At 37.3% G+C, this 288,358-nt stretch overlaps 1 protein-coding gene across 1 annotated transcript; it reads left to right on the top strand.

The window, feature by feature from the left end:
* The first annotated feature begins 65,831 nt into the window (after window positions 1-65,831).
* On the top strand, window positions 65,832-265,013 carry LOC150074912 (IQ calmodulin-binding motif-containing protein 1-like). The gene is made up of 7 exons (XM_090389381.1): window positions 65,832-65,944; window positions 89,497-89,614; window positions 117,571-117,764; window positions 140,867-140,959; window positions 170,701-170,766; window positions 194,684-194,777; window positions 264,879-265,013. The coding sequence occupies exons 1-7, from the start codon at window positions 65,832-65,834 to the stop codon at window positions 264,897-264,899; spliced, it is 699 nt and encodes a 232-aa protein (XP_090245507.1). The 3' UTR covers window positions 264,900-265,013.
* Window positions 265,014-288,358: the final 23,345 nt, after the last annotated feature.

Here is a 288,358-nt window from a genome sequence, read left to right as displayed (position 1 = left end):
AAACCTAACTGCACAATATATATATATATTTTAATATAATAAGATTGCTTTTGGCACGCACACTTCTACAGTGTAAAGAGTACATGAATCACATAACTTCATAGGCAAGAAACATGACTAGCATCAGTAATAAACAGAACTTTCTTTGGGCTTTTAAGTGGGGAAATGCATGAACTCCTTAATCATATTTCATTATGGTACAGTTACAATTTCAAGTAACTCTTGGAGAAAGAGTACTGCTACTTTACACCTTGGAAGATTATCCTTCCAGAATGGGGAAGGGAAATACTTCCTATTGCATTAACACCACAAAGATAATAACATTTAGCTTGCTTTGCCACAACTGACTGAACACATTGTGATTTTGTGTGCCAAGGTATTCTGTATAGGTGTCCAACATTTCATAAAATTAATTTTATCCAAACTGTAATTCTGATCAGGGTGCTGAAAAAGATCTGTTACTTTTGTAATGTAATGTCAAGTTACTCAAAGTAACTGAACAACTTGATGACTGAGATGAGTTGATTCAGAAATTGAATTTTTCCTGGGTTCATTTACCTGTGCAATTAAAATCTTGATATTCCACCTTCCGTTTGAAATCTTTGATGTATTTTAAAATATGTTTTGAGTTATAACATCTGAAGGTACCCAAAAACTAGTGTGCCATTAACAGGAATTAAAGACAAAGTCCTTAATTAATAGTTTAAATCTGAAATGCCTGTATTCTTTTCATTTGTGTAAAGATTTCTAAAATTGTTCTTTTTTTTTTATTTCCTCCCCTTTGCTTTGTCTTTGAAAAAATGTGTTTAAAGCTTTCTTTAGCACATTTATAAATAAAAGATCTCTCTGAGATTTGGAGTAGCTGGCTTTCCGGTATCGCTAGTAATCCTACCAATACATTTGCTTTTCAGCTATTCATTGGTAACCATTAGTTTTCCAAATTTTAAGAAAGGGATCCTAATTAGATCTTTAAAGCATGTCCCATCATATTTTTTCATTATTAGAATGAAAATGTCAATGGAAAAGTTCTTCAATTCCTAACACCATCTAGCTATGTATGCAGTTTACTAATAATACCATTTTATCAAAAACTATGAATAATACTTACTTTGTCTCCATGTTACTGTATCCTGAAGGTCACCATTCTGGTAGCAAAATATCTGTGGTGATGCTGATAGGTCACATTAATGGCAGCTACCAAAAGAACTTCTAGTTACTTCATTATCCACAATTTACACAAAATGATTCAGGTAAATTTTGTAATCCATATTATTTGTTCACACTAATAATATGGAGTTTTAAGTGTATTCTTTTCATTTCTATACCTGCCAACTTAGATGAGTTATTTCTAAAATTTTTAGAAATTGTCTTTTATGATTTTGTTGATAGGTGTTTTTTTTTTCTTTTCTTTTCTTTTTTTTTAATGAATTTTATTCACAGTTATGTTCAGTTTTTTAAACACATACCATAATGTGTATTGATAGAAACCTAGTGAATGATTATCTCATGATGAGTGTATGTGTTTATAGCTATGGCTTTCATAGTTACTGTTAAGTACTCTGGCTCTATACATCTTTAAATTGGTTTCTCACAGTGTCAACAGCTGTGTTTTTTTTTTTTACACTTGTGAGTATTATAGCTTATAGGCGCCTCCGTAGCCAGGTGGGAAGGAGCAGCAGTGCATAGCACACGCTTCTTGATTAGACCGGGGTTCGAGCCCGTCACCACCAAATACGGAGGATGCGGAAAGGTCAGGGAATGACCACCGCATATCCCGGAGCAATATGGCCTTAGTTGCTAATGCTCCTAAAAACCAAATAACATTATAGCTTATTTCATTATTTGTAGTTATTAACAAATAAAGTTAGGACATATATTGTTCCTAACTTTATTTTCCTGTATTTTCAAGTTAGAATAAAGGAAGTAGGCTTGTCATATTGTAATTTGTGGATATGACAATTATGGAGCATGGTGAAGAAACATATTTCTACCCAAATATTTCTTCAGATATTGCTTAACATAACAAAAATTTATTTTCTTTAGTCAAAAGTAGAAGTGCTCATTAGATTATATTATACAAGAAGTGTTTTCATTTTCAAGCAGTTTCAATGAATTTAAAGCACTTTTTCAAAATTTTTAGAAAATATAAACAAAGAAAATTACTTTAAAATGGTACTGTGACCTGCATTAATTAATTAATTTATTATTATTATTATTATTATTATTATTATTAATTTGGAAAAAAAAAAAGTTTCCAGAATGCTGTTTTGTCACATTCCAACAGAAAAACTTTTGCTTTTTTTAGACAGAAAATGTTTATGGATTTTGATTTCTAAAAGTTAGCAGGCATGCATTTACATTTAAATATCTGAAAGTTATTTTCATATCATATTTACTTCAAATTACATAAATTTTAAAGGATATACCTGAAAATTTTGGTTCAAATTTCAGCTGTGATTGATGATGATGAAAGCTTAATTTCTTTATTCGAAGATATATTAGCTGTTGTCAGACCCCCCCCCCTCAAGATATTTTGTATTTATTTGTCATCCAGCAAAACGTTAACCAGACCATTAATGTGGGCTTTTGCAGACAACATATATGCTAACCTGTATTATAACTCATGTCTCTATGTTTTGATTCTGTAATAAGTAAATAATTTTGAGTCTTCCTAATCCCCCCCCTTTGAATCAGAATTATAATTTCCTGATTTACATATTTCTCAACTTTACATTGAGCTTTCTCTATCTCTTCAGAACCCTAAACTCAAAGTTTAATTAGCTGAATATTAAAGAATGTATAACAATTTTGAATCTATTCAAAATTACTTTTCACAGAGATTTTCTTATAACTTATGAGATATACTTACAGTAACAGCATAAAAAATAAATTAATAAGGCATGATAATGGCAGGGACATAAAATTATAACCTCTACACACCCATTATATAGCCTTTAATATTAAAAGATTATTCACACTTCTATTGAAGACTAAGAAAATTTAATTCTTCGTATGGAAATTGTTTATAAATAACTAGAATATCAGTGTAACTTATAGTTCTGCAACACAATGGGAACAGCAGTCCATGTTATGTGCTAAAATTCTGAGGCAGTTGATTAAAGTAGAATTATACACTGAGCCATAATATGTGAAAGTACCTAAGAACTAGTATTCTTAAGTTGCCGATTTCATATAATGGAGCCAAAGGCTAAGCTCTTAATGATAGAACTCTTCAAATTCACTTTCATTTAAATCCTTTTAAGTTTTTATGAAAGAGACTACATCTTAGTAACAAGGGAACATAAAAATAAAAGAATTTTTTTAAATACTTAGTGTATCATCCAGTAATAAATTGTTGCAGTAACAAATTGCTTGAATTTTCAAATCAGGGTTAAATTATATCTATAGTCCTACCATCACAATGAACAGAAGGTCATCACCAGAGTCCATTCTCTTGGTGGTATGACTATACTGGCCTTAATTTTGGATAAGTAGATCATTTTTTTTTTTTTTTTTTTCGGAAGGGTATTTTTAATGGTAATTTTTATTTGGGGTTATTACAATAAGTAGGCATGATCATTTTTCAAAAAAATCTTCAGAAGTGGCAAGACAACCTCAGTGTATTTTTACCATATAAGTATATCGTTAAAATTAATTATTGCTGCTCAGTAAGAATCCAATTCCAAATTACACCTTGAACAAACTTCATTGAAATTGTATACATCTGCTTCTTAGCCGACCGGGCTAGCCGAGTGGGTAAAGTACCTGCCCGGCAACCCAAAGGTCGCGGGTTCGATTCCCGCCTCGGGCTTGGATCATAGTACTGCAAAAACCTTGGGAGGTGCAATATGGCCACAGAAGCCGATGCGCCAACAACTACCAAATCAAATCAAATCATCTGCTTCTTAAATTAATATAAATAGAAGCTGTTTCTTAATTTATTGTATTTTTAATGTGTTAATAAGGATTTTTACTTACATTTACTTTTTTTTTTTGTTTTGTTTTGTTTCCAGAAAAAAAAATGCAAAATTTCAAACCATCATAAAAAAGTATAGAAAGATGCTTAAAACATTTTTTGAATGGATAAATAGGATCACCAAAAAACTTGAAATTTTCAAAAAGAAAATTAGTTATGTAATGATAGTGTATTTAATGATATATCAATAAGAATTAATTATTGATATATTAATTAAGAATTGCTGGAACTTTTTGCTTAAAGATGTCATTTGTTAAGTAATGGAGAAAAATATATTTAAATATGAGAAAATTAAAAAAAAATTCAACTTTTATTCCCATTTTATATACATTATCTTTGAGATCTAGTTGAACCCAAGCTTTGCTGTAGAAGATCAGTCCCATTTTTTTTTTTTTTTTTTTTTATTAAAATATAAATAATTGATTTTTACTTTTGTTAAGTAATCATAGTTTCTGACTAGCATAAAGTCAGTTACATGCATGGAAGGTAAACTCACTGTGATATAACAGCATTATAAGATTTGTTGCCTCAACTCTTTTAATAACAAAAACCGGATAGATAAGTAAATTTAGCCCAATCTTATTTTATGGTAAAAATTATTAAAAAGGAACAGTATGAAATGAATATTTCTCTTAACCTAATTTTATGTACAGTGTTTGAGGAGGAAAAATGTGTTTTTAAAATTACAATTTTATTAGTGTAATTTTTACACATATACATCAGCTAATTTTTTGGAAAATATGAGATTTATTTATGTAACTACAGCACATATATAATAGTTGACAAAAATTAAATATGCATACCAGATATGTGAAGTTTTATAATTAAAATGGTAAAATTTGTCAAACATTGAGAATGTCCCACCCCATATCATTATTACTTGTGCTAAAAATTGGTTTACTTAACAACTTTTTTGATTAGCATCACAATTTTGAAGAACATAATCCTGTGAGGCCTGGTTTAATTATATCAGTTAGTTAACATGCACAAATTCCTTTCCCCCAGTTTTGCACTGTATCCTTTTCCTGCACTAGTTAATTCTTATTAGCTAATCATACAAATCATATGTAAGGTCATCCCAGTGACTAATAACTAAACAAATATTAAGCATTTCATTAAAAATTAAAATGAACAAGAATGGGACAAATTGGTGTTACATATAAATCATGTGTATTTCAGAAAGTTAAAACATTTAGAATATTACCTTTAGTTTCTTAATTTAGGATGTCCTGTCATTCTATATATATAAATATATATATTATTTGTTTGTACGCTTGATCTTCTATTGCATAAATGAGATTATTCTTTTGCTTTTTTTTTTTTTTTTTATTATTTGCTTTTGATTGTGCTGTCCAGGTGCATGGTAGGTCTTCTGTTGATATGATAATATTCATTTAAAAGATAACCAAACCAAGAAGTGACAGTCTTCCATGGTGTACTTAATATAGTAAATTTAAATAGAAAAGCACAATGCAGCTAAGCTCATGTTTGCATGTGCACTAGAAGGAATGTGATAACACACTTGGCTGGCTACATCTCAAATTGTATTAAATATATATATATATATGATAGAGAAATATAGTAAAGCATAAGTTTTGAGCTAATGTTTTAGAATTATAAAGTTTTGAGAACTTTGCCAATCATTCCATTAGTTATGGAAATCTCTGAGTTAATTTTTGGTTAATTCCATTTGATATCATGAATGAAAAACAAATGATATACTTTAAAAAATTAATCTTTCTTGTTTTAACACTGCCACATAAATATTATAAACATTAAATTTATAAAATTAACAAATGTTTTATATTTTATTGTATTCAAAATTTTAACTTATTTAATTATTCAATTTAATTGGTAATTAAGTGTTATTTTATTTTATTTTTTCTCTCTTTTCAAGTTGTATTATGCCTAGTATACCTTTATTATCTTAGGGTAACGATTTTTGTGTGTTTTACAGCAAAATAAATCTAAATTTATACTTTCAAAAAATTAAAGTTGTTAAATTTATTTATTGGTTAATTTAAGATTAAAAATTATTTTGATGCTATAAAATTTTAAAGTGAGATTAAAATTTAAACTACTGTAATTGAATATAGATGCTCAAATAATATTCTGTTTTTGATTATAATTTTTTTTGTTCGATGGTATAAGCTTTTTTAGTGTTTTTCTTTAATATGGATGATAATAATAATACGTATATTTTCATTAATATTAAAGTTTATTTAAAAATTCTTGGATTCTACTTAATTTGTAATATTAAATTGCCCTTTTTGATATATATTTTTTGTATTGTGTCTGCTATGATTATTATTGCAACAATGAAATTCTCACACCATTGTTTATGTTTTTACTACTGTGGAAATAAGATCATAAAAATAATGATAAATGTACAAGATGTAGTTTAATAAGTTCATTGTCTGTGAAAAATTTGCTGTAATATATATTAGGGGATGAGTATGTGTCTGTGCACATACATGTGTGCACCACAAAAGAGAAAATTTTAGATTGTGAATATGTAGGTTTTGAAATTAGTGTGAGATATTTGTAAAAAGTTTTCAATGATAGAATGAAATCCTTTGTACATTTATAAATTGTAAGAAAAATTATAAAGAGCTTGTGCCGAAATATATAATTTTTAGTACTACTTGTGCATGGTATATGCATATGTTTGCCTACAAATCATATCTTTTGTCAGATTAAAAAAAAAGATTAAATATTTTTAATTTATTACTCTCCATTCCAAATATTTTACACAATAGTGTAATACTTTGGCCAACTCCAATTTATTATTCCCAGCAAAAATAAAAATGAAAAAATCAGTAACCAATTTAGAGTTGTATAGCAAATGGGTTTAAGTATACAGGTTTGTAAGTAATAACAAAGGCATTTTATTGCCGATTTTAACATACAGCATGAATATATAAATACCACTTGTATAAATTTTGTGATCAATGTTTATAAGTAACTGTTTATAGAAAGTCATTTCATAAGACACTGTGTATATTCAGTCCATCCAGTAGCATATCTTGAAACATAAATGTTCAAGATATGTTTTAATATGTGCTTTTTCCTGAATGTTGTACTAAAATGATACAATTAAAAAAAATCCAAAAAAAATCATGTTTGCTTATGTCAAATTATCAAGATTATGCAACATCAGGTCTCGTTATTTTAATATGCAAGATTTTAATGTAAATAGTTTTAAATAAATAAACAGTTTTACAATACTAAAATATTATTCTTATTTTAGAAATTACTAAAAAAATGTTTTCACACTTACATTGTTGAGTGAAGCTATGTAATTCTGCACATCTAGAAGTACTAAGTGGTGTACCTTTTTCACAAATCATAAATTCTTTTGTTTGTTTTTGTCAAAAATCTATTTTTTATTTGATATATTCTTAATAGAACCATGAAAGCAGCAATTGCTTGAAAAAAGATAATTCATAGTATGTTCTGTCTGATTTCGGTTTTTTTTTTTTTTTTTTTTGTGCACTTGCAGTTGACTACAATTTTTTAATCACATATTTTGTACAAATTTTATTTAAAATAAAACACTGGTGAAACATGTGAATTTCCAAAAAAAAAAAAGTTTCTAGCTCTCTGTATATGCACAATGCCAAAATTTGAATATGTGGTTAGTGATTAGATGTATAAGAAGTTAGAAGGCAAAGTAAAGCTGTTTTAGATTCTTAATCAGTTTATCCCCCTCCTCCTTCCCTTCAACTCACAATCTGCCTATCCAGTGAATTACAATACTGTGGTTAGCAGTTAATCTTATTGTGACTTGTCACTGTCAGGAGGAAGCTGCGTGTACACAGCATGACTGTCATTGTACTGTGCATTCATGTCTCTGGATACTCCTTGTTAATAAATCTATTTTCCTAGTACATTTTCATCACTGATGAAACACAGTGTTGTGTTGATTTTATTCATCAATGTTGAATAATACACTTGCAAATAGAATTCACCATAAAGCAGATGTATTCTATAAACAAATCTTAGGATTTATTGAAATATGTATGCATGAGTGAAGGAAAAAATACTGGCTATTAAAAATTATGTAATATTAATCAGTTACAACAGAAAACACAGAATTAAATAATGGCGGGAATGATAATTTTATTATCTTTAAAAAAGGGGGGGGAAGGGGAGAGAGAGAGAGAGAGAGAGAGAGAGAGAGAGAGAGAAAGAAGGAAGGAAGGAAAAAAACAGATTTGCTATAAAGAGATATTTGTGCTCCCGTGGCAGAATTACATAATTCAGATTTGTTTCGGTTTAAATTTTCACTCTCTGCATGAAATACTCCAATATCTACAGTGGTACTTAAAAAAAATTGCATCACTTTCAAAATTCACCAAATTTCTATGAAATTTGGCAATATATGTTTTGTAATAGCATTACCCTATTGCATTATCCATCTCTAGCAAGCTCTCTTTGATGATGTCATGTGCCATACATGATTGCATATAAATACAGTGCATATGCCACAAGCCCGGTATTCTGTGCTATTGCAATGGCTAAGTTTTCACAATTAACACCATGTAGGAAAAGTGTTGCTGCTGTGCCGAATGCAGAAGGACATTCTGTGCATGAAATAGTTAAAAAGATTCACTGCAATCAGTCACTGTGGCACATTATTGCAAAAATTATCAGAAATTGGCAGTCTAAACAGAAAGAAAGGAAGTGGACATCCACAAATACAGTATCTGCAGTACGGAACAGATTTCTGGCCTGTCTGTGTGTAGCTAAAAGATCCTCATTGATAGATCTCAAATCAGCATGGGAGGAAGATGGCAAGTATTGCTACAGTATGTAGATGCCTTTTCTCATCAGAATTAGTAGCATGTCAACCAAGAAAAAAAAGCTGCTTTTGATGCAAAAAGTGAAAGCACAGCATCTAAAGTAGGAAAAAGAGCATGCTAATTGGTCTGATAATCAGTGGATATGTGTTATTTTCTCTGATGAATCAAAATTCAACTTGCATGGTTTCAGCAGACTGTTAGATTGAGAAGAGAAGGAGAAGCATTCCATCCTGACTGTATTGTCTCCACAGTGAAACATTCTGAAACTCAAATGATATGTGGCTGTATTTCACATAAAGGAGTTGGTCACCTTGAATTTGTCAAGGTTACAGTGAATGCCAAGGTGTACAAAGACATTCTAGAAAAGTACTACTTCATAAAATTTATAAAACGTCACACTCTTAAATCAGTGTTACTTATTTCACTGTCTTTAGTGTCCATGTGCAAAAATGGTTGAAGGATATATCAATTTGCACAATAACATGGCCTGGGAACTGTCCAGACCTCAATCCAGTTGAAAATTGTTGGAACAAAATGGGTGTTTCAGTAACGAAAAAAGAAACCAAAACCACTAAGAGAGTTGCAGGAGACATTAATCTGTGTTTGGTACCATGAGATTTCCCAGGAATACATTCAAAACCTTATCCATTTGATGCCAGGTTGATGTGTAGCAGTCATCAAAGCAACGGCCGGGCCAATGAAATATTAGTGTGCATTTTGTGTTTTTTGGTTATATAGCTATCTGTCCTAGTAGGAGCAAAGTAATGAAATAACACTGCTTTCATAAAATTTTTATTATATAAACCATAAGTAACATGCTGTCGTTTAGGAGAAAGTACTTATTTCATTGTATATTTACCCATAAGGGATAAAAGTAAATTTTTCTGAAATTAATAGTTTCATATGTATATTGTTATTACTTATGTTCTTTCAGCTATTTCTAAAAGATTAGCTACGAGTATAAGGACAAACAACCTAAAAAGAGGTGATGCAATTTTTTGAGTATCACTGTATATTCATCATGTAATTATATATTTTATACCACCCACTTTCAAAAAACATAATTGAGGTTTTTAATGAATTAATTTATATTAAAATACATTGCAAGTGATTGTCTCAATGTCAAGAGTGGTAATTCTGTAATTGACCAAACCATTTTTTTCTTTCTTTTCTGGTAAATACTTAAAAAGGTTTAAGTGACCAATAAAAATAGCATTTACTCACTGTTTCTAGACTTTGCCTTTATACAAATCGTTGATTTGTTGTAACATTTTCTGGATACAGTAAACCTCATAAATCTGGTATTTCTAAATCTGACTCTTTTTAAAAATGCTCCTAAAAAAGAAGTAACAATAATCTTGAAATTACTCAAGTCTTCTCTTGAGAACACTTAATTACATGTAGAAAACACAAGAGAAGACTTAATGAGTATTGTAAATTAAACACTTACCTAATTTTGCACTGGAAATTTTGCAAAAGTGAAGAAACAAGAATCACATCACTAGCTTTGTTTTATGTTTGTTCCTTGAATAAACATAACAATATGAGATATACTTAATGAGGTATTCACAATGAGATATACTTAATGATGCAAATATATAACTACTTAAGTAGTTGGCTACTTACAGAAATGATGCAATTGCACTAACTTGTATGCTAGTTTGTTCCCTGATTGTGGTTTTGCTAGTTCAACATATTTCATACATCAGGCCACCTTCCTGTGGGTGTTTGGCCATGGAAAATCATCCTTGGCCTGATGTATATAAGGCCTTATACCTTATAAACATCAGGCCACCTTCCTGTGGGTGTTTGGCCATGGAAAATCATCCTGTCCTAAGCCATAAGTTAAGAACAACTTTAAAAATAGTAATAAACTGCTCAGTTTAAAATTTTATATGATCGTGAAGGAATTCATCAACAAACTATCCAGTTGTGACTGACATTGGAAAATGTGCTGCTTTGAGAAGTTACAACAAACTACCCTATTTAAAAAATTGTATTAATAATTATTAATACAATGAATTGCATCAATCATATGAGTATCACTATCGTTACAATAATGGATTTTTATTTTTGTAACTTAAGACTTTGAATACAATTTGAGAAAATTTTACAAAGTGAGAGATAATAACAGTACTTTTAATAATCTAAAATTGAGTACATGAGATCAAGTAGGAGATCCCAGAACAGACACCAGCAGAGCCTTTACATATAGGAAAAGATAACAAATCAGCATTGAAAATATAAAAGTTAAATTGATGTTGTCGATAAGCTATAAATTCCATAGTGGATTGTACTTTGCCTCTCCATCAGAACATTGCATAAACTTTCTACAACAGCTGATAATGTGTGTAGGGTTACATCTCAGTATTGCTTGATTTATGAAATTTTGTATATTCCAATTCTTAGACTTAGAAGATTTACATTTAATAATTTATTACTTTCTCCTGACACAGTCCATCCTTTTGATTCAGTTATTTTAATTTCCTCTTCTATAATATCAGAATTTTCTTCCCACAATTATCATTGGCAGTGGCATATGATGCAAGACTTTATACAGCATCAACAAAAAAAAAAAAAAAAACCCACTTCCCATTCACCTCTGTTCCAAATGTTTGTCCAGTTCTTGCTTGAATTTATTTAAGCTATCAGCTTCCATGACAGATGGAAAGCTTCTTCCAGAAATCAACCACTTGCTGGCTATAAGGCAAATTTCTGCACATCTATTCTGCAACTGACAACACCCCCATGAGCTGCTCTAGCAGACTGTCTGCACTTTTCTGAAAACTTCATATTTCATGGCACAATTATCCCCACTACCATGAGTGTAGCAATACACAGTTGGTATGTTACTCTGGGATTACTTCTACCCATATGCAGTATCTTGCATTTGTCAATGTTAAACTTCAGTTGTCCCCTCTCAGCCCATCTGCTCACCTTTTCTAGATCTTGTTTCAGCTACATACCGTCATTGCTGTCATTAACAACCCTGCCAACCTTTGTATCATCTGAAAACTTAGACATTAAGCCTGATACACCTTCATCAATATCATTTATAAATATACAAAACAACAGTGGGCCCAACACCGAACCCTGGGGGACTCCACTAATAACATTAGTCCACAAAGAGCAGCATCCATTGATTATCACTCTGTCTTCTCCCACTCAACCACCCTTTATCCATTGTAGCAACTTACCCTTAATATCATACTGCTCCAATTTGTACAGTAGTCTTCCATTCACAACAGTGTCAAACTCTTTCCTGAAATCCAAGTATATGATATCAAAATTATTTTTTGCATTCAGTTCTCTTGTGACGACAACATAGTATCCAATCAAATTAGCCAGACAAGACTTCCCCTTAACAAGCCCGTGCTGTGTCTGAGCTATACCTGAAGTCTTGTCTAGATGATCCTGCAATGTTTTTTAACCAGTGCCTCCATTAAGTTCTCCGGAACAGAAGTTAAATTAACAGGTCTGCAATTACTTGTGTCATCCTTTGATCCTCCTTTTGTGAATTGCAGTCACATTTGGACATCTCCAATCCACGGGGACCTCACCTGAGTCTAAGGAAGCTCTCATAATTATGGCCAAGGGTTTGCTTACTTCCATTGCTGCGTCCTTTAATATAACTGGATAGATCCCATCAACCCCAGGTGCCTTTCTTATCTTTAACTTCAGCAATTTCTCCTTGACTTTGCTCTCAGTTATTATAAAATCATTTAGCTTCCTGCTAGAGTTTGATAAACTTCTGGCCCCTACTTCCCTACAGATTTCCTCATGTGTTAATATAGATGCAAAATACTCATTCCGCTCGTCAGCTAGCTCAGCAGGTTCATTAACAATCAAACCATGGAAATCAAGTGGACCAATGTGATTCATTCCCTCCCTTCCTTCTAGGGTTTACATAAGTAAATAAGTCTTTAAAACATATATATACTTCATTCATATGGAGAAACGGATAAAGAAAACAAGGTATAAGCAAAAATCCTTTAATATTAGTTAGACAACTTAAGAAAACAAAAATAAATACATTTACCAAAAGCTTTCAGACTTGCGTAGTCCTTCAGTTGGGGAATGAGTAATATTATAATACAAAGAATACCAGGTGCTCAGCCATGGTGGTCATTGGGTGAACGTGTGACACAGGTACAGGTAACCACCAGATGTTGGAAATAGAGGCTTGTGACTGACGTAGTGTTTGAGTATGAAGTGTGCGCCAATGCTTATCATTCTGAAGGATAGCTGCTTCCATGATGAGATGGGTGCATCCTCCTTTAATTCGATTAAAGGCACCTCGACAACATAAAATGTGTAGCAATTCCAACCATATGTGATAACAGTAGTGTCAGAATTGGCCAATAATTTCAACGTCGTGCCGTGGATCTTAACTTGTCTTTAACTAATATTAAAGGATTTTTGCTCAAACTTTGTTTTCTTTATCCATTACTCCATACGACTGAAGTATATATATTTTAGAAAGGAATCATGGAGATAGAGGCCCTTTCCAATTCATAAAGAAGTCTTTGCTGTTTTTCTTTGCATCCTTTGCCAAAGATTTCTCATAATTTGCCTTCACTTGCCTAACCTCCTTTGTGACTTGATTACAGACTAGTTTATATCTACCATAAGATTCTGTCTCCTGATAATTTATATGCATCCCATGCATTTTTCTTCTCTGCCACGAGTTTCATTTGTTCATCTGACATCCATTTAGGCCTAAATCTTGAACAGTATTTCTTAGTAGGTATGAAAAGCCTTGTAGCTTCCAAAATTACTTCCTTGAATGCTTCCTATTTAGAATTTGCTATTGGTAACATCATCAGTTGGTCCCACGGTATAGAATATAAAAACTGCCTGAGACTACCATAGTCACCTTTACGAAAGCGAAAACCCTTCCCTTTACCGCATATGGTAGTTGTATCTTTTAAGTAAATCCACATCAGTACACTGTGATCACTGCCACCTAGTGGTTCTTTTATCTGCAGATTCTTAATGCATAAATAATCACTGCTGATAATTATATCAAGAATATTACTCCCTCTGGTTACCTCTCATATATGCTATTATAGAAAACAATCATCCAGTAAATTTACAAAAGTCTTGCTAGTGTGCGGGTGACCAATCCACAAGTTCCAGTCAATATCTGGAAAGTTAAAATCCCCCATTACAAGACATTCTAATTTACTGGCCCACTCTATTTCTCTGTACAATTGTTTATTGTATTCATTAGAGTCATTTAAGCCTATAACACTCTTCTACTCTCATTTTTGCTTTCCCAGTGCTTATGTCACACAAAACTGACTCAACATTGTACTAGCCATCCATGTCAACTAGATGCACTTCCTTAGATTTTGTGTGCTTTCCTAACCAACAGAATAACCCCTCTTCCCTTCCTATTCTGCATGTATACTTGCATGTACAAAACGTCTCTGATATCCCAACAATATCTGTCTTTGATGTGATGTCTTGACCAGCACTTCAAATTCATCATATTTATTTACTATACTCCTAGCACTGGTATACATGCACTTGTTCTTACTCTTACTTACCCAAACACAACCCATGTGTTTACTTGTTCCATGATGACTCCAGCAGTTCTAGAAATCCCTAGCACCTTGTTTCCCATGCTGCTGCTTATTCCAATAGAAGCATTGCAAGAATTACTTTCACTTCTGCCTGCAGAAGTGGAAGTAATTCTTGCTGGCAGTAACGTCTGCCATTGTTAATCTATCAGTCTGTGTATCACCCCCCCAAGCTAGCAGTTTTCCGACCTGCCTAACACTGCCTCAATAGCATCAACAAATATTCTTGCAACCTTTCTATTTAAGTGTATCCCATCCCTGTAGAAGCAGTCTCTCCTGTTAACAATATTCTTTGTTTTGAAGAAATGAAATATATATTTGACTTTAGAAGGGGAAAAAAATGCAGCTTTTTGATTGTTAATATTTTTGTAATTTTTTTTTTTTTCCCTACTTTTCAGCTCCCAATATGTAAAAGCATATCGTTGTGTATGATTTTCTTTAATGCTGGAAAATGAAAATCGCAGCAAGTAATTATATTTGTTTAAAAAGAAATGCACCAAATACCTTCAAAACTTCAAAAATTGTATTCTTGTCCCTAATTATGTCAGCTACCATAGCTTTCCCCTTAAATAACATTCCCCCCCTGAAATTTTATATGTAAGATGATAACGTATTTGTATTTCATTAATAAAATGTAATTCAAATTTTTTGAAACAAGAAAACAAATAGTAAAGAGTAAGGTGCTAGCCATTAACTGCTCGAATAAACTTACATATAAAAAAGAAATTTTGGAGAGTGTATCATGCTGTAGATAGCATCACATAATGTGAAATACTTTTCTGACAATTACATTTCAATAGCCAGATGTTTCAGTCTTTTCGTCTTTTTACAAGATAATCTGTTGTGGCTAATGTTATAGTTTAAGACCAGAAATAAGTTTTTTATTATTATTATTTAATGCACCTCTAGTACCTCAGGTAAGCAAGCACCTACCCATTCATGCTTAAATCTGACACTTCACTTTGTTCTTCAATATTTATAAAGATTTACTTCAACTTTTTTTTTAAGCCTAATATCTGGCTTGTAAAAGAATTTAGGTGTACTTAGAACCTTAAATAACTCTGACTTAAGATAATATTGCATTGCTGTTGTAATATTGTGTTACTGCAATATTTATTAATGGGGCTCCATACATAAAATTTGCTGATGTTAAGTTTGAAGATTAAATAAATTTACTGTCAGTTTGTTATTCTGATAACTTTTTTTTTATCAGTTACATTCCTTGTTTGGTGCATGCAGCCCAAATGTGTCATGTGACTCGTAAAATTTTTTGCCATGTCAGACTACAGGTAAATGATGTTAATTATTGAATCTGTAAACTTAATGATCATTAAAAATTTTATGCATCTGACCCATATTACACAATTATCTATTACATTTATTAATACAGGAAAACTTCAGAATAGCTCAACCCTAAATATCCACAGTTGAGCAGTACTGAAATTAGGTATCCACTTGTAAGTTGGAATGCAGAATTTGCTCAACATCAGAATGTGCAAATTATACATTACTTAGTGTTAGTAGTAGCAAATAATACAAAAAAACAAGCTTATACAGGGTGTCTCAAAAATATTGATACAAACGTTTAGGGGAGGTAGATAACATCTAAAGGAATGTGAATTGCATAGGAACCCATAACCAGAAACGTCACGGGAAAGTAGTAGCAGAGGCACAAGAAGCAGAAATGATACAAGTCAGTAATTAGTGACAAACATTTATTTGGCATAATATTAACAATGGAGTACGAGATGGATGCATTTCATGATGTTACAACAGATGCTCGTAGGTTCCACCATGAGACGCGATGCATGCGTGACACCGACGCAGCATGGATTGGCGGACACGGTTGAACACACCTGGAGTTTCTTTGACAGTAGCAGCAGTGCAGATGAGTCTCGCCCCGAGATCCATTTCCGTCTCCACAGGCAATTCATACACAATAGATTTGAGGGCCCCCACAGAAAGAAATCAAGGCTCGATAAATCAGGTAAGCATGGGGGCCAGGCAACGGGTCCACCACGGCCAATCCATCGACACCCAAAATGCCTGTTCCAATGGTCACGAATACACCTTCCATAATGGGCAGGTGCCCCCGTCATGTTGAAACCAAATGTTGTGTCTCACATTTGCTGGAACATCGTCAAGTAACCCTGGTAGAATTTGTTCAAGAAAGATCCGATATTTAGCAGAGTTCATGCGAGACATCTATGTCTACATGTCTTATAACCAAGGCAATTTAATCTAACTTTAAGAAGCAGACCCCTATACATCAGAGTCACGAGCTGCCACTGCTAATAACATTAATCCATGAAGAGCAGTGTCCATTGATAACCACTGTCTGTTTTCTCCCATTCAACGATCATCGATAGCAGTAAATTGCCCTTATTATCACATCACTCAAGTTTGTACAGCAGTCTTTATGTACGGCAGTATTGAAAGCCTTCCTGAAATCCAAGTATGTGATGTCAGAATTATTTTTTTATCCAGATCCCTGTTACTCAGATTGAGATGGTAGTTTTGCCATGTCCTCCATAATAGTGTAGTGAGTTTTGCTACACATCACTCATTTTAACTGGTCTGCATTCAAATCCTATTGGAGACTGCAGGAATCCTTAACAACTGTTCATTCAAGACTAGCTAACTAATCTCAGATAGAGACAATACTCCTAAAGATATTGTGGGTTTTTCAGCTAGCACAAAATGCAAATCAGCACAGACAATGTACGACAAAACTAGAATACCTTAAAAACTCTTGCACAGTGATCTGAGTGGCCAATGCATCAAAAAATTTCCAAAGACAAATGCAAGTTTTTAAACATTTAAAGTAGTGAGTGTGCTGTCCCTTGCCATGAAGAGGCAAACCATGGGAGGAAATTCTGGATCAGAATAGGCCAGCATCCCCAGCACATATTGTCTTAAAACCAGTGGTGTGCTGGAGCTGGCTCGTGCAAGCTGATTGTTAAATTTTCAAGAATTTGCAAGCCAGTTGTTATACCGACAATGGCTATAAACTGTCGAGTGGCATGCACTTCAATCCACAATGACTAGCAGCATTTGGATGATAAGCTTGTATATGTGTTGACATGGAAAATCCACCCCAGCTGGATTCATTTTGTCCTGGTTTCTGTGCTTAAGGTGTTAAATTTTTTGTTCCAAACCTATTTTATCTTGCCTTTAGTTGTCTATATTTCAAAACTGCTTATGAAAAGGGGAAGCTATCTTTTGGTGATTTGTCTTTACAGTTACTTTTGTTTAGCCATATGTAGTAGTTGTGGTATCAAATTATGTGTCCCAGCAAGAAGGGGAGAGAACAGAAACTTCCATCCATTTTGTCTTAAATAAAGGTCTTTTGCTCATACATTCATTCCTATTCCTTGTGCCTGTTCTCACACTTACTCATCTGTAGTCATGTATACCATTCATTCAAGGATTCATTGTTTTATTTATTTTTGTTTTTTATGATGTGTAGGTTACTTTCTCGTAAGGCTGGTACGTTAACTGAAGGAGAGAATATGTTTCTGTATATTCCCCCCACCCCATTCAGTCAATCATACCTTCCAGTTGGCAGAGGGACGAATATAGTAATGAGTTCAATAATGGTTGGTGGAGATGCTCCTATCCATATGCAATACTTTGCATTTGTATCTCACCCTGATTGTTGTTAAACACGATGGCAACCTTTGTATCATCTGCAAACTTAGACATTAAACTTGATATACCTTCATCAGTATCATTAATAAATACTGAAAACAACAATGAGCCCATACACTGAACCCGAGGAAATTCACTAATAATTTTAGTCCAAAAAGAGTAGTGGTCATTGATAACTACTCTCTGTCTTCCACCTAACCATCCCTTTATCCATAGCAGTAACTTGCCTTTAATGCCATGTTGCCCCAGTTTGTACAGTAGTCTTTTATGTGCAACAGTATCAAAAATCTTCCTGAAATCCAAGTATATGATGTCAAAATTATTTTTTGCATCATAGTAACCTATCATATTTGTTATACAAGATTGCCCCTTAACAAATCCATTCATTGCAGTATAATTGCATGCCTGTTGAGATTATCTCACGTTACTTCTCTAATCGGTGATTGCATTATTTTCTCTGGAGCTAATGTTAAGCTAACAGATCTGTAATTACTCACATTGCTTTTTGATCCACCTTTATTAATTAGGGATACATAAGAGTAGAAAGGGATGCATGTATACTTGCATGTACACTAATGCTAAGAGCATAGTAAATAAATGTTTAGTGTGATATAAACACTTGCAAAACAAAAATGAGAGTGGGACGTGTTATTGGCCAAATGACTATGATGAGTATAATGAACTACTCCATAGACATAGAGTGGGGGCAATGAATCAGAATTTCTTTTTATGGGAACTTAAACTTTCCAGATCTTGTGGGTCGATTACTCACACAATAGCAAGACTTTTCTGAATTTATTTGATGATTGCTTTCTACAACACGTTAGGCAACAAGATAAAGCAATACTGTACTCTGATTATCTGCAATAACTCTTCATTCATTAAGAATCTGCAAATAAAAGAACACTTGAGTGGCAATGATTACGGTGTATTGATGGTGAATTAATTGAAAGATGTGAAAGGCAAAGGGAAGGGATTTTGCTTTTGTAAAGGTGACTATAATAGTCTCAGGCAGTTCTTAAATTCTGTACAGTGATTTGATGTTACCACAGCAAATTCTAAATGAGAAGTAATCACGGGAACTACTAAGCTTTTTATACCAACTAAGAGATGCCATTCAAGTCTTAGACCCCCAAATGGATGTCAGATGAACTGAGAATACTCTTGGCAGAAGCATATAAATTATCAGGTCAATAAATTATTGATGGAGAAGACCATTGTTACATATTCTTGGAGGATGCCACCACCAAGACGGCATCGTTTCAAGGCTTATTGACCTATCCTTGATTATATCTCCATTGGTGAAGCTTTACTTATTCGAGGTGGTGCGATATCATAGTAACTCGTGAAGGTAGTCACAATATGAGATACAATTAAATTGATGCCTTTTACACTACTGTTGTAGTTCACTACTATGAATAAAATATTGTGTATATGCACTGGCAGTTCTGTGGTAAATTTCAAATTCGTAATTTATTACGCATTGTGTGTTTATTTTTCTAGTACTATTACTATGTACACCATTTGGCATCTCTCATATTGTGGAATTATGCTTCACAACTGGGTTGGCATGATTGCAACACCTGGGTACCTACCCACCCACTGAGGGTAGGCCAGTAAGCCTTGAAAAGGTGCCGTCTGGGTGGTGGTATCCTCTGAGAATAAGTAGCAATAGTCTTCTCCATTGGTGAAGTGTTACTTATTGAAGGTAGTACAATATCATGGTAACTCTTGAAGGTAGTCACAATATGAGATAAAGTTAAATCGATTCCTTTTACACTTACTGTTGTAGTTCACTACTACAAACAAGATATTGTGTATATATACTGGCAGTTCTGTAGTCACCATTTTTACATAAGGACAAGGAACTGTAATAATAAAATGTAATAAACTCACAATTTAGAAAATTGCATAACATAAATTTATCAAGTTTAAGGTTTTCACAATCACAAAATATGCATATTATATTCAGTCCTTTCTACAGTAGGTATCAGATCGATTTGCTGAAGCCATGTTTAAAATTGCAACACTAAATATATACAACAGATCTTTAGATATTCAAAAATTTGACATTGCAATAACAGTTACTAGAATATGTTATTTTTTCATATTGACTTTAATAAATAGTCTTTTTAGCTTTGGAAATAAACAAATTGAGCTCCATAACACAATTGATATGTTTATATATAATTTCCTTATGTTCACAAACTTTTAAGCTTTCCAAATATACTTTTTGGTAACTTCTCATCATATTAAACTGGGTTAGCTAAGTTTGAGTTCTGAAGTAATACTTGATTTCCACAATATGCATCACTAGAATATAGTGATGCATATTTTTATTTCTAACTGCAAAAAAACTTACAGCCCATTAAAAAAGAACAGTACCAAATATACAAAATAAAGTCTGGTCTGTTTGTATTTGTAAAAAAGAACAAATATCAATGACTATTGATATTTGTTCTTTTTATTAGCCACAACTGAAATTGATGTAGCCACACAAAATTACAGTCCACTAGAAACACAATACTAAATAAAGAAAATAGATCTTTATTTCAAAAATGAGAAATAATTATTTCTGAAATATTTCTTTATTTCAGAAATAATTAATTTCTTTGATTTCTACATATTAGTTGTAACTGTCCTGTTTTTATAGAAAAACAGGACAGTTACAACTAATATGTATGTAGTAGAAAAAGTAGAACAAATACACAAAATCTAATGAAATACGGAAGAATATTTGAGGCAATGTTATGTAATTCAGAAACTTCTTATATGGGAAAATACACAGACAGTAATTTATTGACAGCAGCAATGGAACTGATGCTTGCATTGCTACTATTGGTATATCCAGTAGCCTGGGAAGCAAGCATTTTATTACCAGGATATCATTGCTTTCTCCTATTGCCTCCTCATGCTGGGGTCAAAGCAGTCAACCAATAAATTGAGAAATATTTTGCTACTAGGCAAAGTACCAAGCAATATCTGAAAAGTTAAAATTCTACATGATAAGACATTCTAATTTTCTGGCTCGCTGTAATACCTGTATAGTTATTCATTATACTCGTCACATCCATTTGGTTTTTAATGTACTCCTCTCGTCTCCACGTCACAGTTATGTTACACAAGACTGACAGTATTACATTGGCATCCTGTGCCTAATGGTTGTACTACTTGAGAGTCTGTGTGCTTCTTTACTCCTTCCTCTGTACACTCCTCCCCTGTCATGTTTGCCCTTTATGTGCAGATATAATTGCCATATTCAAATTCTGCATTCCTGATATCAGAGTAACACCATGCTTCTGTTATATCAGTAATGTCTGTATTTGTCAACTTAACTGATAGTTTACTTTCATCTAATTTATTTACTGTACTCCTAACATTAGTGTATAAGAAAGTAAATATATTCCTCTTTGTGTTTTTGGTAACTCTAGCAGCCCATATATTTGCTAGTCTCATTCATCTTACTTTCCTTTAAACACCCCCTCATCCTAATTTTGTAAGAGGTCTTTGGCTAAGAAAAGTAGCAAGAAATTCTTTGCTTACATTAACATCAGATGTACAGTGATTAATCACATTGGACCAATTTATATGAATGGAATAACCATGATCTTGTACAGGTTGCTTAAAAACCAAATGAATATTTTTTATATATATTAAATACACACAAAGTTTTTAGAGATGGAGATATCAAATGTCTATCTAATACCAACGGGAGTTAAATATTTTGATACCTGAAAGAAAATGAGAGAAATTTTATTCAGTTAATAAGTGAAGACAACACTGGAAGACTGACAGAATTAGCCCCAGGGCCTCACATCTGGTGAGTATGGGCTTGGCAAACCCAGGGTCCTGAGCTGGATATCATCATTCTTCTCTTTTTTGGTGATTCCTTTCTACTTCTCTCTCTCTCTCTCTCTCTCTCAGGGTAACTTGGGGAATTTTTTTTTTTTTTGGCTGGTGCAGCATAAGCCTCAGGCTTCCTTGCACCATATGGCTAATAATAAACCCAGTTTTAAAAAGAGTTGGTAAAACTTTTAGCCTAGAAATGAACAAAACTTGTTCATCTGTTATGGGCAGTTCCTTTTTTGGCCACTGAGTTGTCCTCTGCTGTTGACAGAATAAAAATAAATGTCCTACCCCTGATTTGACTGAAGGTTTGATTAAAAATTTTTCCTCAAACAAAAGAATCTTTTATTATTCAATGTCTCTTAATTAAGCTTACTTTCCTGATGTTTTGAAGACTATATTACTAAAAATAATTTTAAAGCCAGAATAACCTTTAAGTGATCCAAAAGCCTATAGACCTCTTGCCTTATTAGCAATATTTTAAGGCAAGAGAAATATCAGCATTGGCTCTTTGTGTGTTAAGAATCTGATAAAGGAATGATTAGGTGACAGTGATCGTATTATATTTTGAGGTGGGATTTACCTAAAGATATTACTGTCAAGGGCAAAGAGAAGGGGCATTGCACTCATAAAGAAGGCTACAGTGAACTTAGATTTAAAATTCTTTTCAGTGGGACCAATTTCAAATGCTAAATGTGAAGCTTTCGGAGAAGTAATTGTGGAAACCACTAAGCATTTCATACTAAGAGATATTGTTCAAGATTGATGTAAATGAATGCTAGACTAGGGACAGAAAAGAAAAATGCATGGAATTTTGTATAAATTATCAGAGAACAGAAATGTATAGTAAATGCAAAACTAATCTACAATCAAGCCACTAAGATTGTCAGACAAGCTATGAAAGATTGCAAGAAGTCTTTGGCTAAGAATGCAAAGAATTCTTTGCTTATATTAACATTAAAAGGAAAGGGACAAACCACATTGGTCCACTAGATATAAATGGCACTGCTATTGATCCTGTTCAGGTTGCAGACAGATTGAATAATATATCTACATTCACTTTTGAAAAAGATTTAGGGATGAAAACAGTAGAAGTATACAGTATATGTGGGAGCTATATGATTTTCTGATGATAGAAGGAATTGAAGCAAAAAAGCAAATACACTCACTGGTCAAAAATTTAGAAACCTTTATTCAATATCAAATAGGGCCTCCTTTTTCCCAAATTAGAGTACACACACGTGTATTTACGTGGATCTCTATGTGCCTGTTTTGTTTGTTTGGTTTTTAGGAGCATTAGCAACTAAGGCCATATTGCTCCGGGATATGCGGTGGTAATTCCCTGACCTTTCCGCATCCTCCGTATTTGGTGGTGACGGGCTTGAACCCTGGTCTAATCAATAAGCGTGTGCTACGCACTGCTGCTCCTTCCCACCTGGCTACGGAGGCGCTATGTGCCTGAGGGAGTCCAGATTTAACCATTCTTCCATCAGGATATTTGTCAGATGCTGTATTATGGTCAGTAGAGAACTGTGAAGTGAAATGTCCTTTCCGACCTATCCCAGACATTCTCAATCAGATACAGATCTTGCGAATGTTCTTGAAATCATTCTGATATAATTTTTGCATGGTGCATTGTAGCTTTGAAAGACTCCATCACAATCTGGACAAAAATGAACCACTGCAGATGAAGTTGGTCTGATATGACAGATATTCATTGGAAGTAACATGATCTTCCAACAGTATGAGTGGACCCAGGCCTTACCAAAAAAACATATTCCATACTAATACCACCTCCAGCTGCTTGAGGTGGTATTAGTATGGAATGTCTAGACAGTCTGCATGCATGTCTTCATGAGGTTCGTGGCAAACTTACAGCTTACCATTGGTGAAAAAAAAGTGTAAATCAAGACTTCAAAACACATGATCTTTTTCCACAGTGTATATGATATTATGATGGCGTTAGCAACACCATTCCAGTTGAATAGTTTGATTTTTACAGAAAGAAGTGGCTTTCGTATGGGCACACGACTACCAAATCCCACCCCACAGTTCGGTAGGAAATGGATCTTTGGCTAGATTGAATTTTTCAGTCATTTGCTGCACATTAGACCTTCTATTCTGATGTAAAATTCACTTTAAAAAATTTTCTAAATGCAGTAGAAAGTAAGTACTCCAGGAACAAGACTTATGATCTCGTTCCTTGATTACTGACTTTATACTGTATTTCTCCCTTTCAGAGCTGTATTTTCATCTTCTTACATACTTTTGAGATAGTTGCTTTTGAATTGATTTTCTTTGTTTTCTCTATTGTAGCCCCTACAAAATCTGCTTCAACCTTTCTAAAAATCAGAAAGATCACCTGTCTTCCTCATGACCAGATCAACTAAGAAGCTTCACGAAAGCATGCAGTACTTACCTGATAGCAAGGAACTTTTGATCATACTATGTCATAACCAGAGGTGTATTGCTAAAAAAAAAATAGTACCGGAATGCTCGTCGTAAAAAAAAATAGTATCAGAACCCTCAATCTCCAGAAGACTATATAATAACGCCACATCTACTGTACAGTAACTGAATCAAACTTCAGACTCACGGTTCATAGAACAACCAGTTCTAGCGTTCAGCTCATGGCAAATCATAATGCAGTATTCGCACACATCACAGTCTAACCCTGGGGGCCTCACATCTGGTGAGTATGGGCTTGGCACACCCAGGGTCCTGAGCTGGATATTCTTCTCTTCTTGGTGTTTCCTCTCTCTCACAGGATAACTCGGGAATTTTTTTTGGCTGGTGCAGCATAAGCCAGTGGTGTATTCAGGCCAGAACACACCGGAATGACGTTCTGGTACTTTTTCTAAATGTCACAATAGAAAATCATTAAATTTATACACCTAATATTATGAAACAATGGCATAATCAAAGGGGAGGGAGAAATATCTATTTTACCCATTGCTACTAAAAATATATATTAATAGTAATCTTTAAAATTAAATGATTTCTTTAAAACATTATTTAAAAACAAAAATGTAAATTTCTCAATGAAACTTGAATGTAGTAGTAGTAGTGACATATGATGCAAGAAAGCAAGTGTATGAGCTTATGCAGTATCAGCCAAAAAAAAAAATGTTTCTTACTAAAGTACAATGTGTTAGATAAGGAGATCCAATGATGAGATATACTGTGATTTGTGTGAACGCACCATTTTGATTCCCCATGAGCTGAACTGGTTGTTCTATGAATCCTGAGTCTGAAGTCTGATTAAGTTACTGTACAGTCGATGTGGTATTATCATATAGTCTTCTGGAGAACGAACGTTCCGGTATTATTATTATTTTTTTTTTTTAGCAATACACCTCTGGCATAAGCCTCAGGCTTCCTTGCACCATATGGCTAATAATAAACTATCTGGTTTTCTAATTTCTTTGTAGTTTATATAGAATTAAATTCTCTGTATATATAAACGAATATTGGTAAATTTATTTTTCTTTGATATTTTTATTTTGTTATAATCATTGTATTGTTTAAATTATTTTATTAATAAACTGACTGGATAATTTAAAGGAATGTACAGGCAAAACTGTGGAACAATTATTTCATGATGTTTACAACCGATGCTGATCGCCAATCGTAGAGTAATGATCATCATAAGACGGCAACCTATGATGATGATTAATAAATATATGCAAATCTTAGAACCTTGCAATAGTAATGTTTATAAATTCATAAAGATTGCAGTGAAGTAGCAAAGGGGGAACTTCTCCCGGGCGCTTAGCTTCAGGGGCGCAAACTCAAGGAATTATCTATTACGATCAGGGGCGCCAGGTTGACATGTTGCCCACGGTCGTCGACGACCCAAGATACTGAAAGATTTACTACTTGCATATAATGGGGGCGTACTTGTAACACTTTTGTCCCAGGCGTAAGATTGCCTGGTTCCGGCTCTGCCCCCTGAATTCAACACTGATCTAGTGGCATGAATACCGTTGCTATAAAAAAAAGTATCCGTAGCCGAGTGGGCAGGAGCGGGAGTGCAGTAGCACACTCTCTTTGAGTAGACCAGGGTTCAAGCCCCTGACTGCTGAATACGGTCGACTGCCAACCCGCACTGGACCAGCGTGGCAGATTATGCTCCATTTCCCTCAGCATGAGTTGTTGAGGAGGCTTCCATCCAGCAGTGGGTTGATAAAATGGCTGCACTTAACTTTTTTTTTTTTTTTTTACTGAATTATAGGTAATTTTGCATATTTATTTAATTGTATATCGTTCTATCGGTAGGTGGCGCTAATCTTACAAAACAGTAATAATCATGTTACGTAGGTCGTTACAGAATGGAAGACATTAACTACAACTATAGATACTACAGACTGCTGTGATATACTGTATATACTACTCTGTGGTCTGAGATGTTTTCTTTAACGATTTCCTTATTTGTTAGGTAATCCTGCACTTTAGTGTCGTGAGTCACGGTCAGCCATCCAGTCACCACAGCTCGGAACTGTCGTGAATCGTATTATGGTGGGCAGTTCCAACTTGACTGATCATGCGCAACACTCATTCTATCTCCCGATTTCTGCTGAAAGTGCCTGCCAGTCTACTTGCTGGGAATTGTCACGGAGCATGCGCGACACTCTCCGTATCTGCCGGTCTATATATTCTGATGGAGAAGTTCCGACTTCACTGAGCATGCGCGACACTAACTATATCTACTGGTGTATGTGCTGCGAATTGTCACGGAGCATGCGCGACACTAACTATATCTGCTGATCTATGTGCTGCGAATTGTCACGGAGCATGCACAACACTAACTATATCTGCTGGTGTAGGTGCTGCGAATTGTCACGGAGCATGCGCGACACTAACTATATCTGCTGGTCTATGTGCTGCGAATTGTCACAGAGCATGCGCGCCACTGACTATGCACTGGCAATGTACTACGTACGCGCAGTACTGTGTTTTATTTTTATTTTTTTCGTTTTCAGAAAGAATAAAAAACAATTTTTTGACTACATAAAAGAAATTTGATTTTAAAAATGAAAGTAGACAGCTATAAAGGAAATAAGTATTGTTAATTTTTAATTATTATTTTCAGAGACCCCAGTGGAAAATCCCCTTGTCCGCCAACCCCATTGGGAGATGAGCCAGGCATTCCACGGTACTCTCACTGCTCTACGTCAGGGATCGCATTAGCTTCCTGATGGAGAACAAAAAAAAAGAGAGAGAAAAAAAAGAGTAGTATTGAGGAAGATAGCTGAAAGATGTGGGTAAAAAAGGTGTCAACTGTGAGCACTCTTTTTTCTTCGCTTTAAACGTTTGAATTAACGCAATGCTGTTTATCCCTAAGCTAGCGGAGAAAAGAAAAGCAAAGAATTACGATACATTCTTCGCCTTCATCTATTTAGAAAAGGCTCCGTTCCAAGAAAGGAATTATGCCAAGCCCTTCAAAATATTTCACTTGATCCAGAGCTTATGGAACTGATTAGGGCAACGTTTCTCAAACTTTTTTAGTCAAGAAACACTTTTCGTCTCGCTTTTTTTTTTTTTCATCTCACTTTCATTTCTTTTACAAAACACTTACGACACACAAGTTTAATGGAAGCCAAAGAAGACCCAAGGGCTCACATCTGGGGACTAGTAGTAGTAGTGGCATGTGATGCAAGAAAGCAAGTGTATGAGCTTAAGCAGCATCAGCCAAAAAAAAAAAAATCACACCATTCCCTCCAAATTCCTGTCCAGTTCCTCCTTAAATTTATTTAACCTATCAACTTCCACAACGACAGATGGGAGTTTGTTCCAGCAATTAACCACCCACTGGCTAAAGGCAAATTTCCGCACATCTATTCTACATCTGTCTTTTCTTAATTTAAATTTATGCCCCCTTAGGTTCGTAATCTGAACAAGTGGAAGGATCCCATGAGAATTCAGCGTGCTCAACCCATTCAAGGCCTTATACACCTCAGTCAGATCACCGTGCAGGTGCCTAGCCTCCAGCCACTGCAATTTGCAGAACTTAAGCCTCTCTTGGTAATAGGATCCCTTCATTCCCCTCGCTAAACTTGTTGCCCTTCTCTGTATACACACGCAAGCAAATTTACATCCCTCCTAAAATGAGGCTTCCTGACCTGTACCCAATACTCAAGGCGTGGCCTGACCATTAATCACCTCCTTTTCCCTGCTAGCAAAATTCCATTATATCATTGACAAAACCCCATGACCTGCCCTGGCAGCCTGTCTGCATTGCTCAGAAAACTTCATATCTGACTGCACAATTACTCCCAGGTCTTTTTCATTTTCTACCACCTTAAGTGTAGTACCACACGGTTGGTACGTTTCTCTGGGATTACTTCTACCCATGTGCATTACTTTGCATTTGTCAAGGTTAAACTTCCGTGGCCACTTCTTAGCCCATCTGCCCAAGTTATCTAGATCCTGTTGCAGTAACACACTGCCATTACTGTCATTAACAACCCTGCCAACCTTTGCATCATCTGCAAACTTCGACACTAAACCTGATATACTTCATCACTATCATTGATAATATACAAACCAACAAAGGACCCAACAACGAACCCTGTGGGACTCCACTAATAACATTAGTCCACAAAGAGCAGCACCCATTAATTACCATCCTCTGTCTTCTCCCACTCAACCATCCTTTTATCCATTGTAGCAACTTACCCTTAATACCATTCTGCTCCAATTTGTACAATAGTCTTCCATGCGCAACAATGTCAAAAGCTTTCCTGAAATCCAAATATATGATATCAAAATTATTTTTTGCATCCAGTTCCTTTGTAACCACATCATAATGTACTATCAAATTTGTCAGACAAGACTTTCCCTTAATAAACCCATGCTGTGTCTGAATTATTGCTGCAGTCTTGTCTAGATGATCCTCCAATGGATCTTTAACCAGTGACTCCATTATTTTACCCAGAACAGAAGTTAAATTAACTGGTCTGTAATTACTCGTGTCACCCTTCGATCCCCCTTTGTGAATTGGGGATACATTTGCACATCTCCAGTCCGTGGGGATCTCCCCTGAGTCCAAGGATTCTCTCATAATTAGGGCTAAGGGTTTGCTTAGTTGCTTTGAAGCCTCCTTTAATATAACTGGATAGATCCCATCCACCCCAGGTGCCTTTCTTATGTTTAACTTCAACAATTTCTCCTCCACTTTGCTCTCAGTTAGTACAAAATCATTAAGCACCCTGCTACAATTTGATAACCTTCTGCCATTTTCAAACTTTAATAACTGCTCATGTGTGAATGTAGATGCAAAATACTCATTCAGTTTGTTTGCTATCAGAGCAGGATCATCAACAGTGGAACCATCGATATCAAGTGGGCCAATTAGATTCATCCTCTTCCTTTTAGAGTTTGGTGTGTATGGGCTTGGCAAACCCAGGCTTCTGAGCTGGATATCATTATTCTTTTCTCTTTTTTGCTTTATTGGTGATTTCCTTCTCTCTCTCAGGATAATTCAGAAATTATTGTTTTGGCTGGTGCAGAATAAACATTGCGTTTATGCTGCACCAGCCAAATTCAAACGTTTAGAGCGAAGAAAAAACAGTGCTCGCAGTTGACGCCTTTTTTACCCACATCTTTCAGTTATATTCCTCAATAATGTTTTTTTTTTTTTTTTGTTCTCCATCAGTAATCTCATGCGATCCTTGACGGAGAGCTGCCGTGGACAGCCTGGCTCAACTCCCAGCGGGAGTGGCGGACAAGTTAGTGTTCCACTGGGGGCTCTGAAAATAATAATTAAAAATTAACAATAATTACTTATTTCCTTTATAGTTTTATAGCTGTCTACTTTCATTTCCACAGGGGTTAATTCTTGGTCCCTTGTGCTGGAATCTGGTTTATGATTCCTGGTTGGTTAAGCTATTCATATGAATGCATACGCTGACGATCTTACAATATTAAACCAGGGTGATTCTAGGAAAGGCCTTGAAGAATCAGCAAATGCTGTCCTGATGGAACTCTCCAACTGGTCTTCAACACATAAATTGCAGGTTTCTATTGCAAAAACGTCTCAGATATTGCTTACGGGAAAGCTTGACCATGGAAGACCTCCAGTTATTAAATATAGGGAACAAGCCATTAAATACTTATCGAAGACCAAATACTTAGGCATTTATATTGATGATGCTCTCAGGTTTCTACCACATGTTCAGTATGTGAAAGAAAAGGTTAAATTGTTCCTGAGCCGAATTAAACAGATAACAAGTCAAGACTGGGGTCTTAGAGGTCAAACCTTACGACTTCACTATAATTGCTTGTTTTTGTCAATAATTTCTTCTGGAGCTGGTGCATGGGGCTGTTCCACAGAGTTTTTCCGTCATATTATGCGCTTGCCTATCAATGTACTCGTGAATCACTCGCTTCAGAAAGACCGCACAATATCATGTGAATGCAGAAACCCTGGGTTTTAAATGATCTATCTAGCAGTTTAAATTAGGACAAAATCCTGCGCCCTCAAGTCTCACTCAACATGTCACAGTGAGCGAACTCGCAGCAACAGAATTGCGTTGTGTTCAACTCAAAGGTTTTTTGTGTATTGGCCTTTGAGCCCCGCATTTAATGGTTCTCCTACAAGATTGTTCAGTGAATTGCATGTAATTAGAAAGAATGGTCAATATGTAAAATATTAACAAACAAACAAGGTTTATTTAACATATATGTATACAAATGAGTACAATATAATTGGTACATAAGTTAGATTAATTGGTATGTGATTGTTGGATAAACTAACTGGATACAAGCAGTATCTTGCTTTAGCAATATTATAATTTTGTAATGTTCTTCATGGGCTTTTACATTAACTCTCTAGCAAGAACAAAATAATTTGTCTTCGTCATAACGTAACACTGTTCAAACACTAGAACAGGGAATTATATTAACATAATAGTGTAATTAGTATTTGGACAACTAAATTAATAAGTCGCATTATCTATTAAAACTAAGTACTAAGAAAATGATACAACAAATGTCTGGGTATATATATATACATGTGAGGAAAGATGGTAGGTTCGGCTTTTGGGTGATTTAATACAGTTTGTTATTAAACAATAAGGGTTGACTTACCCGAAAATATTCTGCACATCTCGGTGGGGGGGGAATCTGTATCAGACATCAATATGGTTCTTTTCCCATCTATTCCTAGTAATTATTATTTTACTTCTTCTTCTTCACACAATGACAAAAATCGGCCAAAACTCTTACTGCTCTTCTCTTCCTGTCATGTTTCACTCATGAACTTCCTCTCATTCTTTCCCCTATCCAATATATATATACCTCCGCATCCCCTCTCTGAGCTCCCTAAGGATTGTTTTGTTCTCACGAGCCAACTATGGGGGGGATTAAATGGATATTGTACCATGCACGGAGTGTCGAAGCTAATATGTTTATAAAGGTCTCGTTACACAAGACGTGCTGGGTCTTGTCCTGCTAATTTCTACTCATATATCAATCTACTCTGTTCTTAGGACCTTGCGTGATCGATGCTCTTGTCCGCTCACAGGAGAACAGGTGACATCACTGTGGTGTCCTATTATGGCGACCGCACCCCTGGGGTGATTGAAATCGAAAGTAAAAGTTTAAGCACCGTGAAATGACGTTATCGCTATATCCTTTAGTTGTACAGGTCACTGAAAAAAGTATTCGGCACTATGAGGCGAAATTACTTCTTGAAAGCAAGTAAAAGGGCTAAAAAAATGAAAATATTTGCCTTTTTACAGGGCTTTAGAGCCAATAAAGTTGCTGTAGTAAAGCAACTGTTACAAGCACAGAGGGCTGCCCTCCTGAATATGTCAAGAGCTTGTCGAACTACATCCACCATGGCTCTTCAGGTTTTGCTTGGGAAACTGCTTGTTCATTTTGAAGTTCAATACCGCTACCTTAAGTATCACCTTATGAAAAAAATACCATTGACCTATGTAACATCCAATTAGATCTAAGTGCTCCCATTAAGACTGAGAAGACAAGATTAAGGCAAATTTTTATTGCCAAATGGCAGCAGGAGTGGTCTTCATCTGATATTGGTGCAGTCACAAGGGACTTTCTGCCTGTAGCAAAGGAATTTAAAAAGGGGAGTTAAAGTGGTTTTCGCCGGACTTATATGGTATGTTTATATTAACTGGCCACGGAAGTATAAATACAAAACTTCACAAACTGGGACTTTCACCAACAACATCTTGTTTGTGTGGCCAGGAAGAAACTGTTAACCATATTCTTCATCAATGTCATTATTATAACGATCTTCGGCGTGACTGACTTAGTGTAGTTCCTAACTTGGACTCCAGTAACAATAAAATTCTGGTTGAGTCTCAGACAGCTTTTAATGCTTTGAATGTGTTTGCTTTTCGTGCATTTAAAAGAAGAACCGAAATTAGGTCCTAGTTTTACTTTTCCTGTGATTTCTTGGATCCTTTATTGGATTACGAAAGAAATATCTCTCATTTTTGATTGAATTCTATATTTGCAACTGATTAGTATCATTAAGTGCTACACTTTTCTGGATTTTATAGTAGACTTGTTCTTGATGTGGAACTGTTTTCAGCAGAATAGGTATTTACTAGGGCTTGCATAAAACCGAGAAATTTCAAAACCGAGTTTAACCGAAGTTTACTCTTAAAACCGGTTTTAAAACCGATTTTCTCAGACTTAGGGAAAAAAATAAAAACCTTATAACACAAGTATTTATTTTATCTTGGGTAGATTGTACAAATCGTAATCAAATCTTTTAAAGAAAATCTATCACCTCTTATAGTAAAAAAAATAAAAAAATTAAAATGCTCCGAAAAATAACCAGCTTGAGATTATAGAAAATTACAAATTGTATTCAAATCCTTTGAATAAAAACTATCTTCTCGTATAGTAAACAAAAAAATAATAAGCCCTATAATAATAATAATAAATAAATAAAAATAATGTGAAAAAAAAGAGCTTGGGGAAAGTATTTTACTATTTATTGCTCAGCTTTTTTCTGAAAATGACCCTTTAAGCATTTTAAGCATTTTAAGTATATTAAGCATTTTTCCTGATAGATTGACCTTATTTTTGTGTTAAAGAGACTAGTAATCGAAAACACTGTCTCAGATTGGACACTTGTTGGTTTAATGGTCAGCAGTGCTCTATAAACTTTCTCCAGCTTTTCACTTCTACTGCTAGTTGCCTCCAAAATTTTAAATTCTTTGCTGATTTCCAATTCACTGGGATATTTTGAAGTCTCTTCAGTTAATCTCTTTATTACACTATCATACTCTCGCATGAGTGTATCCCCAACATCGGAACTAGATGAGTCTTTGTTTTCTTCTAAAAGAACAGTTCGTTTATTTTCAGTTTCTTCATTCAACGCTAAGACTCCTTCGGAATATTTTCCAAATAATCTCTGATAAATCTCTTCAGCATGCTTTTTCAAAACTTGCTTACTTGGAAAATCAAAAGTTCTTGAACCTGAATCTTCTTTCCTAAACTATTTGTGGTTGTGTAGATAGCTCAGCAAAGCCACAGTTTGGCAATTTCGTCTTGCATTGTAACGCTGCAAAAGGCTTTGGTGAAACTTTAAAGCAAATGAGGTTTCTGCTGTATCAAGCTTAGCAAGCATAAATTCTATTGAAGACTCTGCTTTAAGTAAGTCTGTATCTTCTGAGGTTATAGCCTTCAGAATCATTTCAACTGTTCGCAAAGTTTCACATAGCAATTCAAGTGTTTTCCAGTCATCGTCAGACACAGCTTCAGTTGACAGTACTGCACATAGAGCATTTGGAATGCAATTTTTCAATTTCAAAAATCTCTCAATCATATAGAATGTGCTATCCCATCTAGTCTTGCAATCTAATGTAAGTTTATATTCTTTCCCATTAAATTTTGCTTTAACAAAATTTTGTAATATGTCATTTTTGGTAGGCGATTTTCGAAAAGGCTTGCAAATTTTTCAGACTTTGTTAATAGTTTGTGCAATATTGGCCATTGGATTGAAGAACTAAATGAGCTCATTGGTAAAGTCGGTTTGATAAAGCATGCCTTGCTGTCTTTCTTCAAATTTTTCATCATCACTAATTTCTTCATTGTCTTTGGGAGACTCAGAGACTGTGGCACCATAATTGATTGCTTTTTCATAAAGTACATCTATAACTGACAGATGTATACAATGGGTTATCCATTGTCGATGATCAGGCGTAATTTGCTTGCCAAACTTAATCATCATTGCTGCTCCATCGGTGGTGCAGCAACAATATCCTCAACCAAGTTCAAACCAAATTCCTTCAAGTGTCCATTCACAATTTGCTCAGTTCTTCTGCTATCAAGTGAACCATTAATCTCAATAAGACCTAACGACCAATGATTGTCTTTTGAATGCATATTTATATTCACATGCCTTTTATTTTGTGTAGACGTATATTCGTATGGAGTCAATGAATACCGTGCACCCAAAACCAATGCATTTTTGAAATGCTGAATGAGTTCTTCTTTCTTAGTTTTATAATAATTCAGAACCATATTTTTAATTCCACTAACTGAGGCTGATGGTGATTTATCGTATTTATTTCTCTGAAGGTGAAGGCTTGATTGTATAAACTCACTCTTGGCAATTGAATTAAAAGAAAATCCATCTTAAGCAGCTAATTTTGAAATCTCTTCTTCCATAGATTTTTAAGGATAAAGTTTTCTAATGTTCTTACCATTTTTACGGGAGGTTCACTGTTATCTTGTTTAATGCCAATCTGAAGCATTTTCTTTAAATGCAACATGAAAGATGATGTAGATCCTCCAGACGACTTCATTATCTTCTAAAATTTCGAACATTGTGCTTCATCTTTGCTTTTTCGAGCAAAATAATTCCATACATTTGATTTCATCTTAGACATATTAAGAGTAATAAATATTAATTAGTAGGAATTTATATCACCGACAATTTTAAATAAAAATATTGAAGATAACAAAGACACAATACTATGCGTCACTCCCGCAAGCACTGAATGAAGAGCCTAAACGAGGCAAGTTTCAAAATTTTCACGAAAGAAATTTTTTATTTATTTACTCGCAATTTTTTTCCCCCAATTAAATCTATTGTATTTTCAAAATTACATAAAGGCTAAATTTGGTGAAGCTGCTTTTTGGAGAACATTTGATCGCAAATTTAATAGGAATAAAGAAGCAAAAAACTTTCTACGATTGAAATTTGATGCAATATTCAGCGAATCTGTTTCTAGTCGGTAACCATCAATAAGGCGCGTTCCATAACTTGCCTGGCGAACAAGATAGATGGAACGGAGAAATGCTGAGCATTTTCTTTTACGTATCGCTCCGACCCACTCAGTTTTAAATGAGTACACCTGCATCGTGCCATGATACAGGTGGGGAGATAAAAGGTAACCCTCCTAGATTTGGGCCACTTGCCCATGAGATTCGTACCTTAAAATAAAATAAAAAACATGTTTAAAACGTAAAGCAGTTGAACGATCCAGACAAACGAAAAAACAAAAGAAAACGTTCGTAACAAAAAAACTATATTTGAGGGCTAACTAAAAAAATATTCAAATCCGGTTTTAGAAGCTCGGTTTCGGTTTTAACAACTTAATATGAAAACCGGATTTAACCGGTTTATAAAACCGGTTTGCAAGCCCTAGTATTTACTGTATAAGGAATTTTGCTCTACTCATCGAGATACTATCTGAGCAGGATGGTTCGACTGTTGATGATCCTGCTCAGATAGCAAACAAACTGAATGAGTATTTTGCATCTACATTCACACGTGAGGAATTATTACAGTTTGAAAATGGAAGAAGGTTATCAAATTGTAGCTTTGTTTTTTGTTTTTTGGTTTTTTTTAGGAGCATTAGCAACTAAGGCCATATTGCTCCGGGATATGCGGTGGTCATTTCGTGACCTTTCCGCATCCTCCGTATTTGGTGGTGACGGGCTCGAACCCCGGTCTAATCAAGAAGCGTGTGCTACGCACTGCTGCTCCTTCCCACCTGGCTACGGAGGCGCCTCAAATTGTAGCAGTGTGCTTAATGATTTTGTAATAACTGAGAGCAAAGTGGAGGAGAAATTGTTGAAGTTAAACATAAGAAAGGCACCTGGGGTGGATGGGATCTATCCAGTTATTTTAAAGGAGACGGCAAAGCAACTAAGCAAACCCTTAGCCATAATTATGAGAGCATCCTTGGACTCAGGGGAGGTTCCCACGGACTGGAGATGTGCAAATGTGTCCCCAATTCACAAAGGTGGATCGAAGGGTGACACGAGTAATTACAGACCAGTTAGTTTAACTTCTGTTCCGGGTAAAATAATGGAGTCACTGGTTAAAGATGCATTGCAGGATCATCTAGACAAGACTGCAGCAATAATTCAAACACAGCATGGGTTTGTTAAGGGAAAGTCTTGTCTGACAAATTTGATTGGTTATTATGATGTGGTCACAAAGGAACTGGATGCGAAAAATAATTTTGATATCATATACTTGGATTTCAGGAAAGCTTTTGACACTGTTGCGCATGGAAGACTACTGTACAAATTGGAGCAGAATGGTATTAAGGGTAAGTTGCTACAATGGATAAAAGGATGGTTAAGTGGGAGAAGACAGAGGGTGGTAATCAATGGGTGCTGCTCTTCATGGACTAATGTTATTAGTGGAGTCCCACAGGGTTCGGTGTTGGGTCCACTGTTGTTTTGTGTATTTATCAATGATATTGATGAAGGTATATCAGGCTTAATGTCGAAGTTTGCAGATGACACAAAGGTTGGCAGGGTTGTTAATGACAGTAATGGCAGTGTGCTACTGCAACAGGATCTAGATAATTTGGGCAGATGGGCTAAGAAGTGGCAACTGAAGTTCAACCTTGACAAATGCAAAGTACTGCATATGGGTAGAAGTAACCCCAGAGAAACGTACCAACTGTGTGGTACTACACTTAAGGTGGTAGAAAATGAAAAAGACCTGGGAGTAATTGTGCAGTCAGATATGAAGTTTTCTGAGCAATGCAGACAGGCTGCTAGGGCAGGTCATGGGGTTTTGTCAATGATATATAGGAATTTTGCTAGCAGGGAAAAGGAGGTGATTGTCCCTCTGTATAAGGCAATGGTCAGGCCACGCCTTGAGTACTGCGTACAGGTCTGGAGGCCTCATTTTACGAAGGATGTAGATTTGCTTGAGCGTGTACAGAGAAGAGCAACACGATTGGTGAGGGGAATGAAGGGATTCTCTTACCAAGAGAGGCTTAAGTTCTGCAAATTGCAGTGGCTGGAGACTAGGCACCTGCGCGGTGATCTGATTGAGGTCTATAAGGCCTTGAATGGGTTGAGCACGCTGAATTCTGATGGGATCCTTCCACTTGTTCAGATTACGAACCTACGGGGACATAAGTTCAAATTAAGAAAGGACAGATGTAGAATAGATGTGCGGAAATTTGCCTTTAGCCAGCGGGTGGTTAATTGCTGGAACAAACTTCCATCTGTCGTTGTGGAAGTTGATAGGTTAAATAAATTTAAGGAGGAACTGGACAGGCATTTGGAGGGAATGGCGTGATGATTTTTTTTTTTTTTTTTTTTTTTTTTTGGCTGATGCTGTATAAGCTCCTACACTTGCTTTCTTGCATCATGTGCCACTACTACTACTACTACTACTACTACTACTACTACTACTATTTGGCCTTTAGCGTTTCATAGTTTTTGGAATTAATATTTCTTTGTGAGTGAATACCACTGTGACATTTCATATTACAGACTTTTCCTTGTAACTCTGTTATTAACTGTCTTGGATGATTTTCTTAGACTTTTTGGGCTCTTTTAGAGCTTGTATTTAGGCAAGAACTTTTTGAAACATAACTTTGTACCCTGCCTAATGTAATCTCATCTAGGATTTGGACATGTATATTACTTTTGCGTTATCCCTGAAACCTTTTATTTATTGGGCCAGGTTATGGCATTACCCTGGCATTACATTGGACGGATCTGTACATAGTGTTTATTCTGTTATCTTCCTGAAGAAGAGGATATTGTACATATTGCACACAGTGTCTTTCTGTGGAGCTTTTCAGAATTCGTGGAATTTGCTTTCACTGTGTTTTTTGTTAGAAGATCAATTATTTCTTCAACAACTGAAGACGTTCTGCCTACAAGGGGTTAGGCAAACTGTAAATTAAGATGTTTTGCTGATCCAAGTTCCTAGGATGGGATTTTCCATGAGATAGATTTCCATGGTTAGTCCACTCCTCCACTTCTTCCTACTTTATTCTTGCTTTACTTCTTCTCACTTCTAACTATTGGAGAGTCCCTCTGTTGATTCTCCTCTATTCTATCCATTTACCTCCCCAGATCCCAAACTTCTCCTCTGTATTCCTCCTTTTCCACTTCATTCTCTTTTTCGGGCACTCTCAGGTGTTATGCCCCGGGCTTGCCCAACAGGAGATAGTTGATCCTGCCCGCCTCCATGTGGCGGGGATGGGGGGTGAGACGTAGTGACGGGTGTTACTGCTTTTTACCTGCTAAGAGCCAGGCACCGGCCGATAACATAACAACAGAACACATCATAACACTTACACATCCAACACACTACATAGAGTTGGCCAGTTTTGGCATAAGCTTCAACACAAGAAGTACAATAGCGGCATATGGGGGGAACCCTGGGATCCGCCACAATAACAAATGAATATCCCTGTCTACTTTCATTGAGACCTTTCCGTGGCATTCGTGAGTGAAGGCTGCCTTATCTTGTGCTCCCCAAGTTTACAGTGTTTTCATGTGTTTATTATGCGAGTTAGACCAACTTTTTTGTCTAGTGACTGAACTGATTATACTGTGCACCTCGTGTGGAAGATTGTGTCCCTAAACTTTTAGGTAATTATGATTTTTTTCATGATCTGTGTATTACATAGTGACATAGTGTTTTTTGACAGGCGGCACCGGTGCTTTCGCACAAATCCGCATTTGAATCTCTTGTGGTAAGGCAGTACTGTGAAGGCCAGATAGCATATGTTAGTGTATGTTCATGTTTGCTTAGTGCGGGTTATGTTGTTCATCTGGCCGCTTAGCCTAGGGTCTGTGAAACACCACAGACTGCTAGTGGCCATCACTAGCACTGGGAGCCGGACCAGGTAAGTGGGAAGAGAACTCTGGCTGGCCGACCCTGGGGTTAGCCTCAGCTTCCCAGGGAGGGCCAAAAAATAAAAAAAATAGAAAAAAAATAAATAAATAAAAAAAATAAAAATAAAATAAAAATTAAAAAAAAAATAATAAAAAAAAAATATATATATAAAAATAATAATAAAATAATAATAATAACATAATAATAATAATAAAAACAATAAATAAATTTTTTTTTTTTTTTGAAATAGGAGAAGGGATGAGAGATTGAGGAGAAGAAAGAAGGTAAGCAGAAGAAAGAGGGCGAGGTAGGGAGGAAGAGAAAAGATTGTGAGGTCAAGTGACCCACAAGCTGAGGTTGCCTAATAGCATGACCCTGCATTTGAAAAGTCAAATGCCAGTCCCACTCCCAGAGGAGTATTTATGTGAGTTCCTACACAGGTAGGAAAATCAGTATTGTCCTACACCTCGAAGAGAAGAGATGCCAGCAAGTGAGTGGGTCCCACATTGGGCAAGAGCCCAGTGTCAGCAATTTAATCTTCTTCAGCCAAGGGTGACTTGTAGGCAATGAACAGTGTCCCATACTGGGCAGAGGACTTGGATAATCTTCTCTTAGGGGATGAGAGGAGGCACATCAATTCATGAAGCTCAAGGATTGCTTGGAGTTCTTGTGTCTATTGTAGAAAAGTCCTTTTTTGGGTTGGTGGGTTTGTCAGATAGCTTCCTTTGTGAACGTCGAGAGATTCCTGTTAGGTCAGGATAAAGATCAATATCCTGTTGGTGTTTTCTTTGATTCCATTCAGGATATGTTCTGTGAATTGAGTTTTGGGTTCATTATAAGATGCGGGTGCGCTGAACAGTTTGCTGTAGGTGAATTTGACGCATTTCAAATACAGTCTGGGCAAAAGTAGTGAAGGCTTTGTAGTTGGTTTCGTCAATTATGTAGAGATGTTCCTGCCCACTGGGTATATTTCCAGTTCTGGTAATTAGGAGACTTCTAGGTAAATCATAAAGAGGGCAATTATACATGAGATGAATCCAGTCTTCATTGTCACCGCATGTACAGAGAGGAGAATCGGTGAGACCCAGGGCATGCAGCTTGGCCCGAAACGATCCATGGCCAGTGAGGAAGAACGAGACATGAAGGCCTGGTGAGTACCACGGAGGAGGTTTTGGTGCAGTTATCATAACTTGTGGAAGAAATCTTTTAGTTGTTTCACCTTTGGCTGTTTGCTCCCAAGATCTTTGCCAATGCTGGAATCTTCGTTTTTGGGATCATTAGCTAGATCGAGTGTTATATCCAGAATGGTGGTGGGAATTCCTCTCTTTAGGCGGTATGCAAGTCCGTGACGAATAACCTCCAGGTCCAGAGGAACAGTACCTACTAAGACCTGCAGGGCAGGATTACTTTGATTTGATTTATATTGATAGTTTGATTTATATTGATTGTGCAAATAATCTAATGACAGCTCCTCTTCATCCGGTGAGGATGAATCTGAAAATTTTCCTTCTCTTCCGCCTAAGGCGCCAGGGAGGACTCCGCACCCTTCACATAAGAAAAAAAAAGAATAAGTGCAAGAAGAAACTGAAGCTCCTTTTGTCCCGGTGTGAGATTGCTGCTTCTGCAGATGAACAAGTTAAGCTAAAGTCTTTAGAGGCAGTGGAAAGTCCTCCTGGACGCCCTGATGCTGACTCTCCTGGTATCAACCTTGTTGCTTCCAAGGATACCCCTCCAGCTACTCCTGTTGCGGCATCTGTTTTGGACCGCACATTTGCTTCTGGCCTCGGTTCTTCCTCCAGGCTGGGGATTCCTTCCTATTTTGGAATTGCAGAAAATAAGAGTCTTGAGAATGCTCCACAGCGTCACCAAATCATCTCTAAGCTGCATAAAGAACTGATATCTTTTATTAATTACAATGCAAACGGATTCACAGAAACAGCAGCGAACTACATCCATGACCTGTGGTCAAATCTGGAGATAATTGCCACGGAACTGCTAATCGACAACGAGAAGCTACACGCCGTCAAGGATGAGTTATGATCCAGAGCGATCATCCTCGAAAAAGTCTTTGACACTTTCACTATAAATCCACCTACATCTTCATATATCCCAGATCCCACTCCATCATTTGCAGAAGCTCTGAGGAAGGGCATCTCCTCACTTTTTTGTGGTTCCAACAAACCTTCCACATCCTCGGCTCCAAACAGTCTTCAACTTGGTCCCAAAACCCAACCACCACAGAATGTCCTTCTCCTGAGAGCCAATGACACCAGCGAACTGAAAACTAGCCATGAGGTGAAGGAATTTGTATCCAAAACGCTCAAAAGCGATTTCAAGATGGTTAAAGTGAAATCCCTCAGAGCGATAAGAAATCGCGGAGTCATCATGGAAACCGCGTCCAAGCAAGATCTCAAAACTACCTCCTCCTCTGGGTCACACTCTGCTGCTGGCGTCGCCACCCCATTTGGTCTTTTTGGAGCAAAAAGACCAAATCCTGCCATTATATTCTATGGCGTTCCTAAAAACTACGCAAATGAGGACTTCTTAGAGGACCTTTACTTTAAGAATCTCATTGTTTTAGGGTTTTCATACGAGGAAATAAAGGAGGGCACTACGTTCCTGTTCAACACCAAATCAAACTCATCCTCGACTAATCATATGGTGATCACCTTTGCACCAAAGATTTATAAAGAAGTACTATCCCGTGAACGGGTTTTCCTTGGCTGTGGCTCCCATAAGTTTAATGTATTTACGATAGTAACCAAATGCTTTCTTTGCCTAGGCTACGGGCATACCACACAACATTGCCCTCACAGTTCTCCAACCTGTAGTCACTGTGCCCGTAGTGGGCACGTCATTGCAGAGTGTCCACACAAAAAGGAACAGCCTGTCTGCATTAACTGTAAGAGGCGCAAGAGGGCTTCATAGCACTCGGTGAGAGATACAACCAACGTGCCCTGAGAAATGATACGGCTCAGAACTGCTGATGGAGAGTAAGCCGAACAACTCTGCATTTCAGGTGAATCAGAATAAAACATCCTCTGAAGATGTTCACTCTCATTCTTTCCCAAGCACTCCACAAAACCTTAAAGTTCTTCAAATCAATGGACATAGGTCGCGAATCGTCGCGGATGAGATTCGGCTAGCTGCAGAGCAAAACGCCGTGGATGTGATCTCTATCCAGGAGCCATACTTCTCGAAGGATGAGTTTGGGCATATCTCCCAGATTATGGGCTATTCCATTTACGCTCGAGTGGTACAACCTGTGCCCCAAGACCCTAAAACACGCATCATCATTTTAAACAGAGATTTAGAAGATGTTGTTGTTGTTGTTGTTCATGGTTTCTGTAACAAACTGGCAACTTGTATGCCAATCACATTCTCATCTCTCTCCTTCTATCTTCTGTCAATCTGCTGTCCCCCTTCTGCACACTTCAACGACTCATTAAACTTGTTGGAGTTTGCACTCAACTTCCTTGGCTCTAGGAACATCCTGATTACTTCGGATGTCAATGCAAAGTCCCATTTCTGGATCAGTGCTGTTTCTGACGCCCATGGTCTTCTTCTTCTTGAGGACTTTATTATAAGTCACAAAGGGAGATCGAAGGGTGACACGAGTAATTACAGACCAGTTAGTTTAACTTCTGTTCCGGGTAAAATAATGGAGTCGCTGGTTAAAGATGCATTGCAGGATCATCTAGACAAGACTGCAGCAATAATTCAGACACAGCATGGGTTTGTTAAGGGAAAGTCTTGTCTGACAAATTTGATAGGATATTATGATGTGGTTACAAAGGAACTGGATGCAAAAAATAATTTTGATATCATATATTTGGATTTCAGGAAAGCTTTTGACACTGTTGCGCATGGAAGACTATTGTACAAATTGGAGCAGAATGGTATTAAGGGTAAGTTGCTACAATGGATAAAAGGATGGTTAAGTGCGAGAGGACAGAGGGTGGTAATCAATGGGTGCTGCTCTTCGTGGACTAATGTTATTAGTGGAGTCCCACAGGGTTCGGTGTTGGGTCCACTGTTGTTTTGTATATTTATCAATGATATTGATGAAGGTATATCAGGCTTAATGTCGAAGTTTGCAGTTGATACAAAGGTTGGCAGGGTTGTTAATGACAGTAATGGCACTGTGCTACTGCAACAGGATCTAGATAATTTGGGAAGATGGGCTAAGAAGTGGCAACTGAAGTTTAACCTTGACAAATGCAAAGTACTGCATATGGGTAGAAATAACCCCAGAGAAACGTACCAACTGTGTGTTACTACACTTAAGGTGGTAGAAAATGAAAAAGACCTGGGAGTAATTGTGCAGTCAGATATGAAGTTCTCTGAGCAATGCAGACAGGCTGCCAGGGCAGGTCATGGGGTTTTGTCAATGATATATAGGAATTTTGCTAGCAGGGAAAAGGAGGTGATTATCCCTCTGTATAAGGCAATGGTCAGGCCACGCCTTGAGTACTGCGTACAGGTCTGGAGACCTCATTTTAGGAAGGATGTAGATTTATTTGAGCGTATACAGAGAAGGGCAACAAGATTGGTGAGGGGAATGAAGGGATCCACTTACCAAGAGAGGCTTAAGTCTGCAAATTGCAGTGGCTGGAGACTAGGCACCTGCGCGGTGATCTGATTGAGGTGTATAAGGCCTTGAATGGGTTCAGCACGCTGAATTCTGATGGGATCCTTGCACTTGTTCAGATTACGAACCTAAGGGGACATAAATTCAAATTAAGAAAGGACAGATGTAGAATAGGTGTGCGGAAATTTGCCTTTAGCCAATGGGTGGTTATTTGCTGGAACAAACTTCCATCTGTCGTTGTGGAATTTGATAGGTTGAATAAATTTAAGGAGGAACTGGACAGGCATTTGGAGCGAATGGTGTGATTTTTTTTTTTTTTTTTTTGGCTGATGCTGCATAAGCTGATACATTTGCTTTCTTGCATCACATGCCACTACTACTACTACTACCTAGCAGTCCATAATCGACCAGGCCAGCTCTCCACCTATTGCAGCTCATCTGGGGAGTCGAACATTGACGTTACATTCACCAGCAGTGACTGAAATTCACGCATTAGCGACTGGGTTACAATTCCAGATTGGACACTCAGTGATTCCAGAGCCATTGTGTTCCACAACTCTATCGATGCGCCTAACAGCCGCAACTCACCTAGAACACCAGACTTCGTCCGATTCTGCACAAAAAGGATAGGTGGAATATGACCAGGGTATGTCTGCCAGGGGCAAAGGTTGATGACGTTGTAGAGAGCGGATATCATCTTTTAAGGGCACAAAAGGTGATATAGTTGTACACGTTGGCACTAATGATATTAAGAGTAGGAGACCGGCGGAATTACTTAGCAAGTACAGGTCACTGTTGAAAAAAAGCCGTGAATTAGGGTTGAATTTGAAAGTGTCTGCAATTCTGCCCAGACACGATAGGAGGGAGTATATGATGAGAGCCTTGTCGATCAATTCAGCCCTGGAAAGACTGTACAAGGCTCAGGGGGTAGAATTTTTTTCAGCCTGGACTGTACTTGTTAACAGGAGAGATTGCTTCTACAGGGATGGGATACACTTAAATAGAAAGGGTGCAAGAATTTTTGCTGATGCCGTCGAGGCAGAGTTAGGTGGGTCGAAAACTGCTAGTTGGGGGGGATACAAGGACTAATAGATTAAGAGTAGCCACTGGCAGAGGTGGAAGTGATTCTTGCACTGCTTCTATTGAAATGAGCAGAAGCCTGAAAAACAAGTTGCAGGATATTTCAGAGACTGCTGGGAGTCATTGCGGTACAAGTAAACACATGGGTTGTGTTAGGGTAGCCAAGAATAGAAACAGGTGCATGTATACCTGCGTGTACACCAATGCTAGGAGTTTGGTAAATAAATTTGATGAATTTGAGGTATTGCTCAAAACATCAAAGGCAGATATTGTTGGGATATCAGAGACGTGGTGTCACACAGATATAAGGAATGCGGAACTGGAATTTGGGGAATACAATGTGTATAGAAAGGATAGACAAGACAGGAGGGGAGGAGGGGTTATTCTATTAGTTAAGAAACACATAAAGTTCAAGGAAGTGAAGCCAGTCGACATCGATGGACAGGGCAGTGTCAAGTCAGTTTGGTGTGACATAAGCATAGGGAAATCAAAATTGAGAGTAGGAGTGTGCTATAGGTCTAATGACTCTGATGAGTATAATAAGATATTGTAAAGGGAAATAGAGTGGGTCAGTGTAAAATAGCTTTATTTTACCTCTTGGACTTATCTGAATAAGAAATCCTTGTAACGCCAATACTTTTCCACGGCCTGTATAAGTAAAGCTTCCTCCCTCCCCAACGGAGAAGGTTGCGTCGCTGCCCCCTGTGGTGTGCAGGTGACGCCGCGCGAGTGAAACAGTATCGCCCCGTCATGTGCCGCCAGCTAGTGGAGAGTGGTCATGTTTCCCCCAGGCAGTGGGCTGACGCATGTTTTCAAAAGAGAGAATGTGAGATGTGACACTCTGCAGAGAGAAAAGTCGCCCCTGTGAGAGTCATACTACTGATGCCGACTGAATCACGTATCAGCGGAATGTTTGGTAGTGGGGAGACTAAAAAGGGAAGAGGTGAATGTCACATAAACTTCTCCAAAGCAGCCCTGCACGAATATGCAAGCCCCTTCATAAATATCGTCCCTGGGTGAGTCAGGTCCTAAAAGTGTCAAGCAAAAATCCTTTTTGCCTGACCGTCCAAATGAACACCTGCATCTCAGAGGGAAAGGCAGAAAGGGGACAAACTTATATATAGGGATAGAGAACAAAGGAGAAGTTGTTCTAGGAGTCGAAGGAGTGGTCCAGTTCGTTGATCAGAAAGTTGTCCAGTTCCCGTGGTCCAGTGGTCGCAGTCGAGTTGATTGGAGAGCAGTAAGGAGAAAAGAGGCAGAGAGCGGTATTACCCCGAGTAGAAGTGAGATAAGATGATGCCAGAGGTAGTGAAGTCCTCGCTCCGACGTGGCTCGAAACTTTGCGGTAAGTTCACCCCATTTTAATCAATAGAATTGTATAGGATAGTATGTCATATTATACCCACCTTTCTTCTCATTAAAGTAAGCTTCAAGATGTGTTTGATGTGATTGTAACAGTAAAGTAACATTATCCAATGATACCATATTATGTTCTATTATTTACCCAGCAATTACCTTCACTACTCATTTAACACTTAGATAGGAGAATATCTATGTCATCATTTAAAGGAAAGGAATCGTTGTTTGACTAACTACATGAAGATACACAGACTTGATGTACCAACCAAATATCCCTTAAACTAACTTAACAATTATCTTGATACTAGATACGGTTATATTATGTTTATTGTATGTTTATATGTAATGTTGTTATGTAATGTTGCTGTTTAATGAACCATGTTTGTTTGCTAACTTTGCCTCATGACATTCTCTGGTTACACACGGACAACGGAATCCAAGTTAAGAAAGAACCTTTATTTGCGGCCACTCTAGAGGCTCTGTTAATTCAATAGAGAATCAGGGTGGAGAACACAGCGCCCTCCGATGTTGCCAATTTTATTCCACGAATAAGATTGAAGAACACGTGGGGTTTATGTCCTAATACAAACTGGTAGACGAGCACATTAAAACCCGACTCTCTGGACGTTCATTTTAGTGTTGAGCATGCTTGAAGGTTGTATGGATATTGGTGAAAGTTACAGTAGCATGCCCGCGCTATAACGGAGAGAAAGGCGGCATTACATCAGTAAATCCGAGAGTCCTATAATGGGGGATTTTAATTTTCCAGATATTGACTGGAATTTGTGGTTGGTCACTCGCACACTAGCAAGGCTTTTGTGGATTTATTGGATGATTGTTTTCTACATCAGCATGTCCGTGAGGCATCAAGAGGGAGCATTACCCTTGATTTGATTATCAGTAGTGATTCTTCATGCATTAAGAATCTGCAGATAAATGAACCACTGGGTGGCAGTGATCACAGTGTATTGAAGTGGGATTTACTCAAGGAGGTAACTACCATCAGAGGTAAAGGGAAATGTTTTTGTTTTCGTAAAGGCGACTATGATGGTCTGAGACAGTATTTAAATTCTATACAGTGGGACCAACTAATGATGTTACGAACAGCAAACTCAAAATGGGAAGCATTCAAGGAACTAATCTTGGAGGCCACCAGGCTTTACATACCAACTAAGAAATATTGTTCAAGGTTTAGGCCTAAATGGTTGTTAGATGAACTAATGAGACATGTGGCAGAGAAGAAAAATGCATGGGATACATACAAATTAATGGGTGACATGGAAGCCTATGATATATATAAGTTGGTCTGTAACCAAGTCACAAAGGAGATTAGGCAGGCAAAGGCAGACTACGAAAAATCCTTGGCAAAGGATGCAAAGAAAAACAGAAAAGAGTTCTTTACATATTTAAACTCAAGAAGGAAAGGGATGAATCAGATTGGTCCACTGGATATTGATGGTTCAACGGTTGAGGATCCTGCTCAGGTGGCTAACAATATAAACGAGTATTTTGCATCTACATTCACGCATGAGGAGTTATTCAGGAAAGAGAATGATGTAGGTAAATTAAACATTGGCAGTGAGCTGGATGATTTTCTAATAACTGAGAGGAAAGTGGAGGAGAGATTGTTGAGGATAAACATAAAAAAGGCACCTGGGGTGGATGGGATCTATCCAGTTATATTAAAGGAGGCAGCAAAGGAAGTAAGCAAACCCCTAGCCATAATTATGAGAGCTTCTTTGGACTCAGGGGAGGTACCCATAGACTGGAGATGTGCAAATGTAACCCCAATTCACAAAGCAGGATCAAAGGCTGACACAAGTAATTATAGACCTGTTAGTTTAACTTCTGTTCCAGGTAAATTAATGGAGGCACTGGTTAAAGAAGCACCGCAAGATCATCTAGACAAGAATTCAGTTATAGCTCAGACGCAGCATGGTTTTGTTAAGGGCAGGTCTTGCCTGACCAATTTGATTGGATACTATGATGTAGTCACAAAAGAACTAGATGCAGGGAATAACTTTGATATTATATTTTTGGATCTTAGAAAGGCTTTTGATACTGTTGCACATGGAAGACTGCTGCACAAATTGGAGCAGTGGGGCATTGGGGGCAAATTGCTGCTATGGATAAGGGGATGGTTGAGTGGCAGGAGACAGAGAGTGGTAGTCAATGGAAACTGCTCATCGTGGACTAATGTTATTAGTGGAGTTCCTCAGGTTTCAGTGTTGGGTCCGTTGTTGTTTTCGGTGTTTATGAATGATATTGATGATGGGATATCAAGTTTATTGTCCAAGTTTGCAGATGATACAAAGGTTGGCAAGATTGTTAAGGACACCAGTGAGTCTATGCTGCTGCAACAGGATCTGGAAAGGTTGAACAGATGGGCTGAGAGGTGGCAAATGAAGTTTAACATTGACAAATGTAAAGTACTACATATGGGAAATAGTAACCCCAGAGCAACGTATCAACTCTGTGGTACTACACTGACAGTAGTGGAGAATGAAAAGGACCTGGGGGTAATTGTGCAGGCAGATATGAAGTTCTCTGAGCAGTGCAGACGAGCTGCAAGAGTAGCTCATGGTGTCTTGTCAATGATATACAGGAATTTTTCTAGCAGGGATAAGGAGGTGATTATTCCTTTGTATAAGGCAATGGTTAGGCCACATCTTGAGTACTGTATACAGGTCTGGAGGCCTCATTTCAAGAAGGATGTAGAGCTGCTGGAACGGGTACAGAGAAGGGCAAAAAGATTAGTGAATGGAACAATGGGTTGCTCTTACGAAGAAAGGCTTATATTTTGCAAATTACATAGTCTGGAGACTAGGCACCGGCGAGGTGATCTGATAGAGGTGTATAAAGCCTTGAATGGTTTGAGCATGCTCAACGCTGATGCGATTCTTCCTCTTGCTCAGAATAATCACCTGAGAGGGCATAAATTCAAATTGAGGAAAGACAGATGTAGGATAGATGTGCGGAAATTTGCCTTTGGCCAGCGCGTGGTTGGTTGGTGGAACCGACTTCCATCACTTGTTGTTGAAGTTGATAGCCTAAACAAATTTAAGGCTCAACTGGACAGGTATTTCGAGCGAACGGAGGGGTGAAATGGGAGTGTTTTTTTTTTTTTTTTTTTGGCTGATGCTGAATAAGCTTGCTTTCTTGCATCATATGCCTCTACTAATGCTAATGGTAATGCTAAAACTGTTGACTGGGACTCTTTTGATGCCGCCATCACTAATGACTTTCCATCAAACCCTCCAGACAGCTTCAGCTTAACTTCTGCAGAAAATCTAGCCGAAATTATCGAACAATCTCTTATAAAAGCCTCCTATAAATCAGCAAAGAAAAAGACCATCCGCTGTAAAGTCTGCTCCTGGTCGGCCCAGGACCTTACTACTCTTCGGAAACAGTTCACCGAGTTCGACGATTATATCAGCGACACCGCAACTGGCCTGCTGACGATGTTATGCTATTATATAATGACTACATTGCAAAAAAGTGCCTTCTGTAAAGTAATTGCAACGAGAAAAAGAGAAACCTGGACCATCTTTGTAAAAAAATCCAACAGCAAAAATCCATGGGGCCTCATGTACAAGATAGCTCGGGAGAGAACATTTACCTCTGATGTCCTTGGTACTGTTACCACTGAGACTCATGAAACCTCTAGCTGGACAGACTCTATCAACCCAATTCTTAATAACATATTTCCTATGGATAAACCTGGACCATCTTTGTAAAAAAATCCAACAGCAAAAATCCATGGGGCCTCATGTACAAGATAGCTCGGGAGAGAACATTTACCTCTGATGTCCTTGGTACTGTTACCACTGAGACTCATGAAACCTCTAGCTGGACAGACTCTATCAACCCAATTCTTAATAACTTATTTCCTATGGATAATCCTTCTGAAGATTCTCCAGAGCATATGCAATTCGGAAGGCAAATAACAAATACACCAGTGAGGAACGTACCGAGCCATTTACTTTAGAGGAACTTACCTCGGTGGTCAAGATGATCAATGTGAAGAAGTGTCCGGGAATGGATATGATTGAATATGTGTTCATTCTCCGGCTGTTAAAATTAAGACCTCTCTACTTGCTCTTGTTCTTCAATAAATGACTCATGGAAGGCATCTTTCTCTCTCTTTGGAAAGTTTCTGTGCTGGGTCTTATCAAAAAGCCAGATAAGCATGCCTCAAATCCACGTGCCTACAGACCAATTGCGCTGCTTGCTAATCTAGGGAAGATCTTGGAGCGGCTTATGGCTCTTCGATTAACAGCTCTGTTTCAACAACAAAATCTCTTTTCTCCCTGTCAATATGGCTTCCCCCAAGTCATTCTTGCGAGGAGGCCTTGTGTGACTTTGTCTGGCACATTATAAATTCTAAATCCAAGCTTTTATGGTCGACTTCGAGGGCGTCTTTGACACTGTCTGGTGGGACAGCGCCCTTGAATGTCTCTGGTCTGCCAGATGCTCCTTTCATATGTACAAATTATTTCAAAACAATTTCTCTGACCACTCAATAATTGTCAAGTCCAAATTCCTCCAAGTCTCTTGGAAGGTTTTTCGAGGGTGCCCCCAAGGTTCAGTCCTGGGGCCCCTTATCTGGAACATCTTCAAGACTGCCTGGGCCACTTTCTCCAGAATTGCAAAATTTTTGCTTTCGCCGATGACCTGACAATTGTGGTCTCAGCCAGTTCTCGTGCAGTGTTAGAGGTGAATGCAAACCAGATTTCAACTGACCTTTCCACCTGGTCATTGGCTAACAAACTTAAAATTAATCCAGCGAAAACAAAAATGATGCTTTTTAAATCCAAATTAGATCTAGGGCGGCCTCCTCAAGTCAAAATTTTGGCAAGCGGCTTGTTATAGTTACTGAGGCAAAACTCCTTGGGGTCATTATTGACCATAAGCTTTCCACCATAAGCTATCCTCATCTGATTTACATAAGTACTAAAATCAAAAAGTTCACAGGGTCAATTATTCTAATTTAAAGAGGGGAGTGGAGTCTCTCTAGGAAGTCACTCTTTCTTTACTATAATGCTGTTTTCCTGCCCATAGTCACCTATGCAGCTGGAGCTTGGTTTCATCTGGCCACTAATTCCAAAACGAGGTTAAAACTGAATTCCATCCTGCAGAGCATGCTCCTCTCTATTCTCAGAGTCTGTAGAACAGTGTCCACCACTGCAGTGCAAGTTATTGCGGCGTCCCTCCCATTGGATCTATTTGTCATCTATCGTGGCATCTGCTTTCGACACAAAAAAACAAATACCTTCAGAATTACTTGATATCCAGCTAAATTTAAATGAAGATCCTAAAAAAGAGAAATCCAGATGGTTTAACGAGCTAATCAGCATCTGGCAGACCAGATGGGACGCCACCGCACTTGGAGCGAGGACAAGAAAATTCCTGCCTGATGTGACCTTCTTACTCTCTAAATCGGTTAAAACCTGGTGCTCTTTAACTATGCAAACTTCCTTTATAATAACAGGACATGGCTCTCTCAATCAAAAACTCTTTCAATTTCGCTTGCATCACACCGATCTCTGCAGCTGCGGGTATACAGAAGATTGGAGTCACGTGCTCTTTAACTTTGCAATCTACAACGATCTTAGGGTGAAGCTCCGAACTGACGTTCCAGATCTCTCTCCGGGGAAAGAGGAAATGCTTCTGCATAATAAGAATCATCTCTCAGCTCTTCAGAACTTTGCCTCCGAGGTATTTGCTCGCAGAAAAAGAATCAACGCCAGATTAGCGCACCAAAACAATCCACCAAATCCAACTGTGTAAGCGGGACAATAGTTTGCTTCTCTGATTTATTTTCTTCTATGGTTCATGTCTGCATGAATTGTCATTCCTCTGGAATGGATCCTCAGAGGAATCTGGCCCACCTTTTGGCAACATCAGGTGGGTCAGAGTCTCTTTTGAGGCGTTACGTGCTCTACTGGAACTGGCCCACCTTCCCGTGGTGTGGACGATACTCAGAATCATCTGTCCAGGTGACTGATGCTTCTGGGTAGCCAAGTGGCCAGAACATAACAACAGAACACACACACACACACAAACCTACGTCACACACATATCAGGCCCATTTGTAGTGATACTGTTCTTCACAGAGACACGAGGCAGAGTTGAACAGACGTTCTAGATGCCGCCCATTACATATACACATGTCCACATGTCTACTTTCATTTTTAAAATCAAATTCTTTTATGTAGTCAGAAAATTGTTTTTTATTCTTTCTGAAAACGAAAAAAATAAAAATAAAATACTGCGCGTACGTAGTACATTGCTAGTGCATAGTGAGTGGCGCGCATGCTCCGTGACCATTCTCAGCAGATACAGTTAGTCGCGCATGCTCAGTGAAGTCGGAACTTCTCCATCAGAATATATGGACTGGCAGATACGGAAAGTGTCGCGCATGCTCCGTGACAATTCCCAACGTAAACTGGCAGACACTTTCAGCAGCAATCGGGAGATAGAGTGAGTGTTGCGCATGCTTAGTCAAGTCGGAACTGCCCGTCATAATACGATTCATGACACTTCCGACCTGCGGTGACTGACCGTGGCTTACGATACTAAAGTGTAGGATTACCATTTGTTATTCGAAAAAATGATTTCGACGAAAGACTTAGCAGTTACTATTTCAAAATTAGACATTCGAGAGATGCCCCTTGGTTTGTTGAATATAAAAGGTAAACAACAAGGGATATAAAAGTTTAAAACAAGATTGAAAACGTAACCTGTATAGGTAAATTGGTTATGATAGAAATACAACAGTAGCAGTGATGTCATCTTTCTCAAGTGGTACAAATGTAACATATTGGAGTTACCTTTTTTCCGTTTATTAAGAAAATATTGCTTTACTCTGAACAGCAGTGTGTGCCAAAATGTTGGTACCAAAGGATGAACACGTAAAATTTTACTAAACGGAATGCTCGTCAGAATAATTAGAACAAATGAGGTGATTATTTCCTTGTTTAAGGCAATGGTCAGGCCACACCTAGAGTACTGTATACAGGTCTGGAGACCCCATTTCAAGAAGGATGTAGAGCTGTTGGAACGAGTACAGAGAAGGGCAACAAGATTAGTGAATGGAACAAAGGGTTGCTCTTACGAAGAAAGGCTTAAATTTTGCATATTACAGTGTCTGGAGACTAGGCACCGGCGAGGTGATCTGATAGAGGTGTATAAAGCCTTGAATGGTTTGAGCATGCTCAACGCTGATGGGATTCTTCCTCTTGCTCAGAATAATCACCTGAGAGGGCATAAATTCAAATTGAGGAAAGACAGATGTAGGATAGATGTGCGGAAATTTGCCTTTAGCCAGTGGGTAATTGGCTGGTGGAACAGACTTCCATCCCATCTGGTGGAAGTTGATAGCCTAAATAAACTTAAGGCTCAGCTGGACAGGTATTTCGAGCGAACGGAAGGGTGAAGTGGAAGTTTTTTTTTTTTTTTTGCCTGATGCCACATAAGCTTGCTTTCTTGCATCATATATGCCTCTACTAATGCTAAATGGCAGTTACACATCTATGTAACGTTCACTAGTGCGTACAACAAAACACTTTTTGAAAGGGTCAAAGGGAGAAGTAATTACAAACCTATAAGCTTGACCTCCATGGAAAATAATGAATTCAGTGATTAAATAAGTATTGCAGAATCATCTTGATTAGAAGGCGTTTTATACGGAAAGCACAGCATGCATTTGTTGCTGTGATTTCCGAAAGGAGATTTTATATAACCAGTCTGATTACTCACTATTACATAGTAACAAAATATGGATGCAAAAAATAATTTTGACATATATAGATTAAAATAAAGCGTTTGACACTGTTCCACTTGAAAAAAAAAAAAAACTATATGTTGAATCATACTGGCTATGGGGAAAGATACTGCTATCCATAAAGGTGGATTATAACAAAGGTGGAACAGGACCAGGGTATGTCTGCTTGGGGCAAAAGTTGATGGCATAGAGCAAATATAATCTTTTAAGAGCACAAAAGGTGATATTGTTGTACATGTTGGCATCAATGATATTAAGAGTAGGAGAATGGCGAATTTGACCCCAGGGGCTCACATCTGGTGAGCACGGGTTTGGCACATCCAGGGTCCTGAGCTAGAAATCATCATTCTTCTCTTTCTTGGTGATTCCCTTCCATTTCTGATGCTTGTTTTCTCTCTCTCTCTTAGAGTATTTCAGAAATTTTTTTTGGCTGGTGCAGCAAAAGCCTCAGGCTTCCTTGCACCGTATGGCTGATAATAACAATAAATAATAAGCACAGGTCAATGTTGAAAAAATGCTGCAAGTTAGGGTTGAATTTGAAAGTGTCTGCAATTCTGCCCAGACATGATAGGAGGGAGTATTATTATTATTAGCTATATGGTGCTAGGAAGCCTGAGGCTTATGCTGCACCAGCAAAAAAAAAAAAAAAAAATCCCGAGTTACCCTGAGAGAGAGAGAGAGGAGTAGAGCAAAAGTAGTAGGGAATCACCAAGAAAGAGAAGAATGATGATATCCAGCTCAGGACCCTGGGTGTGCCAAGCCCATACTCACCAGATGTGAGCCCCTGGGGCTTATGATGAGAGTCCTCTCCACCAATTCAGCTCTGGAGAGATTGTGCAAGGCTCACGAGCCTGGTCTGTGCTTGTTTACAGGAGAGACTGCTTCTACAGGGATGAGATGCACTTGAACAGAAAGGGTGAAAGAATATTCGCTGATGCTATCGAGGCAGTGTTAGGTGGGTCAGAAAACTGCTAGCTTGGGGTATACGTGGACTAATAGATTTAACAGTAGCTGCTGGCAGAGGTGAAAGTGATTGTTGCACTGCTATTGGAATGAGCAGCAGCCTGAAAAACAAGATGCAGGGTATTTCAGAGACTGCTGGGAATCATTGCGGTACAAGTAAATACATGTGCTGTGTTAGGGTAGCTAAGAATAAGAACAGGTGCACGCATACTTGTGTGTACACCAGTGGTAAGAGTTTAGTAAATAAATTTGATGAATTGAGGTGCTGATCAAAACATCAAAGGTAGATATTGTTGGGATATCAGAGATGTGATGTCACACAGATATAAAGAATTCAGAATTGAAATTTCGGGAGTACAATGTGATGAATTGAGTATAGACAGGACAGGAAGGGAGGAAGGATTATGCTATTAGTTAATAAACACATAAAGGAAGTAGAGCCAGTTGACATGGGTTGTGCAGTGTTGAGTCAGTTTGGTGTGACATAAGCACTGGGAAAGCATAATTGAGAGTAGGAGTGTGTTATAGGCCTAATAACTGTGATGAGTATAATGAACAACTGTAAGGAGCAGTGTTTCCCAAACTTTTTTAGTCACAGAACACTTTTCATCTCACATTGTATTCATGGAACACTTATGAAACACAAGTTTAGCGGAAGCCAAAGAACTGTTTGCTAATATTTTATAACATATGATGCACTGTGCATCAGGAGCATCTTTATTTCCAACACTTGTAAAGCCGAAATTCAAATAACTGTCATCATATTCTTGTTTTGGTCTTTTGTTAGTCGGTTCCTGTTTTCTCATTTCGAATTTTTGGGGAACAAAAGTCTGCGACTGTTCACAATTTTTAAATGCTATGCAGTGGGACCATCTGATGATGTTACCAACAGCATCTAAATGGGAAGCATTCAAAGAATTAATCTTGAAAACTACTAGGCTTTTCATAACCAACTAAGAAATATTGTTCAAGGTTTAGGCCTAAATGGATGTCAAATGAACTAATGAGACATGTAACAGAGAAGAAAAATGCACGGAATACATATAAATTAACAGGTGAACAGAAGCCTATGGTAGATATGCAGGCTGGTCTGTAATTAAGTCACAAAGGCGATTAGACAGGCAAAGTCAGGTTATGAGAAATCTTTGGCAAAAGATGCAAAGGCTTCTTTACTTATGTAAACTCTAGAAGGAAGGGGGATGAATCAGATTGATCTGCTTGATATCGATGATTCAACTTTTGATGATCCTGGTCAAGTAGCTAACAAACTGAATGAGTATTTTTCATCAATTTGTAAATACACGAGGAGTTATTCAAGGAGGGAAATGCCAGATGTGTATTAAATTTTGGCAGTGAGCTAAATTATTTTGTAATAACAGAGCAAAGTGGAGCAGAAATTGTTGAAAATAAACATAAGAAAAGCACCTGGGGTGGATGGGATCTATTCAGTTATATTGAAGGAGGCAGCAAAGGAAGTAAGCAAACTCTTAGCCATAATTATGAGAGCTTCCTTGGACTCAGGGAAGGTACCTATGGACTGGAGGTGTGCAAATGTGACCCCAATTCACAAAGGAGGATCAAAGGGTGACTCAAGTAATTACAGACCCGTTAGTTTAATTTCTGTTCCGGAGAAATTAATGGAGGCACTGGTTAAAGAAGCACTGCAGGATCATCTAGACAAGACTTCAGTTATAGTTTGGACACAGCATGGGTTTGTTAAGGGGAAGTCTTGTCTGACCACTTTGATTGGATACTATGATTTGGTCACAAAGGAACCGGATGCAAAGAATATTGATATTGTATACTTGGATCTTAGGAAGGCTTTTGATACTGTTTGAAGACTGCTGTACAAATTGGAGCAGTGTGGCATTGGAGGCAAGTTGCTGCTATGGATAAAGGGATAATTGAGTGGAGGAAGACAGAGTGGTAATCAATGTACACTGCTCTTTGTTGACTAATGTTATTAGTGGAGTCCCTCAGGGTTCACTGTTGGGTCAATTGTTGTTTTCTGTATTTATTAATGATATTGATTAACATATATCAGGCTTAACGTCTAAGATTGCAGACAATGTGAAGATTGGCAGGGCTGTTAATGACATTACCATCATGCAACAGGATATAGAAAAGTTGATCAGGTGGGCTGAGAGGTGTCAACTGAAGTTTAACATTGACAAATGTAAAGTACTACATATGGGTAGCAGTAACCCTAGAGCAGCATATCAACTACACTCAGGGTGGTAGAGAATGAAAAGGACCTGCAGTTAATTGTGCAATCAGATATGAAATATGAAGTTTTTTGAGCAGGCAATGCAGACTGTTTGTAAGAGTAGCTCATGGTGTCTTGTCAATGATATACAGGAATTTTTCTAGCATGGATAAGGAGGTATTTATTCCCTTGTATAAGGCAATGGTCAAGTGACCTTTTTAGTACTGTATACAGGTCTGGCTGCCTCATTTTAGGAAGGATGTAGAGCTGCTGGAATGAGTACAGAGAAGGGCATCAATGTTAGTGAATGAAACAAATAGTTGCTCTTACAAAGAAAGGCTTAAGTTTTGCAAATTACAGTGTCTGGAGACTAGGACTTGCGAGGTGATGTGATTGAGATGTATAAGGCCTTGAATGGTTTGAGAAGCTCAGTGCTGATGGGATTCTTCCCATTGCTCAGATTAAAAGCCTGAGGGGACTTAAATTCAAAATGAGGAAAGACAGTTGTAGAATTCATATATGGAAATTTGCCTTTAGCCAGTGGGCGGTTGATTGCCGGGACAAACTTCCATCTGTTGTAGAAGTTGATAGTTTAAATAAATTCAAGGCAGAACTAGACAAACATTTATAGTGAATGGATGGGTGAGTGGGAAAGTTTTTTTTTTTTTTTTTTTGGCTGATGCTGTATTGTTTGCTTTCTTGTATCATATGCTTCTACTAATGCTAATGGGATGGTTGGGTGGCAGAAGACGGTGGTTATAAACGGTTACTGCCCCTCTCAGACTTATGTTATTAGCAGATTCCCTCAGGATTGAATGGTGGGCCTCTTCTGTTTTCAGTATTTATTTGCAGTATTGATGAAAGCATATTAAGCTGATTGTCTAAGTTTATAGATGATATAAACGTTGGGGGGTGGCAAATGAAGTTCTGTTCCAGGAAAATTAATGGAAACACTAGTTAAAGAAGCACTGCAGGATCATCTTGACAAGAATTTAGTTATAGCTCAGACACAGCATGGTTTTGTTAAGGGAAGGTCTTGCCTGACCAATTTGATTGGATGTTATGATGTAGTCACAAAAGAATTGGATGCAGGGAATAACTTTGATATTATATATTTGGATCTTAGAAAGGCTTTTGATACTGTTGCACATGAAGACTGCTGCACAAATTGAAGCAGTGTGGCATTGGTGGCAAATTGTTGCTATGGATAAAGGGATAGTTGAGTGGGAGAAGACAGAGATTGGTAATCAATGGACACTGCTCATCGTGGACTAATGTTATTAGTGGAGTCCCCCAGGGTTCATTGTTGGGTCCATTGTTGTTTTCTGTATTTATAAATGATATTGATGATGGTATATCAAGCTTAATGTCCAAGTTTGCAGACGATACGACGGTTGGCAGGGTTGTTAAGGACACTACTGACTCTATGCTGCTGCAACAGGATCTGGAAAGGTTGAGCAGATGGGCTGAGAGGTGGCAAATGAAGTTTAACATTGACAAATGTAAAATATTACGTATGGGAAACAGCAACCCCAGAGCAACGTATCAACTCTGTGGTACTACACTGACAGTGGTAGAGAATGAAAAGGACCTGGGGGTAATTGTGCAGGCAGATATGAAGTTCTCTGAGCAGTGCAGACGGGCTGCAAGAGTAGCTCATGGTGTCTTATCAATGATATACAGGAATTTTTCTAGCAGGGATAGGGAGGTGATTATTCCCTTGTAAAAGGCAATGGTCAGGCCGCACCTTGAGTACTGTATACAGGTCTGGAGGCCTCATTTCAAGAAGGATGTAGAGCTGCTGGAACGAGTACAGAGAAGGGCAACAAGGTTAGTGAACGGAAAGAAGGGTTGCTCTTCCGAAGAAAGGCTTAAGTTTTGCAAATTACAGTGTCTGGAGACTAGGCACCGGCGAGGTGATCTGATAGAGGTGTACAAAGCCTTGAATGGTTTGAGCATACTCAATGCTGATGGGATACTGCCTCTTGCTCAGAATAATCACCTGAGAGGGCATAAATAGATGTGCAGAAATTTGCATTTAGCCAGCGGGTAGTTGGTTGGTGGAACAGACTTCCATTCCTTGTTGTGGAAGTTGATAGCCTAAATAAATTTAAGGAACGAACGGGGAGGGGTGAAGTGGAAGGGTTTTTTTTTTTTATTTTTGGCTGATGTTGCATAAGCTTGCTTTCTTGCATCATATGCCTCTACTAATGCTAATGACATGAAGGCTTATTACTACATCAAGACCTAAAAAATTGGACAGATGGGGGCTGAGATGTGGTAATTGAGGTTTAACATTGATAAATGCAAGGTACTGCATATGAGCAGCAGTGATTACAGAATAACAACAGTTGAGTGGTACCACACCACACTGGGTCATTAAGAATGAGAGGACTAGGTAATTGTAATGCTTGACTTGAAATTCTCTGAGTGCAGACAGGCTTTTGAACATCTCAAAGGATTTAGTCAATGATTAACACGAATTTGTTAGTAGGGGTTATGCTGCATCTTGAATGGTATAGGCAGGAAGCCTCATTTAAAGGAGGATGTGGGTCTTTTGGAATGGCTTCAGAGAAGACTAACAGGATTAGTCAACAGCCAAAAGGGCAATCTTGTCATAAAAAATTCAGTTCGATAAATTGCGGTGCTTGGAACTAGTCACCTGTGAGGAGACCTGATTGAAGTGTTTAAGGCTTTAAATGGATTGAATTAACTAAATGCTGATGTCATCCTTACTCCTCAAACAACTCACATAAATGGTCATAAATTTAAATTGAAAAATGATGATTGTATGATAGATGTACAAAAATTCTATTTTAGCTAGAGAGGAATTGATTGGAACTAACTTCAATTTGGTGTTGTGAAAGTGCGTAGCTTGAATAAATTTAAGGAAGAATTAGTTTATCAGAGTGGCTGGAAAGATCAATGGGATAGTTTTTTTTGTTTTTTTTTTTGACTGACATTGCATAAACTTGCTTCCTTACATCACTTGCTACTATCAGTACTAATATTAATTGTGATTTAGCATTGTGAACCCTGTTCAGCACATCACGTTAAAGTACAGGTTTGGCATATATTATATACTACATCAAAAACTCTTCTGCCACTTAACCATCGCTAAGTGGTTAAGTGGGCAGATAAAGAAATTATAATTTGTTTCAAAGAACAATTCAAAGTTTGACGAAATATTGTAAGAATGACGTTATAAAAAGGAATTTGAAGATATATTGTAAGAATGATATTATAAAAAGGAATTTCAAGATATATTGTAAGAACGACATTATAAAAAGGAATTTGAAGATATATTCTAAGAACGACATTATAGAAAGGAATTTGAAGATATATTGTTAGAAGGGCTATGTAAAAAGGATCTTGGGAGGGAGAGGGTTTTAATTATTAAATTTACATTTCAGGAGCTGCTGAGGCTTAAAGGAAACTAAACAATGCTTCCTGGCTGTAGATAGCTACAGTCTGTCTCCAAAGAAGGGAGTATGGTAGCTCCTGATATGTTAGGATAATAAGCCCCCCCCAAGCTTATTTTTATATAATTGCTTTCTTTCCATATTAAATTATTCACATGTATATGCAGTTTCATATTTTCTTACAAGCTAAACTTAATGTTTTCTTCCCGGGGGCTCACATCTGGTGAGTACGGGCTTGGCACACCCAGGGTCCTGAGCTGGATATCATCACTCTTCTCTTTCTTGGTGATTCCCTTCTACTTCTCTCTCTCTCTCTGGGTAATTCAGATTTTTTTTTTTTTTTTGCCTGGTGCAGCATAAGCCTTAGGCTTCCTTGCACCATATGGTTAATAATAATAATAATATTAATAAGGTTTCCATGTGGATCTGAAGGACATCAAAATTATATTGTTTTGCATTAGCTGTTTTCCAGCATATTTGGAAACTCTATTGCTGATATGTGCACAGAGTTCATTCTCACTGGGAAATTTAGATAATGTACTTGTTTCTTGATGTAATCCCACAAGAACAAAATCTATAGGAATTATATATGTGGAGTGAGATGGTCAAGAAATGAGTCTTCATTCCAGTACATCAGCCTGTAAATGTGTTTTCCAGGAATTATCTATCTGGATCCAGTATGAAGGAGTATGCTGTTAAAAAATAACATTTGGTTATAGATATTCCATATATGGTACTGCAAACTGCTGAATCATATCCAGATAATTAGCACTGTTGACTGCCTTCCCATGAAAGAAGAAAGGACCAATCACTTCATTGTAGAAAATTGCACACTACACATTTAACTTGGAACTATCCCTCTCAAACATTTGGTTTTTCCCTCTCCAAAATTTTGCATTTTTTTATTTGTTGTGTATCACATGCATGGAAAGTTGACTTGTCACTGAACACTGTTCAAGTAGCTGTTGTTGTTTTCAATTTGTCCTAGCATGATCCACAGAAAAAGCTGTTTGATCATTCAATTTTAGCATTTGCACAGTCCAAATTTTATATGTCCAAAGCTTCAGATAAGCATGGAGTCTTTTGTATAGTTTATTTATCAAGCCATGTGAAGTGTGCTGGCATGAGGTGACTTCCTGAGGTTGTTCTGAAAGGCTTCTTGAACTTGTCAACTGTCCTAGTTTTTTAGGTGTGCCTGCCACTTTGAGTTGTAATTTGAAACTATTTCACCCACCATTGAATAGGCTTATGGTTTTTTTTCTGTATGTTCCAACTGGTAACATCTTTATACTTTAATGGCAGATATTTAAACTCCCAATACAACAGTACACACAGACTCTCACTCACTCACTCACTCACACACACACACACACACACACTGAATTGTGTTGCAGTGACACCATTTTCAGATTGTGCTTCTCCAGCTCCATCAACTGGTGATTACATTGCTTGCTGAAGTTCAGGGCTGAAACTTTTAAGTTTTTTTTTTTTTTTTTCAAATAAAATGAACTGTTTCACTTTATCTGGTGTACTTTTCTTTTTGTGGTTAGTGATTACATTCTTAAATAGTTACTATTTAAGAATGTAACATGTTGTGCTCATTACTTGTATTGATCTGAAGCATTAATTTTCACATAATACTTTAGATCATTATTATATTCAATTTTAGTGTCATACTAACATTGAATATAATATTAATTATGTAGAATAAAAAACCCTTATTTTTAGCCAGTGAAATTAGATCATTAAGGTATGAACAGAGCACACATTAAATGTTATGCAAGGTTGATTGGTAGCCCAGAAATGTAGTTTGATGTAGTTATAATATGATATTGAATAAGGAATGTTTAATAAGAATTACTTGCAATGTCAAGAAGGCTTTAACTTTTAATTTTTTAAAATTAATTTTAATTAATTTTTAATTAATTTTTATCTTTTCTATTGAATTGAAAATGATGTCTTAATTATGATTTGCTAGCCTCAGTTAAAAAATATCAAACCAAAATAATGAGAAAAGCGAATAAATCATAATAAAGTTTTTATCATATATTTTTTAGAATTTTCAAGGTCTCTCCCCTGACATTGAAACTCGGATGCAACATTGAACACCTATATTTTTGTCAGCTGTTTGTATTTAGCCAGCAAAGTCAAAGCATTATGGCATCTGTTAAATGCCAACCAAAAATTTAATGTCTCGTAATTCTATTTATTGAAATTATATTGAATGAAAACAGAAAATATGGTATAACCAGTTAGAGAATATTGGCAGGAAAGGCTATGTGGGGGATTTGATTTTTTCAAATTTAAAAAAAAAAAAAAAAAAGAAAAATGTGTTTCATGGTTATATTTTGTTTAATAATATACTAGGGGACTTCGTCCCTTGCTCGCTTTGCTCATCAACCCCCTGCACATGCTTTTTAAAATGTAGAAGTATGATGAGTAAATCAAATCTTTTCTTTGTAAAAGACACCTGTTGAAATGCACTGATTGATATCTAATAAGAAACAACAAAGCCCTGACCGGATTTGCCCAAGTGGTCTTCAAAACCAGAATAAATAAACTCGCTGAACTTAGGGACTGACAACGAAATGTCCCTTAACTCAACAACCTGACTAGAATAGAAGCTATCATGATGCGACTGGCATTACCTCAACAAGGGTTTAAACTGTCTGCACCATCTTAATGTAGATTGCTGGCTCTCTGTGGACTATCCTACAGAGAGTGGGGGTACATGCAAGCTCGTAAGGGCAGGATAATGGTGGCACCGAAATGGTGTGGGATTGCTGGCTGTCTGCAAGTGGGATTCAGAGCGAACCAACAAGGGTAGGACATCGCTGACCCCGCCATGGCTTTGAGATTGCTGGCCCTCTGGAGGGCGGGATGCTACACTAATCCATATAGGTAGGATTCTGCTGGCACCATTTGGTGCAGGATGCTGGTGCTCCCTGGAGTGTGGGATTATATGGCGCCATTGACCTCTGGCGATCACACAGGGACACCTGTTGCTGTGACTTTTATCCCTCTACCCTTTCCCCTTACAGGGGCACCTGCCCCCTGTAACTTTATAATTCCATCCCAAAACCCAAATTTTGGCTAATATACGTAGTGGTATTTATTCCACCTTGAGACAATCCCCCCTATCCATCCACCCACCCACTCCTTTTTCCCCTCTTTCTGACCTCTCTACTTCTCTTAGTGCTTCCTTTCAACAAAATTTTTTTTTCTTTTTTTGGCCTCTGTCAGGAAGCTCAGGCGACCCTGGCAGAGGCCAGCCAATGTATAACGGGCAGCTTGGCTCACCTCCTTGTGGTGTTGGCAGGCAATGCGGGGTCCCACTAGGGGCCTTGTGGCCAAGAAGTCAGAGACACAACAACAGAACATAATGCTACTCTGACACAAACAAGACACTACACTTTTCTGGCTTTTACAGAGATTCTGTACTTCTTCACAAAGTACCGTGGAGCAGATGTGGGAAAACACCAGTGGTGCCTTCCACAAAACACTATGCCACCATGATTGATATCTAATCAGGATGTGACCTATGTAATTATTTATCTGTGCATTTGTAGTGACATAATTGCCCCTACCATGTGACCCGTATCCCTCTTGTTGTTTGTGGTTTTATGGTGCAAGAGCTGCTTCGGCTATATTGTGCCTTCATCCCTCTTCTCCCATTGGCTACCCCACCACGTGGCATTCTCAAGGTGGAATAAATATCACTACCTAATTATTTGCCTGCATTTACATAGGTCACTTAGGAAAAGCCTTTTGCTTCAGGTTCCATAATGCACAAGGAGTATTATTGCATCCGAAAGAGCAGGACTAAAATATTTGCCAACTATACAAATATTTAAAATACTTACAAAATACTAAACTATTTACAAATATACAAACTATATCTGGTCCCTTCATAAGATGACATTACAATGGAACGTCAAATAATGCTAGGTATGGTCATGTATTAGACAGTGAAGCAAGTATGTGCGTGAGGTTGGTGAACGTTATGGAGGCAGTTGTCTTTCAAAGACAACAATGTAATTATTTACCTGCTTGTAGTGACGTCATTGGCCTGCTCTCTTCTCCCATTGGCTTGAATAAATATCAGTAGGAGGAAAACATTTTTAGAAATATGTTTTTAATGTTTTAAAATTTTCATTAAATAAAAAAATGCATATAATAATTAATGAAATCTATTAGTAAAAGGTGAAACATTGTTATACTCCAAGCAGAATTTAAATAAAAATTATAAATTTGGGCCTGTCAGTTGCAGCTTGATTGTTTTTGTTGCAATTGGTGGAGCATCCACCAATTTTGACAAAACTGTTGGGTTAATCCTCCCCCTACTCTAGCAGTTCTTTCCATTATGGATATCTGTTACTTAATATATATACCTGGAAGGGACATAAAAAAAACAGTAGCTGTAAATTTTTTGTGGGATCCTGGCCATATTTGTGTTTAATGAAATCAATGTTTTATAAATTTTTTCCAATAGAATACAGAAAGAAAAAAATGTATGTCTTAATGCATTTCTAATATCTTAAATGTAGTAATATTTCACTCTCTTTTTTTAATTGTGGATCCTAAATGGTCACTTAATCCACTTATGTTTAAATCTGACTCTGCTCATGTCAAGTATAGTGTCAGAACTCGTTAATTTCTTTAGGTAATTAAAGATTCAAATTCCCTTATTTAGAACTGAGAAGTTTTAATTGGTGTCAAGTTCTTTCATAATTTTGCAGTTTAAAGTTAGTATACTACCTTTATGATATTTGTTCATATTTTTTCCCCCTCACCCCACCCACAAAGTTTTTAATAGTAATATTCTTAAAATTCTTAAAATTAATATTCTTAAAATTCATAAAATTCTTGAAACAATACAGAAATTTTTATTTTATTTTATCATCATAAAATTAGTGGAAATGTATTATTCTTTATGTAGTTATAATAGCAAACCAAACCTTGCACAAATTTCTACATCTTATGTTGTGAAGCTAATCATGAGTTGTCCAACTTTTAACCTTCAAATAAATAGCACTTCCCCATAAAGAGAAGTGTATTGTTGTTTATTTCAGTGAGTACATTGTTATTTATTTTTAAAAAGAGCTGACCCTTACATTGAGGATGCTGACCCTTTCATACAGTGGCAGGTAACTAAACTTGCCATTGAAGCGACATTAATGATTTATCTGGTATAGTAATATCTGACAGACCACTGACTCATAATTTTTTGCTTCACAATACAAGATGTATGGTTCTGATGTATGATGTGTCTGTGCAAACTTCAGTTTGCCTTTATAGCAACATACAGAAAGATGCATCTTCTATATTTATATCTTAGTTTTATACTTTCCATAACATAAAATTTTGTAGCTCTGAACTAATATGGATTTATATATTTTATATATGTACATGCAAGATTTACTAGAGGAGTCAGACCTTTCAGAGAAAAATTCTAATAATATAACTATGGCCTTATGGAAATATAACCTTTTTCATTTGTGTGTGTCAGTACTGAAACAGGATTTCTCAGCTGTATCAGGCAGTTGGTTTACAGCTTCTCATCTTACTGAAATAATAAGGTAAGTTTTTCCTTCAGTTTTTAAAATTGAAATGAAAAAGGTAGTAGGTAACTAATAGAAAAATGAATTTTAGTCTGTTGGTTATTTTCATGTAATCCGTTAGATCTGCACAGTGCACCAAAGTAATTTAAAATGACCTTTTAAATTCAAAAATTTGGGATAAAACTAATAGCAGTAAACTGAAAAGCAAATTATGTTTAGGTAAAACAAATTTAAAATATTTTTTGAAGTTAGTAAAGTTTGGCTGCTCTTTTCCTTGTTGGTGTGCTGAGTGTCAGTTTTCAGCTTCTAAGTTTGAAAAAGCATTTTGGTGGTCACTAAGAACAAGAAATTTTTAAAAATTATGACAAAGATTCACTAAGTGGGCATGCCATTTGTGTGTGTGGACTTTGATCATTTATAGACATCATGTCACCTGCAAGGAAAAAAGTGCAGGACAGCCTAATTCTAGTTCAACAACGATTGAGTATCTTTGTTATTCTTTTGAAAGCAAGCTCTGTGCTGTATTATGTTAGTTGAAAGAAAGCTGTAGTGTAGTAGTCAATGTACTGGTGGAACAGGACCAAGGTATGTCTGCCAGGGCAAAGGTTGATGACGTTGTAGAGTGGATATCATCTTTTAAGGGCACAAAAGGTGATACAGTTGTACACGTTGGCACTAATGATATTAAGAATAGGAGACCGGAAAAATTACTTAACAAGTAATTTGGGGTTTTTTTTTTTTTTTTGGCTGATGCTGCATAAGCTTGCTTTCTTGCATCAAATGCCTCTACTAATGCTAATGCTAAGTACAGGTCACTGTTGAAAAAAAGCCATGAATTAGGGTTGAATTTGAAAGTGTCTGCAATTCTGCCCAAACACGATAGGAGGGAGTATATGATGAGAGCCTTGTCGATCAATTCGGCCCTGGAAAGATTGTGCAAGGCTCAAGGGGTAGAATTTTTTTCAGCCTGGTCTGTACTTATTAACAAGAGAGACTGCTTCTACAGGGATGGGATGCACTTAAATAGAAAGGGTGCAAGAATATTTGCTGATGATATCGAGGCAGTGTTAGGTGGGTCAGAAAACTGCTAGATTGGGGGGGGATACAAGGACTAATAGATTAACAGTAGCCACTGGCAGAGGTCAAAGTGATTCTTGCACTGCTTCTATTGGAATGAGCAGGCTTTTGCTCATTCCAATAGAAGCAGTGCAAGAAAACAAGATGCAGGATATTTCACAGACTGCTGGGAGTTATTGCGATACAAGTAAACACATGGATTGTGTTAGGGTAGCTAAGAATAGGAACAGGTGCATGTATACTTGCGTGTACACCAATGCTAGGAGTTTGGTAAATAAATTTGATGAATTTGAGGTATTGCTCAAAGCATCAAAGGCGGATATTGTTGGGATATCAGAGACGTGGTGTCACACAGATATAAGGAATATATCTGGACTGGAATTTGGGGAGTACAACGTCAACAGAAAGGATAGACAGGATAGGAAGGGAGGAGGGGTTATGCAATTAGTTAAGAAACACATAAAATCCAAGGAAGTGAATCCAGTCGACATCGCTGGACAGTGCAGTGTCGAGTCAGTTTGGTGTGACATAAGCAATGGGGAGATCAAAATTGAGAGTAGGAGTGTGCTATAGGCCTAATGACTCTGATGAGTATAATAAGAAACTATACAGGGAAATAGAGTGGGCCAGTAAATCAGAGAGTCTTATAATGGGGGATTTTAATTTCCCAGATATTGACTGGAATTTGTGGGTTGGTCACTCACACGCTAGCAAGGCTTTTGTGGATTTATTGGGTGATAATTTTCTACATTATCATGTTCGGGAGGCAACTGGAGTGAGTAATACTCTTGATCTGATTATCAGTAGTGATTCTTCATACATTAAGAATCTTCAGATAAAGGAACCACTAGGTGGCAGTGATCACAGTGTGCTGAAGTGGGATTTACTCAAAGAGGTAACTACCATCAGGGGTAAAGGGAAGAGTTATTGCTTTCGTAAAGGCGACTACGATGGTCTGAGACAGTATTTAAATTCTATACAGTGGGACCAACTGATGATGTTACCAACAGCAAATTCAAAATGGGAAGCATTCAATGAACTTATCTTGGAAGCCACTAGGTTTTATATACCAACTAAGAAATATTGTTCAAGGTTTAGGCGTAAATGCATGTCAGATGAACTAATGAGACATATGGCAGAGAAGAAAAATGCATGGGATACATATAAATTAACATGTGACACAGAAGCCTATGATAGATATAAGTTGATCTGCAACCAAGTTACAAAGGAGGTTAGGCAGGCGAAGGCAGATTACGAGAAATCTTTGGCAAGGGATGCAAAGAAAACCAGCAAAGAGTTCTTTACTTATGTAAACTCTAGAAGGAAGGGGATGAATCAGATTGGACTACTTGATATCGATGGGTCAACTGTTGATGATCCTGCACAGGTAGCTAAAAAACTAAATAAATATTTTGCATCGACATTGGCACATGAGGAGTTATTGAGCGAGGGGAATGCCAGAGGTATATTCAACTCTGGCAGTAATCTAAATAATCTTGTAATAACTGAGAGTAAAGTGGAGGAGAAATTGTTGAAGATAAACACAAGAAAGGCATCTGGGGTGGATGGGATCTATCCAGTTATAATAAAGGAGGCAGCAAAGGAAGTAAGCAAACCCTTAGCCATAATTATGAGAGCTTCCTTGGACTCAGGGGAGGTACCCATAGACTGGAGATGTGCAAATGTGACCCCAATTCACAAACGAGGATCAAAGGCTGACACAAGCAATTATAGACCTGTGAGTTTAACTTCTGTTCCAGGAAAATTAATGGAGGCACTGCAGGATCATCTAGACAAGACTTCAGTTATAGCTTGGATGCAGCATGGTTTTGTTAAGGGGAAGTCTTGCCTGACCAATTTGATTGGATACTATGTTGTCGTCACAAAAGAACTGGATGCAGGGAATAACTTTGATCTTAGAAAGGCTTTTGATACTGTTGCACATGGAAGACTGCTGCCCAAATTGGAGCAGTGTGGCATTGGAGGCAAATTGCTGCTATGGATAAAGGGGTGGTTGAGAGGGAGAAGACAGAGAGTGGTAATCAATGGACACTGCTCATCGTGGACTAATGTTATTAGTGGAGTCCCTCAGGGTTCAGTGTTGGGTCCATTATTGTTTTCTGTATTTATAAATGATATTGATGATTGTATATCAAGCTTAATGTCCAAGTTTGCAGATGATACAAAGGTTGGCAGGGTTGTTAAGGACACTACTGATGCTATGCTGCTGCAACAGGATCTGAAAAGGTTGAGCAGATGGGCTGAGAGGTGGCAAATAAAGTTTAAAGTTGACAAATGTAAAGTACTACATATGGGAAACAGCAACCTCAGAGCAACGTATCAACTCTGTGGTACTACACTGACAGTGGTAGAGAATGAAAAGGACCTGGGGGTAATTGTGCAGGCAGATATGAAGTGCTCTGAGCAGTACAGATGGGCTGCAAGAGTAGCTCATGGTGTCTTTTCAATGATATACAGGAATTTTTCTAGCAGCGATAAGGAGGTGATTATTCCCTTGTATAAGGCAATGGTCTGGTCACACCTTGAGTATAGTATACAGGTCTGGAGGCCTCATTTCAAGAAGGATGTAGAGCTGCTGGAACGAGTACAGAGAAGGGCAACAAGATTAGTGAATAGAACAAAGGGATGCTCTTACGAAGAAAGGCTTAAGTTTTGCAAATTACAGTGTCTGAAGACTAGGCACCGGCAAAGTGATGTGATAGAGGTGTATAAAGCCTTGAATGGTTTGAGCATGCTCGATGCTGATGGGATTCTTCCTCTTGCTCAGAATAATCACCTGAGAGGGCATAAATTCAAATTGAGGAAAGACAGATGTAGGATAGATGTGCGGAAATTTGCCTTTAGCCAGCGGGTAGTTGGTTGGTGGAACAGACTTCCATCCCTTGTTGTGGAAGTTGATAGCCTAAATAAATTTAAGGCTCAGCTGGACAGGTATTTCGAAAGAACAGAGGGGTGAAGTGGAAGGGTTTTTTTTTTTTTTTGGCTGATGCTGCATAAGCTTGCTTTCTTGCATCATATGCCTCTACTAATGCTAATGCTAGTATTTCGGACAAGTAGTAGCTAGCATTGAATGTAGCTATTTGTAGCAAGATTCAGTCTTCCTGGAAAGGTTAATAGACATACACTAAGTGATCACTGAATTATGACCACCCCTATGAAAACTGAATGCGACCCGTTGACCACGTGAGGTACGAGGATGTGCAGTTAGTTGACCTACGTAGCAAAGATAAGGTGCTAATGGTTCAGTAGGCAGTAAAATTCTGAGCGTGATCGGTAAGAGGAAAGATTTATTGGACCTTTCTCTCGTTGAGCTCCCACAATCTGTGGGAGCTCAATGAGAGAAATATTGTGGGATTGTGGGAGCTCAACGAGCTGGTGCCTCAATTTTCCAAACAAATGAACTGGTGGAGCGTTCGAGAGCCGCCATTGTTAAAGTGTACCAGGACTGGCGTCAAAATGGTCAAACAACGACCCGACGGCAAAACTGCAAAGGTCAGCGAAAGGTTGATGTTAGATCTGAGTGCTGGGTCCGACAATTCGAACAGGCGCAGCACTGTTGAAGAGTTAACTATTCAGTACAATATGGGCCAACCCGGAACAATATCTGGCCTGACCATGCATCGCACGTATGGGCTATACCAGCAGACGACCCCTACGGCATCCTCTCCTAACCAAGATTCATTGGTGTAAAAGACTCCTGGTGCAAAGAGCATGCAAGTTGGACCTTAGAAGACTGAAAGAAGGTGTGCTGGTCAGATGAGACACGTGTTTAATCCCCACCGTGGATGGTTGTGTATGGATTTGCCATCAACAACATGAGGCTCTTGATCCATCATGCATGGTATAAAAAGTGCAGGCCGGTGGAGGCAGTTGTATGGTGTGGGGCATGTTTCACTGGCAGGAACTTTGACCCTTGGTGCATGTGGAACAACGTATCACTGGTCTCCGCTATTGTCAACTGCTTGCTGACTGTGTACACCCCACTATGTTACACTTTTTCCCGAATGCCGATGGTGTCTTTCAAGATGACAATGTGCCGAGCCATCAGGCACTTGATGTGCAGGAATGGTTTGAGGAACACAGTTCTGACTTCCAGCATATAGATTGGCCTCTGAACTTCCCCCCTCCAATATCAATCCCATAGAGCACTTGTGGGACACTATGGAAAGGTATATCAGGTATCTGGATACACCAATCACCTCCATACTTGCATTGCTGGCTGCATTACACACAGCTTGATTGGCCATACCTCCCGAATGCTTCCGACATCTTGTTGAATCAATACCACGTTGGATAGCTGTTGTATTGAGGGCAAAAGAAGGACCTATGAAGTATTAGGTAGGTGGGCATAATTCTGTGATCACTCAGTGTATATCAGAATTTCCAGAGACTTGTGGATGGACATTCTCACAACAAGAGTATATTTCTTGATCAATTAGGTGATTGCTCCTTATATCACCATGTAGATTTGCTGCAAAGAAGAATATTTTTGACCTTATTTTTACCAAGAATTAAACTGATCTTGAGAACTTCTACATTAAAGAACCATTACTAGGCCACGATTAGTGTGTTAATGTGAGTCATATCTAAATAGAACTGTTTTCAAGAATAAAGGGAACAGTTTTAATTTTGCAAGGGAAATTATGATGGCAGTAGGCATTACTTGAATAGGTTCAACGACTGTTTTCATTAAATAGAATTTCCATAGAATTCAGTAGTTTCCATTTAGCATTTATACTCATTAGAATAAAAATGCTGAATGAAAACTAAGTAGAAATTATCCATCTTTTTATACCTTTAAAGCATTATAGTTCTGGGCCTAGACCAAAGTGGATGACTGGCTGAATTGTGCTGCATGGGTGGAATATAAATTATCAAGAAATATCAAATGGGATATGTCTTTTTAAATATGTGATAAAGTTACTCAAGGAGTAAGAAATGTTAAAGCAAACTTTGAAATGACATTAACAATGGCAGTAATAAAGAAATATTTGCATATGTGAGTGTAAACAGTTTTTTTTTACAGTTTTCAGGTTCTGGCAGCATGCTGACAAGCAGGGCTCCCCCCACCTCCACCACAAATATTATTGTTTATGTTAAACTTAACTGGTCTTGCTACCTGCACTAACTACCTCTGAAATGAACTATTTGATTCATATTTGTTTTTGACAAAAAATTGTGTTAAAATGAGCAAAAACACTGAATTTTTAGGAGTAGTCAAGGACGATGACAAAATAGTGAATTGTTAATTGAAACATTAAAGCTGGAACACATAAAAACCTACACAGTTGATAGTCTAACTTAATAATTTATAAAAAAATTTGTCCACCTTAATGCAAAATCATGTGTAATTTGAGTGCAGTCAAATTCACTGGCAACAGCATTTTCTGTCAACAAAATATCCATGTTGTTAATTCATTCTTGAAGTATTGTTTATAAGATTTTATAAATTTCACGTTTTGAAAACTGCTTTCTACAGATACTACAATGAGAGGCAAATGTGAGAATTCTGAGGGCAATATATTAATTAATAGCAATTTATGGGCCACAACATACTAAAAATGCATTTCCTTTACAAAACATATCAGTGCTTAGTGTGCTCAAAGCTGTACCCATAGTGAATTACAGTTATCTCTATTTCTCTGAAGCCTTCTCTAATTATTTTGTATACAAAAAAATTAGATATTCCAATTGCATATCTAATTTATTTTTTTATTTTTTTATTATTATTATTTTTTTGTCAACTGGAGCATGGAGCCCAAGGCAGTCGCCTCACTCACCTTGTTCTAAGGCTGGGCCTGCCACATTTGTCCACTAAAGATAGCTATGGTAAGATCATATACCTGAAACAGGTAGCTGATAAGCAAAATAAATATTGTGCATGAATATTTACATGTGTACATTCTTTTAAACTTGATATTAGCATTAGCCCAGATAACAGGCATTTGGAAATAAACAATTTTGTGATCACTGAAAATGGACTAGTAGAGAAATGTCATGCCTTTTTCACATTAAAGAGCATTGGAGCCCTCATAATGAACTGGTGTCAGACTGACAATATTGAAACAGAAAAATCTCAGTTAAGCTGATGTTTGAAAGCATACTGTACTGCTAAACAATCCTGTGGTTGTATTTTCATATAAAATGTGTATATTGTCAGTCAAATTTAATTTGAAATCCAAAGTTTGGATTTTAAAAAATCTGCTTTTCTCCTGCTTGCAATTAGCAAATCTCCAGATTTTTGGAAGTCAAAATGTGTCTACTGTGTTAATAAAAAGTGAAAAAGTGTTAAAAATGGACAAAAATTGATGCACTTAGATTTAGATTACACTGGTCAACATGTAAAATGTTACGAAAATGAAAATATCCAATCTTGGCTAATTTTATGCTGCTGAACACAAAAATCACTTTAAAATTTGTCAGTTGGCTCTTATTTTTGAATTACAGTTGAGATCTCATATTAGGGAGTTACTCTACATTATCAACTACGGCTCTCAGAAAAATGCAATGTAACACCACAGTTTCAGTACCACCATGCTCATCACTTCATGGGCAACTGTCGCCTTGCTGTGCATCATGTGATAAGTGTTGTCTCCTCAAATGCATCTTCAACTCTGTTGCAGTAATCCTCGAATACGGCTAAGTACTGGGTGATTCGTTCTCAGTTAACAGTTGTTCTCGGTTAGTTTCCTACTTTTTGTGCTGTGTAAGATTAATATGCCCCGTATTTGTGTGAATAGATATGTGGAGAAGTTGTGTTAGCTTCAAAAAAGTGTCCCTTAACTCAAGCCATAAAAAAGGCCTTCTTCTTGTACTTTGGATGTAAAGTAGGTGACAAGGACAAGAACTGTGCTCCACACATATGCTGCACTACCTGTTCATCAAAACTCAATGCATGGGTGAATCAAAAGGGACGTTTTATGCCTTTTGCAGTGCCTGTGATATGGAGGGAGCCAACAAATCACATCAGATTGTTACTTCTGTATGGCACCTCCTATTAGAAAAAGGATGACAATGAAGAAAAAGTGGACACTGATATACCCAAATATACCATCTGCGATTCTTTCCATGCTTCACGGTGAAGTACTACCCATTCCTGAACCACCCAACAGTTTTTCTGTACACTTTGACGAAGATGAGAACACTGATGAACATTAACGTGATATACACAAAGTAGTACAGCAGCTGTCTGCGTCAAGGGATCCATCGTTTTGTCCAAACCATTCTGAACCACATAAGATCGCAAAAAGTGAGCTTGATGACCTTGTCGGGGATCTCAGACTGCCAAAGAATAAGGCAGAGCTTTTGGCCTCGAAGCTACAATAGTGGAATCTTCCAGATCATTCTGTGAAAGTGACAACATTTCGTACTTGAAATAAAGACTATGATGAATTCTATCAAACAGAAGGTGAATTCACTGTTTGTAAGGATGTTGATGGCCTAATGGCAGCAATGAACATGAGGCACATTCCTGAAGAATGCCGACTATTTATAGACACATCTGAGGTTAGCCCTAAGGCTGTGTTATTACACAAAGGAAATATGCTGCCTTCAATACCTCTTGTATATGCCGTCCACAAAAAAGAAACATATGCAAACATGGAGAACATCCTCTTAGATGTACACTATCAGAAGTATGAGTGGTGGATATGTGGTGATTTAATTTTATTTTATTAGGACTACAAAAGGATTACACTAAGTATTGCTGCTTTCTCTGCAAGCGGGATAGTCATGCCGAGGATATGCACTACGAGAAGAGGAGTTGGCCTCAACGAAAGTCACTAACACTTGGATTGAAGAACATAGCATTTGAACCTCTGGTAAATTACATTAAGAAACCACTCCACTTCAAACTGGGGCTCATGACAAATTTTGTGAAGGCTTTGGAAGTGAACGGTCCTGCATTCACATACTTGCAAGAGAAATTCCCAAGACTTAGTACAGAGAAGATTAAGGCAGGCATTTTCATTGGTCCACAAATAAGGCAACTTTTCAAAGACAAACAGTTCAAATGTGTCCTTAGTGATAGTGAGAAATCAGCATGGAAAGCCTTTTGAAATGTTTTGACTGGTTTTCTATCAAATGTTAAAGCCAGCAACTACAGGTAGCTTGTAGATCTCATTACTTCTTGGGTGCAACATGTCATTGAAGATGCATTTCTTGCACTCACACCTGGATTTCTTCCCACCAAACTGTGGTGCCATCAGTGACAAACATGGTGAATGCTTCTATCAAGACATCACAGCGATGGAACAAAGATACAAAAGCAAATGGAGTGCCGCCAGGTTAGCCGATTATTGTTGGATGGTGAAAAGGGATTCTGCCAAAGCTGAATATAAGTGAAAGGTCCCGTGTTTGATACAGTTATGATCATAGCTACATCTCACTGCCATATAAATAAAAAAATACCTTGTGGAAATATAAAAAACTACTTTTTTCGAAAACAAGAGCTCATCTGTCATTTTAAGCACTATTTCCCAAAATCTATAAAGTAAACTTACTTTCATGCCCGAAACAAGATATGACCAAAAATTTTTTTTGTTCAGTGTTGTTAATACAAAGAAAGTATTAAAAAAATAATGCAAATAATCTGGCTGAATCTGGAAATAGTGGCAGAATTTCAGTCTTTAATGTACCACATAAAATCTATAGCAGCATCTTAGAGAAGAGGATTAGAAGTATTACTGAATATAATTTTGGGGAAGCATTGTTAGCTTTTTCAGCTAAATGGGGGTTGTAAGGATCAAATATTTGCATTCAGAAAAATTATAGTAAATCATAGTAACATGATAAAAACTCTGATTTTGAAAAAGCATATGGCAAGTATCTAAAAAGTTGTTCCTTTAAACAACTTTAAAAAAAATACAGCACTAAGGATAATCTTTTAAGGGAAATAAAAGTGGAAAATTGGTAGTGGAGGCTGAGGGAATCGTTGGAAAACGGTTTAAAGGTGGAATATGCAGAGCTGCACCTTATCACTACTTTTTATGATTTTCTTGGACCATTTAATAAAAGAATGTACCATATATTCCAGTTTATAAGTTGACCTTTCAAGCATTAAAAAAATCATCAAAATTTTTAATGTTGCTTATATGCCAACACTTTTCAAGTTTACATGAAATCCTAAACGTGAATTAAGGACTTAGAGTTAGATAGACACGAACTAATATATTTATAAATTTATAATATTAATTGCATCTATATTTTTTACACAATTTTACATTATTGATCACCTCCAAAAAAACCCAAGAATTTAACTTTATATAGCACATGTGCTTACATTATTTATGTAACTAAGCCATACCATGTTTAACAATATGGAATGGCTCAGTTACACAGTCAGTCTCTCATTAGCATTAGTAGAGGCACATGATTCAAGAAAGCAAGCTTATGCAGCATCAGCCAAAAAAAAAAAAAAAAAAACCCTCTCCCATTTCACCTCTTCGTTCATTCCAAATACCTGTCCAGCCCAACCTTAAATTTATTTAGGCTATCAATTTCCACAACAAAGGATGGAAATCTGTTCCACCAACCAACTACCCGCTGGCTAAAGGCAAACTTCTGCGCATCTATCTTACATCTGTCTTTCCTCAATTTGAATTTATGCCCTCTCAGGTGATTATTCTGAGCAAGATGAAGAATCCCATCAGCATTGAGCATGCTCAAACCATTCAAGGCTTTATACACCTCAATCAGATCACCTCGCAGGTGCCAGTCACGAGAAACTGTAATTTGCAAAACTTAAGCCTTTCTCCATAAGAGCAACCCTTTGTTCCATTCACTAATCTTGTCGCCCTTCTCTGTACTCATTCGAACAGCTCTACATCCTTCTTAAAATGAGGCCTCTAGACCTGTATACAGTACTCAAGGTGTGGCCCGACCATTGCCTTATACAAGGCAGTGGTCAGGCCACACCTTCATATCTGCCTGCACAATTACGCCCAGTCCTTTTCGTTCTTTACCACTGTCAGTGGAGTACCCCAGAGTTGATATGTTACTCTGGGGTTACTGCTTCCATTTTTTTGTAGTACAGTAAACCCTCGCTATTCACGGTATCTGTATTCGCGGTCGCTGATTCAATATAAAATGAAACCTAAAAAATGTGAATTTTAAAGCGCCGTGAACATTTTCCGCCATAAAAAAACATGGGCGTGACTAAAATTATCTTTCCCGATCAAAACAGCGCTCAGTGGGTGGGGGGAGAGCGGTGACAAAATCGCGAGTGTGGATGTTTCTCGCTAATCCTTGTTCAGTATGTGTTATGCTCTTTTCGTGGAAGGTTTCGTCGTTTGCTTTTAATTTACTGTATATGCTTATAAATTGAATAAATTTATCAATTTATAAATTGATATGCTTACAAAAGTGATAAATCTACTGTTTTGCAGTGTAAAACAGACTTTTTCTAGTGTGTTAATGGAAGAAAGTGACTTTATTGTGGACAAGTACTTTCTAACCAGTACAAAAATATGGCTACGAATAACAAGGGAAATGTGAAAAGATCAAAGACGGTGATGACATTAGCAAATAAAATTGAGTTATTAGATAAAATTTCTAATGGTGAAAGTGTCTCCTCAGTGGCAAAACATTATAAAATCAATGAGTCAACGGTACGATCAATCAAGAAATCGGAAGAAAAATCCGCCGTAGTGTCCATGAAAACGCGCTAATTGCTTCAAAAATTTGCTCTGTAACTTGTGATGTTAAATTAGAAAAAATGGAAAAAGCTTTAAATCTGTGGATAGAAGACCGAACTCAAAATAAAATTCCGTTAATTTCACTCATCATTCGTGAAAAGGCAAAACTCCTTTATCAACACTGTAGCGAAACTGGTGATAGCACTGGCGGGATAAGTTTTTTTGCTAGCAAAGGCGCTGCTTTGAAACATTTGTTTGAAATTTCTAATAAATATTACATTTAATATTAAATTGTTTCTTATTTTCATTTCAATGCCATATGTTTGCATTTCACTATGTACTGTCTATGTACATAGTCATATTATGGAGGTACATATAATACATACATAGACAAAATTTTAGACTAGTTTTTCTTATATATTTCATACTTTGGAATGGAACCCCTTTATTACTATGGGAGCCATAACTCAGTATTCACGTTTTCGGTATTCGCGGCATTTCTCAGGAACGTAACCCCTGCAAATAGCGGGGGGTTTACTGTACTTTACATTTGTCAATGTTAAACTTCAGTTGCCACCTCTCAGCCCATCTGCTCAACTTTTCTAGATCCTGTTGCAGCAGCGTACTGTCATTAGTGTCCTTAACAACCCTGCCAACCTTTGTATCATCTACAAACTTGGACATTAAGCTTGATATACCATCATCAATATCATTTCTAAATACAGAAAACAACAATGGACCCAACACTGAATCCTGAGGGTCTCAGCCATCCCTTTATCCATAGCAGCAATTTGCCTCCAATGCCATACTGCTCCAATTTGTTCAGCAGTCTTCCATGTGCAACAGTATCAAAAGCCTTTCTAAGATCCAAATATACGATATCAAAGTTATTCCCTGCATCCAGTTCCTTTGTGACCACATCATAGTATCCAATCAAATTGGTCCGGTAAGCCTTTCCCTTAACAAAACCATGCTGTGTCCGAGCTATAACTGAAGTCTTGTCTAGATGATCTTGCGGTGCTTCTTTTACCAGTGCCTCCATTAATTTTTCTGGAACAGAAGTTAAACTAAAAGGTCTATAATTACTTGTGTCTCTCTTTGATCCTCCTTTGTGGATTGGGATCATATTTGCACCCCTCCAGTCCATGGGTACCTTCCCTGAGTCCAAGGAAGCTCTCATAATTATGGCTAAGGGTTTGCTTACTTCCTTTGCTGCCTCCTTTAATTTAACTGGATAGGTCCCATCCACCCCGGCTGCCTTTTTTATGTTTATCTTCAACAATTTCTCCTCCACTTTCCTCTCAGTTATTACAAAATCATATAGCTCACTGCCAGAGTTTAATTCACCTCTGGTATTCCTCTCCCTCAATAACTCCTCATGTGTGAATTTAGATGCAAAATACTCATTTAGTTTGTTAGCCACCTGAACAGGATCGTCAACAGTTGAATCATCAATATCCAGTCGACAAATCTGATTCATCCCTTTCCTCCTATTCTTAGCTACCCTAACACAACCCATGTATTTACTTGTACCGCAATGACTCCCAGCAGTCTCTGAAATACCCTGCATCTTGTTTTCCAGGCTGCTGCTCATTCCAATAGAAGCAGTGTAAGAATCACTTTGACCTCTGCCAGTGGCTTCTGTTAATCTGTTAGTCCTTGTATCCCCCAAGCTAGCAGTTTTCCGACCCACCTAACACTGCCTCCATAGCATCAGCAAATATTCTTGCACCCTTTCTATTTAAGTGTATCCCATCCCTGTAGAAGCAGTCTCTCCTGTTAACAAGCAATCTTTTCCTCATACACATATAGCATTAAGTAAGGAGTCATATCACTTCTTTGCTCATGTATGTAGGTTTTATTTTAAGGAGTTTCTACATATTGAGTACTGTGTATATGTACCACTTTCTTTGCAGTTTACTGTGCAGTGTAATAAAATGTCACACTTTAAAAAGAAATAGCAGAAGTAATTGATCTTAAAAGTAGATAGTGGTTCTTAATTCATATTTTACTGTAATACACCACTAAGTGAGATCGAAAAGATGACTGCAGAAAAAGGGATGGCGTCAACTTATATGATGAATATATGATTAAACATGAATTTTCAAGGTAATATCTGGAAGTGTTGGAATATACAGTAAGTTATGACAAAGTTGATTATGGAAGACATGAAAACTGGGTCATGCTGGTGATATTATACTGTTAAACAGTAGCTTGCAAGATCTTTAAATGTGTTATGTGACACCTAAGGACAGATCCAGGAGCTGCAAAAATCTGTGCCTCCCCCTTCGCTGATCTGCTTCTGGATCCACTAAACATTTTTCCTAACTATGTATGTAAAGGCCTCCCCGATGGTATTCTCCACCTTGTCTCGGTCGGTTGGGGGGGGGGATTTGCGTGTCCTGATTACCAGGAGAGCTAAGTCGCGGTAGCTTAGTTACTGGTAGGGCCTCCCAAGCTGGACAGGTCAAAGGGTAGGGGCCAGACTAAGAGAGATACCCTGGTCCTCCAGGTTGGGGGTTGCTGCAACAGGCTAGCTCCTCGTTCAGTATAAAAAATGCACAAATTATGCTAAATGACCTACAAGTTTAAATGAAAATGGACTGCACTTCCGGAAACAACTCGGCAAATGAAAAAGGACAATGATTTTGGGATGCTAGAATGTTCAAGGTCTTTCAACTAAAAGAAACTTTCTTCCGGATGAACTGCAAAAATTCAATTTAGATATCGTTGTGTTATCGGAGACAAAGAAAAAGGGATGTAGAGAGGAAATAATGGGAGAATACTACCATTTTTGGAGTGGAGTTGATAGGAGTGAAAGAGCAGGAGTTTCTGTTGCTGTTAAAAAGAAATTGAGACATAACATCAAAAATTGGCAATTTATTAATGAAAGAATGATCTCATTGGAATTGACAATGTATGGGAGAGAAATATATATTTTGGGAATATATGCCCAAAATAATGACACTGCTGAGACCTTGAAGGATCTGAGAGAACTAATAGAAAAAATCCCTAAGAACAAAGAGATATTTTTAATGGGGGATTTCAATGCAAGAGTAGGAACAGAATAAAATAGCAAAGTTATAGGAAGATTTGGAGAGAAAGAGAGGAACGACAACGGAGATAGAATTATCAATCTTTGTGAACAGTTCGACTTGAGAATAAACAACACATTTTTCCAACACAAGGATATCTATAAATATATTTGGTCGCAGGAGACAAGACAAATTAGATCAGTTATAGATTACATTATTTCAAACATTCAGGGACATATGTATTGAAAGATGTCACAGTTTATAGAGGAGCTGAATGTGAATCTGACCATTTTCTTGTTAAAACAACACTGAGGTGGAACTGGATTAAGAAAATAAGAGTGGACACCCAACAATGCAGAGAAGGAGAAATGCTACAAGTGGATCAATTTAACGTTGAACTACTTCTGGATGACAGCATTTGAAACAACTTCACCTGGAAATTGGATGCTGCAATAGGAACATCTATATTCACAATTTACTTTTTGCAGATGATCAGGTGGTAATAGTACAAAGCTAGAAGATGCAGACCATGCATGTTGTCAATTGTTTGAGGCATATAAACGATGGGGTCTAAAAATCAATTTTAGCAAGACTGAAATGTTGTCTTCAGGATCAGGACACATTCTAAATATTGAAGGTTTTAAAATCAAACAAGTTGATAAATTCAAATATTTGGGATCAATCTTACAAAGTGATGGATCATCCCAAGCAGAGATCAATAAGAAAATTGCAGACGGCAGAAAGGCTATTGGCGTTTTAAATTCTGTTCTATGGAGCAGAAATATTCTAAATAAAACAAAGAAACATATTTCAAATGATTATAGAAAGTCTTCTATTGTATGGAGTGGAAACCTGGATGTTGAATAGGTGAGGAGAAAACAAATTGCTCTCCACAGAAATGGATTTTTGGAGACACTCAGCAAGAACTTCTAGAAGAGACAGAAAATAGAATGAAGACATGAAAGAAAATGGAAGTGAAAAATAAGATTATTGACACTATCAAAGAAAATCATTTAACATGATATGGACACATAAAACTGATGCAAGAAACCAGATATCCAAAGGCTGTCCTGGAATGGATAACTCCTGGAAGAAGGAGAAGAGGAAGACCTAAGAGGAAATGGATGGATGGAGTACAGGAGTGCTTGACAGCCCGAAGTTTAACAGACCAAGGCACCTTTAACTGCACTTTATGGTGGGAAAAAATTCCTACCAAAAAATAACTTGTAGGCTGAGGAAACCCATTGTAAATGGAAACACTCCTCTTGAAGATGATGTATGTAAAGGAATTTTATGCTGATTCTAATAAAAAAAATTAAAACAATTTTTCATTTACAAAATAAATTTAATATACAGGGTATCTCAAAAATATTGGTACAAACGTTTAGGGGAGGTAGGTAACATCTAAAGGAATATGAATCGCATAGGAACCCATAACCGGAAACATCACCATAAGTCGGTACACGGCGCTGTTCATCAGTTCGCGAGAGGGAAGATTTCTGGTTTACTCATTCAAGCAGTAGTCGCTGCACGAAGAGCATGCATCGATATACAAACTGTGAGCTGGCATACATGCACCTGTTGTATGGATTAGCAAAGGGCAATGGATGAGCCGCTCAACGAATTTATGGAGAAGCTTCCCAGACAGACATGTACCGGACCACCGTTTCTTTGCATGTGTGCATCAAAATTTGTGCGATTATGGGTCATTTAGAGGCAACAGGAGTAGTGCGGGCAGACCACGTTCGACGAGAATTCCTGCAATGGAAGAAAGTGTGTTGAATGCCGTCCAGAATAATCCTACTACCAGCACACATGCCATTGCCTCTGCCTTAGGAGCGTCTTGTTGCAGTGTGCAGCATGTCTGGCACGACGATTCCTTACACCCCTTTCATCTCCAAAGGGTTCAGTTACTGCTCCCCCAAGATCATCCTGCATGTGTGGCTTTTGCGCAGTGGTTTCTCCAAGGAAGTGTTCAAGACTTGAATTTTCCAGCCTATGTTTTGTTCACAGATGAGGCTTATTTCACTCGAGAAGGCTTATTCAATCAGCACAGTGCTCACGTGTGGGCTCACATGTGGCACAACATCGCTTCACAATAAATGTGTGGGCAGGTATGGTCGATGACTGCTTAGTCGGCCCATACCTGTTACCATCCCGCATGAACTCCGCTAAATATCGGATCTTTCTTGAACAGATTCTACCAGGGTTACTTGACGATGTTGCAGCAAATGTGAGATGCAACATTTGGTTTCAACATGACGGGGTGCCTGCCCATTATGGAAGGTGTATTTGTGACCATTTGAACAGGCATTTTGGGCGTTGATAGATTGGCCGTGGTGCACCCGTTGCCTGGCCCCCACGCTCACCTGATTTATCGAGCCTTGATTTCTTTCTGTGGGGGCCCTCAAATCTATCGTGTATGAATCGCCTGTGGAGATGGAAATGGATCTCGGGGCGAGACTCGTCTGCGCTGCTGCTACTGTCAAAGAAACTCCAGGTATGTCCGCCAATCCATGCTGCTTCGGTGTCACACATTTCTTTTGTGAGCAGTTTGGTAAGTGTTTAGTTAGAGAAAGGGAGGATATGTATTACTGGACATTAGCTTAACAGGCTATTTGAAATTAGTTAAGTGAATTGAAATAGCAACAGCATAACAGTGCTCATAAAATGATGTCATGGGGATGCCATGCAAGTGTGGCAACCTCTGTGGTACTGTAGGAGATGTATCTGTTTCTTGAGGTCTTGCAGGTATTGCAGGATGCAGTTCACACTCTGGATATCGCAGTCCCAGAGGAAGTCCAGAGGCATCAAATCTGAGCTAGGTGTCCATGCTATGAGCCAGCAGGTTGCAGTCCAGTTTATTTATGCCATGAATAGTCTTGCAAGTTTAATAATTGCAAATTTAAACCAAACTGTTGATGATTTTCAGATTTTGTATTTATTTGTTAAAAAAAAAAAAAAAACTTAAGATTGTGTTTATAGGTCTTTTCCTATAAAAACTTATCACACTTGCATTTTTCCTCCATGGCAACCTAGTCAAAACAGTGCATTGCTGTCTGCCAGGTCTGGGTTCATTTCTTATTGACGACTAGAGGAATTTCTCAAGTTCCTTTCAATTGAAGCTGTAGTTGACTGATCTCAGGTGGAGGGGGGTAGGCTTTTTCCTGAGTTATTTCAGATTTTTTGCAGCTTGCACAACATACAGATGGCCTCTGAAAACTCTCTCTTTCTGATACAACAGACATTGACTACTGCAGGAGTCCATGTTGCAATCTCATGGAGAGGAATGTATATTATCCTAAATCCTGCTGTCATCTGGTTAGAAAGCGGCTGGACACATTATTATTATTCATACAGCTGTATGATTTCCCCCTTCCTGAATTAAGACTTACCACCTTGTAAATTATAAAGGGAAACTTGAAGTCTTCTCAGCAAAACACAAAACTACATAGTCAACTTTTTTCCTTGTACTGAATTTCAGCTTTTCTTCAAGTCTAAAGATTTTTTTGATTTGCATGCAAGTCCAATGCTGAAGTATATAGCTCTGTTGGAATTGTCACATTTAACTTAAAGAACTGCTAAACTTATAATTATTAATAAAATAATTAACCATTTTGGTAAAACTGATCAATCTTTATGTTTAAAATCTAAAGGATGGTCAATAGAAAATAATAGAAAATGTTGACTGCCTGCTTTTTATTATAAGATGGTATTTACTATAAAAATGTGCATCTTTTTTAACAACTTCACCATCCTTGCTTTATGCATTCTACTTGAATGAATAATGCATCCTTTAATAAGTAATTTTCATGGTAATGTGCAAGTTTCAGTTTGGTTGTATATATGGTTTTAATAGTTATTTTATCCTCATTGACTCAGTTCTTTTAAATTTCTTAATGTACTTATCTCCAGTGCTGAACTTAGGCAAGTGCAAGAGATGCATAAGCATAGAATGCAGAGAGGAACACAGAATTCAATACTAAAAAATGAACAAAAAAAATATAATTTTTAATAACAAAATTATGAAAAGTATCATTATTATAATATATTTAATTATGACTAAGGCGCATTTAGGGCTAGAGCCTCAAGCTGCGAACAAATTTAGACTATGTATATAAAGTGCTTAGCATCATAATACACAGCCATTTCTGAATAAACAGAAAATTTTTAAGGTGGCATCGTTTTAGGTTATATCTCATATTGTGAATACCTTCACAACGAGTTGCCATGATATTGCACTACTTCGAATAAGTAACGCTTCACCTAAGGAGAAGACTAATGTTACTTATTCTCAGATAGGTACCACCACCCAGACAGCACTGTTTCAGGGCTATTTGGCCCTTCTTCAGTGAGTGGGTAGGTACCCAAGTGATGCAATGATGGCAAAAACAGTTATGAAGTATAACTCCACAATATGAGAGATGCCTGATGGTGTATGATGTATTTAGACTAAGGCGCATTTAGGGCTAGAGCCTCAAGCTGCGAACAAATTTAGACTATGTATATAAAGTGCTTAGCATCATAATACACAGCCATTTCTGAATAAACAGAAAATTTTTAAGGTGGCATCGTTTTAGGTTATATCTCATATTGTGAATACCTTCACAACGAGTTGCCTTCTTCAGTGAAGAAGGGCCAAATAGCCCTGAAACAGTGCTGTCTGGGTGGTGGTACCTATCTGAGAATAAGTAACATTAGTCTTCTCCTTAGGTGAAGCGTTACTTATTCGAAGTAGTGCAATATCATGGCAACTCGTTGTGAAGGTATTCACAATATGAGATATAACCTAAAACGATGCCACCTTAAAAATTTTCTGTTTATTCAGAAATGGCTGTGTATTATGATGCTAAGCACTTTATATACATAGTATATTTAATTATTTAAATATATCTTGGTTTTTTTATTTATTTTTTTATTGTTTTGCATTTACTATTTATGTTTGCCTTTATACGATAGATTGTCTCCTTGTTGTACCCATTTTCCAAAGTTACTGGACTTGGGCAGCTTCAACTTTCAAATTTCTCTTTCTCATAGCTATACAGGTCGACTGTCGCTAATCCGGCAGCGTTGGGAACTATGTGGTACTGGATTAGTGAGTTTGCTTGATTGATTTGGTAGTTGTTGGCGCATCGGCTTCTGTGGCCATATTGCACCTCCCAAGGTTTTTGCAGTACTTTGATCCAAGCCCGAGGCGGGAATCGAACCCGCGACCTTTGGGTTGCCGGGCAGGTACTTTACCCACTCGGCTAGCCCGGTCGGCTAGTGAGTTTGCCAGATCACCGGTGGTTATTTTTGCGCATACAGTTTACCCAACAGCTAACCACTCGTGTGGTACTGGATTAGTGAGTACAACTGTGTGGTACCGCATTAGTGAGTTTGCTGGATCACTTGGTGGTTATTTTAGCACATACAGTTTATCCAACAGCTAACCACCTCATTCCTACCTTTAACACGTTGACTGCCAAGCTGGTTTAAGAAAAAAATTCCCCAGAAAATATTTAGCAAATAATTTGATTAGTAATTCTAAAATAAATATTGTAATGTTAGTGTTGTCGTTTTTTCCCTTAAAATATCAAAAAAAAGAAAAAAAAAAAAAAGTTTTTTTTTTTTTTTATGTCGCATATATGTAGCCCAGTAGGTTACTTCATTTTTGAGAAGCCATGTCAGCCACATACACGTGACGCTATTACGGTATACGTATGAAGGTCGTTTGTGATTAGTTTTTTGCACACGCGACGAGCACCTCAATAAAACTAATTGCGATAAAATAAACTCTCAAACATCGCAATAAGTTTGTCAGTACAGGAATACCTCGCATAGCGTGGTTTCGAACAGCGTGGGTTTCACTACAGCGCAGTTTACAAATTGAAAAAAAATTAACTGCGTTATGCACCAATACATTTGATACGTATGTATGTATTATAATGCCAGCACATAGGCCAATGCCTTATGGATTCAAGGCCATGCTGACTGTTGTCACAACTCCCATTATATACGGACTCTGCTAGCTTTGATAGATTAGTAAACACTCTAGATTCCGAGTGGTGAGGGCGTTGATTGTACGTAAGCTGTACAAATATTTTTTGCTGTATATTTTTATTAAAGATTAATTTTTAAAAACGTTACACCCTTATACGCAAATATGAGTGGAAAGAAGAAATGTAATGGCGCTGAGTGTTCTTCTAGATCCAAACATCGAACGAGTATGAAAGTAAGGCAGGTGTTGCAAAATGACATTCGATGTTATAAAGAGATGTATGCAGATAGATAAAAAGAAGAAAAAAAAAACTGTGCAAACTAAGCTGATCAGTTATTTTTCAAAATAAAAATACAGTATATACTTCACTTATATTCTTTTGGTATATACATACTGCAATAAAAATCATTTGTACTGTATTTACTAGTATTTTTCATTTTTATCATTTTAGTTTCTTTTTTTGCAAGAATTTCATGTGCATGAATTTATAGTAAACAAACACCTATATATTTTTGCAACTCGACCCATATAATCAAATTGTCGGAATGTATTACATTAAAATATATACTAATAATACCTCGATCAGCGCGGTTTCAAATAGCACGGTATTTTTTTGGCACAAAATAACTGCGCTATGAGAGGTATTCCTGTATTGTTAGAGATTTTGTGAAAACAAGTTCGTTAACGTGCTGTATTATCCATCATATTGTGTTGTGTTTTTCCACAAGTTTGTACAAGTGTTGTAAAAAAAAAAAAAAAAAAAAAATCTAAAAAGGAATGGCTATAAGAAAATTACTAAAATAAGAGGAACTGAGAGAAATTGCTGGAATTTACAATTAAGCAGAGTTAAACTTCTCACACACCGCTGTCAAATTTTTTCAGAAGTTCAACTTTATCTGTTATGGACAATGTACGATGCTTGCAGTTTACACCATGAGAGGCACTTCCTTTATGCATTGGAACCATGGCTGGGGCTAAATGTGAGCAGGTTATAATAATAAATGCAGAACAACAAGTGGGAATGGCTTGCCAGTGTTTACGAGTTCGCGCCAACAGCTGATGCTGCAACCAACACCACCAAAACAGTAGCGGCAGGTTGGTGTGCCGACTCAGAAAATTTGAAATTACATTTGGGGAAATTACGTCCGAATTAGCAGTGGAACCGGATTAGCGGTGGCCGGATTAGTGATGGTCAACCTTTATTGCACCCTCCTTCCATGATTTTCTTGGGCATCCTCGTCTTCTTTTCCCTTGTGGTATCTACTCATATAAAATTTTAGCCATTTCTCTTCATTCATGCGTAGAAGATGTTCAAACCATCTCAGCCTCCTATTTTCAATTCATTCTATAATATCTTCATCTGCATGCAAATGCCTTGTAATTTTCTTGTTCATAACCTCTCAAACTTGGAAACTCTAGGGCCTTAAGCTTCTTTTTGTCATCCTCTTTCAGTGTTCACACCTCACATCCGTAACAAAGTACCGATTCCACTAATGACTGTCCCGGTATGTTTTTTTTTGTTCAGAGGGAGATATTGTTGTCCCACCAGATAGTATTGAGGGCACAAAGAATTTTCCTACTTGATGAATTTGTGTGCTAACTTCCTCTTTCCCCAGTCCTTCCATAGTTATAATCCTTATAATACAACCAAGATACTTGAAGAAGTCAGCAGATTTTAGATGCATAGATTGTGTAACTTCCAATTTGTCTAGATGCTCTGCTGTGCTTAGGAATTCTGTTTTTGTGAAATTGATATTGAGGCCCCATTGGTTATATGTAAGATGCAGATTTCTTAACATGTATTCCAAATCATAAGTTTCTTGGGCTATGATGACCTGATCATCAGAAAAATTGAGATTCCATAAAAATCCGTCATTAATTGATACTCCATTCTTGCAAGGTGCATTCCAAGAAAACATTAAACAATAAAGCTACATCCCTTCCTCACCCCCTTGTTGGATAGATCGAGTTAGATAGAGACTTTCCAACTTTAATAAATGACACATTGTTATCGTATAATTCCCTAATCAGTTCAACAAGTTCTGGATCAATTGATATCTGTTGTAGGGCTTTCCATAATTCCTTTCTTGGAACAGAGTCCTATGCCTTTTCTAGATCAATGAAGGCAAAGTAGGTATCTTTATTCCTTGCTCTTTTCTCCACTTTTGTATTTACAATATTAATAAAATGATATAATATGATTCAATGTCTTATTTTTGTAAAAATGATGGGGCACAAAGAGAACCTTGCCCAGGGCACAAGAATAGCTATTTCAGGTAATGCTTATCTCTTATTTTGAATAAAAATCTTTAAAATAATATTACAGAATGAATTTTGTAATATTATTAATTTTGTTACAGTTAATATTTTTTCAAATTGAAATTTTTTAATTATTTTCATAAACACTGATAAACACTTTGAAAATATTCAATTATTTTTAAAATGGCTAGCTGGTTCATCATCTGTACCTTTAATTTCTAACCTTTTATTCTTATAATTTAATTCTTTAAATTTTAATTCAATTTAAGAATTTAATTTAATTCTTAAAATTTAATTCTTTTAAGAATAAAAGGTTAGAAATTAAAGTTTACTAAAAATTTATATTGTATACATAAATATAAATTATTAGAATTGCAAGATAATGTGGTTATCCATTTTCATTAAAATGGATAACCACATTATCTTGAAACTATATTTTTATTTTACAATAGCATGTTTGTGAAGCAGTTCCATCCCGATGGTTATATAATGGAACTAGAGTTTAAACGGAAATTAGAAGACAGTGTCCATAATAATTCTAATTATATTTTTATTTTAAAATAGCATGTTTGTGAAGCGGTTCCAACCCTGTGGTCATATAATGGAGTTAGAGTTTAAACAGAAATTAGAAGACAGCGTCCATAATATTTTGGCAGTTTTGTGTACTCTCCATAAATTAAAGGTGAGTGTTTCAGTAGTAGGCAGGTTTCACGGGAAAACTATTTTAAATATCAAATTTGAATATGCTAATACATTAGGGGATATTTATGGATTAACTTTTAAATAAAAGGGATTTAAATTTTTCCTTTATACTTAAAACTATAAATGTCTATTCTTTTATCTTTTAAAGTGCCCTTTTGCAATTCAACCACCTGTTTTCTAAAAGCAAACAGTGAAGGTAAAGAAAGCCAATACGAGAACGACGAGGATAATTTATGTGGAAAATTAGTTTCCTGATATGGCACTCTAGCGCTGCTCACTCGGTAAACAGACGGTAGGTGTTATAAGTCTGGAGAAAAGTTGAGAACGATATATTGATTGACAGGTAGGCATGGTAAACGATGTGCAGATTGGTGTGTGAACACAACACACGATAACATCGGGTTAGTATCATTTTAGTAGCACTAATGGTAACCTGCCCTAATGAACGCTTTCCATAATGGTGAAAAAAGGTCAGGTTACCTCCACTTGAATCCCATGGGAGCTTGAACCCCTCCCGAAATGGAGGGGGTAACCTAACCTTTTTTCTTTAGAATCATGTGGACTAGCACATAAATTGTTTATTAACAAAATATTATTTTTTTATTACTGTACTTTTATTTTTAAAGACACTCGTGCGGATATACATAACGTCATAACGTATCATAACGTAAATCAACACCTCAACAGCTATTCACTATATATATACAGGGGCCTAGCTACCATGTAGGCAGGCAAGGCAATTGCTTCCGGACCCAGGCCCTTTAGGGACCCGGCGCCTTTGGCTGTCTCCTCTTTTTGCAATTTTCATTAATTAAGTAGGGGGCCCGAACATGTTCTTTGCCTCCGGGCCCGAAAAAGGGCAGCTACACTACTGTATATATATATATAAGTTAGTAGTCGTGAAGAGTAATGTGCTAACATTACTGGAATGGTAAGAATTGCTATGGCCCCAAGTGCCAAGCGATAGGGACCAAGCGATTTTTCTTAAGCTCTAAAGTGATCCTTCCAAGTGATTTTGTTCTGTTTCATTTCTAGCCGTTCTCTTATTCTCAGTTCATTGTAAGTGGTTCTTCACTTAGCAGATTTTAAGTAGAACCAGGAAGGAAAATCACCTTTCTTTTTTAGGATATTTATCCATTTTCTCACTAACAAACTAATCCTCCAGCCGCTTGGTCACTAGGTGGCACTGCTCCTGCCTCCCCGTGGTGGGGGCCGGAAACCTGAAAGGAAAAATAATCCTTTCAGGGCTAAAAGGAGCAACAATGGACTTGACAAACCAGGCTTCTCCTGGAATTATGGATCAAACTGATCATAATCGGCAGCAAGATGATCCTAATCCATCTACTGCCAAAAGACAAAAGAAAGATGTGACCCAAACCATCTCGCCACTCTTTCTAATTCTTCATTCCCTATCAGACCAACCAGTTAGTAAACTTTCTCCCTTTGTTATACAAAGGTGTCTAGAACATATAGCTGGTCCACCGAAAACGGTTCGCCGCTTGAAATCAAGCGATCTTCTGATAGAAACGACAAATCATCGACATTCTGAGCTTCTTCTTGAAACAAAAAAAACTTTTGGAGGGATTCCCATCAAAGTCACTCCACATGCCACTTTAAATTCATCTAAAGGGGTTATCGTGGAATGGGACCTCCTAAACAGCTCTGAAGAAGAAATCGTACAAGAGCTACAAAACCAGAATGTCATACATGCCAAAAGAATCCTTATTAAAAAGGATGGAAACCTCATTCCAACCCGCACCATCATACTTACTTTCAGTACTCCAACTCTACCATCATCAGTCAAAGCCGGGTACCTGAATTGCCAGGTAAAGCCATACATCCCCAATCCAATAAGATGCTTCAAGTGTCAAATATATGGCCATTCCCAAACAGTATGCAGAGGACAAGCTATTTGTACCACTTGTGGCTGAAAAGAACATACCTGTAAAGAATGCAATACACAGTCTCCTCGCTGCCCAAACTGCAAAGGAGACCACCCTGCCTATTTCAGAGACTGTAATATATGGAAAAGAGAAAAGCAAGTTCAAAAATATAAAACTGAACTTAAGATCACATATCAAGAAGCCAAAAAAGCAGATACCACTATTTCCAGCAGTGAGATCATATGCAGCAGCAGCAGCAACAGCAGCAACTACAGTGCAGAAAACAAAGGTAATTGCAATACAGACTGACATCACAGTCCCGCCTAACATCTCAATAGCAGATTGGGCACGTAACCTTCTTTTACAAACAAAACAAAAAGTTGACCAGGCAATTAATACACCCAATGTAATCTCACCAGATGCTGAAGATCCAACGCCAACAAGCAGTACAAATCCCACCAAACCTGTTGAAAAAACACAAAAAAATACTGACACTATGGAAATTGAAAATTGATGAAAAGGAGAAAGAAGATGAACCAGTTCTGGAACTTTATGCAAATGATGACATGAACAGTGGTGGCCGACCAAGCTTCCCCAGAAAAGAAAAAATCAAAACAGATCGATTAAAACAAGCAGCTCATCGTAAGTCATCTGAATCAAGTACTAAACCCAAATAATGCGTACACTTCTACAATGGGATTGTTGCGGCATTCGAAATAATCTAAGCGATATCAAAGATCTAATTTCTTGCAAACAGATCTAATATCTGTTTGCAAGAAACAAACCTAACTCCGCACATAAGTATTTCAATCAAGAACTACAATGTATATAGGCAAGATCGAAAAACCAATACAGGTCATGGAGGAGTCGCCATTCTTGTTGACTCTAATATTCCATCCAAGCATATTCAGCTACAAACGCCCCTTGAAGCAGTCACGGTACGCATCGTGACTGGAATTACCTTGACTATGATTTCACTCTACCTTCCACCTAATCATGCATATACACTGCAAGAATTTGAAGATTTAATTGAACAATTACCATCTCCATTCTGTTTGATGGGGAACCTTAATGGCCATCATATCATCTGGGGATCACTTCATACAGACAAAAAGAGGACAGATGATTGAAAAACTTATAGATAATAGGAACCTAACACTCTTAAACACAGGCACTCACACCCATGTCCACTTACCAACAGGGACTACCTCTGCAATTGGTCTCACCATCTGTTCCCAGCTCTCTTTCCTCTCCTTGACTGGTCTGTTTCCGATGATCCCTATAGCAGTGATCATTACCCAGTTGTTTGTCACCTACTAGCAAATGATGTACAGCAACCTATAAGAGGTATTAAATGGAAATTTTGCAAAAGAAACTGGGAAAAATACCAATATGCTGCTTCTTTAGATGAGAAAATCATAAGACGTACTGATATCAATAATGTTATTCATATCACAAATCAAATAATTTCTGCAGCAAACATTGCAATACCAAAGACAGCTAACCAGTCTCATAAACATTACAAGCAGTGGTGGAATGAAGAATGCTTGGAAGCAAAGAAAGAAAAAAATAAGGCTTGGAATCAATTCAGAAAGTATCCCACCACCACTAATCTCATAAAATATAAGAAAGCCAGAGCAAAAGCACGTTATATATGCCGGAAATCTCAGAAAGAATCCTGGATATCTTTTACAAGCAAAATTAATAGAAATACGGACAGCAGAAAAAATATGGAATAAAATTAGACAAATTTCAGGCAAATATACAACCGTCCCTAAACCGATCATAAGCTGGAAAGGTCATGACATAACTGAACCAGAAAAAATTGCAAATCTACTAGGAGAAACATTTGAGGAATTGTCAGCAACAACGTCATACAGACCAATCTTTAAAACATATAAAGCTCAAATAGAAAAATACAAAATTAATTTCCATGCAGCTGATGAGATTTCATACAACCAATCCTTCACTATAAATGAATTGCATAAAGCCCTAGCCAAATCTAAAGAAAGTTCAGCAAGTCCGGATAGAATCCACTATCAAATGATTAAACACCTCCCTAAAAATTCTTTATGCATGCTCTTACTGCTATATAATAGGATATACCTTGAGGATACATATCCAGACTCTTGGCAATATTCGTTTGTACTGGCCTTTCCAAAACCTGGGAAGGACCATTCAAATCCATATAATTATCGTCCCATTGCCCTCACTAGCTGTCTAGGTAAAATTTTAGAAAAAATGGTGAATGATCGGTTAACATGGTTTTCTTGACTTTCATAACCTCCTTAGTCCTAGTCAGTATGGTTTTCGGAAAAATAGATCAACAATAGACATAATAACAAAAGCTGAATCAAATATTCGCAATGCCTTTCTCCGAAACGAACACCTTGTAACGATATGCCTTGATATCGAAAAGGCGTTCGATACTACGTGGAGATATGGTATCCTTCATGAATTGCACAAATTAGGTCTTTGAGGCCATCTACCGAAGTTCCCTCAGAATTTCATGACTAAAAGAACTTTTCAAGTCTGCTACCATCATATTCTGTCTCTAATATACAATCAAGAACAGGGGGTCCCCCAAGGCTCAGTCCTCAGTGCAACCCTTTTCGCTATCAAAATAAACCCTGTAACAGAAGTTATTCCAGCAACAGTTGAAACCTACCTATATGCCGATGACTTCACAATATCATGTCACTCACAGAATATGCAGACAATTGAGAGGCAGCTCCAATGTGCTATTAACAAAATAGAGTCCTGGTCCATCTATAATGGATATCGAATCTCAGTACAAAAGACAGTGGCAATACACTTCTGCAGAAAACGAAAGATGCATCCTGATCCAGAACTAAGGATAAGCAATCAACAAATTCCACTCAAACAGAGTATCCGGCTACTAGAACTAATAATGGATCAAAAATTAAATTTCCTAGAACACGTAAAATTTCTACGTACAATGTGCTTAAAGAAATTAAACATTCTACGAGCTGTATCAGCCATGACATGGGGGAGCTGATCGTTTTTCACTTTTGCATGTTTATCATGAATGATAAGATCTAAATTAGATTATGGTTCTCCCATTTACTCCTCAGCTAGGAAAATTGTGTTGAACTGGTTAGATCCAATTCATCACAGTGCATTACTTGTTGTTTCAGGAGCCTTCTGTACCCCACCTGTGTATAGTCTATACACAGAGATCCATGAACTCCCACTCAGTCTTTGTAGACAAGTTCTTCTTATGAACCATGCTGCGAAAGTTCAAAGCCTTCCTGGACATCCAACATGGCAATATCTGTATAAACCGAAATGGGAAAATTTATATACGAACAAACCTAATATATGCAAACCTGCAGGCATCCGACTAAAAGAAATACTGTCACAATTGAACTTAAGTATGGATAAAATCTACCAAGATACCCCCACAGCCCTTCCACCGTGGGAAATCAGTTCAGTTGACTGTGACATGGTCCTCATAAAATGGAAACAGAACAATATCCCAAGTCAACATATAAAACAGCTACATTCCTCTTATGTAACGTAATTCTCTGACTATTCTCATATGTACACTGATGGATCCAAGACGGGTACACACGATACCAAATTGCCCACCAATCAGCTTTCAAATGGCATTCAAATGAGCCATTAAGCCTTGAACTCATTATGAGTTTAATAAACTGAGGTATGAATCTAATATGTCAAATCAGTAACAATATAACAGGAAATAACAAAACCTGAACAGGCGCAATATAGCCGAAGTTGCTCTTGCGCCATTAAACCTCAAACAACAACAACAACAATGGTTATGGAGAACAAAGGGTGAACGGATCTGTGATCCCAATCATGGTGAACAAAGCCGGGAGCTAAGATAATGAGAAGTAATAATGATTAATAAGAAATAATAAGCATAACTTAGTGCTATTCGTTCTGTGATTTCAGTGCTTTTTTCTAGGGCCAGTCGCCGAAATCAAAGGAGGAAATGGCAATAAGTGGGTATAGCCTCTGTTTCTGACATGAAATACAGCCCCATGTGGTATACTAGGAAGTAGGTATGTATAAATCAGTTAAAATAATTTGTATAAATAAATGGTTTAGGTCAGTTAAAATAATTTGTTTAAATAAATGGTTTAGGTCAGTTAAAATAATTTTTTTAAGTCGGTTAAAATAATTTGTTTAACTTTAATATTATTATTGATAATGCAGCGCTGTATTTCATGGCTGACCCCACAGAGGCTGGAAGTAAAGAATAACAAGAAGGAAAAATAAAAATAAAAGAATAAAAAGAATAACAAGAAGGAAAAATAAAAATAAAAGAATAAAAAGAATAACAAGAATTCAAATAACAAATATAAATTGAATAAGAATAACAAATATTCTTGTTATTCTTTTTATTCTTTTATTTTTATTTTTTATTCTTGTTATTGTTTTATTCTTTATTTACAGCCTCTGTCGGGTCAGCCATGAAATACAGCGCTGCATTATTAATATTAAAATTAAACAAATTATTTTAACCGACGTAAACAAATTATTTTAGCTGACCTAAACCATTTATTTAAACAAATTATTTTAGCTGACCTAAACCATTTATTTATACAAATTATTTTAACTGATTTATACATACCTTACCTAGTATACCACATGGGGCTGTATTTCATGTCAGAAATAGAGGCTATACCCACTTATTGCCATTTCCTCCTTTGATTTCGGTGGCTGGCCCTAGAAAAAAGGTGCTGAAATCACAGGACGAACAGCACTAAGTTATGCTTATTATTTCTTATTAATCATTATTACTTCCCATTATCTTAGCTCCCAGCTTTGTTCACCGTTATTGGGATCACAGTTCCGTTCGCCCTTTGTTCTCCATAACCAGCGTTACCATTCCAGTAACGTTAGCACATTACACTTCACGACTACTAACTTATGTAGAAATTATGGTCGTTGGGTACTTTCTACATATAACAGTGTCCCAGGATCCATAATCCATTATTATTTTTATTTTTATTTCTATTATTAATAATATTTTAAACTGTTGCTACCTTTAAAACATATATATATATATATATATATATATATAGAATCTTTATTTCTTTTTATTTTATTATTTCCTAACCTAACATTTAAGGTTAGGTCACTAAATATAAGGAAACCGTTTCTATTATTTCCTAACCAATTATTTAAGGTCAAGTTACGAAATATAACAAAAAATAAAGAAACCGTTTCCTTTTTTCATAACCAAACCTAAATCAACAGTATAGTATAAACACTCATGAACTCCAAAAATCTGCTTTTCATAATGAGAAAAAAACATAATGAAGAACATAAAAATGAACAGAACGAAACTTTTATTAATTTAGTTTTCATCAAAAAATCAACCAGTGTTTTATTTTCCTTACAAATTTCTTCCATCTTTAAAAGATTTATCGCTACCTGTTTACCATTCATTACAAAACTATTATGCACCTTTCTGTACTCATAAATACATTATAATGCCAACCAATGACTACACTATAGCTTGTCCTCTGTCGCGCCCACCACCAATCATTTCATCGTTTACCACGCCTACCTGTCAATCAATATAGCCTTCTCGATTTCGGCTCCAGACCGATAACACCTACCGTCTACCGAGCGAGCAGCGCTAGAGTCCGGTGTCAGGAAACTAATTTTCCGCGTACGTTATCCAACGTTTCTCATCGTTCTTGTGTCGGCTTTCTTTACCGTAGCCAAGCAAACTTCCAGACATCTATTCTGCAACCATTCTTCCTCGATTTGAAATATGTTCCCTCGTGTGCATACTCTGAGCAAGAGGAAGAATGCCATCAACACTGAGCTTGTTCACTCCATTCAAAGCCTTAAACACCTCAATCAGATCACCTCACAGGTGCATAGTTTCTAGACGCTGCAATTTGCAGAACTGAAGCCTTTCTTGATAAGAGCACCCCTTTATCCCCTCACCAATCCTGCTGCCCTTCTCTGTGCCTGCTCCAGCAGCTCTACATCCTTCAAAATGAGGCCATGTATGCAAGCACTCAAGATGTGGCCTGATCATTGCCTTATACAATGGAATAATCTCCTTATCCCTGATAGAAAAATTCCTGTATATCATTGAAAAAAAACCATGTGCTGTCCTGGCAGCCTTTCTGCATGGCTCAGAGAATTTCATATCTGACCGCATAATTATCCCCCAGGTATTTTTAATTTTTCACTGCCCTGAGTGTGGTGTGGTACCACACGGTTGGTACATTAGTCTGGGATTACTGCTGCCCATATGCAGTACTTTGCATTCTCAATTGCAATTTCTTAGCCCAACCACCTAATTCTAGATCTCGTTGCAATAATATACCATCATTACTGTCATTAAGCACCCAGCCAACGTTCATATCATCTGCAAACTTAGGTATTTTTTTTTTTTTTTTTTTTATGAAAACCCCAAACACGAAAGGTATCAAGACCTATAGTACTTAGTACCGTGCATGGGTTGAAGGAGAAGTATGGGGGGAGGGGGATGCTTAAACCTGATATAGCATAGAAAAGTTACAGAGTGATGAAAAGTGCTGAAACCTATAACAGCTACAAGTTGATCTGTAATATAGTACTGCAGATAAGGTTAGGGAGGACAAAGCTGCATATGAGAAAGCACTGGCAAAGAGAGCAAAAAAGGGAACAAGGAGTTTTTCATGCATGTGAATACAAAGGAGGAGGAAATGAATCAGATCAGATCAGACTCTTGTGTACTGGGTGTGAGAAAGCCTTAGATAACCCAACTGATGTTGCTGATAATTTCAATAGATACTTCATTAGCATTAGCAGATGCATATGATGCAAGAAAGCAAGTTTATGCAGCATCAGACGAAAAAAAAAAAAAAAAAAAAACTCCATTTCACCCCTTCGTTCATTCCAAATGCCTGTCCAGCTCAGCCTTAAATTTATTCATATCAGTCTTTACTTACGAAATACCCTTCATGCTGAGCAAGTGAGGCTTACACATATGAAATTAGTGATTTCAGAATTACAGGTGATTGTTTATTAGAAAAACTTTTAAGTCTAAATGCAACTTAAGCACCTGGAGTTGATGGCATATAGTTATGAGGACATCAATGGACTCAGGAGAGATTCCTTTGGATTGGAGAAGTGCCAGCATATTGCCAATACATAAAGGCAGTTCTCAGGGTGAAGTCTGTAACTACAGACCGGTTTGTCTGACTTCAGAGATAGGAAAATTCTTGGAGAAAATGATTGAGTACAATACAGGGACATTTAGATAGAAATGGCATTCTGAAGGATGCACACACAACATGGTTTTTGTTAAGGAAAAATCATGTTTAATTAACCTAGTAAATTATTTTGACACAGGTACTCATGAGTGGGGTGTAGGGAACAATTTTGACTTAGCCCAACCACCTAATATTGTCTGGAATTACTGGAAAGATTCTTTCCAGTAATTCCAGACAATATTAGGTGGTTGGCAGGGTTCTTAAGGACACTAATGACAGTATGCTGCTACAACAGGATCTAGAAAAGTTGAACAGATGGGCTGAGAGGTGACAAATGAAGTTTAACATTGACAAATGTAAAGTACTACATATGGGTTAGAGTAATGTAACAACTCTGTGGTACTACACTGACAGTGGTAGAGAATGAAAAGGACGTGGGGGTAATTTTGCAGGCAGATATGAAGTTTACTGAGCAGTGCAGATGGTCTGCAAGAGTAGCTCATGGTGTCTTGTCAATGATATACAGGAATTTTTCTAGCAGGGATAAGGAGGTGATTATCCCCTTGTATAAGGCAATGGTCAGGCCACACCTTGAGTACTGTAGACAGGTCTCATTTTAAGAAGGACATAGAGCTGTTGGAATGAGTACAGAGAAGGGCAACAAGATTAGTGAATGGAACGAAGGGTTGCTCTTAAGAAGAAAGGCTTAAGTTTTGCAGATTACAGTGTTTGGAGACTAGGCACCTGCGAGGTGATCTGATTGAGGTGTATAAAGCCTTGAATGGTTTGAGCATGCTCAATGCTGGTAGGATTCCTCCTTTTGCTCAGAATAATCACCTGAGAGGGCATAAATTGAAATTAAGGAAAGACAGTTGTAGGATAGATGTGTGGAAGTTTGCCTTTAGCCAGTGGGTAGTTGATTGGTGGAACAGACTTCCATCTTTTGTTGTGGAGGTCGAGATCCTAAATAAATTTAAGGCTCAGCTGGACAGGTATTTGGAACGAATGGAGAGGTGAAATGGGAGCGTTTTTTTTTTTTTTGGCTGATGCTGCATAAGCTTGCTTTCTTGCATCGTATGCCTCTACTAATGCTAATGATGTAAAGATTGGGAGAGTCATTAATGATCAGTGCCAAGCAGCACTCCTTCCGAATAACTTGAATGGGCTTTAAGAAAGGTCAGAAAAGTGGCAGCTATGTTTTACTGCAGCAAAATGCAAGGTCTTATACTCAGGAAATAGGAATCCCACAATAAGTTATAACACTTAGTGCATTGAATTAAAAACAACAGAAGAAAGGAATATGGGAGTTACAATATTGGCAGATATGAAGTTCTCTGAGCAGTGTTAACAGGCAGCCAGAGAAGCCTATAGTGTCCTATTGATGATTTATCAAACAATATCCTGTAGGATCGGGAAGATCATAATCACGCTGTATAAAGCAGTTGTAAGATTGATGAAATACTATGTCCAAGTATGGAGATCTAATCTGAAAAAATGACATTGAGCCTCTTGAAAGGGTCCAAAGATGAGCAACTTGCATGGTGAGATTGGGAAAAGGTGACCATACAAGGAAAGACAATATAGGAGTTACAAAGAGCAATCTTGTACATGCATTACCTGCAAGTATAAGAAGGTTGATGTGAGAAGTATAAGCGATAGAACACTATACTGCACGAATTTGGAAATAAAATAATTTATTGAATGGCAGAGTACGTCTTAGAAATACATTCCTAATAAAACAGTTATATACATCAGTAGAATTCCAAAATAGAATAATTAAAAAGTAAAAAAGTGGGAGGGGGGGATAAGACAGACTTTACAGACAGCTAGCAGCCAGCCCACCGAACAAAGCTTCATCCATTAATACTCAATCCTCCATTCTTCTGTGAAGATAGCTACAAATTCCAAATAAAAAACACACCAGAGTCAGTCAGTAGAATGCAGCTTTCTCTATTCTGAGCAACAGTAATTGTTGTGGCATTCAGCTCCCATAAATGTCCAACACACAGTAGTCGCAGTCTTTATACTTCCTAGTCACAGTCTTTATACTTCCAGGGGCAAAAGCTGATGACGTCGTAGAGCAGATATCATCTTTTAAGGGTACAAAAGGTGATGTTGTACACGTTGGAACTAATGACATTAAGAATAAGAGATCTGCAGATTTACTCAACAAGTACAGGTCAATGTTGAAAAAAAGTCACGAGTTAGGGTTGAATGTGAAAGTGTCTGCAATTCTGCCCAGACACAATAGAAGGGAGTATATGATGAGAGCCTTGTCGATCAATTCGGTCCTGGAGAGATTGTACAAGGCTCAAGGGGTAGAAATTTTTTCAGCCTGGTCTGTGCTTGTTTACAGGAGAGAGTGCTTCTACAGGGATGGGGTACACTTAAATAGAAGGGGTTCAAGAATATTTTCTGATGTTATTGAGGCAGTGTTAGGTGGGTTGGAAAACTGCTAGCTTGGGGGGGGGGAATACACAGACTAAAAGGCTAACAGTGGCCGCAGGCAGAGGCAAAAGTGATTCTTGCACTGCTTCTATTAGAATGAGCAGCAGCCTGGAACACAAGGTAATGGGGCACCTGTTAGTTTAACTTGTGTTCCGGGGAAAATAATGGAGTTAGTCAGGTGGGCAGGAGCAGCAGTGCGTAGCACACGCTTCTCGATTAGACCGGGGTTCGAGCCCGTGACCACCAAATACGGAGGATGCGGAAAGGTCAGGGAATGACCACCACATATCCCCGGAGCCATATGGCCTTAGTTGCTAATATTCCTTAAAACCAAATAACAACAATAGTAAGGTAATGGAGATTTCCATGACTGCTGGAAGTCATAGTGGAACAAGTAAATACATGGTCTTTGTTATGGTAACTAAGAGTAGGAACAGGTGCATGTATACTTGCATGTACACTAATACTAAGAATATAGTTAATAAAATTGATGGGCTTGAAGTGCTAGTCAAAGACATCAAAGGCAGACATTGCTGGGATATTAGAGATGTGGTGTCACACAGATATAAGCAGTGCAGATTTGGAATTTGGGGAGTACAATGTGTACAGGAAGCATAGACAGGACAGGACAGGACAGGAAGGGAGGAGGGGTTATGCTATTAGTTAATAGCAAATAAAATCTAAGGAAGTGCATCCAATTGAATTTGGTGGACAATGCAGTGTTGAGTCTGTTTGGTGTTAAATAAGCACTGGGAAAGGAAAAATGAGAGTAGGTGTGTTTATAGGCCTAATGAATCTGATGAGTATAATGAGCAATTGTGCAGAGAAATGGAGTGGGCCAGTAAATCAGAATGTCTTATAATGGGGAATTTTAACTTTCCAGATATTGACTGGAACTTATGGATTGATCACTCGCACAGCAGCAAGACTCTTGTGGATTTATTGGATGACTGTTTTCTACAGAAACATGTTCGAGAGGCAACCAGAGGAAGTAATACTCTTGATCTGATTATCAGCAGTGATTATTCATGCATTAAGAATTTGCAGATAAAGGAACCACTGGGTGACAGTGATCACAATGTATTGATGTGGGAATTACTTAAAGATGTAACTACCATCGAGGCTAAAGAGAAGGGCTTTTGCTTTCGTAAAGGTGACTATAGAGGTCTCAGACAGTTTTTAAATTGTGTACAGTGGGATCAATTGATGATGTTACCAACTTTGAATTCTAAATGGGAAGCCTTTAGGGACTTAATTTTGGAGGCTACTAAGCTTTTCATTCCAACAAAGAAATACTGTTCAAGATTTAGGCCTAAATGGATGTCACATGGCTTACGGCAGAGAATGAGGCTTGTGGCAGGGGCTTAGAGGGGAACAGGTATCCTGTGTGTTATCAGAAACTCAGCCTAAAACACTGATGGATCCAATATCTCTCTATTACAGAAGATTTAGGAGAAGTCCGTTTGGCCTGCCTCCCTAACATCCACTCATGCACACCTTCTCGATGGTAAGCTGTGTTACGTCACTTAGGTGGTAACGAATGTGTAGAGTGGTTCTCTTCAAGACGCCTGGTCAGCGTGAAGAGGAAAAGACCAAACCCTCCAGCATATGACAGCACGACAAAACAAATGGCCCTGTCCCCAGCAGCTTTCAATCCCCCTCTTACGGCAGCAAGAGGATCAGAGTGGAAGCAGAGGGTGCTAAGAATCTCTGGGTACGACCAGGCTGCCAGCACGGAAACTGAACTTGGCCTGTTATAACGTAAGATCACTCATTGGTGAAGACAGGATATTAGAGCTGGAAAAGGAATTAGAAAATGTGAATTGGAATATCATCGGTTTGGCTGAAACAAGAAGAAGAAATGAATCACTTATAAGTTTATCAAGTGGAAATCTGCTGTACACCAATGGAAACAGTGAAAGGAGTGAAGGTGGAGTTGGGTTTCTGGTCCATAAAGATTTTAAAAACAACATTTTGTAATTCAAAAGTACATCACCAAGGGTGTCAAGACTAATACTCAAGATTTCTAAGAGGTACAAGCTAAAGGTTATAATGATTTATGCACCAACATCGAGCCATGATGATGAAGAGGTTGAAGAAATATACACCAAAATTGAGAGTCTTCTAGATGAGCAGAAAACCCATCAATGCTAAGGTTGGAAAAAGACAAAACAGCACAGCAAGGGGAACTGTAGGAAATTTTGGAATTGTTGAAAGAAATGAAAGAGGTGAAAGACTTCTGGAATTTGCAGAATCTCAAGGACTGTCAGTAATGAACACTTTTTTCAAGAAAAGGATGAACAGAAAGTGGACATGGAAGAGTCCAAATGGATTAACAACTAATGAAATCGACTTCATCCTCACTAACAGAAGATATATTGTGAATGATGTTACCGTCCTGAATAAGGTAAATGTTGGAAGTGATCACAGAATGGCAAGATGTACACTTGATATAGATGTAGGAAAGGAAAAAACTGACTCGAGTAAATAATAAAGGTCTTTGAGATAACAGAAGAGGAGAAAAAATAGTATGTACTGGAACTTAAGAACAAGTTTGAGCTTCTGCAGACTGGTGAGGACCAAGATATCGACGAGGAATATTACAACTTTCTGAAAGTGATAAAGCCCAAGAAACCTATAGGGAAAAAGAAATCCAAAGAAGAAAAAATTGTCAAGAAACACTTGTCATGATGAACCGAAGATGACAAATGAAGAGCAAGAAAAACACTGACAGCGAGAAAATTGAGTATTAGCATTAGTAGAGGCATTTGATGCAAGAAAGCAAGCTTATGCAGCATCAGCTAAAAAAAAAAAAAAAAAGAAACCACTTCCACTTCACGCCTCTGTTCGTTCAAAATACCTGTCCAGCTCAGCCTTAAACTTATTTAGGCTATCAACTTCCATGACAAGGGATGGAAGTCTTCCACCAACCAACCACCTGCTGGCTAAAGGCAAATTTCCGCACGTCTATCCTACATCTGTCTTTCCTCAATTTGAATTGATGCGCTCTCGGTGATTATTCTGAGCGAGAGGAAGAATCCCATCAGCATTGAGCATGCTCAAACCATTCAAGGCTTTATACACCTCTATTAGATCACCTCGCTGGTGCCTAGTCTCCAGACACTGTAATTTGCAAAACTTAAGCCTTTCTTCGTAAGAGCACCCCCTTTGTTCCATTCACTAATCTTGTTGCCCTTCTCTGTACTCATTCCAGCAGCTCTACATCCTTCTTGAAATGAGGCCTCCAGACCCGTATACAGTACTCTAGGTGTGGCCTGACCATTGCCTTATACAAGAGAATAATCACCTCCTTATCCCTGCTAGAAAAATTCCTATATATCATTGACAATACACCATGAGCTACTCTTGCAGCCCGTCTCCACTGCTCAGAGAACTTCATATCTGCCTGCACAACCACCCCCAGGTCCCTTTCATTCTCTACCACTGTCAGTGTAGTACCACAGAGTTGATACGTTGCTCTGGGGTTGCTGTTTCCCATGTGTAGTACTTTACATTTGTCAATGTTAAACTTCATTTGCCACCTCTCAGCCCATCTGCTCAACCTTTCCAGATCCTGTTGCAGCAGCATAGTGTCAGTAGTGTCCTTGACAACCGTGCCTACCTTTGTCTCGTCTGCAAACTTCGACATTAAGCTTGATATACCATCATCACTATCATTTATGAATAGAGAAAACAATAATGGACCCAACACTGAGCCCTGAGGGACTCCACTAATAACATTAGTCCACGACGAGCAGTGTCTATTGATTACCACTCTCTGTCTTCCCCCCTGAGCCACCCCTTTATCCACAGCAGCAATTTGCCTCCAATGTCACACTGCTCCAATTTGTGCAGCAGTCTTCCATGTGCAACAGTATCAAAAGCCTTTCTAAGATCCAAGTATATAATATCAAAGTTATTCCCTGCATCCAATTCTTTTGTGACTGCATCATAGTATCCAATCAAATTGGTCAGGCAAGACTTCCCCTTAACAAAACCATGCTGTGTCCGAGCTATAACTGAAGTCTTGTCTAAATGATCCTGCAGTGCTTCTTTAACTAGTGCCTCCATTAATTTTCCTGGAAGTTAAACTCACAGGTCTATAATTACTTGTGTAAGCCTTTGATCCTCCTTTGTGAATTGGGGTCACATTTGCACATTTCCAGTCTGTGGGTACCTCCCCCGAGTCCAAGGAAGCTCTCATAATTATGGCTAAGGGTTTGCTTACTTCCTCTGCTGCCTCCTTTAATATAACTGGATAGATCCCATCCACCCCGGGTGCCTTTCTTGTGTTTATCTTCAACAATTTCTCCTCCACTTTACTCTCAGTTATTACAAGATTCTCTAGCTTACTGCTAGAGTTGAATACACCTCTGGCTTTCCCCTCGCTAAACAACTCCTCATGTGTTAATGTCGATGCAAAATATTCATTTAGTTTGTTAGCTGCCTGAGCAGGATCATCAACAGTTGATCCATCGATATCTAGTGGTCCAATCTGATTCATCCCCTTCCTTCTAGAGTTTACATAAGTAAAGAACTCTTTGCTGTTTTTCTTTGCATCCTTTGCCCACGATTTCTCGTAATCTGCCTTTGCCTGCCTAACCTCTTTTGTAACTTGGTTACAGATCAACTTGTATCTATCATAGGCTTCTGTGTCATGTGTTAATTTGTATGTATCCCATGAATGTTTCTTCTCTGCCATATGCCTCATCAGTTCATCTGACATCCATTTAGGCCTAAACCTTGAACAATATTTCTTAGTTGGTATATAAAACCTAGTGGCTTCCAAGATAAGTTCATTGAATGCTTCCCATTTTGAATTTGCTGTTGGTAACATCATCAGTTGGTCCCACTGTATAGAATTTAAATACTGTCTCAGTTCATCGTAGTCGCCTTTACGGAAGCAATAACCCTTCCCTTTACCCCTAATGGTAGTTACCTCTTTGAGTAAATCCCACTTCAGCACACTGTGATCACTGCCACCTAGTGGTTCATTTGTCTGCAGATTCTTAATGCATGAAGAATCACTGCTGATAATCAAATCAAGAGTATTCTTCCCTCTAGTTACCTCCCGAACATGCTGATGTAGAAAACAATCAACCAATAAATCCACAAAAGCCTTGCTAGTGTGTGAGTGACCAGCCCCCAAATTCCAGTCAATATCTGGGAAATTAAAATCTCCCATTATAAGACTCTCTGATTTACTGGCCCACTCTCTTTCCCTGTACAGTTTCTTATTATACTCACAGAGTCATTAGGCCTATAGCACACTCCTACTCTCAATTTTGATCTCCCAATGCTTATGTCACACCAAACTGACTCGACACTGCACTGTCCAGCGATGTCTACTGGCTTCACTTCCTTGGATTGATTATGTATTTCTTAACTAATAGCATAACCCCTCCTCCCTTCCTATCCAGTCTATCCTTTCTGTAGACATTGTACTCCCCAAATTCCAGTTCTGCATTCCTTATATCTGTGTGACACCACGCCTCTGATATCCCAACAACATCTGCCTTTGATGTTTTGAGCAATACCTCAAATTCATCAAATTTATTTACTAAACTCCTAGCATTGGTGTACACACAAGCATACATGCACCTATTTCTATTCTTAGCTACCCTAATACAACCCATGTGTTTACTTGTACCGCAATGACTCCCAGCAGTCTCTGAAATATCCTGCATCTTGTTTTTCAGGCTTCTGCTCATTCCAAAAGAAGCAGTGCAAGAATCTCTTTCACCTCTGCCAGTGGCTACTGTTAATCTATTCATTTTTGTCTCCCCCCAAGCTAGCAGTTTTCCGACCCATCTAACACTGCCTCGATAGCATCAGCAAATATTCTTGCACCCTTTCTATTTATGCATATCCCATCCCTGTAGAAGCAAACTCTCCTGTTAACAAGTAAAGTCCAGGCTGAAAAAAATTCTACCCCCTGAGCCTTGTACAGTCTTTCCAGGGCTGAATTGATCGACAAGGCTCTCATCATATACTCCCTCCTATCGTGTCTGGGCAGAATTGCAGACACTTTCAAATTCAACCCTATTTCACGGCTTTTTTTTTCAACAGTAACCTGTACTTGTTAAGCAAATCTGCCGGTCTCCTACTCTTGATATCATTAGTGCCGACGTGTACCTTTTGTGCCCTTAAAAGATGATATCTGCTCTACATCGTCACCAGCCTTTGCCCCTGGCAGACATACCCTGGTCCTGTTCCACCTATCCTTTTTACAAAGCATGTTCCCCGTTTCCCTGACAATAGAGTCACCAACAACTACTAGTTCCTTTGGGACCAGCGCATTCTGCCTTGGGGATTGCCGCTGTGTTGTGCGATGACCAAGTGCAAGCTCTGGTGTTGATGTGGGCAGCTGAGAGCTGATGGGCCCCTCAATTTAGTTCCTTCGAGGGCATCCACCCTGTCCTTCAAGCTCTCATATAGGCCCATAAGAACACTGAGTTGTTGCCTGATTTCGATACACTCCTTGCATCGTGCACACACAAAGACATCCCCCATGGCAATATCATGTCCCGTACCTGAATGCTGCACAAACATCATGCAAGCTGTGCATTTTAAAAGGCTGTGATTCAGAAGGCAACTGCCCCCCTCAGTTCTCCTCTGAGCCACAGCACTTCCATTAGCTTGAGCCTTTTGTTTTGCTGCTCTGGTCTGAGTCATGATTTCTTTTAATTTAAATAAAATTTCAATTTCAGTTTATAACCCTAACTTATCTCCCAACACAGTTATATATATTTTTTAGTGTCAAGTGTTAATTATCTCCGTGTTCCCTTTATATAACTTCCGTATCAGTTATGTATTAATTAATTATGTTACGTTTGTAATCTAAGTCGGTATATGTATTCAGTTAAAAGTACAATTTAAATGCCAACGAAGTTCAACAAGTTTAATAGATTTTACCGATCACTGAAAATATTATAACCTATACTATACTAATGCTATCTAGGTTCGGTATATAACGATCGTATGATAAAGACAAAGGCGGGAAGTTACGAACGGTAAATCTATGGACACCTAAGTATTAATTAACTTTCAAATCTCGCTGTCTCAATTCAGAATAAACTAACTATCCTTGCTAGGTCTATAATCTACTTACAAAAAATAATTTGATGTAAAAAATATTCAATAAGCGGCTAAATATGGCTAAAAAAACTTCTCGTTCAGCGGAGTTGCGATTTGTAACATGTGGATACCCTTACCGATACTTTTATGCAATTGCAAGGCCGAGTAAAGAATAAATACACCAAATTAATCAGAAAATCACAAAATAATGCTATACTACTAAATTTAAATCAAAAGTTTTAGAAAAACAATAATTTCAAATCAATAAATAAGAAAAATCCACTTAGCGGCTTTGAACACGTCTGGCCCCTACTAGCCTCTTCAGCAGACTCTCAAGTTCGACAAGGAGACACAATATCTCCGAAGCTTTCAGAAGATTAGACTGGTCGCAGAAAGGAGACAATGTGAACGGAGAGTACCTAAACCATTTACAATTTGCAGTTGACATTGTGGTCATAAGCCACGATCCCAAAGAATTAGAAGAAAATCTTAATCATTGTGCACAGTTAGTAAGGATTTTGGACTAATGATGAATATGGCTAAAACAAAAGTAATGATGAACAAGTATGCCACAGAAAGGGAAATAATGATTGAAGGAGCAGTAATTGAAAAGGTGGAGTCATATACTTATCTGGGACACGTTATTAGCTGTAATAATGGTAAATGGCTGGAAGTCAAGAGAAGAATAAATTTTGCATGGATAGCATTCAGGGAATATAGTCACATACTGAAGAGCAATATCCCAGTTTGTCTTAAACGTAAAATAATGAACCAATGTATATTCCCCACCATGACTTTTTTTTTTTTTATGTAAACCCCAAACACGAGAGGTATTAGAACCTATAGTACTTAGTACCATGCTTAGGTTGGAGGATGAGAAGGCGAAAGAAGATATTTGTTGACATTGGACTTTAATTTCTGTAGACTGTAATTTTCAGGAAATACGTATGAAGGAAGGTTGTTCCAGAAAACAGCAGTTGAATGAATAAACGAAGAAGATGAAAAGTTGGTTCTGTGAGTTTGAAGTTGGACAGTAAATGGATGTTGGCTGGTGGTAGCACGTGTTCGGACTGTTTTGAAAGAGAGAGAGCGGGAATTATAGAAGCCAATTCAGAAGAACAGCGCCCATGGAAGTATCTGTAGAAGAGGCATGCAGCAGAAACAGTACGTCTATGAGACAGTGAGTGGAGTCAGTCTGTTAGAGTTGAATCATTAATTAACCTAACTGCCCTCTTATGAATGGAATCAAGAAGCCTGAGAGAGGTTTTGGGGGCAACACCTCAGATGTGGGAATAATATTCCATGCCAGGGCGGATTGGCGATTTATACAGAGTGAGCAGCTGTTTGGAAGAAAAGTAACGCCGAGAGCGAAAGAGAAAACCAAGTTTTTTAGTTGCAGAGGAAGCAATATTTGTAATGTGCTTGTGCCAAGAGAGATTAGAAGTCAGGGTAATCCCCAAAAGAGATATATCATTTTGCCTAGAAATCGGAGTGTCACTAAACATAAGCATAGGAGCAGAAGAATCCTTTTTGCGAGATATAAGACAAGACTGAGTTTTAGAAGGATTGAAATCAACTAAGTTGTCTTTGCCTCACTGGAGAATTACCTGAAGATCGGCATTTAAGGAATTGGTAACAGATTTTCGAGAAGTTGAAGCTGATTGAACAGGGCAAGGTTTCTCAAAATGGAAAGTGGAATGCAATGTGCTATCATTGGCAAAACTATGGATAGGATTTCCAGTCAATGGAAGAAGGTCATTAATATACAAGAGGAAAAGAGTGGGAGAAAGAACTGAACCTTGGGGGACACCGGCATTAGTGAAAAAGTTAGAAGACAGAGAGCCATCTACCATCACCCTCAGTGAGCGATCAGAGAGAAAACTGGATAACCAATTACTAAAAACAGTTGGCAAACCATAAGATGGAAGCTTGTTTAGAAGACCTTTATGCCAAACACGATGGAAAGCCTTTGAGATGTATAGAGCAACTACTTGTGTTTCGCCGAACCTTTCCATTGAATTAGTCCATAAATGGGTAACATAAGACAGAACATCACCAGTGGATCGACACTGACGGAATCCATACTGTCGATCATTGATCAGACGGAAGGTTTCTATGTAGTTTAAGAGTTGGCAGTTAATTGATTTCTCCACTACTTTAGAAAGAGTAGAAGTAATTGCAATGGGACGATAATTGGAAGGGAGGGATGTGTCACCCTTTTTAGGAACTGGCTGGATATGGGCAAATTTCCAAGCAGAAGGAAAAACTCCTTTGGAATAAGAAGGTGAAAAAAGGCGACAAAGAATAGGAGTAAGTTCTGGAGCACAGGTTTTGAGAACAAGTGGAGAAATACTATTGGGCCCTGGAGCTTTCTTAGCATCAAGGTTCGTCAAAATCCTTCTGACATCCTTTTGACGGAAGACCACAGGAGGCATTGAATGGAGCGTGTTGGGAAAGGTGGGAGGTGTTTTACCAAGGTCATTAATATATGAGTTGAAAGAAAAATGGGATGCTAGCAGGTCAGCTTTATCCTTGGCTGAAGTGACAACAGAACCATCTGGTTTGGACAGAGGTGGGAGCAGAGATGGGCAAAAGTCGCGGCCAATAGCTTTGGCAAGGGACCAGAATGCTCAGCTACCATTAGGGCAAGAAGGAAGTTTTCTACTCTTAGCCTGTTCAAACTCTAGTTTGGACTTATTAATAACTGCTTTACAATTGTTGCGAGCTTTGGTGTATGCAGAAAATGAAACTGAAGAATTAGAAACAAGCCAATTACGATATGCAATGTTCTTCTCTTGAACAGCCTTAGCACATTTATTGGAAAACCAAGGTTTAGATATGGAAGTGAAACTTTGGCACTCACCAAAAGAATGGAAGAGAAGCTGAGAACTACACAGCGAAGAATGGAACGAATTGTATTGGGAATCAGACTGTTAGATAAGAAGAGAAACACATGGATTAGGCAGCAAACTCAAGTAAAGGACATTCTTATCAAAACTAAAGAACTAAAATGGTCTTGCGCAGGACACATAGCTCCAAGACATGATGACAGATGGACTAAAAAAATAACAGAATGGTACCCACGAGGAGCTAGAAGAAAGCCTGGAAGACAAAGGCGGAGATGGATAGATGAAATTCATGAGTTTGTGGGTAGTAAATGGATGGCCAGTGCTCAAAACAGAAGGAACTGGAAAGTTGCTGGAGAGGCCGTCATCCTGCAGTGGATTGAAAATGGCTGATGATGATGATGTGGCAGAGAAGAAAAATGTATCGGATGCACGTAAAGTATCAGGTGACACAGAAGCCTATGGCAGGTATAAACTAGTCTGTAATCAAGTCACAAAGGAGGTTAGGCAGGCAAAGGCAGATTACGAGAAATCTTTGGCAAAGGATGCAAAGAAAGACAGGAAAGAGTTCTTTACTTATATAAACTCTAGTAGGATAGGGATGAATCAGATCGAACCACTTAACTTAGATGGGTTGACTATTGATGATCATGCTTAGGTAGCTGATAAACTGAATGAGTATTTTGCATCTACACTCACACATGGGTTATTCAATGAGGGGAGTGCCAGAAAAATATCAAACTAACAGGGAGCTAAGAGATTTTGTAATAACTGAGAGCAAAGTGAACGAGAAATTGTTGAAGTTAAACATAAGGAAGGCATGTAGGGTGGACGGGATCAATCCAGTTATATTAAAGGAGGCGGCAAAGGAAGTTAGCATACCCTTAGCTGTGATTATGAGAGCTTCCTTGGACTCAGGGGAGGTCCCCATGGACTGGAGGTGTGTAAATGTATCACCAATTCACAAAGGGGTTCAAAAGGTGACACATGTAACTACAGACCTGTTAGTTTAACTTGTGTTCCGTGGAAAATAATGGAGTTACTGGTTAAAGAAGTGATGCAGGATTACCTAGACAAGACTGGAGTAATGTGTTAAGACACAGCATGGGTTTATTAAAGGGAGGTCTCGTCTGACCAATATGATTGGATACTATGATGTGGTCACAAAGGAACCAAATACCAAAAATAATTTTGATATCATATATTTGGATTTCAGGAAAGCTTTTGATACTGCTGCTGTACAAATTGGAGAGGTATGGCATTAAGGGTAAGTTGCTACAATGGATAAAGGGATGATTGAGTGGGAGACGACAGAGAGTGGTAATCAATAGAGACTGCTCTTCGTGGACACATGTTATTGGTGGAATTCCTCAGGGTTCAGTGTTGGGCCCATTGTTGTTTTGTATATTTATCAATTGTATTCATGAAGGTGTATCAGGTTTAATGTCTAAGTTTGACAGGCTTGGTAATGACAGTAAAGGCAGTATGCTACTCCAACTGGATCTATATATAATTTGGGAAAATGGGTTGAGAAGTGGCAACTGGAGTTTAATATTGACAAATGCAAAGTACTGCATATGGGTAGCAATAACCAAAGAGAAATGTACCAACTGTGTGATACTACACTCAGGGAAGTGGAAAGTTGAAAACACCTGGGGGTAATTTTTTTTTTTTTTTTTTATGTGAAACCCAAACACGAGAGGTATTAGAACCTATAGTACTTAGTACCGTGCTTGGGTTGGAGGTTGAGAAGACGAAAGAAGATATTTGTTGACATTGGACTTGAACTTCTGTAGATTGTAATTTTCAGGAAATACATATGACGGAAGGTTGTTCCAGAAAACGGCAGTTGAATGAATAAATAAGGAAGATGAAAGGTTGGTTCTGTGGGTTTGAAGTTGGACAGTAAATGGATGTTGGCTGGTGGCAGCACGTGTTCGGACTGTTTTGAAAGAGAGAGCGGGAATTATAGAAGCCAATTCAGAAAACAGTGCCCATGGAAGTATCTGTAGAAGAGGCATGCAGCAGAAACAGTACGTCTATGAGAAAGCGAGTGGAGAGACTCTGTTAGAGATGAATCATTAATTAACCTAACTGCCCTCTTCTGAATGGAATCAAGATGCCTGAAAGAGGTTTTGGGGGCACCACCCCAGATGTGGTAACAATATTCCATGGCAGGGTGGATTGGCGATTTATACAGAGTGAGCAGCTGTTTGGAAGAAAAGTAACGCTGAGAGCGAAAGAGAAAACCAAGTTTTTTAGATGCAGAGGAAGCAATATTTGTAATGTGCTTGTGCCAAGAGAGATTAGTAGTCAGGGTAATCCCCAAAAGAGATGTATCATTTTGCCTAGAAATCGGAGTGCCACTAAAGATAAGCAATAGGAGCAGAAGAATCCTTTTTGCGAGATATAAGACAAGACTGAGTTTTAGAAGGGTTGAAATCAACTAAGTTGTCTTTGCCCCACTGGAGAATTACCTGAAGATCGGCATTTAAGGAATTGGTAACAGATTTTCGAGAAGTTGAAGCTGATTGAGCAGGACAAGGTTTCTCAAAATGGAAAGTGGAATGCAATGTTCTATCATCGGCAAAACTATGGATAAGATTTCCAGATTTCCAGTCAATGGAAGAAGGTCATTAATATACAAGAGAAAAAGAATGGGCGACAGAACTGAACCTTGGGGGACACCGGCATTAGTGGAGAAGGTAGAAGACAGAAAGCCATCTACCATTACCCTCAGTGAGCGATCAGAGAGAAAACTGGATAACCAATTACTAAAAACAGTTGGCAAACCATAAGATGGAAGCTTGTTTAGAAGAAACTTTATGCCAAACATGATCAAAAACCTTTGAGGTGTCAAGAGCAACTACTTGTGTTTCACCGAACCTTTCCATTGAATTAGTCGTAAATTGGTAACATAAGCCAGAATATCACCAGTGGATCGACACTGACGGAATCCATACTGGTGATCGTTGATCAGACGGAAGGTTTCTAGGTAGTTTAAGAGTTGGCGGTTAATCAATTTCTCCATTGCGTTAGAAAGAGTAGAAGTAATTGTAATGGAACGATAATTGGATTGGAGGGATTTGTCACCTTTTTAGGAACTGGCTGGATATGAGCAAATTTCCAAGCAGAAGGAAAACCACCTTTGGAATAAGAAAGTGAAAAAAGGTGGCAAAGAATAGGAGTAAGTTCAGGAGCACAGGTTTTGAGAACAAGTGGAGAAATACCATCAGGACCTGGAGCTTTCTTAGCATCAAAATTCATCAAAATCCTTCTGATATCCTTTTGATGGAAGACCACAGGAGGCACTGAATGGAGCGTGTTCGGAATGCTGGGAGGTGTTTTACAAAGATCATTAATACATGAGCTGGAAGAAAAATGGGATGCTAGCAGGTCAGTTTTATCCTTGGCCATCTCTGCTCCCACCTCTGTCCAAACCATCTGGTTTGGACAGAGGTGGGAGCAGAGATGGGCAAAAGTTGCGGCCAATAGCTTTGGCAAAGGACCAGAATGCTCGGTTACCATTAGGGCAAGAAGGAAGTTTTCTACTCTTAGCCTGTTCAAACTCTAGTTCGGACTGATTAATAACTGCTTTACAATTGTTGCGAGCTTTGGTATAGGCAGAAAATGAAACTGAAGAATTAGAAACAAGCCAATTGCGATATGCGACATTCTTCTCTTGAACAGCCTTATCACATTTATTGGAAAACGAAGGTTTAGATAAAGAACGAGATTTTAAAGTGGAGTGTGGGATAAAGGATTCCATTCCTGCAAGAATAATTTCACTGACACGATCTGAGCAAAAGTTGACATCAGAAGTTTTGAAACAGTAATCCGACCAAGGAAAAGAAGAAAAGAAGTCTCACAGGTCATCCCATTTTGCATTCTTGTAATGCCAAACAACACGAGGTTGGGAATAGCCATGAGATATAGGTTCCATTGGAGAAGAGACAATCACCAAGTTGTGATCTGAAGTGCCTAAAGGACCTCTCACTTCGAGCGTGTAATTAGAAGGGTTGTTGGTGAAAAAAAGAACAAGCGTATTGGCTGTATGATTAGGATTGTCCGGTATTCTTCTAGGTAAATGAACAATCTGTGCTAGGTCATTAGTAATTGCAAAAGCCTCAGCATCTCGACCTGCTGGGTCGGTGTGACTAGAAAACGGAAGCCAGCTGGAGTTGGGAACATTAAAATCACCAAGGAAAATTACCTCAATGTTAGGAAAGTTGGACTGGAGAAAGTCAAGTTGCAAAGAGAGTAAGTCAAAAGTTGGGAGAACGGTAGAGACAACAGATGAATTTGACACAATGAGGTAGAGAGATTTTAAGCCAGAGAAGATCAAAGAGAGGAGATTCCAAATTGCCAAGTCTCTGACAGGGAATATCAGAACGGACATATGCACAAGTACCACCTTTGAGGCGAAAGGAATCATACAGCGAATAATTTGGGCATCTGAGATGAGCAGTAGTTGAATCAACTGATAACTGAGATTCTCTCAGAAAAAGTACATGGGGTTTGGCAGACTGCAAGTGGAAATGGACATCGTTGAGATTAGAATTGAGACGACGTATATTTGTGAAATGAATTAGGAAGTGCTTGGGAGGTTTAGATCTTTTCGCAGATAAGCTTGCTCTATTAGTTTGACAATTCATGGTGTATTCAATAGTAAGAAAAAGTGGTGGGACATGCTGTATGAAGTAATGAAATTTTTGGATATGGCGTACACACGGTAAGAATATACCCAGATCCTTGACATAACATTCCTCGACAATTCTCCCAGCATACACACTACTCGGACTCCCTCCAGTTACTATCTGGCAGAGTAGAGGTAGCAAGATTATACACTAGCTGATCCGGAAGCCTCCTAGAGAGTTACCAATAGGTTCGGTCCTGTGTACTAATTAGCGGCCGGCCTGCGAACACCGTTTTAGAGCTGTACCCTCGAAATGTAAGGAATATTGGATCGCGCCATGACGTTCATCATAACCTCAAAAGTCGTCAATCATACTGCATGATGGAAGAGAAAGGGAAGGGTTGACCGGAACTTAGCTCTAGAGACTAAACATGGGTTCCACCACTTCAAGCCTCCAATAAGCAAAGTGGTTGTATTTCACCGGTTGATGAGAGTCATCTACCACCTAGTACTGCCTGGTAACATAGAGGGGTGGCATTCCTCCATGTGTTGTGGGTGCCACACCTCAACCCCTGCCTATGTTGGTTCACACCTGGGTGGTCACCCACCATGTACTTGTGCATGGAGGTTTTACCCAGGATTACTAACAGTCCCACCATCGTGAATCGTGCAGTCAAATATGAAGTTTGCTGAGCAGTGCAAATGGGCTGCCAGGGCAGGTCATGGGTCTTGTCAGTGATATATAGGAATTTTGCTAGTAGGGACAGGGAGGTGATTATCCTGATATACAAGGCAATGGTTAGGCCACACCTAGGGTACTGTGTACAGGTCTGGAGGCCTCATTTCAGGAAGGATGTTGAGTTGCTAGAACCAGTACAAAGATGGGCAACAAGATTGCTGAGGGAAATAAACGGGTGCTCTTACCAAGAAAGGCTTAAGTTCTGCAAATTGTAGCGCCTGGCGAGTAGGTACCTGCGAGCTGATCTGATTGAGGTGTATAAGGCCTTGAATGGGTTAAGCAAGCTGAATGCTGATGGGATTCTTCTTCTTGCTCAGGCTAAGAACCTGAGGGGGGCACAGTTTCAAATTGAGGAAAGATAGTTGTAAAATAGATGTGTAGAAATTTGCCTTTTGCCAGCAGGAAGTTGATTGGTGGAACAGGCTTCCATCTTTTGTTGTGGAAGCTAATAGCCGAATTAAATTTAAGGCTGAGCTGGACAGGCATTTGGAACGAATGGAGGGGTGAAATGGGAGGTTTTTTTTTTTTTTTTGGCTGATACTTTATAAGCTCGCTCTCTTGCATCGTATGCCTCTACTAATGCTAATTTTAGTTCTTGCCATAAAGTTTTGATTGTAGCCCCCAAAATCTGCCGCCGAAGGCTGTAATGCTTCAGCCATTATATTCAACAATTAAATATAAATATTAGTCTAGTTTTTCACATTATTTATATAAAGTATAAATAGATGGCAATACAATAATTATGCCAGCACAAATGGAAAACAAATTTCATAATTGTCAACACTGGCCATCACAGCTGCCACAACATCTGACCACAATGGGTTAATGTTTGCAAGGTTTTCTGTTGTTTATGAGCATACGGCAGATGTACATGGAAGTGTTTTTGTATAGGATTTGATTGCGGTAAATTTGTGTGGAAAATTTCAGAAACAGGGGTGGAAAAATTAATGGTAAATTGTTTGTAAATATAGTAATGAGAATTTTTTTAAACTTTTTTTCTCTTGAGGATTTATGGGAATAATATAATGCTTTTTATACTAAAGATTTCAACAATGCTAACACTTAGTTTCCTTTTTTTGTTTTGTTTTATATATAGAGTTCAGAATCAACACATCTTGTCTGTTTTACCAAAATGCTTGAAAATTTGGATCTTCTTCTCACAGCTGATTCTTGTTTAGTGTCTATTCTTCTAAATGATGAGCAGTTTTTGGTGCTGATGACAACAGACAACAAAACCAAATATTTGGCATTGCTTGATATCCTGAACAGAGCTTTGAATATTGTAATTAGGTAAAATTGAAAGCTTTTTCTTTTCTTATGATATTTTTAGGTGCTATTATTAATGTACAGAATTAATGTACCATGAACAGAAGTTGTGTACTTCAGATGATATTTTCTCTATTTTGTCATTCAAATTAGAATTTTTTATTTTTATTTTACTAATTTTAAAAGAATTTTTTTTTAAAGTGTAGTTTTTATAGTGTATAGTATAGTGTTTAGGGTCTAACAGCACTAGGAGTTTCCCCCATCTCCACATAGCATACATTGTTGTGTGATACAGAACGCTGTAGAGGCCAGAGATTTAAAAGTGTATGGATATTGTAGAGTGTTGTGTACCGTTGTTCATCTGACCTTTTAGCTGTTGTGCCCCTGGTGGAGCCCAACATTTGCCACACTATGCCCGTGGGAGGCAGGTCAGGTACACCAGTATTAGATATTTACTCTGGTAGGTCCTGCCACCTAGTTTCCTGAGATATCAGTGGTTAAGACCTAAAAAAAAAACTAGGATTGGGTTTGGCCAAAAGAAATATAAAGATTAAAACTTTGGGTGTTGGGCTCGGTAAATTTTGACATATGTTTGATGGTAGCAGTGAAGATAGAGAGGAAGGGAGACTGAAGGTTGAGGGGAAAAGACAGAAGTATGGGGCCAATAGAGGAGACAACCTCAGGAGTTAGTGGGGCATGCCTATACTGCACCAGAGGGTAAAGGGGTGGTGCGGAGGGAACAGAGAACTGTCTTCCTTGCAGAGGGATAGTGTAGTTTTTATAATTGAATTCACACTGATTTGATTATAACTGAAATAGATGGAAGGAGGATTTTGTTTATTCTTTTAATTTTCCCTTAAATGTTTTAGCCAGCTTATTGCATTTTGTCAAAAGAAGAAACATTATAATAGCTAGTGGCAATAGCTGTGATGGCATTCCTCTGAGAATGATGGCTACATTTCTCTCTCTTTCTCTCTCTTAAAAAAAAAAAATCAGTTAGTTAAATATTAAATATATTGACACTAGCATTTTTATCTGCAAATTATTTGGACAGATGGAGAGTAGATTACTTCATGGTCTCATTAATGTATCTGAAGAATTTTCAGTTACAAAGAAATTTCTGAACATTAAACTTGTCACTATTTTACATTTCATGTCTTCTCAACAAAAAATATATTTTTAAATTACCTTTTTGCAAAAACCTTTTTCAAGGAGAATTCAGATGTGTTCAGTGGAATGAGAATTCAGTATATGACAGACTGTTTGTCATACACTGAATACATCTGAATATGCTCTTCCTTCATTAAATATAACTGTTTCAAATTCAGTATAACTTCAGTTTTTACAGTAATTAGATATGTGATATATTGGCATTATAAAATTTTGTATGAGTTTTTTTATAATAAATATTTAAACCTTCTCAGTGGTATTGTAGACTGTACATCTGTATTTATGCAATTTTTAAAAATTTTAGTTGGTGGATATTTTTGCATTCAGCTGGGAATGACCATAAGAAAGGTACAAAAATGAATGTTAAACCTGGTCCATTTGAGAATAAGTTCACCCAACAATCTTGATTTCAACTACTTTTATCACAGTACAAAAATTCCTGTTATTTTTATTGTACTATATTTGTTTATACACTGGTGTGCAAAATTTAAGGACCAGTCTGGTTTTCACCTGTAGCTTCTCATAGGAGTGGCCTGTATATGGGAAAAGCATACCAAAGGAACCTTGTGAGGTACAGAAATGATGAAGGAAACAACACCAACACGACAATGGAAACAAAACGGTACAGAGGGACTTTATTCAAAAATCGCAACATAACACTGGCTGCCATGATACAGATGCATCACTGCCAAAGATGGAACAAAGGGAAGAGGTGGTCCTCAGTAGGAGATATGGCCACCCCTAATGTCGATGCAAGCTTTGCACTGCCTGTCCATACTTAGAACAATGTTGTTGATAAGTTCTTTCTGTAACATCATCCATTCCTCTGCCAGCGCCATCTTCAGCTGCCGAACATTTTCTGGTGGGTGTGGACGTGCCAGTAGGTGTCTCCCCAGAGCATCCCATACGTGTTTGATGGGATTTAGATCGGCGAAATGGGCAGGCCAATCCATACGAACAATGTCCTCACTTTCCAAAAGCATATGAACAGCTGCAGTGCAATGGGGTGTGGCGTTATCATCCATAAACGCAAACTCGGGGCCAATGGCACCTCGGAACAGATGCACATAGGGAAGGATTACCTCAGTACAGTAGCATGCACTGCCTTCCAGTATTTCGAGTTGTGTACGTCCATCCAAGATAATGCCTCCCCAGAGGAGAACACCTCGACCGCCATATCGATCCCTTTCAATGTTGTTTGCGAGGTGATACTGTGTGCCAACCTCTCACCAGATTAGCTGATGTCCAGAATCGCTGCTGAGACTGAATCTACTCTCATCAGTAACGAGTACCTTAAGTCCCAAAGGTCGTGGGTTCGAATCCTGGCTTGGATCAGAGTAAAAAAAATGTAAAAACTTTGGGAGGTGCATTATGGCCACAGAAGCCAATGCACCAACAACTAAAAAAAAAAAAAAAAAAAAAAAACCCCTTAAATAAAGATTTTGTGGTTTTAACCTTTAGAAATAGTGTTGGTCCTTAAGTTTTGCACACCAGTGTATGAGTTTATTTGTAAGCTGATTTGTGATGACCATATGTTGTGCTGAATAACTTGCAGGAAAAAACTTCATCCTCTGGCTGAGATCACCTTCCTAATTACAGTGTTAAATCTTATGTTGAAGAATAAGAAACAGGTTGCATTCTTAAAAGCAAACAAAATTAATAAAGCCAAATAATGCTCAGAGGATAATATATATCTGAATGCAATATAAATAGAAACATTCATTAAATGAAGAGTTTAATAAAATTAAAAGCTTCATTCATTTAATGAATGAAAACTTCATTCATTAAATGAATGAAGTTTCAAGTTAGTACTGACAAGGGCATCCTTTAGGCTTGATCTGTTCTCACCTTCTTAAATTTTAACTGTTCTCCTTCAGTCTAAAAGCAAAAAGTCCCTGAATGTCACTGTCTTGGAAAATGTTCCAAGATATGTTCATTTTGCATTTTTACATCTTGTAGTTCTTTTTCCTCATGCACATTTTTGATTAGAGAGTTGATTCCAATATTAATTCATCGAGAAATCTCTAGAGTGTCACTATGATTTTCTTGCCTTCTATCTGAACTCACAGACACCATTTTGTCTGAATACTCATGCCTGAACAAAATATCTCATTGATCTTCAATTTCATCTTCCTCTAGAGTATAATTCCTGGAAAGTTGGTCAGATACAACATGTGTTCAGTATTTTGTATTTTCTTTTGTAGTGGGAGCTACTTTTCATGAAGTTTGTTTGAGAGCTTGTTCAGTAGAGATTCCATTTAACATATCTCCTTTACCAAGGTAATATTTTCTTAAAAAAAGTGATGGCCAATGGTAGCACGCAATGTCATCATTGTCAATATGCACTACCATTGACCTGAAAGGAGGTGATATTTTTACAATTATTTTAACTTGACAAAGGCTCCCATTTGAAAATTCTATTTTCTTTAATCTGTCTTCCTTCCTAATTTACCTCTTACCTTCGTTATCAGTGATAACATATTTCTCAAACGTACCATTTGTAAATTACATTTGTATGTAATTTGTTATTTATTTGAAATATTGAATATATGAAAAATATCATTCTTCCTCCAGATATTTGTAATAAATCTCTTAAAATAAACAAAAAGTTCCTTTATCTTTATTCATTAATATCCATACACAACAGGAACAGATGAAAACTGATGCACCAACACCAATGCAGTTTTTTGAATATAAGTTTCTTCAAAAAAACGATTCAAATAAGGGCAGAAAAATCACAACTTCTGTGACAACAAGAGCCTATGCATTTCCTATGTACACATGTCATGTGCAAACTAACTTCCATACTTTACAATTACAGCAGCCATTTTTCTTTGCTTTCATGCTTCAAAGCCATATATATCAGGAAATTAACAAGTTTAACATTAAGTTTTTTGCTAAAAGGAAAATGTAGGAAGGTTACAATTTTAGATTCCAGATATAGCATGACCAAAGGTAAGTAATATAGGTTATTTTAATTATGTTACTCTAAATCATAAATTAATCTTTTCATTACAATGGTAGCATGCAGCAGTTATCAATTAAAAAACAAAACAAAAAAAAAAAGTGCTTACAACAAATATAATTGATCTCTTCCCTTTTTTTTACAAATGTTTCTTCTATAAGTGTAATCATTATGCAAATAAATTATCTCCATTGTGGAGACTTCTACAGGGTAAATATACTAATTTAATACTACAAGATAATTAAGAATGCAAGCATATAGTAGAGCTTCAAACAAAAAAATTTTTGAGTTAAAAAAAAAGTGGTGGCTCCAATATTATGAGTATAAGGCTTGTTTTGTAGTAGAATCTTGTGGAAAACAAATTACAAAGGAACAAAAAGTAAGAACATTTTCTCCGTGTTCTTGACTTAGCTTTAAATATAATAAGGAGAAAAATGACACTGCAGTGGTGATTTTATTGGTGGATTAAGGACACTTACTTTCAGTTTATTAAAACTGTCACAAGAGCATAACATTCCATTTCATTTTCCTTAAAATAGCATATGACATTACCGGTGGAGTACTAATAAACAGAAAGAAAATTTACGATATAAAACAATTAGCATGTTTTGTAAACACCAAAACTGTTATGAAGAAATATTAGCATTAGTAGAGGCATATGATGCAAGAAAGCAAGTTTATAGAGCATCAGCCAAAAAAAACAAAAAAACTTCCCATTTCATCTATCCATTCTCTTCAAAAATTTGTCCAGTTCCTCCTTGAATTTATGTAAGTTATCAACTTCTACAATGACAGATGGACATTTGTTCAAGCAATTGTTCAGGCAGATACGAAGTTCTCTGAGCAGTGCAGACGAGCTGCAAGAGTAGCTCATGGTGTCTTGTCAATGATATACAGGAATTTTTCTAGCAGGGATAGGGATGTGATTATTCCCTTGTATAAGGCATTGGTCAGGCCACACCTTGAGTACTGTATACAGGTCTGGAGACCTCATTTCAAGAAGGATGTAGAGCTGCTGGAACAAGTACAGAGGAGGACAACAAGATTAGTGAATGGAACAAAGGGTTGCTCTTACGAAGAAAGGCTTAAGTTTTGCAAATTACAGAGTCTGGAGACTAGTCATCGGCGAGGTGATCTGATAGAGGTGTATAAGGCTTTGAATGGCTTGAGCATGCTCAATGCCGATGGGATTCTTCCTCTTGCTCAGAATAATCACCTGAGAGGGTATAAATTCAAATTGAGGAAGGACGGATGTCGGATAGATGTACGGAAATTTGCCTTTAGCCAGCGGGCAGTTGGTTTGTGGAATAGACTTCCATCACTTGTTGTTGAAGTTGATAGCCTAAACAAATTTAAGGCTCAGCTGGACAGGTATTTCGAACGAATGGAGGGGTGAAATGGGAGTAGTGGTTGTGCTTTTTTCTTTTTCTTTTTTTTTTTTTTTTGGCTGATGCTGAATAAGCTTGCTTTCTTGCATCATATGCCTCTACTAATGCTAAATGCTAATGCAATTAACCACCAGCTAGCTAAAGGCAAATTTCCACACATGTATTCTACAACTGCCTTTTCTCAATTTGAATTTATGCTCCTTCAGGTTTATAATCTAAGCAAGAGGAAGAATCCCATTAACATTGAGCCTGCTCAAACCATTCAAGGCCTTATGCATCTCAATCAGATCACCTTGCAGATACCTAGTCTCCTTAACTCTTTCTTGCTAAGAGCACCCCTTTGTTCCGATCACCAATCTCGTTGCCTAACTCTGTACCTGTTCCAGGAGCTCTACATCCTTCTTAAGATGAGGTCCTAAAATGAGGCCTCCAAACCTGTATGCAGCACTCAAGGTGTGGCCTGACCATTACTTATACAAAGGGATAATCACCTCCTTATCCATGCTAGCAAAGTTTCTGTACATCATTGAAAAGACCCCCCATGAGCTGCTATGGCAGCCTGTCCACACTGCTCAGAAAACTCCATGTCTGACTGCACAATTATCTACAAAGTTTTTTCTTTCTTCACTACCCTGAGTTTAATACTGCACAGTTGTATTAGAAGTTGAAATGTACAGGGCATAATTTCTTATGGGTGTAGGTAATTAACTATATAATATTGGTGTAGATACACCATAGTTTACCCATAAATTTTGAACTACTCATGTAGTGTAAAAGGCATCATTTTAATTGTAACTCATATTGTGGTTGCCTTCACAACGAGATAGCTGGTATTGCACTACTTCAAATAAATAACACTTCTCTAGTAGAGAAGACTGCTGTTATTTATTTTCAGTGGATACCACCCAGACGATTGTTTCAAAGCTATTTGGCTTCATCAGTGAGTGGGCAGGTACCCTGGTAATGCAACATGCCATCACAGTTGTGAAGTTATGATGAAGAAACCAAATAGCTTCGAAATGATTGTCTGGGTGGTGGTATCCACCGAAAATAAATAACAGTAGTCTTCTCTACTAGAGAAGCGTTATTTATTTGAAGTAGTGCAATACCAGCTATCTCGTGAAGACAACCATAATATGAGATACAATTAAAACAATGCCTTTTACACTACATGAGTAGTTCAAATTTATGGGTAAACTTTGGTGTATCGACACCGATATTATATAGTTAATTACCTAAACCCATAAGAAATTATGCCTTGTGCATTTCATCTTGTAATATATTACTATTTATACACCATTTGGCATCTCTCATATTGTGGAAATAACTTCGCAACTGTGATGGCATGTTGCATTACCAGGGTACCTGCCCACACACTGATGATGAAGCCAAATAGCTTCGAAACATTCGTTTGGGTGGTAGTATCCCATGAAAATAAATAATAGCAGTTGTCTCTACTAGAGAAGCGTTATTTATTTGAAGTAGTGCTATACCAGCTATCTCATTGTGAAGGCAGCCACAATATGTGGTACAATTAAAACGATGCCTTTTACACTACACGAGTAGTTCAAATTTATGGGTAAACTATGGTGTATCTACACCGATATTATATAGTTAACTGCACAGTTGGTCTGTTACTCTGGGATTACTGCTATCCATATGCAGTACTTTGCATTTGTCAATGTTAAACTTCAGTTGCCACCTCTCAGCCCATCTGCCCAACTTTTCTAGATCCTGTTGCAGCTGCATACCATCATTGTTGTCATTAACAACCCTGCCGACCTTTGTACCCTCTGCAAATGTGAACATTAAGCCTGTAATACCTTCATCAATATCATTGATAAATATAGAAAACAACAATGGTCCCAACACCGAAACTTGGGGGACTCTACTAATAACATTTGTCCACGACAATTAGTGTCCATTGATTACCACTCTCTGTCTTTTCCCGCACAACCATCCTTTTATCCATAATGGCAACTTTCACTTAATGCCATACTGCTCCAATTTGTACAGCAGTCTTCCATTTGCAACACTTACAAAGCTTTCTAAAAATCCAATTATATGATATCAAAATTATTTTTCACTTCCAGTTCTTTTGTAATCATATCGTAGGATTCAATTAAATTGGCCAGGCAAGTGTTCCCCTTAACAAACCCATGCTGCATCAGAACTATAGCTGCAGTCTTGTCTAGATGATCCTACATTGTTTCTTTAACCAGTGACTCCATTACTTTCCCCAGAATTGAAGTTAAACTAACAGGTCTGTAATTACTCATGTCACCCTTTGTGAATTGGGGATACATTTGCACTTCTTCAGTCTGTGCGAACCTCCCCTGAATCCAAGGATGCTCTCATAATTATAGCTAAGGGTTTGCTTACTTCCTTTGCTGCCTCCCTTAGTATAACTGAATAGATCCCATCCACCCCAGGTGCCTTTTTTATGTTTAACTTCAATAATTTCTCCTTCACTTTCCTCAGTTATTACAAAGTCATTTAGATCCTTATTAGAGTTAGAGAAAGTTTTGGCCTCTACTTCTCTACAACATTTCTTGTGCAGGAATGTAGATGCAAAATACTCATTCAGTTTGTCAGCAACTTGATCTGGATCATCAACATTCGAACCATCAATATCGAGTGGATCAATCTTATTCATCCCCTCAGTCAATAAAGACTGAGGGGATGAATAAGATTGATCCACTAAAGAGGACTAAAGAGGTCAGTAAAGAGGACTATGCTGTTGCATCATTTGCATCCCTTTCCAAAAAATTTCTCATAATCTGCCTTCACTTGCCTAACCTCCTTTATGATTTGATTACAGACTAGCTTATATCTGCCATAGGCCTCTGTGTCGCCTGAGAATTTATATGTATCCCATGCATTTTTCTTCTCTGCCACGAGTCTCATTAGTTCATCTGATATCCATTTAGGTTTAAACCTTGAACAGTATTTCTTAGTTGGAAAAGCCTAGTAGCTTCCAAAATTAATTCTTTGAATGCTTCCCATTTAGAATTTGCTTTTGGTAACATCATCAGTTGATCCCACTGTATAGAATTTAAAAACTGTTTGAGACAAAAGCAAATCCCTTTACAAAACCAAAAACCCTTCCCTTTATCCCTGATGGTAGTTACATCTTTGAGTAAATACCACATCAATACACTGTGATCACTGCCATCTAGTTGTTCCTTTATCTGTAGATTCTTAATGCATGAATAATCACTACTGATGATCAGATCAAGAGTATTACTCACTCTGGTTGTCTCTCGAATATGCTTCTGTAGAAAACGGTCATCCAGTAAATCCACAAAAGTTTTACTAGTGTGCGAGTGACCAACCCACAAGCTCCAGTCAATATCTGGGAAGTTAAACTCTCCCATTATAAGACATTCTGATTTACTGCCCCTCTCTATACAGTTGTTCATTGTACTAATGAGAGTCATTAGGCCTATAACACACTCCTACTTCATTTTTCCTTTCCTAGTGCTTATGTTGATGAATTTTATGTGCTGATCAAGGCATCAAAGGCAGATATTGTTGGGATATCAGAGACATGGTGTCACACAGATATAAGCAGTGCAGAATTGGAATTTGGGGAGTACAATGTGTACAGAAAGGATAGGAAGGGAAGAAGGGTTATGCTGTTAGTTAAGAAACACATAAAATCTAAGGAAGTGCATCCAGTTCACATTGGTGGACAATGCAATATGGAGTCATTATGGTGTGACATGAGCACTGGGAAAGGGAAAATGAGATTAGGTGTGTTTTTTAGGCCTAATGAATCTGATGAGTAATTGTGCAGAGAAATAGAGTGGGTCAGTAAATCAGAATGTCTTATAATGGGGGATTTTAACTTTATAGATATTGACTGGAACTTGTGGGTTGGTCACTCGCATGCTAGCAAGACTTTTATGGAGTTATTGGAGGATTGTTTTCTACAGCAACATGTTCGAGGGGCAACCAGAGGGAGTAATTAAAGGAACCACTAGGTGAAAGTGAACACAGTGTACTGATGTGGGATTTATTTAAAGATGTAACTATCATCAAGGGTAAAGGGAAGGGTTTTTGTTTTTGTAAAAGGTGATTATAATGGTCTCAGACAGTTTTTAAATTCTATACAGTGGGATCAACTGATGAAGTTACCAATGGTGAATTCTAAATGGGAAGCCTTCAGGGACTTAATCTTGGAGGCTACTAGGCTTTTCATGCCAACTGAGAAACACTGTTCAAGGTTCAGGCCTAAAATGGATGTCAGATGAATTAATGAGGCTCATGGCAGAGAAGAAAAATGCACAGGATGCATATAAATTATCAGGCGACACAGAAGCCTATGGCAGATATGAACTAGTCTGTAATCAAGTCAAAGGAGGTTATGCAGGTAAAGGCAGGTTATGAGAAATTTCTGGCAAAGGATGCAAAGAAAAACAGCAAAGAGTTCTTTACTTATGTAAAGTCTAGAACATAGGTTCCCAAACTTTTTCAGGCCACCGCCCACTTTGCAAGACATAAAAATTTTGTAACGCCCCCCATTATAACAGTTTTCCGTGTGTTCAAGCCGTTTGATATTTTCAACGTAAATAGCAACTAATGATACATTACTGCTTATGCCGTTAAATTATTGAAAAAGTAATGGCCAATATGTGCTTCATTTTGAACACAGTTATTGCTATTCCGATTTTGATGAAACATAGCCCATACGTAAAGATTGTAAACTGTATGCTCGAATAACATTATGCACAGTTTCATACAATGGTTTAAATATGAAAATTCGGAATACATATTAAGAGATTGCAAATGCATTAGTAAGAATCTTATTGTAATAATTAAAACACCATCAAATATATTACAAAATTGTTTATTTCGAAAACTTATAAAGTAAAAATACAAAGCAAAAATAACAAATTAATGTGAAGTTTCATACAATGGTTTAAATATGAAAATTCGCAATACATATTAGGAGATTGTATTACATTAGTAAGAATCTTATTGTAATAATTAAAACACCATCAAATGTATTAGAAAATTGTTTATTTCGAACTTACAAAGTAAAAATACAAAGAAAAAATAATAAATTAATGTGAAGGATGAGCCTGATGCATTTTTAAAAGTTTGTTAATATCGGGTTCAACTTTCATTAAAAACAGTCGTAAATCGCCACGCTCAGTTATATGCAATCGGTTCCTTTTCTTAGATAGTAAATTCGCTACAGCACTAAACCCATGCTCAGCCAAATAAGAAGATGGAAATGCAATTAAAAATTTCTGCACTATTTCCCATAATCCAGAGTACAGTGTCGGTATTGATTTCTGAAGCCAGAACTGTTGGTATCCACTTTTGAATTTTATTTTTAGTTCTTCATTTGTTGTGAGTTCTATGAGTTCCTCTTCTAAATTTGATGATCCTGCTGTGTTTACATGTGAGAAAGGATCTAGAACCCAATTTGGTATATTCATGTTTAGAATATCCTTGAATTGATCATTAAAATCAGCATGGAGAACCTCCAAGTGTTGGCAGTATGTAAGTAAATCTTCTTTTTTGAGAGACACTGCTGATAAATTTGAAAAGTGGCTATATTCCCCTCGGCCTAGATTCCACTTGAACAGAAGTTGTTTCCCCACAAAAGCGGCAATAACGTTTTTTGTTTCAATTAAATTCCATTCATCACCTAGTAATTGTAGATTGACTTCATTAAATATTTTATAGAGGTCTGTCAAATAAGCGATGTCATTTTTTGGATGTAATCAGGTTGGCCCGCAATCCGTTGTCTCTGTTTTCTAATAACTCTAGTACTGAATCAACCAAACTGTAAAATCTATTCAGACAAATACCTTTTGAAAGCCAACGAACTTCTGTGTGAAGCAGCAAACGATTGAAATCTTCATTGTTTTCACTACAAAGTTGGCTAAACAATCTGTTACTCAATGAATTGCTTCTAATCTTGTTGACTGCTCTAATAATGTAATGGAGCGACGTATGCAGGCTTTCACTTAAATTCTTCGCAACCAAATGTTGCGAAGGAACTTCGCATGCATTTTACCTGGTGTGAAAACGAAAAATATATATATAAATGCTATGAGTAACAGGTTGTTTTATATGCATTTGATACCATCAAAAAATTTGATGGAAAAATTGAATTTTCACTATCACACACATGCCCGAAAAATTCACCATAAAGTGTCATATGTTTGCTTGCTTGAATTCCATTCTGAGCTGCAAATGTAATTTCACTTCTCTTGCGCTGACAGAGCTGCTGTTTGCTGAATGAAGGAAAATGGGGTTCATTTTCCTGAAATTTCCACTTCCTTAGGGGAGGGAGTTCACCCTTTCTAGTCCGACTCTAAGGGAAAGAGACAGAGAGAAAGAAATAAAAATACTCTTTTGGTGGGAGGAAGGCTAGGAGATTGTCAAAGGTCCACAACTGTAACTTTCATCACAGATGTTGAAGTTCTAGTAAGTCAGTTTCATTGCGGATTCGAAAGTATTTCTTTATTGCATTCAGTTTCACAACAGATGCTAAAGTTCTAATAAGTCAGCTTCATCGTAGGATGCCTAAGTTCAGATTAGTCCAATTTTTGTCCAGTGTGCATTCGATAAAAAACCCTCTTTTCTTTATTGTAATTGTTTTTCAGAACAATATGTTGCAATAATCCCCCTGGAAATATTAGCCAGTGAACTGCATTATACATTTCAAACATCACCGTATAGCTTGTCCTTGAATACAAATGACTACAGTTACTTTCCCTTGAGTGACCGCCTTGTACAGTTGTGGACACTTCCTTCCAGTCAGTAAAATCATGAGTGACTGCCTTGTACAGTTGTGGACACTTCCTTCCAGTCAGTAAAATCATCAGAAGTAGTCCTCTATTGTACCTAAAGTAATTCGTTATGTTGGGGCAAATGGTTTTTGCTCCTAATTGAAGTAGAACTTTCGAATTTTGCCCAAGTCGATTATCTGCACATATTTAAAATTAGAAGGACAGTAAAAGAGTTGATAATTGGTGCCATTGGTGGGCAGCATTCCGACTAACAAATTTTGTTTATACTCTAGGATGACCACACGGTCAGAGATCCCGAAATAGAGAGAGAAAGAATAGAAGAAACTGCATCACATTTAGCAGTCACTGACTCGATTGTGTGAAATTGCTCGCCAAAAACCACAGCAAAGCAAGAGAAGTGATGGAGAGAAAATCTATTTTTCAGCGGGGTTTATCTGTTTATTGCAGTTCAGAAAAGCATTATGACCGTGGATAGTGAATTTATTTGACTTCTGTACTAAAACAGAATTTCTCCCTTTGCGATGACATCAAAGCGTAACAAGCAAATATCTTTTAAGAATACTTTTTTGAGCAGCTGTTAGCCGCACTCTGTTAGCTTTGTACTGTTAGAAAATATTGCAGTTTTGTGAAGAATACACATTTCAAAAAACAATCCGTTATTCATAGCGGATGATTTTTTTTCTTCTTTTGCACACCAGTTTTAGAAGTTTATAACACAGCTACAAATAGAAATATTTTCTCGAAATTTCATTAGAAGATCAAACCCAGGAAACTGCTGTTCTGATATTATTTACTAAAAACAATTACAATAAAGCAAACTTTTTTTTTTTTTATCAAATGCGCATTGCAGTGTTATCAGTTTTACACCAGTTTTTCTCGTTTCTAAAAGATGAGTATGAAATATTTCATACCAAGGGTATGAAATATTAACTGCACATATAAAAATGAAAAGATTACACATAAGTTAAAGATCATTTTTAAGTACTATTTCAGAATTTATAAACATTTTACTCTGCTTATGGGAAACATTTTTAAACTGGGGATTTCTAATTGCTTAACATTCTGTTCATTAAACTCACCAATTTGGAAGCATGAGCTCCTTTTAAGGTCTGTGGAAACGCCAAAGGAGTTTCCACAGACCTTAAAAGTCGATGAAAAAAGTTGCAATAGGTCACTTCCATAATATCAAAATGTTTATACTAAAAACTTTTTAGGGCAAAAAGCCTCAGTCTACTGAAAATTCTCTAATCAAACAAGTTAGTGTGTAACATCATTTTAGTTCGTAGCAAATCACCGACTGAAGTAGATGAAATGGCATTGTTTTTGTTATATATCCTATTTTGAATGCCTTCACAATGAGTTGCCCTGATATCGATTTACCTTGAATAAGCAACGGTCCAAAACTGGATTCTCAAATAGGCAAACACTTGCCAGTGAATTCTTGGCAGGTACCGCTGAGAATAAGTAGCATTAGTCTTCTCCATTGGCAAAGTGTTGTTTATTGGAGGTAGTCTATATAATATCGGTGTTTAGAATCACCATAGATAACTCTTAATAAACTACAAAGTAGTTGTTGTAGGCATCATTTGCTCTTTCTCATATTGTGCTCTGCCTTCACGACGAGTTGCCATGATATTGCACTACTTCGAATAAGTAACTCTTCACTAATAGAGAAGACTTTTGTTACTTATTCTCAGTTGAGTACCACCACCCAGATAGCACTGTTTCACGGCTATTGGCCGATCATCAGTGGGTGGGCAGGTACCCTGGTATTGCAGACATGACGACCCAGTTGTGAAGTTAATCACACAATATGAGAGATGCCAAGAGGTGTTGAAAGTTTCGGCTCCTTGATTTGCACTTGCGGCTTCTCCCTGGATTTTAAATCTATTCAACCAGCCCTTACTAGTTTTAAATGGTTCCACATTTTTTTTTTTTAGGTGAGTTTTCTTTAGATCATCATATAGGCTAATCTCTCTCTCTCTTTTTTTTTTTTTTTAATATTTAACTTAACTGAATTCTGCATTGGATATTATCTTCAATAAAATTAGTTAAAGTCTCTCCATTTCAATCCTATTAGCCAGACTAGCACTAGTTGCTTGCAGTGGAACAGCTGTCTTTCTCGCTGCTAAAATTAATTCTTTATTTTTTATAATTGTTCTTACAGTTAAACTTGCCAGTCCTAAATTATGGCACACATCCGCTTGTTGTTGACCAGAATCGATTCGCTTCAAAACGTCTAATTTAATTTTCAAATTCAGTCTTTTTCTTACATTTATAGTCTTTGTACTGTGTCCAGACATTGTTGCTTTTTCATTCTTATCCGCCATTATTAACTCTAAGAAAATGTAACTGTGTTGGTTGCATTAATTATGTTGGAGTAAACTGTCCGTACGCACAATGTCTAATACTGTACTGAGTGATGACTAGACTTCGGATAAATGCATATAATGCAAATATTACAAGCAGTGTACTTGATCATTTTTAAAAATGTTGATCTTGGAACTACGTAAGAAGTCACTGTGCTGCAATTAAATTAGCGTGCGAGAAAATTTCACTGAACGTGGGAAAATTTCTCAAGTCGGCATGGAAAATGTTTTAATGCTGTTTTGCTATTAATTTTCAAGCTATCGACTTCATCAAATCAAACGATTTCATTAAATATGCCAAAAATGCAATCTGTAAAAGAGCGTTATAGTGATTTGTGACAGCGTTATAGTCAGATATGGGTTATAATATAAGAACAGCGTTATAGCGAATCAGTGTAAAGTGAACCGCATTATAACGAGGGCCTGCTGTATAACTATTTGATGAGGTAAACTTTTTAAAGGTTACAAAAATCTTGATCTTTGTTGAAATTTTAATTCTTTTCATTATAACCCCAGTTGTTTTTGTGCTAATAAAATCAAATTCAAATCCTGTGTTTTATCTTTATAAGTAATGAGTGAGAAGAGCAGGGCTCATTATAATGTAATTTAATTTCATTATAAAGAAACAACTATATATTTATGCTTGAATTGAATTAATATCCCATAAATTAAAATAAAATGAGAGAACTGTTAATTACAGCTTTCTATATAAAAATATAACATCTTTAAGGAAAAAGGGAAAAAAAATACATATGAACATCATTCTTCCACTAACCAGTAACAACATTGCAGGTTACTTCTGATTAAAAATAATGCTTTGCAATCATTTAATTTCAGACATCTTATAAATTGGCCTTATGTTAAAATCTAGATAATATAATGTCATTAGCAGTGCAACGATATGCCTTGTTCCATATCTATTAAAAATGGCTAGGTGACGAAATAAATTTGCTTGCGTTATCCTGAAATGATAATGGGAAGCTTCAAAAGAATTTCTCCTCCTATCATAAATACATTTTCACAGAAAAAGATATTTCAGTTTTTTGATCTGGTGAAAAAATCTTAGTTGTATTTTGATAGCAAAAATTTCCTTTTTGAAACAAATTCCAAATCTTATTACCAAAAATTAATTTGAATAACCTTGTTATAAAAATTAATTAGCTTCAGTTCAGAAGGATTAGTCCTGGTCCAGATAATAGAGGATAATTTATAACTGTGTCTATTAAAGCAAAATATATTTTAAATTTAGTTTGGATATTGAAAACATTTCTTGGTTAATAAAATAAATAAATAAAAACCTGATGTTGGCTAATCTAATATGAGTTAACTGGTTAAGAGAGTAATCAATCCAAGGACCAAGGTATCAGCACTTTGATACTGTATCAATGTAAGTACATATGCAGCCATCCAAGCTCAATAAATGTGTAATTTGATGTGAGGATATGATTAACATTAATAATTTTTTTATTTTTTTAGGTGATTCAGAATTAATTGATTGTCATGCGATTGCAAATTTAATTGAAAATTATTGCAAATTGCAAATATAATTGAAAATTTAATAAATTTCTGAATTAATGAGGTTATTATGTAAACATCTTTTCCAATCATTTAAATTAAAATATCATCGACATATACTGTCAGTTTGTCAGTAGAAGATACTTTGGTGCCTTGGCAACTGGACCAAACCATTTTGCAGAAGGGTAAGGTAAAGAGGCACTATGATGATGTGTACTAGTATGTACTGCTGAACACCTGCATAAGTGACAGAAATGTCTGTACAGCAGGGTCAGAAAGTTAGTATTAGTAATGGCCACATGGTGCAAGGAATGCAAGAAAGCCTATGGCTCATGCTGCACCAGCCAAAAAAAAATAATAATAAAAATTTATTAATATTTTTGTTTTTATTAATATTATTTTATTAAATAAATAAAATAATATTAATAAAAACAAATTAATAATAATAAGAAAATAAAAAAATAATAATAAAAGAAAAGGAAATGGACAACTTATGCATTTCCATCCTCCCTTAGGTAATTATCCAGTTGACCTTTGAATTTCCCCAAACTTTCAGCCTCTACCACCCATGAAGGTAACTTATTCTTCCAGTAATTTATAACTAGCTGGCTAAAATAAAATTTCCTGAAATCCAGTCTCAACAACTCCCCCGGTAACTTGGAATTATGGCCCCTTGTTTTAGAATCATTTATAACCATAAAAATTTCATCCTTATTCATTTTGCTTATGATTCTCAGAGCCTTAAACAGCTCAATCAAGTCTCCTCTAAGGTTCTTGGTTTCCAAGCTCTGCAACCCACATATTCGAAGTCTTTCATCATATGGACGCCCTTTTGTCAATCTCACCAGGCGAGATATCCACCTTTGGACCCTTTCAAGATGAACAATGTCTTTCTTTAAGTGCTGTCTCCATATTTGGACACAGTATTCCAAGTGTGGTCTAACAATAGCCTTATATAATGAGATTATGATGTTCTTATCTTTACTAGCGATTGTTCAATAAATCATCGATAGGACACCGTGGGCCTTCCTTGCAACCAGTCTACAATGCTCGGAGAACTTCATATCTGACCGTATTGTAATACCCAAGTCCCTTTCCTCCACTACTTGCTTTTGGGCTGACCGGGCTAGCCGGGTGGGTAAAGTGCCTGCCTGGCAACCCAAAGGTTGTGGGTTTGATTCCCGCCTTGGGCTTGGATCAAAGTACTACAAAAACCTTGGGAAGTGCATTATGGCCACAGAAGCCTATGCGCCAACAACTACCAAAAAAAAAAAAAAAAAAAACCTTGCTTTTGTTCAACACCAGCACGTGTATAAGTTATTTTGGGGTAACCGTTCCCCGTGTGCAATACCTTACACTATGCTGGAATAAAGCATAGCTGCCGTTTTTCTGACTATCCCTGAAGTCCATCTAGGTCATTTTGAAGAAGCTCTGCTTGGCGGCAATCGTTAACTACTCTACCAATCTTTACATCTGAAAATTTAGGCATCACGCCCTCTATCCCTTCATTGATGTCAAAAACAATACTGATCCTTGGGGAACCCACTCCTTACATCAACCCAATCTGAAGAATAATCATTTATCACAACTCTCTGCCTCCTGCCCTGAAGCCATCCAGCTATCCAACTAAGGATTTTCTCTCTGATTCCAACCTGTTCCAGCTTATAAAATAACCGCTCATGTGGGACTGAGTCAAATACCTTGCTGAAATCCAAATAAACAATGTTGAAATTATTCCCCAAGTCTAGCTCTTGAGTGACCCAGTCAAAATAGCTAACCAGATTAGTTAAGCATGATTTTCCTTTTACAAAACCATGCTGAGTATCCTTCAGAATTCCATTTCTATCTAAGTGATCCTGAATTCCAATTTTGATCATTGTCTCCATGATTTTCCCTACTATTGAAGTTAGACTCCAATTATGAGGGTGAAGTTAAACTTCACCCTCATAATTTGTCATTGACGTAAAGGGTTTTTCTTCTGTAAATATTGATGCTATTTGTTTGTTTGTTGTTTGTTATTTGGTTTTTAGGAGCATTGGCAACTAAGGCCATATTGCTCTGGTCATTCCCTGACCTTTCTGCCTCCTCCGTATTTAGTGGTGATGGGCTTGAACCCAGGTCTAATCAAGAAGCGTGTGCTACGCACTGCTACTCCTTCCCACCTGGCTATGGAGGCGCCTAATATTGATGCAAAGTAACTGTTGAGTTCATCTGCAACTTCAGATGGGGTATCTAATATTATTCCACTTCCATTACATAGGGGTCCTATCTGGTTTGTCCTTTTCTTATTTGCATTAATACCTCTCGCCCCCCCCCTAAGCTCTCTTTACCAGCGATTTCTCATATTCTGCCTTTGCCAACCTAACCTTTTCAGTGGCATTATTACAGATCAATTTGTAGCTGTTTGAAGGCTTCACTACTTTTTATTGCTCTGTAACTTTTCCATGCTGTCTTTTTCTGCTCAAGTAATCTGGAAACTTCATTATTCATCCAACTTGGAATCCTCATGGAGTATTCAAGGTTTCCGTGATTAATGTTTTAAAGGTATACCATAATTCAGTTGTATTCGCTCTGTGAGATATCTGTCCAGGTAATAGCACCTTAAGGCATCATAATTTCCTTTCCTGAAATTATAACCCATTCCTTTGCCTTTAACTACTGCTACCTCTCTCTTTTCATCATCCACCACAGAACTCCTTGATCACTTCCTGCTACTGGTTCCTGTACTGTCAGCCTTATTATGTCTGGTTCATGGGGGATGATGAGGTCTAGAGTATTCTTTTTCCTAGTACTTTCCCTGACATGTTGATACAAATAGCAATCATCTAGTGATTTAAAAATTTTGTCTGCCATGTGGAGTTTCCCTCCCATTTGCTTCAATCAGTTAGAAGCAAATTAAAATCACCTGTAATAAGACATTCACGCTTACTTGTCCATTCCATTTGCTTGCAGGGGCTCTCATCATAATCTTCACAATGGCCTGTAGATTATCCCCACTCTCATTATGCCTTTGCTTCCAACTATCAACAGGGGAACGAGAGTAGTCTTGTGCAGGCGAAGTTTTTACAGCTCCGGAAAATAGAGAAGTTTTTTCTGTTTTATTAACTTATTTTCCAGAGTAGCTTTATATTCCTAGTTATGATGCTTAGTTTAATTTTTAACTTAGATAGAGATTTTGTAGGTTATTACTTAGTATCGGTAAGGGTATCCAATCCATGTGTTTTACAAGTTTTGCAGCTCTGGCGAACGGAAAGTTTTTTAGCTATATTTAGCTGCTTTATTGACTAATTGTTATATTAAATTATTTTTTATGAGTAGCTTATAGACCTAGTCAAGATCCTTGGTTTATTCTGAATTGAGACAGGGAGATTTTGGAAGTTAATTAATACTTAAGTGTCCATAGATTTACCGTTCGTAACTTGCCGCCATTGTTAAACGATACAATGTTATATCCCAACCTAGATAGCGTTAGCTTAGTATTGTATAATATAGTATAGTATATAATATTATCAATTAATCAGTAAAATTTATTAATCTTGTTAAACTTCACTGTCAATTAAATTGTACGTTTTAATTAAATACATATAACGACTTAGATTTTACAAATGTAACATAATTAATTAATACATAACTTGATACGGAAGTTATATAATGTAACTCGAAGATAATACTCGATACTGAAAAAAAATATATAGATATATAGTGTTATAACTGTGTTGGGATACAAGTTTAGGGATATAATTTTGTACTGAAATTAAAATTTTATTGAAATCGAATCGAAATCATGACTCAGACCAGAGCAGCAATGCAAAAGGCTCAAAATAAATGGAATGCTTTGGCTCAGGGGAGAACTGAGGGAGGCTAGTTGCCCTCTGAATCACAGCCTTTTAAAATGCACTGCTTGCTTTATGATTGTGGAGCAATCGGGTACGGGACATGATATTGCCAAGGGAGATGTTTTTGTGTGTGCATGCGATGTAAGGAGTGTGAGGAAATCAGACGACAACTCAGCATTGTTATGGGCCTATATGAGAGTTTGAAGGACACGGTGGATGCCCTTGAAGGATCTAAATTGAGGGGTCCATCAAGTTCTCAGCTGCCCACATCAATGCCAAAGCTTGCACTTGATCATCACGCAATACAGCGGCAACCCCCAAGGCAGAATGCGCTGGTCCCACAGGAATTATTAGTTGTTGGTGATTCTATTGTCAGGGAAATGGGGAACATGGTATGTAAAAAGGATAGGTGGAACAGGATCAGGGTATGTCTGCCAGAGGCAAAGGTTGATGACATAGAGCAGATATCATCTTTTAAGGGCACAAAAGGTGATATTGTTGTACACATTGGCACTAATGATATTAAGAGTAGGCGAACGGAAAAATTACTTAACAAGTACAGGTCACTGTTGAAAAAAAGCCGTGAATTAGGGTTGAATTTGAAAGTGTCTGCAATTCTGCCCAGACATGATAGGAGGGAGTATATGATGGGAGCCTTGTTGATCAATTCGGCCCTGGAAAGATTGTGCAAGGCTCAAGGGGTAGAATTTTTTTCAGCCTGGTCTGTACTTGTTAACAGGAGAGACTGCTTCTGCAGGAATGGGATACACTTAAATAGGAAGGGTGCAAGAATATTTGCTGATGCTATCGAAGCAGTGTTAGGTGGGTCGGAAAACTGCTAGCTTGGGGGGGGATACAAGGACTAATAGATTAACAGTAGCCACTGGCAGAGTTCAAAGTGATTCTTGCATTGCTTCTATTGGAATGAGCAGCAGTCTGGAAAACAAGATGCAGGGTATATCAGAGACTGCTGGGAGTCACTGCAGTACAAGTAAATACATGGGTTGTGTTAGAATAGCTAAGAATACGAACAGGTGCATGTATACTTGCATATACACCAATGCTAGGAGTGTGGCAAATGAATTTGAAGTATTGCTTGAAACATCAAAGGCAGATATTGTTGGGATTTCAGAGACGTGGTGTCACACAGATATAAGGAATGCAGAACTGAAATTTGGGCAGTACAATGTGGATAGGAAGGGAGGAGGGGTTATGTTATTAGTTAAGAAACACATAAAATCCAAGGAAGTGAAGCCAGTCGACATCGCTGGACTGTGCAGTGTCGAGTAAGTTTGGTGTGACATAAGCATTGGGAGATCAAAATTGAGAGTAGGAGTGTGTTATAGGCCTAATGACTCTGATGAGTATAATAAGAAACTGTACAGGGAAATAGAGTGTGCCAGTAAATCAGAGAGTCTTATAATGAGGGATTTTAATTTCCCAGATATTGACTGTAATTTGTGGGTTGTTCACTCACACACTAGCAAGGCTTTTGTGGATTTATTGGATGATTGTTTTCTACATCAGCATGTTTGGGAGGCAACTAGAGGGAGTAATATTCTTGATCTGATTATCAGTAGTGATTCTTCATGCATTAAGATTCTTTTTGGGAAAAAGCTCTACATGCAATTTTGAAACAAATGGCATTTAAATGTAAGAAAACAGAAGCCAAACAGAAAGTCTTAATGAAAAGAGATGATATTGTTTTATGGAGAACAAAATATTTACAAGGAATTATGCATTACCACAATTCTGGGAAGAACCTAGTTTTTTTAAATGAAACCTGCGTGGATAGTAGTTTAACATTTTCGGAAGCATTGCAGGATCAATGGATTATCTGGAGTCATGGACTGTGTTCATGCTGGTAAAGGAATTATAACATGTGCAGGAAATATAAAGTGCTTTATTTCAAACTCTTTTATATGTCTATCTTCAACAATTTCCCCTCCACTTTCCTTTCAGTTATCACAAGGTCATTTAGATCCTCATTAGAGTTTGATAATCTTTTGGTATCCCCTATCCTAAAGAATTCCATTCCTTGTGTAAATGTAGATGCAAAATACCTATTCAGTTTGTCTGCAACCTGAGCAGGGTCATCAGCAGTTAACCCACTGACATCAAGTGGCCCAATGTTATTCAATCCCTTCCTTATACTATTAATACAAGCAGAGAAGTCTTTGCTGCTTTTCTTTGCATTTTTTGCCAGGGACTTCTCATAATCTGCCTTAGCTTGCCTAATTTCCTTTGTGAGTTGATTACAGACTAATTTATTTCTACTATAGGCTCTTGTATCACCTAATAATTTATATACATCCTATGCACTTTTCCTCTCTGCCACTTGTCTCAATAGTTCATCTGACATCCATTTTGGTCTAAGCCTTGAACAATGTTTCTTCTTTGGTGTGAAAAGCCTAGTAGCTTCTAAATGTTCTATGTTCCAAATCCATTAAACTGCTTCGAGTGCCAGAAATATAGACATTCACCAATAGTCTGCCATGACACTCTTGTATGCACTCAGTGTGGCTCAAAGGACCATGAAATTACATCATGTAAAAGCTGCAAAACCCACCTGTATTAATTCCTAAGGAGAACACCCTATATACTCCCAAGCATGCCAGTAGTGGAAAGAAGAAAACGAAATACAATAACTTAATCAGGAGCTGAACATTTCATACCAGGAGGCTAGAAAAGCAATTAAATCAGCAAATAGCGAAGAAATGTTTTATTGGAACTCAAACTGAAATGACCGTACCATCAAAAGAGTCATTTACACTCCTCGCCTGCTATTTACTGAGCTCAGAAAAACAAGTTTTTCTGAGCTCTATTTCTCTGACCTCAAAAAATTGTCTGAGGGGATGAAAAAGTAATGTGGGAAGTACTCCTCCCCAAAAATGTTTTTTTTTTTTTTTTTTTTTTTACTGGTGTGCTATACCAGCAAAAAAAATTTTTTTTACCAGTCCTCTACACTGAGTGTACTGGCTTTAGCACTCTGTGTGATAATCCTGTATTATAAGAGATTTATGAGTATTTACTTATCTCAAATTGGCTAAATGTATATATAATTTTTTTGCTATAACAAATTTTATTAACAATGTATTTTTTTTTTTTAGGCTACATATTCAATATAACACTTTAATGATAAATTCAATTTTTGAGGAGTTATTTTATCAACTTGGATCTTCTGAGGATTGTGAAGTTGCAAGGTAAGACCAATTATTATAAGTACAACAGGGCAGAACTTTATGAATTTCAGAATAAAATTATTAAAATAACCTTTACTGTAAGCTTCTACAGTGCCTTTAAGTAAACCTGCCACAGTTATTGTCTAGAGATTTGGCAATCAGACCATTTTGAAAATCAGTTACAACAAGCAAGGACTACTGATTTTACAGATCATTTGTTTAAAACTATCTATTTTTTCGTGTTTAGGTATCCATTGTGGATTGTAATCCTACCTAATCATGGTGTCTCACTTTCATTTCCTTTTCATCTCCTTTGCTGCTTTTACCAAGTACATTTTGCTTATTTGCAAAGAATGTAGTGAGTTCATACTTAGTACATTGTTTGTGTTGAGGTAGAAGACATTTAAAACAAATCAAATATCAATATAATCAATATAACTCTTTATTGTTGCTTTATATTTTCATTAAATACTGTAATTATGTTTTATGTATCATGCATGTTGTAAAATTGAAAAAAAAATATTGTATATATATATATATATATGGAGATACAGTAAAACCTCAGCTTAATGGAATGTATGATATAAAGTCAGTCTGTTAAACTGGAAAGAAATAGGTACAAGGGGTAAGCTCTTAAGGGCTTAAGCCTCAGGCTGTGAAATAATTAGATGACATACTAGTTCGTGCAAAAGCACAAACATTTTTAGAATTGCTGCCTACTAATATGCTGCTTTTGCACAAACTTGTACATTATACAAGGGGTATTTGAAAGGTCTGGTAACATGGTACTTTTCAACATAGTTCACTTTGGAGTCAATACATGTTTGCCACCAATGCTTCAATGCATTGATTCCAGCTGCAAAGAAAATTTTTCCTTAGGCCTCCAGGAATGCATCCACTCAGTGGGAATATGGATGCCAGCCAGGTATTTTTTTCAAAATAGGTAATTAGGCAAAAGTCCAATGGTGCTAGATCTGATGAATATGGGGTATGGTCCAAGATTTAAAAGTCACACTCATGCAGTGCAGCCATGGAAATGACAGACTTGTGAGCAGGCAAGTTTTCCTGGTTTAACAAGACTCCTTTTCTGAGGTTTCCTTAGCATTTGTCTTTGATATTTTCATGCAAACACCTCACAGGGTCTGCATAATGTGCTACTGTGACTGTCTGGCCTTTCTGAAGGTAATCCATTAGCAACACTCCATCAACATCTCAAAAAAATTGATGCCATCACTTTGCCAACAGAGGGAATTGACTTGGATTGCTTTGGATGTTGAGAAGAGTTGTGTTTCCACTGTTTGGACTGACTGCTCCATTATCTCTGGCTAAAAGTGATGGACCCACGTCTTATTCATGGTCACAAACCTTGCAAGGAAATTTGCTGGATCTACTTGGAAACTATGCAGATGTTCACTTAACATCTCTTGTGCATTTTTGATCTGCTGCCAAGAACTTTAGGACTTATTGGGCCAACACCTTTTTCATAGTGACAACCACTGTTATTATTATCTGGTACACACATTCAGATGAGTGCTCAAGTTGCTGGCAATGTACAGAACTGTTGCTCACCAATTGCTCATCACCAGATCATGCACACTGTCAACAACTTCTGAATTGATGGCTGTTGCTGGTCTTCCACAGTGTTGGTCATCTTCCATGCTCTCTCTCTCCCTCATTTAAATTATGCTACTCACTTCTTAACCATGAAATAGGAAGGGGAATCCTCTCTCCCCTGTGTTGTAACAACATCTTCATGAATTGCCTTTGATGTTAGTCCCTTTTTTCTTAAATATTGGATGACTGCATTTGTGATTGATTTTGTCCATCTTTCTTCATTCACACTTTGTTGACTTCAGGACAACCTGCAATTAAAAAAAGATGTTATTGAAACTGCATGGAACTTGAAAATAGTGCATAAGAAGTTAAATTAAATAAATACATTGTTACACTACGTGTGTAAGTTAAGATGTTTATCAAATTGTTATCATCAGTTCACACTTAAATACAGTTGACTGCATTTAAATTTATGCTGAACCCTGCCTTCAAGTACTTGAATCCAAGGAACACATTTAAAAGCCAATGAAATATATCAAATCACTTTTAAAAGGCTGAGGAAATCATAGCTGCCAACTCTCCATTTATGATGTAGAATCTGCCTTTTTAATTCAATCTGACCCCTTCTCCATCTTACCATTGTACTCAAGTAGTGCCTAGAGTCCAAGTAGAATGGCTGGATGCTCAGTGCTTTAGTCTTGTGTTTATTAGAAAAATGATTTGAAGTGATAGAACTTATTATCGAACTTCTATTTTATTATTTTTGTTTGTGCCTGGATTACTTGGTGGTTCCCACTTCCATGTAGTTTGGGCTGGCTAAGAGGAGCCGGACTGTTGAAGATAGTCAAACTAAGTGTAGTTGTGGAGAGAGGAAAAAGATGATCATAGTAATTCCAGACCCTTGTGGTTCTTGGTGGTATTATTAACAACTAGGACTCATTCAGCGAGCGATTTGAGTTGTTTTGAATAGTTGAAGTTTGATTAACAATTAAACTCACAAATTTTATTTGTGAGTTTAATATTTTGATATTGTTTATATTTTGGAGTTGTATATTTATATACAATTTGTATTAGTTTTTAATAATTTTATTGTATTGGTGCACTTTATACTGGCAAGACTAGGCATTCTAGGAAAAAGATACAAATTGATAAGCCCATAGAAATGGACACAGAGGATGATGGAAAAGAGGCCATGGTGGAATCCTCTCCTCCTAAGTTAAAAGCCTTATCTGTGAGGTTAGAGAGATTACAAGAAAAAAAAAGGAATGAAGATGACTCTATTCTCCAGTAATAGCTGAAATCCTGTCACAGCAAGGTGGAGTTAAAAGATCTAGAGTAGAGAGTGATGAAATTCAAGAAGATCTGATGGAGGCGTTCTAGGGCATTAAAAAGGTATGAAAAACTTTACACGATTTTCTGTTTAAAGACCCCAATAAAGTAAAGTAACCAGAGTGGCGATGCATGAAATCCTTGATATGTGGGATATATTGGAATCTGAAGTCATCAGAATATATGTTGAAAATCAATTGTTACGAGCATGTATAAGGGACTGTGAGACTGTAGGACAGGTGGAAGAAATATTCGCTGATGTAGTGAAAAGAGGTGAAAAACAAGAAAAAGAAAGAATGGTTTGCTGTGTTTATAAAGGCAGAAATGAACATTTTAAAACTAGTGAAGAAGTAAAGAAGGAAGTTTTACAGTCAGTAAGGCCTGAATTAATGAATGTTAAAGTGAGAAAGATGAAAACGATTAGAAACAAAGGGATGGTAATGGAGGTAGATTCTAATGAGGATTTAAAAAGTATAACAGATTGTGTTAAAAAATAAAAGAAAAAAGCATGAAAGTGAAACTGCTGAGAAAATCAGGAGTGAAGATTATAATCTACGATGTAGATAAAGAATTGGACAAAGAGGAGTTTATAGAACTCCTCTTTGTCCAATTTCTCCTCTTTTTCATATGTAAAGAGGAGTTTATAGAACTCCTCTTTATATATGAAAAGAACGTGACAGAGTTGGGAATTGATAAAATGCAGTTCAAAAAGATGTAGTAATATCTCTTGCGACAGTAAGTAATAAGGACACTAAAAATTGGGTGTTGGAGGTACTATCTAGTATTAGAAAAGTTCTGGTGGAAGAGAGGAAGGGTTAAAGATATAATGTTTACCAATTGCTTTAAGTGTTTGGCATATGGGCATATTTCTTATAATTGTAAGGCCAAATGGATTGTGGGTATTGCGTGGGAGGGGGACATCTCTATAAGGACTGTTCTCTCAAGCAGGAGATACCACAATTGCAAGAGGAAGGATAGGAGGTCTGACCATTCTGTTAGGAGCAAAGACTGTCCAGAATATAAGAAATATGTGGAGCAACTTAAAAATAGAGCCCAATATGAATAGCCAAATTGAAGGTGGAGAAAAGAGAAAAGTAATCAGCACTCCTATCAAGTTGTTTTACAACTTGCAGAGAGGGCAAGAAGAGAGAATTGCGCATCTCTCCTGGTGCAAGAGCCCTATACTGTTGATGGAAGAGTCAAGTGATACCCCTTGGATTTCAGAATTGCATGGCATGTCTGGGGCTGTCAGGCTGCTGTTGTCTGCAATTCATGCCTGACCGTTTACACAGATCCAGAGTTTGACATTCTCTCATGGAGTCTGTGTTGAGATAATTGGACACTGAGAAAGATTTTATTTAGTGAGCATTAACTGCCAGTTTGGAGATGATCCTGAAATATATTTGAGATAGATCAAATCTGTGAAACATTAAAAGGGAAAAAGATTATATTTGGAATAGACACGGATACAAATCCTGTATTGTGGGGAAGCCCCGAGACTTGATAGTAAGGGGGCATTATTTGAAGAGACTACAGTGATTAACAGATTGGAGGTGGTCAATAGTAAGAACCAGTTGAGCATTTTTTCGACATTAATGGGAGTGTTGGATATTGACGTGACTCTGAGTACTTCTATGATTGGAAAAAGTCATAGAGGGGTGGGCTACTAGCGGCCACAGAATAAGCTGGTTTGAGATAATGGACAGAGTACAGAATTTGAATGATGAAACTGAGGAACAATTAATGACAGAGTCCGTAAATTGGCAGGAATTAAAGAAAGTGTTCAAAATCAGTTACAAGGCTGGAGCAGTGGTGGCATGGTAGTCTGGTAGAAGATAGAGCAAATTTTATAAGAAGTCCTGTTTTACAAAGGACTTCTTGCATCTCAGTGAAGTGAAGAAGAAAGAAAAAAGGTTTGGTTCCCTGGTGGAATAGAGAATTAGAATGTATGAGGAAGGAAGTGAATAAGTTAAGAAGGAAATGTCAGAGAAGTATAATATTGGGATATGAGAATGTCGAAAATTATGAAAGAATGCATAAGGAACAGAAAAAAAGGTATATTCAAGAAATAAGAAGGTGTAAACAGCAGTCCTGGAAAGATTTTGTTAATGAAGAGGGCAATAGAGACCCATGGAGATTGCCATACAAGATTATTATGGGAAAGTTAAAAATTTATCTATATGTATTGGTAATGAAGAAACACTGACTTGGCAGGATTCCATCAAGGAAATACTGAACAATCTGTTTCCAAAAGATAGTGAATCTGAGGAAGCAGTAGAGCAAGCTAGAATTAGAAGAGAAAATAAAGAATATCAGAACAGTGAAAAGGAGGACGAATTGAAAAGCATATTGAAACAGCATAGAAATAAGAAAGCTCTGGGAGGAGAGGAAGTATTTATTGAGGTGCTAAAGGCTTTTGGAGAGGAATGGTCACACATATTGTTTTCCTTATATAATTCATACTTGAAGGAAGGTGCCTTTCCTGACTGCCAGAAGGTTGCAATATTAAAAATTCTATTGAAGAACAAAGATATAAGGATGTGAGTGATCCCAGATCATAGAGACCCATAGCATTGTTATTGGTTATGGGCCAAGTATTAGAATACATGGTGATACAAAGACTAAATGGCAGGCTTCTAAGAAGCAATTTGGATTTTAAAAAGGACAATCAGCTGAGGATGCCATATTCAGTGTGCTGCACAATGTCAACATAACATGAATAAGTATGCCTTAGGTATATTTATAGATATTAAGGGAGCCTTTGATATCTTGTGGTGGGAGAGTATATTGGCAAGGTTGAGAAAGATTCAATGTCTTGATAACATATATGAACTGATGCATAGCTAATTCACAAATAGAAAAGTTATAGTTAAATGTAGATCAGTAGAGGTTAGTAAAAAGATAGAATGGGGAGTACCACAGGGCTCAATTGTAGGCCCTGTGATGTGAAATTTTGTTTTGGGTGAATTGCTAAATGAGGATTGGGATGATGTTGATGTGATAGCATATGCAGATGATGTAGTGTTGGTTGTGTATGGAGATTTGAGAATGATTTTAGAAAATAAAGGCCAAATGGCTTCAGAAAAATTAAATGAATGGGCTAAAAAGAATAAGCTCAATTTCCATGGGGAAAAACAAAGAGTATGTTACTAAAAGGACGACTGAGTGGAAATAAAAATCCCACCATAAGAATGAGAGGGCTCTCAATTGGGTACTGTGCTCAAATTAAATACGTAGGTGTTATGCTTGATGAAAAGTTAAGCTTTGTGCCCCATGCAAAATATCTAAGAGAGAAAGTAAAGAAAATGTATGCAAAAATTAAAAGAATTGTTAGAGTGGGGAGGAAGTGCGTTGAGAGTACCGTATCAATGCATTTTCATTCTCATTTGTGACATATCACGGGTTTAGTGTCAAAAAACATTAACTACAAAATCATTTTTTAGTTAAACAAGAAAAAGTTATTTGACATTTTCTTGGTTTATCAGAAATGTACTTACAACCCAAACTAGTTTGTAAAGTACTAATCAGAGAGATACAGCTCTCTGATTAGTACATGATATGCATTGTTATTTGGCCCCGAGTGCCAAGCGATAGTTCCCAAGCGATCTTTATAGTGCGTTTTCTAGCGTTTTTCCTAGAGTGAGTACTAGTGCTTTCATAAACCCTCCACCGCTCGCAACGTCACTGCTGACCGCTCGCAACGTCACTGCTGACCGCTCGCAACGTTACTGCTTCCCTCGCTGAGCAACATCACTGCTTCAACGCTAGCAACGTTACTGCTAACCCCGCTTGCAACGTTACTGCCATCGCTAGCAACGTACTGCTCTCTTCTTCTGCTGATCGCTTGGTCACTGGTTGGCACTGCTCCTGCCTCCACGTGGCGGGGTCGGTAACCTGGGAGAAGGAATTCCCTCTTCCAGGGCTGAAAGGAGCAACGATGGATTGTAATGAATATCCATCTCTGGAGCCCACAGGTGGCAAAGTTGTTAACTCTGTCTCAGAACACGAGTCCAATCGTCCGAAGAGACTTCGAACGGAAAAACAGATTTCAGATATGCCAGCATTTCTTATAATGCACTCATTGTCCACACAACCTGTCGGCAAGCTATCGCCTTTTCTGATACAGAAATGTTTAGAATCGGTTGTTGGATCCCCTAAAATGGTGAAGCGTCTCCAATCAGGAGACCTTTTAATTGAAACCTCAAAAACATCTCATTCGGAAAAATTGTTAAATTTAACAACATTCAACAATATTCCAGTGTCAGTTACGCCCCATAACACCTTGAACTCGTCTAAAGGTGTTATCAGTGAATGGGATCTATTAACTGTTTCTGAAGAAGAAATAGTACAAGAGCTTAGCGAACAAAAGGTGACACATGCACGGAGAATAATGACCAAAAAAGATGGCAACCTACTACCAACTAGGTCTATTATTTTGACGTTCAGCACTCCGAATCTTCCATCTTCTGTCAAAGCAGGTTATTTAAACTGCAAGATTAGACCTTACATCCCGAATCCCATTCGCTGTTTTAAGTGCCAGAAGTACGGCCATGCACAGACTGCATGCAGAGGCGATGCTGTGTGTCCTATTTGTGGCTCTAAGGAGCATTCCCAAGGAGAGTGTACAGTTTCCACTCCTACTTGCCCAAACTGTAAAGGAAGCCACCCTGCATTTTCTAAAGCATGTGACCTCTGGAAAACAGGAAAAAAAATCCAGAAATATAAAGTGGAGCATAAAGTTACATATCCTGAAGCAAGAAAGCAAGTGCTATTAACCATGCCTAGCAGATCATACGCATCAGTGACCAGAAGTAGCCGCTCAATTGCAACACAAACAGATGTCTCCATAGAACCAAGCAGTTCTTTTTCCACCTGGGTCAAAACTGCACTGCTAACATCCAAAAAGAAACTTACAGTCAATGAGACCAACAATACACCAATTAGTATCCCAACTGATGCTATCTCATCATTGCCCGAAACAGCAAAATCAGCAAATGCTGAAGACCAAGAAAAAGGGAAACAATGCAATAGGAAAATGGAAATTGATATTCAACCAGAGGATGAAGAGTCAGTTTTAGAATTATATGCTAATGATACCATAGAAACAGGACGCCCAACCTTTTCAAAGAATGAAAAATCAAAACAAAGCAGACTGAAACCTTCTCAGAAAAAACAGTCAGATCAATCTTATTCAATCAAATCCAAACAATGAATAAATTCATACAATGGAATTGTAGAGGATTACGTAGTAATTTTGATGACCTGAGTGATTTACTTTTTCAAACAAATGCAGTAGGTGTATGCTTACAGGAAACATTTCTATCACCAAAAGTCTCTCTCAGATTCAAAAATTACACCATGTTTAGACGAGACAGAGATTCTGATGGTCCTGCCCGTGGGGGCGTAGCTGTTCTTGTAAAATCTACTGTACCGTCAAGACATCTCCAGCTACAAACTTCCTTAGAAGTTGTTGCAGTTCGGATGGCATTGGGAATATCATTAACGCTTGCATCCATTTATATCTCGCCCAATTATCCTTGCTCCCTGGCTGAACTTGACAATCTAATTGCACAACTGCCACCTCCTGTCTGCTTATTCGGTGATTTCAACGGCCACCATCCATTGTGGGGATCTTCCACCATGGATAGGAGAGGCCAATTAATTGAATCATTCCTGGATAACCATAACCTGACTCTGCTGAATTCTGGCTCTCCGACTTATATACAACTACTTACAGGTACTACCTCAGCCATAGACTTGTCCATCTGTTCAGCATCTCTTTTTGCAAGCATGAAATGGTTAGTGTTGAATGACCCATTCCATAGTGACCATTTTCCTATTATCAGTTCAATTGAAACCCAGGCTGTGTCATGTCCAAAAGGCCGTACTTCTTGGAATTTTTATAAAGCAGACTGGGTAAACTACTCAGCTTGTGTCCTTCTCGACACTCAATATGTTCAACATCAACATATTGATGACGTAACTGACCACATTACCAGCCAAATCCTATATGCAGCAGAAATTTCCATCCCAAAATCAGACCAATGCAAACATGTACACAAAACCCAGTGGTGGAATACGGATTGCTCTAAAGCAAAAGTAGAAAAAAACCGTGCTTGGAACCGGTTCCGCAAATGCCCAACTACTGCCAACCTAATTTTATACAAAAAACTCAGAGCCAAAGCAAGGCAAATTAGGAAAAAAGCAAAACGTGACTCCTGGATAAGCTTTGCATCAACTATTAACAAAAATACTGACACTCGAATTATATGGAAAAAAATACAAGCTCTCAATGGAAAATTTCCTCCTCAGCAGTCCCCGATAATACAATGGAATGGGCAGGACCTATCCTCTTCTACTGACATTGCAAATGCTTTAGCAGAATCTTTCTATAACATTTCCGCCTCCTCCTCTTATGTCACCTCCTTTCAACGCATTAAATCTGTTGAGGAACGTCATAAATTTAATTTTTCAACTAGACTCTCACTTCCGTATAATCAACCCTTTTCTATAGCTGAACTCAAAGAATCCTTGAGAAAATCTCCAAATAGTGCAGCAGGACCAGACGGCATTCACTACAGTATGCTGAAGAATCTATGTGAAGCTGATCTCTACATACTATTACTCTTTTACAACCGGATCTTCTCAGAAAATACATATCCTCTCTCATGGCGTCATTCCTACATTTGTGCTATTCTAAAATCAAGTAAAGATCCTTCCATAGTTGAGAATTACAGACCAATATCCTTGACAAGCTGTTTGGGCAAAATCTTTGAAAGGATGGTGCATAAGAGGCTCATCTGGGTTCTAGACTCCCAAAACGTTCTTTCCGATCACCAATATGGCTTCCGTAAAAACAGATCTACCCTAGATTTACTACTCAAAATTGAATCTAACATACGTAACGCTTTTGTCATGAGACAACATCTGGTGATGGTGAACCTAGATATTCAGAAAGCATTTGATACCACTTGGCGTCATGGTATTATTAAAGATATACATCAGTTGGGGCTGAGAGGCTACCTTCCACAATTCATCCAGAACTTTTTAAGGTTACGCACCTTTCAAGTCCGATACCAAAACATGCTATCAGCAACTCACATTCAAGAAGAGGGTGTTCCCCAGGGTTCCATACTGAGTGCTACCCTATTTGCTATTCGGGTCAACCACATATTGGAAGAACTTCCAAAATCCATACAAATATACATGTATGCAGATGACCTCACCATATCCTGCCAGTCACAAAGTATGAATACTGTTGAAAGACAGTTACAAATTGCTCTTTCCAGAATAGAATCGTGGACCTTACGTAATGGATACCGCCTAGCTGAGCAGAAATCCACCACTATTCATTTTTGCAAATTACGGTCACTGCATCCCGATCCTGAGCTAAAGATCAATAACATTTCAATTCCTCTTGTTCACACTGTCCGTGTTCTTGGTCTCGTACTGGATAAGAAACTGAACTTTAAAGCACATGTAGCTTATCTTAGAACTATCTGCTTGAAAAAGTTGAATATTCTCCGGTGTGTGTCATCTATGTCATGGGGTGCTGATCGACATACCTTGATCCATCTTTATCGAGCCCTCATCAGATCCCGCTTAGACTATGGCTCTCCAGTGTATGACTCTGCAAGAACTACTACTTTAGAGCAATTAAACACGATCCAGCACAGTGCGCTGAGAGTTTCTCTAGGAGCTTTCAGAACCTCCCCTGTTCAGAGCCTTTATATCGAAGCTCATGAGCCACCTTTACATCTTCGGAGGAAAACATTACTTTTGATGTTTGCCGCAAAAATTCGCAGTTTGCCCTCCCACCCTAGTTGGAAATATCTGTATAATACCGAATGGGAGTCATTTTACAACAGTAAGCCAAATGAAAACCGACCTGCTGCACTTAGACTTAGAGAACTCACTCAAGCATGGAATATAGACATCAGCAATATATTTCAGGACATGACACTTCCTGATCCGCCTTGGACAAATATTTCTGTTAATTACGACGATTATTTTCAACAGTGGGGTAAGAACACCTTGTCGCCCTCCAATATTGCACAATTACATGAAACTCACTCTTCTAACTCAGAGGCCTGCAAAATATATACAGATGGATCAAAAACTGAGACCCCAGTAGGTGCTGCAGCAGTCTTCCCTTCAGTCACCATTTCTGTTTCATTACCAATAGAATGCAGTATCTTTACTGCTGAACTTTATGCTATTAATTTAGCTCTCGATCGGATAACTGAATTTTTAATTACGACCACTTTAATATACACCGACTCACTCAGTGCTGTCACTGCTATAATAAGTGGTAACAACTCTTCTCACCCTGTAATAAAACAGATTCGTTCTAAGCTACTTGCCTGTAAGGAATTGAAACAAACTGTGACATTCTGCTGGATCCCAGGACATTCTGGAATAGCTGGCAATGAAAGAGCGGATCATGCAGCCAAACAACCAGAAACCACCATTTCGCAGAAATTTCAAGTTCCATATACAGATTACAAACACATTATCCGTAAAGCATGTTATAACAGTTGGTCATTAATCTGGAAAGGTTATCCAGGAAATAAACTCTACCAAATAAAACCGGAACCAAAGCTATGGCAATCCAGCTTCAGCAAAAACAGGCGAGATGAAATAATTTTAGGAAGGCTAAGGATTGGGCATACGCACCTCACTCACCTATATCTATTAACTAATGACAGCGCTCCACAATGTACATTCTGTCAAGTACAACTGACAATTCGCCATTTATTAGTGGACTGTCCCCACTTTCAAAATATCCGCTTAAACACCTTTAAATCAATAGCTAATACACAGTCATCAATAAATTTATTACAGATTCTGGGTGATGATTCTAATGAAAAAGAACTATTTATTTTCCTAAATCGTATAGGAATATATCATAAAATATAGTTATATCCACTATTAGAAAGACACAATATGGCCCTAGCAGCCTATGTGTCGTTAAACACAACAACAACAACAACAGCATTGTTATTTATAAATCAAAACTACCAAAAAAAAAAAAAAAAAAAAAATGGAATTTTGTAGTTAATGTTGTTTGACACTAAACCCTCAATCTGGTTGTGGTGCATGGGGCACAGCTGTAAATTATGTTTATTTTTAGAAGGCATTTAAGTGCACCACAGAAATTGGCACTCTTGGCAATTTCTAGAGCTTGTCATACAGTCTCCAGTGAGGCATTGCAAGTAATAACAGGAAAAACTCCAACAGATTTAGTGATAGTACAAAGATGTTTGATGTATTTTATTAAGATAAATGAATCTGTAGAGTTGTATGGGATTAGATCATGTCCCATAATTATCAAGACTTATGGTAAAGATCTTAAAAATGAAAAGAAAAGGATTGAGATGGAAATACATCATATTTGACAGGCCTGCTGGAGAGAGTCAATTGTGGATAGAATAACATATGGCATGATACCTGGTGTTGGTACAATGGAAAGGAATAGCAAATAGCCGATGCTTGGATTGTATCAAATCATGATAGTGACTGGGCATGGGTTGAAATTGCAACAGAGCAGTTCAGTCTGGTTAAAGTATGCATTGTAGTTAGAAGGTTGAAGATAGTGAACATATAATGTTCAGATGCTCAAGTGTGTAATGTTTGATTGTATATATTGTAAATAGTATGTTATACAAAGTGATAAAATATATTGAAAGTAGATGATGTAATATAGTGTAAATAGTTGATGGGTAGTAAATGGATTGTATATATAGATATACAAAATTATACAAGGTTTTAAATTATGATTTAAGAATGCTCAAGACTAGAGCGAATTTCATGTAAGATGTGTGTTAGATAGTAGAATATCCACCTCCTCATGGCAGAGGGCAGTAGCTCCTCCACAAAGGCTGAATTTTTCAGTTGGTGGAAGGGCCTAAGAGGGCGTTGTATATATATATATATATATGTTGTAATGTGTTGTTTATATTGTGTTACGAAGTTGGAATCACAAGGAAAATATTCAGGTGGATAGCAGGAAGCAGATGGTTGAGATAAATGGTTATTCCTCAGATTTGGTTAATGTAAGAAGTGGGGTTCCCAAGGATCAGTATTGGGATCACTGTTGTTTTTAATTTTATTAAATGATTGATGAAGGGATAAACGGCATGATGTCTAAATTTTCAGATGATGTAAAGATCGGTAGAGTAGTTAATGATCAGTGTGAAGCAGAGCTTTTTCAGAGTGACCTAGATAGACTTCAGGGATGGTCAGAAAAGTGGCAGTTATGATTTAATTCAGCAAAATGCAAGGTCTTACACCTGGGGAACAGCAACCCCAAAATAATTTATACACTTGTTAGAGTTCAACTAAAATCAGTAGTGGAACAAAGGGACTTGGGTGTTACAATACAGTCAGACATGAAGTTCTCCGAGCATTGTACACAGGTTGCAAGGAAGGCCCATGTCCTATCGATGATTTATTGAACAATTGCTAGTAGAGATAAGGATGTCATAATCCCATTATATAAGGCTATTGTTAGATCACACTTGAAATACTGGGTGCAAGTATGGAGGCCACACCTAAAAAAAGATATTGAGTTTTTTGAAAAGGTACAGAGACAGGTAACTTGTCTGGTGAGATCGGCAAAAGGGAATCCATATGAGGAAAGACTTCAAATATGTGGGTTGCACAGCTTGGAAACAAGGTACATTAGAGGAGACTTGGTTGAGGTGTTTAAGGCTCTGAGAGACAAAAGTAAAATGAACGAGGATGAAATTTTCACTGTCAAAAATCATACTAGAACTAGGGGCAATAAATTCAAATTACAGGGTGGCGACTTTTAGACTGGATTGCAGGAAGTTTTATTTTAGCCAGCGAGTTATAAGTTACTGGAATAAGTTACCTACATCGGTGGTTGAGGCTAACAGTTTGGGGAAATTCAAAGGTCTGCTGGATAGTTACCTATGTGAGAAGGGAAATGCATAGGTAGTGTATTTCCTTTTCATTTATTTTTTTTATTTAATTTTATCGTTATTATACAAGTGGACCAATCTGATTCATCCCCTTCCTTCTAGAATTTACATAAGTAAAGAACCCTTTGCTGTTTTTCTTTGTATCCTTTCCCAAAGATTTCTCGGAATCTGCTTTTACCTGCCTAACCTACTTGTGACTTGGTTACAGACCAGCTTATATCTATCATAGGCTTCTGTGTCACCTGTTAATTTATATGTATTCCATGCATTTTTCTTCTCTGCCACATGTCTAATTAGTTCATCTGACATCCATTTAGGCCTAAATCTTGAACAATATTTCCTAGTTGGTATGAAAAGCCTAGTAGCTTCCAAGATTAATTCTTTGAATGCTTCCCATTTTGAATTTCCTGTTGGTAACATCATCAGTTGGTCCCACTCTATAGAATTTAAATACTGTCTCAGACCACTGTAGCCACCTTTACAAAAGCAAAAACCCTTCCCTTTACCCCTGGTGATAGTTACCTCTGAGTAAATCCCACTTCAGCAAACTGTGATCACTGCCACCTAGTGGTTCCTTTATCTGCAGATTCTTGATGCATGAAGAATCGCTACTGATCATCAGATGAAGAGTATTGCTCCCTCTGGTTGCCTCCCGAACATGCTGCTGTAGAAAACAATCATCCAATAAATCCACAAAAGCCTTGCTAGTGTTGGAGTGACCAACCCACAAATTCTAGTCAATCTCTGGGAAATTAAAATTCCGCATTATAAGATACTCTGATTTACTGGCCCACTCTATTTCTCTGCACAATTGCTCAATATACTCATCAGTTTCATTAGGCCTATAACACACACCTACTCTCATTTTTCCTTTCCCAGTGCTTATGTCACACCAAACAGACTCAACATTGCATTGTCCACCAACACCAATTGGATGCACTTCCTTGGATTTTGTGTTTCTTAACTAACAGCATAACCCCTCCTCCCTTCATATCCTCTCTATCCTTCCTATACACATTGTACTCCCCAAATTCCAATTCTGCACTGTTTATGCCTGTGTGACACCACGTCTCTGATATCCCAACAATATTTGCCTTTGATGTCTTGACTAGCACTTGAGGCTCATCAAATTTATTAACTATACTCCTATTATTGGTGTACATGTAAGTACACATACATCTGTTCCTACTCTTAGTTACCCTAACACAGCCCATGTATTTACTTGTTCCACTATGACTCCTCGCAGCCCTGGAAATCCCCATTGCCTTGCTTTCCAGGCTGCTGCTCAATTGCATTTCAATAGAAGCAGTGCAACAATCACTTTCACCTCTGCCAGCGGCTACTGTTAATCTGTTAGTCCGTGTATCCCCCCAAGCTAGCAGTTTTCCGACCCACCTAACTCTGCCTTGATAGCATCAGCAATTATTCTTGCACCCTTTCTATTGAAGTGTATCTCATTCCTGAAGAAGCAGTCTCTCCTGTTAACAAGCATAGACCAGGCTGAGAAAAATTCTACCCCTTGAGCCTTGCACAGTATCTCCAGCGCCGAATTGATCGACACGGCTCTCATCACATACTCCCTTGTATTGTGTCTGGGCAGAATTGCAGACACTTTCAAATTCAACCCTAGTTCACGGCTTTTTTTAAACATTGACCTGTACTTGTTAAGCAATTCCGCCAGTCTTCTACTCTTAATATCATTAGTGCCAACTTGAATAACAATATCATCCTTTGTGCCCTTAAAAGATGATATCTGCTCTACAACGTCATCAACCTTTACGACTGGCAGATATACCCTGGTCCTGTTCCATCTATCCTTTTTGCACAATATGTTTCCCGTTTCTCTGACAATAGGGCCACCGACAACAACTAGTTCCTTTGGGACCAGCAAATTCTGCCTTGGGGGTTGCCGCTGTGTTGCATGATGTTGAAGTGCAAGCTTTGGCATTGATGTGGGCATCTGAGAGCTTGATGGGCCCCACAATTTAAATCCTTCGAGGGCATCCACCCTGTCCTTCAAGCTATCATATAGGCCCATAACAACGCTGAGTTGGTGCCTGATTTCCTCACACTCCTTACATCGTGCACACACAATGACATTCCCCTTGGCAATATCATGCCCCGTTCTTGATTGCCCCACAAACATCAAACAAGCAGTGCATTTCAACAGGCAGGCTGTGATTCAGAGGACAACTGCCCACTCAGTCCTCCTCTGGGCCACAGCACTCCAATTAGTTTGAGCCTTTTGCATTGCTGCTCTGGTGTGAGTCATGATTTCTATTCAATTTCAAATAAAATTCCAATACAAAATATAACACTAAACTTATATATCCCAATGCAGTTATAACACTATATATATGTTTTTCAGTATCAAATATTATCTCCGAGTTATGTTATATGGCTTTCTTATCTCCTGTCAAGTTATATGTATTAATTTATAACGTGACGTCTGTAAAAACTAGGTCGTTATATGTATTTTGTTAAAAAAGTACAATTTAATTGACAATGAAATTTAAGATTAGTAAATTTTACTGATTAATTGATACTATTATACTCGCTATCTAGTTTTCCATTAAACCTTACGCTATCTAGTTCGGGGTTACGTTGTAACGTATAACAATGGCGGTAAGTTACGAACGGTAAATCTATGGACACGAAGTGTTAATTACTTTCAAAATCGTGCTATCTAAATTAAAAATAAACATGGAGCTTGACTAAGTCTATAAGCTACTTATAGAAAATAATTTAATCTAACAATTACGTCAATAAACTGGCTAAATATAATTAAAAACGTTGTGTTTATGGGAGCTGCAAAACTTGGCCAACACATGGATTAGATACCCTCACCAATACTAAGTAATAACCTACAAAATCTCTATCTAAGTTCAAATTAAACTAAAGTATTGTTACTAGGAATATAAAGCAACTCTAGAAAATAAATTAATATGCCAATTTAAGTCAATAAAACATCAAAAATTTAAAAAAATTTCTCTATTTGCTGGAGCTGTAAAAACTTTGCCTGTTCACGTGTACTGTCATACATTTGATAGTACTGGTCAAATTAATGCTTGCACCTACCTCAAGAGTGTTTGTTACTGCAGCAGAACATAGTAGCGAGATGTTCTGAAGGCAGAAACGTTTCAATTGAGTGGATAACAAATGTCAGGGAAGCAAGCTTAAATAACTTTAAGGGGTGTGTCAGGGTAGTTAACTATACAAGAACACTAAGTCTTAATTGTTTATACAGTAATGTCAGAAGTGTTGTCAATAAAATGAGTGAATTCGAACTACTCGTTATAACAAATAACGCTGTCATAATAGGGCTTACGGAAACGTGGTGCCACCCGGAGATAGGAGATGGCGAGTTTCAGTATGGTATGTATAATGTATTTAGGAAGGATAGGGAAGATAGAAGGGGTTGTGGGGGGTCATGCTTCTTATCAAAAGCAGCCTGAGTGCAATGAAAGCCTATCCGGATTTAGACGTTTTGCATGCTAATATAGATCAAGAAGTTCTATGGTGGATGATGAAAAGAGAGAAGTAGCAGTAGTCAAAGGCAAAGGAATGGGTTATAATTTCAGGAAAGGAAATTACGATGCCTTAAGTTGCTACATGGCCTCTATTACCTGGACAGATATCTCACAGAGAGCGAATACAATTGAATTATGGTATACCTTTAAAACATTAATCACGGAAGCTTTGAATGCTTAAATACCATTAAAAAAATACTCCATGAGGAGGATTCCAAGTTGTATGAATAATGAAGTTGCCAGATTACTTGAGCAGAAAAAGTTACACAGCAATAAAAGTACAGAAGTGTATAACAGCTACAAATTGATCTGTAATAGTGCCACAGAAAAGGTTAGGCTGGCAAAGACAGATTATGAGAAATTGCTGGCAAAGAGGGGGGGGATAAGGAATTCTTCACATATATAAATGCAAAGAAGAGAACAAACCTAATTGGACCCTTATATAATGGACCTGGGATAGTATTAGATACTTCAGCTGAAGTTGCAGATGAACTCAACAGTTACTTTGCGTCAGTATCTACAGAAGAAAAACCCTTTACGTCAATGAGAAATTATGGGAGTGAAGTTGAAAAAAAATGTAATTAATGATGTTGAAATTTCACGTTTGTTTATTAAAAAAACTTTCGAGCCTACAGGCCAGTAATGCTCCTGAGGTTGATGGCATATACCCTATAATCTTAAGGGAGGCGGCAAGTGAGTGCATTAAACCATTGAAGCTAATTATACAAGCATCACTAGACTTGGGAGTGATTTTGTTGGATTGGAAAAGTGCCAATGTGTCTTCAATACATAAGGGCGGTTCTAAGAGTGATGTGGGAAATTACTGGCCGGTTAGTCTAACTTCAGTAGTAGGGAAAATCATGGAGACAATGATCAAAGTTGGAATTCAGGATCATTTAGATAGAAATGGAATTCTGAAGGATACTCAGCATGGTTTTGTAAAGGGAAAATCATGCTTAACTAATCTGGTTAGCTATTTTGACTGGGTCACTCAAGAGCTGGACTTGGGGAATAATTTCAACATTGTTTATTTGGATTTCAGCAAGGCATTTGACTCAGTCCCACATGAATGGTTACTTTATAAGCTGGAACAGGTTGGAATCACAGGGAAAATCCTTAGATGGATAGCTGGATGGCTTCAGGGCAGGAGGCAGAGAGTTGTGATAAATGGTTATTGTTCAGATTGGCTTGATGTAAGAAGTGGAGTTCCCCAAGGATCAATATTAGGGCCTATGTTGTTTTTGATTTTCATAAATGACATCGATGAAGGGATTGAGGGTGTGATGTCTAAATTTGCAGATGATGTAAAGATTGGTAGACTAGTTAATGATTGCCACCAAGCAGAGCTTCTTTAGAATGATCTAGATAGACTTCAGGGATGGTCAGACAAATGGCAGCTATGCTTTAATCCAGCAAAGTATAAGGTATTGCACCTGGGGAACAGTAACCCCAAAATAACTTATACACTTGGTGGAGTTGAACTAAAGCAGATAGTGGAGGAAAGGGACTTGGGTGTTACGATACAGTCAGACTTTAAGTTCTCTGAGCATTGTAGACAGGTTGCAAGGAAGACCCATGGTGTTCCTATCGATGATGTATCGAACAATTGCTAGTAGAGATAAGGATGTCATAATACCATTATGTAAGGCTGTTGTTAGACCACACTTGGAATACTGTGTTCAGTTATTGAGAACACACCTAAAGAAATTCTTTGTGCTTCTTGAAAGAGTCCAAAGACTGGTAACTCGCCTGGTGAGATCGGCAAAAGGGTGTAAGTATGAGGAAAGACTTTGAATATGTGGGTTGCAGAGCTTGGAAACTAGGCACCTTAAAGGAGGTTTGATTGAGGTGTTTAAGGCCCTGAGAGTTATAAGCAAAATGAATAAGGCCAAAATATTTTTATGGTTATAAATATTCTAGAACAAGGGGCCATAATTTCTAGTTATGGGAGGGAGGGGATTTTTAGACTTGATTGCAGGAAGTTTTATTCTAGCCAGCAAGTTATAAATTACTTAAATAAGTTGCCTACATGGGTGGTAGAGGTTGGTAGTTTGGGGAAATTCAAAGGTCAGCTGGATTCAAAAGTCACCTACAGGAGGAGGGAAATGCTTAGGTTGTCCATTTCCTTTTCTCTTATTTATTAATTATTATTATTTTATTTATTTATTATCTTATTATTATTATGATTATTTTATTCTTATAATTTTATTATTTTTTATTATTATTATTTTATTTATTTTTTGTTTTTTTATTATTATTATTTTATTTATTTTTTTGTTATTTTATTATTATTGTTATTTATTTATTTATTATTATTATTATTATTTTTTTTTTTTTTTGGTTGGTGCAGCTTAAGCCATAGGCTTCCTTGTACCATGTGGCCATTACTAATACTAATACCTTCATCAATATCATTGATAAATAGATCGTATGTATAGCTTAGCTTAATTTTCAGCACTCACCTCATAGTAATCCGCTTAGCTGGTGGAGGGTTTTACCACATACATAGTGGTTATAGGATTCTAATACTTTACAGGGATTATGGGTTTAAATTTATGGGCTGTAGAAAAATTTTTAAGAAAGGAAAGTGCACTTTCCATGGTTGCCTAATTAAATTAAATTAAATGTAGAGAAAAAAAAAGGAAGGAAGATATAAGCTAATAATCGCGCACGAGCGACTTTCGAGTTTCCTCGTCTTCAGTTAGCTATAGTGGAGGGGGGGGGAAGAGAGCGCGCTTGTGTTATATGCGGGTTGGGTTCCCGAAATGCATTTCAGTGCACGTGGAAACTTGATACGTGCTAAATTCCAAATGGGGGAGAAATTGGCGGGAATCTTTTTGTTTAACACGTTGAGTGATGTATGGCGCTTAAACCATTCAATAACGAGGGCTTCGTTTTCAAGGATTTTGTAGCTAGAATTTAATTTAATTACTGTGATGGCTGAATCGATGAGTGGGTTGTGATTTTGAGATTGGACGTGTTGTGTTAGTTCTGTACTTGCTGAGTTAGTTTTAAAGCTGTTAAAGTGGTAGTATGCACTTTAACAGCTTTAAAACTAACTCAGCAAGTACAGAACTAACACAACACGTCCAATCTCAAAATCACAACCCACTCATCGATTCAGCCATCACAGTAATTAAATTAAATTCTAGCTACAAAATCCTTGAAAACGAAGCCCTCGTTATTGAATGGTTTAAGCGCCATACATCACTCAACGTGTTAAACAAAAAGATTCCCACCAATTTCTCCCCCATTTGGAATTTAGCACGTATCAAGTTTCCACGTGCACTGAAATGCATTTCGGGAACCCAACCCGCATATAACACAAGCGCGCTCTCTTCCCCCTCCTCCACTATAGCTAACTGAAGACGAGGAAACTCGAAAGTCGCTCGTGCGCGATTATTAGCTTATATCTTCCTTCCTTTTTTTTTTTTTCTCTACATTTAATTTAATTTAATTAGGCAACCATGGAAAGTGCACTTTCCTTTCTTAAAAATTTTTCTACAGCCCATAAATTTAAACCCATAATCCCTGTAAAGTATTAGAATCCTATAACCACTATGTATGTGGTAAAACCCTCCACCAGCTAAGCGGATTACTATGAGGTGAGTGCTGAAAATTAAGCTAAGCTATACATACGATCTAGTTATTACATTACAGCACATAAGGACTCCTTAAAATATCAAGAGTCATTGATAAATATATAAAACAACAATGGCCCAACAGGGAACCCTGAGGGACATCACTAATAACATTAGTCCGCAAAGAGCAGTGTCAGTTGATTACCGCTCTCTGTCTTTTCCCTCTCAACCATCTTTTTATCCATTGTAGCAACTTGCCCTTAATGCCACACTGCTCCAACTCCAATTTGTACAGTAGTCTTCCATGTGCAACAGTATCAAAAGCTTTTCTGAAATCCAAGCATATATATATAATATCAAAATTATGTTTTTCATCCAGTTCCTTTGTGACCACATAATAGTATCCAATCAAATTGGTCAGACAAGACCAATTTGTTCTTCGAAATAAAAAGCACATTTGGAGGAGTTGAATAGCATCAGATCCATAGCTAGTTTAAATGACTATCCATAGAGTGTCACTGGAAATGCCACTACCACAATCTCACAGTTGAATCCAGGCATCAAACTAACAAGCTTATTGTACCTTATATTACAGGATATGAATTTCCTTAGCTAAAACAGCCAAAGCCAAACCGACTATGCAGGATCACCATCTTTCAGACAAAATTCTGAGTAAATAGAACCAGTCTCTCTACAATCCCAGAAGCCCAGTATACTACCTGCAATTACATGTAATTCTACCTACATAGGGGAATCTTACAGTAAATTATATAAAAGAATTGATAAAATTAGAAAAGATACTGTTTAGCAGGAGTGGCAAGTCAGAAATAGCCCATGTCCTAGCATATAGAGGTACACGGGAATATCACAGTTTATTAGTCCTCTCAACTGACAATTGCTACTCCAGTAGAACATTTAAAGAAGACATTTTATCCAAATTTTCAGCTCATCCTCAATCAAAATAAAGCAAGAAGCCCACTTCAACCAATCATTCTACAGCCTCTTCTATGAAGAGGTAATGGATAAAGGGAAGAAGCAACTACAGACTCAAAATTGAAAATCTGTATTCTGATATTGATTATTATCATAGCTCAGACCATACTTTATTTTAGGTTGTTTCTTACATTTGTTCTTAATATTTTACATTCAATCAGGTCTATTTCTCAAGTTCTCTAAAACACAGTATTTTGTTCTTCTTATGTTCAAATTGATTTAGCAAATCATGTATATGTATCTTAATTAATTCATTAATTTATTTGGGCCATTTCCTCTTTATAATTAATATTTCCTTAGACTTTTAGATTCATTCCTTGGATTAAAGTATCCCAACTCCCTTCAAGTCTGTTTTTACCTTTAAGACTTACTGCATGCACTATAACATAATCCTTTAAATCCTTATCCCTCGGGCTATGCCGCAGATATCTTATATAACCTGGTTCCCAAAATTACTGTTCCCTAGTTGACACTTGTCAAATGTTCCAGATTTCTTGTCCTATATGTCTGACCTAGATCTGCCTATATATAAAAACAGGTGAAAAATTTCATCCCAATAGTCTGTTCCTGTACCATTAATCCAGCTCTGTTTAGTTAAGTCTTGCCTCTTATTTCAATCTGTATTACATTTTGGTTTTATAGCATGATAAGTTTCCTTTTGGTTAGCTATGTATTAAAAGAATTTCCAGGTTTTTCTAAATTTTTACAGTGTTTAGTTATCAATTACTCTTCATATCACCTAGTTTTGTTCATTGTAACTATAAGTTATTTGCAGTTTTTTAATCTAGAAATAAGGTTGGACTCATATGAACAGTTTCCTTAGTTAAATAATATTGTGTTATTCTTCAGATGAACTAGAATTACATTCTCAGACTCAATTTTCAGGCCCAAGACTTCTTAATACTCAATTTTTAGGGTTTTTTTTTATCCTTTAGCTTATTTTTTAGCTTCTTTAAATTTAGTATCGTAACTATATCAAATGTTCTCTGAGTGTCTGTATCCTCATGTTACTATAATATTTTTGCAGTTGATTTTTGTCTTCTATATTCCCCTGCTACAGATATCTGAAAGCAAGGTTAAGCAGAACCTTGAAATGTAGTCAACTGTATTAAGTGATAACAAAACACTAAACATCCTGTATTGTCTCACTTTCAGTTATAGTATCTGAAGTTGCTGAAATATGTAAAAAGTGCTTGCTACAAAATAAATAACATTAAATGTTGTAGTGCTATATTTACTGTACCGCTTGAAAGTTTGTTGTGTCATGAAGTTGCAGTGGAAACTCAGACTAATGCTTGTTCAGCATCAGAAGAGCTCTCAAGTACAAGTACCTTGTTTGGAGGGAGATTCGCATGACTCCCCTATTGATATATGATATGTTCAGCAGGCTGATGGAAGGCAATAATGAGGAAAATCCTTGCTTCCTGACACATCTATTAAATTGAGGTCCATTAAAGGTTTACTGCTATATACATGCAAATTAAAGTATTTATAATATGAAAATATGCATTATTTTTTATGCATTATTAACCTTTAAAAATACTCAATAAGGTTTACCATTTTTATTACTAAGAAACAAGGTTTACCATACTTTTAACTTCAGATTCACACTTGTTCTACAAAAGTACACAAGGTACTTGTTCTACAAATTTCACACTTGTTCTACAAAAGTACACAAGGTACTTTTCCACCCACCAAGGAGAACCCAAGTAGGTATGAAATGATGTCATAGTGGTGATACTAAACTGACAGTAAGTAACAGCAGATTTCTCTAATGGAGGAATGTTATTTATTTGAAGTATTTCACAATGTGGGAAATCTTTCGTAATGAGTTTTGAACGATTTATATAATGCTGCATGTGCATAACTACATCATTATTGTCTTTTATTAATTTAATTGGCTATCATCAGTCTTTTGTAATTTATGTAAGGAATATATCTTATAAATATGTAGTACTGTCATGAATACTGTTAATAAATTTTAAGTTATGAAATACCTAAACAAGGTAAACCAAGCCTATAGTAATTACAGTATTTAGTATAGACTTTGTGTAATGATCACCCAAAGCAATACTTTGAAGCACAAAGTCATTAGTCACGTTAAACAGATATTATAGTTTAAGAAACTTATGCAATATTAATTCATAATTGCAAATTGTAAAATATATCTATGAATGTTAAAAAATTATTATTCTTTAATACAGTCAAAGCTATTTATAGCAAACATCTTTTTAATGTCCCATCATGTTATAATGATCATGTGGTAGAAACCGACCAATTTCCCATAAATCTAATGCTATTTTACATTCATTATAAGCTTTTACGTTGTCATTCAGCCTTGAAGATGAATGAATGCTCTATAATGACTCAAAAATTCCCACCACTCTGACTTGTTTTTCACTTTTTTTTATTACATATTTGTATATAAAAATGAAATAATGCTAATTTTAAGCTAATGATGAGTTTGCTGGCTGACCATGAGAAATTGCTCATTGGTGTAATGGAATTAACTTTGGCCAGAAGTCCATTTCATTATACAGTATATGTAGTGTATGTTTATTGATATGGCTTCTACAAAGTGGGTAGCTTTGCCAATCAGAAAAAAAAATTGAGATTTTATAACTAGATAATGGTGTACATTCAAAGTCAACATCACTAGAACATGCAAGGCAAAGTATCCAAACCTTGAAAAAGTATTCTTAGAATTACTAATGATGCATAAAAAAAATGTTGTGCATTGGATGAACAGTGAAGATTTCAAATTTTCCAATGGATGGTTCCAGAAATTTACGATTCAGCATAGGTTGTCCTTCAAAAAAAAAGTCTGTGGCAAAAGTGTGCAGTGATTGACACTGAAGCTATGAAAGAATAGAAGAATCGTTTAAAAAATGTTTTGCTGACATTCAACCAGAATGACATCTTCAATGCAGTGCCTCCGTAGCCAGGTGGGCAGGAGCAGCAGTGTGTAGCACATGCTTCTTGATTAGCCGGGGTTCGAGCCCATGACCACTAAATACAGAGGATGCGGTAAGGTCAGAGAATGACCACCGCATATCCCTGGAGCAATATGGCCTTAGTTGCTAATGCTCCTAAAAACCAAATAACAAACAAACATCTTCAGTGCTGACAAAAGTGGAATTTTTTTTTTTTTTTTTAAGTGGCTACTGGATGAAATGCTTATATTTAAAGGTGAGAACTGTAGTGGCAGAAAAAAGGCAAAACAATGGATAGCCATTTTCCTAACAGAAAACATGTCTGGTACAGAGAAGCTTCCTCTCTTAATCATTGGGAAAGCCCAGAAGTCCCGATGCTTTAAAGGTTTGAAGACATCGCTGACTGTGTAACATGCAAACCAAAAGGTTTGGATGTCATTAAAAATCTATGAAGAATGGATCAGGGGACTTAGATTGCAAGATGAGCAGGGAGAAAATAGAAAAATTTTGCTGTTTGTGGTTAACTGCACCATTCATTGCTACGTGAATGGGCTATGTGAAAACATTGTTGACTACCTGCCACCTAATATTCTCCAGCCACATAATGAAGGTGTAATCCAGTGTTTTTAGAAAAACTATCAAAGAATGCTATTAAACAAAATTGTGCTCTGCATTGAAAGCAAAATACAATGTTAAATCGGCATTCTGCAGACAATTTATATATCTGAGATGACGTGTGGGATGAAGTTGACAAAAAAAAGTAGCAACTGTTCAAATACACTGAATTTGTTGCCTTGAATGATGGAATGAATGAGGCTTCACATGCTTCTTCCTCTAATAATCATGAAGAACAGTTCAGTAATAATAAAGAAATTCTTGAGGAAGTGCATCATCACCTGAACTTAGAGGGGAAACTTCTTTTAAAGACTATGCTAACATTGGACATTTCTGGATATGCATAAATAAAGAGGAATTCGTTGTAGATGAAATGGAACCTGAAATTTGAAGTGATAAAGAAGAAGAAGAGGAACCTACTGTGGTTGAGCAACAAGGATATTCATCAAGGATTATAACTTGCACATAGTATTTTTCAAATTCAGCATAACAGCGAAAGTGAATTAGCTGCTGTCTTGTGCTTTCATAATTCTCTTTTAAAACATGCTCTGCTACTGAAATGGTACATTTGACGTTATTTTAAAATCTAAAAACTCATTCTGTTGTCTAAGGTTAGACCTTAGACAAGACCTAATAAAGAAGAGGCATGCAATTATACTGCAATCACAGCATGGATTTGTCAAGGGGCAGTCTTGTCTAACTAATCTGATAGGTTACTATGATGCAGTGATCGAGGAACTGGATGCAAAAAATAATTTTGACATCATATACAGTAGAGCATCGAAAATTTGAACGTCAATAATTCAAAACATCAGCAATCCGAATGAACCAGCATTTATTTATTTTTTATGCTGCTGCCATAAAATAATTACAGTAAGCACCAGGTATTGTGATTACGTTTGAGAATTGAATTTTGATTCTATTAAACAGTGATTCTAATAAGCAAAAATCAGAGGAAAATTAATCACAGGCTCTAAAAATGAACATATAAAGCATATATTTACATCTTTTTTTTTCTTTACCAATTAACAAAATTAAATGATACATGAAAATCGGAAGAATATTATCCACCACAGGTTAACAAAATAAAAATAAAAATTTACACTTATGTACATAGCTTAGTTAATATACATATTGTACTAACTAAACATAACACTTTTTTAATTTTTTATTCAACACATACTTTGTAATCTGATCTGCTCACCGACTTTTTTTTTTGGGTTGTAAAATCTAAAACAGTAAAAAAAAGATGAGCGTTAATCATCTTTAAACACAGCATGCTTAAACACAGCGTTAAACACAGCATGCAGAAATTGCAACTGATGTGATACGCACAAGTGAGAGTAAAAAGATTCTGAACAGTTTTTACAGAATTTTATTTTTCCGTACTGTAGTTTTCTTCATCTTTTAAAAGGAAGCAGAAATTTTTAACAGTTGAATCCAAGATGGAGAATTTAAACAAGACTTTTCAAAGGGAGAAAGCTGGTCTTTGTTAGCAAATTTTATGAGGTTGGAAAGTCAACCATAACTGAAATTAAAAACAACAAGGAAAACATTTAAAGTTTGCATCAAAACTTGATTCAGATGGTGAAAAAGAAAAACTATGAGAACAGCCAATGACCCTTCCCTCGAAGATGCTGTTTATTTGTGGTTTACACAGAGAAGAAGTTTAGGAGAAACCATATCTGGATCTTTGTTTGTGAAAAGGCACTGGATTTTAATAAAAAAATTAGGCAGTCTCTTAGATTTTAAAGCTAGTGTTTTTATTTCTAAACCTACTAAACTTTGTTTTAGTCTCCAGAACAGTATTTTTGATAAGTTCGAAAATCCAACCAAATTGAAAGTTCGAACTACCTCCAGTCCCAGTTAGTTTGAATTATCAATGCTCTGCTGTACTTAAATTTCAGGAAGGCTTTTGGTACTGTTGCACATCCGACTGCTGTACAAACTGGAGCAATGTGGCATTGAGGGAAAGATACTGCTATGGATAAAGGAATGGTTAAGTGAAAGAAGACAGAGAGTGGTTATCAATGGGCACTACTCTTCATGGACTAATGTTATTAGTCCATGAAGGACTAATAAGATTATGTCCAGGGTTCAGTGCTGGATCTATTGTTGTTTTCAGTATTTATCAATGATATTGATGAAGGTATATCAGCCTTAATGACTAAGTTTGCAGATGACGCAAAGGTTGGCAGGGTGGTTAGCCAACAGTAATCAGGGTGAGCTACTGCAACAAGATCTAGGGAAATTAGGTTGATGGGCTGAGAAATGGAATGGCATGAAGTTTAGCATTGACAAATGCAAGATACTGCACGTGGGTAGCAGTAAAACCACTGGGTAACTTATCAACTTTGTGTTACTACACTCAGGGAGAATGAAAAAGACTTGAAAGCAATTGTGCAGTCAGACATGAAATTCTTTGTGCAGTGCAGACATGCTGCCAGGACAGCTCGTGGGGTTTTGTCAATGATATACAGGAACTTTGCTAGCAGGGATAAGGAGGTAATTATCCTTTTGTATAAGGTCATGGTTAGGCTGCATCTTGATTACTGTGTATAGGTCTGGAGCCCTCACTTTTGGAAAGATTTAGATCTGTTGGAATGGGTGCAGAGAGCACAACCAGATTGGTGAAGGGAACAAAAAAGGTACTCCTACCAAGAAAGGCTTCAGTTCCACAAATTGCAGTGTCTTGAGACCAGGCACCTGTGGGGAGATACGATTGAGGTGTTTAAAGCCTTGACTGGATTGAGTAAGCTGAATGTCAATGATATTCTTTCACTTGCTGAGACCACACGCATGAGGGGGCATAAATTGAAGTTGAGGAAGGATGGTTGCAGAATAGATATGCAGAAGTTTGCCTTCAGCCAGTAGGTGGTTAATTGTCGGAACAGGCTTCCATCTGTTGTTGTGGAATTGGATGGGTTGAATAAATTCAAGGGAGAACTAGACAAATTCTTGGAGGGTACGGCTGGGTGAACAGTTTTTTTTTTTTTTAGCTGATGCTATATAAACTTGCCATTACGACTACTACTTAGTTTATATATAAGTATGTACACATGCATAGATACTGTGCATATGCTCTTGTGGGGCACAGTTAGTCACTGTCCTCACCACACCAGGTAGAAAAGACCTGAGATAAACCCCATCAATGTTGCAAGGTATTTTTATGTGTCTTTTTCACGACATGACTGAGTTAATTGGTCTCAGGGAAGGGTAGCCTTGTTTTTTCCTCCCAGAAACAGCAATTCATCCAGGAAACAGCAATTCGACCACAGAACACATGCAATTTACAGACATATTAAATATGACAAGGTGGCCTGAGTTGCTCATATTCCTCAAAACCTTACAACAATTACTGTGCATAAAATTTTCAAATTAATCATGCTATGCTCTAGTTATTACAAAAAATTCTCGGAACAGTATTTGTGACAGTGACAAGTACATTAATTAAAATTATAGTAAAATTAATATCTGAATATTATTAGTAATCTCAACAGACCTGAAACTGAAGGCAGGTTTCTCTTACTAAATAATGTTATTCATATGAGTATTCTGCATTATGTATTATAAAATCTGGAAAATTTTAGATTTTTGCTTAAAATCTATACGAGAAATTTAAATACAGTGGATTCCAGCTATTTGGGACACATTGGGACTAGTGCACTTTGGCCCGATTAAGTGGCTGCCCCAATTATGCAAAGTTTCACATAAATAGCAAAAAATATAATGGACCTCTGCTTTATGATTGGTTCACTGTATGATCAAATCACGTTACGATGGACTCTCCATAATAAAATACAATTCACTATACAATATGTAGTAAGTGCCAGTCATTGTGATCACGTTTGCGAACTGAATTTTAATTCTATTAAATGGTGATCCTAATAAGTGAAAATAGGAGGAATATTATCCACAGGTTATAAAAGTAAAGATATATTAATCACAAATTTACACTTTATTACCTTACAAATTAACAAAACTAAATGATACGTGAAAGTCGGAAGAATATTTTCCATAGGTTAGCAAAATAAAAATAAATTTATGTTTACATACATAGCTTAATTAATACTGTGTTGATATTTCTGTTCACTGACATTTTTTCTTTAATTAGCTTCTGTTCTTTAAGATATGTCCCAAATAAATGGCTGCCCCAGTTAACTAGTGGCCCAACTAACCAGAATCCACTGTATGTTGCATATAAAAGAGATATTTTTCTTTCAGTTATCTTTAATTTTATATTATAAAAAAATGGTTATTGTAAGCTGGTCTTTTCTGTAGGCAGACCACAAGAACTGTTGTGCTTTTGAAAAGGCTCATCATGCAGGATAGAAATTATAGTTTTCAGTAAGTGAGAAATTTAATAAACAAACATAGGTGTAATCAAATTTGAATTTTAAGTGTGAAAAAGTAATCTTACAAAGTTGAATATATATATATATGCACATGGTCATCAAAAAAGGGTGTCCTTGATTTCCCTTATAATTATCTTTGGAAATATTTGATCGATTGCTGTGATCGTAGCAGCAAACAGTGTTGTAACTCACAAAGTTATATTAGACACCTCAGCAATGACCTTGGCTGCACGTGAGTATGTGCAGAATGACTCCTATGTGCACCACCTCAGTCAGTGTCAGTAAGATGGTGATCGTACAACAGAAAGTGTAATGTGTGTTGTATGCTGAATTTAAATCTGTCATAACAGTGCAATGTCAATACCGACATGAATATGCCAACAGAACTTATCAAGATGTGCCAACAGACAAGACTATAATATGTTGGTTTAATCAGTTTAAGGAAACTGGTAGTGGCCATCTTACTGACACTGACTGAGGCAGTGTGCATAGTAGTCATTCTGCACACACTCGGCGCAGCCAAGGTCATTGTTGAGGTGTCAAATAAAACTTAGTGAGTTACCACACTATTTGCTGCTACGATCACAGCAATAGATCAAATATTTCCGAAGATAATTAAAAAAGAAATCACGGACACCTTTATTGATGACCCTGTATCTAGAATTTGATTTAAATTATTAAATAAAAGCTCTTCCATAGAGCACTGCTCTATGGAAGAGTTTTTATTCATAGATATGAAAAAATAAAATTTAAAATTATTATTCTTGGAGGTGAACAGTTTTGAAATTTTACCAAATTGTACTGTTATTTAATTATTTATTTATGTATTATTTTTATTATTTTTTTTTTTAGTTGTTGGTCTAGACCTGTGTAGATCAACTTTTTTGGTTGGATAATTAGAAGTAATTAAATTTTAATTTTACCATATAGTAAGTACACTTGTTCCTGTTGGAGGTGCTTACTTTTACAATCATAGGAATTAATTTTCTTGAAAGGCTGCAAATGAGGAGCCTGTTATATATTGGCAGAAGACAATTCTGAACCATCTAAAATTTATGCCTGAAGACTTATATTTGAAGCAAAGTTATATAATGGATTCAATGGTGCCAGACTCATTTGAAAGCCATAGAAATGTGGAGAGCAACTGCTTAAGTTTCTCTGGTGATATTTACCATTGTATTTGTCTCCAGTAGCATAAGCTAAAATATTACATGAAATCAGGACGGAAGGATTAAATATTGGTGATCATTAATCAGCTGGGTTTCAATAATGTTATATGAACACAGTATAACTTTTACTTGAAGTTGAGCATAAAAATTGATCAAGCCACTGAATAAAGTTTAACAAAATATCAAACTCAGCATCAACTAAAGGACTTAAGTCTAGATACATCATATCCATAAAATGTGCCAGTTATTCTAGACTTGCCAGATATACATGGTTAAAATGTAAAACATAGCAAATAAATAAATAAAGAAGAGAACTGAAATCCAAAACTATGCTGTGATACAGTGTAGGTTTGGACATACTGTGTTGCATTAACTCAAAGAATTATTAGATTTTTAAAAATTTTTTTTCATGATGACTATAAACACAAAAGGTTACTGGAACCTGTACTGCTCCTAGTACTCTGTATGCATTGAGAAGGCAGCTGACATTGGACATGAATTTCTCTAGACTAATTTTTAGGTCATACTTAAAGAAGGAAGATTGTTCCAAAGAACAGAAGCAGAAGGGATAAATAAAGAAAAAAAAAAGTTTGAGTCTGGTTTAGTGATTCAGATTTGGCGAGTTTAGATTAGATGTTAACTATCAGATGCATATCTTTGGACTGGTTTGGAAGAAAGAGGTAGAATTAGATTCCCATTTAGTAGAAGTTGTTATTTGGTTTTTAGGAGCATTAGCAACTAAGGCCATATTGCTCCGGGATATGCGGTGGTCATTCCCTGATCTTTCCGCATCCTCCGTATTTGGTGGTGATGGGCTCGAACCCCGGTCTAATCAAGAAGTGTGTGCTACGCACTGCTGCTCCTTCCCACCTGGCTATGGAGGTGCCTTTAGTAGAAGTGACATGCAACAAACAGTGTTATAGAGAATAGAGAGAGTTTGGGACCTACTAGTCCAAGAATTTGAGGGTTTCTGGGACATCACCTGCAATGTTGGTACAGTGTTCTGTGGTAAAATAGTTTGTGATTTGGATCAAGTTTAAACTTGATTAAAAGAAAAATGCAATGAGCAAAAGAGAAAGCCTAGTGTTTTCAACATGCAGTAAGCATTATTTATGATATTCTTATGTCAAAAAATTTTAAAAGGCATGATTATTCTTGAGTGAAGTTATTTTTTGTGATAAATAAGAGAAAACTGGGTTTAAGAAGGATAGAAGTTAACAAAGTTCCCTTCTCTCAACCAATACAATTTGGTCTATCACTGATACACCTAAACCCTACAGCAACGACCTACTCCCAACTTTACCTTGAAGTCAGCTTTAAGGTACTGGTGGTGTTATTTGAGAAGTGGTAGTAGTTTGTGTATATTCACATAGGAATGAAACTCATTGTTCTTTGCCCTCTTTGCCAGTGATTTTTATTGATTTTGGTACAACTATGCTTATAATTGTCATATGAATTATGTATTATGATAGTCTATAACTATTGTGTGTTTTTTTTCTTTTCCTTCATTATGCCTTTTAGCTCTCTTTCTCTCGTTTCCAGGATAAATCCTTTAAACACTTCCTATAATATACCTGGATCTCATAATTTATAATTATTTCTCCAGTTAGAGCCTAAGAAATATGTCAGTCTTCTATATATATATATATATATATATATTCTTCCCCACCACCACCCGGCATCCTTTCTTTTGACCACTGAAATTTTTTTGGTATTACCCATTTTCATTGCAGAGCTTAGCTGTATACTTACTGCAAGTTTTACAAGTCACAATAAGTATACAGTAGGTTAACTGGATATTCACTAACCTAGAAAGTCAATCTCTCTAACTATTTTCATTTCTGCTTTTACTGTTTTCTTTCATTTGGGTTACTAAGTGCCATAGCTCTTGTCTCCATGTGGCAGGGCTTTGTAACCTTTGAGAAATAGAAAATCTATTTTATATAGGAAAAATATTAAATCTATGTTTGATTTTTATGAAAACTTAAGTTTGTTGCAGGAATAATCTAGTAATACAATGCATTATTATATTCTTTCTTCACGTGAGTATTGGGAACATAGAACATTATAACTTTAGCAGAATATTAGAAAATCCACAGACTGTCAAAGAGTCACTCATCGTCAAAAAAGAGCTTTTTCTGGCATCTTACAGTAACAGTCCTGATAATCCCCAGATCTATTAAGAAAGAAAGACAGATAACATGTCAGGCAATGGACTAGTCAAACAGCAAATATCAATGATCAGTCATACCTTGTTTCATCCTTCTTGATTATTCACCTTATTAACAAATGCTTAATTGGCAAACATTCCCCATTTTGAATCCAGAAAGAATCGGACAGTATAACTGGATTCCCTAAGATACTTAAAAAAAGAACTTGGGTTAGATTATACATTACTCAAAGCTAATAGCTCAGAATACTCTGAGCAGCTGCTGCATATCATTAACTTTGGAGGGCTCCTGATTTTCATGCCCCCCTACCAACTCTCCGCATGACTCTAAACACATCAAGAGGAATTATTTATAATTTGAACCTCCTAGACTTTACAGAAAATTAATGACTAGATGAATTAAAATGATGACTAGATGAGATGGCCACCTCACTTCCATATGTGGAATCTTGTAATCACTTTCAGCACACCAAGACAATCTACACCTAGCTTGCATTGTCAAACCATATATATCCAACCTATAACTTTAAGTGTTGGAGGTATGGACACTCCAAAACAACCTGTTGGTATACCAACCTGTGCAGAATGTATTTGGTAGATCACGAGTGTGAAGACTGTAATGCTACCAGCTTAGATGCCCAAACTTTAAATATGGTCATCCAGCCTACTCTCAAATATGCAAATGCTGATAAAATGAAAAAAACAATTCAAAAGTATAAAACAGAACATAATGTCATCTATTTAAGAGGCAAAAAGATTCACAATATCAACAAAGGAAAAATATGCCCACTTATGCTTAAATCACCTGAGGATTTCAGTCAGTTGTAGTACAAACAGATTTATAATTTCACCCAAATGAATACATTTTGTGATCATACCAAGTAATTACTTTTCTCTACAGCAGAGCAAAATCAGTATTGATTAATACATCTGCCACAAGAAGATTGTTTCTTAAGCTAGAGAAGGCAGATACAACAGTTGCTTTAACACCACCAATGTAGTGAACATTAATGTTAATGCTGAATACAGGAAATTTTCCAAATATTTGTAGAAGAAAAGAATACAAGTAAGCCTTATTTCTCCCCCCCCCCACAAATGCCTTTTTGGAGTGTAGATATGTACTCAAAAATCCCTAAGGCATTCCAAAATTTAACAAAATACACAAGACAGGTTGGTTGATTGGGGATTTATTTGGCACATCAGCATCTATGGCCATAGTGTGCCAACAAGGCAGCAACCTTGTAATGATGTTGGTATGGGGTCCTGCACTGTCATATTGAAGGGGATGTTTTCCCTTTGTTGTTGTTGTTGTAGGGTTTTAGGAACATCAGGGACTTAGATCATATTGTTCCAGTGAGTATGTTTGTACAGTTGTGTGTTTGCAGGACTATTTGCACATTGTGCAGACTGGAAAACATGGAATAACCTATGGGGGGAACCTTACTCCCCTCTTCCTGGTATTAGTGAACTACAGCCCTGATTGAAGAAGACTAGAAATTACTCCAGTCTGTGATGAGACTTGAATTTAGACTTCTCCAAACAAGTGACAAGTGGGGAAACCACTATAGTCTCACATTGGACTAAAGTTTTCTTTTTTGGCCTTGCCTTTGTGTTTTCAGCTTCTTCAGCATTATAACATAGTGATGAGAAGAATTGCTAATGTGTCCCTTGTTCTAGTAAATCTATAAGGGTGTGGTCATCTTTTGTTCCAAAAAAATAGAACTCATGATTTTTTTCAGTGGATGGCAAACCCTCGAATTTCTTCATCATTGAGTTGTTGTTGCTACTCCACAAACTGGTCTTCCTGACATTGGCATTTGATCATTATGTTGCACATAGGACATAAATTAACTGCCATACTGTCTCCTCTTCTGTTTTTTTGTACACTGAGTGGACAGAAATCACGGGATACCTACCTAGTAACGGGTAGGTCCCCCTTTCGCCTGGATAAGAGCAGTCACACAGCAAGGCATTGAGTCCACTAGTTCACGGAAGCGTTCCACAGGTATTTCTATTCATGCTTTCTGCACAGCTGTCCATAATTCCATCACATTCCTGGGTGGAGGATCCAAAGCTTGAATGGACCTTTCCACAGCATCCCAAAAATGCTTCACAGTGTTCATGGGGAGGTCATTCCATGGTGGTAAAATCTGCAGAATGTTCTTCGAACCATGTTCTAGTCACTACGAGTCTGTGGGAGAGGCGCATTGACCTGCTTGGAGTCCATTGCCCTGTGGGTGCACAATGACCATGGAGGGATGCAGATGGTCTGCGAGGATGGACACATAACCTGGACCGTTCAGAGATGCATCTAGATGTACCAGAGGTCCCAACGTGTGCCAGTTGAACACTCCTCAGACCATTACCGACCGTCCACCTGCCTGAAATGTTCCTTGTTGACATGACAGGTGCATAGCTTCTTGCGGTTTCCGCTAGATACGTACCCTCCTGTCTGCTCAAAATAACTGGAAACTGGACTAACCGGACCAGGAGACCCGTCCACAATCATCCAAGGTCCGGCGCCGATGTTCTTTCGCCCAGTTGAGGCATAGAGTCCTGTGTTGTGGTGTTAGCAATGGGACTCTGGTGGGTTGGCAGCTCCCATAACCTATTGCGACTAATGATCATCTGATGGTCGTAGTGGAGATGTTTCTGGCACCTCCTCCGGTGATTTGTGCCACTGTCGCTCTCCAGTTGGCCAAAACAATGTGAGACAGACGTCGACAGCTTTGTTGATGTCTGTCTCACATTGTTCACCCACCACCTTTCTCTGCTCACAGCGCTGTCCACAATGAGATGTTATTCCGGAAATGGTGTATTCCTGATTACACTCTTGATACTGTCAAACGGGGATAGTGCAATTTTTGTACCACCTCCACAATAGAGTGATCCGTGTGTTGGGCACCTACTATCATCCCTCTTTCAAAGTCAGTTAACTCATGACATTTATCCATGCTGACATTGAATTACTGTCTACACGAATGCAGTGTACCTATATACCTGCCAAACGGTGGATTTGTTCACTAGAGAGAGAGAGAGAGAGAGAGAGAGAGGGGGTGGTGACAGCATCACATTGCCCAGGAACCAGGTATCCCATGAATTCTGTCCTTTCAGTGTAATATGGTGACTGACTTCCTTTCTGAGGACTTTCTTTAAGGTAGCTAGGTAGCTCTAACACATAATTATATAGTAATACGCTTCACTGTTTCTATTTAATAGTTTCTATTCAAATACTATTGACATTTAATTTATTGATTTTATTAATTTAAACTACCATGCCCCAAACTAGAGCAGCAAAGCAACGGGCACAAAGTGGCAGGAGTGCTGTGACTCGCGGGAGAACTGAGGGAGGCAATTCTCCAACGCATCACAGCCTAAAAAAATGTGCAACTTGTGAAATGTTTGCCGAACTCTCTGGAACAGAACATGATATTGCCATGGGGGATGTCTTTGTGTGTGCGCGATGTAAGGAGTGTAAGGAAATCAGGCGACAACTCAGCGTTGTTATGGGCCTATATGAGAGTTTGAAGGACAGGGTGGATGCTCTCGAAAGATCTAAATTGAGGGGCCCATCAGGCTCTCAGCTGCCCACATCAACGCCAGAGCTTGCACTTAGTCATCACGCAACACAGCGGCAACCCCTAAGGCAGAATGCGCTGGTCCCACAGGAACTAGTAGTTGTTGGTGACTCTATTGTCAGGGAAACGGGGAACATCCTTTGTAAAAAGGATAGATGCAACAGGACCAGGGTATGTCTGCCAGGGGCAAAGGTTGATGACGTAGAGCGGATATCATCTTTCAAGGGCACAAAAGGTGATATAGTTGTACACGTTGGCACTAATGATATTAAGAGTAGGAGACCGGCAGAATTACTTAACAAGTACAGGTCACTGTTGAACAAAAGCCGAGAATTAGGGTTGAATTTGAAAGTGTCTGCAATTTTGCCCAGACACGATAGGAGGGAGTACATGATGAGAGCCTTGTCGATCAATTCGGCCCTGGAAAGATTGTGCAAGGCTCAAGGGGTAGAATTTTTTTCAGCCTGGACTGTACTTGTTAACAGGAGAGATTGCTTCTACAGGGATGGGATACACTTAAATAGAAAGGGTGCAAGAATATTTGCTGATGCTATCGAGGCAGTGTTAGATGGGTCAGAAAACTGCTAGTTTGGGGGGATACAAAGACTAATAGTTTAACAGTAACCGCAGGCAGAGGTGAAGGTGATTCTTGCACAACTTCTATTAGAATAAGAAGCGACCTGGAGCGAGGGGTGTTGGGAGTTTCAGGGACGGATGGCAGTCATCATGGAATAGTTGGGTATATGGGATGTGTTAGGGTAACAAGGAATAGGCATAGGAGCATGTATGCTTGCATGTATACCAATGCTAGAAGTATAGTAAATAAATTTGATGAATTTGAAGTGTTGGTCAAGACATCAAAGGCGGATATTGTTGGGATAGCAGAGACGTGGTGTCACAAAGATATAAGGAATGCAGAACTGGAATTTGGGGAGTACAATGTGTACAGAAAGGATAGACAGGACAGAAAGGGAGGGGGTGTTATGCTGTTAATTAAGAAAAATATAAAATCAAAGGAAGTGCACCCAGTTAATATAGATGAACAGTGCTCTGTTGAGTCAGTTTGGTGTGAGATAAGCACTGCGAAAGGAAAAATAAGAGTAGGAGTGTGTTATAGGCCTAATGACTTGAATGAGTACAATGAACAATTGTACAGAGAAATAGAGTGGGCCAGTAAATCAGAATGTCTTATAATGGGGGATTTTAACTTCCCAGATATTGACTGGAACTTGTGGTTGGTCACTCACACACTAGTCAGACTTTTGTGGATTTATTGGATGATTGTTTTCTGCAGCAGCATGTTCGAGAGGCGACCAGAGAAAGTAACACTCTTGATCTGGTTATCAGCAGTGATCATTCGTGTATTAAGAATTTGCAGATAAAGGAACCACTAGGTGGCAGTGATCACAGTGTGCTGAAGTGGGATTTACTCAAAGAGGTAACTACCGTCAGGGGTAAAGGAAAGGGTTTTTGTTTTCGTAAAGGCGACTACGATGGACTGAGACAGTATTTAAATTCTATACAGTGGGATCAACTGACGATGTTACAAACAGTAAATTCTAAGTGGGAAGCATTCAAGGAATTAATCGTGGAAGCTACTAGACTTTATATACCGATTAAGAAATATTGTTCAAGGTTTAGGCCTAAATGGTTATCAAATGAACTAATGAGACTCGTGACAGAGAAGAAAAATGCATGGGATGCATATAAATTATCAGGTGACGCAGAAGCCTGTGGCAGATATAAGTTAGTCTGTAATCAGGTCACAAAGGAGGTTCGGCAGGCGAAGGCGGATTACGAGAAATCTTTGGCAAAAGATGCTAAGAAAAACAGCAAGGATTTCTTTACTTATATAAACTCTAAAAGGAAGGGGATGAATATGATTGGTCCACTTGACATCGATGGTTCGACTGTTGATGATCCTGCTCAGATAGCAAACAAACTGAATGAGTATTTTGCATCTACATTCACACATGAGGAATTATTACAGTTTGAAAATGGAAGAAGGTTATCAAATTGTAGCAGTGTGCTTAATGATTTTGTAATAACTGAGAGCAAAGTGGAGGAGAAATTGTTGAAGTTAAACATAAGAAAGGCACCTGGGGTGGATGGGATCTATCCAGTTATTTTAAAGGAGGCAGCAAAGCAACTAAGCAAACCCTTAGCCATAATTATGAGAGCATCCTTGGACTCAGGAGAGGTTCCCACAGACTGGAGATGTGCAAATGTATCCCCAATTCACAAAGGTGGATCGAAGTGTGACACGAGTAATTACAGACCAGTTAGTTTAACTTCTGTTCCGGGTAAAATAATGGAGTCACTGGTTAAAGATGCATTGCAGGATCATCTAGACAAGACTGCAGCAATAATTCAGACACAGCATGGGTTTGTTAAGGGAAAGTCTTGTCTGACAAATTTGATTGGTTATTATGATGTGGTCACAAAGGAACTGGATGCAAAAAATAATTTTGATATCATATAGTTGGATTTCAGGAAAGCTTTTGACACTGTTGCGCATGGAAGACTACTGTACAAATTGGAGCAGAATGGTATTAAGGGTAAGTTGCTACAATGGATAAAAGGATGGTTAAGTGGGAGAAGACAGAGGGTGGTAATCAATGGGTGCTGCTCTTCGTGGACTAATGTTATTAGTGGAGTCCCACAGGGTTCGGTGTTGGGTCCACTGTTGTTTTGTGTATTTATCAATGATATTGATGAAGGTATATCAGGCTTAATGTCGAAGTTTGCAGATGACACAAAGGTTGGCAGGGTTGTTATTGACAGTAATTGCAGTGTGCTACTGCAACAGGATCTAGATAATTTGGGCAGATGGGCTAAGAAGTGGCAACTGAAGTTTAACCTTGATAAATGTAAAGTACTGCATATGGGTAGAAGTAACCCCAGAGAAACGTACCAACTGTGTGGTACTACACTTAAGGTGGTAGAAAATGAAAAAGACCTGGGAGTAATTGTGCAGTCAGATATGAAGTTTTCTGAGCAATGCAGACAGGCTGCTAGGGCAGGTCATGGGGTTTTGTCAATGATATATAGGAATTTTGCTAGCAGGGAAAAGGAGGTGATTGTCCCTCTGTATAAGGCAATGGTCAGGCCACGCCTTGAGTACTGCGTACAGGTCTGGAGGCCTCATTTTACGAAGGATGTAGATTTGCTTGAGCGTGTACAGAGAAGAGCAACACGATTGGTGAGGGGAATGAAGGGATTCTCTTACCAAGAGAGGCTTAAGTTCTGCAAATTGCAGTGGCTGGAGACTAGGCACCTGCGCGGTGATCTGATTGAGGTCTATAAGGCCTTGAATGGGTTGAGCACGCTGAATTCTGATGGGATCCTTCCACTTGTTCAGATTACGAACCTACGGGGACATAAGTTCAAATTAAGAAAGGACAGATGTAGAATAGATGTGCGGAAATTTGCCTTTAGCCAGCGGGTGGTTAATTGCTGGAACAAACTTCCATCTGTCGTTGTGGAAGTTGATAGGTTAAATAAATTTAAGGAGGAACTGGACAGGCATTTGGAGGGAATGGCGTGATGATTTTTTTTTTTTTTTTTTTTTTTTTTGGCTGATGCTGCATAAGCTCCTACACTTGCTTTCTTGCATCATGTGCCACTACTACTACTACTACTACTTCCTATACCTGATAATAAATGACTTTCTTTCTTTGAACTTCTAAACCATGCTGGTTCAGAAGTTGCAAGAAAAATGTCTCTGTATTCCAGGGATCTTTTATTTTTCAATTATTTTTTTCTCTTGTACATCTGTGTATGGTTTGCTGGTCTCTTGTACATCTATGTATGGTTTTCCGGACGGCAATGCTCTGGATGCTCGTCGTTTGTACCATGAAAGGTTCCCAGAATGAAGATGTCCAGACAGGAAAATGTTTGAAGGTATCCATTGCCGCCTTTGTGAACATGGGACCTTTACACCTCGTGCTGCTGACAGAGGACGACCAAGATCTACGACTCTTGAAGTAAACGGGTGGACCAACTGCCTGGTCTCCACGCTCACCTGATTTAAACCAACTAGATTTCTTCTTGTGGGAACATTTAAAGTCATTGGTGTATTTGACTCCGGTAGCTGATGTGGAAACTCTCCGCAATCGAATTGTGGCAGGTTGTGAGACAATACGAAACATGCCAGGAATTTGACATCATCTTCACAAGTCCATGAGACGTCGATGTGAAGCCTGTATTCAGGCAGAAGGTGGACATTTTGAACAATTACTATAAGGTGATATGAACAGTTAAGTGTCATATCGAATACCCTGACTACTTGCCAGTATATACAGATGGCTTGAAGTCTGAAGAGTTTGCGGGATCTGTTTGTGTTTTCCCAAGCAAAACAATCTGCAGTCGTATTCCATATTGAATGTAGTATATACACTGCAGAGCTACACGCAATAGAACTGGCCTTGGATCATATAAAATCCCACCAGTACCAAAGGTGCATGTTATATACCGATCACTAAGCTTATTACAGGCCTTATCCAATGTGAGAAGCACTCACCACAGACCTTCAAAACTCGGAAACCAAGCATTTCCGGAACTATGTTGATATAAAATATTTTTATTGTGTACATATGAGGAACTCATTCCTGAAGTTATGCCATGTATTTTTGAGACACCCTGTATAATATGCATAAAACTGTCAGTTGGCCCTTTGGTATCAGGATTCAAGAGCTAGTTCATGATATTAACTTTATGTTGAATAATATATCCATGTCAGCCAGGCAAATCCTTACTCCTTGGAATATACAATATCCATCTTGTGACTTTAGTCTCTGGCTGAAAGCTGACACATCGGCATGTATGTGTCGGCAACTCTTTGCAGCACATCGTGCCGAATACCCAGACTTCTTGCCAGTATATAAGATGGCTTGAAGTCTGAAGAGTTTGCAGGATCTGCTTGTGTTTTCCCAAGCAAAACAATCTCCAGTCGTATTCCGTATGAATGTAGTATATACATTGCAGAGCTACATGCAATAGAACTGGCCTTGGATCATATAAAATCCCACCAGTACCAAAGGTGCATGTTAGTGATCTCACCTGATCACTAAACTTATTACATGCCTTATCCAATGTGAGAAGCACTCACCCAGTATTATTGGGAGCAGCAAATATTACACTCCCTCTCAGAATTACACTTTGATATTCATTTTTGCTGGATCCCTAGCCATGTTGGTATCAGAGGCAATGATTTGCCAGATTCAGCAGCAAAATTAACAACGCCACAAAGTCGCATCTGCTGGTCAGTCCCGTATACAGACTGCAAGCAACTAATCCACAAAAAATTATGCGTACATTGGAAAGAATCTTGGAATGGATGCCCTACCAACAAGCTAAATGAAATTAAGCCTGTAATAATGCATTGGCATTCTAGTCAGTGCAGGGTTTGCCTGAAGGAAGTAGTTCTTGCTCAGCTATGCATAGGATATTCTCACCTGATGCATTTGTATTTGCTGATGATTGTCCTGTGTGTAGATATTGTAACATAATTTTAACTATTCATTATATTTTAGTAGAATGTGTGTCTTATAGTAATGAACGACATTTAAGCTTTACCCATCTGTCTGAGCCTTATTATACACTCAGGCAGATTTTATCAGATGACAATGTGTCAGATGTATTAAGGTTTTCATAATTTATTAATCTATATAGTTTTATTTAGATTACTTTAATGTTTAATATGTTATAAATATTTTATGCCATATATTTGTTTATAATATATTAACTAGATATGTTATTTTAAATTTTTACGTATTTCCTATATCTTTATATTTTATTACCTTTAGACTTGGTGCACAATAGCTTTAGATGCTGATGCACAGCATCTGAAACTATTGACAAGCACCTTAATTTGTAAACAGAAGTTCTATGAATTAAAGAAGGAAGGTGCAGATTACTAAAAATTATTGATCTTGAGAAAGAAAATTGGTAGCCAACTTTTTTGCTTATCCATTTGACTACCCAGTATTCTAAATTAAATAATGATTTCATGGATGATAGGTATGTAACTGACCAAATTATGGAGGCATAAAGAGTGGGAGAAAACAAAGGAAAGTATCAGACTAACTATGCCAAAAATTCTTAAGATTTAGCATTAGCATTATTTGAGGTGTATGATGCGAGAAAGGAAGCTTATAGAGCATCAGCCAAAAAAAAAAAAAAAAAAAAAAAAACCCATTTCATCCATCCAGTCACTCTAAATGTTTGTCTCACACATCTATTCTACAACTGTCTTTCCTCAATTTGAATCTATTCCCCCTCAGATTCTTAATCGGAGCAAGCAGAAGTATCCCATCAGCATTGAACCTGCTCAAACCATTCAATGTCTTGTACACCTCAATCAGATAACCTTGCAGGTGCCTAGTCTTTAGATGCTGCAACTTGCAGAATTTAAGCCTCTTTTGGTAAGAAACCAATCTTGTTGCCCTTCTCTGTACTCGTTCAATCAACCCTACATCCTTCCTAAAATGAGACCTCCAGACCTGTACACACTCAAGGGGTATCCTAAACATTGCCTTATACAGAGGTATAATCACCTCCTTGTCTCTGCTAGCAAAATTCCTATATATCATTGACAAAACTCCATGACCTGCTCTGGCAGTCCATCTGCACTGCTCAAAGAACTTCATATTTGGCTGCACAATTACCCCCAGGTCTTTTTCACCTTCCACTTTCCTGAGTGTAGTACCACCCAGTTGGTACATTTCTTTTTGGTTATTGCTACCCATATGCAGTACTTTGCATTTGTTAATATTAAACTCCAGTTGCCACTTCTCAGCCCATTTTCCCAACTTATCTAGATCCAGTTGAAGTAACATACTGTCATTACTGTCGTTAACAACCCTGCCAACCTTTGTATCATCTGCAAACTTGGACATTAAACCTGATATACTTTCATCAATATCATTGATAAATATGCAAAAAAACAATGGGCCCAACACCGAACCCTGGGGAACTCCACTAATAACATTTGTTCACGAAGAGCAGTGTCCATTTATTACCACTCTCTGCTATCTCTCACTCAACCATCCTACTATGTATTGCAGCAACTTGCTCATAATGCCATACTGCTCCAATTTGTACAGTAGTCTTCCATGTGCAACAGTATGAAAAGCTTTAGTGAAATCCAAGTATATGATAATCAAAATTATTTTTTGCATCCAGTTCCTTTGTGACCACATTGTAGTATTGAATGAAATTGGTCAGAGAAGACTTCCCCATTAACAAACCCATGCTGTGTGTGAACTATTACTGCAGTCTTGTCTAGGTGATCCTGCATCACTTCTTTAACCAGTAACTCCATTATTTTTCCCGGAACAGAAGTTAAACTAACAGGTCTATAATTATTTGCGTCACCCTTTGAACCCCCTTTGTGAATTGGGGATACATTTGCACATCTCCAGTCCATGGGGACCTCCCCTGAATCTAGGGATGCTCTCATAATTATGGCTAAGGGTTTGGTTACTTCCCTCTCTGCCTCCTTCAATATAACTGGAGGTATGACAATGTTATACAATTTTATTGTATAACATTTTTAAATGAAACTGAAATGAGAATTTCGAGTCCAAGATGACCCCTGAGAATTTGGTCTCCACTTTGGGGATTAGCAGAACATTATTAATAATAGAATAATATCTCAGTTAACAAATCCTCCATGAACAAAGCTCCTTTATAAAGAAGTTGGCAAATAATATGCCACAGCTCATGCACAAGTTTGTAGTGGTGATTTTTTAACATAAACTTTCTCTACATTGAGTGATAGTTAATGGTCGATAGTTGATACTGTGTGCATTGTAGGTACACCTATGAGCCAAAACATTATGACCAGCGAGTCCTTATGCAAATCGAAGCAACTGCAGGTGAACTGTGACGTGTGCACGGGTCGGGTCACTGTATAAAAAACATCTGATACCGAGCTCCGTTAATCAGTGTTACTCTAGTTCTTCTGATGGGAAAGGCAGCGGACTAAAGCATGTTTAACAAAGGCCAAATTGTAATGGCCAGACGTCTGGGTTAGAGCATATCCGAAATGGCATGGCTGGTGGAGTCTCATGGTCAGCAGTGGTTAGTACCTACTGAAAGTGGTCCAAGGAGGGGGAACCCACGAACTGCTGGCAAGATGTTGGACGACCACGGCTCATCGATGCTCAAGATGAGCGAAGGCTCTCCTGGATGGGATTTGGCAACAGAAGGGCGACTGTGGCAAAACTAGCCAGTAATTGGAATGCTGGTGATGGGAGTAATGTGTCACAATACACAGTACATCGAACTCTGCTGAAAATGGGGCTATATAGTGCAGGCTGCTCTGAGTGGCCATGCTAACCACGGTTCATCGGCGACAGCACCTACAATGGGCACGTGAGCATCGAAACTAGACCTTGAGTGATTGGAAGAAGGTCGTCCGTTCCTATGAATCACTTTTCCTGTTGCACCATGTGGATGGCTGGGTACGTGTGCATTGTTTACCTGGGGAAGTGATGGCGTCTGGATGCACCGTGAGACAAAAACAAGTTGGTGGCGGTGGTGTCATGCTTTGGGTGATGTTCTGCTGAGATACCCTGGGTCCATTCATCCATGTGCCAGCACTCTGATGGCTACCACCTACCTAAACATCGTTGCTGACCAGGTACACCCTTTCATGGCAACGGTCTTCCCCTCTGGCGGTGCCGTCTTTCAGCGGGATAATGTGCCATGCCACACCGCCCATATTGTTCGAGAGTGGTTCATGGGACATGAGGAAGACTTCCAGGTATTGCCCTGGCCTCTAAATTCCCCAGACATCAATCCCATTGAGCATCTGTGGGTTGTGTTGGAACAGCAACTCCGATCTGCTGAGTCTCAATCACGGACCTTACAGGAGTTAAAGGATCTGTTGGTTACGTGTTGGTACCAGATACCACAAGACACATTTAGAAATCTTGTAGTGTCCATGCCTCGGTGGGTACAAGCTGTTTTGGCTGCACGTGGAGGACCAACGTAATACTAGGTTGGTGGTCATAATGTTTTGTCTTATCGGTGTATATATTCATAGTTATTTTAATCTTTTTTATAAAATAATAAAATATTAAGTTGCCTAGTATGTCAAGAAAACATAAAGCAATATGTTTAGAAACTAAAATGCAGATTATGAGGAGGGTTGAAGCTGGTGAAAAGAAAAGAAAAGCCATGTAGCACAATTATTGGGGTTGGCACTCAACTTTAAAAACAATTTTCAATAAAACTGATAAAGTTAAGGATTCTCTGCAAAATTGTAGTGACCTTACTGTGTCTAAATTAACATGCACATGTAGTAGAATTATAGAGAACTTGGAAAAATGTTAAATGTTTGGGTAGATGATATGAAACGGTGTCATATGGCCCAGGAAGCTGAAGAAACCACCAATACTTTGGTGGCTTCTCATGGATGGTTTGAGAAATTCAAAAAACATGCAAGAATTCATAGTGTTGGATCGATGGGAAAGTGCTGATGTCTAGGAATTTCCTGCACAACTGCAAGCTGTAGTGGAACAAGGAAGATACCTGCCAAATTTGGTATTCTATGTGGATGAAAGTGGGCTATTCTGGAAGTGCCTTCTAGAACTTTCATCTTCCAGGATGAGAAAAGAATTTCCGGGTTTAAATCAGCCAAATGCTGCTTAACACTGCTGATGAGTGCAAATGCATCAGGGGATATGAAGGTAAAACCAATGCTTGTTTACCATTCTGAAAGGTCTTGAGCTATGAAGGGATTGCCCAAACCTAATTTGCCAGTAATATGGAAATTGAATTGAAAGGCCTGGGTTAACAATGGACTTGTTTACCAATTGGTTTTTCAACTGTTTTTGTCCTGCTATCCAATGTTATTGCAAATGAAATAATTTTGAACCCAATACTGGCCAATGCTCCAGGCCATCCTTGAAACCTTGGCTTATGTTAAACATGTATTCCTGTAAAAGTGATGTTTTCCCCCCCAAACACAACTTCTCTGCTATAGCCAATGGACCAGGGTGTTATATCAGCCTTTATATCTGAGACTCACTTTTAGTTAATTGCTTGAGGCTAAAGATGGTCAACAACAATCAATCAAAGCCTTCTGTAAAATTTACAATATATGAAAGCAATCAATGATATCAAAGGGACTTGGGATGAAGTGACAGATCAGTGTCTTAATGGTGTTTGGCCCAATGTTGTTAAAGAATGTGATGGAATACAATGTGAAATTCCTGCAGTTAGCACAGAAGATGTTCAAATAGCACAGGCAGTAGGCTTTGAAGAAGTCAATGTAGCTGACATTCAGAATTTATTGAATAGTTATGGTGAGACACTAATGAACAAGGAACTTTAAGAGTCAATAGAGTAACAAGTAAACAGTTCAGAAAATGATGGAGGTTCCCTATTCAGAGAGGATGTTAACAATAGAGATCTTGTCTAATTGTTTAAATGAAGTGACTCACATCTTAGATGTCTTATCAGAAAATGATCCCGATTTTGGACGAAGCTGCACAGCAGCAAAGTGATCCATTTTAAATGCTTTAAATTGTTATAGCGAGATGCTATGCGATCATCCCAATTTGCCTGAAATGTAAAATAATGAACCAATGTATACTACCCACCATGACTTATGGAAGTGAAACTTGAGCACTCACCAAAAGAATGGAAGAGAAGCTGAGAATGACATAGCAAAGAATGGAACAAATTATATTGGGAATCAGACTGTTAGATAAAAAGAGAAACACATGGATTAGGCAGCAAACTCAAGTAACGGACATTCTTATCAAAACTAAAGAATAAAATGGTCTTCGGCAGGACACATAGCTCGAAATCATGATGACAGATGGACTAAGAGAATAACAGAATGGTACCCAAGAGGAGCTAGAAGAAAACTTGGAAGACAACGACGGAGATGGACAGATGAAATTCATGAGTTTGTGGGCAGTAAATGGATGGCCATTGCACAAAACAGAAGGAACTGGAAAGTTGCTGGAGAGGCCTTCATCCTGTAGTGGATTGATAATGGCTGATAATGATGATGATGCGATCATAAGAAAAAAAGCAAGACAGTTAACCATAGGTGCACTGAAGAAGCCTTCGAGTGAGCAATAGTGTGGTTCAATATTATTTTTCATAATAGATTTTGAGTTTACTGTTTTACTTCTACAAAGTTTTCTGTTATACTGTATTTCTTAATGTGATATGTGATTTTCATTTCAAATAAATTTATTTTGAATGATATGTACCTCTTTTTTAAGTGTAGGAACATATCCATATTCCTGCTATGATATTTCTCCTCTGATAACGAAGCTTCTGGAACACATCTACTTCGTTAACTGAAGTATTACTGTAATTTAAAAATTAAAGACCATTTCATTAAAGAGAAGTTAATAAGAGCTGATTTGCTTGGCTTAATGGATATCCAAAAGAATTTCGAAGGATTTATAAACATCTGTGTTTGCAGATGATGTTGTCCTCTGGGCAAACAAGGAGGAAAAACTTCAAGAGAAACTAACACGTTGGGAAAGTGTAGTCAGTGAGTATGGTCTAAAGATAAGTAGCCAAAAAAGCAAAGAGATGGTGATGGATAGAGGGGGAGAAGTGAGTGTAAAAGAGATAAAATTAGGGAATGAACTGTTGGAAGTGGTGGACAATTTTAAATACCTAGGCAACATATTAACAAAGGATGGCAGCCTAGATATGGAAATATCAAGGAAATTTTCAGCTAGTCAGAGTTTCTTCTGTAACGTTAACAGCCTGTTATGGGCTAGGGAAGTTCCAGTGAATTGTAAAAAGCTGATAAATAGTGCTTATTTGGTCCCTATTTCGACGTATGCTGCTGAGACATGGAGGATGAATAAAAAGGATACCAGCAGAATCCAAGCAGTGGAAATGAAGATCAATTCCCTTCGTTTCCACATCTTTCCTAATCTGATCTCTCCATCTTTTCCGGGGTCTTCCTCTCGGCCTCTTCTTGCCCATTTTCATCTCAAACATTCTTATTAGTATTCTCTTCGAGTTCATTCTCTTCATGTATCCAAACCATCGTAAACGTGATGCAGTCATCTTCTTCCTCAAACTTTCTATTCCCAAGTTCATTCTAATGTCTATATTTCTAATTTTCTCTTTTCTAGTTTTAGCTTGCATAGTCCTTAACATGAGTGGGAGAGAATGACAGAAGATAAGATTTGGGAAGATAGAAAAAGATGAAAGACTTTGATTCACCTGACCCAACCCTGGGTTGGAACAGCATTCTGATTGACAGTTTTGCTTTTGGGAATGAGCAGCACTCTATGAGTGCACCATATATCTGGAAGAAAGGATGAAGGAAAACACCTAATAAGAATTCTGACCAAAGTATCCACAAGGTGGAAGCTGGCACTTTAGAGGGCAAACAGCCAGATACCATCTCCATTTGCTGTGGCATTTAATAGAATCAAATTAATTACCTTAATCAAAGTTGAGCTTAAGAAAGACTAACTTATTAATAAGAACAGAATTTGTCTGCAGAGATAAGGCAGGCAGGTATTTCCACATCATCAGAATTTTCAAATCTTAAAATGTGCTACAACCAAGTTTTAGGCTTTACAGAAGAGATTCGCAGTGAGAGGGCTTGGTGAAAATTCTTTTACATTTTGAAGTATGTAAGGAAACAAAGAGTTTTAAACCGGATTGCAGGAAGTTTTCTTTTAGCTAGCAGTCGTTATTTACTGGTATAAGTTGCCTCCATGGATTGTTGAGGTTGACCGCTTGAGGGAATTCAAAGTTTGAATGGATAGCTATTTATATGAAGAGGGAATTAAATAGCTATTTTGTTTCATTATTTATTTATTTATTATTATTTATTATTTTTTTGGCTGTTGCAGAAAAAGCCTCAGGCTTCCTTGTGTCATATGGCTAACACTAATCCCAAGCTTAAATTTTAGTCTTTTTTAGCATTAGCAAAGGCACATGATGCAAGAAATCATGCTTATATAGCATCAGACAAATAATAAAAATAAAAAAAAATCCCTTATTTCACCCATCCACTCGCTCCAAATGTTTATCAAGTTCTGCCTTGAATCTATTTAAGCTATCAACTTCTACAATGACAGATGGAAGTTTGTTCCAGAAATCAACCACCCGGTGGCTAAAGGCAAACTTCTGCACATCTATCCTACAACTGTCTTTCCTCAGTTTGAATTTATGCCCTCTCAGGTGATTATCCTGAGCAAGAGGAAGAGTCCCATCTGCATTGAACACGCTCAAACCATTCAAGGCTTTATACACCTCAATCGGATCACCTCACAAGTGCCTAGATCCAGACACTGTAATTTGCAAAACTTAAAAGCCTTTCTTCATAAGAGCAACCCTTTGTTCCATCCACTAATCTTGTTGCCCTTCTCTGTACTCGTTCGAACAGCTCTACATCTTTCTTAAAATGAGGCCTAAAGACCTGTATACAGTAATCAAGGTGTGGTCTGACCATTGCTTTATACAAGGGGATAATCACCTCCTTATTCCTGCTAGAAAAATTCCTGTATATCATTGACAAGACACAATGAGCTACTCTTGCAAACTGTCTGTACTGCCTCAGAAAACTTCATATCTGCCTGCACATTTACCCCCAGGTCCTTTTCATTCTCTACCACTTTCAGTGTGGTACCACAGAGTGGATACGTTACTCTGGTATTACTGTTTCCCATATGTAGTACTTTACATTTGTCAATGTTAAACTTCATTTGCCACCTCTCAGCCCATCTGCTCAACTTTTCTAGATCCTGTTGCAGCAGTGTACTGTCATAAGTGTCATTAACAACCCTGCCAACCTTTATATCGCTGCAAACTTGCACATTAAGCCTGATAAACCATCATCAATATCATTTATAAGTAGAGAAAACAACAATGGACCCAACACTGAACCCTGAGGGACTCCACTAATAACATTAGTCCACGAAGAGCAGTGTCCATTGATTACCACTCTCTGTCTTCTCCCCTCAACCATCCCTTTATCCATAGCAGCAATTTGCCTCCAATGCCACACTGCTCTAATTTGTGCAGCAGCCTTCCATCTACAACAGTATCAAAGGCTTTTCTAAGATCCAAATATATGATATCAAAGTAATTCTTTGCATCCAGTTCCTTTGTGACTACATCATAGTATCCAATCAAATTAGTCAGACAAGACTTCCCCTTAACAAGCCCATGCTGTGTCCGAGCTATAACTGAAGTCTTGTCTAGATGATCCTGCAATGCTTCTTTAACCAGTGCCTCCATTAATTTCCCTAGAACAGAAGTTAAACTAACAGGTCTGTAATTACCCGTGTCTCCCTTTGATCTTCCTTTTGTGGATTGGGGTCACATTTGCACATCTCCAGTCCATGGGTATCTCTCCTGAGTCCAGGGAAGCTCTCATAATTATGGCTAAGGGTTTGCTTACTTCCTTTGCCGCCTCCTTTAATATAACTGGATTGATTCCATCCACCCCAGGTGCCTTTCTTGTCTTTATCTTCAACAATTTCTCCTCCATTTTACTCTCAGTTATTACAAGATTATCTAGCTTACTGCCAGAGTTGAATACACCTCTGGCATTCCCCTCCCTGAATAATTCTTCATATGTGAATGTCGATGCAAAATATTCATTTAGTTTGTTAGCTACCCGAGCAGGATCATCAATAGTTGAATCATTGATATCAAGTGGACCAATCTGATTCATCCCCTTCCTTCTAGAGTTTACATAAGTAAAGAACTCTTTGCTGTTTTTCTTTGCATCCTTTGCCAAGGATTTCTCGTAATCTGCCTTCGCCTGCCTAACCTCCTTTGTAACTTATTTACAGACCAGTTTATATCTATAATAGGCTTCTGTGTCACATGTTAATTTATATGCATCCCGTGCATTTTTCTTCTCTGTCACATGTGTAATTAGTTCACTGACATCCATTTAGGCCTAAATCTTGAATAATATTTCTTTGTTGGTATGAAAAGCCTAGTAGCTTCCAAGATTAATTCTTTAAATGCTTCCCATTTTGAATTTGCTGTTGGTTCCACCATATAGAATTTAAATACTGTCTCAGACCACCGTAGTCACCTTTACGAAAGCAAAATCCCTTCCCTTTTCCCTTTATGGTAGTTACCTCTTTGAGTATATGCCACTTCAGCACACTGATCACTGGCACTTAGTGGTTCCTTTATCTGCAGATTCTTAATGCATGAATCATTACTGATAATCAGATTAAGAGTATTACTCCCTCTAGTTGAAGGGCACCTCCGTAGCCAGGTGGGCAGGAGCAGCAGTGCGTAGCATATGCTTCTTGATTAGACTGGGGTTCTAGCCCATGAGCCACCAAATATGGAGGATGCAGAAATGTCAGGGAATGACCACCGCATATCCCAGGAGCAATATGGCCTTAGTTGCTAATGCTCCTAAAAACCAAATAACAACAACAACCCTCTAGTTGCCTCCCGAACATGCTGCTGTAGAAAACAATCATCCAATAAATCCACAAAATCCTTGCTAGTGTGTGAGTGAGCAACCCACAAATTCCATTCAATATCCGGGAAATTAAAATCCCCCATTAATAAGACACTCTAATTTACTGGCCCACTCTATTTTTCTGCACAATTGCTCATTATACTGATCAGATTCATTAGGCCTATAATACACACACACCTACTCTCATTTTTCCTTCCCAGTTCTTATGTCACACCAAACAGACTCAACATTGCATTGCCCACCAACATCAATTGGTTGCACTTCCTTAGATTTGTGTTTCTTAACTAACAGCATAACCCCTCTTCCCTTCCTGTCCTGTCTATTCTTTCTGTACACAATGTTCTCCCCAAATTCCAGTTCTGTACTGCTTATGTCTGTGTGACACCATGTCTCTGATATCCCAACAATATCTGCCTTTGATGTCTTGACTAGCACTACAAGCTCATCGAATTTATTAACTATACTCCTAGCACTGGTGTACATGCAAGTATACATGCACCTGTTTCTACTCTTAGTTATCCTAACACAGCCCACGTATTTACTTGTTCCACTATGGCTCCCAGCAGTCCTGGAAATTCCCATTGCCTTGCTTTCCAGGCTGCTGCTCAATTGCATTTCAATAGAAGCAGTGCAAGAATCACTTTTACCTCTGCCAGTGGCTACTGTTAATCTATTATTCCGTGTATCCCCCCCAAAGCTATCAGTTTTCCGACCCACCTAACTCTGACTTGATTGCATCAGCAAATATTATTGCACCCTTTTTATTTAAGTGTATCCCATCCCTGTAGAAGCAGTTTCTCCTGTTGACAAGCACAGACCAGGCTGAGAAAAATTCTACCCCTTGAGCACAATCTCTCCAGGGCCGAATTGATCGACAAGGCTCTCATCATATACTTCCTCCTATCGTGTCTGGGCAGAATTGCAGATACTTTCAAATTCAGCCTGAACTCACGGCTTTTTTTCAGCATTGTCTTGTACTTGTTAAGTAATTCTGCCAGTCTCCTGTTGCTACGTGTTGGCACTAATGATATTAAGAGCCAACACGTACAACAATATCACCCTTTGTGCCCTTAAAGGATATCTACCCTACAACGTCATCAACCTTTGCCCCTGGTAGACATATCCTGGTCCTTTTCCATCTATGCTTTTTGCACAATATGTTCCTCGTTTCCCTGACAATAGAGTCACCTACAACAACTAGTTCCTTTGGGACCAGTGCATTCTGCCTTGGGGGTTGCCTCGCAAGAATTTGTTTTAAGAACAATTTATGTAAAGCATCATCTCAGAATGAAGTTCAGTCTTGTATTACAAAAATTCTTTAAAACAAATTAAAAAAAAGTATGGCAACTCAGGTCTCATTCCACATTTGCACTCCACTTAATCCATAGCTTTTGAAATCTTTCTTAGTTACTACGTAATCAAGTTCCATAATTAGTTAAGTAAAAAAGACATAATTTGATTTCGTAGATTAAGAAAAATTTATTGTATAAATATTGTACTATTTTAATAGCTAGAACTATTTTATGTAGAGATTTATCTCAACTAATTAAAAGATGGCAGTCAAAAGGATTTGATGAAGATTTACACCTTCTTAGTAATCAAGATGATTTGCATAAAGATAAAGTAAGTTATGTTTTTAAGTTAAATGATGCTTAATATGTGTGGCATGTTTTTTATTGAAAGGAGATGTTCATTTTGAGTTGCCTGTCATAAGTTTGAATTGTTGGCAATGGTGGATAAGTGAATGATAGTGCAACATTATTAATGAGTCTTTAAGAATTGGTAGTATTTTCACCATTTTAACCAACTTTTTTGAGATTCATAAGTTTTCTGAATGGTGAACCTGCTCAAAATGTTGACAGGAAAGCAGAAGTAGAGTAGACAGTGTTGTCTGAAACTGTTTAAAGCTCTGTTAGGCAGATGCACAACTTCCTTAGTCATTTCAAGGGATGGTTGGGTGGAAATGGTTAGTATCCTTTGGCCCCCTTCCCTTTATTTTAGTTGCAGTGATTAGTAGCAAACTAATAACGATGATTTTTTTGCAGTTCTTATTAATGCATTAGTAGGAATGAGGAAATCTTATTACAGGAGTACATTATGTTGAGTTGATGTATGAATTGAGGTATGCTCTCAAATAAAAAAAAAAAAACATGGAAAGTTGTGGAAATGTACGCTGCTGCACAATGATAATGCAAGAGTTCACAGATTTGGAAGTGTGGAAGCACAATCCAACAAATTTCTTTCTCATTATAAATATTTACCTAATCTTAATCCCCAGTTTCCATCTTTACTATGATGGACCTCCTTCAAGGGGAAGCACTTTTTCACAGATGAAAAGGTGATAACACCTGGTGATCAGCATGAAAGAAATAAACTAATCGAAACCTTTTACCTGGTTCTTGTTCATGTACACAATGATAAGAATGAGGATTACGAATTTGCATTTCTCAAACTGCTGATGTCATGTTATAAGAGATGTCCTTAATTCAATGTCTAGCATTCTTGCAGCTTATTTTTCTCTAACCCTCCCCCATGCTCCATTAATTCCCTACTTAATTTTATTGTTGAAAAGTCCATTCCACAGTTGCTCTGTGTTTGTCTCCTTATTTTTGTTTAAAGCAACCCGACTAAATTTCTTGATGCAAAAAGGCTTCTTTTATTTTTCTTATTTTCAAAGTCTCTTCCCCCATTACTGAAAATTTCCTACCACTATATACCCGAGTGCACCCCAGTACATGCTCTGTCAATTCAGATCCTTTGATGTTCCCTTTAGCCACTTATTTATTGTGTTGAGCTATGCACGTTTCAGATCTTCTCCCCATCTTGTCTATGTATACCATGTGTCATCTATTATAATCAGGTGTTGCTTCTCTAAACAAACTCCCCATCTTATTAATTGGCTTAAAGATCACCTGTAGACCATCTGTTTTACAGATTCTTTTTTGATTTTTTGCCAATGCCTTTTATGTGTGGAATCATTACCACTCTTCTACGAAGGGGAGGTTCAAAAAATTTTGTATGAAGTGAAGTGTCACAGTGGATAAATTGGAATACAGACCATTGATTCAGCTCCTATTTTTCCAAAATAGTCCTTTAAAAAATGGTTTCTGCTTATGGAGAAGGCTGTCCAGGTTACAGTGTTGTTGCACGTTGGCATAAACAAATCAAATGTAGAATTCAAATATATCTTGGTGCATGATGATGATGATCCTAGGACACCCAACTGCTGTGACAGAGGAGAGTGTTGCAAAAATTGAGGCATTAATCCTGGAAGATTGTCATATTAGCACCAAAGAACTAGCTGCAGAGCACCAGAATAGTGTAGGGTCTGTGGAGAACATCATCCATCAACAGTTGCATATGAATAAAGTGTCTGCTAGATGGATTCTTAGGCTTCTGACCCCTCAGAAGAAGAAAAGGGCACAATGTGCACACGAAATGTTGTTGGTTTGCCAGGTAAACTAAGAGGGTTTTTTTTCACAGCTAGTCACCATGGATGAAACTTGGATCCATCACTATGATCCCGATACTACAGAAAAGGGCACAATGTGCACATGAAATGTTGTTGGTTTGCCAGGTAAAGCAAGAGGGGATTTTTTTCACAGCTAGTCACCATGGATGAAACTTGGATCCATCACTATGATCCCGATACTACAGAAAAGGGCACAATGTGCACATGAAATGTTGTTGGTTTGCCAGGTAAAGCAAGAGGGGATTTTTTTCACAGCTAGTCACCATGGATGAAACTTGGATCCATCACTATGATCCTGAAACTAAACAAATGTCAAAACAATGGAAGCATACTGAATCACCACCCCCCACCGAAAAGGAAATGCAAGTGCTGGAAGGTGATGCTGTTAGTTTTTTATGGATCAGCATGGTGTAATACTAACAGATTACCTTCAAAAGGGCTGTATTGTGATGGCAAAGTATTATTCCAGCCTTCTCATAAAGTTACATTCTGCTATAAAAGAAAAAAGATGGAGAAAGCTGTCAAAAGGTGTATGCCTGCTCCACGATAATGCCCCTACACATTCTTTGCATGCTGCAGTGAGGTGTGCCCACAGATGTGGGTTTGAATTATTGCATTCTGCTTATTCCCCTAATCTTGCACCATTGGATTTCTTTCTCTTTCCTACCTTCAAATCCTTTCTTCATGGAAAACACTTTGCTGCTGATGATGAGGCAATTTCTGCTGCTGAGTCATGGTTTGAAGGACAGCCAGAGGACTTCTACAAAAGCATGCAGAAGTGGATTGAGAGATGGCAAAAATATGTCATTTTGTCTATGTAGAAAAAGTGTAATGTATGGTGTTTGTTTCAACCTTCTGTCACAACTACTTCTGGGTGAATGCAGATCTTTTTTAAATCCCTTTCATATAATATATATTGTGTTATTGTTTATGTTTGAATATTTTCCATGGTCTCGTTGATTTCCTTGGTTTTTTTTTTTTTTTTCTCATTATTACAAATTTTCAAACTTCTGCTAGTTAAAGTTTTGATAATACCTATTTTAATTTTTTGCAGGTGATTAGATACATAGTTTACATGTTGGCTTCTTGTAAACCTGCATAATTAGCCTGTCTTTTGCTTTAGTCACTAGGATGTCCAAGAAAGGGAAGCTATTATTTGCATCAGTCTTAAACTTAATTTGCATTAAGCTTAAACTTAATTTAAGAAATTCTTTCCACTCATGTTCCCAAAATATAAACAGAATCCATAAAACAGATCCATATGGAAGGTCTTAATGTTGCTGGCCAGATGACTGTCCCTTCAAAGTTCTCCATGAACAGATCTGCAATAATGAGCTCTAACAGGTTCCTCATGCTAAGATTAGTAATAATGGAGAAATCCTGTCACATGAGTACATTATGTTAAGTTGATGTATAAATTGAGGAATGTCTCAAAGGTAAAAAAAAACATGAAAAGTTGTAGAAAGCTATGCTGCTTCACAGCAATAATGCAAAAGCTTGCATTTGCAAGTATGGAAGGCCAATCCAATAAACTACTTTCCCATTATAAATATAATTTGTTTTTTATGGCTTTAGCATGGGGATCTCATTACCATGGATTATTGTAGCTCTTCAAACTTAAAATAACATGATTCTAATATGATGAGATAGATATACAAGGGTGTTATTCAATAATATCTTATTAGTTTGTAGCACTCTTATTCTCCAATAATTTTTCTTTTAATATTAATAGCTTGGTCTACCATAATGTTAGTAAACATTACTAGAATATTTCTACTTTGTAATCATTCCTGTTTAATCATTTGTTGAATTCCTCTGAATTATTAGTTATGATGTTCTCCTTGAGCCATGATAAAAATCTTACCAACAGGGCCTGGGTTGCGCCTGGGTGCCATTCGCAATTTTGCATCCCCCCTCAAAAATATTTATATATTTTGTTGTACTTTTATTCATATAATGATAATTGATAACAAAAGTAATTTAATTAGAATTATTGACAACAAAATTTACATAATCATAACTAATAAAAAGTATAAATTAAAAATTAATTAGAAAAGGAACAATGAAGTAAAGGTTATACATACAAAAGTATTATGTTTATACATATAAATCATATGACGAAGAAGAAGAATACAGTAATTTCATAGTAAATAACTAAATAATGTTTATTCTTCTTGATTTACTTATTGAAAAATCATTGACAAATTCAGAAATATTGAAACTGGAAACAATCTTTTTCAAAACTATGGAGACTCAAATTTGTTAACCTTTCTTGTATCATTGTTGATCTTAAATAGTTCCTTACCATTTTTAATTTGGAAAAAGCACACTCCATGTGACAAGAAGGGCGAGAAATATTCACATTGCAATAGAAACATAGGGAAACATAGCAAGAAGGTAATTTGTAAAAATATACTGTAACACATCATAAGATTCCATGTGTGACTGTATAAAAATTGACAATTTTTTTATTTCTCTACACAAGTCAATAGCATTGATGTCAATTTCTTTTACAGAAGGATTCAACAAAGTAGTTTAAGTCCATACAATGTTTAATTTTGGTTTCTTTATTTAGAGTTTATTTATTTATATAATGTGTAATTTTGGTTTCTTTATTTAGAGATGGAAACAAATAAAGGTCTGATAAAAAATTAAAACTATTATTATGAACCTTCAGTTGTTTGAATCTCTCTTCTATTTTTAATATTGTTATATCTAGCATGACATAATAAAAATTTATTTTGTATGAAGCTTCAGGGGAATTTATAGTTTCATGATTACTTTAATAAAGAAACATTCTTTTCTTTTTTTATGGTCATTTAATTGAGACTTCTGTAAATCTAGTTTTGCAGTCTATTTCATTAGCAATAGCTGTTGTTTCATTTAATATATTTCGAAAACCAGCATCTGTTCTAGATTCTTTAAAATACTCACTTAATTCATGTAACATTTTTGTGATCGTTGGTACTGATGTGTTTAAATTTTGCATCAATTTGTTAACATTGATTTTTGATAATATATATAATACCATATAACAAGAGAACAAATAAATGTATAAGATTTGATTTTTTTTATTAATGATTTAGTTACATTTCTAGAATCATTATCATAGGAAATATCTGTGTAGATATTGAGAGCATCATATATTTTATCAAGATTTGAATTTAAGAACTTTTACAGCATAAATTCTACATTGCTATCGCATTTCACAAATAGAGTTTAGTGTCATTGTTGGAATTTCCGATTTTAAGATACTCAAATGACATGCTGATGCTTAAAAGAAAACATAAATTTCATGGACAATGCTAAAAAAATCCTGCACAATTTCCTAGAAAAGTACCATGAACAGCATTTCTGGAAATTTTTTTGACCAAGAAAGTACAGCCATGTAAAAAAATCTAGAGTCCACCTGGACCTTGAACAAGTATTAGTATTTAAATCCAATGGAATCTCTCCTGAGTCCAGTGATGCTCAAATAATTAGCCTCAATCGTTCATTGCAGTCACTTGTCACCTCCCTTAAAATTATAGGGTATATGCCATCAACCCCAGGAGCCTTACTTGCCTGTAGGCTTTAAAGTTTTTTCATTAAATAATCATGAAATTTTAATATCATTAATCACATATTTTTCAACTTCATTCCCATAACTTCTCATTGACATACAGAGTTTTTTCTTCTGTAAATATCAATGCAAAGTAACTGGTGAATTCATCTGCAACATTAGCCGGGATATGTAATACTATCCCGCTCCATTACATAAGAGTCTAGTCTGATTTGTCCTTCACTTTGCATTTATATATGTGAAGAATTCCTTATCCCCACTCTCTGCTTCTTTGTCAGTGATATATGATGTTAGTATTGCTTTTATTTGCTCCTATTATCATAATGGAGTTGTACACTGAAAGGACAGAATTCATGGGATTCCATAGGCGCCTCCGTAGCTATGTGGGAAGGAGCAGCAGTGCGTAGCACCTGCATCTTGATTAGACCGGGGTTCGAGCCCGTCACCACTAAATACGGAGGATGCGGAAAAGTCAGGGAATGACCACCGCATATCCTGGAGCAATATGGCCTTAGTTGCTAATGTTCCTAAAAAAAACCAAACAACATCATGGGATTCCTGTGCAAAGTGATGCTGTCACCTGTTTCGACTTGGCAGGTATATAGGTACACTACATCCACGTAGACGGTAATTTGATGTCAGTATGTATAAACATCATGAGTTAACCGACTTTGAAAGAGGGATGATAGTGGGTGCCCAGCACACGGGTTACTCTATCACAGAGGTGGTACAGAAATTACGCTATCCCCATTCGACAGAATCAAGAGTGTATCGGGAATATGCCATTTCTGGAATAACATCTCATCATAGACAGCGCTGTGGGTGGAGAAAGGTGGTAGATGAATGTGGCCTTCGACATCTGTCTTGTATTGTTTCAGCCAACCAGAGAGCAACAGTGGCACAAATCATCACCAACTTCAACGAGGGAGGTGCCAGAAACGTCTTCACCAAGACCATCAGGCGGTCATTAGCTGCAATAGGTATGGGAGCCACCGACCCACCAGCGTCCCATTGCGAACACCATGACACAGGACTCCACACCTCAACTGGGGGAAAGAACATCAGCACTGGACCTTGGATGATTGGAGATGGGTCTCCTGGACCAATGAGTCCCGTTTCCAATTATTTCGAGTGGACAGGAGGATGCATATCTAGTGGAGTCTGCACGAAGCTATGCACCCGTCATGTCAACAAGGAACTGTTCAGGCAGGTGTACAGTCTGTAATGGCCTGGAGCATGTTCAACTGGCACACGTTGGGATGCTTGGTATGTCTAGATGCATTTCTGAATGGTCTAGGTTACCTGTCCATCCAGATCATCTGCATCCCATCGTTCACCCACAGGGCAATGGACTCTTCTAGTAAGACAATGCGCAACCCCTACAGAGCCGTGGTGACTAGAACATGATTTGAAGAGCATTCCAAAGATTTTACCACTATGGAATGGGCTCCCCGTTCACCGGACGTAAACCCTGCGGAGTATCTTTGGGATGCTGTGGAAAGGTCCATTTGAGCTTTGGATCATCCTTCCAGGAATGCAACGGAATTATGAATAGCAGTGCAACAAGCATGAATGGAAATAACTGTGGAATGCTTTTGTGAATTAGTGGACTCGATGCCTCACTGCACGACTCCCCTTCTCCAGGTGAAAGGTGGGCCTACTCTTTACTAGGCAGGTGTCCCCATGATTTCTGTCCCCTCAGTGTATTATCGTGTGTGTTTTATAGACTTTAATGAATGAATAAAAATTTATTACAGATTTTTGAAGCAGCTGCTACAATAATACAAAAAACTTATCGTGGTTATAGAATTAGGAAAAAGTTGAAGCAAATTAACGTAGGATTTAAGAAGTTTCAACAGCTTTATCGGTAGGTAATTAATCTTTCTACATTACACTTAGATAACCTTGACAAGCAGTGTTTCATTCGGGATTTTAAATATTTTCAGTTGAAAGTAGTAACTGGTTATTGTAATGTAATAGTTTTGTAATGACCAGTTTGATAAATATCACATGGTTGATAATTATCAAACTGGTTGGTTTGATAATTATTAGCCATCCAGGTCTAATAATTATCATGAACAGGGCAAATAAATCATGTCCTAATATAATATGTGAAAGATATGTATGAGGTAGTAAGAGAGTCCTAAGATTGACACTATAATTAAGTTAAAATTGAACTTGCCAATTTACTCATTTACTGTTATTGATTTTAGTACCCACAATGTGTACTTTTTACTGTGGCTCATTTAATCATCCTTCTGCTGGGAGCAGAACAGTTCTAAAGCATTGCCATCCATATGCACATACATGAGTATCTGCTATATCTAAGCAATGACAGTCAGTTTTAGAATGGTACATCACTTCACTCAGTTTCTTGCAGATCAAGTTACATTATGTGACATTTAATCATTTAAAAAGTCAGTTATAAATACAAAATAAATAAAATTAGTAATAAATTAAATATATGCATATCAGTAATAAATACAAACATTTAAAAAAATTATTTACTTGTATTTTTTATTTTTATTTATTTTATTTTTTTTGAGTGTTTCTCTGGCTTGCTGGCACTTTGTAGTCAGCCACCACTTCCAAATAACATTGTAAGTGGGTGCATTTTGGTGATGCAATACCCATTTCTCTGGTGACAATTTGCACATTTTTCTAAAAGCTTTTCCTTCAAAACACTTAAGAGCTTGAAGATTAAATGTCTTGTTAACAGCTTGCCCATAGAACAGAGGTTACCAAACTGTGTGCCACAGGATATTTAAAATTTTTGAGGGAAACACAGTGATACTTGACATCTGTTGGACACCATGCGAACTACTAGCTCGAGGTAGCTCACAGTTTCAACATTACCCATGGACTGGAGATGTGCAAATTCACAAAGGGCGACACAAGTAATTATAGAACTGTTAGTTTAACTTCTGTTCCAGGAAAATTAATGGAGGCACTGGTTAAAGAAGCACTGCAGAATCATCTAAACAAGACTTCAGTTATAGCTCGGACACAGCAAGGTTTTGTTAAGGGGCAGTCTTGCCTGACCAATTTGATTGGATACTATGATGCAGTCACAAAAGAACTGGATGCAGGGAATAACTTTGATATTATATATTTGGATCTTAGAAAGGCTTTTGATACTGTTACGCATGGAAGACTGCTGAACAAATTGGAGCAGTGTTGGCATTGGAGGCAAATTGCTGCTATGGATAAAGGGATGGTTTAGGTGTGGTCAGACATTATAAAAAACTGTATCAATTAGCATACAAAATTTTATTATTTTGTATGCTAATTGATACAGAATTCTAGTCATCAATATCTTTTTATGAGGAAAAAATCCATCTCCAGCCTATCAATGATGTGACAGAATACAGAACGTCACATCTCCTAAATGTGGCTAAAGACACAATACCACTATCAAATCCCCCGGGTCATAAGCATTATAATTATTGGCGGAATGAGGAATGCACAAAAGCCAAAAAAGCAAAAAAATAAAGTCTGGAATCTGTTTCGGCAAAATCCAACAACAGCCAACCTAATAAATTACAAGAAGTCAAAGGCAAAAGCACGTTTCATACAAAGGCAAGCAAAGAAAGAATCCTGGATTCGTTTTTCATCAAGCATTAACAAAACACCGACACCAAAATAATATGGAAAAAAATTAAACAGTGTTCTGGTAAGTTTCCTACCGTACCTTCTCCAATCCTGTCCTGTATTGGGCAAGATCTATCTAGTCCTTTAGATATCGCAAATGCTTTGGGCAACACATTTTCTGAAATCTCAGTGGCAGCAGCTTATACTCCATCTTTCCAGATAATTAAAAACACTGCAGAACAGCACTCTATTAACTTCCAAACTGCCTTCCTCCTGCCATATAACAAACCTCTACAATATTCAGAACTCTTGCAAGCCATTGGAACATCCCACAATGGTGCTGCCAGACCAGATGGAATCTATTACGTTATGCTACAACATCTTGATGACAAAGCTTTGCATCTCCTTCTGCTCTTTTACAACCGCATTTTTCTAGAAAATATCTATCCAGTTTCTTGGCATCATTCTACTGTTTTTGGCATTCCTAAAACCTGGAAAAGATCCAACCAATCCCCATAGCTATAGACCAATATCCCTCTCAAGCTGCCTCAGCAAAATTCTAGAAAAAAATGTCCACTGTAGACTTGTCTGGATCATTGAGTCAGAACGGTTAATAAGCAATTGTCAGTATGGATTTCGTCAAAACATTTCATGCTCGGACCTTATGGTTAAGGCTGAATTTGCCATTCGTAATGCTTTTATTAAGTATGAACATCTAGTAATGGTTTCTGATATAGAGAAGGCTTTTCATACCACCCTGGCGGCATGGCATGCTAAGAGATCTTTACTCTCTTGGTCTGTGGGGCAACCTTCCTATATTTGTAAAGAATTTTCTACACACTAGATCGTTTCAAGTTCTATACCAACATGCCCTTTCTGCAACTTTCATTCAGGAAGGTGTTCCACAGGGATCAGTACTGAGTGCCACTCTTTTTGCCCTTAGAATAGATTCTATCACTAAACAACTTCCAAATGCTGTAGAAACTTACCTTTATGCAGATAACCTTTCTATCTTCTGTCATTCCCAAAATATGAGATCTATTGAACGAAAGCTTCAGATATCACTAAATAAAATACAGCAATGGGCCAGCCTTAACGGCTATAGGCTTTTGCAGCAGAAAACAGTTGCTATCCATTTTTGTAAACAATGCAAATTTCATCTGGATCCTGAACTTCACATCTCTAATATCTCCATCCCAGTCACTAGTAACGTTACATTTCTAGGATTAATCATGGACAACAAGCTAAATTTCTTAGAGCACATTAAAAAAGTACGTACTGCCTGCTTAAAAAAGATAAACATACTCAGAGCTTTATCTGCTCAAACGTGGGGTGCACATCATACCTCCCTTCTTCGATTATACAGGGCATTAATCAGATCCCATCTTGATTATGGAGCTGCCATTTATGACTCTGCCAGAAAGAGCGCATTACGCTGGCTTGATCCAGTTCAACACAGTGCACTGAGGATTGCACTGGGCGCATTGAGATCATCGCCAGCACATAACCTTTACATTGATGCTCACGAGCCGCCACTATCTTTACATAGGAAATTGCTATTGCTGAAGTATTCTGTCAAGATACAAGGTTGTGCCATTAAAAACCTAGCATAGTAAACCTAGATTAGTAAAACCAGCTGGTCATCGCCTTCTTGAACTACTGCAGGTTTGGAATGTTTCCATCCATTCCGTACAACAGGTAGCAACTTGTACTCAACCACCATAGGTTCCACCTCCTATACCAACTTGCGACACTTACCTCTGTCAGTGGGAAGGAATATTTTGCAAGCATCAAATATCAGACAAGTTCGTGTAGTTCACACTCAAAAATATATTGATTTTTTACCAATATACACAGATGGCTCTAAATCCAATTCAAAAGTTGGAGCAGTTGCAGTGTATACGAATACACTGCAGCTGCTTCTTCAGAGAGACCTACATAGACTTCAGGAATGGTCAGAAAAATGGCAGCTATGCTTTAATCCAACAAAGTGTAAGGTATTACACCTGGGAAACGGTAATCCCAAAATAACTTATTCACTTGGTGGAGTTCAACTAAACCCAGTACTGGAGGAAAGGGACTTGGGTGTTACGATACAGTCAGACATGAAATTCTCTGAGCATTGTAAACAGGTTGCAAGGAAGGCCCATGGTGTCCTATCGATGATCTATTGAACTTTTGCAAGTAGAGATAGGGACGTGATAATCCCATTATATAAGGCTTATGTTAGACCACACTTGGAATACTGTGCTCAAGTATGGAGACCGCACCTAAAGAAAGACATCGAGCTTCTTGAAAAGGTGAAAAGACGGGTAACTCACCTGGTGAGATCTGCAAAAGGGCGCCCTTATGAAAAAAGACTTCGAATATGTGGGTTGCAGAGTTTGGAAACTAGACACCCTAGAGGAGATTTGATTGAGGCTCTGAGAGCCATCAGTAAAATGAATGAGGACGAAATTTTCAAGATTATAAATGATGCTAGAACTAGGGGACATAAATTCAAGTTACGGGGGGAAATGTTTAGATTGGACTGCAGGAAGTTTTATTTTAGCCAGCGAGTTATAAATTACTGGAATAAATTGCCTTCATGGGTGGTCGAGGACGACAGTTTGGGAAAATTCAAGGGTCATCTGGATGGTGCCTTCGGGTAGGGGAGGCACGTGGGATGATAGATTTAATTTCCTTTTTTTTATTAATTATTATTATTTATTTTATTTTATTTTTATCATTGTTTTGTTCGGTGCAGCATAAGCCATAGGCTTTCTTGCACCATGCGGCCATTACTAATACTAATACAATTGTATCAGCAGCCCTTCCTTCTGAATTCACTATCTTTTCAGCTGAATTATTCGCAATTAAACTAGCTTTAAAAAATCTCTCTCTCTCTCTCTCTCTCTCTCTCTCTCTCTCTCTCTCTCTCTCTCTCTCTCTCCTGACTGCTCTTTAAAATCAGTAATTTACACTGATTCCCTCAGCTCAATCAAGGCATTGTGTAATTCCTCAGATAAATTTCACCCTCTTATAAATGAAATTAGAAAATTATTACTGAAGATTGAAGAACGCCACCAACTAGTCACCTTCTGTTGGATGCCAGCACATTCTGGTATTTTAGGCAATGAACTGGCTGATAAAGCTGCAAAAAACCCAACCAGCTTAGATTTAACCAATATCCCTGTTCCAGCCTCAGAATATGCACTAATGATTTATGCTGCATGCCTATCAGAATGGACAGCACTATGGCATTTCCAAACTAATAATAAACTCTTTCAGATTAAGTCGCCTCCATAGCCAGGTGGGAAGGAGCAACAGTGTGTAGCACACGCTTCTTGATTAGACCGGGGTTCGAGCCCGTCACCATCAAATACGGAGGGTGCGGAAAGGTCAGGGAATGACCACCGCATATTCCCGGAGCAATATGGCCTTAACTGCTAATGATCCTAAAAACCAAACAACAAACAAACAAACTTTCAGATTAAACAGGTTCCGAAAATCTGGCTCTTCAGTGTCCGGACATCAAGACGAGAAGAAGTAATCCTTTCAAGAGCAAGAATAGGTCATACTCACCTGACCCACCTTTATTTACTCACAGGAGATGATCTACCACAGTTGTCCACATTGCTATATAAATATGACTGTTAAACACATTCTCATTGACTGCCCCTATTATAAACAAGACAGAATTTCAACCATACAATCACTGTTATTCTTCAACAACCAATAACCCTAGAGAATTTGATTGGTGACAAGGCCCGTATATCTGAATTTTTCCGTTTTCTGAAGCAAACTAGAATTTTTAATCTTTTCTGATTAAGGACTTTTCAGACAGTATGATTCTTTCTCTTTTCCTTTTTATTATAAACGAATAGGGACATTATAGCCAAAGTAGCTTATGCGCCATGAAACCCCCACAACAACAACAATATTAAGCCGACTTACTCACAAAATTATGGGAGAAAATCAAAACATGTAGGCGTGGCATGTTGTCCAAAGGAGTGAGAATGCTTCAAGACAATGCCCCAGTTCACACTTCTGAAATTGCAACAACACAAGTGGCCACTTGTGGATATGAAATACTGCCCCATCCAGCTTACTCACCCGATCTTGCACCATCAGACTTCTTGTTTCCTTCCCTCAAATCATTTCTTTGGGGGACCCACTTCCCTGACGATGAATGAGACACTCATTTCCACAACAGAGTAATGGTTCAAAGACCAACCTCACTATTTCTACAAAAATGGTATCCGTAGCCTCATCCATCGATGAGAAAAATGTGTAAATCTGCATGGTAGCTATGTAGAGGACTAAAACCTGTGCCAAGAATCAACAGGCTAGCACCTCTGCAGCTAGGTCAGGGCAATTCTTTATTGAACCACGTGCAAAAATAACCAGCAGTTACATACCACCAGGAAAAATGAGTTTAACTATAAGGGAAATGCCATGGTTGGAAAAAGCCAAAAGATACAAGATTTAATTTGTCTGTGTAGTAATGTGGAGTATTGTAAATAATTTAAAGAAATATGAGCTCTTGATTAAGTCAACCAATGCTGATATAATAGGATCATTGGAGACATGCTGCCATCCATAGACAGGGAATGAAGAATTCCATTAGTTATGTATAGCATATTCAGGAGGGATAGGGAGGGTAAAAAAGGAGGGGGGTCATGCTTCTTATGAAAGCTCTCTGATTGCAATCAGACTATAGCCATTATCAGATCGTGTTCAGGTGGCAGTTGAGTCTTGTGTCATGCAGGATGATGACTTACAGTAAAGGGAAGTTGTTAGCCAAGGTATGTTAAAGATCAAATGATTCTGAGGAGTATGACAAAAATCTATGTATGCAACTTGGACAGCCAAGTGTGATTGTAGACCATTATGGTCTACTTCAACCTGCCTCTTATAGATGGGAAATTGTGAACTGGCAGTATGCCATGGGGAAAGAGATTTTTGAGCCATCTGGATAATTTTTATTTATTCCTGTGTATCAGAGAAAATACAAGGGGGGGGGGGTGGCTCTAATATCCTCAACTTTGTTCTCACCAATTATCTGAACTGCATCCAAAATTTGACAGCACAGGAACTAATTGTGGATAATGGTCTAAAGAGATTTCTGTAGTCAGAGGAAAAGACAAAGGCTTAAATTTCAAGAGAGGGAACTATAGTGGATTGAGGTATTTTAGGGACTCTATTAACTGGAGAAACAACTACGTGCTGTTGGATACAAATTCATTATGAGAAGTAGTTGAGAAATTTATCCTGAAAACTACAAATGCATTTGTTCCAGTGGAAGTTCCACAAAAAAAAAAAAAAAAAACCTTAGTGGATGACAAGAGAGGTTAAGCATTACAGACTATTGTTGGTATTGTAACTGCATATATAATAAAAATACTGATGGGATGAGACAGGCAAAAACTGAGTATGAGATATCACTGACAAATACAGCTGAGCCAAACATGGGGATAAAGATTTCTTTTCATGCATGAATACAAAACTGAAGAGTGAATCAGATACTTGATCAAAGTGGAAAATGCATCAGTGACTTTTCCACTTGAGTAAGCCTAGCAAAAGTGGGAGTTTGGTTGAATGTTGTACTTTGCTATGATCTTTACAGTTAAGAGACTATTCAAACTATAAGGAATCACTGACAAGGAGTTAGACTGCTTTAAATTAAGTGAATTATCAACCTTGGAGAAGAGTCTCTGAGAAAAACAGACTACTGAAGCTGAGCAAAGGTAAGGCTCCAAAAGTGGACAGTATATATCCTATTAAACTAAAAAAAAGGCAGCATGTGAGTGCATCATCCCATTCGGGATATTCATGAGATCATTGTTAGGCTCCAGAACAGTATCCCTAGACTGGGGAAGTGCTAATGCTCCCCAACCAACAAAAAAGGTGCAAAAGACAATGGGCAGCTATAGACTAGTGATTCTGACTTCATTGGTTGGCAAGGCAAGGAGTCTGTAGTTAATCATATAATTCAGGACCATTTCAATAGGAATGGTATCCTTAATGGATCACAGCATAGGTTCATGAAGTCTTGCCTGACCAATCTAGTTGATTACTATGACAAAGTCATAAAACAGTTGGATGCAAGAAAATGCAAACAAATTTGACATTATTTACTTTGACTTCAACAAAGTTTTTGATATAATTCACCATGGAAGGCTATTATATAAACTGGAGAAAATTGGGAATAATGGTAATTTTCTTTCATTAGATAAAGGGGAAAAACTTTTCTCCTTTATCTAATGGGGAAAAACTTTTTAAAATAAACTAGATTATTGTTATTTGTACCAGCATGTTAGAGAACATACTAGGGGATGAAAATATTCATTACCTTGTCATTACTAAAAAATCAGATGAATGTCACAGGGCAATCGTCAGTTGGAAGATGAAGAAAGATGTTGCAGTAGTTAAAGGTAAAGGCATGAGTTTTAACTTCAGAAGAGGAGATGTTGACAGTTTAAGGTGCTATGTGGCATCTGTGAATTGGGTTGACTGTCAAGAGATAGCGAATACATTTGAATTGGGGAATACTTTTAAAGAAAAAATCACAGAAGCGATGAACACATACATACTTTAAAGAAAATATTGCAGGAGGAGGATTACAAAATGGATGACTGTGGAGCTGGCTGGTTGAATTAGCATTAGTAGAGGCATATAATGCAAGCTTATACAGCATCAGCCAAAAAAAAAACCTACCCCTTCCCATTTCACCCATTCATTCATTCCAAACGTTTGTCTAGTTCTGCCTTGAATTTATTTAAGCTGTCAACTTCCACTACGACAGATGGAACTTTGTTCCAGCAATCAACCAATGGCTGGCTAAAGGCAAATTTCTGCACATCTATTCTACATCTGTTTTTCCTCAATTTGAATCTATGCCCCCTCAGATTCTTAATCTGAGCAAGATGAAGAATTCTATCAGCATTGAGCTTGCTCAAACCATTCAAGGCCTTATACACCTCAATCAGATCACCTTGCTGGTGCCTAGTCTCCAGACACTGCAGTTTGCTGAACTTAGCCTTTCTTCGTAAGAGCAACCCTTTGTTCTCCTAGCCAATCTTGTTGCCCTTCTCCGTACTCATTCCAGCAGCTCTACATCCTTCCTAAAATGAGGCCTCCATACCTGTATACAGTGCTCAAGGTGTGGCCTGATCACTTCCTTATCCCTGCTAGAAAAATTCCTATATATCATTGACAAGACACCATGAGCTACTCTTGCAGACTATCTGCACTGCTCAGAAAACTTCATATCTGCCTGCACAATTACCCCAGATCCTTTTCATTCTCCACTACAATAGAAGTAGTGCAAGAATCACTTTCACCTCTGCCAGCGGCTACTGTTAATCTATTAGTCTGTGTATCCCTCCAAGCTAGGAGTTTTCCCACCCACCTAACTCTGCCTCGATAGCATCAGCAATTATTCTTGCACCCTTTCTATTGTATTCCATCCCTGTAGAAGCAGACTCTCCTGTTAATAAGCACAGACCGAGCTGAGAAAAATTCTACCCCTTGAGCCTTGCACAATCTCTCCAGGGCTGAATCGATCGACAAGGCTCTCATCATATACTCCCTTGTATCGTGTCTGGGCAGAATTGCAGACACTTTCAAATTAAACCCTAACTCATGGCTTTTACAGGTTGAGGTTTAGATTAGACTGTAGGAAGTTTTCCATGGTTGAGGTTTAGATTAGACTGTAGGAAGTTTTCTTTTAGCCAGAAAGTTGTTGATTTCTGGAACACTAGTTGAGGCTGACAGTGTGAATAAATTCAAAGGTCAACTGGATAGTTAGTTGTGAATCAAAGGAGTTAAGTTGGAGTTTAATTCTAAACAGAAAATTAAAATGAAGGATGGTGACATCAATCTTAATCTCTTTACCCTATAAGGATTGGTACTGTCCATCCTCACTTTGCATTTAAGTTTCTGACTTGATGGTATTGTGAGGATATAAATGGCTCATCATCATCCAAATCTGTTATGGTACTGATTTTGCTGTCAGAGTGACTATTTTTCTTGTTTCATTCACTTTGTAATTCACTCACTTTCATTTGCTATATTCCTCCCTGCCATCTTATTTCCTATTAAATCTTTAGTCCTGGTCAGGTAAGAACCCTTTAATCTAACTTGTTTTGTACTATAAATTCACATTGTTGTTGTTGTTCTTCTTCTCTCTGTCTGCTGTAGTCCCTGTTTTTTTGTTTTGAATGTCTCTTTAGCTTATTTCCCCCCACTTCCCGCCATCCTTTCTTCATTCTTCCCATACCTTGTTAAATTTGCTTCACTTAGCTTTAATTGGGTATTAGTTAGGCAAGAGTTTCTATTTCCTTATTTGTAATATGGAAGGGTAAACTACTTCCATTTGTTAGCTTCATTTATTTTTCTTAACCATGTAGTGGTATTGTGTAGCCTCACAGGCCATGTAGAAAAATATTTATTGCTTGATAGTCAGTGATTTGGAATTAGTCATTGTTTTCTTTTTTTGTACCTTCTTAATAATGTTTTTTTTTTTTTTACGTACTGCTTTAATTGTGTATATCATTGTTCAGTTTGTGTAAATGAAGAGAGAGTCTGTGAAGTTACCTAGTATTGTTTATATTTTTGTATTGTGTTCAGCAATTGCAGTTGTGTAGTTAATACACTGCTTTTCATCACAATTGTATGTTTTCCGCTATCAAAAAGTGTCCCTAAGATCACCACTCACCCATATGGATATTATGAGGGAAAATAAGAGAGAGAGAGAGAGAGAGAGAGAGAGAGAGAGAGAGAGAGAGAGAGAGAGAGAGAGTGAGATTCCAGTAGAGTTTGATTCAAAAATTGACCCTTCATTAGCAGTAGCATTAGTAGAGGCATACAATGCAAGAAACCAACCTTATGCAGTATCAGCTAAAAAAAAAAACAAAAACCCTCCCATTTCACCCCTCCATTCGTTTCAAATGCCTGTCCAGCTCAGGCTTAAATTTATTTAGGCTATCAACTTCCACAACAAAAGATGGAAGTCTGTTCCACCAATCAGCTACCAGCTGGCTAAATGCAAATTTCCACACATCTATTCTACAACATTGTGCAGTAGCACAAGCTCTTCGAGTTGACTGGGGTTCAAGTTGACTGCTAAATACAGACAATCTGCCAACCTGCACTGGAACAGCATGGCAAATTATAGTCCATTTCCCGCATGAATTGTTGTTGGCGCCTCCGTAGCCTGGTGGGCAGGAGCAGCAGTGTGTAGCACATGCTTTTTGATTAGACCGGGGTTTAAGCCCGTGACCACCAAATATGGAGGATGCGGAAAGGTCAGGGAATGACCACCGCATATCCCTAGAGCAATATGGCTTTAGTTGCTAATGCTCCTAAAAACCAAATAACAAACAAACAACAAGCATGAATTGTTGAGGAGGCTTCCATTCTGTAGTGAGTTGATAATGGCTGCAGTTTACCTTTTTTTTATTCTACAACTGTCTTTCCTCAATTTGAAACAGTGTCCCCCCTCAGGTTCTTAATCTGAGCAAGAGGAAGAATCCCATCAGCATTCAGCTTGATCAACCCATTCAAGGCCTTATACACCTCAATCAGATCACCTTGCAGGTGCTTACTCTCCAGATGCTGCAATTTGCAGAAGTTAAGCCTTTCTTGGTAACAGCACCCCTTTGTTCTCCTCACCAATCTTGTTGCCCTTCTTTGTACTCGTTCTAGCAACTCTACATCCTTCCTAAAATGAGGCATCCAGACTTGTATAAAGTACTCCAGGTGTGGCCTGACCATTGCCTTGTATAATGGGATAATCACCTCCCTGTCCCTGCTAGAAAAATTCCGATATATCATTGACAAAAGTCAATGACCTGCCCTGGCAGCCCATCTGCACTGCTCTGCAAACTTAATATTTGACTGCATGATTACCCCCAGGTCTTTTTCACTTTCCACTTCCCTGAGTGTAGTACTACACAGTTGGTACATTTCTCTTTGGTTATTGCTACCCATATGCAGTACTTTGCAGTTGTCAATGCTAAACTTCAGTTGCCACTTCTCAGCCAATTTGCCCAACTTATCTAGATCTAGTTGGAGTAGCATACTGTCTTTACTTTCGTTAACAACCCTGCCAACCTTTTTATCATCTGCAAACTTGGACATTAAATCTGACATGCCTTCATCAGTATCATTGATAAATATGGAAAATAAAAATGGGCTCAATACCGAACCCTTATGGCTAAGGGTTTGCTTACTTCCTTTGCTACCTCCTTTAATATAACTGGATAGATACCGTCCACTGCAGGTGCCTTTTTTATGTTTAACTTCAACAATTTTTCCTCCATTTTGCTCTCAGTTATTACAAAATCACTTAGCTGCCTGTTAGTTTGATAAATTTCTGGCACTCCCCTTATTGAAATAACTCCGCATGTGTGAATGTAGATGCAAAATACTCATTCAGTTTATCAGCTACCTTAGCATGATCATCAATAGTAAACTCTAGAAGGAAAGGGATGAATCAGATTGGACCACTTAACATAGATGGGTTTTCTAGTTTAGATCTGAGGTGCCTAAAGGACCACTCACATCGACTGTGTGTGGTCCTTTAGGCACCTCAGATCACAACTTGGTGATTGTCTCTTCATCATTGGAGCCTTTATCTCATAGCTATTCCTAACCTCATGTTGTTTGGCATTACAAGAATGCCAAATGGGATGACCTTCGAAATTTCTTTTCTTCTTTTTGTTGGTCGGATTAATGTTTCAAAACTTCTGATGTCAACGTTTGCTCAGATTGTTTCAGTGAAATTATTCTAGTAGGAATGGAATCCTTAAAATCCCTAACCTTAAAATCTGGTCCTTTATCTAAACTTTGGTTTTCCAATAAATGTGCTAAGGCTGTTCAAGAGAAGAATGTTGCATATCGTAATTGGCTTGTTTCCAATTCTTCAGTTTCATTTTCTGCCTACACCAGGGCTCGCAACAATTGTAAAGCAGTTATTAATCAGTCCAAACTAGATTTTGAACAGGCTAAGAGTAGAAAATTTGCTTCTTGCCCTAATGGTAGCCGAGCATTCTGGTCTCTTGCCAAAGCTACTGGACAGAACTTTTGCCCATCTCTGCTCCCGCCTCTGTCAAAACCAGATGGTTCTATTGTCACTTCAGCCAAGGATAAAGCTGACCTGCTAGCATTCCATTTTTCTTCCAACTCATGTAATAATGATTTTGGTAAAACACCTCCCACCATTCGCAGCACTCTCCATTTAATGTCTCTTGTGGTCTTCCATCAAAAGGATGTCAGAAAAATTTTAACAAATCTTGATGCTAAGAAAGCTCCAGGTCCTGATGGTATTTCTCCACTTGTTCTCAAAACCTGTGGTGCTGAACTTGCTCCTGGTCTTTGCTGCCTTTTTTCACTTTCTTATTCCAAAGGTGTTTTCCCTTCTGCTTGGATTTTTGCTCATATCCAGCCAGTTCCTAAAAAGGGTGACAAATTCCTCCCATCCAATTATCGTCCCATTGCAATTATTTTTACTCTTTCTAAAGTAATGGAGAAATCAATTAACCGCCAACTCTTAAACTATCTTGAAACCTTCCATCTGATCAACAATCACCAGTATGGATTCCATCAGTGTCGATCCACTGGTGGTATTCTGCCTTATGTTACCCATTTATGGACAAATTCAATGTAAAAGTTCGGTGAAACACAAGCAGTTGCTCTTGATATAACGGTGTTCTAAACAAGCATCCATCTTATGGTTTGTCAACTGGTTTTTGTAATTGGTTATCCAGTTTTCTCTCTGACCACTCACTGAGGGTGATGGTAGATGGCTTTCTGTCTTGTAACTTCTCCACTAGTGCTGGTGTCCCCCAAGGTTCAGTTCCCCCCCCCCCACTCTGTTTTTCTTATATATTAATGACCTTCTTCCATTGGCTGGAAATCCTATACATAATAGTTTTCTGATAATAGCACATTGCATTCCACTTTCCAGTTTGAGAAACCTTGCCCTGCTCAATCAGCTTCAACTTCTCAAATATCCACTATAATTTCTTAAATGCTGATCTCCAGGTAATTCTCCAGTGGGGCAGAGACAACTTAGTTGATTTCAACCCTTCTAAAACTCAGTGTTGTCTTATATCTCACAAAAAGGATTCTTCTGCTCCTATGCTTATCTTTGGTGACTCTGATTTATAGGCAAGATGATATATCTCTTTTGGGGATTACCCTGACTTCTAATCTTACTTGGCACAAGCACATTACAAATATTGCTTCCTCTGCTTCTAAAAAACTTGGTTTTCTCTTTTGCTCTTGGCATTACTTTTCTTCCAAACAGCTGTTCACTCTATACAAATCACAAATCCATCCTGCCATGGAATATTGTTCGCATATCTGGGGCGGTGCTTCCAAAACCTCTCTCAGGTTTCTAGATTCCATTCAGAAGCGGGCAGTTAGGATAATTAATGACTCCTCTCTAACAGAGACTCTCCACTCTCTGTCTCATAGACATACAGTTTCTGCTGCATGCCTTTTCTACAGATACTTCCATGGGCACTGTTCTTCTGAATAGGCTTCTATAATTCCCACTCTCTCTTTCAAAACAGTCTGAACACGTGTCGCCACCAGCCAACATCCATTTACTGTCCAACTTCAAACTCACAGAACCAACTTTTCATCTTCCTCGTTTATTCAACTGCCATTTTCTGGAACAACCTTCCTTCATACGTATTTCCTGAAAATTACAATCTACAGAAGTTCAAGTCCAATGTTAACAAATATCTTCTTTCATCTTCTCAACTTCCAGCCCATGCACAGTACGAAGTGCTATAGGTTCTTATACCTCTCATGTTTGGGGTTCTCATAGAAAAAAAAAAAAAAACACAGTATAGACTATATTAATATAATTAATTGTAAAGCATTATCTTGGTATGTGAGGATGGCATCATAAGGACAACATTATCTATTTACTTAAATTTATTTTAATTTTTTTAAAAATTTAATCTTATTAACTGATTTTAAAAATAATTTAAACTGCTAGAATTAATCCTTACCAGATAAAGTAGTAGTGCAAGAAAGCAAGCTTATATAGCATCAGCCAAAAAAAAAAATAAATAAATAAAACAAAAAAAAAAGCACTACACACTTTACTGATCCATACAATCCAAGAATTTGTCTGGTGTTCCTTGAATTTATTCAACCCATTCACTTCCACAACAGCAGACAGAATCCTTTTCCAACAATGAACCACCTGCTGGCTGAAGGCAAATTTTTGCACATCTATCCTGCAACCATTCTTTCTCAACTTTCTCAATTTATGCCCCCTCATGCATGTATTCTTAGCAAGAGAAAGAATGTCATTCACATTCAGCATGCTCAATCCATTCAAAGCCTTAAACACATCAATCAGGTCACCCAGCAAGTGCCTAGTCTGCAGAAGCTGCAATTTTCAGAACTGAAGCTTTTCTAGGTAAGAGTACCTTTTTGTTCTCTTCACTAATCTGATTTCCCTTCTCTGCATCCATTCCAGCATCTCCACACCTTTCTAAAATGAGGCGTTCAAACCTTTATGCAGCAATCAAGATTTTGCCTGACTATTGCCTTACACAATGGGATAATTACCTCCTGATCCCTACTAGCAGGCCCCGGGTGTCAAGTGATTGTGACCGAGCAATTTCTCTGTGCTTCCAGTGCGATTTCCAATAGCAATTTACAGTTCTTTTACTTTCCTGTCATTAAGAAATCAATTTATTTCATAACCACTCTTGTTACAAAAGTACTTGTACAGAGCATGGAAGGCAAGCTACCTTTCTTTGTTTCTAATAGTTTATTACTAGCCCCTACTGCTCCTGCTTCCCCGTGGCAGGGCCGGAAACCTTGGCAGAAAAATTAATCTGCCACAGACTGAAAGGAGCAAGAATGGATTATACCAATACTGACTCTTGTGGGATCAATGTCCCAACACATTCTAGAGAGCAGGAAGATCACAACCCTTCCTATGCTAAGAGACAAAAGGAGGATGCAGACCAGAATATCTGGCCTCACTTCCTTATAATACATTCCTACATTCCTTGACTGACCAGCCAGCCAGTCAGCAAGCTCTCTCCTTTTCTGATCCAGAAATGTTTAGAGAATGCTGCTGGCTCACCAAAAATGGTTCACAGACTAAAATCAGGTGACCTGCTTGTTGAAACAACATAACACAAGCACTCTGAGAAGTTACTTAAATTGAAAACACTTGGAGAAACTCCCGTAGAAGTGTCACCTCATGCCACCTTAAACTACTCAAAAGGAGTTATAACAGAATGGGATCTTCTACATGTATCTGAGGAAGAAATTAAACACGAACTCTCAGATCAAAACATTATTCAGGTCAAGAGAATCCTAATTAAAAGGGATGGCTCTTTGCTTCCAACCAGAACCATCATACAAACTTTAAACTCGCCAAATCCACCAAATTCTGTAAAAGCCCCCCAGCCATCCACAAATGCTAAAGATAGAGATACAGAACACAAAAATGCTGTTCGTGATCACACGGATGCATACAACAAAGAAGTCTTAGAGGAACCGATCTTAGAAATATTTGAACTGTCATGTCCAATTGTACCTACCAAACCCTATCAGATGCTTCAAATGTCAAAAGTTTGGGCATTCACAGGCAGTATGTGCTTCATGTGGGTCTAAAGATCATATCCATACTGAATGTTCTGCACAGCCTTTACAGTGTCCAAACTGTAGAGGCACTCACTCAGCTTAGACTGTGAAACATGAAAAAGAGAAAAAATGATTCAAAAGTACAAAACCGAGCATAAAGTTACATATCTTGAATCAAAGAAACAAATATCGGCAATTGCAGTAACATGCACATACGTAGAAACTGTCCAACAACAAAAACAGATAAGTGCTACTGCTATCTCTACTACTGCAGTTCAAACTATTGTTACAGTCCCTCCCAACATATCTATATCTGATTGGGCTAGCTCAGTCTTAGCACCACCAATTAAGTCATTCGCAATGACAACTTCCAATCAATCCATCAACACACCAGTTACAATTCCGCCAGATGCATCTTCTGCCCCCCAGCCATCCACAAATGCTAAAGATAGAGATACAGAACACAAAAATGCTGTTCGTGATCACATGGATACATACGACAAAGAAGTCTTAGAGGAACCGATCTTAGAAATACAGGCTGAGGAAGAGATGGATACTCGTCCACACTTCCCTAAAAAAGAGAAAAAGTCTGAACGAAATAAGCAGACTGCCATTCGCAAAAAGACAGATACAAATACAAACCAAATGTAATGCGTTGAATAATATAGTGGAATTGTCGAGGTTTCCGCAGTAACATCGATGACATTCGTGACTTAACTGATAAATATCATTTGGTAGGTGTCTACCTTCAAGAAACTAACCTAATTCCACAAGTAAACATAGTAGACCGTTACGGTACCTATAGAAAAGATCGATTTCCTTCCAGTGGAGCACATGGCGGAGTGGCTATTCTAATTGACCACAGAATTCCATGTAAATGCCTTCAACCACAAACATCTTTGGAAGCAGTTGCAGTATAAGTCTCAGTACAGTTTACTTTCTCACTGGTCTCACTTTACATTCCTCCAAATCAAGAGTATACATATGCAGATCTTGAAGCATTAGTAACTCAGCTACCATCCCCCCAGTCATTATCATGGGTGATGTAAATGGACATTATCCCCTATGGAGATCTCACCACCAAGATAAATGGGGAAAACTGATTGAAAAATTATTGGAAGAGCAAAATCTCTCGCTCCTGAACAACCTCTGCAATTGACATCTCCATACGTTCACCAGCCTTATACCCACTTATTGAATGGACGATCTTGAATAATCGCCTGAATAGTGACCATTTCCCTGTGGTCTGCAAAATATTAATGAATGATGTTTCACATCATGATGGCCAAAAAAGATGGAGATTCCATAAAGCTGACTGGACAAAATATGAAACACTTGCGACAGTAGATGAACAAACATTCACCACCCAGCCTGTAGACAATGCTGTAACTCATATCACAAATCAAATTTTAATGGCAGCTGAAGCTACAATATCCCGGTCCTCTGGAAAATATCATAAACATGCCGCAACGTGGTGGAATAATGAATGCAGTACAGGTAACCCCCGCTTAATGCTGATAATTCGTTCCGGAAAAACAGAGTGCTAAGTGAATCCGTGCTAAGCGAGCGCCGCATTCCCATAAGGTAACATATGTATTTATAAGTTGCGGTTGGTGCCATAGGTTATTTCCTAATCAATAATAAGTGGTAGTGAAAAGATGCACAAATGTAGGTTAAAATATTTAATATTCAAATATTTGTACATATAAAATATTCTGCATTACACGCATATATAATTATGTGGTAACTACTTACTTATCAAAATTAAACTTAAAATTCCAATTAAAATCATGAATTTAATTGATGAATGTAATCATGAAAAATGTGTCGATTTTGCGTTGAACTTTGGCTCTCTTCCAAATAAACTAAAAGGGGTATTAATTTTAAATTCCCGCAGCATTACCATCCAACAATAAAGTCAACCGATCCTTCCCTGCTTTGAAACCTGGCATGTTTTTTTTTTTTTTCTTTCAATATGAAACTTCTTTTAGGCATTCGTTTCCACAAAAGTCCTGCTTCATCTATGTTAAAAACTTGTTGAGAAGTATAACACATAATACCCCTCTTCAATAATTTTAAGTTCTTTTTTGAAAGTTTCGGCTCCTTGATCTGCACTTGCGGCTTCTCCCTGGATTTTAAATCTATTCAATCATCCCTTACCAGTTTTAAATGGTTCCACATTTTTTTTTTTTTTTTTTAAGGTGAGTTTTCTGCAGATCATCATATTGGCTAATCTCTCTCTCTCTCTCTCTCTCTCTCTCTCTCTCTTTTATAATATTTAACTTAACTGAATTCTGAATTGGATATTATCTTCAATAAAATTAGTTAAAGTTTTTCGATTTCAATCCTAGCCCTAGTTGCTTGCAGTGGAACAGCTATCTTTCCCACTGCTAAAATTAATTCTTTATTTTTTTATAACTGTTCTTACAGTTAAACTTGCAAGTCCTAAATTATGGCACACATCTGCTTGTCGTTGACCGGAATCGATTCGCTTCAAAACGTCTAATTTAATTTTCAAATTCGGTCTTTTTCTTACATTTATAGTCTTTGTACTGTGCCCAGACGATGTTGCTTTTTCATTCTTATCAGCCATTATTAACTCTTCAAAAATGTAACTGTGTTGGTTGCATTAATTATGATACAAAATTACGCATCGTGCGTAAACTGTCCACTACGCACGATGTCTAATACTGTACTGAGTGATGACTAGACTTCAGATAAATGCATATAATGCAAATATTACAAGAAATATACTTGATCATTTTTTAAAATGTTGATCTCGGAACTACGTAACAAGTCACTGTACTGCAATTAATTTAGCGTGCGAGAAAATTTCACTGAGCGTGGGAAAATTTCTCAAGTTGACGTGGGAAACGTTTTAATGCTGTTTTGGTATTCATTTTCAAGCTATTGACTCCATCAAATGAAACGATTTCGTTAAATATGCCAAAGATGCAATCTGTAAAAGAGTGTTATAGTGATCTGTGACAGCGTTATAGTCAGATATGGGTTATAATATAAGAACAGCATTATAGTGAATCAGTGTAAATCGAACCATGTTATAACGGAGGCCTGCTGTATAGCCAAAAGAGAGAGAAGAATAAGGCTTGGAATCTCTTCCGAAAGTATCCCACCTCTATCAATCTCATAAATTTTAAAAAAGCTAGAGCTAGAACCAGATATGTCCGGCATAGGAGTAGAAAGGAATCATGGATACGTTTAGCCTCCACAATTAATAAAAATACAGATACCCATGTTATATGGAACAAAATTAGAAAACTTAACGAAAAAATTTCTTTCAGTACCAACTCCACTAATAAGCTGGAATGGACAGGATATCACTAACTCCAAGGAAATCGCAAATGTTCTCGCAGCTACTTTTGCAAATGTATCAGCTGTATCAGCATACATTCCATCCTTTCAGAAAACTAAATCTGTAGCTGAAAAATACAAAATAAACTTTAATACCAGACAACGTCTCCCATGTAACCAACCCTGCAGCATAAAAGAACTGCAAAATGCTCTGGTGAAGTCGTGGAAGAGTGCTGCAGGACCTGATGGTGTTCATTATCGAATGATACGACAACTTAGTCAAAAATCTCTAAATACGTTACATACTATACAATAGAATTTATTTAGAAAACTGTTATTCAAACTCCTGGCATCACTCTATGGTGAACAACTGACCACAAACTATCGACCAATAGCTCTAACAAGTTGCCTCGGGGAAAATCCTGGAGAAAATGGTGAACAACTGACTAACCTGGTTTTTGGAAACCTATAAAATACTAAACATAAATCAATACAGCTTTCGTAAAAATAGATTATCTCTGGACTCCATCATAAAAGCAGAGGTAAATATTCGCAATGCCTTTCTAAGAAATGAGCATCTAATTATGATCAGTCTCGACATAGAAAGGGCCTTCGGCACTACCTGGCGATATGGCATTCTGAATGACCTCCACAACATTGGTTTTCGAGGCTCCTTACCAATCTTAGTACAAAATTTTCTGAAGCTCAGAACCTTCCAAGTAAAATATCAAAACAGTCTGTCACAAACATATGCTCAGGAAGGAGGAGTTCCTCAGGGTTCAGTGCTGAGTGCAACTTTGTTTGCAATCAAAATAAACTCTATTACAAAAACCTACTGAACAGTAGAAACATTCCTTTATGCAGATGATGTTACTATTTCATGCCATTCACAACATGATTGAAAGGCAATTACAAAGTGCAGTTAAAAAAATAGAATTGTGGACAAAAAACAAGGATACAGAATATCGCTACAAAAAACAATGGCCATACACTTCTGTAGAAAACAAAAAATGCACCCAGATCCAGAAATAAGACTAGAAAACCAACTGATACCTCTATCAAATAGTATTTGTTTCCTTGGCCTGATTCTCGATAAAAAAACTTAACTTTCTGGAACATATAAAATGCATCTGAACAACCTGTCAAAAAAACTAAATATTCTCAGAGTTCTTTCTGCAATGATGTGGGGAGCTGATCGGTTCACATTACTTCATCTATACCGTGCTTTAATCAGATCAAGACTAGACTATGGAGCCCCTGTATATAGCTTGTGTAGACCAAGTGTCATCAAATGGCTTGACTCTATACACCAGAGTGCCTTACGAATTTCCTTAGGGGCAGACAGAACATTGCTTATATGAGCTTATATGCGGAGGCCCATGAGCCTTCACTATATCTCCAGAGACAAGTGCTACTATTAAACTATGCCATTAAAATCCGAAGCCTTCTTCAACATACAACTTGGCAGGATCTCTTCAATCCAAAGTGGGAGAACCTCTACAGCAATAAACCCACAGTAAACAAATCAACTGGGATAAGACTAAAAGAACTAGTTTCAAAATGGGGCCTAAGCTTTGACAACGTATTTAAGGAAAACAGCATAACTAGTCCACTGTGGCTCACTTTCACGCCTGACTGTGACACTTATTACCAACAGTGGGGAAAATGCACTCTGGCAAATGCCAATATAAAACAGATGCATGCAGCCCACTCATCACAGTTCTCTGAATATCTTCAAATATATACCTTTGGCTCTAAAACGGATACTCAAGTGGGTTCTGCAGTGGTCCTTCCACACACACACACATACTGTCTTCTCACAGCAACTCCCAAATGAATGCAGTAGTTATTCTGCTGAGCTATTCGGCATACTAATAGCCTTAAAATACATTGAATCCTCTCCTCTTCTGAAACATCTCATATATACCGATTCACTTAGTGCAATACATTTTCTCCAAAGAAAGCAGACTCCACCACATCCCATCCTTTACCAGATACAAGCACATCTTTTGAAGCTCAAAAGCAAAAGAAGGCAAGTAAATTTCTGTTGGATCCCAGGACATGCAGGCATCGATGGTAATGAAAGTGCTGATCGAGCAGCAAAGAATCCTATAAATATAAACCTAAGGCTTTACAAAGTTCCACATCCTGATTACAGACCTATCATCAAAAAGATTCTCAACACTCAGTGGTCACAAATCTGGTGAAATGAACCAAACAATAAACTTTTTCAAATAAAATATGAACTTCAAGTCTCCATAAGGATCGGCATGAAGAAGTCATTCTAACAAGACTGTGCATTGGACACACACTTGTATTTACTCACGAAAGCTAATCCTCCAGAATGTCTCCACTGTTTTTGTAAACTCACTATGAAACATTTCCGTATAGAATGTCCAAAATACCACATAGCGCGACAAAGAGCCTTCCATCTCCCTATAAATATCCAGGATTCCCCAACTTTTTCACAAATCATAGACGATAACTCCACCATTGAGAATATATTTACTTATTTAAAACTAATAGGATATTTCAACCAGATATAAACCATAATTAAGAAACTTCAACATCTTTGTCACATAATTCTAATAAATAGGTGCAATATGGCCAAAGTTGCCTTTGCACCAAAATATTCCAACAATAACCAACCCTACTAGCAAAATTCCAGTATATCATTGACAAAACCCCATGAGCTGTTCTGGCAGCAAGTATGCACTGCTCAAAGAATTTCATATCTGACTGCACCATTACCCCCATGTCTTTTTTATTTTCCATTACCCTGAGTCTAATACCACACAGATGATAAGTTACTGTGGGATTACTGCTAACCATATGTACTACCTGGCATGTGACAATGTTAAACTTCAACTGCCATTTCTCAGCCCATCCTCCTAATTTTCCTAGAACTTGTTGGTGTAGCTTACACACATTACTGTCATTAACCACCCTGCCAACCTTTGTACTATCCGTAAACTTTGACATTACACCTAATATACCTTCCTTAATATCATTAATAAATACAGAAAACAACAATGGGTCCAGCACTGAATCCTGGGGGACCCCACTAATAACATTAATCCATGAAGAGCAGTGCCCATTGATAACTACTCTCTGTCTTCTTCCTCTTAACCATCCATTTAACCATAGCAGTAACTTGCTCTTAATGCCGCATTGCTCCAGTTTGTACAGCAGTCTTTTATGTGCAAGATTGTCAAAGCCTTCCTGAAATCCAAGCGTATGATATCAAAATTATATTTTGCATCCAGATCCTTTGTGACCACATCATAGTATTCAATCAAATTGGTCAGACAGGACTTCCCTTTAACAAACCCATGCTGTGCCTCAACTATAACTGCAGTCTTGTCTAGATGTTCCTGCAATGTTTCTTTAACAGTGACTCCATTGTTTTCCCCAGAACAGAAGTTAAACTAACAGGTCTTTAATTACTCATGTCACCCTTTTACCCCCCCTTTGTGAGTTAGGGATACATTTGCACATCTCCAGTCCATGGGTACCTTCCATGAATCCAACGATGCTCTCATAATTATGGCTATGGGTTTGCTTACTTCATTCGCTGCCTCCCTTAACATATTTGGATAGATTCCATGCTGCACCCCAGTTGCCTTTCTTATGTTTAACTTCAACAATTTCTCCTCCAGTTTCCTCCCAAATTTTACAAAATCATTTAGCTCTCTGTTAGAGTTTGATAAACTTCTGGCAACCCCTTGCCTAAAGAATTCCTCATATGTGAATATAGGTGCAAATACTCATTCAGTTTGTCAGAAACCTGAGCAGGTTATCAACAGTTAACCCATTGACATCAACTGGTCCAATGTGATTCAGTCCCTTCCTTCTACTGTCAATATAAGCTTAGAAGTCTGTGCTGCTTTTCTTTGCCAGAGACTTCTCATAATCTGCCTTAGCTTGCCTAACCACATTTGTGGCTTGATTACAGACTAATTTATATCTACTATAGGCATCTGTATCACCTGATAATTTATACGCATCCCATGCACTTTTCTTCTGACATCCATTTAGGTCTAAGCCATGAACAGTATTTCTTTTTTTGGTATGAAAAGCCTAGTAGCTTCAATGATTACTTCCCTGAATGCTTGCCATTTAGAATTTGCTGTTGGTAACATCATCAGTTGGTCACACTGCATAGAATTTAAAAACTTTCTGAGACCACTGTAGTTAACCTTACGAAAGCAAAAGCCTTTTGCCTTGACATTAGTTATGCCTTTAAATTCCAATTAGTACACTGTGAACACTGCCACCCAGTGTGTTTTACCTGCAGATTCTTAATGCATGTAGGATGACTACTGATAACCAGATCAACAGTATTGCTTCCCCTTGTTGCCTTTCTAATGTGCTGCTGTAGAAAACAGTCATCCAGTAAATCCACAAAAGGCTTGTTACTGTGCGAGTGGCCAAGCCACAAATTCCAGTTAACACCTGGAAAGTTAAAATCCCACATTATAAGACATTCTGATTTACTGGCCCACTCTATTTTTCTGTATAGCAGTTTGATATACTCATCACAGTCATTAGCCTATAACACACTCCTACTCATCAACTTATAATTGACAATTTATGATTTGAGATGTTTACTAATAGCTGTCTGTTAACTTATACATGTTCTATTATGTACATAAGAACTAAAGGCCAAATATTAACAAGTAAGAAATGTGTAATCAAATTAACAACTCTGTAAATGCAACTACCTCATCACATAGGTAGCTATCCAGAGAACTTGAATTTCCTCAAGTCATCCTCAACAATTCAAGGAAGTGACCATAATACACAACTTTCTGGCTAAAAAAAAATTGGAAATTGGTGAAATAATGAGCACTTCAACCTACATGGAGTGTAATGTGCATTTAATTTCTCAAAGAATTACAGATTATTCTCAGGTGTTTTGCAGTATCACTTGTTCCATGACTGTAAAGACAGCAAAAGTTTCATTTAAAATTAAATTAAATTAAATTTAATTTTTTGTTTATACTCCGGGACGAACACACAGTCAGAGGAGTTCACAAGGTAGAGATAATACAAGAAATAGCATAGTATTCAGCAGTTATGGGCTTGAACCCGGGTCACACAGGTGCTTGCTCAATCCATTCAATGCCTTAAACACCTCAATCAGATCACCTCACAGGTTCCTAGTCTCCAGATGCTGCAATTTGCAGAACTGAAGCCTTTCTTGATAAGGCTTTCCATTTGTTCCTCTTCACCAGTCTTGTCTGTACTCTTTCACCAGTTCTACAACCTTCCTAAAATGAGACCTCCAGACCTGTACACAGTACTTAAAATGTGGCCTGACCATGTCTTATATAATGGGATAATCACCTCCTTATCTCTACTAGAACAATTCTTATATATCGTTGACAAAATCCCATGAGCTGTCCTGGCAGCCTGTTTGCACTGTAAGAGAACTTCATATCAGACTGTGCATTCTCTTTACCCAAGAGTTTTTTTATTTTATACTACCCTGAGTGTAGTACCACACAGTTAGTACATTACTGAATGTTAACAGGGCAATGTTAAGTCAGTTTGTTATGACATAAGCACTGGGAAAGAGAAAATGAGAGTAGGAGTGTGTTAAAGGCCTAACGACTCTAATGATTACGATGAACAGTTGTACAGAGAAATAGAATGGGTCAGTAAATCAGGTTGCATTATAATGGGGGTTTTAAATTCCCAGATATTGACTGGAACTTGTGGGTTAATCACTTGCACACTAGAAAGACTTCTGTGGATTTCTTGGATGATTGTTTTCTGCAGCAGCATGTTTGTGAGGTAACCAGAGAGAGTAATACTCTTGATCTGGTTATCAGCAGTGATTATTCGTGTATATATTTATCTATTAAGATAAATATCATGTATATATTTATCTATTACGTATATATTTATCTGCATTAAGAAATTGCAGATAAAGGAACCACATGAATACAGGGCAGTGATCACCATGTATTCAAGTGGGATTTATTAAAGATATAATTACCATTGGGGATGAAGGGAAGGGTTTTTGCTTTTGTAAAGGTGATTGCAGTGGTCTCAGACAGTTTTTAAATTCTATACAGTGGGATCAACTGATGATGTTACCAATAGCAAATTCTAAATGGGAAGCATTAAAGGAATTATTATTATTAGCCATAATAATAATAATTCCTTCTAAGTGGTAGATGACTCTCATCAACCGGTGAAATACCACCACTTTGCTTATGTTTAGTCTCTAGAGCTAAGTTCCGGCCAACCCTTCCCTATCTCTTCCATCATGCAGTATGATTGATGATTTTTGAGGTTATGATGAATGTCGTGGCGAGATCCAATATTCCTTACATTTTGAGGGTACAGCTCTAAAACGGTGTTCGCAGGCCGGCCGCTAGATAGTACACCGGACCAAACCTATTGGTAACTCTCTAGGAGGCTTCCAGATCAGCTAGTGTATAATCTTGCTACCTCTACTCTGCCAGATAGTGACTGGAGGGAGTCCGAGTAGTGTGTATGCGGGGAGCATTGTCGAGGCCACGTTATGTCAAGGATCTGGGTATATTCTTACCACATGTACGCCATATCCAAAAATTTCATTACTTCATACAGCATGTCCCACCCACTTTTTCTTACTATTGAATACACCATGAATTGTCAAAATAATAGAGCAAGCTTATCTGCGAAAAGATCTAAACCTCCCAAGGACTTCCTAATTCATTTCACAAATATACGTGGTCTCAATTCCAATCTCAACGATGTCCATTTCCACTTGCAGTCTTCCAAACCCCATGTACTTTTTCTGACTGAATCTCAGTTATCAGTTGATTCAACTACTGCTCATCTCAGATGTCCAAATTATTTGCTGTATGATTCCTTTCGCCTCAAAGATGGTACTTGTGCATATGTCTGTTCTGATATTCCCTGTCAGAGACTTGGCAATTTGGAATCTCCTCTCTTTGATCTTCTCTGGCTTAAAATCTCTCTACCTCATTGTGTAAAATTCATCTGTTGTCTCTACCGCTCTCCCAACTCTACTAATCACTTGGAGCTCTTTGACTTCCTCTCTTTGCAACTTGACTTTCTCCAGTCCAACTTTCCTAACAGTGAGGTAATTTTCCTTGGTGATTTTAACGTTCACAACTCCAACTGGCTTCCGTTTTCTAGTCACACCGACCCAGCAGGTCGAGATGCTGAGGCTTTTGCAATTACTAATGACCTAGCACAGATTGTTCACCTACAAGAATACAGGACAATCCTAATCATACAGCCAATACGCTTGATCTTGTTCTCTCAAACAACCCTTCTAAGTACAAAGTTGAAGTGAGAGGTCCTTTAGGCACTTCAGATCACAACTTGGTGATTGTCTCTTCTCCAATGGAACCTTTATCTCATGGCTATTCCCAACCTCGTATTGTTTGGCATTACAAGAATGCAAAATGGGATGATCTGCGAGACTTCTTTTCTTCTTTTCCTTGGTCTGATTACTGTTTCAAAACTTCTGATGTCAACGTTTGCTCAGATCGTGTCAGTGAAATTATTCTTGCAGGAATGGAATCCTTTATCCCACACTCCACTTTAAAATCTCGTCCTTTATCTAAACCTTGTTTTTCCAATAAATGTGCTAAGGCTGTCCAAGAGAAGAATGTTGCATATCGTAATTGGCTTGTTTCTAATTCTTCAGTTTCATTTTCTGCCTACACCAAAGCTCGCAACAATTGTAAAGCAGTTATTAATCAGTCTAAACTAGAGTTTGAACAGGCTAAGAGTAGAAAACTTGCTTCTTGCCCTAATGGTAGCCGAGCATTCTGGTCTCTTGCCAAAGCTATTGGCCGCAACTTTTGCCCATCTCTGCTCCCACCTCTGTCCAAACCAGATGGTTCTGTTGTCACTTCAGCCAAGGATAAAGCTGACCTGCTAGCATCCCATTTTTCTTCGAGCTCATGTATTAATGATCTTGGTAAAACACATCCCACCATTCCTAACACGCTCCATTCAATGCCTCCTGTGGTCTTCCGTCAAAAGGATATCAGAAGGATTTTGATGAATCTTGATGCTAAGAAAGCTCCAGGTCCTGATGGTATTTCTCCACTTGTTCTCAAAACCTGTGCTCCTGAACTTACTCCTATTCTTTGCCGCCTTTTTTCACTTTCTTATTCCAAAGGTGTTTTTCCTTCTGCTTGGAAATTTGCTCGTATCCAGCCAGTTCCTAAAAAGGGTGACAAATCCCTCCCATCCAATTATCGTCCCATTGCAATTACTTCTACTCTTTCTAAAGTAATGGAGAAATCAATTAACCGTGAACTCTTAAACTACCTAGAAACCTTCCGTCTGATCAACGATCGCCAGTATGGATTCCGTCAGTGTCGATCTACTGGTGATATTCTGGCTTATGTTACCCATTTATGGACTAATTCAATGGAAAGGTTCGGTGAAACACAAGTAGTTGCTCTTGACATCTCAAAGGCTTTTCATCGTGTTTGGCATAAAGGTCTTCTGAACAAGCTTCCATCTTATGGTTTGCCAACTGTTTTTAGTAATTGGTTATCCAGTTTTCTCTCTGATCGCTCACTGAGGGTGATGGTAGATGGCTCTCTGTCTTCTAACTTCTCCACTAATGCCGGTGTCCCCCAAGGTTCAGTTCTTTCCCCCACTCTTTTCCTCTTGAATATCAATGACCTTCTTCCATTGACTGGAAATCGTATCCATAGTTTTGCCAATGATAGCACATTGCATTCAACTTTCCATTTTGAGAAACCTTGTCCAGCTCAATCAGCTACAAGTTCTCGAAAATCTGCTGCCAATTTCTTAAATGCCGATCTTCAGGTAATTCTCCAGTGGGGCAAAGACAACTTAGTTGATTTCAACCCTTCTAAAACTCAGTCTTGTCTTATATCTCGCAAAAAGGATTCTTCTGCTCCTATGCTTATCTATAGTGACACTCTGATTTCTAGGCAAAATGATATATCTCTTCTGAGGATTACCCTGACTTCTAATCTCTCTTGGCACAAGCACATTACAAATATTGCTTCCTCTGCATCTAAAAAACTTGGTTTTCTCTTTCGCTCTCGGCGTTACTTTTCTTCCAAACAGCTGCTCACTCTGTATAAATCGCAAATCCTCCCTGCCATGGAATATTTTTCCCACATCTGGGGTGGTGCCCCCAAAACCTCTCTCAGGCTTCTTGATTCCATTCAGAAGAGGGCAGTTAGGTTAATTAATGATTCATCCTTAACAGAGTCTCTCCACTCGCTTTCTCATAGACGCACTGTTTCTGCTGCATGCCTCTTCTACAGATACTTCCATGCGCACTGTTCTTTTGAATTGGCTTCTATAATTCCCGCTCTCTCTTTCAAAACAGTCCAAACACGTGCCGCCACCAGCCAACATCCATTTACTGTCCAACTTCAAACCCACAGAACCAACTTTTCATCTTCCTCATTTATTCATTCAATTGCCGTTTTCTGGAACAACCTACCTTCATATGTATTTCCTGAAAATTACAATCTACAGAAGTTCAAGTTCAATATCAACAAATATCTTCTTTCGTCTTCTCAACCTCCAGCCCAAGCACGGTGCTAAGTACTATAGGTTCTAATACCTCTCGTGTTTGGGGTTCTCATAAAAAAAAAAAAAAAAAAAAAAAAAAAAAAAATGGTGGAAGGAAGCCTGAGGCACTAGCCAAAAAAAAAAAAAAAAAATTCCCATGTTACCCTGAGAGAGAGAGAGAGAGAGAGAGAGAGAGAGTGAGAGTGAGTGAGTGTCAGAAGTAGAAGGGAATCACCAAGAAGGCAAGAAAGAGAAGAATGATGATGTCCAGCTAAGAACCCTGGGTTTGCCAAGCCCATACTCACCAGATGTGAGCCCCTTAATCGTGGATGTTACTAGGTTTTTCATACCAATTAAGAAATACTGTTCAATATTTAGGCCTAAATGATTGTCAGTTGAAATAATGAGACGCATGGCAAAGAAGAAAAATGCATGGGATGCATATAAATTATCAGGCGACACAGAAGCCAATGGTAGATATAAGCTAGTCTGTAAGCAAGTCACAGAAGCAGTTAGGCAAGTGAAGGCAGATTACGAGAAATCTTTGGCAAAGGATGCTAAGAAAAAGAGGGACTTCTTTAGTTATATGAATTCTAGAAGGAAGGGGATGAATCAGATTGGCCCACTTGATGTCAATGGTTCGACTGTTCGTGATCTTGCTCAGATAGCTGACAAACTGAATGAGTATTTTTCATCCACATTCACACATGAGGAATTCTTTAGGGAAGTCGAGGACAGAAGCTTATTAAACTCTAACAGGGATCTTAATGATTTTTTAATAACTGAGAGCAAAGTGGAGGAGAAATTGTTGAAGTGAATCATAAAAAAGGCACCTATGGTGGATGGGATTTATCCAGTTATATTAAAGGAGGCAGCAAAGGAAGTAAGCAAACCCTTAGCCTTAATTATGAGAGCATCCTTGGACTCAGTAAGTCCCCATGAACTGGAGATGTGCAAATGTATCCCTAATTCACAAAGGGGGATCAAAGGGTGACACGAGTAATTACAGACCTGTTAGTTTAACTTCTGTTCCGAGGAAGATAATGGAGTCACTGGTTAAAGAAGCATTGCAGGATCATCTAGACAAGACTGCAGTAATAATTCAGACACAACATGTATTTGTTAAGGGAAAGTCTTCTCTGACAAATTTAATTGGATAGTATGATGTTGGTTACAAAGGAACTGGATGCAAAAAGTAATTTTTATATCATATACTTAGATTTGAGAAAAATGTTTGATACTGTTGCCTTAATACCATACTGCTCCAACAAATTGAAGCAGTATGGTATTAAGAGCATGTTGCCACAATGGATAAAAGGGTGGTTGAGTGGGAGACGACAGAGTGGTAATCAATAGATGCTGCTCTTCATGGACTAATGTTATTAGTGGAGTTCCCCAGGGTTCCGTGTTAGGCCCACTGTTGTTTTGTATATTGATAAATGATATTAATGAAGGTGTATCAGGCTTAATGTCCAAGTATGCAGATGGTAATGACAGTGTGCTACTGCAACAGGATCTAGAAAAGTTGGGCAGATTAACAGAGAATTGGCAACTGAAGTTTAACATTGACAAATGTAAAGTACTGAATATGAGTAGAAGTAACCCCAGAGAAATGTACCAACTGTTTGGTACTTCACTTAGGGTGGTAGAAAATGAAAAAAACCTGGGAGTAATTGTGTAGTCAGATATGAAGTTTTCTGAGCAGTGCAGATGGGCTGCCAGAACAGGTTATAGGGTATTGTCAATGATATACATGAATTTTGCTAGTATGGATAAGGAGGTGATTATCCCTTTGTATAAGGCAATGATCAGGCCACGCCTTGAGGTCTGTAGGCCTCATTTTAGGAAGGATGTAGAGTTGCTTGAGCGAGTACAGAGAAGAGCAACAAGATTGGTGAGGGGAATGAAGGGGTCCTCTTACCAAGAAAGGCTTAAGTTCTGCAAATTGCAGCAGCTGGAGACTAGGAACCTGTGAGGTGATCTGATTTAGCTGTATAAGGCCTTGAATGGGTTGAACAGGTTTAATTCTGATGGGATTCTTCTACTTGCTTAGATTATGAACCTGAGGGAACATAAATTCAAATTGAGAAAAGTCAGTTGTAGAATAGATGTGTGGAAATTTGCCTTTAGCCAGCAGGTAGTTGATTGCTGGAACAAATTTCCATATGTTGTTGTGGAAGTGGATAGCCTAAATCAGGGATTCTCAACAGGGGTGAAAATTGGTTTTTTTTTTGGGGGGGGGGGCAAAATATCATTGGTATTGCAATGGTTTGTGGCCCTCCAAAGCTCATCCCTACCCGATGACATCTTATTCCTTAATATTTAATTTCTGTCATTGGGTTTTCTTTTCCCCCTGAGACAACTGATTTTTAACATATAGACACATTATATTAGGAGTGAGTGAGAAATTTTGATAAAAGGAAGATAGTGGGCGTGATTTAATTCAACCACCTTTGCTTTCAGAGGTAATGTCTCTGCAGTCCTTGGCATATTCACCTTTCTGACTGCTGTGACCTTGGCAGTGGCATGGTGGCTGTGGTTTATTTATTTATTCTTTTGTTTCATTGGTCAATATATCAGGCATGGATGGGATGAGGAAATGTTTCAGTCTATTGTTTCTGCTTTCTAAGCAACGATTAGTATTGATTTATTGTTTCCTTGTGGAAGTTTATTTTTGATTCACAGTGCTTTTGTGAGCCACATGGGCTATGAGAGTTAAATAAAAATAGTTTATATTTTATTATTTAATTCTTTGTAGTTATTCAACTGATCATCATCAATCATATCAAGTGCTGAAAAGAAAAAGTGTTGACAGTATATGGATGAATATCTATCTAATGGTTTTATTGAAAGCTTGTTCGACTCAAGACAGCTTATGTGTAATAGTTCTTTTTCAAATGAGGCTATGAAAACTATCAAGACTTTTAGATCACTTAAAAAGGAAACATCCTGAAAAAGTTGGTAAACATATTGAATATTTTAAAAATTTTAAATAGAATTTTGAGCAACGTAACACCGTTACTTCCTTATTTAAGAAGAACACACAAACAAATGATGACGGAATGATTGTCTTATAATTGCAGAAATCATTGCAAAAACTGGTAATGTTCATGCAGTTGCTGAGACTGTTATATGACCCACATTAGAGACTGTAATTTCAACAGTGATGCATCAAAATTCTTCCAGTATTTTAACAGCATTGCCATTAAGCAACGATTCAGTTTGAAGACAAATCAATGAGATGTCAGCAGTGGCGGATTAAGGATAGTTGGAGCCCCCTAGGCAAATTATATTTGGGGGCCCCCCCCCCAAAAAAAACAATAAAAATAAATAAAAGTTTGGTGGCAAATAAACGAAATTTTGTACTTTTGAATTTTTTAAACTTTTGCATTTTTCTGCCGGTTAAAGGATGATAAATAATAAAACTTTTTAGTTTAATGAATAATTTTTTATTCAGTTTTTACAAATTTACTTTGCGAATTTTAGAATTCACAAATTTATTGATTATGTCTTCAAAGTTCATTTTTTTGGCAAACTCGTGTTCAATGGAAATTAGGGATAAGGCATTTAATCGCTCTTGGCTCATTACAGCCCTCTTTTGATTCTTTATTAATGCCATCTTAGAAAAAGATCGCTCACCTTCACACACTCCGCACGCCAACGTCAAATATAGGCAAAATGCGATACTCACGTTTGGATAGCATTTCATGGACAAAATTTCCTTAAACGTGTCTATGATATTTCCTTCATTTTCATCCTTTTCCTCGATGTGAAGCGCGACATGTTGATGAAATTGAATTATTTCATTTTCTAAAAGTTCTTCGAGATCGTTTGAATATTTTGCGACAAGTTGTTTCTGTTGTAAATTAAAATCTGAATATTCAAAGAGAAACGAAAAGTTTGAATGAAGGTTTTCGTAGGCAACAGAGCATTTTGCCATTTCTGTGATTAGACTGTCGCATATAGCTAAATATGTTTCAATTTTGAACCGATCCTTTGCCGAAAAATTATCATGGTTATGTGGAACGAGATTCGTCTGGGAAAAACTTCAATTTTATTTTATGTTTCTTCAGTTGTTGATCAGTTCAAACTCATTCAAATTTTTGATGGACTCTAAAATTTTTTTTCCTTCTGTTTCAAATTGATCAAAATTTCCTCGAATTTGTTTTAGATATTCTATTAAGCTTCTTAAATGATCTGTAACCTCTTTCAATATGACTGCATCTTTTTGAAATATGTTATTGACCTTATCAATTCTTTCCAAAATATTGTACCAAAATACACATAGTATACATGTTTCTATTTCGCATAGTTTGAACAAAATGTTTGCTGCTTCACTTCTTGTGTCGCAATTTTGTTCAGTGTCTACTGCTAACATATTTAAAAATTTAATGATTGAAATATAATTTGCTTGTAAAGATCTAACTGCGTAAAATTGTGCAGACCATCTTGTATCAGAAAGGGATTTAATCACAAAAGGTCGATTATCGCTTAAATTATTTAAGCAAATTTGTTCCTTTAATAAATTCCATCTGTAAGTAGATCCGGACACAAAGTTAAATAGTTTTTGAATAAGTCCAAAAAATGAAGTTGCTTCAACACAAATACTCGCTGCAGTTTGTCCCACAAGATTTAGAGAATGAGCGCTGCATGGTATGTATTCGGCCAGATCATTGTTTCTTTTATTTGGCTTTATACTCCACTGTATTTCCCTGACATGTTTGCTGCATTGTCGTAATTTGAGAATGACAGTTTTTTATATCGAGGTTGCAATCTTGAATAAATTGTAAACTCTCTTGAGATACTTTGTGACTTTTAATAGGCAAAAATTTCAGAAACCTCTTATGTACTTCAAAAGTACTTGGATTTACATATCTTATTGTAAAAGTCAGCTGATTGACATGTTGCAAATCAGGAGTGGAATCTACTGTAATACCAAAGTATTTTGCTTCTTTAACTTCTTTTAGAATTTTGTCAAGTACATACTCTCCTAACAATTGAATAAATTCGTCACAAATAGTTGAGGACAGGAATGGCACATTTCCACATCCACAATTTGAAAATTTCTCTATGTGATTTGCCAGAAACACATCATATTTTGCTAATAATTCTAGCATACCCAAATAATTGCCGTTGAAAGGTGATCCAAACATTTCGTTTTTTCCTCTTAGTGCAAGCCCTCACTCACAAAGAAAAATGATTGTCTCCAACGGTACCACGTGGTTCGGTAGAAATTCTGGAGGTCACAACCATAAAACAATAAAAACAATTAGCAGTCACCTGTTTATTGGGCTTTTCTGTTAGTGAAATCTATCATAAACATATAGTAAACTCGATCTTATTGAATTTGCTGTGATAATACTGACAGCTGGAATTCTGTGGGTTATTATGGTGAATTGTGTTTACACTTCCATGAAATCTTCAATCATATAAAAAAATTAATTTTCAGATCTTCTCTTCATTCCTCTTTTTAAAGCTTTGTAACTCGTTACTCTGTTCTCACTTGCATGTATCGTGTTACTTGTAATTTGTGTGTGCCGTGTTCTTTGTTATTGATTGCTTATCTTTTTACTGTTTTTAATTTTAACCCCCACCCACAAATGTCAGTGAATAGAAATGTCAACTAGTTCGTATGTACATATTACAGTACGTATTAATTATTCCGATTATCACGTATATTCTTCTGATTTTCACATATCATATAATTTTTTTAATTGGTAAGGTAATAAAGGGTAAATTTGTGCTTAATATATCTTTGCTTTTATAGCCTGTGGATAATATTCCTCATATTTTCACTAATTAGAATCGCTGCTTAATAGAATTAAAATTCCATTCACAAACGTGATCACAATGAACAGCACTTACTACACATCGTATAGTGAACGGTACTTTACTATGGTGAGTTCGTTGTAACGTGATTTGATTGTACAGTGAACCAATTGTAAAGCGGCGGTCCATTGTATTTTTAACTACTTACGTGAAACTTCGGATAATTGGGGCAGCTGCTTAATCGGGCCAAAATGCACTAGTCCTGATGTGTCCTAAATAACCAGAATGGACTGTACAAAATACGAAGCTTGTCAACTAGCGCCGACATTGGTATTGCGGCATTATTTAAAGCATAGATAGTCCGCACTGTTCAAAATACGTATTAAAACGTAATAATTGTTTTGAAAAAATTTTCGCTTAAAATAATCAAGATTTTTATGATGTTTACTGAAAACATTAATCTATTTTAGAACACTATAGGAAAATGTCTTGGCTTGGGGGTGCCTCATTGCCTTAATGGGTAATCCGCCACTGGATGTCAGTTAACACTGAAGAACAGCTAATTGGCGAACTAAAAATGAGTAAATTTTCTATTCAGATTGATGAATCAACTGTTACTGACAATAAGGCCCTTCTAAAGACATACATTTGTTATTTCGATGATGATTGTAAATTGCAAGAAGCGATGGTGTTTGTAATTCTATGGAAACTGACTATACTGGAGCATCTATTTTTGCTGCTGTAAAAACATGGTTAGATGAAAAACAAGTACCATTTGAAAATTTGGTATACTGTGATCATTAACTACTGTACCGATTTGTACATCATCTGCAAATTTAGACATCACATCCTCTATCCCTTCATCGATAATTTAATAAAATCAAAAACAACAGTGGTCCTAATACTGATCCTTGGGGAACCCCACTTCTTACATCAGTCCAATCTGAGGAATAACCATTTATCACAACCCTCTGCCTCCTGCCCTGAAGCCATCCAGCTATCCATCTAAGGATTTTCCCTGTGATTCCAACCTGTTCCAGCTTATAAAGTAACGCTGACATGGGACTGAGTTGAATGCTTTGCTGAAATCCAATTAAACAACGTTGAAATTATTCCCTAAATCCAGCTCATGAGTGAGCCTGGCAAGATAGCTAACCAGGTTAGTTAAACATGATTTTCCCTTTACAAAACCATGCTGAGTATCCTTCAGAATTCCATTTCTATCTAAATGATCCTGAATTCCATCTTTGATCATTGTCTCCATGATTTTCCCTACTTCAGTTTTTAGTTTATTATTAGTTTTTATCTATTAGTTTTTTAGAAAGCGAAGGAGACACCGATTTAGCAAAGCAGATCGGTAAACACAAAACAACATATCTATATGGCATTCAATTTTTTGAAAACTTAATGAAGTATCACTTAAACTTCAAGGAAATTAATTACGGTGATAGACTTAAACGTGTATTAAAAAAAGCCTTCACTGAAAATCTGGAAATATTTGAAAGCAATTTAATGAGAAAACAATTTCATGGTATGCAAGAGTTAGCTGAAATCAATGAACCTCTCACCGAGCATGACCTTAAGAGTTATTCAGATTATTTGTGTTCTTTATAAGGTGAAATGAAAAATAGATTTGCAGATTTATTTTCTTTTGAAGTGAAACCATGGATTGTATATCCAACTGGATGAGATGCCGGGTCTGCTAGTGAAGAAATTCGAGAACTCATTGAATTAAAATGTAACGAAGAATGCAAATATAAATTCGAGAAAGGTGGAATGACTGAGTTTTGGGGATCAAAAACACCTAAACTTCTTTATCCAACAATGTGGTCTGAAATGGCCAAAGTACTACTTTGTTTTCCATGTTATATGGTTGAAAGTGGTTTTAGTTCAGTAAATAAAATATTAACAAAGGAAACAAACAGAATTCATGTATGTTCAAGAGAAGCCATTAGAATTAAATTTACTAACATCATTCTGAACATTGAACTTTTAGCTAAGAAGCACCAGGCTCGGGGATCCTATTGAATAAAAAGAGTAGGTATAAAGTATTTTCTTGTTTAAAATTTCATGGGGGATGATTAGGGAAAAATTTCTCTAAAAAAGCTCTTTAGGGGTTGATAGTTGAGAAAAGGTTAAGAAACACTGGCCTAAATAAATTCAAGGAGGAACTGGACAAACTTTTAGAGCGAATGAATATGTGAAATTTTTTTTTTTTGGCTAATGCTACATAAGCTTATGCGCTTGCTTACATCATATGCCTCTACTATTGCTACTACTACTCTGGAGTTACTGCTACCCATATGCAGTACTTTGCATTTGTCAATATTAAACTTCAATTGCCAATTCTCTGCCCATCTGCCTAACTTTTCTAGATCCTGTTGCAGTAGCATACCATTATTCCTGTCATTAACCATCCTGCCAACCTTTGTATCATCTGTAAACTTAGACATTAAGCCTGATATGCCTTAACCAATATCATTAAAAAATATAGAAAACAACAATGGGCTCAACACCAAACTCTGGAGTATTCCACTAATAACATTAGGCCATGAAGAGCAGTGCCCATTGATTATCACTCTGTTTTCTCTCACTCAACCATCCCTTTATCCAAAACAGCAACTTGCCCTAAATGCTTCATGGCTTCTCAATTTGTACAACAGTCTTTTACCTACTACAGTTTTGTCTTTTACAGTTACACTCTTTCTCTTGCAGTCTTTTGTATACTACAGTTTTGTCTTTTACAGGTACAGTCTTTCTCTTAAAGTTTTTTGCATACTGAAGCTTTGTCTTTTACAGTCTTTCTCTTACAATCTTTTGCATAACACAGTAGTTTTTCACATACTACAGTAATATAGTTTTGTTTTCTATTCACAAAGGCATCCAAAAATGGCAGTTTCCCATCTCCTCTTTGTGTTTTATTTTGAATTTAATAATTCCGTCTGTTGTTCATATGCTAATAGAATTGTTTTAATTGTATTTTCCCAAATTCCTATGTCAAAAAATATTGTTTGCACATCTAATCCATATCGAGGGTAGTGACTCAACCAATAGCATTTTCTTAAAATTCTTCTATAAAGATGTGTCTGCTATGAGTCGTGAGAAAGATAGAGTTCCTCATATTTAATCTGTATGCACGTATGTAAATTTTTCCTTCAAATCTGAAATATTATTTTACCAAGCCAATTGTAATTACTTATTTATTGTTGAATTAGACAGTACCATATTCATTTGTGGAACTCAAATTTCCTACTGAAGAGGTCAAAGCCTACAAAAATATCTTTCATGAGGCAATCAAAATGATTGATGTCTAATAGAATATCCTAACAGAAATCTGCAGACAGAAAAATGTTAGGTAAGCTAATGTTTAAAACCATACTGTACTGGTAAACAATCATATGGCTGTATTTTAATATAAAATGTGTAATGCCAATGAAATTTAATTTCTAGTGCAGTAGGGACTTAAAAAATAAAGCTGCTACATTTTCAAAAAATCTTATCTTTTAGGAAGCACTCCTGTTTTTGCAAACATTCTCTGTTTTTGCCTATTTTAGTCCAAAAACCTCCTGTATTTCCTCTTCCTACTTACAAAAGCCTGATCTCTAGCTTTTTGAATGTCAAAGCCATGATTTTTCAATAAAAATTTAGCTGTTTTATTTGCCAAATTTTTTTAATAGCTGTAATAATTTTTCAGGAAGTTATTATACTAGATTGAGGTATTGCAGAGCTGTCTTGTCCTCTTCAACAAAATAGTCCCACTTCCATTATTTTGAAAAGGCCGCAATTTTTTTATAATTTTGAAGTATAAAGAATTATCTTTTTCTTGCAAATGTGATGGTTAGATTTAATTTGGAGTTGGGGGGGGGGGGAAATACTTCTTTGCTTTTCATATATTTTTATGAATTTTTTGAATAATACTACATCTAATGAAATTGTTTTTCATTATAGAAAATATAAAAAAGATAAGGAAATTTATCATGCAATGGTTAAGTGTAGCAAACAACAGAAATATGAAGATGAGATTAAACGGATTCAACATTTTCAAAATCTACATAAATTACAGCTTTTAAAGGTGGAAACGATGTCACCTAGTAAGATACTTAATGAATTTAATTTTTTCAGATCTTATTTCTTTAAAATTCTTTTTTGTTGATTTATTTTTCAATGCATGTGCCTTCACTATGTAATGTTGATATGCTTCTTCAGCTATTCTATTTTTTTAAGTGATGAAAAAAAACTGGTTAAATCCCCATAATTATTTATTTTGTAAGACTAGGCTAGCATTATTCAGTTTATAACCAGGGGTTCACGTCTGGTGAGTATGGGTTTGGCACACCCATGGTCCTTAGCTGGATATCATCATTCTTCTCTTTCTTACAATTCCCCTTCTACTTCTGACTCTAGTTTTCTTTCTCTCTCTCAGGATAATTCAGAATTTATTTATTTTTTTCTTTTTTTGGCTGGGTCAGCATAAGCCTCAGGCTTCCTTGCACCAAATGGCTAATAATAATAATATAATTGTTTCCTGAAAACCTATTTTGATAATCTGTAATGAAATTCGCCCAAGTACACAACACTTCATAAACAGGAAAAGTACAGGTACATTCAGGCAGTGGTGGGATTCAGCCGGTTCAGCAGAACCAATACCTAATTTTTTGTTGAGTTCGGCGAACCGGTTGTTAAAAACGGTTGTTATTAATTCAGCAAGAAATTTTCGTTTAGTATCGATAAAATGAATGTTCTGACTGATGTTTATCAATGGTATAAGCACAGTGCTTTGTTTATAAAAGTTTATGATATGACCACACGTGGACAGAACCAGTAAAAATATTCAAATATATAGGCACATATCCGCTCCTGCTCTATAATATATTAAAATAAAACATTTTAAAAATTTTTTGCAGTAGCCCTTAAAAGGATGAAAAGGCAACAGAGTTTGACAGATTTTTTCAATAAGAAACCAAAATCAGAATTTGTTGTATCAGAATTGGCCTTGGATGGTACAAAACAGTCACAAGCACGACCACTCCAACTTGAAGAAAGCAGCACATCAATTATTGAAATAAAAAACGATAACAACTCTAAAATTGAAAATAATCTTCCTGAATGCTGGACAGTGCAACAATATAACAATTTTAATACGGTTTACAGCCTGGCAAAGAGATGTAAACCATTTTCAGACATAGAAGATGAGATAGAAGTGCAAATTAAAAATGGATTAGATATGGGAATAGGATTACATTCTCGTAAAACTGCTGTGAAAGCAGTTGATTTCATTGCAAAGGAAATTAAAAAAGAAATATTTAATAAAATTATTGAAAATAATCTGAAAATATGTTTGATTATTGACGAAGCTTCAACGATATCCTGCAAACCAGTTATTATACTTTTCTTAAAAGTTGAGGATTCAGTTACATCACCAACAATTTTCGTTGAACTAGTTGAATTGGGAAAAACAAGATGCAGAGACAATATGTTTTTGAGTTATGGAAAGTTTAAATAACGTTGGGCTTACTAAGAACTACCTAGGAAAAAATGTAATAGGATTTTGCTCCGATGGTGCCAGCGTTATGCTTGGGAGAAAATCTGGAGTGAGTACTAGGATTGCAAAAGAGTTTCCAAACATAATAATATGGCACTGTTTAAATCATCACCTCCATCTTGTTTTAGATGATTCGATAAAGGAAATAAAGCAACTAAATCATTTAAAAATATTTATTGATAAGATATATACTATTTTTCATCAATCCAATAAAAACAAATTGAACTTTCCAAAATATTGGAACAACTTGGAATTGAAATTATAAAGATTGGAAGAATTTTGGGACCAAGATGGGCTGCCTGTAGTTAAGGTCAATGGCACGCTTATCCAGTGCTACATCACTATTTTTATTCAAATAAAAAGTACTTAAGTATGGCTGCCTGTCTTGAAAATATATATTTTATAACTGATTTGGCATTGATGATTGATATTTTGAACGAAATTTCTCTTCTTTCAGATGCACTGCAAGCAAGAAATATAGACATAATAAAGGCTGAAAAACTCTTGATAAGATCTATTAAAGCATTTCAAATGCTTGGAAAGGAAAAGGGTATATACGAAAAAAAAGTTGATGAATTAATTACTTCAGAAACCTTCAAAAATATAACATTTGTAGAAAATCATCGATTTGTCGGGCTTCCTCGGGAAAGACTTTTAGAAAACATCATAGCGAATTTGAAAAAAAGACTAATGGATTGTGAACATTTAAAAGCAAGTTGTAGCCAATTTCAAGATAGGAATAAATTACAATGTCTCAATTTTTTGGAGCCAGATTACTGGAATATTGAAGAAGTACTAGTTCCATGGAAAGCAGCTGAAGAACAATTGCTCATATTTAATGACATTTTTAATTACCAAATTGATATTAACGATTATCGAGATTTCATGGAAAATGTTTTAAAAAATTCCCAGAATTATGCAATTCCTGAAAGTGTTCAAAACCTAAAAATATTGTCAGAACAATTGCTGTAAGTTCAGCAGAAGCGGAAAGGGGTTTTTCAAAGATGAACATAATGTTCAGAGAAGAGAAGTCGCCTAACTGTTTCTAATATATCAAACACAATGATTACTAGTCTAATCGGCCTACCTCTAAAGTAATGGGATCCTACTCCTCCAGTGAAAAGATGGTTAAGGATAAATCATTCAGCCGATGATGCTCAGATAAAAGTGAAGAAAATTGGAAGTAAGGATGCCAATCAAGAAGCAATATGGAAATATCTTAAATAAGTTTTATTGTTTTTGTCAGATATTATTTAATATTTTTCATTAATATTTTAAAACTCTTTCTTATAACATAATCTAGTTTTGTGGACGTCTTTTATTGTTCTTATTTAAGTATTAACTGCATGAAATAATAAACTACCTTTCGGTATATAGTTTTTTTATATTTAGAACGGTCATTAGGGCAGCGAACCAGTTGTTAAATTATTTAAATCCCACCACTGCATTCAGGGCTGCGTCTAGAGCTTTTTGGGCCCTAGGCATACAAATGAAAGTGGGGGCCCTTCTTATATAAACAAGAATGAGTGTGATATTTGTTAACAAAATCACAATTTTTTTTGCTTAATATATATTATTAATTTATATTATATTATTTATATTATTATTAGTTTGAGATTACAAAAAAAATATAAAATGAAAATAAAAAATCCATATATTAAATTATTTTAAGAATTTTAAAATTTTTGTTTTTATCAAAAAGCAAAATGTAAGTACATCTTATCATTTATAATTATAAAGAAAAAATAATATTATTTTCATACAAGTAACAAAAAATTTGCGTGAGGAACTCTCATGCTTGGAAGTAAAACTTCTTACCATCAATGTTCGGGTCCTTTGATGTGTGTTGATTTACCGATAGCGGTTCGACTGCAACTGTATGCATCAAGCTATGTGTTGACAAACATTTTCTCCTGCCTCCACTCACGTTGTATGAGTGGTTCATGAAAAACAATGTATACTTATGCATAGTGCACAGCTGAGCTGTCGCGTACGTTTCCCCCTGCCACCAAAGTACCGACAAAAGATACCACCAGATATGACTTTGGCGTTGCAATAAGTATTATTATTGGTATATATTTTTTAATTAAATTTAGAAGTCGAAGCCAGTGGATTTATTTATTTCATGCAGTAATGACAAATACCTCTGTGCAGGCCCCTCTTTTCAGCGGGCCCTAGGCACGTACCTATTTTGACTAGTGGTAAACGTGGCCCTGGGTACATTAATGATAATGTGCCATAAAGACTTTTGTAGTACTGGGTGTATAAATATAAGGTTGTATTAGAAAGTTATATTGGCTTACATCTGTCTTGTGCATCTAGTTACAGTGAGTAGCCTCATTAATTTGCTTCCAGTAATGCACTTTTCCAGATATAACTACTATTGTAATTTTTTTGTTACTAGTATAACCCTTCGCTGATTGTGAGGAATCTACTGTGATGGGCATTTTTTTTCATTAGACTTTTACTTTATATATCTATCATACAACTTCCTCTGACCTTATGTGGCTGTCCTTGTAAACCTTTCAAATAACTGATATCTAAAGTTATGCTTTTAAATCATATTACTGTTATTAATATGTAAAAAGAAAAAATTTATTATTTTTTTTTTTTGGGCAGGTTTCCAAATTTCTTTGGTATTTCTTATAGATTCTCCCTATAGATACTCTTTATATAATCCCTCATATCTACTGGAATAGCAAATGATATATTGCTGTCATAAGTTCTGAAAGTTTTCCATATGTAGCCAGCATCGAGCCACTTATCTTATCCATTTTCACATTTCCAGGCCTCGACACTGTAACAAATGTCTTCATTATTTGGCTCAAGGGAATTTCATCACTCTCTTCTGTCTAAACTGAAGTACAGTAATACCCCGACTTACGCTACCCCAACTTATGCGAACTCAGAGTTACGCGGTTCTTGATTTTGTCTTGCTGTGATATGCATTGGACGCGTTTCGTACGAACTCTACGTGCACAATTACGATTCTGCGATCGACAAAAGTTAAGATTGTTTTGTTATATGTTTTCTAAACCCTTAAAAAAACTATGTCGTTCAAACGAAGTAAATCTGATTCTCCTACACCTAGTAAGAAAAGGGAAACGATATCTTTGGAATGTAAACTTAACATTATCAAGGATTTTTCTAGCAGAATGAAAATTTGTGAATTGGCAAAGAAGTTTGAGCTACCGGAATCCACAGTAAGAACAATCATAAAAGATAAAGAAAGAATTCTCAAAGCGGTGAAAAATGCTCAGTCCTTGAACTCAAGCATAATTCGTAAACGTCATGGTATTATTGCTGAGATGGAAACAATACTGAAATTATGGTGTGATAATCAAGTAAAAGTGAAGAATTGTCCAGTCGACCAGAACACTGTGTGCGATCAAGCTAAGTTGATTTTTGAGAGGTTGAAAGAAGAAGCTGGGAGGCGGGCAAAGATGAAAACTTTGTAGCTAGTAACGGTTGGTTCAACAGATTTAAAACTTGCTGTAACTGGCACAGTATCGCGGAGAGTGGAGGGGCGGCAAGTGCCGATAAAGAAGCTACGTCTTCTTTTCCTGAGACACTGAAGGCTATGATAGAAGAAGGTGACTATAACAGTGAAACCGTATTTAACGTGGATGAGACTGGCCTGTTCTGGAAGAAGATGCCTAGAAGAACTTTTATTGCGTGTGAAGAAAAAACTTTCCAGGCTTTAAGGTTTCCAAAGACCGATTGACAGTGATGGTTGGCGGGAATGCAGCTGGTGACTGCAAATTAAAACCTCTCTTAATTTATTGCTCCGGAAACCCAATAGTTTTAAAAAATATATCTAAAATTAGCTTACCAGTGATTTGGAAGTCAAATCATAAAGCTTGGGTGACAGCTTCCGTTTTTGAGGACTGGTTTGGTCACCACTTCATACCCGAAGTCAAACGTTATTGCAAGTCTAAACAGATTCCATTTAAAGTGATGCTTCTTATTGACAATGCACCCGGTCACCCTCCTGCCACCCTAATTAATTTCGACCCATGTGTGAAAGTTGTGTTTTTGCCTCCAAACACAACCAGTTTGCTTCAACCAATGGACCAGGGAGTCATCAAAACATTCAAGGCTTACTACATGAGGCATTCGTTTGTATGTCTGAATGAAGTTATGAGACAAAATAGTGAGATATCTGTTAAAGACTTTTGGAAACAATTCAATGTTTTAGATGGTGTAAGAATCGTTGAAGAATCTTGGGATGAAATTCACAAAAAAACATTGAATGGTGTCTGGAAGAAACTTTGTCCATTTTTTTTTCAAAAACGAGACGAAAACAACACCAGAAACTGATCATGTCGGTCATGTGATAGAAGAAGTTGTTAATCTTGCCAGGAAATTAGATTTGGAAGTCAATGGTGATGATGTAGGATAGACGTGCGGAAATTTGCCTTTAGCCAGCGGGTGGTTGGTTGGTGGAACAGACTCCCATCCCTTGTGGTAGAGGTTGATAGCCTAAATAAGTTTAAGGCTCAGCTGGACAGGTATTTAGAACGAACAGAGGGGTGAAGTGGAAGTGTTTTTTTTTTTTTTTTTGGCTGATGCTGCATAAGCTTGCTTTCTTGCATCAAATGCCTCTACTAATGCTACTAATGCTAATGTCAAAGAGCTGTTGGATTCACATAGTCAGGAGCTGACAATGAATGAGCTCATAGAGATGCGTGAGCAAAACGTCACTGAAGTATCCGACACTTCAGACCCAGTTCCACCATAAAAGCACATGACAATTGCAAGTTTGACAGAAGGTCTCAGCTCAATTGAGAAGGGCTTAAAAATTTTAGAAAACAGACTCCAACGAAGAATGCGTTATAGCTACAAAGCAAGGAATAAAAAAATTATTAGCTTGCTACGAAGAAATTCAGCATGAAAAAAAGAAGGCGCTGTGTCATCAGATGAATTTGTTAGATTTTATGAAGCCATCGACATCGAAATAACTTTTTTACGTAACTCATTTATTTTTTTAATACATATTTTGTATTAATATTTATAAAGAACTGCAATTTTATTAAACATTTTTCTTCTAAACTAGTGTTTTTGTTCTAAACTAGTCCTTGGTCCAAATTAAACAAAATTTATATGTATTTATATGCAAAGTTGTACCCCGACTTACGCGAATTCGACTTAAGCGATTTTCATCGGACCCACCTATCGCGTAACTTCGGGGTATTACTGTACTACTCATCTTATAAACCTTTCAAATAATTGATATCTCAAGCTATGCTTTTGCTGCATCAGCCAAAAACATATATAGTTTAAACTATATAATTATAGAAAATCTTTGTCTGTACAGCTGTTATTGCTCCTATTGTATACGCTAATGCTGGAGGGTAATGATTTAGTTGATTCATTACCTCACCAGACTGTTGACCACGAGCACCCAGGAAGGTAGTCTATTCTAGTGATCAACAAAATGCTGGTCAAACCTATTAGTTTTCCTAGTGATTTATATTTATTCTGTACTCCCCCCCCCCCATTTCACCTTAGCATCTTTCCTGTTATCTCGGTAGACTCTTCCTTGAATAGCAACCTCCCATGTGGAAGTATTTCAAAAGCTTTTCTAAAGCTTAAATATAAAATGTCTGAATTTATTAGGTTGGTCAAACAAGATTTTTCCTTTACATCGCCATGTTATGATCCATTCAGGATATTATACTTCTCAAGGTGATCTTGTCATGCATCTTTGACCATAAGCTCTTGATCTTCCTTGCCACCAAAGAAAAACAATCTATAGTTATTTGTGTGATCCTTAGCTGCCACATCTTCCCGCCCTCTTTGTGTATTGGTGAAATATTGGCCCTTCTGCAGTCTGAGGGGATTACCTGTGAATCTGATGATGACTGCATAATTAATTAAATTTCTGTTTATACTCTGGCACGACAACCAAGTCAGTAGAGTTTACAATAAATCGTAAATACAAATATTTATCATATTTAGTAGTCACAGGCTTGAACCCCGGTCCACTCAAGGAACACGTGTTATGCACTCTCACTCCTGACCACTGGGCTACGTCAGGCCTCTAAATGTCTGCATTTCTTTGCAGCCTCTTTCATTGTGATTTCAATTTTCAGATAAATACCATTGGTATCTTTCAAGCTCGACAGTTTTTTTCCTAGACTCTTGTGCAATATCAGTATTGCATATTCTATAGTGCTCAGGTATATTAGCATAGTACCCTCCACTTCAAAAGGGAATTTTTGCTGTGAAGGGCAATAGAAAGTATCTGTTTATCTGACAGACATCATCTGGTTTATCAAATAGGCCTCTGGGGTTGGGTATACTCATACTATAATTTTTAGTGTTTTCCACCAACCATGGAATAAAACGAAAGACGAAAAACCCAAATTTTTAAAATATTTAATATTTACAATAAATGATTTACAAACAAAATATTACTGATAGTAATTTTAAAATAAAATAAAACAACTGTGATATACAGGATAATAATAAAATGCCGAATTTAAAATGCAATAAAATATACTGGGTTAAAAGCGCTAAAATACTAACTGAAGCTTTCAAAGGCTTCTACCTTCTTTCTCAACTGTTGAGAAAGAAGGCAGAAGCCTTTGAAAGCTTCAGTTAGTATTTTAGCGCTTTTAACCCAGTATATTTTATTGCATTTTAAATTCGGCATTTTATTATTATCCTGTATATCACAGTTGTTTTATTTTATTTTAAAATTACTATCAGTAATATTTTGTTTTAAATCATTTATTGTAAATATTAAATATTTTAAAAATTTGGGTTTTTCGTCTTTCGTTTTATTCCATGGTTGGTGGAAAACACTAAAAATTATAGTATCATCTGGTTTATCTATAATTCTGTTCTCTCTGTTGAGCAAAGGTTCTAACTCTTTTCCTCTTTGTATTTATTATTATTATTAATATTATTATTATTAATAGCCAAATGGTGCAAGGAAGCCTGAGACTTATGCTGCACCAGAAAAAAAAAAAAGTTCCCGAGTTACCCTGAGAGAGAGAGAGAGAGAGAGAGAGAGAGAGACAAAAGTAGAAGGGAATCACCAAGAAAGAGAAGAATGATGATATCCAGCTCGGGACCCTGGGTGTGCCAAGCCCATACTCACCAGATGTGAGCCCCCGGGGTTATTTAGTAGTGCAGTTTAAATGTTAAAATCTGTTAAATAATAGTGTCTGCTTCAAGAAGGAAAAAAAACTCAGCTAGATTTGAACTGTCTCCAATCAGATGAGATAATGTTGAAGGTTCTTGCAACTGTATTTGTTTTCGTAGGTTTACATTCACTTGGCACTAATATATACTATAGATTTTTTTTTTTTTTTTTGATTTGGTAGTTGTTGGCGCATCGGCTTCTGTGGCCATATTGCACCTCCCAAGGTTTTTGCAGTACTTTGATCCAAGCCGAAGGCGGGAATCGAACCCGCGACCTTTGGGTTGCCGGGTAGGTACTTTACCCACTCGGCTAGCCCGGTCGGCTGTATACTATAGTATTACAACAAAGTGAAAATCCTTACTATACAGTATTCAATTAAGGGAAACTAAGAATAAGCAAAGCAAGGGGGACGGGCACTGTTCTGGCTTCACGAGAGTTAGCACCGTGATTTTGAAGAAAATATATGAGAACGCTGCCTCTTTACTAGACTAGACAACGACAGTAGCAAATTTAAAATTGAGAAAGGAGTTCGACAAGGAGCAATATTTCCGAAGTTGTTTACTGCTGCCCTTGAAGTTTTCAGAAGATTGGACTGGTCGCAGAAAGGAGTCAATGTGAATGGAGAGTACCTAAACCATTTACGATTTCCAGATTACATTGTGATCATAAGCCACGATCCCGAAGAATTAGAGAAAAATCTTAATCAGTTATGCAGAGTTAGTAAGGATTTCGGACTAAAGATGAATATGGCTAAAACAAAAATAACGATGAATAAGTATGCCCCCAGAAAGGAAGGAATATAATCATTGGGGCAGTGATTGAAAAGGTGGTTTCATATACTTATGTGGGACAAGTCATTAGCTGTAATAATGATAAATGGACGAAAATCAAGAGAAGAATAAATTTCGGATGGATAGCATTCAGGAAATATAGTCACATGCTAAGGAGCATTATCCGAATTTGCCTGAAACGTAAAATAATGAACCAATGTATACTCCCCACCATGACTTATGGAAGTGAAACTTGGGCACTCACCAAAAGAATGGAAGAGAAGCTGAGAACTACACAGCGAAGAATGGAACGAATTATATTTGTAATCGGACTGTTAGATAAGAAGAGAAACACATGGATTAGGCAACAACACAAACATTCGACATGATGACAGATGGACTAAGAAAATAACAGAATGGTATCCAAGAGAAGCAAATCGACATGATCACAGATGGACTAAGAAAATAACAGAATGGTATCCAAGAGGAGCAAAAAAGAAAACCTGGAAGACAACAACGGAGATGAAGAGATGAAATTCACGAGTTCGTGGGTAGTAAATGGATGGCCATTGCACAAAACAGAAGCAACTGGAAAGTTGCTAGAGAGGCCTTCAAGCGGTGCGGTGCCTCTTGGGATTAACATCACAAATTCTCCACTTGATTAGCACCTACTTGTGCAGGGAAGTAGTTTTCAGTATCTTGAAGAAAGGTGGCATCCAAGATCTTACTATCAAATTTTGTTAAAAATGCTTTTAATAATATTCCCTATGGATTTGTTTACAATCGCTGGGCAATCACCGTTTTTGACCTTGTACTAAATTAATTATCACTAACAAACAAGTAGTATACACAGCCAGAGTTTTTCACTCCGCTCCCATTCACGTACTGCATGACCAAATTACAATTCATAGGTAATGCAGGCTCTGCTATAGTCGTCAGTTTTTCATAATAGGCGTAACATGATTAAAACTTAAACACCATCATCCCATTCTGTATTTGTAAAAGGAGTTCCTCAAGACGCATCATTTGCTTCTTTTATTAATTGCATATTTTATGAATAACATGCCCTTCTGTCCTAAGAAAAGCAGGGGACATGAAAAATTTTAAATCCATTGTACTTCGAAATCATTGCATGCAATTAGAAAGCTTTATTAATATCATATATGTCCAGATCAACATCAATAAATGTTCTTGAATTTTACTGACTATTATAAAATGATTATTGAAAAAAAAATACTTGTTGCATAACTACATTATACTTAAACTTCTCTTGGTAAGAAGATCCCTTCATTTCCCTCACCAATCTTGTTGCCCTTCTCTGTACACACTCAAGCAAACCTACATCCTTCCTAAAATGAGGCCTCCAGACCTGTACAGGGCTCACGGTTAATAAAATTACTTAAGTGCTGTACTTGGAAATATCAAATACGAGAGAAATTTGTCTCACTATTATTCTTGATCCTGAAAGTGATAAATCTACCTGAATACATTTTACGCAATTCTGTTATTATTTATAAATTAATTTCACTGACCTGCTACATGATTTAGCCATCCTGAATGCTATTTATGTTGAATTTAAAAATTGCAAGTCTAATTTATCGAATATCATAATTCTTCGAGATTAAAAGCCATGTTATAAAATTTCTTAGCTGTATTGATCACATATAATTTATAATAATGTATTAATCTTATTAATCAGATTAACAACACTAATGGACTCAAAATTACTAAGAATGCATTTGTCTTTTGTTTACACATGGATGAAACTCCTTGTCCCCATTCTTAGCTCTCATGGTTAATGCTTTCCCATATTCAGACTTTAATTGCCTAACCCCTCCCCTCTATTATCATTACAAATCAGTATAGTTATAAAAATATGAACTGCCCATCATTCAGTAATTGCCCTTACTGCCTTTTCAAAAAAGCACTCATGAAAGGAAGATGTCCTTTTTTGTGAAAGGACCATGGAATCAAAAAATTGATTACTGTATCTGTTTGGTGTGTGTGTGTGTGTGTGTGTGTGTGTGTGTGTGTGTGTGTGTGTGTGTGTGTGTGTGTGTGTGTGTGTGTGTGTGTGTGTGTTTGTGTGTGTGTGTGTGTGTGTGTGTGAGGTTCTGCCAGCTTTGTGCCATGAGGTGTTTGGGGCCTTTAGCTCCCTGTGTATAAGGGAAAGGTGTAAATGCTTGGCTGTTCTGCCCCCCCCCAGCCAACACATTTGGTCGAGGTGGTCGGGGGGGGGGGGAGAATAGAAGCAGAAAGCAAAGATTTTGCCTCTTTTGCTGTAGATTTAGACATGTTTATGAATGTTCCCATTAAAAAGAAACCAGAACTATCTTTCACCGATTACTTGGTAAGCAACTAAACACTACCTCCCCCACTAACCTCTAGCAATTACTAATATCCTTATGTTTAATAAATTTATCTATAGAAGAAAGTGACTTCAAGTTAAATGATAATCTGTACAAATAAAAGCTAGGTCTAAGCATAGCCAATCCCTCCCTCCTCACAGATTTTTAGACATTTAAAGATATAGTCTTAGATAACATCCCCTCTTAAATCTGTTTTTTGGATTCACTATGTAAATGATGTCCTCACGATTTTTCCACACAACATGCAAGAGCTCAAGTACTTTCATTTATACATCAAGAGCTTATATCTGCATGTCTCAAAATCAAATTAGAACAAGATAGATTACACTATTTCAGGACCTTCTCCTTATTAGAACAAATAACACCATTATAACAAAAATATATAGGAAACCAATTGACATAGGGCCTGTTCTTCGGTTCTTATCCGCTATTCTTTTAGTACCAAAAAAAGTGTCCTTAAGAACTTTATCCTGTGAATGTGCCAGCTCCACAAAAGCGTGTTCTTGATAAAGAACACGCTTTTGTGAAATTTGTCAGCTAACACACAATTTTTAGAAATTATGGATAACCTCAAAATTTAATTTCTAGAACAATAAAATTCAAGAAGGAAAATTTTCCAACAGAATTACTGGAAATATTCCACAAGAAGATAAACAGTGCATAACTATTCTCTATGTTTTGCAAATTAGTGAATTAACTGTACAAATAGCTAAAAAGTACATTTTGTTAGATATACTAAGACTACCACATTTAAAGATATGCTAAAAACTCTGACCCAAGGCTAGATCCTTGCCTAGATCCTTCTGTAAAGCTTCTATATACCACCTACAATGGTAAGATTTTCCCAGAAGCACAGAGCAAAAGCAGATTCTTTGTTAGAGGCAATAAACACAAAAAAAGACACATAAAATTGTTGTCTATTTAAATCAGATCCAGCCTTTCACATGTGGTGGGAAGACTGCAGTATTAGCATTAGCATTAGTAGAGGCATATGATGCAAGAAAGCAAGCTTGTGCAACATCAGCCAAAAAAAAAAAAACACTCCCATTTCACCCCTCCGTTTGCTCCAAATACCTGTTCAGACTTCCATCCCTTGTTGTGGAAGTTGATAGCCTAAATAAATTTAAGGATGAGCTGGACAGGTTTTCGGAGTGAACGGAGAGGTGAAATGGGAGTTTTTTTTTTTTTTTTTTGGTTGATGCTGCATAAGCTTGCTTTCTTGCATCATATGCCTCTACTAATGCTAATGCTAATATTGCAGTCTTCCCACCAAATGCGAAAGGCTGGATCTGATTTAAATAGACAACAATTTTGTATGTCTTTTTTTTGTGTTCATTACCTCTAACAAAGAATCTTCTCAACCAACTGATGTCACCACTGCAGAATTTACAAAGAACCTTTTTTAATTAGGAGCCATGGACAACATATTAATTTTATTACATATTAATTGTAACAAAGGTATAGAAATAGAAAAACATCCACATTTACAAAAAAGTCTTATTCCGAATTAAAAATAGATACAAACATTTTGCCTCAAGCATTCTGAACTGAATTATGACTAATAGTTTACTTATCTCTTTACTATGACCTTATATAAAGTAAAGTGCAGCCATTATCAACCCACTGCAGGGTGGAAGCCTCCTCAACAATTCATGCTGAGGGAAATGGACCATAATCTGTCACGCTGGTCCAGTGCGGGTTGGCAGATCGACCGTATTCAGCAGTCAGGGGCTTGAACCCCGGTCTACTCAAAGAGCGTGTGCTACTGCACTCCCGCTCCTGCCCACTCGGCTACGGAGGCCTTATGACCTTATATACCCTATTGTTATTATACTAACCTCTGGTAATGAGATTATAAAATGGCTAATTCTTTAGATTAACCTTATCTATAATATTATTATTAGACACAGCCTATGGATTATATAAAAAAGCACTAATTCGTCATATCAACCTAACAATGAGATATGGAAAACCCACTGCATGTGTCTGTATGTATGTGTGCGTGTGTGCAAGCCCTTTAAAACCCATATTAGTTAGATCACATCTCAAATTTTTCGCTGTTTTGTTCTTTGTAGTGATGAGGTAGCAATGGCAGCAAGTAATTATATATTTTCTGAATTTCCTAATAATCCTAAAATTAATCCTACATTCAATTGATAATTCAACTGATAATTTTAGCCTGTAAATAATTTATAATTAATAATTTAACTCTATTTCCGATTTGTTTGTGGTGTTTGGTCACTGGGTGATGTGACCTAAACCACCCAATGACTTTCAGTGGGCAAACATATGGAGCAGGGCTGCTCCATACTTTCACCTAGAACTTACTTACTTACTCCTGCTATATATGTGTTACCTTTGCAATATAGCTTTTCACCCTCATTTAGTGACTACTGAATGTGGTTACAAAGGAACTGGATGCAAAAAATAATTTTGGCGCTTCCGTAACCGAGTGGTCAGGAGCAGGAGTGCAGTGGCACGCGCTCTTTGAGTAGACCGGGGTTCAAGCCCCTGACTGCTAAATACAGTCGATCTGCCAACCAGCACTGGACCAGCGTGGCAGATTATGGTCCATTTCCCTCAGCATGAATTGTCGAGGAGGCTTCCATCCTGCAGTGGGTTGATAATGGCTGCAATTTACTTTTTTTTTTTTTTTTAATTTGGATTTCAGGAAAGCTTTTGACACTGTTGCGCATGGAAGACTATTGTACAAATTGGAGCAGAATGGTATTAAGGGTAAGTTGCTACAATGGATAAAAGGATGGTTAAGTGGGAGAAGACAGAGGGTGGTAATCAATGGGTGCTGCTCTTCGTGGAATAATGTTATTAGTGGAGTCCCACAAAGTTCGGTGTTGGGTCCACTGTTGTTTTGTATATTTATCAATGATATTGATGAAGGTATATCAGGCTTAGTGTCGAAGTTTGCAGATGATACAAAGGTTTGCAGGGTTGTTAATGACAGTAATGGCAGTGTGCTACTGCAACAGGATCTAGATAATTTGGGCAGATGGGCTAAGAAGTGGCAACTGAAGTTAACCTTGACAAATGCAAAGTACTGCATATGGGTAGAAGTAACCCGAGAGAAAAGTACCAACTGTGTTGGTACATTTCTCTCGGTAGTAGAAAACACTTATACACTTAAGGTATACACTTAACACGTATACACTTAAGGTGGTAGAAAATGAAAAAGACCTGGGAGTAATTGTGCAGTCTAGATATGAAGTTTTCTGAGCAATGCAGACAGGCTGCCAGGGCAGGTCATGGGGTTTTGTCAATGATATATAGGAATTTTGCTAGCAGGGGGTGATTGTCCCACTGTATAGGGCAATGGTCAGGCCATGCCTTGAGTACTGCATACAGGTCTGGAGGCCTCATTTTAGGAAGGATGTAGATTTGTTTGAGCGTGTACAGAGAAGGGCAACAAGATTGGTGAGGAGAATGAAGGGATCTTCTTACCAAGAGAGGCTTAAGTTCTGCAAATTGCAGTGGCTGGAGACTAGGCACCTGCACGGTGATCTGATTGAGGTGTATAAGGCCTTGAATGGGTTGAGCACGCTGAATTCTGATGGGATCCTTCCACTTGTTCAGATTACGAACCTAAGGGGGCATAAATTCAAATTAAGAAAAGACAGATGTAGAATAGATGTACAGAAATTTGCCTTTAGCCAGCAGGTGGTTAATTGCTGGAACAAACTTCCATCTGTCATGAAAGTTGATAGGTTGAATAAATTTAAGGAGGAACTGGACAGGCATTTGGAGGGAATGGTGTGATTTTTTTTTTTTTTTTTTTGGCTGATGCTGCATAAGCTCATACACTTGCTTTCTTGAATCACATGCCACTACTACTACTACTGTTCTGGATTTTGGGATGTTTTATGTGACTGTTTGAGATCTCAGAGTTTTTACTCCCTTCTTCAGGTGTTCAGCTGCCAAATGCTTGTGTTGCAGACTATGCACAATTTTAACACTCTGTAAATCAACATTGAAGGGACTTACTACAGCCTGCCTAGGATTACCCTATTTGATTGTCTTAGAAATATAAAGCTTGAATGAGGATATAATGTTTCCCATGTACTATGAGAAAACATGACTTGGTCCTTGCAAGCTATTGCAAGGACCAAGTCATGTTTCTTGTTACTTCTATCTGCCTCTAGTACTGGGAAAATTCTCCCTTACAAGTAAGTCTACAAATGCAAAAATTTTTATATGCATATCTCCCCCTTCTCTCAAAGTTGCATAAGTTTAGGACACATCTTATGAGTTAGGTTTCTTATCACAATAATTGGCACCATAATGTATTGTGAATGCCAAGAAAAGAAAAACATAAATATTTAAATATCTATTAGAATTACATCAGTGTAAATTTTACTGTTCCTCTGGTATAGTATTCATTTCAGATCATTAATCATTTTTTAATTAGAAAAATGTAACTGTAAAAAAGTTCTTTGCAGTGCCTATTCTTGTGTTTATTTTCAAGAGCTACCCCCTCCCATTTTATTGCTTTGAGATTTGGCCCTAAGGCTGTTGGGATTTTTTTTTTTTTATATCGTTTTTAATCTTTTTATAGAATATAATGTCAAAATTAAGGATAATGTTTTTAAAGTTTCTCATTTTAAACTATAAAAAAAAACTGATTGGAATATAAAATTCTTCCCCTACAGCCCTATGTGTTGTACTATGTATTGTATCCCCTTTACTGTAAAGTGAATGTGTGTGAAAGAGCAGTTATTTGAGTATGTTGGACCTGAGAATAACTGTGTATAAGATATATTGAGAGAGATTATAAGAAACTGAAATGATGTATGTCTTCCAAGAGGGACAGGAATAAACCGAAATGGGAAAATTTATATACGAACAAACCTAATATATGCAAACCTGCAGGTATCCGACTAAAAGAAATACTCTCACAATTGAACTTAAGTATGGATAAAATCTACCAAGATACCCCCACAGCCCTTCCACCTTGGGAAATCAGTTCAGTTGACTGTGACATGGTCCTCATAAAATGGAAACAGAACAATATCCCAAGTCAAAATATAAAACAGCTACATTCCTCTTATGTAACACAATTCTCTGACTATTCTCATCTGTACACTGATGGATCCAAGATGGCCACACACGTTGGTGCTGCTGTTGTATTGCCAAACAGCATAATCTCACAGTCTCTTCCAATAGAGTGCAGTATTTTTAGTGCTGAACTGTTTGCAATAAGTCTCGCCCTAGATCACATTGCCAAAACTTCCCCCGTAAAAAGTATCATTTTCACAGACTCGTTAAGTGCAATATATGCTTTACAGACAGAAGATCATCCATCTCATCCGTATGTAAGAAAAATTCTTTCCTCCTTATCACACCTTACGAAAAACAAACAAAGAGTCAGATTCACTTGGAATACTCGGCAATGAACTTGCGGATGATGCTGCAAAACATCCGTCTAACAAAAATTCTCACTTGCATAAAATACTGCTCAATGACTTTAAAAACATCAATCGAAAAGCCTCTGAAAATATATGGACGCAGATCTGGAAATCTCAAACAAACAATAAATTATACCAAATCAAACAACAGCAGAAATCCTGGAAATCAAGTTTTCAGTCAAACAGACACGAAGAGGTTATCCTCGCCCGGCTTCGCATCGGACACACATATTTAACACACTCTTACCTGCTAATGAAAGACGATCCTCCACAATGCCCTCAGTGTCTGACCACACTAACGCTGAAGCACATCATCATAGAATGTCCACGATACCAAATTGCCCGCCAATCAGCTTTCAAATCGCATTCAAATGAGCCGTTAAGCCTTCAACTCATTATGGGAGAAAAAGCAAACGTCACTGAACTCTTTTCATACCTCAGTTTAATAAACTTAACTAATCGTATCTAATATGTTAAATCAGTAACAATATAACAGGAAATAACAAAACTTGAACAGGCACAATATGGCCGAAGTTGCTCTTGCGCCATTAAACCCCAAACAACAACAACAGGAACAGGAAAGAAAGTTAGTATTCATATTAGTAATGGTGCTTATGAGAGTATGGTCTCTACAAGCATTCACAAAACTCAAGTAGTATAGGTCACCGGGTGACGTGACCTGAACCACCAGGGACTTTACACTTTCAGTTGCACTTCCCTCCCTCGGACTGCACTGATCCTCTCTCTGTCTGTGTGAATTGAATTCATTGTGGAAGCCTTACAATTTGAGAGATAAATGCCTTCTATAGGTTTGTTCATACTTTTGAAAGAACCAGTCTTTGTGAATTAATTGCATCAAGAGATAAATAATTTCATACATATATACTTCACAATTTTTTTTCAAATGTGAATTAAAAAAGCTTTGAACCTGTCTATAAATACTACATTATGGCTATTGTAGGATTTGCATCTATGCATTAGCATTAGTAGAGGTATGTGATGCAAGAAAGCAAGCTTATACAGCATCAGGCAAAAAAAAAAAAAAAAAAAAAGAAACCCTTTCTAATTTCACTGATCCATTCGTTCCAAATGTTTGTCTAGTTCTGCCTTGAATTTATTTAAGCTATCAATTTCCACAACAACAGATGGAAGTTTGTTCCAGCAATCAACTACCTGCTGGCTAAAAGCAAACTTTGAAACATCTATTCTACAACTGTCTTTCCTCAATTTGGATCTATGCCCCTCAAGTTTATAATCTGAGCAAGAGAAAGAATCCCATCATCATTGAGCCTGCTCAATCCTTTCAAGGCCTTATACACCTCAATCAGATCGCCTTGCAGGTGCCTAGTCTCCAAAAGCTGCAATTTACAGAACTTAAGCCTTTCTTCATAAGAGCACTCCTTTGTAATCACCTCCTTATCCCTGCTTGCAAAATTCCTGTATATCATTGACAAGACACCATGACCTACTGTGGCAGCGTGCCTACACTGCTCATAAAACTTCATATCTGACTGCACAATTACCCCCAGGTCTGTTTCATTCTCCACTATCCTAAGTGTAACATCACCCAGCTGTTACATTTCTCTGGGGTTACTGCTACCCATATGCAGTACATTGCATTTGTCAATGTTAAACTTCAGTTGCCATGTCTTAGTCCATTTACCCAACAAATTTTTCAGATCCTGTTGCAGCAGCAGCATACTGTTATTAACAACCCTGCCAACCTTTGTATCATCTGCAAACTTGGACATTAAGCCTGATATACCTTCATCAATATCATTGATAAATGCATAAAACAACAATTGGCCCAACACCGAACCCTGAGGGACACCACTAATAACATTAGTCCATGTAGAGTAGTATCCATTGATTACCACTCTGTCTTCCCCCACTCAACCATCCTTTTATCCATTGTAGCAAATAGCCTTTAATGCCATACTGTTCCAATTTGTATAGTAGTCTTCCATGTGCAACAGTATGAAAAGCCTTTCTAAGATCCAAATATATGATATCAAAATTATTTTTTGCATCCAGTTCCTTTGTGATCACATCATAGTATCCAATCAAATAGGTCAGACAAGACTTCTCCTTGGTAAACCCATGCTGTGTCTGAATTATTACTGCTGTCTTGTCTAGCTGATCCTACAATGCTTTTATAACCAGTGACTCCATTATTTTCCCTAGAATGGAAGCCAAACTAACAGGTCTGTAATTACTCGTGTCACCCTTTGATCTCCCACCCTTTGTGAATTGGAGGTACATTTGCACATCTCCAGTCCATGGGGACTCCCCCCCAACAAGTACAATAATGCTCTCATAATTATGGCTAAGGGTTTGCTTACTTCCTTTGGTACCTCCTTTAATATAACTGGATAGACCCCATCCACCCCAGGTGCCCTTCTTATATTTAACTTCAACAATTTCTCCTCCACCTTTGTTCTCAGTTATTACAAAATCATTTAACTCCCTGTTAGAATTTGATAAACATCTGGCCTTCTCCTCCTTGAATAACTCATGTATGAATGTAGATGCAAAATACTCATTTAGTTTGGCAGCTATCTGAGAATGATCTTCTACAGTCAAACCATTGATATTAAGTGGACCAATCTGATTCATCCCCTTCCTTTTAGAATTTATATAAGTAAAGAAGTCTTTGCTGTTTTTCTTTGCATCCTTTGCCAAAGATTTTTCAAAATGCTTTTGCTTGCCTAACCCCCTTTGTGAGTTGATTACAGACTAGCTTGTGTCTACCATAGGCTTCTGTGTCGCCTGACATTTTATATGTATCCCATGCAATTTTATGTGCATCCCATGCCACGAGTCTCATTAGTTCATCTGACATCCAGTTGAGCCTAAACCTAGAACAGTATTTCTTAGTTGGAACAAAAAGCTTAGTAGCTTCCAAAATTATTTCATCGAATGCTTCCCATTTAGAATTTCCCGTTGGTAACATCATCAGTTGGTTCCAGTCCATGGGGACTCTAAAAAATCTCTGAGACCACTGTAGCCACCTTCACAAAAGCAAAAACCCTTCCCTTTACCCCTGATGGTAGTTACATCTTTAAGTAAATCCCACATCAGTACACTATGATCATTTCCACTTAGTGGTTTCTTTATCTGTAAATTCTTAATGCATGAATAACCACTGCTGATGATCTGATCAAGAGTGTTACTCCCTCTTGTTGCCTGTCTAACATGCTACTGTAGAAAACAATCATCCAATAAATCCACAAAAGCCTTGCTAGTGTGCGAGTGACCAGCCCACAGTTTCCAGTCTATATCTGGGAAGTTAGAATCCCCCATTATAAGACACTCTGATTTGCTGGCCCACTGTATTTCTCTGTATAATTGTTCATTGTACTCATCAGAGTACAATGAACAATTATACCTATAACAAGACCTATAACAAACTCCTACCCTCGTTTTTGCTTTCTCAGTGCTTATATCACACCAAACTGACTCAACATTGCACTGTCCATCAATGTCAACTGGATGCAATTCCTTAGATTTTGTATTTCTTAACTAACAGCATAATCCCCCCTCTATTCCTAACCTTTCTGTGCACATTGTACTCCCCAAATTCCAATTCTTCATCATATTATGGAAACTATCTGAGTGACACCATGTTTCTGATATCCCAACAATATCCGCCTTGGATGTCTTAACCAGCACTTCAAATTCTTCAAATTTATTTACTATACTCCTAGCATTAGTGTACATGCAAGTATACATACACCCTTTCTTATTCTTAGTTATTCTAACACAGCCCACGTATTTACTTACTTGTTTCATGACTTCCAGCAGTTGCTGAAATCCCCAGCAACTTGCTTTCTGGGCTGCTGCTCATTTCAACAGATACAGTTTAAGAATCATTTCCACCTCTCCCTGCAGCTACTGTTAATCTGTGAATCCCCCTAAGCTATCAGTTTTCCGACCCGCCTAACATTGCCTCAATAGCATCAGCAATTAATCTTGCACTCTTTCTATTTAAGTGTATCCCATCCCTGTAGAAGCAATCTTTCTCTCCTGTTAACAAGCACAGACCACACTGAGAAAAATTTACGCCATGGGCCCTGCACCATCTCTCCTTGGCAGAATTGATTGACAAGGCTTTCATCATATACTCTCTCCTATCATGTCTGGACTGGATTGCAGACACTTTCAAATTTAACCCTAACTCACGACTTTTTTTCAACACTGACTTGTACTTGCTAAGTAAATCTGCAGATCTCCTACACTTAATGTCGTTAGTGTTAATGATATCACCTTTTGTGCCCTTAAAAGATGATACCTGCTCTACGTCATCAACTTTTGCTCCTGGCAGACATACCCTGGTCATATGTATCTATACTTTATAGCACGGGTAAGTAAAGGCACAAAGTCTTATTGCAGCTCTAATAATAAACCTAGGGATGCCGTCAGGGCTTTCACTACTTTCAAGGCTTAATTGGTTAATTTCATGCTGAACTGTATTCTTGTTCACAGGTTGGTTAATTAGTAGGGCTTGACCAGGAGGCATATCATGTTGCATGCTATCTGCTTGTTCATTTATCACAATATTCTTTAAATCTGTTTTGCATATCGTCAATGCAGATGTCAGAATCGGTCGTTTCCATATTGCATTTTATCCACTCAAAAACTAGAATGTGCTCTAAGGAAGCGGTTGTTTTTGTAGAAAGTGCTCTTTTATTGTGCTTTAAACTAGGAAATGCTGTTAAAAGGCTTAGACCTAAATGGATGTCAGCTGAACTGATGAGACTTGTGACAGAGAAGAAAAATGTGTGGGATACTGAAGTCTATGGTTGATATAAACTACTCTGCAATCAAGTCACAAAGGAGGTTAGGCAAGCTAAGGCAGATTACGAGAACTCTGGCAAAGAATGCAAAGAACATCAGCAAACACTTCTGTGCTTGTATTAACAGTAGAAGGAAGGGATTGAATAACATTGGGCCACTCGATGTCAGGTGGATTAACTGTTGTGACCCTGCTCGGGTTGATGACAAACTAAATACATATTTTGCACCTACATTCACACACAAGGTATTCTGTAGGGGAGGGGGAAGCCAGAAGTTTATGAAACTTAACAAAGAGCTAAATGAGTTTGTGATAACTGAACAGAAATTGAAAGAGACATTGCTGAACCTAAACATAAAAAAGGGGCAGATGGGATCTATCTGATTTTATTAAAGCAGACAGCAAAGGGTGTAAGTAAACCCTTAGCCATTATTATGAGAGCATCCTTGAATTCAGGGGAGGTCCCTACGGACTGGAGATGTGGAAATGTATCCTCAATTCACACAAGGGGATCAAAAGGTGACATGAATAATTACAGAACCTGTTGGCTTAATGTCTGTTCAAGGGAAAATAGTGGAGTTACTGGTTAAAGACTTAATGAAGCACCATCTAGACAGGACTGCAATTATAATGCAGTCACAGCATGGATTTGTTAATGTGCAGTCTTGTCTGGCCAATCTAGTTGGATATTCTGATGCAGTAACAAAGGAACTGGATGCAACAAAATAATTTTGATATCATATACTTGGATTTCAGGAAGGCTTTTGATATGTTGTTGTTGTTATTTGGTTTTTAAAAGCATTAGCAACTAAGGCCATATTGCTCCGGTGATATGCAATGGTCATTCCTTGACCTTTCTGCATTCTCCATATTTGGTGGTCACTGGCTCGAACCCCAGTCTAATCAAGAAGCGTGTGCTACGCACTGCTGCTCCTGCCCACCTGGCTACGGAGGCACCACTTTTGATACTGTTGCACATAAAAGACTGTTGTACACACATACATGAGTGGGGGGGCATAAATTCAAATTGAGAAAGGATGGTTCAGGATAGATATGCAAGAGTTACCTTCAGCCACTGGATGGTTGATTATTGGAACAGACGGCTATCTGTTGTTGTGGAAGTGAGTACCTTGAATAAATTCAAGGAATAACTTGACAAATTCTTGGAAAGGATAGATGGATGAGGTGGGTAGTTTTTTTGGTTTTTTTTGGCTTATGCTCTATAAGCTTGCGTTTTTGCATTATTTGCCACTACTAAGACTAATACAATGTGGGTATATTTGTAGACAAGAGTGAGAAGTAGATTTTCTCCACCTTCCTTGCTCGAGCAGCTTAAAATATTCCTCCGTGAAAACAGGTTCAAGATTTATTTGATTATATTTCCCATAGAATACAAGTTCTTTTGAAAGAAAAGGGTGTTCCAACACCATATTATTACTATAAATCTTATCACAGGTGTTTCCATTATTTCCCCCCCCCAGTCAGGGCGCCTCCGTAGCCAGGTGGGAAGGAGCAGCAGTGCGTAGCACATGCTTCTTGATTAGACCGGGGTTCGAGCCCGTCACCACCAAATACGGAGCATGCGGAAAGGTCAGGGAATGACCACCGCACCGGAGCAATATGGCCTTAGTTGCTAATGCTCCCAAAAAAAAAAACTAACCCCCCCCCCGTTGTGTATTCACTTATGAAATATTATTGAAAAATTATACATACTCTGCACTAATATTTATTCTCTTATATTTTAGCATAGCAATTAAAGTACTATTGCATATATTATTTCAAAATATGGTTTGCAAAAGTAAATTCACTTTTTTTTTTGCAGGAGAAGCAAATAATTATTTAATACAACAGTATGAGAAGGCAGCTGTAGTGATACAATCAGTGTGGAGAGGATATTGTATAAGGAAACAGATGAAAAATTTAAAAGTATCAATGAGAAAACAGAAAGCTGCCACAGTAATACAGAGATGGGTAAGGTTTTTGAAATGTACTTTTTCAAGCATTTTCTTAAAGCTTTATAATCAGAAGTAGTGGATATGGGAATAACTGAATGATTAATAATCAAGAAATTTCAATAATTGAAATAATCATTCATTAAAGATTATTATGAGGTTCGTCTGAAATTAAAATGATAATGAAAGTTTTGCTGGATTAGTTTAGAAAAATAGTGGCATGTAAAAAAATATTGAAAAGGTTTAGATAAAAGTTGTAATAGTAGCTTTAAAAGTAGTAAGTGAATAAAATTAAAGATCCAAAAAAATAATTTTTTAATGATAATTAATATAGCATTAAAATCTGCAACAAAAATAAAAATATATACAAATATTTAAACCTCTCTGCTTCAGCAACATCATTTCTTCCAAATGGCTCTCTCCAAATTTGTGAAAATAATAAATGAAGGAAGAAATCTGTTATCTTCCAAACATTTACAGCATAATTGGTTTTTGAAGAGTAACATTTTTTTTGCAGGAGAAGCAAATAATTATTTAATACAACAGTATGAGAAGGCAGCTGTAGTGATACAATCAGTATTAATTATGTAATACAGAAGGCTAAGGGGGCTAAAGGAACACCTAGAACATCTTATTTTATATTATATAATTGTACTGTCATGTGTTGATCCTTGTAAAAGCTACCAATACAAAGTCCATTCTCTCTTCACCCCTAAACAAAATTTTTTGGGTATATCTCAATCAGCATGAGACAAGTTAGGTAACATATGCATTTCTTTACATTTCAGGTTTATTCAATTAACAAATAACAGGAGGTTAACGGAGTTTGTGGTACATTCAGTAAAGATTCATTTATTTATTTATTTTATTATGAAATAATAAATAAATCTGATCTTATGCTATCTATCACATGAACATTGTGGTGATGGGTAGCCATGAGGTCAGATTTGTGTCACTCCTTTCTCTCTCTCTGTTGTTGTTGTTTTTTTTTTTTTCGAGAGGGATTCAGGTGAACTTGTCAACATTAAATTTAGTATAATGAATCACAAGACTATTCTAAAAAAGTCCTGAAGGCTTCAGAAGGATCAGAGCAGCTGTTCCATATTTATCACAATGTTTCTCTGGGAGGAAGGGGACCTTGGAATCAAAATTAATCCTAAAATCTTTCAAAGGCCAACAAAACATATGCTTGCAAGTTCAGTATTGTCTGACTTTTTCCACTCTAATAATACTCCACATCCAAAACTAATATAGATTTCTGCAGTGAATATTAAACCAAAATCTATTATAAAACCTTCTGAAGAAATTAAAGGGCACATTCTAAAACTTGCTATCAATCTGACTTGTCCTTGGAAAGTAGTGCCTGAATATCTGGAACATACTTCAATTTATATACTTAGGTAACTTGATATTTTATGAAAATGAATTGACAAACTTTTGTTGTTCTTATTTTAATAAAATTTGGAAATGCCCAAGCACATCTTTGTAAAACACCCAAATATAAAATTTCATTAATATCTGTCCACTGGGAGCTGAATAAAACAAAAAATGTTTTGCACATACACGAACATCTCAAAAAACAAGTTAGGTTAGTGATGTACATTTCGAGCACATTTGATTAACAAATGACATACATCGGTGGCTAAAAATTTCTATGCTGTACTCAAGAAATGTTCACTGAAACCTCACCATGTGATGTTCACATGATATAAGTAATTATGAAGTGATATGTGTGTAGCAGTTCTTTTTTTTGGAGGGAGGTGGATACTAGTGCACAGAGTGCACTTGGTCCTTGAGGTTGTCACAGACATTCTCTCAGATATGCCAGACAAGCTGTACTTGCTATCTGAGAGTCTAAAACGTTGATGGGACTGATATTCGGGTGACATTCAAGTCAAGTGGACCTTGGTGAAGTCCGGACGGTCTGTGACAGCCAAATCCTCTGCTTGCACCTTCACGATGGTGGAACTGTTAGTAATCCTGGGTATAACCTCCATGCACAAGTACATGGTGGGTGACCACCCAGGTGTGAACCAATGTAAGCAGAGGTCGAGGTGTGGCACCCACACCACATGGAGGAACGCCGCCCCTCTATGTTACCAGGCAGTACTAGGTGGTAGATGACTCTCATCAACCGGTGAAATACCACCACTTTGCTTATTGGGGGCTTGAAGTGGTGGAACCCATGTTTAGTCTCTAGAGCTAAGTTCCGGTCAACCCTTCCCTATCTCTTCGATCATGCAGTATGATTGATGACTTTTGAGGTTATGATGAATGTCGTGGGGAGATCCAATATTCCTTACATTTCGAGGGTACAGCTCTAAAACGGTGTTCGCAGGCTGGCTGTTAACTCTCTAGGAGGCTTCTCTCTAGGGGTAACTCTCTAGGAGGTAACTCTCTATAAGGTTTCTGGATCAGCTAGTGTATAATCTTGCTACCTCTACTCTGCCAGATATTGACTGGAAGGAGTCCGAGTAGTGTGTATGCGGGGAGCATTGTCGAGGCCACATTATGTCAAGGATCTGGGTATATTCTTACCACGTGTACACCATATCCAAAAGTTTCATTACTTCATACAGCATGTCCCACTCACTTTTTCTTACTATTGAATACACTATGAATTGTCAAACTAATAGAGCAAGCTTATCTGCGAAAAGATCTAAACCTCCCAAGCACTTCCTAATTCATTTCACAAATAAACATGGTCTCGATTCTAATCTCAACGATGTCCATTTCCACTTACAGTCTGCAAAACCCCATGTACTTTTTCTGACAGAATCACAGTTATCGGTTGATTCAACTACTGCTCATCTCAGATGCCCAAATTATTCGCTGTGTGATTCCTTTCGCCTCAAAGGTGGCACTTGTGCATATGTCCGTTCTGATATTCCCTGTCAGAGACTTGGCAATTTGGAATCTCCTCTCTTTGATCTTCTCTGGCTTAAAATCTCTCTACCTCATTGTGTCAAATTCATCTGTTGTCTCTACCGTTCTCCCAACTCCACTGATCACTTGGAGCTCTTTGACTTACTCTCTTTGCAACTTGACTTTCTCCAGTCCAACTTTCCTAACAGTGAAGTAATTTTCCTTGGTGATTTTAATGTTCACAACTCCATCTGGCTTCCATTTTCTAGTCACACCAACCCAGCAGGTCGAGATGCTGAGGCTTTTGCAATTACTAATGACCTTGCACAGATTGTTCATTTACCTACAAGAATACTGGACAATCCTAATCATACAGCCAATACGCTTGATCTTTTTCTCACAAACAACCCTTCTAAGTACACGTTCGAAGTGAGAGGTCCTTTAGGCACTTCAGATCACAACTTGGTGATTGTCTCTTCTCTAATGGAACCTTTATTTCATGGCTATTCCCAACCTCGTGTTGTTTGGCATTACAAGAATGCAAAATGGGATGACCTGCGAGACTTCTTTTCCTTGATCGGATTACTGTTTCAAAACTTCTGATGTCAACGTTTGCTCAGATCGTGTCAGTGAAATTATTCTTGCAGGAATGGAATCCTTTATCCCACACTCCACTTTAAAATCTCGTTCTTTATCTAAACCTTGGTTTTCCAATAAATGTGCTAAGGCTGTTCAAGAGAAGAATGTTGCATATCATAATTGGCTTGTTTCTAATTCTTCAGTTTCATTTTCTGCCTACACCAAAGCTCGCAACAATTGTAAAGCAGGTATTAATCAGTCCAAACTAGAGTTTAAACAGGCAAAGAGTAGAAAATTTGCTTCTTGCCCTAATGGCAGCCGAGCATTCAGGTCTCTTGCCAAAGCTATTGGCCGCAACTTTTGCCCATCTCTGCTCCCACCTCTGTCCAAACCAGATGGTTCTGTTGTCACTTCAGCCAAGGATAAAGCTGACCTGCTAGCATCCCATTTTTCTTCCAGCTCATGTATTAATGATCTTGGTAAAACACCTCCCACCATTACCGACACGCTCCATTCAATGCCTACTGTGGTCTTCCATCAAAAGGACATCAGAAGGATTTTTATATATCTTGATGCTAAAAAAAGCTCCAGGTCCTGATGGTATTTCTCCACTTGTTCTCAAAACCTGTGCTGCTGAACTTACTCCTGTTCTTTGCTGCCTTTTTTCACTTTCTTATTCCAAAGGTGTCTTCCCTTCTGCTTGGAAATTTGCTCATATCTAGCCAGTTCCTAAAAAGGGTGATAAATCCCTCCCATCCAATTATCGTCCCATTGCAATTACTTCTACTCTTTCTAAAGTAATGGAGAAATCAATTAACTGCCAACTCTTAAACTACCTAGAAACCTTCCATCTGATCAACGATCACCAGTATGGATTCCGTCAGTGTCGATCTACTGGTGATATTCTGGCTTATACCCATTTATGGACTAATTCAATGGAAAGGTTCGGTGAAACACAAGTAGTTGCTCTTGACATCTCAAAGGCTTTTGATCGTGTTTGGCCTAAAGGTCTTCTAAACGAGCTTCCACCGTATGGTTTGCCAACTGTTTTTAGTAATTGGTTATCCAGTTTTCTCTCTGATTGCTCACTGAGGGTGATGGTAGATGGCTCTCTGTCTTCTAACTTCTCCACTAATGCCGGTGTCCCCCCAAGGTTCAGTTCTTTCCCCCCACTCTTTTCCTCTTGTATATTAATGACCTTCTTCCATTGACTGGAAATCCTATCCATAGTTTTGCCGATGATAGAACATTGCATTCCACTTTCCATTTTGAAAAACCTTGTCCTGCTCAATCAGTTTCAACTTCTCGAAAATCTGCTACCAATTCCTTAAATGCCGATCTTCAGGTAATTCTCCAGTGGGGCAAAGACAACTTAGTTGATTTCAATCCTTCTAAAACTCAGTCTTGTCTTATATCGCGCATAAAGGATTCTTCTGCTCCTATGCTTATCTTTAGTGACACTCTGATTTCTAGGAAAAAGGATATATCTCTTTTGGGGATTACCCTGACTTCTAATCTCTCTTGGCACAAGCACATTACAAATATTGCTTCCTCTGCATCTAAAAAACTTGGTTTTCTCTTTCGCTCTCAGAGTTACTTTTCTTCCAAACAGCTGCTCACTCTGTATAAGTTGCAAATCCGCCCTGCCATGGAATATTGTTCCCACATCTGGGGTGGTGTCCCCAAAACCTCTCTCAGGCTTCTTGATTCCATTCAGAAGAGGGCAGTTAGGTTAATTATTGATTCATCTCTAACGGTCCCTCTCCACTCGCTGTCTCATAGACGTACTGTTTCTGCTGCATGCCTCTTCTATAGATACTTCCATGGGCACTGTTCTTCTGAATTGGCTTCTATAATTCCCGCTCTCTCTTTCAAAACAGTCCAAACATGTGCCGCCACCAGCCAACATCCATTTACTGTCCAACTTCAAACCCACAGAACCAACTTTTCATCTTTCTCATTTATTTATTCAACTGTCGTTTTCTGGAACAATCTTCCTTCATACGTATTTCCTGAAAATTACAATCTACAGAAATTCAAGTCCAATGTCAACAAATATCTTCTTTCATCTTCTCAACCTCCAATCCAAGCACGGTACTAAGTACTATAGGTTCTAATACCTCTCGTGTGTGAGGTTCACATTAAAAAAAAAAAAAAAAAAAAAAAGAGGACATAGGGTAATCCACTGAGAATATTTTGTACAAAAGTTCAGAGGAAGATTTTGAATAGGTACTAAAATTTTGAAAAGGATCAAAGGCACTGTACCAAATTTATCACAATATTCTGGGGACATTACTAGAGTGAGGAAAATTCAGATCAACATCAAACTCTCAGTGTAGGTTTGGCTCTTATAAATGCTTAGGGCTAATTTTATTTCATGGTCCTCCCAAACCCCTCTTCTTTCCTCAATTTGAATTTATGCCCCCCTCAAGCGTGTAATCTGAACAAGAGGAAGAATCTCATCAGCATTGAGCTTGGTCAAACCATTCAAGGCCTTATGCACCTCAGTCAGACTACTTTGCAGGAGCCTAGTCTCCAGACTCTGCAATTTGCAGAACTTAAGCATTTCTTGGTAAGAGCAACCCTTTGTTCCTCTCACCAATCTTGTTGCCCTTCTCTGTACTCATTCCAGCAGCTCTACATCCTTCCTAAAATGAGGCCTCCAGATCTGTATGCAGTACTTAGCTTATACAAAGGGTTAATTACCTCCTTATCACTGCTAACAAATTCCTCTATATTATTGACAAGACCCCATGAGCACCTCTGGCAGTTTGTCTGCACTGCTCAGAAAATCTTCATATCTAACTGCACAATTATTATTATTATTATTTATTATTATTATTATTATTAGCCATATGGTACAAGGAAGCCTGAGGCTTATGCTGCACCAGCCAAAAAAAAAATTCCCCAATTACCCTGAGAGAGAGAGAGAGAGAGAGAGACAGAAGTAGAAAGGAATCACCAAGAAAGAGAAGAATGATGACATCCAGCTCAGGACCCTGGGTTTGCCAAGCTCATACTCAGAGCCCAAGATCTCTTTCATTCTTAACTAACCGAGTACAGTACCACACATTTGGTACATTACTGTGGGGTTACTACTATGCAAATGCAAAGTACTGCATTTCTAAATTTTAACCTTCAGTTGCCATATCTCAGCCCATCTGCCCAACTTTTCTAGATCCTGTTGAAGTAGTGTTCTGTCATTAACAACCCTGCCAACCTTCATATCATCTGCAAACTTGGACATTAAGCCTGATATACTTATCATTGATATATAATATATATATATATATATATATATATATATATATATACAGTAAACACCCGCTATTTGCGGTATCTGTATTTGCGGTTTCGCGTATTCGTGATCGCCGATTTAATATAAAATGAAACCTAAAAAAATGTAAATTTTAAAGCGCCGTGAATATTTTCCGCTATAAAAAAACATGAGCGTATCTAAAATTATCTTTCCCGGTCAAAACGGCGCTCAGTGGGTGGGGGAGAGGGGGGGTGACAAAATCGCGAGCGTGGATGTTTCTCGCTAATCCTTGTTCAGTAAGTGTTGTGCGCTTGTCATGGAAGGTTTAGTCATTTGCTTTTAATTAATATGCTTATAAATTGAATAAATTTATAAATTGATAAATCTACCATTTTGCTGTGTAAAACAGACTTTTTCGAGTGTGTTAACGGAAGAAAGTGCCTTTATTGTGGACAAGTTCTTTTTTACCCATACAAAAATATGGCTACGAATAACAAGGGAAATGTGAAAATATCAAAGAAGGTGATGACATTAGCGAATAAAATTGAGTTATTAGACAAAATTTCTAATGGTGAAAGTGTCTCTTCAGTGGCAAAACATTATAAAATCAATGAGTCAACGGTACGATCAATCAAAAAATTGGAAGAAAAAATCCACCGTAGTGTCCGTGAAAATGCGCTAATTGCTGTAACTCGTGATGTTAAATTAGAAAAAAAAATGGAAAAAGCTTTAAATCTGTGGATAGAAGACCGAACTCAAAATAAAATTCCATTAATTTCACTCCTCATTCGTGAAAAGGCAAAACTCCTTTATCAACACTTTAGCGAAACTGGTGATAGCACTTGCGGGATAAGTTTTTTTGCTAGCAAAGGTGCTGCTTTGAAACATTTGTTTGAAATTTCTAATAAATATTACATTTAATATTAAATTGTTTCTTATTTTCATTTCAATGCCATATGCTTGCATTTCACTATGTACTGTCTATGTTATGAAGGTACATATAATACATACATAGACAAAATTTTAGACTAGTTTTTCTTATATATTTCATACTTTGGAACGGAACCCCTTTATTACTATGGGAGCCATAACTCAGTATTCGCGTTTTCGGTATTCACCACATTTCTCAGGAACGTAACCCCCACTATTCGCGGGGGTTTACTGTATATATATATATATATATATAAAATAACAATGTGCCGAACACTGAATCATGGGAGACTCCACTAATAACTTTAATCACGAAGAGCAGTGTCCACTGATTACCACTCTCTACTCCCAGTCAACCATCCCTTTATCCATAGCAGCAACTTGTCCTTAATGCCATACTGCTTCAATTTGTACAGTGGTCTTTCTTGAGCAACAGTATCAAGTTGCTGAAATCTCAGTATCTGATATAAAAATTATTTTTTGCATTCAGTTCCTTTGTGACCACATCATAGTATCCAATCAAATTGGTGAGACAAGTCTTCCCCTTAACAGTCCCATGTTGTATTACTGCATTCTTGTCTAGATGATCCCGCAATGCATTAACCAGTAACTCCATTACTTTCCCCCAGAACAGAAGTTAAACTAACAGGTCTGTAATTACTCATGTCATCCTCCTTTGTGAATTGGGGATACATTGCATATCTCCAGTCTGTGGGGACCTCCTCTGAATAAAAGATGCTCTCACAATTATGGCTAAGGTTTTATTTACTTCCATTTCTGCCTCCTTTAATATAACTGGATAGATTCCATCCACCCCAGGTGCCTTTCTTATGTTTAACTTCAACAATTTCTCCTCCACTTTGCATTTGGTTATTACAAAATCATTTAGCTCCCTGTTAGAGTTGGATAAACTTCTGGCTTCCACTTCTCTAAAAAAATTGCTTGTGTGTGAATATAGATGAAAAATACTAATTCGGTTTGTCAGCTACCTGAGCAGGATCATCAGCAGTCAAACCGTGGATACCAAGTGGATCAATCTGATTCATCCCCTTCCTTCTGGAGTTTATATAAGTAATGAAGTCTGCTGTTTTTCTTTGCATTTGTTGCTAAAGATTTCTTGTATTATGCCTTCGCTTGCCTAACCTGATTTGTGGCTCAATTATAGACTAACTTATATCTATGATGGGCTTCTGTGTTGCCTGATAATTTAGATGCATCCTATGCATTTTTCTGTTTTTCAGTGCATCTCATTAGTTCATTTGACATCCATTTAGGTCAAAACCTTGAATAGTATTTCTTAGTTGGTATGAAAAGCCTAGTAGTTTGGAACATTAATTATGTGAATGCTTTGCAATTTAGAATTTGCTGTTGGTAACATCATCAGTTGGTCCCACTGTATAGAATTTAAAAACTGTTTGGGACCACTGTAGTCACCTTTACAAAAGCAAGAACCCTTTACCTCTGATGCTAGTTAAATCTAAGTAAATCCCACATCAGTACCTGTGATCACTGCCACCTAGTGATTCCTTTATCTGCAGATTCTTAATGCATGAATAATCACTGCTGATAATCACTGCTTCAGATTAAGAGTATTACTTCCTCTGGTTGCCCCTCAAACATGCTGCTGCAGAAAACAATCATCTATATAAGGCTTGCTGGTGTGAAAATTAACAATACACAAGTTCCAGTCAATATCTGGCAAGTTAAAATTTCCCATTGTAAGACATTCTGATTTACTGGCCCACTCTATTTCTCTGTACAATTACTCATTGTACTCATGAGAGTCCTTAAGTCTATAATGTACTCCTACCCTCATTTTTCCTTTCCCAGTGCTTATGTCACACCAGATTGACTCACATTTCACTGTCCACTCATATTAACTGGATGCACTTTCTTAGATTTAGTGTTTCTTAACTAATAGCATAAGCTCTCCTCCCTTCCTCTCCTGTCTCTCCTTTCTCTACACATTGTACTCTCCAAATTCCAGTTCTCCATTCCTTATGTCTGCGTGACACCATGTCTATGATATCCTAACAGTATCTGCCTTTGATATCTTAATCAGCACTTCAAATTCATCAAAATTATTTACTACTCCTAGCATTGGTGTACATGGAAGTATACATGCATCTGTTTTTACTCTTAGTTACCCCGACACAGCCCATGTATTTACTTGTTCCACGATGACTCCCAGCAATTCTTGAAATCCCCAGCACCTTGCTTTCCAGGTTTCTGCTCATTCCAATAGAAGCAGTGCAAGAATCACTTTCACTGCGGCTCCTGTTAATCTGTTAGTCTGTGAATCCCCCAGCAAATTCTTGCACACATTCTATTTATGTGCATCCCATTCCTGTAGAAGCTGTCTCTCCTGTTAACAAGCACAGACCACGCTGAAAAAAATTCTACCCCACGAGCCTTACGCAATCTCTCTTGAGATGAATTGATTGACAAGGCTCTCATCATATACTCCCTCCTATTGTGTCTGAGCAGAATTGTAGATTCAAATTTTACCCTAACTCGCAACTTTTTTGTATATTGACCTGTACTTGATAAGTAAGTCTGCAGATCTGCTACTCTTAATGTCATTAGTTCCAACGTGTTCAGTCATGAAGATTTCTTTTGAGGGAAAAGTAAGGCCTATGGAAATTTAATTAATATTAAAAACTTTCCAGGGACTACTGAAACATACACTGATAATTTGGTTTTGATCTGACTTTTCCTTCTCAAGTAAGGCTTGAAAATCAAAAAGAAATGAAGTTTTTATGGGGAAGGGGATCCTTAGGGCTGTCAACTCAGAATTGATTCTAAAACCTTTCTAGCCACTCGCACAACAGAACATACGCAAAAGATTTGGTGACAAAATGACATTTTCTTGTTGAGTAACATTGAAACATACTTCTATTTATGTATAGAGGGAAAAAAATTACAATTTTTATTGGTTCACTTTTAATGAAATTTGGAATGGCTTGACAAAATGAAAAAATGGAAGTTTGTATGATATTTGCTTAATCAGAGCTACTTTCTATTGCTAAATAAGCATTAATTACAGTGACCCATTGGTGGAACCCATTGCTGAACATAAATGGGAAGGAATTTTAGTGGAAAACAAGAGCAGGATAAATAGGCAGATAAGCAACCAGTAACTGTGATTACCATTTGCAAGAACTATCAATGTGTGCTAGTTAAAAGAACACAAAAACAAAAAAAACCCTGACGTATTTGCTGTAACATAGTTGAAAAAATGGAATTTTTCATCTTATTATTTGGATCTTACTACTCGTGTCTTAAAAAGATTGCAATAGAGATGCTCTTTGGAAGAGTCCTAGGAAATTGCTTTTTAATACACAAAAATTTCAGCTCTAGTTTTGAGAAGATATTGTAAAAATAAACTTCAGAACCAAAATAATAGTGCTTTCCCAAAAGCATTTGTTACGCAAAAGTACAAATCCACCACATCCAAAAACAAGATGGGTTAGTAAGAATATCTGATGATTGCAGAGAATGCTACAGAAAAATCAGCCAGGATGAGGGGATAAAAGTAACCGATGCTAGAGACAAGAAGGTGACAATATATTGGGAAGACTAAGGACAGCTCCCATTATTTCAACATAATGCACTCAAAGTAAATATATTAGAGTAATTAAACTACTGTAATTAAAAATAGTTGTTACAAATAAAAAAATAGTTTGAAAAGTGGAAATAATGAGCAGGGCGGTATATGCAAAAGCCATGTAATGCACTTTGGCTTCAGAATTGATTTTAGAAAATAACTAGCTCAAAGATTCTAATCAGATTGGTTGGATTTTTTTTTTTTTTTTTTGAGAAAGTCAGTGGAGTTATTAGAAACAGTGTACCACTTACTACATAACAAAATCTGACAGTACTGTGCATTGTTATATTCTTGCCTCTTAGTATGTGCAGTGCTTTTAAATTAATTTTATACTAGAATTATGCCTCAAGCAAGAGCAGGCAAGAGTACCATAAAAGGCAGTTCTTTTGCAAATCACAGCTACATTTATTATGAAAACCATGGCCTTTTTATGCTGGAGACAACATTAATGCAGCACAAAACACAATAAAATCCTCTATGGAGAGTGCTGGTCCCATGAGAAGTGGCTGTTGTCAGTAAATATTGTCGGAGAAATGAGAAACATATTTTATAAAATGAATAGATGGAATAGGACTGGGACTTTTGCCTTGGACAAAGTTTGACATTGTAAAGCAGCTATCACTGTTCAAGAGTATCATCATACAAAAGGTGATTTGTGCATATTACTGATAATAAGAGTAGAAGATCTGAGGATTTACTTAACAAGTGCAGGGCAATGTTGAGGAAAAAGTCATGAGTTAGAGTTTGCAATTCTCCCCAAAATGTCTGCAATTCTACCCAAACATGATAGGAGTGAGTCATTCAATTCAGCCCTGGGTAGACTGTGCATGCATGGATCATGGGATAGAGTTTTCTCAGGGTGGTCTGTGCTTGCTAACGGGAGATATTATTTTCACACGGATGGAATACACTTAAACAGAATGAGTACAAGAATACTTAATGATGCTATATAGGCAGTGTTAGGCAGATCAAAAAACTGCTACCTTGGGGGCATACACAGATTCATAGATTAATAGCGACCATAGACAGAGGTATAATTGATTCTTGTACTGCTTTTGCTGGAACCTGCAATAATCAAGAAACAAAACATTGTTGATTTCAAGGCCTGCTGGGGATCCTCATGGAATAAACAAATATATGGGCTGTGTAAGGTACTAAGAGTAAAAACAGGCGCATGTAATGCTAGGTGCATTGTAATTAAATTTAATGAATTTGGAGTAGTGGTTAAGTCACTGAATGCATACATTGTGGAGATATCAGAGACATGCTTATCACTCAGACATAAGGGATGCAGAATTTGATTATGGGGAGTGCAATGTGTTCAGAAAGGACATACAGGAGAGGAGTGGTGGAAGGAATTATGATCTTAGTTAAGAAGCACATAAAATATAAGGCAGTATATCTGGCTGATGTGGGAGGCATGCAATGCTAAGTCAGTTTAGCAGCAAATCGTTGATTGCTGGAACAAGCTGAATAAATTCAAAGGTCAACTGGACAGTTACCTATATGAAGATGGAAGCATATAATTTCTATTTTCTTATCTACTTGGTGTTTTTTTTTTCCCCTTTTTTTTTTTTTTTGTCAGTGCAGCGATTGCCTGTATCTTCCTTGGACTATATGGCAAATACTATTACTATTAAATCTGTGTCAACAAATTCAAAGAAAAGCAGAAATGACATCTTTACTTACATAAATACTATTAGTAAATTTAATAAATTAAATTTAAATTTACTAATATTATTATCAACGTAGAACATATTGAGTATTACAGCTCTGATTCATACTATCTAATTACATAAATACTAAAAGGAAGGTGATGAAAGACACTGGCCTGCTAGTATGAATGGTTTAAATGTTAATGATTATGCTCAGTTTGCTTACAAACTGAATAGATATATATATGTCTCTCCATTCACACAAGAGTTTTTTTTTTTTTTTTTTTCTGGATGGCAATGTCAGAATGTATCAAATTCTGACAGAGAACTAAATGATTTTGTGATAACTGAGAGGAAAGTGGAAGAGAAATAGTTTAAAACTAAACATAAGACACTTGCAGTGGATGGTCTATCCAATTATAATAATTAAGAAAACTTTTACTCATAATTATAAGAGTATCTTTGGATTCAAGGAGAGTCTCTGTGTTCTGTAGATGTGCAAATGTTTTCCCAATTCACTAGGTGAGTAATTACACAATTATTGGCTTGATCTGAGCTCTGTTCTAGGGAAAATAATGGAGTCACTGGTTAAAGAAGTAATGTCTTTCTGATTGGATACTATGATGTTGTAACAGAGCAACTAGATGCAAAAAATAATTTTGATATAATACTTAGAGTTCAGAAAAGCTTTTTACACTGTTGCACATAAAAGACTGCTGTACAGATTGGAGCACTGTGGCTTTAAGGACAACTTAAGTGTGAGAAGGCTGGTTAATAGGAGAAGATACAGTGATTGTCAGTTGGTACTGTGCTTCTAAGGCTACTGATATTAGTGGAGTTACTCAGTGTTCAGTGCTAGGTCCACTGTTGTTTTCAATATTTATTAATGATATTGATGAGGGCATATCAGATTTAATGTCTAAGTTTTCAGATGATACAAAGGTTGTAGTAGTAGTAGCAGTGGCATGTGATGCAAGAAAGCAAGTGTATGAGCTTATGCAGCATCAGCCAAAAAAAAAATCACACCATTCCCTCCAAATGCCTGTCCAGTTCCTCCTTAAATTTATTTAACCTATCAACTTCCACAACGACAGATGGAAGTTTGTTTCAGCAATTAACCACCTGCTGGCTAAAGGCAAATTTCTGCACATCTATTCTACACCTGTCTTTTCTTAATTTGAATTTATGCCCTCTTAGGTTCGTAATCCGAACAAGTTGAAGGATCCCATCAGAATTCAGCGTGCTCAACCCATTCAAGGCCTTATATACCTCAATCAGATGATGTCAGGGATGGTGGTTAATGACAGTAATCAGAGTAAGCTATTGCAACATGATCTAGAAAAGTTAAGCAGGTGGGCTGACAAGTGGCAATTTTAACATTGAACAAATGCAAGCTACTGCATATGAGTAGCAGTAATCCCAGAATAACATACCAAGTGTTGTTACCACAATCAGGTAAGTGGAGAATGAAAAATACCTAGTGGTAATTGTGCTAGATATGAAATTCTCTGAGCAGTGGCAGATGGACTGCTAGGATAGCTCATGGAGTTTTGTTAATAATATACAGGAATTTTGCCAGCAGGGATGTAACCTGTTGGAAGATGTAACCTGTTAGTAGGAGCTAAATACATGGCTAATGAATGAACATGGGTGGGCTGGAAATATGGACTAAGTCAACCAAATTGGATAAATTACACAGGTTGATGAGTATTTTTCATTGGTAAAAAATATGTGGACTAGACAGATCTTTTTATGCTGATTCCAAATCTGTTTTCAGTTTACTAATGACATGAACGTGATAATACTGATTATACCACTCACATACCTATTCAGCCAACCTACATGAATATCATTATTTATTTATTTATTTATTATTCTTTATATATTCATATTTATATAATTGTAAATCACTCCACCAAATTCTGCTGTGTTCAGCTCTTTCTTTACTAATTCATAGTGGTATACAGTCAAGACAGATATTTGGAAAATTTCCAGTTATACTTTGGCTGTCCTCCAGGTGACTAGAATAAGGCATGGGCACCACATGTTATTTGTACTGCTTGTTGAACTACATGCAGTTGAATAAAAGGAAAAAGTTGATGCCATTTGCCATACACATGATATGCACGTAGCTAGAAGACTACCATGATGATTATTACTTTTGTAATATGAATGTAACTGGCTAAGGAGATAAATCCCTCACAATAAGGATATACCAATTCTTGTACCTCCACATCATGGTCTAGATTCTTTAGAAGATGAAATGGAATGTACTGAAGGTGTAATTGGAGAAACCTGAAAACTTCAGCTGATCTTGAGTACACACCCAACGATAAAGCCAAACTTCTCACCTCAAGACTAAAGCAGGAACACTTGGTTAAGAAGAACATCAGAATGTCTCATTATCTAAAAAGAAACCAATTTTTGATGGCATTCTTTATAATAAATGGTCTGTTTGCTAGTGCCATGATATCAATGGAATTTTAGGGAATTGTCAATTGTCACAATTCCCTAAAATTACATCTGAATAGTGCCTCTTCATTGATCCTCACAGTGAAGTTCAAAAGCTGTTCTCTTTCATAATGGGAACTTAAAGCATTCTGACTACATTGCCCACTCTGTTCACTTATAAGAGGCACACTACTGAAAGCAGTTCACTACATTACTGATCAGTGGAATATCTGCAGTGACCTCAAGGTCATTAATATGTTAATTGGCATGTGAGGAAGGTTCACAAAATGCTGTTTCCTATGCCTCTGGGTTGTTCTGTCACAGACCATTATATTAGACGTGACTAGCCTCAAAGAAGCACGTATGAGCCAGGCACAAGTAGTGTGCAGTATGTTCCATTAGTGGATCCAATGAGGATTTTCTTCTGCCTCTCAACATTATACTTGCCTAATGAAGAATTTTGTAAAAGTGATGGATAAAACAAATTAGACAAGATTTCATTACGTAAGTGAGGAATTTCCAAAAATAAGTGCTGTAAAAGTGAAGAGATAATCTTTGTAGGGGCTCAAATCAGAGAGCTTCTGCAGGATGACAGGTTCAAAAAAATTCCTCATTTTTAATGAGATGATGTAGGCTACTGAGACTTCATTTCTTGCATTCATATTTAGACATCTTCCGTGAAAACATCACCACTGAATGACATGCAGAGGGAATGATTCCATCACGATATTAAGTCAATGGAAAACTGCTACCAAGGTTTCTGGAATGAACATATATTGGCAAGCTACTGCTGGGTGTTGTACTGAAACATTCTGAACAAAGTGTATCAAAGGAAATAATCTGCACAACATTTTTAAATTGTATATATCTTTTAACTGTAAAAGTAATAAAAATGCAGTTGTAACCATTGTCATGTGTTTTGTAATGAAATCATCTTTATTAACTTGTACTGATGATATCAGCAGTAATATTATGAAAGCTGCATGTGCCATAAAAAAATGTGAACATATTTGAAATCAGCATGAAGAAAGTGTAAAAAAAGCAACACAAAACAGAGTAAGTTCATCATCTCAGGTTGGGAACAACTGGAGAAATGCCATCGGGACCCGGAACTTCCTTGGCATCAAGATTGTTTAGATTCTTTGATCATAAAACCATGGGGAAGCATCAAATGGAGTAGAAATGGTAGGAGGTGATTTACTAGGATCATTGATAGAAGAGTTAGAAGACAAGTTGCTAGTAAGTTGGCATTATCTTTGGCATAGAATGCAATAGAACCATCACATGGAAGTATAGATGAACAGAAATTGCAGCCTTTGACAGGAGACCAGACGGCTTGACTACCATAAGAACAAGAAGCAAGTTTTTTAGCCTGTTCAGAATCAGGTTTTGGATTGGTTAATAATTGTTTTACAGTTGTGGCAAGCTTTAATGTAGGAAATGAAGTAATTTTCTTGTATCCAAATGAATATACGGATAAGCCAATTGCGATATTCTTCATTCTTATCTTGAACTGCCTTAGCATGTTTATTTGAAAACTAAGATTTAGATGAAGGAAAAGATTTTAGGATATATAGCAGAATAAAGAATTTTATCCATGAAAGAATAATTTCAGTAATATGACCTGAGCAAACTTTTTGCTCAGATGATATTAGTGCAAACCTTCTACTTTAGAAACAAATCGATAATGAATACAATAGTTTAGTGGAATTGTAGAGGCTTACCTAAAAATATAGTTGATGCCCATGTACTTATTCAGAAATATAAGCTGATTTGTCTTTGTCTGTAGGAAATCTAGCAGGGATAAGGAGGTGATTATCCCTTTATATAATGCAATGGTCAGGCCACACCTTGAGTACTGCATACAAGACTGGTGGCCTCATTTTTGTAGAGCTGCTGGAATGAGTACAGAGAAGGGCAACAAGATTGTTGAGGGGGACGAAGGGTTTGTCTTACCAAGAAAGGCTTAAGTTTTGCAAATTGCAGCGTCTGGAGACTAGGCACCTGTGAGGTGATCTGATTGAGGTGTATAAGGCCTTGAATGGTTTGAGCAAACTCAGTGCTGGTGGGATTCTTCCTTTTTGCTTATATTATGCACTTGAGGGATCATAAATTCAATTTGAGGAAAGGCAGTTGTAGAATAGATGTGTAGAAATTTGCCTTCAGCTAGCAGGTGAGTGATTGCTGGAATAAGCTTCCATCTGGTCACTGTGGAAGTTGATAGCTTAAATAAATTCAAGGAAGAGCTGGACAAACATTTGGAGTGAATAGATGAGTAAAATGGAAAGTTTTTTTTTTTTTTTTTTTTTGGGCTGATGCTGTATAAGCTTGCTTTCTTGCACCATATGCCTCTGCTAATGCTAACATATGTCTGAAACTCCAAGATGACCCAAACATCTGACTCTGTACAATATTCTGTAGAGAAAATTGGTGATGGCATAGCATATTGTGAAATAATTACTTTCCAACCTAACAAATATCACTTAATAGTCACTTGAAAGCTGCATTCTGAATGAGTATTTTGCATCTACATTCGCACACGAGGAGTTATTAAGGTTTGGAAATGGCAGAAGGTTATCAAATTGTAGCAGGATACTTAATTATTTTGTAATAACTGAGAGCAAAGTGGAGGAGAAATTGTTGAAGTTAAACATAAGAAAAGCACCTGGGGTGGATGGGATCTATCCAGTTATATTAAAGGAGGTGGCAAAGCAACTAAGCAAACCATTAGCCATAATTATGAGAGCATTCTTGGCCTCAGGGGAGTTCCCCACAGACTGGAAATGTGCAAATGTATCCCCAATTCACAAAGGGGGATCGAAGGGCATGGGTTTGTTAAGGGAAAGTCTTGTCTGACAAATTTGATAGAATATTATGATGTTGATTACAAAGGAACTGGATGCCAAAAATAATTTTGATATCATATATTTGGATTTCAGGAAAGCTTTTGACACTGTTGCGCATGAAAGACTATTGTACAAACTGGAGCGAAATGGTATTAAGGGTAAGTTGCTACAATGGATAAAAGGATGGTTAAGTGGGAGAAGACAGAGGGTGGTAATCAATGGCTGCTGCTCTTCATGGAATAATGTTATTAGTGGAGTCCCACAGGGTTCGGTGTTGGGTCCACTGTTGTTTTGTATATTTATCAATGATATTGATGAAGGTATATCAGGCTTAATGTCGAAGTTTGCAGATGATACAACGGTTGGCAGGGTTTTTAATGACAGTAATGGCAGTGTGCTACTGCAACAGGATCTAGATAATTTGGGCAGATGGGCTAAGAAGTGGCAACTGAAGTTTAACCTTGACAAATGAAAAGTACTGCATATGGGTAAAAGTAATCCCAGAGAAACGTTCCAACTGTGTGGTACTACACTTAAGGTGGTAGAAAATGAAAAAGACCTGGGAGTAATTGTGCAGTCAGATATGAAGTTTTCTGAGCAATGCAGACAGGCTGCCAGGGCAGGTCATGGGGTTTTGTCAATGATATATAGGAATTTTGCTAGCAGGGAAAAGGAGGTGATTATCCCTCTGTATAAGGCAATGGTCAGGCCACGCCTTGAGTACTGCTTACAGGTCTGGAGGCCTCATTTTAGGAAGGATGTAGATTTACTTGAGTGTGTACAGAGAAGGGCAAAAAGATTGGTGAGGGGAATGAAGGGATCCTCTTACCAAGAGAGGCTTAAGTTCTGCAAATTGCAGTGGCTGGAGACTAGGCACCTGCGCGGTGATCTGATTGAGGTGTATAAGGTCTTGAATGGGTTGAGCACGCTGAATTCTGATGGGATCCTTCCACTTGTTCAGATTACGAACCTAAGGGGGCATAAATTCAAATTAAGAAAAGACAGATGTAGAATAGATGTGCGGAAATTTGCCTTTAGCCAGCAGGTGGTTAATTGCTGGAACAAACTTCCATCTGTCGTGGAAGTTGATAGGTTGAATAAATTCCAGAACTGGACAGGCATTTGGAGGGAATGGTGTGATTTTTATTTATTTTTTTTTTTTTTTGGCTGATGCTGCATAAGCTCATACTACTACTACTACAACAACATATGTCTGAAACCCCAAGATGACCCAAACATCTGACTCTGTACAATATTCTGTAGAGAAGATTGGTGATGGCCTAGCATATTGTGAAATAATTACTTTCCAACCTAACAAATATCACTTAATAGTCACTTGAAAGCTGTAGCAGTTTGCATAGTGGTTGGTTCTCTTCTAACAGCATGTTCCAGTTATCTCCCATCAGAAGGTGATGTTACCCATAATGAGCATGACATTCTTATCACTCACATGTTATCTCCCTTTTGCCTCTTAGGTGATTTTAATAATCATACCTCCCAAAGGGAAGTTCTGAAACTTATGTGATCAGACCACAGAACAGGAACTAGACCAACATAATCACTTCATCCTTAATGATGGAACAAATGTCTATTTTCATTTGCCCATTTGCTCTGATACAACATTAAATTTATTGATTTTGTTTCCTTTTCTAATCCCGGTAACTGCCTGCAGAGTGGAAAATAACCATATTAGACATCAATCAATCTCTGTTGATTTTTACCTTAACAACAGAGACTCCTTGCATAACTGAAAAAATCCAAAATGAAACCTAGACAGTACGAGTTGGATATTTTCAATAAGTTATCTCAATTTGATCCAAATATAAATCAGGCATCAATAAATTAAGTGGTAAAACATGTCACAGAAAACATTTTATGTGCAGCAGATTATGCAATCCAAAAGACTTTAAGACACCCTATCCCTGAAAACCTGATATTGTTTAAACATACTTGTGCAAAAGTAAGGCATATAAGATGCCAACACTGAAAAGAATACTGGATCTGCTTCATTTCATCAGTAACTCAGGCTACCAGTGCTAAAGTATCATTCAATAAAAATTTGAAAAACATCAGGAAATTGCATAAATCAACCTTTTGCAATACTGTAGTATTAATTATTAGAATATTATTAGCATTGTATGTGAATGGTTTGTCATAAAATAAACTATTCACAAATAAAGAATTTAATGTTTTAACTCTTTCAAAGTGAGTGCCGTAAGAACAAACCAAATTCATGATGATATGCTGAAACACCCGGTGCAGTCATCAATAGATAATCTGCTCCTTTTGTATAATAGAATATTTATAGAAGAAACTTTCTAGATTCTCAGCCAAAAGCCATAATTTTTACGTTTCCTACAACCAGACAGTGTTTCAACTGTTCCAAATAACTACCACTCCATGGAGTGATAGGTTTATGTAAAGTCTTATAAAGATTAGTTAATGCAAGGTTAACATGGTACCTAGAAAAAAAAAATATATACATTTAGTAATATAGTGTGTGGATATGAGACTTGGGAGACCTTCCACTTTTTATCAAAAAGTTCCCATGAAACAGAAGTTTTCCAAATTCGAATACAATCCTCCCCCTCACAGATTTTTCATCAGGTGGGAGGAGTTCCACAAGAATCATTCCTGGGTGCTATATTATTTGCAGTTGGAATATATACTATCAATAAACTACCACTGACTATATCAAATGCCCTTTTATGCAGATAATTGAAAGATAGCTATAAGATGCTATGAATAGTGTTAGTCAATGGGCTTTAAATAATGGTTTCAGGTTATCCAATCAAAACAGTTTGTATTCATTTCTGCTGGAAATGGGATTTACATACAGACCCAGAACTAACACTCAATGGGAAAATTATTCCTGTTAAGCAAAGTGTAAAATTCTTAGGAATTATTCTGGATAAAAAGCTAACTTTTCTGTAACACATTTGACAACTATGAACCAAATGTATGAAAAATCTGAACCTATCAAGAGTTTTATCTCCAATTACCTGGAGCACTGTAAGGTTTACCCTTCTGAAACTGTATTGATCACTGTTACTTACTGATCCAACCAGCAGATCACACTTTTCCTTGCTGAATCATATGCTGGGCCACCATAAATTAATTTGGACCAAATTAGTAGTAGTTGTAGCTGTGGTAAATGATGCAAGAAAGCAAGCTTATACAGGGTGTCTCAAAAATACACGCCATAACTTCAGGAATAGATCCTCATATGTAGACAATAAAAATATTTTATATCAACATAGTTCCGGAAATGCTTGGTTCCTGAATTATTAACCGGAATGTCTTATCTCCCGCAGGTGATTTCCTTAATCACAAAGTACTTATTATTTTTTATTTATTTATTTATTAACACACAACTGTATATACATTCTCAAGTTATCTTAATCAATTTACATACAATATTAATCAATTTATATACAATATTTATATACAGATTTATATACATGCTCTTATATATACTGTAGTCTTTCTGTACATTGATTGTGTGTGTCCTGATATGAAGGGTGGCTCCTAGACACAAGCCCATCTCCACCTTTTACTCCTGAGAAAGCTCAGAACGTCTGCAAGACAGGCCTGAAAAAAAGAGCATTATGTCAGGCCATTTCGCCACCAGGGATTAACTAACACCTGGATCCACCATTCTCTATGTGTGCTGTAATGCACAAATCCTGCACCTACCGGAAGTAGTGCTATACTGGTAGGTGCCAGCAATCCCGCCCCCAAGGCTGCCCAAACTTGGAGGCCAGCGAAAAAATAAAAAAAAAAAATAAAAAAAAAAAATAAAATAAAAAAATAAAAATAAAAATAAAATAAAAAATAAAAATAAAAATTTTCCAACTAAGAACAATGTACACTTGTTGAAAAAAAAAAAGCAACATTATACGATTATTTACATGCAAATAGCAAATACATACACTTACATTAACTTAACACTTAGAAACATTAACATTAACATTATCTCCACTTTAGAGTCCATCCACAAATGCAAGCCTGAATTGGGTGTCCAGGAGCAGAAGATCATCTCGCTGTAGACAAGAAACATCCTATAAAGATGACATTACACGAAGTGTTCTGTCGTCAAATGTGCAGCACTTCCCTTAATTGGTATCCTGCAATAGATTTCTTAGCTCCTGTCTTCTTTTAAAAACTTTGGCCGAGAATTCCTGAAGCAAAGCAAAGATGTCCCACCTCTGAACCAAGAGAGGTAAATTATTCTCCGTGAGGTTTGGCAACCTATTTAGTAATTCCTGCCTGTCTGAAGTATACAGTCCGCATTCAAGGATGACATGTCTCCAAGATTCCACCTCACCGCACGAACAGTAGGGGTCAGGTTCTAATCCTCTTTCAAATAATTTGGCCCTTAAGCCATGTCCAGTGATTAAGTAACTCGTGGTCATGGTGGGAGCAAACCAAGACGACACCCTCCTGTCCATTGCAAAGCTTACGGCTGGAATGAACCCTCTTGTAATGGTTCCATACTCACTCAAATCCCAACGTTGCTGCCAGCAATTCACAAGCTCGCCCCAAATTCTACGTTTTTCCTCCTTTATGTTGTTATTTGGATTAGAGGTGATATTCAATATTTGTAACGCCCTTCCCTTCTTTAAGTTATATACAATACCTCGGAAAATAATGTGTAAATCCAAGGGGATGGTACCTGCAATAACCTGTAAGGCATTTGTCGACACTGTCCTTGGAGCGTGTATAACTGTAAGCAACATTGTACGTTGCAGGGACAGAAGCTTGGCTTTAGTTGTAACCTTGGTAGCAGCCGCAAACCAAATACCAGCACCATAATCTACAATGGGAAGAAATATCGTCTTGTAGTACAATACCAGAGTTTTTTTGGATAAACCCCATTCCTTGCGGGAAATTCTAACAACTGCAGCTACGAACTTTTTGATTTTTTCATTGATTTTAGTGACATGTACATGAAACCTGAGACGATCATCTAAAGTTAAACCCAGATATTTGGTGTTCTGTACATATGGAATTTGAGTACCATATAGGGTTACCTTTGGCGGCCTTCCATAATCGAAGTGGTGTTTAAACACCATGAAATTGGTCTTGGTGACAGAAATCTTTAGTTTATTCAAACCCGCCCATGCCACTAAATTATTCAAAACTGACTGAATTTTTG

Source organism: Mastigoproctus giganteus, unplaced genomic scaffold (assembly GCF_048544385.1).
Source record: "Mastigoproctus giganteus isolate SK-2022 unplaced genomic scaffold, ASM4854438v1 scaffold_15, whole genome shotgun sequence".
In the NCBI taxonomy this organism is placed as follows: domain Eukaryota; kingdom Metazoa; phylum Arthropoda; class Arachnida; order Uropygi; family Thelyphonidae; genus Mastigoproctus; species Mastigoproctus giganteus.
Note: the sequence above shows the minus strand (reverse complement) of the source record. Positions and strands in the feature narration are given on the sequence as shown.

Coding starts and splice junctions, on each gene's coding strand:
- LOC150074912 (XM_090389381.1), top strand. CDS start 65,832: ATGGCCTTATGGAAATATAACCTTTTTCATTTGTGTGTGTCAGTACTG. Junction 89,615..117,570: donor GTACTCTCCATAAATTAAAG/GTGAGTGTTTCA, acceptor TTTTATATATAG/AGTTCAGAATCAACACATCT. Junction 170,767..194,683: donor GATAGAAATTATAGTTTTCA/GTAAGTGAGAAA, acceptor TATTTTATGTAG/AGATTTATCTCAACTAATTA.